This window comes from Ambystoma mexicanum, chromosome 6q, assembly GCF_040938575.1.
Source record: "Ambystoma mexicanum isolate Mex_15411 chromosome 6q, UKY_AmexF1_1, whole genome shotgun sequence".
Taxonomy (NCBI): domain Eukaryota; kingdom Metazoa; phylum Chordata; class Amphibia; order Caudata; family Ambystomatidae; genus Ambystoma; species Ambystoma mexicanum.
The window spans coordinates 1,564,543,959-1,564,832,316 of NC_090937.1; the positions used below are offsets into that span (position 1 = coordinate 1,564,543,959).

General features: G+C 46.2%; 1 protein-coding gene and 1 non-coding gene across 5 annotated transcripts; both read right to left on the reverse strand.

Moving 5' to 3' along the window:
* Nucleotides 1–49,389: 49,389 nt before the first annotated feature.
* On the reverse strand, nt 49,390–217,994 carry PAIP2B (poly(A) binding protein interacting protein 2B). 4 transcript variants are annotated; one of them, XM_069632276.1, is made up of 4 exons: nt 217,903–217,994; nt 127,312–127,457; nt 68,346–68,522; nt 49,390–51,900 (listed from the first exon to the last, which is right to left on the reverse strand). In XM_069632276.1, the coding sequence occupies exons 2-4, from the start codon at nt 127,450–127,452 to the stop codon at nt 51,844–51,846; spliced, it is 375 nt and encodes a 124-aa protein (XP_069488377.1). In that variant the 5' UTR covers nt 127,453–127,457; nt 217,903–217,994; the 3' UTR covers nt 49,390–51,843. The 4 variants fall into 4 exon arrangements, with proteins under 4 accessions (XP_069488377.1, XP_069488378.1, XP_069488379.1 ...); XM_069632277.1 differs by having other exon boundaries at nt 217,571–217,972; XM_069632278.1 differs by lacking the exon at nt 217,903–217,994 and adding an exon at nt 217,487–217,553.
* LOC138517246 (U1 spliceosomal RNA) lies at nt 166,789–166,950 on the reverse strand. Its single transcript, XR_011282456.1, has one exon. It is a non-coding gene; the product is annotated as a U1 spliceosomal RNA (small nuclear RNA).
* Nucleotides 217,995–288,358: the final 70,364 nt, after the last annotated feature.

Here is a 288,358-nt window from a genome sequence, read left to right on the forward strand (position 1 = left end):
AGGTGAACCAAGGGAATCAACAAATACTACCTCTTACCACCATAGACTTACCACCAGCGGTATTATTCCATAACTCTCCACATTTTCATATGCCGCATCTGTAAAGAGGGAGAAAAACAACACATTAACGCATGCAATAGTTACCGGACAGCGTTGGGTAACACAGACTCTTACCTGAACGCCAGCAGCAGCTACGAGACCTTCTTCTCACGAACTCAGTTGCAATTTAAGGAAGGAAGGAGACAAGAGTGAACATCAGGCACATTGAACTCTTTGAACTTGATACTTACCAATCCCGCCAGAGAATTCAGACTCAATACTTACCGGAACTCTCCCAACGCCTTCAAACCAGTGAAGTAACTGGTATCTACGCGCCCCTGCAAGGCACGCAGGATGGAGAGCTCATCTTTTACGAACATAAGGAAAATACTTCTTCGGGTCCAGCAGACAAGACTAGGCGGCCCAGTCCAGACAGTCATCACTGCACTATGCATCACGTTGAAGGAGACCGCAGCTGTCCGGGTCCGATCGACACCCCTGTGGGGTCTAGGTGAGCGTAACAATATACAAAACGCATAAAAAGTTTTTGTTAAAAAACCAGGAAACAATAATTAGAACCGGAAAAGGCACAGAGCCAAATTAATTGTTGTTGCTCAACACTGTACCCATCATAGCCCGACTTATATAAGTTTCTGTCCTGGATCTTATGTAATAACTGTACATTCCTCAGGGGCAATCATGTATCTTGTGCTTTGACGTGGCGTTCTTTTTCCACTTTAGATTCTAATTCTTAATTTCGATTATGGTACTCCAATAGCTGTATCAAGTAGCCCAAGGGTATACTTCTCTTAAGCCGTATTAGGATAGTAATCCTTAGTTACATCCACACTGGTCATCAAATCCAACAAGGTCCACACGGTCAAACTTGGCGGTTGCTCCGTGTTATTTGTTTCACGGTGAAGACTGGTAACCGCATGCGGAAATAGTGAGATTAAGGGCCCGGCTACTGGTGACAAGTACTATACAACCCGTTTCAATGAGATTGGCCACGTAATTTGGATGGGTTGGGAACCTTGATGTACTTGGAAAATACTTTGTTTGTTCCAGGATTGACTTTTTGAAAATAGAGTTGGACCATGTGCATATGCTTTTTATGTTTTTTAGATTTTGGTGTCAGGATTTTGTTGCTTTGAATATATAATAATAAAATATGATATGTGAGAATGTTTTGGACATACACCTGATATTTATTTTGTTTATATGGTGATGTCTAGGTACATACTGTGTCTGATAGTATATATGTGAATGATGTTAATGTATTAACACCCTTCCTTTGTTTGAGATTTAATAATATTATATCCCCACAGAGTAGGAGGGGTCAATACCTTATGTGTGGGGTGTCACCCCTGTAGAAATTATTGTGGGTCTCCAGCCAGAGCATTCCCAATATTATCTGGAACTGAGGAGCGCCGATGAGATTGAAGGTGATGTCCTCTTGATGACCATCCTGACACAGAAGCGTGACCTTCTCAGTGTGATGCGTCACTGGGACGGTTGATAGCTGAGATCCATCAACTGCTGTGACGTTTTCCGAAACCTGCTTCTGTCAGAGAGGAAGGCCTATCCGGGTAGCCAGATCTTGTTCCATGTAATTTCCCACAGCCCTACTGTCAATGTATTTCTCAAAGGCATGCATTTTTCGATGGTTGCTTGTGGTTTACTAGGAGCACAGGGATGACTAGACGGGGGTCTGAATAGGTTCCTTTTCACCGCTCGACAAGTGGACCCCTACGCTTGCCGGGCATTGGAGTTTCGCCAAGTCCTGTTCTTCTTCTTCACCCTTGTCAGTTGCTCCAACTGCTTTCCTGGGTGGTTTCACTGGGCATTCTCAGAGATAGTGACCTGCCTTACTACAGTAGAAACAAAGCTGCTTCTGTCTCCTTTTCTCCCTTTCTGCCTTGGTGAGTGGGCTCCACAAGCCTCCGATTTGCATTGGCTCGGAGTGATCGTGTGATTTGTTTTGATTCTCACGGGGTCTCACGTAGACCGACTGCCCCTCGGCCCAATACATCTTCCAATCCTGCAATCTGTGATCGAGCTGCACTGTTAGGTCGATGTATTCAGCACATCTTTCCAGGGGATTTACTATTTGGGATAATACGTCCTTAAGTTCCCCTCACAAGCCTCGGTAAAAGAGTGTAGTTCTTTTCTCCTCTGGCAAGTTAGTTTGAGCTATCAGACGACTGAAGGAAGTAATATATGTTAGTAAGTCTTGATTACCCTGCCGAAGTGATAACAGTTCATTTTCCGGAGCACGCCCTTGAGTATGCCGTGCAAATAGTTTCTCCATTTCACGCTGGAAACCTCCGAAGTCTCGAAGTAAAGGATCATCCTGGTTTACCAAGGGTATTGGCCAGCCCACTGCACTACCTCCCAAATATGAGAGTACAAATGCCACTCTCACTTGATCGTTGGGGAATGCCCCAGGTCTGCACAACAAATGTAGGCGACATTGATTAATAAAGATGGTGTACCTATTTGGATCGCCTGTGAAGCGTTCTGGTGGGGCCAGGGAACCCCACTGGAAGAACCACCTGTACTGGTGTGGGCTGTGTAGACGCAGCAGGAGGAGCATACCACAGCAGTGGGACCTGGCCTGTCTGTGCCTGGAGCATTTGCCTGCTAGTTCATCTGTCCACTCCCGGTTCACAATTATATCCCTCTTTAGGGCATTGGTTTCCTGTCTGGAGGCATGAACTTCAGCCCGTAACTCTCCCAGTAATCGGGCCAACTGATCAGTTTCAGAAGTTTCCATACCGCCTAGGCAGAGATTCGAAGAGGCTTCGCATTCTGTTACACTCGCCTGGTCTCTGCGGAGGCGTGGGGGCATGGTTGCAGCCCTCTCGGGGGTGAGGTCGCTCGGGTCCGACTTCGCCCTCTGCGCTTATGTGGTGACTGGTGGTAATCGGTGATGCTGCTCGGGACTGCTCCTGCGTGGAGAATAGGGGGCGTGAGTATGTCAGCTTGTGCACCGGATCCCCTTCCAGACCCCTTCTCCCAAACTGGGGTACCCGTGGGATGCGCTGTCAATGGAAAGCTCACCTGTTGATTAGTTTTGGCGAGCACTCTGTACTGCTGCTTCTGGCAGGGGCGCTTGTATGATCTGGATCGAGTTCCTTCACTGGTCCCTTGCACGTCGTAGTCCAGTCCTGCTGCGACTAAGCCACTATACTTCAGGTAAGTCTTCCTGTTTGCCTTTGTCTTTCCTCGTCTGTTTTTGTTGTATTGTAAAGTTTGTTGTCTTGTATTGCTGTCCGTTCCACTTTTGATGTTTGCTCTTTTGCTTTCTTCCCTTGCAGGTGATGTTGGCGGCCCGGCAGAAGCTGCAGAGCTCGAGGCGGCATCCGGAGGGAATGAGGAACAAAGCTGCAGCAGTACAGTAGCTGGTAAGTTGTTAACTATGGGGGGGCGCAAGGTTCAAATGCAGCACGGCCCTCGGATGGATGTTCTAACCCGTCTTTCTTCTTCTTCACAGGGTCCGAGTTTGTGGATGCAGAGTGCGGTGCTGCGGCATCGGGATCAAGATCACTGGATGTCAGGAGATGAGTCTGCAGATGAAGCAATGAAGCACCGGTTTCCTGGAGGTGAGTATGCAGGAGAACGCCTGGGTCCAAAGGTATGTGAATTGGTCCAAGCAGCAGTGAGCGTCACGTTGCACACAAGTGCACAGTAACGCGAAGCACTGGCCTTAAGGATGGAGCAGCTTACATAGCTGAGCTTCTGAAGCCACGCCCACCAGGTTTAGCTTGAGCTTGCCTGCCACACCTGATGAGTCAGCACATGAAGACCATACCTAGGGAGCCACACCCGATGAGTCAGCACATGAGGATGTTCTCTGGAATAAAGGCTTTCAGCTCCTGGAAAGTTCTTGTAAAATAAAAGCACTCCTGCACTGAAATAAAGTAAAAGCACTCCTGCACTGAAATAAAGTGTTCCTACTCACATCTCTATATGAGCCTGGTGCCAAAGGCGCCAGGACTGAGTCCAGCCAGGGCCCTCTGTGTCTATGGGTCCCAAAGGGATCTAAGTGAGTCAATTGACCCATTACCCCTATCACTAGATGGTGTGGTTTGTGTGTTCTGGGGCCTATGCCATGAAATTGTTATTTTTTTTTTGCTTCTCACCAACTGGCGGTTGTGGTGAAGGACAAGCCTTACTGGGGATAATTGGGTGGATGTTAAGGAGTGAGATGAAGGACTAAGAGTACCTGACTCACCATGAAGGTCATTTTTCCATTTCTTTGTAGACCTGCTCACCCTCCTTCCCAACCCTTTGGGACTAGAGCAAAAAGCCTTAAGAATAAACATATTAAGGATGGAGGTGAACCTTAGGTACTTTCTGTGCACTGGCAACATTGAAATATGAAAGTATGCATCTTTCATATCTAGTGTTGCCATGTAATCCACCTGCGTCAGATGGATTAGTTCCTGCAATGTTGTCGATTTTAACTTTTGTGGCTTGACAAATTTGTTTGCTGGGCGCAAGTCTAACACATGGCACATAATGAGATCCTTTTTGGGTACAAGGAAGTACACTGAATAAATACCCTTGTTTACCTGATAAATGGGGATGACTTCAATGGTGCCCTTTTCTTGAAGGATCTGTAGGTGTGCTGGTGATAGGCATCTGTGTCTTGGTGGATGGTATCGAGGTGGCCGGTGGACCGTGACACAATAACCATGGGCGACACTCTTGAGCACCCACTGGTCTGAAGCAACCCCCTCCCATGCGTCAACAGATAAAAGTTAAACGTCCCCCGACCGGGGCGCATGGGAGGGGACCCGGACTGGCGAGTCATTTGGGAGCGGAGGCCGGGTAGCTTCTTGGGGTGGAGTTTCTGCATCTACCTCTGCCCCCTCTGCTGGTATTGGCTGGTGCCAGCTGCACCTTGTGCAGAGGACCATGGGCTACCTCCTGTGCCGCATTGGTTGTGTGGAGATCGGGAAAAAGACTGGCCCCAAAAGGAATGGCGTGAGTTTCATCCCCGTTGTTGATAAGGCCAAGCAGGGATCTTCTTAAGAGACTTAAGAGTCTCGTGCTCTTCCTTCACCATCTCCAAGGCATTATCTACAGCCTTGCCAAACAGATTTGTCTTCCACCGGTTTGTTTATTAAGGAGGCCTGCATCTCTGGCTTAAATCTGGAGTTCTTAAGCCAGACTTGCCTTTTCAGAAGAGTGCCTTGGGCCAGAGTTCGCTTTACAGTCTCTGCTGCATCCAATGTATTTTTTAGGATGTTGTGGGTCACTCGTTTTCCTTCCAAGACAATCACCAGTAGGCGTGATAGTATCAGTTCAGGGACCTCTTGGAGGCCTTCCTGAAGCAGGGTCCACATCACTCACTAACTTGCAAGAACGGTTGAATTATTAGCAATTCTTGTCAAATATGCTGCTGAAGTGGTGATGCGTTTGCCAAGGGCGTACCATTTTTTGCAGTCTTTGTCAGGGGGAGGAGAGGGGGCGCTTCTGCAGTAGAACGTGGCACCCCAGCCATCTTACTGGTGGTAGTGAAACCAGGGAGTCTGGAGTGGCATGCTCTTAAATGTACAATGGGTCAGAAGGAGAGGGACAAAACAGTTTCTCCACCCGAGGGTTGACAGCCCTTGTAAGGGAAGGGGACAGCAAACAAGTGTGAGGCGTTTTTTGATGGAATTTGGATCACCTGAGTATCTTGACTAGCATCCTGCATGGCAATTTGGAAATGGTCTGCAGCCCTTTTCAGATTGCATTAACAGCCATCTGATCATCAATAGGTAATGCCTGCCTGTGTGGCGGCGAGGAGGGAGGATCCAGACAAATGGTGTCTGGGTCAGGAGTATGATTGGGGGAAGTCAAGGTGCTTCCTCTATAGGCTGATCTCAACCCTAATCTGGGCACTGGTCAGGTGTGTCCACCCCAAAAGGATCATCTTCCTGGCCATAAGGATCCTCATAGACCTATTCAGTTTCCAAAAATTCAAATACTTCTTCCTGTGGAGTATGGCTCGAAAACCTCTGCACCTTTGGTACACTGGGGCAGGTATCTTTCTCCCTAGGTCTCTTAGGGGTTATAAACCTTTCTGAGAAGTCTACAAACATTGAAAGTTTGTCCTTATTGGGAGGGCGGTCAATCGTGAGGATCGGTAGGCGCTGTCAAAACATTCAGCGGGCCTGTTGGCATCTGCTTCCTCAACATATATGTCAAGGTAGCCTGTGGGGTTGAATGTTTAGCCTTCAATGGTGCATGTGTGCCTGTCACCGGTGTGTGATCTCCCCATAGCAGTGCCAGCGGCTGGCCTGTCTTTATGGGCGGGGCATCTGGGAGCCGAAGGTTCAGCAGAAAGGTCTATGGCCTCCACATCAGAGCCATGGCTGCCACTAGAATCCTCTGCGACCGCGCCTACGGCTGAACCACACTCGGCCTGCTTCACATAGGGCACCCACTGTTTTGGCCGCCTATCCTTTAGCGTCTTTGGGCGGAAAAGTTTGCAAGACTTGCAGGACTGATTGTCGTGACCGCAAGGTACGCACCTATTGCACTTGCAATGGGTTTCCTTCCAAGGTTACTGTCCGTTACAAGATGGACAACATTTAAAAAGCAGCGATAAGGGGCGGCAGCCACACCAGAAAGGGAAAGAGGGGAAAAGGAAATGCATTCTCAGAGAAGAGCAAGTTACTTACCAACTGTAACGTTCTTTCGATTGGATGTTCCTCCCACCTATTCCTCATCTTGTGATAACTTGTATCCCAGCTCTGCTGGTTCGGGAAAAAAAATGTCACCAGAGGGCGCTGTGTTCAAGGCCGCAGAGTCGTCCCTCGAGGGTCGCCGTCGAGCGCCAACGTCATCAGCTGTATAAAGGGCTCGAGCAGCACCCGTTACCTAAATTCTGTTTTCAACGGTGTTCAGGGTCGTATCAGTTGATCAGGTCTTAATTCCTCAGGCTCTTAAGGACATTAGAGTGCAACAAGCGTAAACTGTACGGAGGGGTAGGTTGGGAGGGTCGATGAGGAATACGTGGGAGGAACATCCAATCGAAAGAACGTTAGTTGTTAAGTAACTTGTTCTTCGAATGGATGGTGTCCTCCCACGTATTCCTCATCTTATGATAGACTCCCATAGCAGTGGTAAATTTGCAGGTCGGAGTACTAGAAATTCTAGTTATGACTGAATGAAAGACAGCTTTTGCAAATAGTCCTCCTTGATATGAAGTGGAATCCAAGCAATAGTGCGTCACAAAGGTGTGCACTGACAACCAGGTGGCTGCAGCACAAATATCCTGCACCGGGACACCCCTCTGAAGAGCCGTGGAAGTTGCCATACCTCTAGTTGAATGAGCCCAATTTATAGCACTCAGAGATTGCTAGAATTATCCATCTGGATAGAGTTTGTTTAGACACTCCAAGGCCCAATTTGTGTCCAGTATACCCAACAAATAATTGGTCACATTGTCGAAGATTTGCCAATCTGGAAATGTAGAAAGAGAGCCTTTTTTGGGTCCAGTCTATGCAATCCCTCCTCTTCCTTACTAGTGTGAGGAGAAGGATAAAAAGAAGGTAAGGTAATTTTTTGTGACAGATGAAAATCAGAAACTATTTTAGGCAAGAAAGATGGTTTGACTTTTAGATAACGTAAAGATTTCGAAAGGGGCACACATGAGAAATTTTAAGACTAGATTCAAATCCCAGATGGGCACCTGAAAAGGTGTCAGAGGGTATACATTTGTCAGCCCTTTCAAGAATTGAATGACTAAAAGGCATTTTAAAATAGGACACCTCTTCTGAGGAGCACTTAAAGATAGATAGCACTGCCAAATATCCTTCTATAGTACCAACTTGGAGTGTAAGAGAAAAGAAAGTACTGTTGGAGTATTATAAAGGAATGGCTCCACATTCTTATCCCTGCACCAGTTAATGAACTTGTTCCAACGACACCAATACAGGGATTTTGTTGCTGGCGTTCTGGCCGAAAGCAAAATCTCCATTACGTCATCCGGGAGGTCCCAATCCTTATATCTTAGCCTCTCCGAAACCATGCGTGAAGGCTGAGTGTCTTGACCTCTGGATGGAGAACATGACCTTCGTCTTGCAAGAGAAGATCCTCTCTTTGTGGAAGACATACTGGAGGGCAGATGGACATGTCCAGAAGGTCCGGGTACCACGTCCTCCTGGCCCAATCCAGGGCAATTAGGGTCATGGTTTTCCTGAACTTTATCAACCTCCTGATTACTTGAGGAATCACGGGGACAGGAGGAAATGTGTAAAGGAGTGGAAATACCCAGTCCACGACGAACGTGTCCCCTAGAGCTCCTCTTGGGGGAAATTCCCTTGAGCAGTACAGTTCACACTTCCGGTTGGCAACGGTCGCGAACAGATCCACTTGAAGGGTTCCCCAAAGGTTGAAGATCTCTTGAAGGACTTCCTGAGCTAGTTCCCATTCGTGGGAGATTGCTCTGCCTGCTCAGAGCGTCCGCCGCCGTGTAAAGCTCTCCGGCTAGGTGAACTGCTGATAGAGAGATTCCTTCGTGCATTGCCCACAACCAGAGCTGCATTGCCTCTCTGCACAGTGGGAGTGATCCTACGCCTCCTCTTTTGTGGAGGTAGTACATGGCCACTGTGTTGTCTGTCATTATCAGAACATTATTTCCCTGTACAGAGGGCAGGAAGGCCTTCAGCGCTAGCCCTCTGCTCCAAAAGGTTGATGTGTATTTTAGACTCCGATGGAGACCAACGACGGCTGATTGTCAGATCGTTGGTGTGGGCTCCTCACCCCGTGAGTGAGACGTCTGTCACTACCGTTATTATGGTTGCCAAAAATGTTCCCCCTTGAGGATATTCTCCCTGCAAGCTGACCATAGGAGATCTTGAGTCACTTTGGTCGAGACTTGCCCCCGAAAACTGGGACCATTGAGTCCTGAGGGCACATTGAAGGGATCTCATCCTCAATCTGGCCTCTGGCACCCGAAAAATGCAGGATGCCATGAGGCCTACCAACCTTAGAAAGTCGAATGCCGGTAGATGTTGGGCATTTTGAAACTTCTTTACCATCTGCAGAATGTAGTGAGCTCTCTCCTCGGGAGGCGAGGCTTTCTCTGAGGAAGTGTCCAGGATTGCTCCGATGAATTGGAGTTTTTGACTTGGAATCATTTGTGACTTCTTGTATTTGAGGGAGAAGCCCAGGCTGTGTAAGAAGTGGCAGGTCAAGGCCAGATGTTCCTGGGCTCGTTCTGGTGAACTCGCCCTGATTAGCCAATCGTCCAGATAAGGGTAGACGTGAATCCCTCTTCTTCTGATAGTCGCTGCTACCAGCGTCATCAGTTTGGTGAAAACACTCGGGCGGAGGTCAGCCCAAATGGTAGAACCCGAAACTGATAATGAGAACCACCACTTGCGAACCTCACATACTTTCTGTGCTTCAGATGGATTGGCACATGAAAGTAAGCATCCTGAAGATCCAATGAACCCAGCCAATCCTGAAGCTGAAGAGCCTGAAGGATCTGAGAAAGGGTCACCATCTTGAACTTTGTTCAAATTCCGTCTCAATCCTCTGTCCTTTTTGGGGATGAGAAAATAAGGGAGGTACCAACCCTTGTTCCTTTCCGCTACAGGTACATGTTATATTGCATCTTTCTCTAGCAGGGTTAAGATCAACTGCACAAGGAGCGGGTCTAGAATTTTTACAGAGTTGGCTCCCGGTGGATGATCTTGAGGTCTTTCATGTAAAGGAAACCAGTAAGCATGGGTCACTATCTCTAGTGCCCAGGCATCTGACGTAATGCCCCGCCATTCGTCCAGATACAGAGTGATTCTGCCTCCCACCGGGGTCTTGTGGGTGAAGACCTCAAAGTGTCTTTGCAGTGGCTGATGAGGTATTAGCCGCTGCTGTGGCTGATCTAGCACCTCTCCCTTTTCCACCACGAAAGGGTTTTCTCCGTTGGCCTGTCTGACTGGCCTGCCCCTTCCCTTTTCCAAAAAAGGAATAGAAGCGAAAAGGGCTACACTTCCAGCAAGATGACCCTGCATATCAGAGTGTGTAGAGGTTGCCTTATAGCGGCACTAAGTGATTTTGATGCTGCTTTTGAGGTCTGCAGCGTCTCTAAGCTTTCGTCTGCCTTGCTGCCAAACACCCTCAAGCCGTCAAAAGGCATATTAAGTAATCTAGATTGCACATCAGGTGCAAAGCCAGATTTCCTTAGCCATGCAAACCTGCGTAGGACTGTGCTAGATGCCATGGACCTGATTACACTATCTGCAGTGTCCAGTCCTGACTCAAGGCATTCCTCCATAGCCTCTTTACCATCTTTTACTATAGCCAGGAAACCATCCCGTTCCTCACCTTCCGAGATGCGTTCAGCCGCTGATGACATGCAGTCCCACAAGGTATATGTAAATCTTGCTAATGTGCAAGTGACATTAATCGATTTAAGGGTCATGCTGCCCGAAGAAAAAAACTTTCCAGGCCCAAGCATCAACTTTTTTATCATCCCTGTCTGGTGGTATTGATGGGTAAGCTGATTGCGTAGTGGAGGTTGCAGCTTGAACCACTAGACGTTCAGGGGAGGGGTGTTTAGATAAATATTCTGGATCTGATAAAGATGGACTATATTTTGGTACAAGTTTCTTGTTTACTGCTGAAACAGAATGAGGAGTATTCCAATTTACCATCACCCTTTTTTTAAAAAAAACTTTATTGTTTCACAAAAACAGTAACAACAAACTCAACCCTTCCCCTATATCCCACCTCCCTAAACTCCCCAACCCCCACCGGAGGTCGCACACAGAGTTCTCTGGGAAGCTCTCAAGTCCTGAATAGGTCCTGTATTCTGATGTTGTGTGGGCACCACTGTTCCATATAGTCCATTTGAAGGAATTCCAGCACCCTCCCCCAGTCTGCTTCAAAAGATCAAGATGTGCCTCCCAGGGTGCAGGACAGTTTTTCCATAGTGATTAATAACCAGGCTTTTTGAAGCCAACTGAATATCAAAAGGGGGAGCTCATTGTTTCCAGCACTGCCCACGCCGCAATTAACATACCCATGAAACACCTCCATTGTGACCTGGTCAGTGCTTTGGCCGCCTCGTCCTTAAAACCACACATCCTTTCCCCTATCTGGGTCACGTGCGGGAAGATCCCCTGCATTTTTGCCTTAATCTTGGCCCAGAAGTTATGAATCCTTTGGCAGTCCCACAAGTACTTCTCCACGTCCCTTCCTCCCCACAACCTCTCCAGCATCTGCTAGACACCTGTGGGAACATCCCGTGCAGTCTTGCCGGCATCAGATGCCATTGAATCATCACCTTGACCCGTATCTCCCTCATCTGAGCTGATTTAGCTATCCTTGGAATTCCGCTCCAAAGTTCTTCCCAGAGTTCCCTATTGATGGGTTCCCCCAAGGTGTGCTCCCACTTAACCATGTAAGACCAGTTAGTCCTTTCATCTTGGCGATTGGTGAATCTATAATGGGTGGATACCAGCTTTTTATTGCCCGGATTGGTAGTCACAAACTTCTCGAACTCAGAGAGGTCCTGAGGCGCTGCTTGTTTGATCCATGGGGTGTTTAACCAATGTTTGAGTTGCTCATATATATATATATCTATCTGTCTTCCTAAAGTGGAGTCATCAATGCATGCTGCAAACGGGAGCACCTCTTGGCCCTCCACCATCTCTCCTATCTTTGTACACCCTGCATTTTCACAATTTTTGTAGGCACCGTTTTCCATACCTGTGGGGAGGATGGGGGGGGGGGTCCAGATTCCCGAACATAGAGGAAAAGGGGCCTGGCACTGTTGAGTGTTCCCCAGCGTGTCAGATCATCCCACACATCCAGGGGAGCTTTCATCACCGCACTCACTCTTAGGTTTTCATATCTATGCCTCTTGTTCTTCCATAGAAGTTCCCTCAGTGGAGTTATAGCTTACAGCTAGCGCTCAAGCTCGGTGTAAACCTTCTGTTGCACCTCCCCCATCCATTCTTTCAGCACCCACAACTGTGCCGCTTGGTAGTATCTGACGAAGTGCGGTAGAGCCAATCCCCCCTCTCCAAATGGGGCTGTGAACACTGACCTAGATATCCTCAGGGTCTTATCCCTCCACAGAAAAGACGAGATTGCTTTAGCTAAAGCCTTGAAAAACAATCCGAGGATCTTAGTCGGTATCGCTTGAAAATAATATAACAATTTCGGGAGAATGGACATCTTTATTGTCGCTATGCGCCCCCGCCATGAGATTGCTAGCGGTTTCCACCTCTCTAGGTCCCACTTTATTACCCCAAGCAGCTCCAGAAAATTCCCCCGATAAAACTGATCAACCCTACCCATTAGAGTAATCCTGAAATATTTGATCCCTTTAGTCGTGCATTTAAGACCGAGCACTAAGGCCACCCTCCTCATCTCTCCAATATCCCCTGTCAACGGAAGGATTTCTGACTTGCTCCAAGTTAGCTTAAGCCCTGCCACCGCCCCCAAAAGATTCCAGCTCCTTAGTCACCTCCGGGAGAGTGCGTATCGGGTCCCCTATAGTCATCAACAAATCGTCCGCATAAGCTACCACCTTGTGCTGCCTCCCCGCCATATCAATCCCCACCACCGCCTCCGACTTTCTGAGTCTACACAGCAGAGGTTCCAGATAGATGGTGTATAACAGAGGCGACAGGGGACACCCCTGCTTGCTACCCCTTGGGAGCTGCACTCTTCCTGTTATCTCCCCATTAATACATAGTCTGATTGTGGGGGAGTTATAATTTGCCCTAACCATCTCCGGAGTGTGCAGTCTTAAAGTCGAATTATTAAAGTCGAATTACAATAAAATCAAAAACAAAATGTCTAAAAAACAAAAAAAAAAACAAAAAAAAAAAAACGAAAATGTTATTTTTTTGTTTGTTTTTTTGGGTTCCGCGATTAAAAAAAAGGGGTAAAAAAGAGGGGTTGTGGGGGCACCCCCCCATTTCAAATAAAAAACATATTAAAAAAGAAATTCGATTGGTTTTTTTTCGATATTTTTTTTCCGATTTTATGACTTTCGACTTTATGACATTCGACGTAATGACTATAAACCACCATCTCCCGAAGGTGGACCCCAAACCCCATCCTCTCCAGCGTCTTAAAAAGAATTGACCATTCCACTCGGTCAAATGCCTTTTCGGCATCGATCGCCAGAAGACCTGAGGAAATGTGCTGGATTCCTACTTTCTCCACCAGGTGCGCCACCCGTCTGAGATTATCGTGAGTCTGCCTGCCCGATATGAATCCGGATTGATCCATATTAATCAGTTTCGGGAGCATCGGGCCAATCTCGTGGCTAAAATTTGTGTCCATTTTTGCGTCCTGGTTAATCAGGACAATTGGTATATACGACCCTGGATTTGCCGGATCCTTTCCCGGTTTAGAGAAGACCAAAACCTTGGCCTCATTCATGGATGGGGTCACGCTTCCTTCATCCTCGAAGGAGCTGTATACTCTCGTTAGGAATGGAGCCAGGACGTCTGCACATTTTTTATAGAAGGCCGCTGTAAAGCCATCCGGCCCCGGCGCCTTCCCTGTATGTAAGCGCCTTATTGCAACCCGTACTTCTTCCTCCCTAATATCGCCGTCCAATTCTTCCCTATCCATTATCTATGGTAAGCTGAGGGAGTCTAAATAGCTGGCTTGTTCCACCCTTTCGGGTTCCCAGTGGCATACAGGTCCCGATAAAAAGCTCAGAACTCCTCCCCAATCTCTGAGGCGCGGGTACGTTTCTTCCCTTGCTTGTTGTGTAATTCCCTGATCGTCACCTTCTGCTGCTTCGCCTGTAAGTGCCTCGCTAAAAGCCTATCCGCCTTATTACCTTTTCAGTAATACCAATGTCTGAGGCGTAAAAGGCTAATTTCTGCTTTCTTTGCGCGCACTACGTCTAACTGTCCCTGCAAATGTCTCAGAGCCCTCTTCAGGGAGCGTGTAGGCTTCTTCATGCATTCCCCCTGAATATCAGCCAGTTTCTTTTCCAGCTGTCTCTCCCACTCATATCTCTGCCTGTCCTTGGACTATTTCATGGCTATAAAGTGCCCCCTTATGACCGCCTTTAATGCCTCCAATACCATTCCCAATTTCACTTCTCCTGTATCGTTGAGGGATAGGTACTCTTGTATTTTTCCCCTGATGTCTTCCCCCAGCACCGGGTCATGGGGAACCTCATGTGGGAGCTTCCAACCCCATATCCCTCCTCTATTCCCGTCCGTGGTCTTCACCTCTAACCACAGGGGGGCGTGGTCCGATAATGATATCGGGCCTATCTCCATGCTTAGAACCTTGCCCGTTAGACCTGCCATGACCCAGAAATAGTCGATACGCGACAGAGTTATATACATGCGAATAGTGGGTGTATCCTCTTTGCTGCTCATTGTGTGCTCGCCACACATCTACCACAGTGAAATGGTCCATCACTTGACCGAGTCGTTTTGAAGGCACCCCCTGAGCCCCACCTGTGCTCCTATCCATCGCCGGGCAGCATGCCAAGTTTAGATCTCCCCCTAGGATTATTTCCCCCTCGGCAAACCCCTCCATTTTCCCCAGAACCTACCTAAGGAAGCCGTCTTGCCCCGTATTCGGTGCGTAAATTGCAGCTAAAATAAGGCGTAGTCCCTCAATCGTGACATTTGCATATAAAAACCTACCCCTTCTGTCCGTAGAAATTCCATGAATAGGGACGCTCCTAGATTCACAGACCGCGATCAGAACCCCTGCTGTTTTGACCTGGGCGTTGGACTGGCCTATCAAGGCATATCCCTTTAGGTATACCTTGTCTTTATCCCGCTGTCATATGTGGGTCTCCTGCAACATGATAATGTCTCCCCCTTCCTTCACAACAGGCCTTCCACCTTTTTACCGGATTGAACCCCCTGACTTTAAAGGTAAGGATTCGTAGCTTACCCATATTCCCTGGTTCGCGATGGAACCATGTTGTGCACTCCCGTCCCAGCGCTAGTCCCCCTCCGGCCCCCCTTATTCCCCTTCCATACCCCCTTCCATACCCCCTTCCAAAACCAACCCCAACCATTCCTAACTACCCCCACCCTCTTCCCCCATCCCTCCTCCCACCTCCCCCCAACAACCCCAAAACTGTCAACAACAGACCCAAGGAGGGACCAGGGAACTACAGTAGCTTGGGCGTTCTGCCCCTCGCTCCTGGCCCTCTGCTTACTCAGGTATAACTGTGCAGGGAATCCTCAATCCCGCATTTACCTGTGTAATCCTCAAAGTCTAACACTGCGACCCTCCTCCGGGCCACCCTACTATCCTCAGCGAGCTGTCAATGTCCCACCGTAGTCTTTAATGACTCTGCTGCAAGGTTTGAAGCCCCTCCTTAGTCCTTCGCGGGTCAGCAGTGGCCCCCACCCCCCGCAATCCTCCCCTTTGTTGGGATTTCTTATTCTGAACCATTGTCCAGCCTGACGGGCATCTGCGGCTGCCTTCTCTTGCCCGTTGGGAATTCTCCACATTGTTCTCCTCATGCAGCCCCATAACTTGCACATTGTCTTCGTACGTTTTTACTCTTCTCTGTTTCCGGTCCCACACAAATAGGAGGCCAAATGGGAACGTCCACTTATATCTAATGTCCCTGGCTTTTAGTTCAATCACTGGAGCCATTTGTCTTCTTTTCTGTAGTGTTACCAGTGCCAGGTCCTGGAACAGTTGGATTTCCACACCGTTCATCCGGATGTGGTCGATTTCACGCGCCCTCCTCAGGATTCTTTCCTTTGGAGGATACGAGGAGAGGGCCACCAGCACATCCCTTGGGCGCTCCCCCGGTCCGCCAGCTCTGCTTGGGCCCACCCTGTGAACCCTGTCGATCCCTATTTCTTCCTCATCGGCTGCCAAGATATCTCTGAAGACTTCTTGAACTGCGGTTTTGAGGTCCTTGTCCTGCACTGACAACCATATTTTTGCTCCGGAGGTTAATGTTAAAGGAAATTTGTACCGCGCACTGTCACCACCAGAGTGGTCCCCTGGCGCTCTGGCGGCTCTGAAAGAGGGAGGGGTGGGGGTTGAGTTAGTGGGAATAGGTTGGAAAAGTTCAAGAGAGCAGTGACTTGCTGTTGGCAGCCTCAGCCCGGTGGGTCCGTTGGCTGGGCTTGGGGTGTTTTACGATCGGTAGTCATCCTGTGCTGTTGTGCAAGTCTATGTGCGGTTTGTTTTGTTGTTGCGGTGCAGTGAAGTTTGTGCGGATTGCTGCGTTTTAGGCTTGTGGTTATGTTTGGTTAGAGTTTGAGCTGTGTGAGCAGAGGGGTGAAATTGTTAGTGGATTGGTTTGTTGCCCTTTCTGTCCTTGCAGTTATGTCTAGGTGTGATGCTTGCTATCATTTATTATTCCATCTGAGTGTGTGGTGCTTGTTAATTCAAAATGTTGTCTATATGTGAGGAGGCTAGTGATCATGATTCCATCCGGGTGTTGCCCTGGTCATCATTACGGTTTCATCTAAGTGTGGCATGTGCTAACATTCACAAACCTGTATAGATGTGACGCAAGCAAAAATTGAGAATTCATTCTAAGTGTGGTACATGCTAACATTCACATTTCTATCTAGATGCGCCGCAAGCTAAATTGATAATTCAATCTAAGTGTGGTACATGCTAACATTCACATTTCTATCTAGATGCGCCGCAAGCTAAATTGATAATTCAATCTAAGCGTGGTAAATGCTAACATTCATAATCCTGTCTAGATGTGATGCAAGCCAAAATTGCGAATTCAATCTAAGTGTGGTACATGCTAACATTCACATTTCTATTTAGATGCGGCGCAGGCTAAATTGAGAATTCCAGCTAAGTGTGGTAAATGCTAACATTTCTCGATGTTCGACCGTCGAGAACAGTTCTACAGGTCCTCGCAGTAGAGTTCCAGATTATGTGCTAGACTCACAAGTTGCTCTTGCAGCTCCCCATTTTGTTGGGCTTCCTCCTCAACATTTTGGACAAGCCTCGCCAGCGTATTTGTCCGCTTCTCTAGCTTCGCCACATCAGTCCTGAGCTCCTGCAGCACCTGCTTCATGTCCTGCCTCAAGGTGCTGAATTGATCCTGCACCGTGAGCATGAATTTTTCCTGCAAGTCCTTAAACCAGGAGTAAAGATCATCTTCGAAAAAACTGAAGGTTGTGATGTGGTAAGTCCTGACCCCTCACCCTCAGAGGCGCCACCGACTTTGCACTAAGTTTGGGTCCTGCCTGCCAGTGTTGGGCTGCCCCCCTTCCCCTTAGCCTTGGACATATTGGGAGGGGAGAAGATTGGGGCCGCTCCTCACTGTACTATACGTCGGGGCCTTGTAGCTCAACTAGTTTCCTCACAATCCGGGAACCTCACTCACAGGGCAGGCCTCTTCCTCCCCCTGCTCTTCACTGGGCTCTTGCAGCCTACGCACATGTATTCAAGTGGCCATCTCCTCTCTGTGGCTGCTGCGACGTTCTCCACGCCCCACTTCATAGGGGGCCTATAGGTCTTGCGCGGCTGGGGGGGGGCACCCCCCCAAAATTACCCGTGAACAGGGAGCACCCCTGCCCCCTTCCTGAGATGGGCTTCCCCGCGGAGTGGAGGGGGAAAGGCCAGAGCCCCCCAGCAGGGTTTTTCTCTTTAAAGATAATCTCGCCTTCAACGCTGTCCTCCCCTCTCCGCTTTGTGCCCCCGGGTTCCTCCGGGCATTCTCCGCCGCTCCTCACCTTCAAGTGGTGGCTGGGTGGGGGGGGCATTGCGGTCCACGCAGCGCTGTTTGCCAGCCCCGGTCCTTGCCTGAATGCGCAGGTTCTGCAAAGCAGGCCACCAAGTGTCAGCGCCTGCTCCCGCTGCAGATCGCTCCCCTCCGGGAGCTGCGGGCCTCCTTGTGGGCAAGTGGGAGGCCTCTTTGCAGCGGTGTTTCCCCGCGGTCCTCCTCGTGGCCCTGCCTCCGGTCCTTCTTTGCCAGCCCGCCGCAGAGAGCTGCCTCGCCGAAGGCGGACCCCAGGTATCCCGGGCTGGGGGGGCGATCCCTTCTCTCCATGTTGGACTTCCGCAGCACTCCGCCAGCACTGCTGTGGCGAGGTGCACCCGCGTCCTCCCCGGCCGTCCCACAGCGCTATTTTCAGCCGCAAAGCGTTCCACTGTCGTTCCACCATCATCCCACCCCGCTACGGGGCTGCTGGAGGAGCGATAGAGCCCCCAGTTCAACTCGCTGCTTAATTGCACCCCTTTATTGTTGCGGCCCCCTCTGGAGAGACACACATACGTCTCTACTCCACGGCCACCATCTTGGGAATCCATCACCTTTTTTTTTTTGCAGTGCCTTAGGGAATAGAAGAACAGGATCTTTTAAAGGACCTTCACTCAGGATGACCGTAATGTCATCCTTGTCGAAATCTGGGGAGGCTGCCTTCCAACCCATAAAATCAATGACCCTTCACATAAGATGCCATAACTAGGATCAGCAGGATCTGTACGGTCTAGTCTTTCAAGATCCACTTCAGGTGAAGTATCTAAGCCACTGGCATTTTGGAGACAGTCATAAAGATGTGTTTTAGAATTTTGGTCCCCTAGCTCTTCAGGGACCTCTCTGGCTCCAAACCTAACTCCAGCTGAAGTGACATCCTCTTCAGGAGGAGAGTTCTTCAAAAATGGATGACATGGATCTGAAAAACCTGTCTAGGTTGAGGATGGAAAGTTTTTTCAGGTAAAGACAGTGGAATCGACCTAGGTATGGACAAGGTGTTGATAAAGAAGACGCTGCGTTCGATGCTGTAGAAGGCGGATTCGATGCATCCAAAGGTGTTCATCGGCGGTTTCGACACTATGGTCGTCGACTGTGTTGAGTCGAGTTTTGGCTTCTACATCGATTCCGCTAAACCAGATTGATGCACCGGAGGTTTTGAATTAGTACGAGGCGTCGGGGAACTTTCCTTTGAAGACACTCTCAACTCTTGCATGTTCTTGATCTTGATTTTCCTCTGTCACTTTTAGAGTGGGTAGAGGCATGATCACCACGTGGCAACTTCAAGGGAGGGCGGGGGGGGGTCTGGGCCGCTTTCTCATATATTTTAAGCCTCAAAGCCCTGAAGGCTTCCCATTTTTCTGGAGAATCATGCTTTGATGGATAAGTTACTCTCCTCTCAGAGAAGGAAGAAGACCTCTGATGTCGCCTTTTTGACTTTTGTAGTCGAAGACGAGGAGGATTTCCCCGAGCGGCTCTTTGATCTCGACCTCCTCGACTCATGACAATATTTTCGACTGGATTCATTCGAATCCTTTTGCCTTTTAGAAGACTTATAAAAGTTGCCCCTCCCCCCTAGCTTACCTCTACGTTCCCTAAGAGCCTTATTGGACATGGCCTGACAGGAACTGCACTCATCAACCCGATGGTCTGGGCTGAGGCACCAGAGGCAAGTCCAATGGGGGTCGGTTATCGACATTTTCCTACCACACTTCTGCCATTTTTTTTAAACTTGTCTTGGGTGTGGTGGGAGTAGATGATGAGGACATCGTTGAGGAAGAATTTGCTGCGCCGTTCCTAACACGAAGCAGTTGCATTGGAAAAACTGAACTGAGGTAATGGGCGCTGCTAGAGCCCTTTATACAGCAGATGACGATGGCTGCCCTCAAGGGACTACGACTCAGCGGCCTCGAACACAGCACCCTCTGGTGAGAAATTCCAAAGCTGGGATACGAGTTATAATAAGATGAGCGAATACGTGGGCGAACGCAACCAATTCGAAACAAACTCTGGGGCCCCACTTGACCTATTGTAGAGGCTTGGCTGGAGGGCATCAACCGATGCACCAGTCTCCGAAAGCCATAGACTTCGTCGGCGAAGGGGTACAAGAAGCAGCCATCTAAGATGGAAGTCGAAGACTAGACAACCATCAATTGTGGGACAAAAAAGGATGAATTTATAATATATCTCTTTTGAGCTCCGCATAAGGCAACCAACTAGTTGGGCGAAAAAAACAATCTGAGGGACCTTGACGCATGATGGATTTTGGGTACACTACATGCCACGTTAGGGATAGTGTTACAGGCACGCCCATGTCAACATCCCCTTTTGATCCACGAAAGATGAAATACTGCGCAATTACCACTAGATGTCAGACTATATGCACAGCATGAGATTCTAAGCAGATTAACAAACTGAAACCTTTGTTATACAGATCACCCAGCTGACAATGGACCCCTTAGCCACCCCATTGCCAGGTGAAATACCACCATATGTCACAATTGATCAGAGTTTCTGAATGGTTTAGTTAGTTCTAAATAAAACTTCAGAGCCCTGGAGATGTCCAGATTGTGTAATGCCTCTTCGGCTAGCAAGGGATGTCGTCTGAGATGAACAATTGGACAGAAAAGCTCTTGATTCATTTGAAATTCAGAGAGCACAGTTGGTAGGAAAGTACAGTACAAAGGATCACCATATCGCTAAAATAAATCAGAAACGGCTCATTTGAAGATGGGGCTTAAAGCTTTCTACTCAAAAGGTTTGTGTATTAAATACACTGTGGGATGTTTTTATCCAAGCCCTACCACAGAACTGTGCATTACTGGCATTGAAATCTCTGAGTCAAGCCAAGCTCCTGGGGGCGGGCCCAGACTCAGATGTGAATTCCATTTAGGGGAAATGTATATTAATTTGCTTATAAAATATTGCATCTCCTATACAAAAATGTACAATTTGGAGATTCTTTATATGAAAAATGTACCTACAATTTGAGACTAAGCTCAACTCTGTGTGATGTTCTGAAACAGAACTCTGCGATTTATTAATCTTGCAGACACTGCGTTTATGCTAGAGACATGATAACTTATATTAGGGAGAGGGTGCAGGTCTTTGTAAATTTTGAGGAAAAACCAATATGGCGAAAGTCACTAAAAAGCACAAAATGTCATTTCTAAACCCATGCTCGTAGAAACATGGGCCTTGAACCAAACTGTACCTTAAGAAATCTGTGATGTGTACATGTAATCTCAACGACTTGTGTACCTTGGAAACATGTTTGATTATGAAAAATGGGGTTCTCAATAAAAGCAAAGGAGCTTTTCTTCAATAGATTGTAAATTGGTAGCACTAGATGACTCACAACTCTGTTCCCCAGTCAGGCGACAAAGAATTTTCTAGCCTATCAGGATCCTCAGAGGGTTGGGCATAGAAAGTCAGCCTTTCCACCCACTTTCAAAAGACAAAAAGAGCCATCGAGACCCAGGTAGGGACATTCACTTTCCACTTTTTTGCAAAGCACTTTGACGGGAGACTCCAGACTTCAAAGCCAGACAGATCCAGAGACCAGAACTTAGAATCCAGACTTCAGAACTTGAAGCAGAGAGGCCTGAACCAAAGGCTGAATCCTTCTCAGCAGGCCTCAGAATCCAACCACCTAACCAAACTATTCAACAGCCGGGCTGTGCTATTCACTTCTGGCTAGAACTTTTGCCGGAACCAGAAACCCAGACCAGACCGCAGTGCCAGTACCAGACCCAGGAAGCAGAGCTGTATACCAACCGCAGACCAGACCCAACCACTATGCAGTGCCAGAACTTTTGCCAGAACCAGAGATCCAGACCAAAAGAGCAGAGATAACCACAGCTAAACCTGTTGACCAGATCTGTGATGAAGCCCATTCCTTCCAAAATTAGGAGTGAGTATCCAGCCAGAGCTGTGCAAACCAATCTCTTAGTTTAAAATAATCTAATTCAAACCATTTCCACCTATTTAGAACTGCATAGAAATCGTGTGTCCATTCTGTGATTTCAAACCTGTGAAAGTGTCATTTGAATCTTACTGTCATCTTAAAGCTAAGAATCTAAGCTTTCCAACAAGCTCTAACCGACTTTCTACTCCTTATAGTTTTTCGTATAATCGCGCTTTACACACTCGGAAAAAGTGCAGCGAATTGAAAACTAGCTTAATCTCACCACACATTAAAAAATAGCTGTCTTTTGCTTGCATTGCTGAAATTTGTTTTCAATCTGATAATCCCTCATGAATCATTGCTAGTGTTGACCTGAACTAATTCAAAGAAGCTGTCACCTACCCTGAATCTCCTATAGGGAATTAAAATCATTTTTAGAATATTTTTCACTTCTTTGCTAATCACATGTAAAGGTATTTTTGCCTATTTAAAAGCATACCGGTTGCTCTAAGCTTGCTAGGGGGGGAACTAGAATTTGTATTGCACTTAATTATATTCCTGAAAATTGTGTGCTTTCCTTCCATCTCCTTATATTGCATGGGGGGAGGAGGGGGGAAGTGAATTGTCAAAAGTAAAAGTGATCATATCTCTCGTGGAAACCATCTCAATTATTTCTGTGCTGCATTCTTTTCCATCATTGCATTTCCTTGAACCCACAAAAGCATTCTCAGCTACTTTATCCTCTCTATACCAACTCCTAAGTAATTAAAGTGTGCTAGTGTAATATTATCCATTGTTGATCACTGTCATATTCATAAGTGTGTTATCAAATATTAATTTAGTGATATATATCTTGTTTAATTTTTCAATAAATCTTTTAATTTGCAAAACAAACCTACTTCTTGGCTCAGTGAGGTCAGGGGGATTCAAAGAGAGGGGCGTTATACAAGGGTTTATCATCCAGATTCATGAACTAGTCATAAAAATATATAAATAAGGGCTTTCATTGGTCATCCCAGACTAGGCACGGACTTAGTTGGAGTACAGAATTGAAGTCACTTAACAACACAAACACCAAATTTAGATCCCACTGTGGTGGAAGGTCACAAATAAGAAGATCCAGAGTTACCCCTCAAAATGCCATCTGGCTCATTTGACAAAGGGGTTGGGGGGACGGGGGAGTTCAAATACACTTCTATTGCAGAGAGTTAAAGTTTACATATCTCAACTTTCAAAAAGACATGACATTGTTTACTGAAGCTTGAAGTGGATTTAAGTTCCGGTCAAGAGCACAATAGCAAAAATGTAATCCTTTGATCATATTCTTTCCTTGCGGATGCTTTTCCTTGCAACAGTCATGATTTTTAAATTCTGCTCAGAAATGAGCAAAGGTTAGCTGTTCAGGAAATTAGCTCAGTTACTCTCCTCAGTCAGGAGATCCTGAGTCATCAGCAGATCTAATGGAGGAAGTTTGGCAATACCTACAAACCAAATCTTACACTGCCAGAACAGAATGTCAAGAACCATTGTTCAATTCCATGCTGCCTTGAAAAGTCCTGTGCACTATGTGGGCATGATGGAAACTTATGTAGCGTTTTGTTTGAACACTCCAGCAGCAGAGTCTCTCCAAATAAAAAAACATCCCTTCCCCTCCCACTATGCATTCGGGGGACAGAGCACATTGTACTGAGTTTCAAAAACAAACCCACCATTTGACATCCCCATTGTGAGGGACAGCTTCTTGAACAGGTTTTAGTTCCCACTCATGCGAGCACTCTATTCGGCCCAAGCAGTACACTTAGATTTCTCTTCCCCCACCCTCCTGGGGGGACACTATCAGAAAAAGGTACGTTTAATGGACCAATACCAGATTTATTCTGTCAGAGGACTAGTTCGTCCCCCCCAGATTTACTAAAACATGGTGGTAGTATTGTCTGTACAAAATTAGCACCACTTTTCCCTGAACGGAAGGTAGGAATAGGTTTAGTGCAGCCTGTGTTTTAGAATACGGTTAGGGTTCTTCTTGGTGTCATTTGAGGAATCTGTTGTCACCATATGAGGATCGACAGGTTGGAACAGAAACCCTTATCAATAGATTTTCAGTTTTGTTTCAGTGACTCTGGGACAGAAATCGCCATGTTCAAAGGTTCAGTTAGCATATTCCAGTTGCTGGCAAAATGCCACGGTTTAGTCCTCATTTCAGTCTTATGAAAATAACTAGATGGATGCAAGATGCAATCAGGCTAAGAAGTCTTTTTGAGCACCGTCAACATGGTGGTTTCAGAGTCAAGAAAAAAGAAATCACTTTCTACATTGCCAACACCCAGTCCAGAGGAGGGAAAGCCTTCTTTAGAGCATTGTCTATCACTGCTCCAATACAGTTTCTGTGATGGGCCCAGCTTTGAACTGAGTACATTTATCGAGCACCCCAACTCAAAACAGCATATCATATGTCCATTGAACTTTCTGTAGACTGGGCTTTTACAAACCAATCGTCTAGTTTTAGGTAAATATGCACCTTTTCCATCCACAGGTGTGCAACTTGTGAAATCCAGGGAGCACAATGTATGTAAAAAAAGTCTCACAAACTGTTTTTCTCCCATAAACAAATCACTGAGCTCCGGGTCTGCCCCAGCCAATGACTACCCTCTTCCTAAGCCCCATCACTGGCAGCCATCTTCAGATTTGGTAGCACATAAGAGCCGCCGCAGAGGGGACAGGAGGGAGGGTTTGCATGTGAATCCATGCCAGACCCATGCTGGAGAATTTACAGGTAACTTGTTCCTTCTCCAACATTGTGTCTGTCATGGATTCACATGCTCATGAATAAAGAATACATAGCAGTACATTCAAACAGAACCAGGGAAGGTGGCAAGGCTCAAAAGAAGCAATTACTCTTACCTCCTCACCAGGCTCACCTTCAAGCGAACAAGTTGCGTAGCACTGCTTGGCCGACCCTGTCCTCTCTGGAATCCCCATCAAAGCAGTAGAATTTTGTAAAGGTGTGCATAAACTTCCACATAGCAGCCCTTCAGGTGCACACCAGACAGGAATGCTATTGTTGCAGTGATTGCTCTGGTGGAGTGGGCTCTGACAGCCAGGCAGCAGTTAGTTTGCCAACCGGTGACAGTGAGTGGTACAGCCAGAGAGCCACCTGGAAATGGAAGCCTTGGACAAAGCTTTCAATTGGTTCACAGGACCAAAGATCACGAAAAGTTGAGACTTCAACCAGAAACTCTTTGTGAGTGCCATATAGAACTTCAGCACTCGAGCCACATCCAGCGAGTGCAACGTCCTTTCAGCCAGCGACCAAGGCGTCAGAAAAAACACAGGCAACCCCAAAGGTTTGTTGAAATGGAATTCAGACAGAACCTTAGGCATGAAGGAGGGGTGCATTCGCAGCTCCACCCTTGCCTTGTGGAAAGTCAAATAAGCCTGCTTGCAGAACAGGGCTTGGATCTCTCTCACCCTCCTGGCAGAGGTGATGGCCACAAGAAACGCTGACTTCCACGAAAGGAACTTGAGGAGCTTGGCGCATAGGCTCGAAAGAGCCCACCTCCATGAGCCTCATCAGCACCACATTCAGTTCCCACGCCAGGGCAGGTGCCTTCATCAGCGGGAACGATCGAAAGTCCTTTAAGGAACTCCTGGACTGGACACTGTGACCAAAGAGAAGACTGTCCCGGAGACCTGGTTTAGCAGGAGATAGCCACCAGATGCGCTTTGATGGAGATGTGCGCCAGCCCCACCTTAGCCAACAACAAATGCAGAAGGATATGCGGGGCCGTGGCACTCTAAATTGATTTGCTTCGACCGGCACTAAGTCGCAAACCACTTACACTTGTGCCCGTAGAAAGTCTGGGCTTGGCAAGGACCTCCCTGCAGTCCGCCGGTAGCTGGTACCCACTAAACTCCTAAGGCTGCAGGAGCCAGGCCTTCAGGTTCAGCGATCCTGGTTCGTGGTGTAGTAACGCGCCTCCTCTGACAAGCAGATCCACGACCACTTGTTGATTGACTGGAGGTGAAGTTAACAGGATGAGAAGGCCCAGGTACCAAATCTGATTCAGCCACGCCAAAGCAACGAGGATCATCCTGCACCGGCACCCTTGGAGTTGACTGATTACTCGTAGTAGCAGGGGCAACTGCAGGAACGCGCACAGGAACAGGCCTTCACACGGGAAGAACACCCCACCTAACAGCTGGTGAACCTGTGCCACTTGGTATTCACTGCTGTCACAAATAGGTCGATCTGTGGTCTGCCCCACCTGAGGAAGATGTTGTTCACTTGATCCTGCCAAAGTTCCCATTTGTGGCAAGAGTGCAGCTCCCTGCTGAGAGAGTCAGCAACAGTGTTCTGGACTCCCGCCAGGTGAAATGGAAAGAGAAACATCCCCTGGGCGGCAGCCCCGTGCCACAAGTCCTGCGCCACATTGGAGAGCGCGGGGGGATCTGGTGCCCCCAGCTTCCCAATGAAGGACACTGTGGGGGTATTGTCCGTGAAGACCCTCACCACTTTGCCATTGTGGGATGGAAGAAATGACTGGAGGGCCCAGAACACTGCCCGCAGTTCCAGGACATTGATGTGTAGATCCCTCCTCCGGTAGCCACAGGCCTCTGGCGTGGAGACATCCGGTGTGGGCTCCCCAGCCATCTAGGGAAGTGTCTCAGGTGACCGTCTCCTGGTACAAGGGGCTATGGAAGTCTGTGTCCTCAGCAATGTTGGAGTGCACGCCTCGTCAAGAACAATCCTGTCCTTGAAGCTTCCAGACACCTGGACCCACCAGGCATCCACATCCTGCAGAGCCTAGGATCATGTAGATATACAACAACATCATCCCAAGCAATGACTTGATGGCCCACACTGTGGCAATCTTCCGTGCCAATAGCCATTGTACCTTACCCAAAATGGCCACAATCCCTTCTAATGAGGGCCCCCCCTACTCCCACGAAAGGAAACCGTGTTGAGCTTGGCCCCCAGGAACAGAGCGTCCTGCGATGGAATCAAGGAGGACTTCAGATAATTCACCAAGAATCCCAGACCCGCTGGCAGCCTGACGGTCCTAGAGTGTGTCTGTGTGTCCTTTTCCTTGCCTTGGCCGGGTGAGCCAGTCATGAAGGTACGGGTACACATGAATCCCTTGCAGATGGGCTGCCACTGGTGCCAGGCACTTCGTAAACACCCTGGGCGCCGACTTCAGTCCAAAGTGAAGGGCCTTGAATTGGTAGTGCTTTCCCTGTACGACGAAACACAGGAACTGCTGATGCTGCTCATGAATAGGGATGAGGCAGTAAGTGTCCTCCAGATCCAGCAACATTAGGAAGTCCCCTTCCTCCAGTTGGCCAAGCACGTGTTGAAACGTAACCATCATGAAGTTTTTGGGACATGAGGAACTTGTTTAGTCGCCGGGCCTCCAGCACCCAGTCTTCTTTCTTACAAAGAAGTACGTGGATTAAACTTGGCGCCCCTTAGTCGCTTTGGAACACGCTCCATCACCCCATTTCTTAGCATGGCCCGTACCTCCAGCAGAAGCTTAGGGAATGTGCTGCTCCTGCCGGTCCACCAGTGGTACTCAGACACTTCTGCTGGAACTCTAGTGTGTCGATGGGCGAGAGCATTCAGCTCCCATCGTCAATGGCGATCTTCTTCTATTCAGACAAAGCCTACCAGCCGGCCTCCCATTGGGATGCATGGGTGGGGTCCCCAACATCCCAGCCGTTTCAGTCCTGCTTCGGGGCCTGTGCGTCACCTTGGGAGCGACAATGACTGCCACCCTAAACACCTTAGAACAGCCCTGTAGGCCTCCTGGGTCGGGGCGGGGGGAGGGGGGAGGAACGGGGACTGGAGGTTTACAGTAAGAGGACGATCCACCACCGAAAACCTTATGACGATCTTCTGAATTAGCTTTCTGAGGCACAAAAGGAAGGGCAGTATGCTGAAGTGTGCCTAGGGCCCGGCCCATCTCAGTGTCGGTCTTGATGGCTTGCAACGAGTCATTGACAGCCTTCCGAGAGAGTGTGTCCCTGCCGAACAGCATTTCCAGGACCCTCGCCTGAAATTCCAGCCAAATGTTGGTGGCTTTCAACCAGCCACGAGGCAGACCCCATTCCCCATCTGGCAGAACCCCCTGTCCGCGATGTCCAGGGTCACATTGATGGGATGGTCCGATGCCACTTCATCCTCCTGCAGGATCTCCAGAAACTCGACCCACTTGTCATCAGGGAGGAATATCAGCAATGGGGACATCTTATACCACAGTTCCCTATCGTACCTGGCCAGGATCACAAGCGCGTTTGCCTCCTTGCCCATTGTTGCAGCCGAGTAAATCACCTTTCAGTCCATTGCATCCAACTTCTTCCCCTCACTGTCTGGGGGAATGGAGGCTGACGACGATGGACTTGAGGATTTCTTCATCGCAGCCGCCGAAACAACAGAGTCTGGGGAAGGCTGCGATTGCAGGTACTTGGGTGTGGACTCCGGCACCCGGTACTTCTCCAACCCACCTCTTTTCACTGGGGCTGAGGTGGGATTCTTCAGCGCCAGTTCCTCATCCCCAAACATCGTCTAAGAGAGGCACTGCCAGAATTTGGTCTCTTCTCGCGTCAGCTGGAAGAGATCAGATGCGCAGGTGACCCATGGAGTGGAATTAACCCACTTTGTCCAGTGGAGATGCTCTCAGTGGCAGGGAAACTCCACCACCGTCCCCATCAGTCGTCCCCATTTCCCTAGAAGGGGAGAGGGGGGGAAGGGTATGTGAGGCAGTTGATGAGATGGCGTGTGGGTGCCTCTTCCTCGGCAGCTTTGGGCCCGGAGCCACCAGCACTGAGGGTTCCGTCAACATCCTATTCTGTATCTCAGACACCAGTGTGTGGGGAGTGGACAGGATGTCCAGCAACACGTCTAGAGGAGGGGGGGTGTGTGCAGTAGGCCTGCTGGGCCCAGCACCTAAGTCTTAGGTACTGCCGCCACCATCATCATCATCATCATCATCCCCCTCAGCATTTCTGCCGTAGTAGTCGTTCCCTCTATGGCTGTGTGAACAGACACCATGTCCTAGTCATCTGAAGAAATATCTGTGCCTAGGAGCACCATAGAGGCCTCCAGTGCTCCCCCCCACCTTTGCATCCTGAGGGGTCGCAGCCAGGCTCAGAGATGGCATCTTCTCTGGTGTCTTCTCCACCAGCTGAAGTCTCCCACCTGGGAGGAATGACCCCTCTGGGCATAGCCAGGGTCACCTTGACCAGGTCAGCCCCTTTCACCTTAGAGAGGGCGGCATTCACCAGCTTGATTGACAAGGCCGATAACTCCTGGGCCACCAAGGGCAGGTTGGTCACCTTACTCAGCACCTTGGCCTTCTCCAGCAGCTTCCTGGGGTTAACAGACTTCCTTTTCGGGATGGAGTTTGAGCGATGGTTTGAGACGGAAGCAGATGGTGAGGTTGATCATGCCCCAATTGCACTGTGACCCCGACGGAAACCGACTCACAATGCTTGGCCTGGTCTTGGACCCCCACGGGTGGCAGCAACCTCAAAGGACTTATGAGCCCACTTCTCAGACCGGCCGGTCATGGGCAAGGCATGACCATGCTTGCCACCTGGGGTAAAGGTCTTGGAGTTGAGCCGCTGTGCCAATCCTTCATGGTGCATTTGGTGAATCTTATGGTCTGGGTGGGGACAATAGAGGCACTGGGAGTGTTTGTCCTCCACAAACACATTCCTTAGGCCGCTGCTGGAGCAGAGCTTGAAGAGAGAACCTCTGTCCTTCTCCAACGGAGCCAGGCATTTGTTTTCTGAGGGTTGTGCTCCAGACCCCATGTTTGTCCATTTTGTTTGTAATTCACCCATGCCCCCAGGTCCTTTGAGCCCCCTTCTTGACTGCTTCTCCCACACTGCACCATCTTCCAGATTTCATTGCCTCCCGCCTCCCCCCTGCTTTGACTGGTTAATCCAAAGGTCATAATTGAGACTCCAAAGGCTGCCCTATGCCCGTGCAGCCCCTGCAGCTAAGGGCTCTAGGCACAGAGCAGCTCCCACATAGGCGGCTCTAAATCATTTCTGCAGGTGTCAGCAGGGGAAGCCAGTGGCCAGCCATCAATCAGCAACAACTAGCATTGTAGGACTGGCTTGGGTGTGGAATAGAGCAATTACTCTACCGTGGTAGCCCAGCCATTTCCCAAACCTACCTATACAACATGGTTATCATATCCCTCTGCCTCCCTCTCTCCCACTATACAGGGCTCTCAAAACTAGCTGTGTTTAATCTTGCACTCAAATTGCATTGTAAGGTTTAAGCCACTCTCACAGGATACAGGACTCTCAAAGCTAGTAGTGCCCTGCCCTGTAGACAAGTTAGTCCTGTCCTACCTTGCACTCAAACTGTATTGTTAAACTTGAGGCTCAATCCGTAACAGTTATCTAGGTGCCAAGGCACTCTCCAGCCACAAATGTGCAACTCCCTGGCCCACCTCCATTCCCACTGGGGCTCACCGCAGTCTCTCATCACACCCACCGTCACACAGCCCACCCCTCTTCCACAGCGTTCTTCCAACCGGCATCACACAGCCCTACCCTCCCCTCCCCTCCCCTCTCAATGTGTCACACTCCCCGACCCATAGATCACACTCTGCACAAATAAGAGCGGCAAGCTGGATACAGATTACATAGCACCCCCCCCCCCCCCATACAACACACCACACCTCCCCCTCTGCAGACCACTCACACTTCCTCTCACTTAGGGCAGCAAGAGAAGCACAAGCCAAAACCCCACTCACCTGATAACCACCCACTCTTTCCCTTACTCCCATGACCACACATAACACAAGGGCAAGACCGCAGTCACCTAATACACCCCCTTAGCATCACCCATTATCCGACAGTTCACAACCACTGCTGACGCAATATAGGAGCAAACCCTCACTGCCAACACCCAACCTAGTCCTAGCTGTTTCCCTCCGTCCCCTGTACTCCAACCATCCCCACAGGAGACCCTGCTCTTCCCCAACCCTCCCTCCCCCACAAAGGCATCCCCCAAACATCCTGCATCCTCATCAACGCCAGGTCTGTATCCAAAAACAAACTCCACATCTACAACCTAAGAAAACCCAGACATCCTTTTCATTACCGAGACCTGTTTCGCGGATGATTTTGAACCTCTCAAGCACGAGACCTTCCCACCTGGATGCACTCTAACCGCTCAGAACAAATCTCATAGGGGAGATGGGCTTGCAATACTACACAAAGACCAATACAAGCTTCTAACCAAGGACACCACAACCATAGACTACTAATCCATCCTCAAAACTCCAACTCACACTATCCACCTCACACAGCTTCCTACTCATCTATAAACACCCCTCAGCTATATCAAAAACTTTGCAGACACAATTGGTGAAACTCTGGCCACCAACATCATTCAACACACAACTCTCACCATCCTAGAAGACTTCAATATATGGTTCGACTTGCCATCAAATCCTACGACCAGGTCACTCAAAGATAGTCTAGAACCACTCAACCTGCAACAGCACACATCCACCCACACAAGAGGCCACACCATCGATGCAATATTCAGCACCACAAACATATCCACCCAAACCACATGACCACTTTCATGGTCTGATCACTCATCACTGTTTCACCATACTGTTCAACACTGGTCAGCGGCCACCACCCAACACTTCCACCACAAACCGCTCCCTCTACTTTCCCATTATGGAACAAAGTGATTATCAGCCCCGATCATGAATTCTCACTCTGCAACTCCCTCAACTCACTCTTCCTAGCAGAAGGACCCCTATCTATTCCTTTGACCTCTGGCTTACCAATGCCCTCAAACCCCATCAAAACATTACCCAGAGATGTGGACCATCGCCAAGGTGGTCCACCCCCAATTTCAAAACTCTCAAGCACCATCTCGAATGGGTCTGGAGAGCCAACCCATCAGCCCAAAACAAAACCACCCTAGGAAGAACAACCAGAATCTACAGATCAGAATTTGCAAGAAATCATTCTATGGGAACCAAATCCAAAATGGCCACAATCCAAGTAAGGAGCTACATAAAATCATAGCAGAATTCAAATCACCCTCATGTTCCCACCTGACCATTCCATACTCCCAAGTCTTATGTAACACCCTCTCGCTCCACTTCTACAATGCCACCAACAAAAGAGACAGCGCCATCATCGCCAAACTAAAAATCCTACCACCACCGCCCGCAACACCCCACTCAATCCACAATCCTCTTTCGATTATTTCCCCATCACAAACCAAGAATTCCTGTCGCTGGTAGCGGTCAGCCGCCAGTCAGGCTCTCCGGAAGACCCGTGACCACCCACAATACTCAAGCAAATACTAACCACTACCTACACAGGTAACATCGCTCACACAATACCCAACTGCTCACTCAGCTCAGTATCCTTCCCAGAAGCCCTAAAAACATCCTACACCAAACCCATTCTCCAAAAACCAACGCTTGACCCACCTCTTACCCCAAACTACCAACCCATCTCCAATACGCGCTTCATCACCAAACTAATTGACCACGCGGCTTACAAAGAGCTTGGCCACTTTGCAGAAGCCAATAACCTCCTAGATCCAGCACAATCAGGTTTCAGACCAACAATGAGAAGAGAACCCTCCCTGGTCTCCATTTGGCACGACCTAAAAAGAACAGCTGACGCAGACGGCTGCGCGGTTCTCATCCTTCTAGACTTTTCCACAGCTTTCGAAACCAGCGATCACGTGATTCTATTAGACAGACTACAAACACTAGGAATCAAAAGCACAGCCCTTTCATAAATCTCTTCCTTCTTCTCTAACCGGTTGCAAATCATGCACCTCGACCAATTCACATCCTTATCGCATCCAGTTTGCAAAGGGGCTCCCCAAGGAGCATCCACATCACCACTAATCTTCAACAACCCATTCCAGCTATCATCCGCTCGCACAACCTTACCTGCGATAAGGAACAAGTTACTTGCCTGTAACTGTTGTTCTCCAGCATGGGTCTGGCATGGATTCACATGCTCATGAATATTTCCCATCGTCAGGCTGGGAATCCACAGTAAAGAAAAAAAAATCAGTATCAGTTTCGTTTCTGATCTGTCTTTCTTGGTAGTAACCAATCACTGGTCATTGGGGTTATACTGCCCCCAGCCAATGACTGCCCTCTCCTTAAGCCCCACCCTCGGCAGCTATCCTCCGATTTGGTAGCATGTAAAGTGGCAGCATGACCAAGTGAAGAGCCGCAGAGGGGACGGAGGGAGGGTTTGCATGTGAATCCATGCCAGATCCATGCTGGAGAACAACAGTTACAGGTAAGTTACTTGTTCCTTCTCCAGCATGGGGTCTGGCATGGATTCACATACTCATAAATATAATAATACATAGCAGTACACACATGCACAACCACGGGAGGTGGCGAGGTTCAACATTAAGCATTACATAAAACTCAACATGAAGCATCTCTTACCTCCTCACCTTAAGCGAACAGGTTGCGCAGCACTGCCTGGCCGACTCTGGACTCCTCTCTGGAATCCCGGTCAACGCAGTAGAATCTCGTGAAGGTGTGCATCAACCTCCACGTAGCAGCCCTGCAGATGGCCAGCAGGGGCACACCAGACAAGAACGCCATGGTAGGAGCGAACGCTCTGGTCGAACGGGCTCTCGGACGGCCAGGCAATAGTCGGTTTGCCAACCGATGACAGTGCATGATGCAGCCGGAGAGCCATCTGGCAATGGAAGCCTTCGAGAGCGCCTTCCCTTGGTTCACAAACAGCTGTGATGTCTTCCGAAAACTCTTCGTTCGGTCCACGTAGAACTTCAGCGCTCTAGCTACATCCAGCGAGTGCAAAGTCCTCTCGGCTGGCAACAAAGGGAAAGACTGATAACACCCAGGGCTCGTTGAGATGGAAGTCTGACGGCACCTAGGCATGCGTCCTCAGCACCACCCTCGTCTCACGGAAAGTCAAGTATGGAGGTTTGCAGGAAAGGTTCTGAATCTCTCCCACACGTCGTGCAGAGGTGATGGCCACAAGGAATGCTGTCTTCCATGACAGAAACTTCATCGGAGCTGAATGCAAGGGCTCGAATGGCAGGTCCATGAGCCTTGTCAGCACCACGTTGAGTTCCCAAGCCGGGGATGGAGACTTCACCGGCAGGAAGGATCGGAACAGTCCTTTCATAAACTCCTTCACCAGGCACTGAGACCACAGGGACGACCATCCTGCAGTTCTGGTGTATCGGAAAAAAATCACTGGCAGATGCATCTTGATGGAAGCGTGAGCTAGTCCAGCTTTGGCCAGCAACAGTAAGTACGGTAGCACTTCAGGGGCTGTAATCTGTAGAGGGTTAATCTTCTGTGTACGGCACCAGACAGAACCTCTTCCACTTATGTCCGTAGCACAAGAGTTGAGGATGCCCTGGCCTTTGCAAGAACCTCTCGGCAATCAGCCGGGATATCGTACCCTCCAAACTCTAGTGCTGCAGGAGCCAGGCCTGCAAGTTCAGTGACTCCAGGTCATGATGAAGAATGGCGCCTCCTCCTCTGGAGAGAAGATCTGTGTCCGTCAACAGTTTGACTGGGGGGGGAGGGGGGGACGCCGACAAGTCCAGAAGGTCCGAGAACCATATCTGTCTCGGCCACCTTGGTGCAACATGGACCATCCTGCACCAGGACCGCTTGAGTTGGTTGATGAGCCTGAGCAGCAACAGCAAGAACGCATACAGGAACAGGCCGTCCCAGGGGAACGAGAAAGCATCGGCCATGCTCCTGTGCTGGGGGAAACCTGCTGGTGAACCTCTGGCACTTGGAGTTTGTCGCCGTCACGAACAGGTCAATTTGGGGTTTGCCCCCTCGCCGGAAGAGTTGATCCACTTGATCCTGCCGTAGTTCCCACTCGTAGCAAGAGTGCAGCTCCCTGCTGAGCAAGTCAGCGATGGTTTTTATATCCCTGCTAGATGAAGGCACCAGAAACATCCCCTGCGCAACGGCCCAGTGGCACAGATCCTGGGCCTCCTTGGATAGGGCTGGGGGATCTGGTTCCTCCCTGCTTCCGGATGTAGAACATCGTGGTGGTGTTGTCGGTGAAGATCCTCACCACCTTGCCCTTGTGGGACAGGAGGAATGACTTGAGGGCCCAGAACACTGCTCAGAGCTTCAGTATGTTGATGTGGAGCTGCCTCTCCTCCAGGAGCCGCAGGCCTCTCGCGTGAAGCTCTCCGGTGTGCGCTCCCCAACCCTCCAGGAGGCATCCATCATCACCTGGTATGCTGGGGTCTGAAAGTCCATGCCCGCGGCGAGATGCACGCGGGTGCCACTCCATCAAATTGCCTGGCGGAATACTTTGTTGAGAGATCTTGTCCTTAAAGCGGTCCATCGCTTGTGTCCAACGGGCGTCGAGGAACACCTGCAGAGGACGCATCCGAAGCCTGCAAAGGTGCACCAGATAGATGCAAGAGGGCATCATCCCCGAGAAGGGACTTGATGGACCTCACTCTGGCCAGGTCTGGGGCCAGCAGACGCTGTACCTTGCCCAGGGTGGCCTGCGTTCTTTCCTCCGACAGCGAGGCCAACTGCGCTACTGTATCGAGCTTGGCTCCCAGAAACAGCGCGACCTGTGACGGAACCAGGTGGGATTTGGGGAAGTTGGAGAATCCCAGGTCCGTGAGCAGACGGACGGTCTTGGTCATGTGTTTGACAGTGAGTTACCTTGTCCCTGCTCGGATGAGCCAGTCATCCAGGTAGGGGTAGACGTGGATCCCCTGCAGGTACAGCCACACCGCCACTGGTGCTAGGCACTTGGTGAACACCCTGGGTGCCAACTTCCATCCGAATGGTAAGCCTTGAACTGGTAGTGCCGCCCTTGGACTACGAACCTGAGAAACTTTCGGTCTCCTTTTAAGATACGGTTGTGAAAGTACACATCCTCCAGATCCAACGACGATAGGAAGTCACCTTCCTCCAGCTGTCCCAGCACGTGCTGGGGGGGGACCATCCGGAAATTCTGTGCCTTGATGTATTTGTTTAGCCAACGCAAGTCCGGGATGGGACTCCAACCTCCTGTCTTCTTCCTGATGAGGAAGTATCTTGAGTATACTCGGAGCCCCGGAGCCTCTTTGGGACAAGCTCGATGGCCCCTTTCTTGAGCATCGCTCTTACCTCTAACAGCAGTTGAGGGATGTGGTGTTCCTTCCTGGCCACGGCGGAATTCGGGGGCATCCAGCACCCAACGGTCGGTGGAGATTGACTCCCACATGCTGACAAACTGTCAGCCAGCCTTCCACCGGGGTGCTTTGGTGGGGGCCCGATGTTGCGGCCAGTTCAGTCTTGCTTGGAAGCAGCTTTGCCACATTGGCCTCCCTGGCGACGACTGCGAGATCCACCGGACTTGCCTCGTCCCCTGTAGGCTTCTGGCGACGAGGAGCAGGCAGCCTGACAGTAGGTCGAGGAGCCACCAGCGAATCCTTTGGAGGCACCTTGCTTGCCTCCAGAGTTCCAAAAGGGCGGACGCAGCTGCTGCAGAACTCCCAAGGCCCGAGCCATCTCCATGTCAGTCTTGATGGCCTGTAGCCACTCATCCACACAAATAGATTGTTCCCCTTGAAGGGCATGTCCAAAACCTTGCCTTGCACGTCCTGGCGGAAATCCGTCGCCTGGAGCCGCCATCAAAGGCAAACGCCGTTGCCCAACTGGCAGAAACCAGTGTCGGCTATGTCCGTGGCCACAGTTATGGCATCGTCCGATGCCACCTCACCCTCCTGTTGGATCGCCAGGGCCGCTGCCCCCTTATCGTCCGGGAGGAAGTCCAACAGGGGTTGGGGGGTGGCAATCTTGTACCACAATTCCCTGTTGTAGCAGGCCACAATCGCTAGGACGTTGGCCGCCTTAATCGTCGTCGAGATGACTCGTCATCCCATGGCGTCCAGCTTCTTTCCCTCTCTGTCCAGTGGGGAAGTTGAGGATGAATCCTTGAGGAGGGCAAGTCCCTCGTCCCAGATGTCATCCAGCAACGGCACCGCAAGGACCGTCTTCCTCTTGGCCTTGCGCAGTTGGTAGAGGAAGCCTTCCTTCTCCTCAGGGCAGAGCTGCAAAAAGCTTGGATGCCCTGGCAATCATGGCGTGGAAGGAGCCCATCTCGTTGGGCGGGGACGCCAGAGGAATCGGAGACAGGAGGCCAGTCCCGTCATCACCGCCGACGTCATCCATCCCCATCGTAGCCGTGTCCACTCCCGTGTCATCCCTTGGGATCGGGGAAGGTGACAAAGGCTGAGAAGGCCGTGAGGGCTGAAGGGGCACTGGATGAATCCTGCTCCTCTTGTTCGGAGGGCTTCCTGACAGACCCGCCACAGCTGGGTCGTCAGCCGGGGGTAGAGGCAGTCTCTTCCTCATCTCCGTGCATAAGCCTTGGATTGCCGTCAAAATGGCCACCAAGTTGTCCTAAGGCTCAGGTTGCGACGGGCGTGCCGGTTGTTCCTCCACGGGAACCTAGTCGTTGAAGCTACCCTCGCTCTCGTTGTCCCCCTCCTCAGGATTCCTCCCGTGTGGCTGGGCCTCTTCCAGATTCTCAGCCAGCTCCTCCTCAGAGGTTGTGTCCATAACAGACACCACCCCCCCACCCCTCTTTTTCCACCAGGATCTTCACGGGGGGTCTTCTCAATGGGTTTAAAAGAGGATTCCCTCTGCAGAGGTAGGGAAACTATGGGCCCCCGAGGTCACCTCCACTGGGATAGCCTCCACAGGCCTTGCCAGGGCTGCTGCGACTCCCTCGATAGAGGCCTTAGCCGGGTGGATCAGGGCCTTAGCCGCTTGAGGCCTTCACCTTAGGGGGAGCGAGGCGGTGACCCTCCCCCTCAGCCGGTTCCTTCAAGATCAACCGGGGGCTTCTCCATGAGCTTAGCCGGGTTCTCGTATTTTGTCTTCCGAGCCAGAGCGTTGGCTGGCGGTTGATGGTGTCAGTGAAGGTGCGCCCTGCCTGGAAGCCAAGAAGCCCGACCGTTCGGCGTTCCTGGTGCCCGCAGACTCGTGGTGCTTTGCCTTCTGTTGGGCCCCCGTCACCGGGGCACCCTCACAGGACTTAGAAGACCGCTCGGACTTCTCACCTGCTGGGCTCTTGCCTTCAAGCCAGTTGGAGAGGCAGGTCCGGCGATCCCTCATAGTCGGATCCGACATGTTCATGCAAAACACAGTCCTTCTCCACGTGCGTTTTGTCCTCGTGGAGGCAATAAAGGCATTTCGAATGCTCGTCCTCGAACACATTTTGTAGGTTGCATCCAGGGCAGATCCTGAACAGTTTGCTGGGAGTCGAGCTTCCCTTATCCTGGGCCATTTTCTTCTCGTCCACGAGGTAGGCCTCAGAAACTTCTGGAATCCTCCAAGAAGCGTAACTCGACAAAAACTTCACCCTTGAAGGGCATAGATAAATCCAAAACGGGTCCCCGTTGATCGGAAGTAGAAACGGAGGAGCTTGAGGCTCGATTAAACCAAAAAATGAGAAATCTTTGAAAAAGTGCAAAAGGCAGTAAAAGCCCGACAGCTATAGCACGAGGACTCCCAACACTTGAGCGTGCAGTAAAAATCTGTGGATGGCTGCCGAGGGTGGGGCTTAGGGAGAGGGCAGTCATTGGCTGGGGGCAGTATGACCCAGAGATCACCGATTGGTTACTACTAAGACAGATCAGAAACAATACTGATACTGATTTTTTCTTTACCAAGGATTCCCAGCCTGACTGGGAATATTCATTAGCATGTGAATCCATGCCAGATCCCATGCTGGAGAACTACGCAGATTATGCCCAGATCATCCTCAAAATCCCAAATTCTGAAGGACCCGGCAGCCCCGACCTGTCACCCTGCCTCTCTGATATTGATCGCTGGATGACAACCAACCACCTCATCCTCAACCCTAGGAAAACCGAAATCCTCCTCTGCGGGAAAACATCACTCATCCCCCAACCGATCACTTGGCCAGAATCACTAGGACTAGGACCAGCACCTTGAAACATGGTTAAAAATCTTGGATGCAAATTAGACTTATCACTCTCCCAACACCACCAGCGTATCCAAAACCTGTTTTTTAACTTGCGTATATTATACAGATTTTCCCCTACCTCACCGCTTCTCAGCTATCAACTCATCATCCTCTCCCGCCTTGACTATGCAAACTGCCTCTACCTAGTATTCCCTGCATCTCACCTATGAAAGCCACAAACAATCTAAAATACAGCAGCACGCCTGCTCATTAACCTTCCCGCCAGAGAAGGTATCAGCCCTACTTTGAGAGTCCTCCAGAGGTTCCCTATCGCACAACATCTCATACCAACCTTCCTGGAACCTCAGATCTCAACATGCATTTCGCCTAGTGATCCCCACAGCATAGCTCCATAAGACTTGGTGGCTCCTCCTCCATACAACCGCCAATCATCTGGAATTCCATCCCCCTTACACATTCGCAACATTGAAAAAACACCTGAAATTCAGGAAGGCCCTTAAAACCTGGCTCTACCCAATTCTCTAAGCCACTGCACACTGTGAATACACCATTAATAACCTACACTGCCCTCAATCACTACTCAGGAGCCAGCAGCTCTCAGCAGTTTCTCCTGACACACCACCACATAAACAACCTCCCCAGCCTCACCCCCTCCCCCACCACAACACAGCCTGCCAATTAGTACATATAAAAACAGCAATGTCTCAATGGATAGAGAATCGCACTCATTTATCGTTTTTTATTCTTATGTGGCTCACAATACTTTGCCCACCATTCACTCGCTCACATTCCATCAACACACTTTCTCCAAAACATGGACAAATGACCCACTACACTAAGTCACCATAAACAATTTTAAATAAACAATAATTGAGTCACCTAAGAACAGGCAGGGGGACCCTATCTGTATATAATTGTTTCAACAGATTCTAGTCACCACATGTTTCAGTTGTCAATAATGGACTTCATAAGCCGTGTCCATTCAGTGAAGCAAACTTCGTCAGGACAACAGGAAACTCAATAAGTCCTGTTTCTCACCGTAGGGTGAGCCGCACCACCTCCATTTCTAATTTATGGGGGAGGGGGCGCGCAGATATGATGGCTAAATCCTCACTCCACTTGCAAGTACAGCCAAATAAATCTGGACCAGCTTATATTATAAAGAACCCTTCTAGTCACCTTGAACTCAAATATCATATCATTGCTGAATGACTCTAGACTGTAGCTTAAGCCTCAATAGGGGGTTTAAAGTGCCCTTACAATCCCTGTGGAGAATGCGGTTAACAGCTTCTTAAGTCAATCCACAGACTCTTTGTAATAGATGTTCTATCGCCAGTCATCAACCAGCATCAACGCCTCTTGATCAGTTACATTCCCTTCCAATCACTGGAGAGCAACAAACAGGGAAATCTAGCTCCTGGATACTTTGGATCCAGTAGTAAGTGTCCTCCTTGGTGACGACCGCCATGTTTCTTTATTTTTGACCATGTGAATCCAGACCAATGCTGGAGAACAACAGTTACAGCTAAGTAACTTGTTCCTTCTCCAGTATGGGGTCTGGCATGGATTCATATGCTCATAAATAAAGAATATATAGCAGTACACACATGCATAACCACAGGAGGTGGCAAAGTTCTACATTAAGCCTCTCTTACCTCACCAGGCTCACCTTCAAGCAAACAGGTTGCACAGCATTGCTTGGCAGACTCTGGACTTCTCACTGGAATTCCTGTCAACACAGTAGAACTTCTTGAAGGTGGGCATCAACCTCCACGTAGCAGCCCTGCAGATGTCCAGCAGGGGCACACCAGACAGGAATGCCGCAGCCATCACTATGGTCAAGTGGGCTCTCTGACTGCCAGTCAACGGTCGGTTTGCCTACAGGGACAATGTGTGATGCGACCGGAGGGCCACCTGGAAATGGAATGCCTTCCCATGGTTCACAGGGCCAAAGTTGACAAAAGGTTGCAACGTCTTCCAGAAACTCTTCATGCAGTCCACATAGAGCTCCAGCGCTCTAGCCAAATCCAGCAAGTGCAAAGTGCTCTCAGTCGGCAACTGAAGAGGCGGGAAGAATACACAACACAAAGGGCTTGTTTAGTCCGACAGCACTTTGGCCATGAAAGAGGGGTGCATCCGTAGCACTACCCTCGTCTCGTGGAATATCAAACAAGGTGGTTTACAAGAGAGGGCCTGAATCTCTCCCACTCGTCGTGCAGAGGTGATGGCCACAAGAAAAGCTGTTTTCCATGACAAAAATTTCAGTGGCACCAAATGCATTGGCTCGAACGGAGGACCCATAAGCCTAGTCAAAACTACATTGCGCTCTGACGCCGGGTCCGGAGCCTTCTCCGGCGAGAATGAGCAAAATAGCCCTTTGACTAACTTGACCAATCAATGCGACCATAAGGAGATAGCCAGGAGATCTGGTGTAGCAGGAGATAGCCGCCAGATGAACCTTGATGGAAACGTGGGCCAGTCCTGCCTTGGCCAACAACAAATACAGAAGCAGCTGCAGAGCAGTGACTCGTAGAGGGTAGATCTTCCGCGTACGGCACCAAACGGCAAACCTCTTAAACTTGTGCCCGTAGGATTTGAGAGTAGACGAAGCTCTGGCCTCAGCGAGCACCTCCTTACAATCCACTGGGATATCATCCCCCAAATTCTAGTGCTGCAGGAGCCAGACCTTCAAGTTCAGCGACCCTTTGTCGTGGTGCAAAATCACGCCTCCTTCCCTGGCGAGAAGATCCACAATCGCCGGAAGCTTAACTGGAGGGGACGCTGATATGTCCAGAAACCATATCTGCCTCGGCCACGCCAGTGCAACGAGGATCATCCTGCACCAGGACCGTCCGAATTGTTTGACTAATCGATGAAGCAATAGCAACAGAGGGACCGCATACAGAAACAGTCTGTCCCAGGGGAAAGAGAATGCATCCCCCATGCTCCCCAGCTGGGGAAACCTGCTGACGAACCTCCAGCACTAGGTCTTCATCACTATCGCAAATAGATCGATCTGGAGGATTGCCCCCATCTGCAGAACAGGTGATCCACTCGTGGCAAGAACACAGCTCCCTGCTGAGTCAGCGACAGTTCTTCACTCCTTCCAGATTAAATGGGAGGAACATCCCCTGGGGTACAGCCCAGTGCCAAAGGTCCTGCGCCTCTTTGGAAAGTGCCGGGGGTTCTGGTTCCCACCTGCTTCCTGAAGTAGAACATTGTGGTGGTGTTGTCCATGAAGACCTGTACCACCTTGCCCTTGAGGGCCCAAAACACTGCCCGCAGCTCCAACGCGATGTGCAACGTCTTCTCCTCCGGTAGCCACAGGCCCCTTGCATGAAGACTTGCAGTGTACGCTCCCCATCCTTCCAGGGAGGTGTCACTGTGTTGAGTCGGGCTCCCAGAAACCACGCGTCCTGCGATGGAATCAAGCAGGACTTTGTATACTTCACTGAGAACCCCAGATCGGTCAAGAGTTGGACATTCCTCCCTGTGTGTTCAACTGCGATCTCCTTTGCACTTGCGTCCAGGTAAGGGTAGGCATGGATCCCTCGTAGACACAGCTGCGGCACCAGGCACTTGGTGAAAACCCTTGGTGCCAACTTCAATCCGAAGGGAAGGGCCTTGAACTGGTCATGTTGCCCTTGAACCACGAAGCGTAGGAACTTGCGGTAGCCCTGGTGTATGGGGATGTGAAAATAAGCATCTCTCAAGTCCAGCGACGATAGAAAATCCCCCTCTTCCAGCTGTCCTAGCACATGCTGAAGCACCACCATCCAAAACTTGAGACTTGATATACTTGTTTAGACAGCAGAAGTCCAGGATGGGCCTCCAACCGCCAGCCTTTTTGAAGAGGAGCTAATGCGAGTACACTCCGGAGCCCCAGAGCCTATTTGGGACGAGCTCTATCACACCCTTTTCTAGCATGGCTCGTACCTCCAGCTGAGTGACGTGGTTTTCCTGCCGGGCCACTCATGGTATCTGGGGACACTTCAGTTGGAACTCTAGGATGTGTCCGTGGGCGAGAGCGTCCAGCACCCAACAGCCGGTGGAGACAGTCTTCCACATGCTGACGAAATTCGCCAGCCGGCCTCCAAGCGGGGAGCTCGGGTGGGGGCCCCAACATCACAGCCAGTTCAATCCTGTTTTGACATTGAAGCACCACCATGGCACCAATGACCTCCTCCAGATTTGGCACGGCTGCTGTATTTCTCCTGGGCTGACAAGCGGAGGGTTGAAGCACCTACCCCGAATCCTTTGGAAGAACCCTGGGATTTTCCTCCAGAAGTCCAAAAGGACAGCCATCATTGCTGAAGCATGCCCAAGGCACGAGCCGTCAGTGTCCACCCTGATGGCATGAAGAGACTCATCCACAGTCTTCCTGAACAAATTGTCCCCGTCGAAGAGCATGTGCAACACCTTCGACTGAACATGCTGGCGGAAATTAGTGGCCATTAGCCAGCCCTGGCAAAGGCAAATGCTGTTGCCCATTTGGCGGAAACCTGTGTCGAAGTCCGTGGCCACCGAAAATGACGTGGTCCAATGCCACCTCGCCTTCCTGTAGGATCTCCAAAGCTTACGCCCTCTTGTCGTCGGGAAAGAATTCCAGGAGAGGAGCAATCTTGAACCAAAGCCCCCTGTCGTAAGGAGCCATGATGGCAAGGGCATTTGCAGCCGTGATGGTCGCTGCTGCAGACCTTATAACTTCGCCCACATGGCATCCAACTTCTTCCCCTCACGAAGGCGAAGGGTGGAAAGGAGGCAGAGGGTAACTCTCCTCGTCTTGGATGGTGGTTCCTCCGATGGTCCCGGCGGCGCGGGTGGGGCCACCGGCGCGAGAGGCATCCTCGTCCAGATCTCAGAGCATAGGGTATACATAGCAGTGAGAATGTCCACCGATAGCTCCAGGTGGTTGTGACAACGGAGACAAGGGTATTTGCGGCTTAGGCTGGTCCTCCAAGCCATCAACACCCTGTTGCTCCTTGTAGGTCTCCTTGTCTCCACCCTCGTCGGGATCTTTCCCGTAGGGCCTGCTCTCGACACATTCCTCCCGGAGGGTCCAAATTGGTAAGCTCCTCAGAGGAGATATCCAAGCCCTGATGGGCTACTGTGCTTCTCCCCACCCCCTTCTCTGCGACCAAGGGAGACAGTTTTGGGGAAGTTATAGGCAACTTCTCCAGTGTCTTTCCAGGGGGTTGAAAAGAGGACTCCCTCTGGCAGGCAAGGATACTCTGGCCTTAGGGGCTGTGCCCTGCAGATCCGCCACAGCGGCCTTCATGAGGGATGCATCACTCCTTCGATGGAAGGATGTACCTCAGATGTACCTGGGACTTCACAACCTTCGCTGAGCCCGAGGACTTCTCTCAGAGCTTTCCTGGATGGTCCGACTTCCTCTTAGACTAACTTGAGCGTTGGCTCGTGGTTGAAGACGCTGGAGACGCTGTCCTCAACCTGGCTGCCGCAGAGCCCGTTGCAACGGCGCTCCCGGTGGCGGTGGACTCACAGAGGTTAGCCTTAAATTGGGCTCCCGTGGGAGGGGCACTCTTAAAGGTCTTACAAGACCAGTCAACTTTCTTCTGGGCAGGGGAGGCATGCTGCCAGGACCCACCCAGAGCAGGCACCTTAGCCTGCAGCCACTCGTTGCTCAAAGAGTTTGAGTAAATTAGCTATGTGAAAGGGAGCATAGGTGTGGTTCCATCAGTCGTGTAAAGTAGAACTTTCATAGAGCCCAGCAGTAATTCATAAACTGCAAATACATGAGAGATGTCACAGCAGAGGTTCCAGAATCCTGAGGTATGACTCATTTCAGCTGCTTCAGGACTAGTCCTAGCAACTAACATAAGGTCAGATGTAGGAATCCCATCTTTTCGTGGGCCAGATTCTAATAACATACACCTTACTATTCAAACATTTGGCAACCATCCAATCAGTGATTGCAGTGGATTCAAAACTTTCCGCAGGAACACAGCCAGGTTGTAGATTCGGCAGTCAAACTGAGCCATCAGTATTCATAAACCACATGTCAACTAACAGAACAGGTTATGTATACAAGGCCATCCTAAATGAGAATCACCATGGCCACAGATGAGATTTAAGAATGCCAGGCCAAGAGCATATACAGGTCAGTCAACCACTTGGGTGTCCTATTAAAGTACTGAATGCCAAAGGTGAGTCAATTTGACCTAAAACAAAAGGGTCACATTTTTTTAAAAAAAATATATTTTTTGGGGGTTTCTGTTTTGGGAAATAAAGTTTTTTTACCACAAAAAAGGGGGGTTTGGGGACTCCCCCCCCCCCCCCCAAAATAATAATTTGACCCTTTGGTTTTCGGTTCTTTGCATTCGAAACTTTGACCTAGAACCAACCACTTGGTCTTAACAAAAACAAGGTGTAACAATGTATTTCAAGATCATAAAGTAAAAGTTGAGATAAGAAAAATTAACAAAAGCAAAACTTAATTCCACAAACTGCTCTATGAATAATAGGCTTAAATCAGAGCCTCAAAAAAGAGATATCCAGTGATGTTTAGCAAACAGAAATTAGGTAGTGTTTGGCATAAAGCCTCTAGTTTAATGGGCCATCACATTTTGAATGATCAGTAGACAACAAACAAGGTCGTCCAGCAACTCTAATACAGGGAGTTGCCATGCTGCAGTTGTGTAGTGACAGCAATAGCTCTAGGATAAGTAGGAAGAGAAAATGTTAAAATAAAAAGTTCACTTTAAAGGGATAGTCCAGAAAAAGAAAAAAAAAAAAAAAAAAAAAAAAATTTAAAAATAGATAGGCAACATTAAAAAATAATACTAGCACTTTTTTTAAAAAAACTTCCTATGTGAAATTTTGAGCTATTCAAGCTCAAAATTCGCAAAAGCAAGCACATGGGCGCATCCATTTTGTGAAATGGATGCCCGCCTGTGCTGGGTTTTGCGGCACTAATGAAGGAAAAGCCAGCCAGCTGTAGTAAACGAAAGCTACCGCTGGGTGGCTTTTCCTTCACTGGTGCTGTACGCGGAGGACCGGGGACCGGAGACCAGAGCAGGAAAGCTGCAGCTGAATCTCGGTAAGTGCTATTTATTTTTTTTTTAAAAAAATAAATTAGCACTAGCTGCATTTTTCTTTCTAAGTTTTGCGTGGTGGAGGAGCCCGGAAAACTTAGAAATAAAACCGCAGCTTTAAAAACGTATTTATGTTTGCGGTCGCTTTTGAAGCGACCGCAAACAAATACAACGTTGTGTTTGAAAATGCTGCGGTTTTTCTTTCCAAGTTTCTCATGCTCCTCCGGCTCGGAGGAGCCTGAGAAACTCGGAAAGAAAAACCGCAGAATTTTCAAACACAACCGCGTTGTGTTTCCATGCCGCAGTGTTTCTGCCTACAGCTGATTTAATTTCCCCATTTGGGGCTCTCGGGCTCCCCACGGGGGGGCCCCGAGAGCTCCAAATGGGAAATGGTGCAGTGTTTCTGCTTAAATCTGCCTTCCCATTTGGGGCTCTCGGGCCCCCCATGGGGAGCCCGAGAGTCCCAAATGGTAGGGCAGAAACACAACTGTGTTGTTTTTCTGCCTGCCTTGGCTTTCACTTTGGGTCTTCGGTGCTCCCCTGTGGGAGCACCGGAGACGCAAAGTGATAGCCACAGCAGGCAGAAACACAACGCGGTTGTGTTTGAAAACGCTGCGGTTTTTCTTTCCGAGTTTCTCAGGCTCCTCCGAGCCAGAGGACCCTGAGAAACTTGGAAAGAAAAACCGCAGCGTTTTCAAACACAATGTTGTATATGTTTGCGGTCGCTTCAAAAGCGACCGCAAACATAAATACAACGTTTTTAAAGCTGCGGTTTTATTTCTAAGTTTTCCGGGCTCCTGCAGCCCGGAAAACCTAGAAAAAAAAAAACCACAGCTAGTGCTTTTTTTTTAAAAAAACAAATAGCACTTACCGAGATTCAGCTGCAGCTTTCCTGCTCTGGTCTCCGGTCCCCGTCCTCCGCGTACAGCATCAATGAAGGAAAAGCCACCCAGCGGTAGCTTTTGTTTACTACAGCTGGCTGGCTTTTCCTTCATTAGTGCAAAAGCCAAAGCCAGCACAGGCAGGCATCCATTTCACAAAATGGATGCGCCCATGTGCTTGCTTTTACAAATTTTGAGCTTGAATAGCTCAAAGTTACATAGGAAGTTAAAAAAAAAGTGCTAGTATTATTTTTAATGTTACCTATCTATTTTTAAAATAAAAAACTTGGGGTATAGAAAGATCCTATAGGGACCCATATTAGAAGTTACCTCCTACACCATCAACCCAGTCATATCCTTGATCTTTTGCCATTTCATCTATCCAGACTCCGCAGACGTGTCAGAATGATCCTGGGTCTGAATGACTAGGACCAGGGTGACATTTGCATAAGAGAAACAAATGCAAAGTATGAGCTGTGCGAGAAGTGTCACAACGAAAACAAGGCAGCATGGCAAAGCCCTGGGGACACCACAGAGAAGCTGAACCTGGACGTAAAAGGGAGCAAGTGCAACAGAAACCCTCAAACCAGACCCAAAATTCCAATACAAATGTTGCAAATCCTAAAAGGATTGCATTATCAACAGTGTCAAAGGCAGCTGAACGGGATAAGCACAGAGATGCTACTTAGAGAGGGGGGCAGAGGGCAGAAATAGAACTGATTGTGTCCCCGTCAGGCAACAAAATAACCTGTAAAGTACACAAAGCATCAGTAAAGTTAAGGAAATCAAGACACTTCCGAATAAGCACAAATTCAAACACTAAAATATTGGAAGGAGCATAATGGGTCAAGGAGTAGCCAGAACAATGGAGTCTAGCAAAGGCTTTGACAACAAAGGAAGTGTGGACACAGGGCTCTAGGAATTACCAGATAAGACCGCCGATTTCAGCTGAGCAACTCCGTAGGATGACAGTTTTAGGGGGAACAATAACTAAATAAGCAGTGTGACTAAAAAGGACGGAATGGGAGATTGGGATCAGATGCATGATTTGTTTGCTAGAAAATAAAGATTTAAGTCTGAAGGGGTGGATGTGAAATCAGCTACGGATAGCCCATTTCTAAAATGTAATCATCCTCGACTTCGAAGCCAAGTTCCAAAGAACCTGGCAGCCAATCAGTTTATTCTCAGGGTAATAACTTTGAGATGCATCCAGAGGAGAAACCAAATACTGAGAGACCCACAGTGTGTTCAGACGGAACACACATCGAAGCAGATATGAGGTCACTGGCAAAAGCCACTGAGGAGCAGAAACGAAAAGCAACTAGGCAAACTACATACAGAAAACAAAAACCCAAGACTGACTATTTGGAGAAAGTATCAAATCAAGCAATCGAGAAAACGTAGACTGCCTATTTCAAAAGTGAGGGACTCCTGTGTTGCTTGATTTTTAAACAGGCCTTCGTCCGCATTAATGAGCTTACCGAAATATTTGATTAAACAAGCCTGATCAAACGTGTTAAACAAATTGAAACTAATGCATAAAAGTTGTAACAAAAACCAAGAATTATTTGTTTTAAGCAAAAGTGACGCAGGCTAAGAAACCAAGTTATCAAAGACCAAGAACCATTTTTCTTAGTCCAAAGCTGGTCAAATGTACTTTTGTCTTCTTAGAAGTCAAACTTCATAAAAAGTGTCAGAGCTTCCTGGTTAGAATAAAGTCTTACTATAGACCAAGAGAAGCAAATAAAAACAGTTTGCCAATACAGGTCATGAACAGGTCAGGTTAAAGAGCCACGTCTCTGCTGTTTGCTATAAACAAACTTTCAATAAGGGTAATTGTGATAATGGTAGGGGCATAACATCGAACCAAAACAAGGATCAATGTGAAAACCTACACTAGAAGCAAGGTCGAGAGGCTATCCAATAGAAGCTGGCACAGAAAAAGCCTCGCCAAATGCAGAGTCCTCATACATGAATAACACTGGGATATTTTGGAGGCTGTGCAGGCCTCATGAATCCCAAGGAGACCCACAAAGGAAGTAATAGAAACATTATTGCAAGTTGTGACCAATTCAATTAATGTCTTCACTGTTTACATTTCGAGCGCAGACCTGTTTATTTGCAAGGGAATCCAGTTACAGAAGGTGTATTAATATATTCTTGAAAAGGGTAAATTAAAATATTTATGGGGATAAACATTGTAAAGTTTTACCTATAAAAAGGCCAGTGAAACTGCAAAATAATAAAAATAAAATTTTGGTTTTCTTCACAGCTCGTAGATAATTGCATCAGAGCTACCTAAAATCGCAATGACATGTCACGCTGGATGCCTTCAAGGCCTGGAATTTTAGAAAATACTTGATACCAAGCTAGAGCCCCAGGCAAAATGCAGCCCAAAAGCTAAAAACAAAAATAAAACTCACATTTGATCATCCAGCGAGTATCTATCACTTTGCTATTACAATATAAACCACCACTTTAAAGTATTAAAATAAAGTGATCAGTTTGAGGAGCAAGGTCAACACTGCTTAATGGGACACCGGAATCAATAATAGGCCAATATGTTTTAATTGATGTCCGTTACTAGAGTATCCATGTAACTGAATATTTTTGGTATTACCAAATTCCACATAAATCCATTTTATGGCCTTGCAGAAATTAAACGACCTGCTCTGGCAGATTTAAAACGTGAAGGTTTAACACATCAGCGAGGACTACCGTTATTGAGCTGTCTGGCTTACAGTATCTGATTGAACATGTAATACTACGGCCATGCATTTTCTCAGTAACACAGATGGGAAACACAAACCAACAGCTGAAGACTAGTTTCAGGGCTTACAAGTGAAACTGCATGATTTTCTTTATTTGCTTGAAACAGTCGTGTGGCGGTAGCCCAAGATGCTCAGACACCCACCCATGCAGGAACTACTTCTCCAATGCAGTGAATTGTAACATTTCCCCCATTTCAAACTCCAGTCCAATTAATAGAGTCCTCCACAAAAAAAATGCAATATCTGTACAGGTTTAATGTTACTAAAAAGATTTGACGGCTGGAGTTATCCCATTTGCTTTCAAGTGAGACAATCTTGTCTGGCAGTGTGGACGTCCTGTTCGTTCACTCCTTTTTCCTCCAAAGCTACATTCATTGCCCAAATACAAGCTGTACATAACAGATTAAAATAAAATATTCCATTACTCCAGACATGATGCAAATAACAAAAAATGCTAGGTCTCCCCTGCAGTCCCATTCGCAAAATGCACCCTTCAACAAGAAACTTCACCCACCAACCAGCAGGAGGTTCTCGTTAGTAGAGGAGTGATGTTGCACACTGTAGTAAGAGTCAATGCTGTAATTGCAGACATTATATAAATCACAACTGCCTTCACCATTATATATTGCACTCCGGAAAGCTGCATTATTGGGAATGCCACCACTTACATATTCATGTTATTCCTTTAAAATGTTGCCAATTTAAAGGACTGCACAACACTGGGTTGAAATTTTTCAGATAAGGGCATCTTGCACTTACTCCAAGACACCAACTGAGCCAATTGCCAGTGCAATTTGGATTTTGCTCAGTTCCTTGGAATTAAAGTTAGAGATTACATGGTAAATGCAACCAGGCAACATTTGATTAAACATTTTTTTAGTTTGACAACTGTGGCAGTTAAATCAAACACCATGAATAATAGTAGACAGTCACAGCAGTAGTTTTTCGTGACATACAGAGGGAGTTGGCAGTGGCAAATATGATGAAACCTGCAATTAAAAGGTTAGTCATGCAGATCATTTAAGAGCAAATAAACATTAACTTGCAAAGGCTGCACCTCTGGCATTTAATACAATCTGTAGGGCCCTAACCAGAGAACAAATGCACAGAAAGCCATGCTTATTTTCTGATGGGCAATTTTTGTGAACAAACACTGGAAACAAGACCCAAGATTAAGGAGCCATGTTAACCGAAAACCCCACTCAAATACAAGGCATCACTTTAGTTTCTGAAAGAGCCATGTGCCACCCCACCCAGCACAATGGAGCTACCGCCTGGTAAAAATGACCGACACTAACACTATTACTTTTCAAATTGTAAAGTCCAGTCGTAGGGACTATCCACACTGATAACCCATCACCTACATTCCTAGTAGCTGACAGTGTGAGATCACACGTAAACACCACCACATGTAGTGTCAGCGATCATCAATAGGAAGAAATCCTTTGCCAAAATACTGGACAGCACTGTAACAGATGCAAGGTTCCAAAATGTTCCAAATTAAAATATTAAAGACTATGGAGTCTGAGAAACTGAAGGGCCATCCATTTTTTTATGCAAGTTTGGGGAGATCACAGTTAAAAAATTTAAAAAGGTATTTCTCCATCAATTACTCATTTCGAATAAAAGTCACCATCCCATGGCCCTGGCAGCATGCAAACCTTTTAATGTTCACATAAAAGAAGGAAAAAGTAGCTCAAATGTGCACTTGTTCATAAACACTGAAAAATCGGAGATGCAGGCAGTTGTAAATAAAAATTTTGAGCATCCGATTAGCACTCCATTATCCCCAAACGAAATAGACTGTGGAGGTCCGTCATTCATTGTAACTGGGTAGTAACACTTTCAATGGGCAGGTAAGCCTGCACCAAACTTTCTAAATATAAATGCAGTTTAAAACGTAGTAGGGGGAACATCAGTGCCTCTACAGCTAGAGACACTAGTGTCAAGTATTGAACAGAACAGGCTTCAGCTGCAAGATAAAGTTGTCAGGATGAATCACTAATGATACTAGGCAGTGAGCAATGAGGAATCCTAATCTAGTCTGTGCATTTTAAAACCCACATTAAAGGACATCACTGGCAGGACTGTATTCATTCATGGCCATGATCTTCCTCTCCCATCTGAAGGCGAGGACAGAGGCATGCGTTAAGAAAAGTGAGGGTAACAAGCCATGATTCTACTGAATGGTTTCTTCAATAGCATTGCAGATAAAACACCATCAAATCTGTCCGATGTATAGACTGCAATCACCCTTACAAAAAAATAGAATATCTCAAGTCCGATAAGCATACTGCCAAAACAATATATGTAGTAAAGGAAATAAACAAAACCAAGCTTATACAAGATCTTCCCTTGTCCTTCTGTAGCACCCACCCTCCCCAACCCCCCCAGTTACTCGATTCACAGTGTCGAGTTCTCGTCATCCCTCCCAGCTTTGTGCAGCTTTGCCCCAGAGATTTAGGGACACAGTCTTTTTTTAATTTTTTTTTTTTAAGTTCTGTAAATTTCAGTACTTCACTCCTGGAATAAATTCCTTGGCATCAGGGTTCAGATTACTTTTGCTCTGAAAAGAAAAAAAACAAGCACTCAGTTTAAATTTAACACAAAACTGGATAGACTAGCTTCATTAACATTTGTCTGGCCATGCATACAGGAACACACCAACTAGATTTCTTGTATTTATAGAAAAAGGTACTAAAATCGAGCTCACTAGAAATAATCACTAAACGCAAAACGAAAGAGGTGTAAAACAGAACAGTACAATGTGGGATGCGTTTATTTACATACTGGAGTCTTAAGACACTTCACCCCACCAGACAGATCGCACAGAATCGGCTAAACAGTTGCATTTCTCCTCATGTACCAATATTATAGAAGCAAGTGACTAATAGACTATACATGATCAGGCTATTCATTATGAATCACACCTCCGGCCCATTACATACTAGACAGTTTTAAATGAGTATTTCATTCAGCTAAGGCTTAGAGAGCATGCATCACCAGAACTTCCACTTTAAAAATAATTCCCCATTCCAACTACAATAACCTTGAATTGATATCAGGTGTGCGGATGATCAAAGTGCCAAAACTCTATGTACCATAATTGTCAATTCAGCAGATGACACGTGCTGTGTGTGTATTCAGGGGAGTCACTAAATCAGTTATTTCTACATTCAACACTAGTTTCTCTAAAGTACAACCATAAAAGTCGTAGTTCCACTTACGGTCGACCTTTATCAAGAATATTGCACCACACAATTTTAACCATGTAAGAGTAATTACGTTCCTGTAATTCTACTGCAATTTTCTTTTATAATTTGGCAAGGATTTATGCATGCCAACCATTAGGATAGACACCAGCTGGTTAAACCCTACAGATAAAACCCTCATCTATCGGCCACTTTTACACCTTATAGACAAATACTGCCAAAAAATAAAAGTAGGGAGTAATACTCCCAATTTAAAAAAAATAAAAAAGGGAAATGAGTAACTTGTGCCTCTGCTTTTAACCAAAAGGTTCCATGGATGTGTTTGGACAAGTACTGCATGTAGTACCAGAGGAAAAAATTACTAAATATGGAAGCGGTCAAACTCATCTTTTAATATGCATGAATAACTTGGTGCAAAGTAGTATTCCTCACAAAATATTTGTTTTACACTTCAACATATATGTTTACTCATTAAACACTCCCACTGGGAATGGGACTCCTGGTTTTACTCCCTAAAAAATAATATTACTCCAACTATCAAAAATGGGGAGCAAAATATATATATTATTTATTTGCATATGTTTAAGACAAACCTTTACAAAACAAAATATTAACAAAGTTAAAATCATAACGTTTTAACATTCCCAAAACAATCTTTACCATAAAAAACAACAATGTTACATTTAAAAGTGAACATTCATCTTTCAGCCAGTGGGGCGACCGCATGCTACATTAATAAAAATTGCAAAGCTGACAGGCACAAATGTTGACAAAAAGGATAAAAACTTAATTCAAGTTCGCAAAGATTGGTTGCAGCACTCCAGGTCTTAGAATACACAAGATACACTATTACAATACATAGTTTCTTACAAATCCGATTTTACAAAATCCGATTTTACAAAAACCTTATTCAACAATTAACATTTCAGCAAAACAAATCCAAAACATTTTGAAATTCATCTTGCATCTACATAGCGGTCGAGAATTGCCGTATTACAAGGTGCAAAACAATGCATGTGCTAAGTGCAAAAGATTGCTTAGTGTGTGCTCCTTGGGTACTCGGGTCTACAACACAGTGTAAATGTGCAACAAATAAGTCACTGAAAGTCTGTTCATTAATCATTCATATTCACCCAACCCATTTAGAATCAATTCTTTGATTGCCCCTGGAAGGTTGGTGAGCAAGATGGTTTGAGACATTTTCGCCGCACATACATCTCATCCATAAAATGTTTCGAGAAGCTGGTATTACCAACATTGATTTTACCGAGAAACCTAATTCCGTCTAATTCAAAATAAGTACATGCAATGACCAGATGTTGGCGTTTCCATCGAATTCCATCAAATTTCCATCAGAGCAAAAGCAACACGTAATATCACCACCCTTATAGCCGTTTTTATCCCAGTATTTGGTACGTTCTCTGGTATGGAACGAGTTAAATTTAAATCTCATGTATAGATTGATCTTTTTCACACGGAAAACACTATAGGTATGCAAACCTTGAGGCACTCTTGTAAAGCAAGCATATTGCCGATGTAGACTATATTTGCCTAATGCAATCGTGTATGCCCAGTCCAAGCAGTAAAACTTTTTTTTTTACATTATCTGGTCGTAATATCAGTTCTTGTTCCTCAGCACCAATCTTTACAAGGATATGTAACATTCTTTCCAGAAATTTAAGCAGGGTCGGCAGAGGAGCTTTGCGTAACATTTGACCAACATTTTCATACAGTGAGTTGCTGTGAGGATTAATCAGTTTTGCGTAGTTATTTAGAAGTCTACAGTGGAATTTGGAAGCTACAGCGTTTATCCCTAGTTAATCACTAATGATTGGGGTAGGCAAAGATTTGGCAAGGCCCGAAGTCTCCTTCCATATCGGATCCTGTAACTGATTAAGAAAATCGTCCATGTCATCCAGACACATGTCTAGTACATAGAGTAAAATAGATTACATTTTTAGGTCATAAAATTAAATTGCTGGAATGAGGGAGAATTTACAGAGTTTTTTGGATAGCACTTTCATTTGAGAAAGAAGTGGTCTAAGCAATTTCCTCCACATCTTTGCTTAGGAAGTATCACACAGGTTATAGCCAAGATAAAACACATCAAGTACACATTCTACTGCAACCCCCACCCACCTCAATCATCCATCTCATGGTTTTGATTTTCTTCCGGCCTGCAAATGCAACTCAGTTTGATTTTTCAGCATTGGGATGCAAGCAAGTACATACCATGAAGATCTGCAGGTTGCGCTGGAGGCCAAAAGGAGTCTTGTCGAACAAGATTAAATCGTCGGCAAACGGCATCCAGTTAATGCATAGCTTGCCTAATTTTACAGGAAAGGTATCATGGTCATTCCATAGGTCATCCAGAGCACTGAAGTATAGGTTAAAGGAGGTTGAGACCAAGTTACAACCATGTTAAACCCCTATGGACATAGGAATGGCTTCCGTTGGTGCACATTCGTGAGTAATGCACACACGATGGGTGGTGTTTTGGTGAAGCATCGGGATAAGTAATATTGTACTGGGAGAACTGCCATAAATTGCCATTTTGCGACATGAGCTGTTGAATGACAATCACATGTCATATCAAGTGAAGCCATGTTTAGGGCCCACTTTCAGATGTGTTTGTGGTTTCAAGAAGATGAGACAATAGTTGCATTGAGTGCAGTGCCCATGATTTTACGGAAACCCATCTGAAACAGTGACAGGGTGTGGTTGGCCTTAAGAAATGTCTCCAAATCATTTAATATTAAAGTGGAAAAATCTTTGGATGAAACGTACATTAAAGCTATCTGCCTGTAATTACCCGGATTAGTGATGGTACTGATAAAGGATTGTAACCATGATTCTGGAACGGTTTTGGTCTTGAAAATTAAGTCATTTAATTTTCAAGATTGAGGCCCATAACAGAGAAGACACAGAATGGAACCACCGCGTTTGAGCAGTTAGACTTGGTAATGGCCCACTGCACATCTTCAATGTTCGAACAACATCCCAGAATTGAGGAATCCTAAACAGGACCAGTAATACGAATATACACAGGAGGTAGTAGATCATTCTGTGTGTAATGCGTAACCCATACTTCTGCGGGATTTGAAGATTCCAGAGACAACCAGAACACGAAAGGTTGCCCTCAAAGATCCCAGATCGATTTTCTATGGTCTTTGCATATTTTTTTTAAAACTATTTTCTGGTTATCAGCAATGTGCATCTTTATTTTTAGGGATTTTATTTTGTTCTTGTGCCTCTGTATGATTCGTTTTTTGTACCGTATCTGCTGTATGACTCTGAATCTACATGATAGTAGTGCCCCAATTCTTTTGTTTTTGATATTCTTTAATCATGCAACATCAGTTTTCATGCTTAGTGTGTGTGATGTTAACGCGGGAGAATTTAGGAAGATGATCGAGAGCGCTTCTAATGGCATAGTTGATTGAAATCTCAGATAATTGAATGTCATGCTCCAAGAGGTTTGCTCCTTCTCTGAATGTTAACTGACTCCTGAGTTTGGCAACACGTGACAATTTGTTGTTCCACTAGACTGCATTTGAGTTTGATGACCATATGATCAATGCTTGGATTAGAAATTTTCACTTTCTCACATCTGTTTAATAAATGAGCAGAGACGTAGTAAGTCAATGTGAGATTTAAGGTTGCCTCTTTGCAAAGTGAAATAGAGCACACGGTCAAATTCCACCATATGGATATCCCATTCCAGAAAGAACTACTTCCAGTTTTGACCACGAGAAGCAGATGCTGAATCACACTTACAAGTGCGAGATTTGAGTAAAACCAGCACTGCTTAGAAAATTACAGTTGAAATCCCTGCCAATAACCAATTAAAGCGGATTGCGAAGGAAGGCAACCTCAAGAAATTGAGTAAGTTGTTCCACAATTACAGCTTGTCCCCACCTTTGATGGATTCCAGTACAAGCGAACAATAAGGAAAGAGACCTTTGCTTGTAGAGTCAATTCGATCACTAAGAGCATATCATCATAGTGGTTGCCTTGATGTCATTGTTTATCAAGACCCACTTCAGATATGGAGGTATAGGTAGTATTAACCAGGTTACTCACCATAGTGGCCACCTTACTCCTAGTCCATCGTCCCCTTTCCTCCATACTTAAGGGACATTTTGTAAAAGCATCCAAAAATTTCAAAAACTTTGTAGTCCTTACTCTTCCTACGTGGGGCCTGGCACGTGGCTGTAACCCTGCCCATCTCGGCTCCGCATTTCGCCCAGCACGTCCTTTTCTATTGCTAGGTCAAAGACCTTTTAGCAATAATAGAGGAACCTTATTAGAGGGGACGGCAGGCGGGCATATGGAGGAAAGGGGACTATGGACTAGGAGTAAGGTGGTCACTATGGTGAGTAACCTGGTTATACTCCTACATCCCGTCCCCTTTCCTACATACTTATGGGAGATTCCCAAGCACTCCTTACAGGATGGAAAAAACCTCACTGAAACAGGTTGTTCAGCACAGCCTGACCAAACTGGGCATCAGCTCTTGAACCCGGGTCTAGACAATGTTTATAAAAAGCCGATGGGGAGGCCCAAGTAGCTGCCTTTGCGATGGTCACCCAGGGCACATTTCTGAAAGGCAACTGCAGCTGCTTTGCCCCGCACCAGGTGTGCATGAATACCTTTAGGAGGCTTCAGCCCTTGAATGGTGTAAGACGCCGTAATGCAGACCGCGATCCATCGGGAGATGGTCGCCTTAGAGGCCTGCTTACCATGTGGATTACCAAAGGTGACGAACAGAGAAGAGTGGGCACCACCATGTATTCAAAAATGTTCAGAATATTCAAGTAAAAATCAAATATTTCAAAAAAGAATATACATCCAATTGAAAAGGAGCTGGCTGTGACAAGTCTGGAGACACCCGGACTTATAATTGCAACACACGCTGGAGACCAAGTAATAATACTGGGTCACACAACCGCTCTCATATGGGGCCCAAGATGGGCACGTATTTATATCTGATTCACGACAATATGTTCAAGTATCCATAATATACCATACTTCTTAGAGAAAGGAAGATGAGTCTTTCTGATTCATATCAAAAATAATGTATCCATAGTAGTTCAAACAAAAGGCTATCACTAATAATCCTTACTGAGGAAGCAGTTGCCACAATCCACATGTATTAGACTAAAAAAGCCAATGCATTTCAGAAATTATTTCCTTAATCAGGGCGAGTCTCATTGGTGTGGTCAGTGGTGAAAAACAGAACGTCCTGCGTTCATGCCCACTCAGCAGTGGGTTGTAAATGACATTATGCACAAAGGCATGGAGAAAATCCACTCGTGCTTACAAGGAAACCAATCTTGTAATACACAGAGAGAAACGATCCTCCACTGTGCAGCTGCAGGGCAGTGACATAGACTGCAGTGTAGTACACTGATACCACTACATATGAGAGTGGTTAAGTGACCCAGTATTATTACTTGGTCTCCAGCGTGTGTTACCAAAGGTGACGAACAGTTGAGAAGAGCTCCTAAGTTCAGAAGTTCTGTCAAGATAGAACTTAAGAGCCCTTCTAACATCCAGACAGTGTAGAACCCTTTCTGCCTCTGAGGTGGGGTTCGGGGAAAAAGACCGGCAAGGAAATAGACTTGTTTAGTTGGAACTCAGAAAACACTTTTGGCAAGAAAGCGGGGTTTGTCCGTTTCACCTTGTGAAAAGCCAAGAAGGGATGTTCCACCGACAAAGCTTGGCGTTCACTCACACGCCTTGCCGAAGTGACGGCCACCAAAAAGCACACCTTCCATGAGAGGTGCTTGAGGTCCACCGTGGTCATTGGTTCGAAAGGCTTAACGCCGTCAGGACCACATTTGGATCCCACGCCGGATGCGGACTGCGAATTGGAGGATAAAGGCGCGTCAAGCCTGTAAAATGTCTCTTAACCACTGGATTAGACAGAGTGTAAGAACACTGGTCCGTAGATAGGTAGACGAAAACCGCCGAAAGATAAGTTCTACATGACAGAACGTGAACTCCCGACTCTGCTAGGTGGGATACAAAGGACAGTACCGTGTCAACTGTAGCCCGCCTTGGGTCCATCTGCTTGTCTAAACATCAATGACAGAACCCAAGCCATTTGCTTTTGTACTGGGACCTAGTCGAAGGTTTTCTGGCTGCCTGGATAATGCGCCTGTTATCCGCAGACAGGCCAAGATGTTCTAAAGACCTGAACTCAGGCACCACGCCGCCAAGCTGAGTGATTGTGGGGAGGGGTGCCACAGTTCCCCCTTGTGAAGAAGATCAGGTTACCGGTGACCCCCGATCGGCAGATACACTGACAGGTATTGAAGTTCTGAGAACCAAAACCTGGCCGGCCACCATGGGGAAATGAGCAGAAGAGAACAGTTCACCGAGTTATTCAATTTGCAAATCGTCTGATGAACTAGAGGCAGAGGCGGGAAGGCATAAGCCTCATGTTGTGCCATGGAATTTTCAAGAGCAGTTTCTAGAGGCATACAGAGGAAGCTTCTTGTTTGCCGCCGTAGCGAAGAGGTCCACTTCCAGAGTGCCCCAGTGCAGGAAAATCCATGAGAGGACCGCCGCCTTCAGTTCTCACTCATAGCTGACTATCGTCCGCCGACTGATGGCATCTGCCGTGACATTCAGCTGGCCCAGAATGTGTACTGCAAGCAGCCAAACACCATGCTGAACCGCCCATTCCCAAATCTTGATGGACAGTTCCACGAGCAGGGGAGACTTGGTGCCCCCTTGCTTGTTGATGGCCCGTGCAAACCCAGACCACCTTGTTGGCTATGATCGGTCTGAACACCTTGAGCGCTAGGAAGATCGCTAGGAGACCTGAAGATCCAACGTCACACCCCAGCCCAGAGAAGGGAAGAGTCTGTCGTGACCGTTACCATCAGGGCTGGGTCCTGAAACCCCGCCCCCACCGACAGGTTGCTGAGAGACGACCACCAGTCCAGGTCCGCTCTTATGGAAGCCGGGATCGTTATCAACTTGGAGTCCAGATCCACAGCCTGAAGCCAAGAACTCCGAAGAGCCATCTGAGTCCGCCTCATCTTGAGGCGAGCAAGAGGAAGCTCGCAAACGCATGAGGCCATGAGGTCCAGAAGCCTCTGGAACCACCAGGCTGACATGCTCTCCAGCTGCGCAAACATCTGACACGTGGCCAACAGATCCACCATTCTGTCCCCGGTCAGATACACTACAGTTGATCGTGTTCCAGCAAAAACCCAGATAGATCAAGTCCTGAGAGACCGTCATGGAAGAGAGACTGAAGATTGGAGGCAGCTTTCAGCGCACAAGGGCTGCGCAAGAGCCAGTCGTCCAAATACGGATATACATGGATACCCTGCAGACAAAGATAGGCCACGATCACTGACAGCTTCGTAAAGACATGCAGTGCCGAACTTGGGCCAAAAGGAAGCACTCGAAACTGGAAATGCTCCTCTCCCACAGAGAAACATATCTCCTGTGTGGACCCCAGATCAGGATATGCATGTAGGCATCCTGAAGATCCACCACGCTGAGCAAATCACCCATCTGCAGGGAAGACTATCTGGCCAGGCGTGATCATCTTGAATTTCTCTTGGGGTAGGAAAAGATTGAACTGGGAAAGGTCTAGGACGGTGCGCAGGCCAGCTTGGTTTGGTTTGGGCACCGTAAACGGCCAGGAGTAGAAGCCCTCCCCTCGCTCCCCAAGAGGAACGGGTTCCACAGCACTGAGGTCCTGCAGTTTCTGCACCTCGGGTTTTAGGGAGGGCAATCCCGACTGCTGGAAAGGAGGGTTAAAGGGTAGCAGAAGCCCGCCCGAGCGACTGATAAACCCACCTGTCGTTGGTGATGGTCTGCCACGCCTCCCAATGAGATGCAATGCGTCCTCCCACTGGGGTCTCGAGCGAGGAAAACCATAATTTGGCAGGCTTTTCAGTGGTGTTTCCACCTGAACAGGAAGCTGAGGAGCAGGAGTCTGTTGCTGCCTCCGGTGGTTAATACCCGGTCTAGGAAGCCCCTGAAACCAGAGGAGAGCCGGCTCTGCGACAGCGGTCTCTGGGTCCTGAAAGGGGTTTTAACCCGGACCGACAAGGACTTCGCTGTCTGAGTGCTGTCTTTCGTTTTGGTGAGCTCCACATCCGTTGTGGAATGAAAAAGCTCCTTACCGTCAAACGGCAGGTACTTCCTTCGAGAACTTTGTGGCATGCAACCACGCCTGTTGAGAGGTGTCAAAGACCAGCATAAGACCCCGAGCCGATGTGATGAGCCGCGGCCTCAAGCAGATCCTGAGCCAAGACTCTGGCGTCAGATAAACCCGCCTTAAAAGTCTTCCAGCTTCTCGACCGGAATGAATTCCTTGAACTGTGACAGACCTTCCCACATCTTCATGTCTGCCCCCGCTAACACCAGTTCTGCGTTGGCCTGCCAGAGCTGCAAGTCAGTTATCGAAAATCTTCCACCCAAGGAGTCCAGGAGTTTGTCCTCTTTCCACAGAACCTGAGTCGCTGTCGTAGAGGAGGACGCTGCAGGCCTGGACGGCAAATTGGCCGCGGCCACCACTGTGGAGTGGGGAGGGGGGGAGGGGAGGGACGAGCAAGATGACAGGGCCACCTCTTCCAAAGAATGCAGCCTGTAACGTGCGTACATTTGTCAATAAGAAAAGTCCAGAGTGTGGCTTTTCCCAGACCCTGCGGACCTCAGCCAAAACTTCCTTCTGCAACAGGCCGGTACGCTCCAAAGGAGACAAGGTGAACACCCCCGAAAGCACACCCTCCCGCAGAGCGGGTGCCTCGGGCACTGGAACATCCAATAGGCACACCATGTAAAGCTCTAATAGAGCGGTGCTTGTCTTCACTGTCCTGCTCGCCCTGCGCATCATCCGACAGGTCAGGATCCTGCTGAACCGTGTCAGGCACCGTCTTGTCCACGGAGGACAAGGGCGGAAGGGTCGGTGGAGGCACCATAGGCAAGGGCGGCGCCGGCGGAACCACTGGTGGAACAGGTGGAGCCAGAGGCGCAGGCGGGCACATCTCCAGAAAAAGACGCTCATGGGGTCTCATTTGGGTGCATTCCTTTAATTACATGGGTGACGTTTAATGATATTGGACATGTGTGGGGTAAGGACACCAGTGCTATGCATAAAATGGATCTGCGTGCTGTAGAAATTATCCTGTGATGTCACATCCTGCGATGTCTTCCCATTGCTCACGTTCTTAACTCGCCCAGTTTTCTTGTTTTTTATTTTTAAGACTTGATCTGCCACGCACCCATGTGTGTCAGTCACCAAACATTGGCTCCAACTAACCTTAGAGCAATTTAAAATAGTGTGGTCTTGATATGCTGCAAGTAATTCTCTAGTGCCTACAGCCTTCAAACATGTTAATTTCCAACATTAGTTTCAGGCTTGATCATCCAATATTACCATGGAGCACAAAGCCTGCTGAGGGGGCCCAGCTGTTTCCAAGTAGTCAGACCCCTTAAGAGGTAAAGATAACTTAAAAATAAAAAGAACTTGTGTCCCAAATGTTGACCATTGTGACCTTGTGACTGCAATTAACTCCACCTGCCTTAAACTCTGCCTCCATGACCCACCCCCCTAGGGCTCTTTGTCAGGTGCTGCACACTGGGCCTCTTGCCTTAAATCTGCCACTGGGGTCCCTCCGGTGACATCGCTTTCTTCATAAAAAGGTACCATCCCGCTCCTAGGTACTTTGTGCTTATCCTGAGCTTTGAGACACATTGCACGGTGGGGTGGGGGAGGCATCTCAATTGTGTTCTCCCTAGCCTAGGACATCAGTCCTTGGGGCTACAATCCTTCAGGGGATCTACCCAACCTCACATAACCTCTTCCGCCAACAACTTTACTTACAAACAGAAGAATCTTCTGAAACTTCACTTTGACAGCGTCTGCCTTCCTTTGCTCTCTCTCCCCCTACTCCCCCCTCCCCCCCCCGTGCCACAAGCTTAGGCTGCCTACCAATGTGGATCTACTATTGCATTGAATGTTTGATTTGCTAACCATAAGCTACTAAGACTACTTGTGTTCCATGTAAGCATAGTGGTGTTGCATTAATATAAATAGAAAATACCCATATTTTATATAACTTCAGTGTGTTCCCTTGGCTAAAATTGTGCTCCGAGGACTTTGTACTTACCTACAGCCCTCCACCCCAATACATCCAGCATGGCACCTAAACGTAATAGGAGCACGGGATGTACAGAAAGTGGGGAGAGCTTGCTGGGGAGAGGCAACTGTGTGAGGGGGTTAGCACCCATATGGGCGCAACTGGGCTTAATCGCAGAGGTTTGCTCTATATATCATCTGATGCAGAGAAAGGGACTGACAGTGGAAGAGGTGCTGTAAGGGGCATGGCAGTTGTGCGCCACGTGCTACCAGAAAATTCTGTGTCAGGATTTGTGGTGGTCGTGTGCGCCAGTGAAGGGTAGTTGGGGGGGGGGGGGGGGGGGGGGTGTGAGAGGGTGTCTGGTGCGAAACTATATTTCCCAGAGATCCTGGGGGTTCAGCGCACGTGCGGCAGCCTCAAAAGCAGGTGGCGTGCTAAAAATGCTTGCGATTAGCACCTGAAGCATGCATGCCATACCACCACACAAGAAATTTCCTGATTAAACGCAGTCTCTGCATTTTCACGGGGCAGGTAGCAGGAGGCGATCCTGGGCCTTTGGCAATGAAGCATAGCACGCGACCATCTCAGGGTCGCAGCGATGCTGCCCGGGGAAAAAGCTACGTGGCAGAAACATGGCTAGCGGAGGCACTGCGGCCGTGTGTCTAGCTGATCAGGCACGTCATCCGTGCCCCTGAACTCATTCGCAGTTTCAGGGACTTCAGTCAAGTGCTCTGCCTGCATTTGTGCAACATTTACTTGTGGACCATTTGTTAATTTTTCCTACAGATGTATGCACATAAGTGGCATGAACAATTAATGCTCAGAGTGCCAAAATGCAATGTGAACAAATGAACACTACATTTGATGCATTGAGATCGTAGAGTGGTGGCAAACCTCTTAAGCGTTAACTATTTAATGCGGGTTGGAGCAGGGCACTTTGGAAATGGCAGCAGGCAAATGTTATTTGAAGTTCTGACATGGGTGCAGGAATAGGTTACTGTGAAGTTGGGACAGGTTTGCAGTGAGAATACGTTGGCAAGAATATGTGAATTGACGTATGATTTCATGTGGGAGATTCAGATCTAGGCGAGACATCCGTTGTGTTGGGAGACAGTGACGGGAAGTTCAGTATCAGAACAGTGTTTGTGTATTACCTTGAGCTAACCCCTACCCATTCATGGCATGCTCCTTTCCCCTTTTTCCAGTTACCCAAACTGCCCCATACCTATCCACAAGCTCTTCCAACCACCCCCCCCCCCCCCCCCCGGCGCCATTGGTTGCCTGTAGATGGCCTGTGTAATCAAAGAAGGCGTCTCCTCTCAATCAAGGTGGGAGGCTCGTGAACCTGCGGCTTCCATGGTTGGGTTGCGTGCAGCTTTTACATGATGCTGCTTGGCAAGAGGCCCCATTCTATCGGGCATCCCATAAGTATGGAGGAAAGGGGACAGGTCTTACTGCCTAACCCCATTTCTATATCCTAAACCCCCCATCCCCTGCAGAAGAGTTACCCAAAATCAGATGATAATTCACTACACTTCAGACAAGATAAGAAAAACAGTGAATAAAGGGCAGGAAAAAAAGTCGTAACGTAATACCCGAATGTCACTATAGTTATTGTAAACTGTAATAACTATTTTTAAACCAAGGTAACAAGACCGATTGCCTGTGTAATATTAGAACAATCTGTTTAAATATAAGCAGCGAGGATTAACTACACGTTTTTAAAATACGCAGAAATTATTTTATGTTATGTTTAATGGTTCAAGTATGAACTGCAGACGTTCAAAGGCACATCTGCAGTGCGTCACTGTCATGGACAATTTTATTAACATAAATCTAACATCGGGCACGTATATTTCTTCCATATCAACTTCTGTACCTCACCTTCTCTGTTAAACCACTCTACTCCCAGAGTAATAGAATACAACTAGGATCAGGTAACCAGCCCCCTCCCCCCCCCCCCCCCCAAACGGAAAAGGGGAAAAAAACACAGGCTCGCCCTCTTTTCGGACTTCGAGTCCTGTTCGAGGCAACCAAACACATTTTCACTTGTCACATAGCTCAACATGTATTGTTCACTACGCACTACCTGTGACACCTCTGCTCTTTTCCAGAGGGGCGATCCCAATTTCTATGGTGCCATGGTGTGGTCGATTAAAATGTTTCAACTGGTAACCATGGCCGACCCCAACACCTTGTGAATGTTCCAAATAATTACAATAACTAGTTTGTTCTGAAACGTGCCGAACACTGCACGCGATTGTGCAAATCGTATGCACCACTTTTGTGACTTGCGCCTCATGCAGCCAAGTCATACACATGTGTAAAGAATACCATGGAGCGCACGCACCGCATCGGTGTCAGGCAGCGAAATACTAAGCGCGGTTCTTTCGCCTCCATTACGCAACAAATTTGGGTCAATTGTACCTTCATAATCCTACCAAAAGAGTAGCGGGTTGCTTTCTTTTCTAGTAATTACACTCTAATATTCTAACACTACGACTATAATTATAATATGCTCATGAAACATGTTTCAGTTGCTTAGATATATAAACTTTAAAACGCTGCGCTGCCACCAGTTTAAGTTGACAAGTCTCCTGTGATTAATTCTTTCTATTCCATGAAATTTAGTTTCTTGGTTTCTCTTAAGGCTTCCATTTTAGGAGCATTCCAAAACAGTTCATGCTGGTTCAGGTAACTTGATGAAAGGCAGTCTAGAACTCCTGAGCAGTCAACATCCACTCTTCAATTCCATTTCAGACCGATTTTGGGGAAGTATCTAGCTGCTGAATATTCGTTAAGCAAAAGGACACATTGCTAAGCAGACCACACTCCCATTTACACGTTCATACTCATCAATTTTCTTATGAACCCCGTCATCAACTGAAGGAATTATCACGTATTACAGATCCACTGTTCCAGGCTGTAAATAAAACGTTCAATGAAGTTAATGACTGAACATTCCTAACAGTCCGCAAAGCAGGGTTGAAACAGGCAGTGGCATGAAGGATCTCAAAAGAAAACACGGTCAGATGTATACTTTATTGGTTGGAGAAATGTAGGATTTTTCAGTGATAAAACGGACCAGACAGTGATCTGCGTATTTATTTCCAGCAGATAAAGGAACCATTTAATGATCTCAAAATTATTCAATTCTCCCTCGACTTTCATATGTAAAATGGTTAACTTCAGCAATTTAAGTTGGCTGCCATTGCACATCAAAAGTATTTTCTTTAGGCGGGCTTGCTCTGCAAACGCTGTCAAGTTTTTCCTTTGTTCAACTTTGTACGTGGGCGCATTATGTTGAGAGCCAATACGAGTCATTAAATTAAAAGCTCAATGTTCCCATTTGCTCTGTTTATTTGTTCTGCACTTACTTGAGATTTATACTGAAATCATTAAAAAAAATTTGCTGTGATATTACTCTGAACCAGGCAACGCGTATACATGTTTGGTGAAACATGCTGCCCTTTGACTAGGCTTTTAAAATTCTTTATATTGCATTCGACTGTTTCAGTGGGTTTCAGCCATGTTCGAACAGAGTACCTACTGATAGGCCATATCCTCAAGTACTGTAACCACCCCGTTGAGAAGTCTGCAGGGCAGATTCCCCCTCCTCCCCTCCACTCACCTTACTTTAATTTGTACCATAGACTCCTTGCATAGTACCATAGTACTACTACCTAGGTTACATTTTCGCAAGTATGTAGCCATGCAAGTATGGCACTTCAGAGTGACTGCCCACCAACCCCTTTCCTAGCTGAAACCATTTCTCAAAGCTATCTTAGGACGGTCTCGCAGGGATGGTACTTTATTTTGCAAAATGCACTCCATGTTATGCAAATATACTGTATTTTGAAATATCAGTTGTATGTTTTGAAGTGGTCTGCTAGTTGTACGAGACCACATATTAAAGCGGCAGAGTAGATTAACAAAAAGTCTGTTGTCTTTAGGTTATTAGGGAATATTTTCACTTTAATGGACAAAATGATGTAGCAATGGGAGGACAGGCGTTGAAGCACATGCTGGATGAGAGGGTAGGTTTGTGGCAACACCAGCTACAGGACACCGATGCCAAATCCTTTCATTTTCACAGGCCTAAGTAGTGGCAGCATAGCCTACTCCGAATGGGTGAATGAACATTAGCTCGGCAGTGGGCGGCTGTTCTGGATTAAGCCCCCAATTGATGTTTGGGTGAGTCAGTGTATCTGTTCAACAAAAACATATGAAGTCATGATCGCCAAGTCGATCAGCGGATGGTACAAGGCAAAACAGGTCACCATAAAAGGGTAACCCTGCCCGATATCGGATTACCTTTATGGAGAGTTTGGGTACAAAGTAGTTTGGAATCATTTGCTGCGAGATGCAGCCCTAAAGATGAGCGACATACCACACACCTCTGCCTAAAATAAAGCAGAAAACATGCACGACCCCTAAAAAAATCATCAACAGATGAATTAGGAACCTGCCCGTCCTCTCGTTGCAATCACATAGTTCTGTTCATATGAGTTTTACCAGTATACAAGTGCCAATGGAACAAGCTCCATTACTGCCTGCACCTTTTATTTCCCTTAATTTATGGGAAAGATCATAAGCTTTAGCAGTTTACATTTATTTCTACTCTACGATACAGCCCCATTGGGCATGGAATTTCTTTTACCCAAAAAGGAAATCACTCCCAACTTCTAAAAGTAGAAAGTAACAGACCCATTTCAAAATCTTGTCAGGAGGCACTTGGCCAAGAGGGTTTATTGCTATATTTTACCACTAAGGAAATGAGGGCAATCTCAAGTCATATCCATATCAGAGATTGATTTTTCAATGCTTGCTTGAGCATATGAAAGCCTAATTGGCTTGCAAGTTATTTCAGCTAGCTGTAAGCCCACAATGAGAATTAAACTTCTGAAGGATCGACTCATCAAAAGCAGTGAGGACATCCTTTAGCCACTATACAGGTGAGCAGTTGGAAAAGGAAACCCAACTAGGAATAACTTTAACAGTTAACAAACTATCTTGTTTAATGTCCTAACAAAAGGTCTGAAGGAAGAGAAATAATGTAAAAAAGCTAGTAAACTATAAAATCGACCTACTCCCAATATGTGGGTAAATATTCACAATCGGCAACTAGAAGTCCTGTTTCAGCCTTCATAAGGAAAAAGTAACAATATGGAATAATAAACTTCAGCCAATCGCCATTGAACTATACCATATTTGCAAATCCTGTCAGTTGACATATCAAGACCATTAGAGCAACAATTGTAGAACATAAAATAAATCCGTATGAAAACAGATGTGCACACCTAGTAAAGTTATACAGGTTGCAAAACTAACAGCAGAATGTACCCAAACAGTATTTTTTCACATGAAAATAAAGTCTACCCGATACATTTTATCTGGTGAAAGTTACCCCACTCAAACTGATGTGTGCAATATCTTCCAGCAGGAAAACAAATTTCAAGTTGCAAGCCAATAGCCAGTCTTCGGTTTTCACTTGTCACCTCAATTCTACACATGCGCACACCCCAGCACAGCTAAGAGTTAATTGTGACTAGCCAATGGCTAGTGGCAAGTGCAATTTGAGCCCTGCATAATGCATTTGTTATTTTATTGAACACATTTATGTTGGGACACATTCACTATGGCGCTGGTGCAGGCAATGGGCTGAAATACAAGTAATTTCCATTTACCAAAATGTCCTCTGAAACACGCCCATCGTTGACCGTGAGCCCGTTTAACTGCTGCTGTAGCTGTCCTAATCCTTGTGGCAGATCACGCGATGGAATGAACCAATCCTGGTCTTCTTCGTCCAACATTTCCTGGAAACAGCGATCGAGGAAATCCTGTTCTTGCAGTTCCTCCTCCACCTAAAATTAAGCATCATAACGATATATTAAAGCTAATGGCTCAGTAAAATGTGTATGTTAATATTCTGTAAGCAAAAGGGAAGATACAATTAGTCACATGGTCTCCAATGTGGATAGCCAACAAGGCTCACCTCTAGTGAGAACTATTTAACAGGCAGATGCTGTAACCAAGCTCACATGAGATTCTGGAAGTATCTCAACTAGAAACGATTCCAAAACTCTCCCCCAAATAAGCTAATGTGCGGCCACATTTCACATTAAAAAGGACCATTACCCAATATACTTTGATGTCTGCTTAATTAACCGTTTAACGCCCCTCACCAATGGTAGAAATTGACTTGGAGCCAAACATTGATGCAATGTGCCAGCTCACAAGTGAGTTGGAAGATTGCTACGGAGCACTGCTGCCACCAGTGTGATCGTGGCGCTCTGGCTGATCTGCAACAAAGGGGGAGGAGGGGTTGTTAGTAAGACTGAGCGCGAGAACTACAAGCCCTGTGAAGTGTTTATGGAAGCTTCAGGTCAGAGAAACTGGTCACTGAGCGTCGGTGCGTTTCAGATTGGTAGGCGTCATGTGTTGAGGCAGGATTGTGTATGGGTTTACTTTTCGAGGTGTTGTGAATTGTGGGCAGTTTGTGATGCTATAGAGGAATGGTTGTGTTTAGTTCAAAGTTTGAGAAGGCGTATGCAGAGGGTTGCATTTTTAGTATTGTTAGTGGCAATACATTTCCAACACTCTACAATCGGACTAAATGGAACCCATAATATCCCTCCCCCTGTCTTTCATTCTGGTGTGAAGCAATATACTCCCCCCCCCCCCCCCCCCCCGACACAAATTCCTCCTGGAAGGACATGGTCCCTGTCCCCAGTCACTCAATCCATGTGTGGCATCGTTTCAAAACCCCTCCCTCCCCCAAAACCCATTTATTTCAGGGTGAAGCAATTCACACCCTCAGCAGTCCATTTTAGTGCAATACATCTCCCTTGATTCGTCCATCCCCGTGAGGGACACTTCCACCTAAAGCACTATCAACATGAGCTACACTTCTGGTCTCCAACCTCCCTTCCGAATGAGTCCTCTTCCATTCCCCGCCCTCAACCCAGAAGCGACACTCCCCACCCCACCCCCACCATCCCCTCCCTCTTAATTACTACATCTGGGTGTGTTACAATTCCTGCTTCCTGTCTTTCAGGTTTGATGATTGGCTGGCTTGTAGATTGTTATTTTGGATATTTGTTATTGTTATCCAGATGGTTATTCTGGCTTGTAGATGGCTATGTAGGTTGGCTTGTAGATTGTTATTTTCTTTTGCAGGAATTCAGCTCCTTGTCCGCTGATTGCCTTGTGTGTTATGCACATTGTTTTGAAGGTGATGCAGTGTTTGACTGGGAGCCAGTGCAGTGTTTTTAGGGCTGGAGTGGTGGTCTCTTCTGGATAGTTTGAGGAGCAGTCTGGCTGCTCTATTTTGGATCCGTTGTAGTTTCTTCAGGAGATTCTGGTATCCCGCGATAGAGGTTGTTTGCATAGTCGATTCTTGACATGAGGGCGACGAATGAGTGTTTTGTGGGTGAAGGAGAGGAAAGGTAGGATTCTTCTAGCCGTGTGGAGGAGGAAGAAGCATTTCTTGATTGCATTTGTGGTTCGAAGGTTAGGGTGTTGTCCATCAGGACTCCCAGATTTCTTACTACCGTAGATGGTGTTGGTGCGGTTCCCATTTCCGTTGGCCATGGAATGGAGGTGTTCTCTTGGTTTTTGGATATAATCATGATTTCCGTCTTTCCTGGGTTGATTTTCAAGTTGTTAGCATTCATCCAGTTAAAGATGACACTTGATTAGGGTTGATTGATCGGCTTGAGGGTCTTCGATGTTGTAGATTAGAGTGTCATTTGCGTAGTTATAGCATGTCAAGTATTTTTTGAAGTTTGATTACTGGAGTCTGGTAGATGTTGCAGTATAGTGGTGATATTGATTATCCCATATTCTTTTTCATGGTGCTTCGTAGTGGGGAAAACACGGAATAGGAGGCTCACTTGATTAGAACAGCTTTTGCAATATTACAAGTGAAACGGAAACCGAAAAAGGCAGCCGGGCTGCATCTACAGACATCCTGCAGGGGGAATTCTGAACGGAAATCGAGACTTGCTGGAACAACTCTGCCCATTACAAATAGAGCACATGGGCTTACTATGAGTGCTATATGGATGCACTGGAGGGCTAAAAAAAATATGATCTCTCCATACTAATATTTAAAGAGGAAGGTTTGCATTGGGGATACAATTAATAAAAACAGAGCCCAACATTATAGTTGAAGGACAGGCTGCATAATACCACCCAAGGAGAAACACTGGAAAGGTTATTAAACCATAAATAATCCTTAAATCTACAAGACCACTAAGGCGAGAATAGACGTGTAGTAGCACTGTGTGCAAAACTAACGAAGCTTTTGGGTGGCTACGTGACCCAAAAGTAAGCAAAGCTTGTGTCCGGACAAGAAAAAAAAAAAAAACACAGTCCCTTACGGGCGGCAGGCGTCTTATGCCAGGCACAAAGACGACCCCATATGCCCCCGCACAAACAGGATAAAGAGAGCCCTCCCCCCACAGGATATTTGGCCCAGAACCTCTTGGGTTCAATACAGACCCCCGATTCGCCCCAGCGCAACTAACAGATGGCAACATCCAAAGAGGATTTCACAAAAACGTTTCAGTACTTCCAAAGCACGTTCACGGCATCCTTCCAGATGCAACTCAACACATTTACAATGGAAATCAATCAAATGACGGATTTCAAGAAAGATCTGCCTTAATTGGGAGAACGAACGGAGGGTAATGAGAGCGATCCAAGAATTAACCACAATCATCAGTCGAAAGAGCTGATGCAACAGCTGGCCAGAGCAACCCAGAAACTTGAGATTCAGTGGGAGGACTTAGAAAATAGGTCCTGCAGGGCAAATATTCAGGTTAGGAATCTGCCCCAATCAATTGCAGACTCCAATCCGAATGAAGCAATAACTACGATCTTCAAGGAGCTACTAGGGGCAAAAGATAAGGAAGAAGTTTTACTAGATAGTGTTCACAGTGTGGGCCCGAAAAGAAGCGACGGCCAGGCAAACTGATCCAATTACGTACAAAAGGAGCAACAATAGAACTATACCAAGATCTTTCACCGATCACTCTACAAAAACGCAGGGAAATGCAACCCGTGGTGAGTGTGTTACAACAGAAGATAAGATATAGATTGACTTTTCCGTTTGGAGTTACTTTCTCGCTTGAAGGGAGGCAACACAGGATCACCTCTCCTGCAGAAGGTTTGGAACTGCTGAAAAATCACCAACGAAGAAGCAAATGCAGACCACCACCCAACGCAAAGGAAAAGCCGTATTCCAGAGGGAACACTTGCTAGATATACTAGAGGCATAGGCATTAAACAAGCAAGGGGGTCGGCGGGGTCCCGGTGGAGTCCTAGTTTGCAAGGCCCAACATTGGAGAAGAAAACGTGAATGAGAAGGAAAACGGCGAGGGGACGCTTTTTTGAAAGACATCTTTCTCTAGCGGTTAACAATATGTGAAGTGGACAGATCAGTTACGGAACGCTCCACTTGACATCTACGGAGGGGAGGTGAAGAGAGTTTTAGGATACCCTAAGGGGTTCTCTGGAAGAAATAGAGATCCGCGAGGGAGAAGGGATGAGGTTGGTAAATCAGGTACTATGGGTCACACCAGCCGGGATTTGGAGGGGGGGGAGGGGGTAGTTTGGAGCAAGTTATTGAAATTAAGGAGAGTTGGGGGATATGCATGGAGAGGAAGGAGGGGAACAACTGCAGATTGAAGCTGCAAAGTTTATTTGAATGGAGTTTGTGGTGCATGGGCCCAACGATAAATTAAGTTTCTAAAAAGATCAAGATTAAAGTGTATATCATTTAATATTCAGGGGCTGATACCCCGGTTAAGTGAAAATAATTTGAAGGATTCTTGTCGTGGCATGTTCCGGAAGTTTTAATCCTGCAGGAAACCCACATTAGACAGCAAGACAAGTCCTGTCTCTATATTCAATATTACCCCATAATTGTTTAAGCTAACGCGCCAGACAAAGCGGCAGGGGTGCCAATTGCATTTAGGCAGGGATTACAACTGAAGATTATTAATATAAAAAGGGAGTGGGATGGGAGATCCCCCATTCGTGGCTCTTGCCATAGGCTCGACTAAAGTGACCCTCGTATCAAAATATGTCTCAAATGCAGGACAGGATAGCTTTTTGAGAGACAATTGAACTTGAAATGTTTATGATGGGAGACCAGTTAATTTTTGGGGATTTTAATTTGGCGTGGAAGCTTTTGAATGACAGGAGCCCAGATAAACACAGCCCTCCCCCTTCACAAGGTTGGCAAAAATACAGATGGCGGTCTTTCATGCGTGGACAACTCTAAAGGACACAAAAAGGCTACACGCAGTATTCCTATGTCCACAACTCGTTCTCACGCATTATGTATGATCATCAGCTGGTGTGCTGGGTAACGTTTGAGGCATTGAGATACTCCCAAGTACAATATCAGACCACTCCACTGCCATTGAAGTTTCATCTACCATGAAGGAGGTCTGGGTTGTGGACGTGGAGATGCCCGTCTGAATTATTTGGGGTTTCCATTCAGAAGGATATTTTGGGGCGAAAATTGAAGAGTGAGATAAATGATACAGGGGAAAGCCCTTTTGAAATAATTTGGGACTCATTCAAGGAATCTTTATGGGGAGGCAGGGGTGGGAGGGGGAGCGGACTGATCTCTGCAGCGGCTGCCAGACATAAGCAACACAGAGTGGAGTCGGAATTGGAGATAAAAATGAAAGACATTATGAAAAAAATTGAAACTCAGGGTGGCCAGCTAATTAGAAAAGCCTATAGAAATGTTATGGGGAGGCTACAATTGCCATTGACCAAGGCAGAAAAAAGATTATATCCGAAACAGAATTACATTCAAGCAAATAAAGCTGACCGGTTGCTAGCCAGACAACTTAACTCAAGCCTTGCGCACGATCGTAGGAGTTAAAGACAAATGCGGCAATACGGTGACGATGAGAATTCCAATTATTTCACAATTGCAGGAGTGTCCAATTTACACAATTCAGATAAACCAGACCCAATATCCCAAAAAGAATGCCTAAGCTTATTTAAGCTTCTTCATATCACATCCCAGAAACAATTGGAGAGCGAGAGAACAATCGAGAAACATGCACAATTAAGAACCTACCGAAGAACAAAGCCCTGGGCCCAGATGGCTACACGGCATTGTTTTATAATGGGGCAACCAGACGTTGACTCCCTGCTCACTGTGCTCAGAGGCATAGCTTCACCTCACTGATGAGGCCTAACAAGGCTGAAACAAGTGTATGGGGTTGCTGTTGACACTCTTGTTCAGAGAGGAATTGCCATACCATTTCGGTGCTGGACTGCCCATGTGGGCGGAACAAAGATTGATATGCAAATGGATATTTCTCATCTGTGAAAGTTACAGTGAGCAAAAAGCGTGTGCTGCAAACCAGTCTCAGAACAGGTTATTATGCCATGTTCTTTCTGGAGAGGAGCGCCTGCTACCTTTTTTGAAATAATTGTTTTATAAAAAATTTTTCTATTCTTGCCCCGAAATTAGTACAATTGTAGAACGCATTCAAAAATATGGGCAGGATAACATCTAGGGAAGAAGCCAAATTGATTATTTTTCCTAAACCCAACAAAGACCCAACGTCATGTGGCTCATATCGACCCATAACATCAATATTGATGCCAAAATCTACACAAACGTTTTAGCTAATAGATTGGTGGACATTTGTCCAAGCTTGATCCACCTGGACCAATCTGGGTTTATTAAAAACCGGCAAACCCATGACAATATCAGAAGGGCATGTCACCCGATAGACAAAATAAGCACAAAAAAAAACCTACCAGCGCTTTTTCCGTCATTGGATGCAGAAAAAGCGTTTGATAGGGTGGAGTGGTTGCTTCTTTTTGAAACAATTGAGGATATGGGATTTGATCCCGAATTCATGAAAAGGATAAAAGCAAACTACAAAGACCCTACAATTAGAATAGCTATTAATGGTCAACTTTCTGCTCCAATAGCGTTGACGAGATACAAAACAGGGCTGCCCACTGTCTCCCCTACTACATGTAATATATCTAGAACCCTTAATAAATATTAGGCATTCGGATACAATACACGGGATACCATTCGTAAACACAATGGCGTATGACATGCTGGTCACACTGATACAGCCGGTAGAGTCCCTGGTATAGGTTGAGTGAGACCTGGAACAATTTAGTAATGTAACAGGCCTAAAAATAAATTACACTATATCGGAAATACTACATTTATCCCTCACTCCTCTAATAGCACAGGTTTACCAAAAAACACAATTTGCATGGGCTAATGGGACTGTATCCTGGGCATGTGACAAATTCAATACAATGTATAAAGTGAACTCCACCCCCCGATCCTTAGAGATTCGAAGCTTAACGCAGAGGTGGGGCCACTTACGATTTCATGGTTGGGGCGCATTAATGCAGTAAAGATGACAATACTCCCTAAATTGCTTCCTCTCTTTCAGGCTCTTCCACTACATGTACCATACACTTTTTTTTAGGAATTAATGAGCTCGGTATCAACATTTATCTGGAATAATAAAACCACACGGGTGGCGACGAAAACGTTAATGGAACCCACTATTGGAGGAGGACTGGGAATGCCAAACATAAAATAGACAACAAACCTTTGTGTGGTCAGGAATGGATGTCCTTAAAGACAAGAAATATGGGCCAAAATGGAACAGGCAATATTTGGTTTGAACATTGTGGCTTCCCAAACAAGATCGCACATAGAATATTCATGCCAGCCAAATAACGAAACTAGTGGAAAAAACATGGGATAAAATGGTGCAGCAATTTCAAGCTACAATTTATCATTCCCCGTTTTCACAGATCTTGAATAACCCACAATTCAAACCTGGGTTGGATAGAGGCTCTTTTAGTAACGGGAAAAAAAGCTAAATGTAATAAAATAAGAGATGTTCCAAAGTTCGCAATTCGAACAATGCAAAGAAGAATTGGGACTAAATGATTGAGGGATCAATATTTTCAGGTTTGACATTGGTTGCTAGCCCCTCCATGCAGAGGTGCTGCCATTAGACAATTCACATTTTAAAAGTTTTTGATTTCAAACCCAGGTGAGAAATCCCTCATTTCGAACCTATATAGTTTGATATGCAAATAACAGAGTGATTTGCGATATGTCCAGCGATTGAAGAGATCGTTGGGGTCAATAACTGATGAAGAATGGCATCTCCTTTGGAAAGATATGCCAAAGCTGACCCGCTCCCTGCAGATGAGGGAATCCTGGTACAACCGATACAATGGCACAACACTTCATAAAATGAAACTAATGTTGGAGAGACTGCAAGGGTAGAAAGGATAGGATACATATATGGGTGAGATGCCCCAAACTAGCGACCTATTGGGGACAATAAATACATTCAAGAACTATTTGGGAAAAAATCAATACCAGAGGCAAAATACACTTTGCTGGGGATCGGACCGTTGATATAAAATAAGTGGCCAAAACAAACGTAAAGCACAGACTATATTGAGGTTAGCTGCTCTGATGGCGATCACCCAACATTGTGGGGACAAAGATCTCACACACGTTCACGATTGGTTCCAAAAATTTTGGAACTCTGGCTTTGGAGTGGCTGCCATGGTATTCACCGAGCGCACAAAGCATTTGTGAAAGAAATGGGTACGGTCCTGAGATTTCTACAATACAATGTAGCACGATGCCCTCAAACTGAGAATCTTGGGCATCACTTACGCAATGAGCGCTGGTATAGCCCACGGAACTGTGGATGTAGGGGAAGGGATGGGGTGAGGGGATAGACACAAGGGGTTTTGATATACGCTTTAATTGTGTTGGTTTATTTGCTCTTATTTTTTATGTTTATAAAACTTGAAATGATAAACAAAAACCTGACAGCTGGCTGTGAACCATGTCGGTGAGAGCGAGGACCTGCAGTTCGAGTTCAAGGAGGTGGTAGATGTCAGAGTGCTTGACAGCAGAGCAAGAGTTGAGTAGCGACGCGGAGCAGGTCGCCACATTGGAAAGACTACTGTGGAGGGGTGGTAAAGGGGACAGAAGGAAGGAGATCGCAAGGTTACCAGAGAACATGAGGGCGACAGATAGCAGAAGGAGGTGCCAGAAGGATGTGGCAGAAGGAGCCATAGAGGTGCTGGTAGGGGAAGCAGAAGGAAGGAAGTTGATAAGACGTGGGAGGCGACTATCGAAAAAAGGAGATTGGGCTGAGGGGACTAAAACAGTGCCATTGAGATAGACAATGATGGTGAAAGACACAAAAACACGGCTAACGGCAAGGGGAGAGCATAAGGCTGCGCAGAGACAGTACGTTATTTCAGACGGTTAGGGTGACGTACGTGCCAAGGCCGGATGCTCCCCCAACACGCACCATTCGGACACTGATTGTCGACGGCTGCGTCTTGCGATCATAACCTGTATCAATAAACACCTGCGTCGCACAACACCGCAACCATGTCCTGCAAGGGCTTTGGCAAAGGGTCCGATCCTTGTTGCTTAAATGTTAGGATACACGGACGTAGGTGCAATGTATTATGTATCGACGGGCAACATCTCCTGCGCACGTGCATCGCACAACACTGCGGCGTGAATTGGAACCCCCCCTCCCAAAAAACTTTGAACTAGTTACTATTTCGAGTTTTTGGTTAGTTATTTTCCAATTCTACGAATCACTTCAAAAAATAAAAAATGTAAATGTTTGACTAGGATATCCAAATCCAAGTGTAGATTAGGAAAATAAGCATTCACTGCCTTTCGTGATCCCTGAAGCCCAACTGGCGTATGTTATTGGGCATTTGTATAGCACCTTTTACCACTGGTATGATTCAAAAGCGCTGTGGGTTCAACGCTTGCAGGGACTGCAGTCCAGGTCAGTGGAGAGTAATGTAGTAAAACGTGCTTGGGTTCGTGTTGAGCTTTCAGTGCCCATCAAGGGGGTGGCATTTCCTTTGGGTTTGGGCTAAGCCAAGTTCACCCCTGTGTAATGTTGGGTCAATTTGCATTGGCGAAGACTGACCAGTGGTGACAAGCAGATGTGTCCCAAACCTCATGTTATATAGGTGCTAGCGAAGTTCTCGTAGTTAGTTCTGCTGAATGGATTCCTGGATAGGTAGTACCAAGACATTTCCAGATAGTTTGGATTAGCAAACTATCAGTGTTAAAACGTCCCTTGGTATATAGTTCTCCTCAGGGATTTCCAGATGTGTAGGATTAGCAAGGGCATTTCCTGGACTGACAGCGTAGCGCATAATTGCAGGGCAATCATCAAGTTCATAAGTGCTAGGGTTGGTAGATCTGCTAGATAGATTTCCGGTAGGTTCTGCTAAATACATTCTCTACCAAGAGTGATAAGCAAAGTGCTAGACGGCTCCCCAGTATCTAGTTAAGCTCTTGGCTTTCCAGATCCGTAGAAATTAGCAGACATGTGCCTTCTTGGACTGATTGCATAGTGACTGTAGAAATGTATGGGCAAAACAACCTTAAAGTAGAACAGAGCGCTTGCACCGTGAAACAGGTGGACGGAGGGCTGCAGTGGACTGGGATGTGTGGGTACCTTGCCCAGGTACACCACCGTAATGTCAGGAAACAAAGGTTCGTCTTACTGCGCCGACACAATGATGCTACACACTGCTACAATTGCAGATTTATTAGAGACTAAGAGCTTGACACGCGTTTCGAGCAATCCTTGCTCTTCATCAGAGGCTGATAGGTTTAGAATAATACATTGTATAAATAAAATGTGATAGTTTTAAACAATTAAAATTATGCATCATGTTCCAAAAGGGAGAGAAGAGGGGAAGGGGTTGGCATAGTGGCACAACCCATTATCCAATCCAAAGGCATTATTATGTGAATGAAGTACAAGAACAAAGCAACACAGGAAATGAATGCTCTCACAACCAAATTATATCGATGTATACTAGGACCATGTTAAAACCTAATTGGGAAAACTGAAATGTACCTTAAAGTTGTTGGAAAAGTGCCTTAGCTTCTGTACAATATATCTGAGGACGCAATAAAAATGGTGGCATGTTAAACTGCTGACTGTACTTGCAAAAGAAATGGTGATGGCGCATACAGCCTGAAATGCGTGGCAGGTAAAAAAGTGATTACGAACATACCTCATGTAATCGAAGGCTTCGCTGTTGCGGCATACTCTTAAAATAAAGAGTTGGACTGTGCATGTTTAAATTAGCCAGCAGCAAGGTATGGTAACCCAAAAACAAAAGGTAGAGAGGTAAAATTAAAATAATTCTTGCAGGCGTCTGCCTACGAACATGCCTCGAGCGCTTAGAAGTACGAGGGATGGCCGCAGATCTGGCAGCCGTCCAAGGGACTATGAAAAAGTAACTTACCCTGGTGGTCTAGTGCATGGAAAGAGACGAGCCCCTCATGCGCATCCGCTCTGACTTGCTCATAAGATTTGGCTCTAACTGGGGAGGAGCCTTGGTGCGAGGAGCATCCACTGGCGGGGCGGCCATCTTGGCGTGGTTAGGCTGATGCTATGCAGCAAAGGGGATACCAAGTAGGAGGTTAACTCCTCACTAATTATTGCAAAACCACGTTGCCCCTTAGTTGCCCAGGTATCAAAAAAATTATTAAAAAGGAACTTTTAGTGGAAAGATTTTTGAAAAACTATTTGAAATGTGCAATTACATTGTTGGGCATTATTCTCATTGCAACCAAAATGTACATCCCTTTGGTAATAGCGCGCCTGGTCTCCTGTACTGTTGGCATAAATATATAGTAGGTAGGAAGAAAGGGGAAACTTAAAATGCGGATGGGCACCTGAAATGTACATGCAATAGGAAATAGTAATTGGCTTGAGGCAACATTTCGGTCCCTGCCCGAATGACTTGGAATATACAGTTCTGATCATTATCACGTCTTTGCTAAAAGTCTGACATCTGTTGCTGTGCTCCCTAATCAATGTACTCGGTACAAATAGCTGCAGTGTCAAAGTGCTTAGTTGCTATGGGGGGGAGGGGGGAGGAGGCGATTGCACCATGGCCTGTGGATAATCATGTTCAGTAGTCAAAGGGGAAAGTTGAGAAGACAAAAAATAAAGAAAAAAAGAAAATGCTACGAAACCGAAAAATCTAGTTGCAAATGAAAAAAATGGTCTAGTTATCTAAATCACAACCACCATATGAAAATAAAAGAAATTGGTTGACACATAAGACTGAGTTTGTGATCTGAGTTGAGGCCGCTGTAGACAGTCCTGTATATACATACAAGTCTGGCTTCAATTCTCCGCCGACTCAGTCAGGTTGCCCCCTCTCGGGGGCAGGACTGGTTTAGCGAGCCCTATGAATCTGATATTTTGTTTGAGATCCATTTGATGTTTCTGCCAATGGCTAGCAAGTGGGAATTTAGCATCCTGACTAGCAATAGTGGATAAATGTTCTCTTAGCCGAGTCTTTAATGGACTGATCGTGCTGCAAATATATTTTTTGTTAGACACAAATGATACATTAGACCATGAATTTGGTGTCGCAATTCATTAAAGTCTCGATCTGATGATTCTGCCTGAGGTTGAATACCACGTTCGTAGTCTCCAGTGCATATGGGCACATTGACCTACTACATTTGTGAACACCTTTAAATTGCTCTTGATTTAGCCAAGTCGAATGGCGTGCTTCATTGCGCATGACAGATGGGCTCAGTGTATTCTAGAGGGTGATCCTTTGCTGAAAGTAAGGTTGGGAAATTGATCAATCCAATTGGTGATATCCACATCCAAATGCAAAAGGTGCCAGTGTCTTTTCAAAATCTTGTAAAGAATATGACTGTCTTGATTGTATCTAGTAATAGGGCGAATCTTGTAAGCTCCTGGTCACATTTACATTTTTGGGGTGAAGTAGATCATTCCGTTCAAGTCTGCTGACCTGTTCTGCTGTAACCGAAATCTGATTAGCGATGTAACCTCTTTGTGCAAACCTGCCTTGGATGAGTCGGCTTTCAGAATCAAAATCTCGACGAGTCGTACAGTTGCGTCGAGCTCTGATAAGTTCTCCCTTGGGGATGTTTGAGATGACATGTTTCTTGTTGCAGCTATCTGCATGTAGAACTGAATTTACTGAGGTGCTTTTGCGAAAAGTCTTAGTTGAGAATCCGGAGTCCGAATTACTGAGCTCTGGACAGGTAAAATGCAGCAATTACTCTCATTTGTCAATCAACTTAACTGCAACTCATGGGGTATCCAACTTACCTCTTCGTACCGCTTTAATATTATTGACCTTCTGGACCTTTCAGTAATTCGGACTCTGGATTCTCAACTAAGACTTTTCGCAAAAGCAGTTTAACATGCCACCATTTTTATTGCGTCCTCACAGATTATTAAATTATTATTAAAATGTATTTGTTGTGTTTAGTTCGTTTTACAAACTTTTACAACAATTTCCTTCATATGTTTTCTTTCCACATTATTTTTCATTTAACTTTTACTATATACATCATTTCACAGTGATTCATATATCATTTACACTACATATAAAAGGCTCTAAAATCATATTTACGATTCATAGTATACAAGTTGCAATTAAGCCGTTACCTTACACAGCACCTGTTGCATATATACCATTTCATTTAGTGCCAACCTTTGGTTGGATTTTTATCTATGCCCGGACACTCAATCTTCACAATTTTCAATTAGAATGCCACACCACACAGCTCTTTACATTGTTGAGAATTAATTCGATAAGACATTTGTTGGATTTCCACATGGGGTCAACTACTACGTTTTCTGGAACGTTTTTGAGAAGCACCAGATCTGTTACATTTAACCTTATAACATTACTATGATTGTTTAACATTAACCATGTTTTTGGCCGGGAGCTGTCCTACCTTGCTTTGCAGAAGAACTCCTTGATCATTTACAGGTCAGGACTCGCCCTTGCATGATATTAGACTAATGTGTTGAAGTTCTGCGTTAATAATACGCAAGAACCTTGTCAATGACAGAATCAGCGTTACATTTGTGCCCCACATGCACCGGGTCCACAACCATTCTCCCCCTTCTGTCGTTGTATTGGTGGTGTTTTTACCAAATATGGTGTTAAGTTGTGTTCCGAAGTGCCTGCAATAAACAATAAGATGCTTTAGTGTTTCCTTTATGGCATTATTGCCACAATATCGACATCCACCATGTGCAATCTCTGCCGGCATAATTCTCCAATATTGGATTTTTTCATTAGTCGGAAACTGATTTAGCTTAAATCGTAAATATGTGTCCCGGTCTGACTGACCCGGGAATTGCATCAAGTATCTAGCCTCTTGGGGTATACTTAGTAATAAAATGTGCAATTTCTGTGTACATTGTCAACGTTGGCAGAGTCAAGAGTAATTCTCCAATCATGTTCGTATGACTTTTTTTTTTTACATGTGCTGGGCGCAGCTGCAGATCCTCAATTGTTGCATCAATATTTGTTAATAGATTCAGCATTACCCCATAATTTTTTTTATAGATTTGAGTTTCTCTATGATCATAGATTTCATATAGAGAGTTTTGTGGGGGAGTAAGCATTTTTGAGAAATTGAGTCGCCTCCAATCAAGACGAGCGGACAATGATATAAGGCCATGCCGAAGCACTGCGCTTGGAATTGCGTTAGAGAGCCTCAGCGTTTTTTTCCCATCTCAAGGCTTGAGCCAGATTTAGCTATGGTCCAATATTTGTCAGACATATCCAAGCTGTATAGCACTATTGCTTCTACATTTAGCGTATAGTATTCAAATAGTGGAGCCATGGAGTACTCACAGTATCTATTCAATATGATTTTCATTTGTGCATATAAAGGTTTGATCTTGTTTTGTATTCGAGCTTTCCACATGGTTTTAGACTCATTGTTGGATAAGTTATATCCGAGATATTTCACTGACGGTATGCGTTTGACTCGTGCATCATTCAATGACCAATTATATTTAACATTTTTTGCTTGAATTATTGAATATGATGTTTGATTTCAATGCATTTGCACTCAGGTTGTTGGAGTGTGCGTATTTTGCAAACATCTCTAATTTGGCTTGCAGACCAAATGGAGTAAGGTCGAACAGTAATATGTCGTCCGCAAATGCCAACCACTGTATGCGCAGACCCCCCCCCCCCCCCCCAAGCTTGGCGGGATAGATGTAAGTGCCCTGCCACATGTTATCCATGTCGCTCAAGTAGGCGTTAAACAAGGTTGATGCTAAATTGCATCCCTGTCCGACGCCAATATACGTTGGAACTGCGTCAGTTAGATTGCCTTGTTGGGTGATACGAATTCGCACTTGAGTATTTTCATGGAGTAGAACATGTGCAGTAACATCGGCTCAAACCCTGACTTTAACTTGGACCATAGTAGTGATCGTATGACTGTGTCAAAGGCAGATGTTCGGTCCAACAAGGCCATGTAAATGGGGCCGCATTCACCATGTTTTGATTTTGTGAGTAAGTGTGATAGGATAGTGGCATTCAATGGGGTGCCCATTACACGTCGAAAACCCACTTGAAATCTTGATAACATGTTTTTGCATTTCATGTGAAGTTCCAATTCCTTCAAGATGAGAATGGAAAATAGTCTGAAGTGTCTAGGAGGGCAATAGCTCTGTAGCTAGCAGGGTCTTCCCGGCTGCCTTTTTTCCAAATGGGCACTACTATAGCAGTGTTCCATGATGTAGGGATTGATTGAGATTTAAAGATGTTGTCATTTTATTTTGCATATGCAGGCCCAGAAACCAGGATCTTGTTTCATCACACATGCCGGTATACCATCGGGACCCGGGGCCTTTGAATATTTTAGGTCATCGCCCATTCAATGTCAAGTTCTGACCATGGACAAGCCAAAGCTGTGGTCAGTTTTGTGACGTATAGTTCCTGTTTCTGAAACCCGAAATGGAGTTGGTATTTCTTCTTTATGAAGGTCGTCCAAGTTGACGCAGAGATTGGGGATATCATTGCTTCTGTTTCTTCATCTACACCACTACGGAGCATAGACCTTATAGATCTCCTGTTATTTGAACATAGAAACAGGACCATGTTTTGGTTGTTTTTGATGTTTGCGCGCCATTTGATTTTACGACATTTGTTGGGAAAATTGTTACAAGTTTTCTTTTTCTGTAATCTTCAAGATTGGGACAGCTTTTCTTTAATTTTCGTAGAGTTCTGTTTTTAACAGAATTCAATTTGTGTATTTCACCTTCACCTAGTTTATGAGGCTGCAATTTCGATCTATCAGCATCTCTACTTAATTGTATCACAGTGGACGCAATCATCTCAGTAATTAGCTTCTCTAGGCCCAATGTGTCGTGTGAATGCCAATTAAACTTTGCTAAGGCCGGAATGGAGGCTTTAATCACTTTGTATACTTTGCAACATAGTTGGACATTCCATTTTATGGAATCTCAATATAGTCCAGCCCTTAGTCCTTTGCTAATACCGATATTCATACTGATGTTTGTACCAATGACTAGATGATCCCCCAATTGTACGTCCACAGTGTATACAAGTGATGTTAGCTGTAACAAGGTTTGTGAGGCAGCCAAAAAATTCAATTCTGGAGGTGTTTTTGTCTCTCCGCCATGTGTACCGCAGTGCAGTAGTGTCATTCTATAAGATAAATGTCCCAACTTTCCAAAAAGTCTCTCCATCTATTGCCATTCTCCTGTGATTGTAATTGGTATGCAGAAATTCCATGTGTCGCATTTCCAATCACATGCCCACTACAGCATGCATTGACATAACCCCCAATGATTATGTTATTCGAAGGATGGCGTGAGTAAATCTCCTCCAAAATTGAATTTAGCTGTTCCAACATGAGATCTAGTCATTTTCTAGCTGGGTTCCAGTATAAATCAATTGTATAAAATGGACGCCATGAGTCATTACAGGATGAAAGTTGACCTACCAGCATGTACACTGAGCTCTGAATCATCTCTGAATTCACATTTAGACTTATTGATGCAGATGGACAGCCCTCCAGCCGGACGCCCTCCCCTACCAGTCTTGGCTTTAGTGTAGTAGGTCGTAAAGCCATTTATTACCAAATCTAGCGTATTCATCGTTTCCTGTGCAAGAATTATCAATATCTGAGAATGAGCAGGAAATTTATCCTGCCATGTAGTAAAAATTTTAAGTCCACAGGAGTTCCAAGAACAAATGGATATTTTGTTGTTACTATGTCCTGCTGGTTTTACTTCATTTAGCGTTTTTGCTAAAGGAATCAGCCATGACCAATCTTTGATTGTAGCAGTTAAATTGGCCAATTGGGTAAGTGCCGTTACTTCTGTATCTGGGGGCTTGATTGCTATTAGCTTGTATGTCGGCCGTGGAGTGTTTGGGTGGTTGGAAATGCAAGAAGTTTTTAGCTGCTTCGTGCGATTCAAATTGAAAAAGTTCGAGGTCCAGTAGCTCAAAGTCCATACAGTGTTCGAGCAGCAACTTCGTAATTATTAAGGAGTGTGTTTTGCATACCATTGTGTTATTGTTGGAATTGTACAGTTCCACCCACTCAATGTCCACCGATTTCGGATTTCTAAGCGATGGTATAAGGTTAAAAATCAGCATTAGGTGAGAGCGATTGATCCGTTTCTTACCATTAACATCTTCGTCACTTAGCCATCCTATGATATTCTCCATTTCCCCATCTAACTCACTGGTAGCATTTGGTGGCATTTCATTTTGGCGATCAGAGCTTTTTTCCTCCTCGCTCTCTTCCAGCAGGATGGACGGTAAGTTGGAGCTTGTATTGCCGCTCAGTTCCTTGTTTGGGAGTTCCAGTTTTTCTGTGCAGATGATGGAACGTGCTGATTGTGCCACTTCCTTCTTTCCTGTAGGTACTTTGTCTTTCAGTTTCAGGTCGAGCTGTACTTTTGAGTTAGTGTTTGGTAGTTTGTTACCCTTAGCAGGAAAGAAGGCAGAGAGTTGTAGTTGCTTAGATGGTTTCGGTAGCCGACATTCCTTCAATACAAGTTGAAGGGGGTGCTTTTGCTTCCCCAATATTGTGCGTTTGTCTTTGTTTATGGTTCCATTATGGCCGATTGTGTTGCTTTTTTTATTTTGTTCATCTTTTTGTTTTTTGTTACACTTTATTCCATGGTCTACTTCCTTTTTATTTATCAATTTGTTTCTCTATTTGGAGGGCTTTTTTCCTTTCATCGTCTAACTGTTCCAAATCCAACGCGCCCTCCTCCCCTGATGTGTTTTACTGGGTGTCTTCCATGACCACACCTTTAACATCATACTGGGACGTGACCACTGATTGTGCAGTTTGTCATTTTTGTCTTTTTTGGGGTCGTAGATTCCTATTTAGTTGGCGTATGTGCATGCGCTTTTGTCTTCGTGACATATAGGACCCGATTAAAATCCCTTGCTGCTCCTGGAAGGGGCTGCATTTGTCATGTTAGACACTGTTTCCTCATTTGATTCTGATTGGTCCTGCTCAATTAACTCAAGTAGGATAGATGGACTGTCATTCTTCTCTCTACAAGTTGAGGGACAGATAGATGGAAGGCTTTCCGATCCACACTCTAAACTAAGTGAGACTGTTAACTGAGTGAGTTTTGAGTCCAACATGTCTAGTTTGGCATGAATTGTGTCAATGACTGCTGATGGTTCTGTAGGGACCTCTGCCTGTGTGCTTTTGGCCAACATCGTTTTTTTCCCCCCAACACTTTGGCATATGATCTTGATGACACCGCAAATGGTTTTTCCGAAAGATTTGTTTGTGCTGTTTTGGAGTACACTAAGGGTACTTCAGTTTGTGTGGCCAGAGAAGAAGCTTGAATTGCTTTTTCCTGTGGTCGAGTTGTTTACTTTGAGTTCACCGACTTTCTTTAATCCAATGAGAACCCTCTATGTTGCTCATTTTACTGAGGGTTTCTTTGGCTGTTTGAGTTCTCCAATTTCCATGTGGGTGAACTCATGCCCCTTATCAAGCAGATTCAGTATTCTGGTTATTACGGGAAATGTCGACTCTGCATTCTCAAAATCATTGTGTGCATTTGTCATTCCCATAATTGGAATTTGAGAGGCTGTGTGTGCTGCCAACAGAATTTGTTTAAAATCTACTGGAATGGAGCATGTTCTTGCCCCTTTGGCCGTGCTTTGATTTAGCGCATAGTTTTGAGGATTGTTACTGTTCATAGGAAAAGATGTTTACATTGAGGTTAGATCTGAGTCGAGAAGTCCCATTGCAGGGCCTAGTGGGCGGTCTGAGCTGATACAGCTCACTCCGAAGAGATATACTTCTTCAATGGTTCCATGTCTCGGATTCGCGGGAGTCGAAGGCCCTAATGACATACATACTCTTTTTCCCCCCCCCCAACTCCGCCATTATAGTTGGGGCTAGCATGGATTCATCGGATATGCCCCGTTTCAAAATGCCACATGCTCCACTGCTGGATGGTTTAGTATGTGGATCTTCACGTATACTCAGAAAACTGAGTTGTACAGAGTGTTCTCCCTCATACATTTCCTTCAGGGAGAACTGAACTATTCCATGTGGATGTGTACATGGTGTGTGTACTTTTACATTTACTGTTACAGGGTTACCCTTTATTGCATGGCCAGTGTTTTGTTCTATCAGAATTTGTGTGTTTACTACTTCAGTGAGAGGTGCGGGTTTTGCTATCTTCTCGCACACCTTCATACTTCTTAGCCCGCTGGCCATGCTTTCCTCTCAATTTAAGTGGAATACGAAAAGTGTTTGGCTGCCTTGCTATCCTAGTGACGTGTAACCGTCACGTGGTATGCTAGTCAAAATGTTATAGTATCTGTCTCCCCTCGTTAGCAATCGGAACAGCACTTCCAGGCACTTCCAGGGTGCGTGCGCGGGTGCGCAGACCCGTGCCTTGTTGTAGGAAGTCTTGGGGGCGGGTGCCGGGGAGGGAGCTTTCCACCGTGATTGGCAGGTCCTACGAGGCAAGAAAGAGAAAGGGGCGTTTGAGTGCGTGTTTGGAAAAAAACGAGCTCCGTAACAAAATTACACTATATGAGAACACGTGTTTCCAACCAACAAAGTACTAGCTCAATGAAACAAAGTACTGGCCCACACGATTAGAGGACAAGAGTCAAGTATAAAGTAGTCCCATTATAAAAGTTCAATCACAACTGATAATTACTTGTGGCTCTTGGTGTTTCGAACGCCTCTAAATCGCCGTGCTTCTTGCCGACGGCGTCTGGTAGTAGAAAGCAAGTCCTTTCAGCGAGGGTGCGGGAGGCTGGATGGAGCACAAAAGCTCAGTAACAGCCCAAACAGCACTTCCAGCACTTACGGGGTCCTCACAGATATATTGTCCAGAAGCTAAGGCACTTTTCCAACAACTGTAAGGTACATTTCAGTTTTCCCAATTAGGTTTTAACATGATCCTAGCATAAATCGATATAATTTGGTTGTGAGAGCATTAATTTCCTAACTGTTGCTTTATTCCTTACTCCCTTCTCTCCGCATTTTTCTTTATCCCACTTGGGTTTCAACAACTGAAATGACTTCTGATCCATACCACATTTGCTCTTCAAAATTGACAGTATTTTTTCCTATTTGCACAAATCTTTGTTTTACCGTGATGGGTTCACCAATGTGCATTGATTACAATTGATATGTTGTAATGCGATACGTTGTTCTGGAAATCTCCAATGCAATTGGTTTTTTGTCGCTCTGCCTCACTTGTACTTCCATTCACTTAATAATGATGCCTTTTGATTGGATAATGGGTTGTGCCGCTATGCCAACCCCTTTCCCCTTCTCTCCCCTTTTGGAACATGATGCATAATTTTAATTGTTTAAAACTATCGCATCATTTTATTTCTACAATTTATTGTTCTAAACCTATCAGCCTCAGATGAAGAGCAAGGATTGCTCGAAACACGCGTCAGGCTGTCTTAGTCTTTAATAAATCTGCAATTGTAGCAGTGTGTAGCATCATTTTGTGTCGGCGCAGTAATACTGGAACCTTTGCGTCCTGATTGCATAGTGCATAGTGCATAACTGCATGGCCTTGTTCAAGCTCAAGTGTTATTAGTGCTTGGGTTATGACTATAGCAGACTCAAATAGGACCAAATTGTCTGAGTACAAAAGATAATTACTAGAGATACCAATTTGAGGATTAGCCCAGACTACTTTTAAAAGACAGAAATCAAAAATATACATGTTAAATAGGAATGGGGCCAAAACGCGGCCTTGACGTAGCCCACCCACCTCTCCCCCACTTACTGTCCAAACAGAAAATTAGTCAGATTGGTCTAACCTCACATTTAGCCAGGTATCTGTATGGAGTACCTCAAGCATAGTTAGCAGGGCCCATGGACAACCCTGGGCACGCATTTTGCTCCATAGTCTTGATCTGATGATGCAGTCTAAAACCGTAGTCAACGTCCAGGAATACCAGGTGAATTTGCCTGTTAACCACTGCTGCTTGTTCCCCCCCTCCCCCAAAAGCTGGATTATAAAACAATTGAGCGTTGGTGCCGCTCTTAAAGCTGGCCTGATGGAAGTCAAGGGACACAGACCGTATTGCCTAACTATTGAGTGATCACAAAATAAAACGATGTTATAGGATGCATACAGAACTGAGATGGGTCGTAAGCAATAGGGTCCAACCTGCAGCCCTTGAAAATTATTACAGTAGCATCCTTCAACGATGGATGGAAATGCCAAAAAAACAAAGGATGTTTTGATATTAACAATCGAGCAAAACGCGTGCCCACAACTGTGGGGCAGATTTCAAAGTAGCATTTGAAAGTCCATCAGGGCCTGGTGCATTTGTAATCTTTGCCTTCCAAATGACAAAACCACATGAAGGATACCCCAAGATAATGCTGCACAAGAGTATGCTAATGTACCATTGTTTGCATACACCTGGAGTAGAGCCTATGATATGATAGGTTATTTATAACTCGCATAATACCCAGAGGTTTCTAAGCGCGACCCGGGGTCGAACGAGTGGTGCTCCGTGACATCTGGTTTCCAAGGCGAGCACGTTGCCCCCGAGCTATCCTCCCGAGACTACCAAAGTACAATTTCTCAAAACCTGGCTCTTCTCATGTCGGCTCTCAATTACTTCCTGCCAATGTAACTACGTGCACTACCAACGAGGCTTCTATACTCCTCGTCAAGCTCTTTTACTGTAACTAGCGCATGGATGCCCTTTGGCTTGTGCGTTCTACATACACCAAAATAAATAATCTCCCATTGGATACCAGTTATCCGCTCCGCTTACAAGTAGTTCTGGTTGGATATTGACTTTAGTAGCGACCAAAATAGGGAGGCAACATTTAACATCTCTGGCGTAGTCATTTCAGCATTGCCTATGCATCATTCTGATACATTGGGTATATTTGGCCTTTCAACCATTTGGCATGAGCCTGCGTTTTCTCACTCTGAGAAATCCAGCGTGCCCCATTTGAGTGTTTCTTTCATCTGCCTCTGCAGTAGTTTTTGCCCTCTGCTGCCTGCATCTGTTTATCACATTTATGAAGACGAAGTTGAGTGGATGACCCCGTCTAATGATTTAACTAAGCTCTTCAGCAGATTTTGCAGTAATTGTACAAAGCCAGCAAAAGTACCCATTGCAAACCAGCCTTCTCTATGGCATTTATCAATTCTAGAATTAAACCTTATTGCCATTGAGGAGCGCCATAAGACTGATCTCTAGGTCAAATTTCAATTTTCAGGTTGGCTGCAGCCTTTGGCTCTGTTCGATTTAACCACGCCAGTGTTCAAGGTTACTTGACAATGGTTGCTACCTGCTTGGTCGGCAACTTCCAAGCCTTAGCATGGACTCTCAACGTCACTTGAGACAAATACTTAGTCTAAGCACTAGACCAAGTACATTTTGGGGTATATCGCCCAATATTTTGCCGTTATGGATATGCATTTCGTATTCATCAAGCATCCATCGAACAGATCTCGCCCTGTCTCTTGATGCTACCGAGGCCGTCCTCCCATCATTAGCAGTGTATTATCGCTCATCCAAGCACTCTATTAAAATCTAGCAAATAAATTGCCTATAGAGGGCGTATAAGTCTCATACATCCGAAATCTCCCTCAAACACCAGCAAGTCAGGACGGATTATAGTAAACATTCAATACAATACACATTCTCCGTGCGGCAGATGAATGATTACTCTGACTCCCAGTATGTCGCTTCTAATCAGAAATACATTTTACAATTAAGTGCCAAGCGCCAAATGTCGAGCACAAACTGCAATAAGGCCGGCCCGAGCACCCCTTCTGGCAGGCTTGTGAACAATTACAAATCCATTCAATACTGGAGTATCGAGCTAATCAAATCAGAAGTTTACCAAACATCTGTTTGTGGAAGCTGTGCTTATTCTACGCAACCACCTGTGTGCCCAGGTTTCAATTAGGAGAGTCCTCTGGTCGTGCAAAGAATTTAAAATCATGCCCCATCATAAGAGACTAAACTACCCGTTGTAGACATTTTTATATGAATTACCAACGGGTCTGGAGGGGAGGAACAGGCAAATGCTTACTAAGCAGCGGACTGGTTTCTAGTTTATTTTGCAACCTCTGAAATTACATAAACCATGACCTTCAAGTGGGGATCTAACAGCAAACTTATGCTCTTGATCAACTGTGAATGCAAACCCAGTCTCACTATGTGCACATGTGAATCGTCCATAAACTCTACTTGGGCTAATTCCTTTTATGTGATCGATTTTCACCTTGGCACTTCACCGAGTCCGGCCAGGATGTATTGCCTATTCAATGGGAACGCACCCCTTACAGCAAAGGCGCGTTCTAGATCTACATATGCGAGTCTGTACAACTCCCGAGCCCCTGCCAATTCTTGCTGTGTCAGAGGTCCAGTGACCCATCCTAGAAAGCTTCAATGAAACGGTCAACTTAGCCTCTGCATTTGTCGTCCCTAAATTAGGGATGCCGGCAGACAGGAGGGATTGAGCCAAAGATTCTTTTGTGCATATCCTCCAAAGAGAGGCAGACAGGAAATACATTTGCCAAGTGCATAGGATGGAGTAATGGCACAGACTGGTGCCATTGGAAAAGCAGAGACCAAACGCTGCCCCGGATTGTTAGTCTCCTCCACTAAATAGGCACAGAAGTCCATTTGAGTGATCCATTAGATTATTCAAATCCTAGTCTGAACCATCCGAATGGGTTGTAAGACTAGAGTAGAATATTTAGTTTGAGACGGCTGAATCCTTAGGTTTCAGATAAGTGGTTATCAAGCCATTCCCACTTAGCTTTCGATTTCTCGATTCTTTAGTGGATAGATTTGCTCAGCTGAGCCTTAGGTGCTAGTTGAGCTTGTATTTCAGGGAGAGGTCTCCCTTAAATTAACTTTTATGCTTTCTGGGGGGAGGGTCGAAGAACCTTTGAGCCCTTGCGGACTTGTTTAGGTACATCTTTCCCGGTTTTTGATTTCTTTCATATGACTGAATAGTCTGCTTGACTGCCTCAAGTGCCACTACCAGGTATTCCGCATCTACAGAGTACCCTGGAACTAGGAGGGATTCCACAGCCACTAAAGGCACTTCCTTTAGTGAGGCAATCTGTAACAGTCACCGAAGACAATAGTGACATTGTCTTGCATGCTTCCAAGATAACTATAGGCAGTTGGGTGCAATGGCACAGAGGCGCAATTAACCAATTAACACCTTCCGACACTGGTTTGGTCAAAGGTCTGCCACATGCCATAAAGCCTTCGACATCTTTGCGCAGTTTTTTTAGTATAGATCTTACTTTGCAAATTTCATACTGTTTTATGTCGTGTCCTCTGTCCATGGAGTTCAAAATCTGAGCAAGAACAGGGAATGACAGGGCATCGATTGTTTGGTCACCGTGGGATAGATTGTGTCCAATTGCTGGCAAATGCTCAGTCGGAGGTGTTGAAACTGGACCAGATTGGCATGGGGAACACACCCCCCCCACCTCCCCTTAAAGTCCAATGGGTCCACGTTTTGTAGTAGCTTCTCGAATCCTTCCGAACAGACTACATTCTCGACATCAGGGACGCAGCTCTCCTTCCTCTACAACAGATCCCAAATACACATGGCTCCTTTTCCCCCCACCCTATTACACAGAGTGCCACCTGGCGCCTCTTCCCCTCTGCTCTTTAACCTCTTCGCAAGATTCCCCTACCCATGCCTGGCCTGCTACAACTTTGCAGAATACCCCCAAAACAACTTCAAATCCCAAAGGGTTTCTGTCCTCCTTCACCCCCTGACCTCACAAGCCTCTCAGAAAATGACAACTGGAGGGCTAAAACGGCAGAAACGCTGAAAACATGATGTGCAGGAATACTGCCATCTATCCCCACCCCATGGCCGCTCTTACTAGCGGTCGCCCCCCAACCACCCGAACTGCCCCCAACACAGTGAAAAACTTTAGAATTATGGACTCTGACCCGACAAAAAAACCCACTACCTACACTTTCGGCGACGCATCTTCCCCTAACTGACCCTCCCACACAGTCGCCAGGATTGTGGCCATCGTCCTCACTTGACTATGTCAACTCCCTATACACCAGAGCCCATGCTTCACAACTTGGAAAAATGCAAAAACACAAGGTACAAAACACTGCACCCAGGCTCCTCTTTGCCGCAGGCTCTATTACACTCACCCCCTGCACGTCACTGACTGCCGATCGGGTGAAGATCCACCTTCAAGGCAATGTGCATCACCCATCGAGCATTGAACAATAATATCTGCAACACAAATTCATTCCATGCAGACCCAACAGAAACCAGAGAACAGGCACAGCTCTCCTGGTCATCCCAGTCATTAATATCAACCCGCATAGATGGGCCCTCTTTCTGTCCAAGCGCCCACCATCTAGAACTAAATTACATTTAGCAACCGCCACAAAGGATCACTGCGCTTTCCAGAAGGCTAAGATCTGGCTCTTCAGATTGGCATCCACTGACCTAATCCACCACCAGGGGAAACCATCATCCCCAAACAGGAGGATGGGGTACCTGCCAAGTCACCTGAGACAAGGCAGTATTTATCTCACATGGAAAGTATTCCTGTCAATCCATATGATACGACCTGCATAACTTCATGGTAACTAGATATCAACTTTGATCACTAGTAAGTATCGAACTCATCACAATGCTAGCTTTATTCTTCCAGGGAAGAGCCACCACCTTCACACATCTGTAACAATTCCTACTCTACTTCACAACACAGCTGCATTCTATTGGCAGTGGTGACGAGTCCCACATAAAACACTAGGCTGCCCACTTCAGTCTCCTTGACATACTCCAACAGCATCACAGCACACATCCACCATCCATATCTCCACAGGTCACTATTCGGGAACTTTCCCACCCCTGACCTTCATACTGGCTAAAAATGCACACATTCTATAAACTTCCTTCAAATCTGACGTCAAAGTCCTCTAAGGATATTCACCCCACAGAGCTTTTAGGGCATACAAATGCCATATAACAAATGCAGTGCAATATAACAAATGTAGATGGTGATTGAGTGTGGGAGAAGGTGGAGAAGTTTGACAAGCCTTAACCTATAGCTTAACCCAGAACAATGCTTAGGCAGTCAATCCATGCTTTTTCAGAGTTCAGTCTGCTATAGGAAGGTGATCTCTTCAAGCAAGCTTCTGGAAAACGTCACAGTAAAGAAAGTAATGCTTAATCCTCCAGATATGGAAGGGTAGATTGAAAGGTTCACAGGCCGGAGATGGCAACTGATCTTTCTGACCGGGCCTATGCAGTCTTTGGCCCAGTGTAACGTTTTAAGTTATACATGTAACTACTGATCTCCAGCATGGGTTTGTCACATTCACATCATGAATATTCTGCACCAGACTAGGAATCCTGTGTAAAATAAAAAAAGGCAGTTTCACTTAAAAACTATTTCTGCTCTAAAGTAATCCCTGTCCTCTGGGTCATACTGCTGCCCCATCCAATGACAGTCCTCTCCCTAAGCTCCTCGGTTGGCCCCATTTGGCAAACAGAAAATACACCAGGTCCTGGTGAAGTTACCACTCGTGGCAAGAATGCAGTTCCCACCTGAGCGAGTCCGCAATGGTGTTTGACTCCTGCTAGGTGAAATGGGACGAGGAACATGCCTTTGCGAATGGCCTAAGGACAGAGGTCTTGGGCTTCCTTGGAAAATGCCGGTGAACTGCCCACCCCCCCTCGTTTCCGGATGAAGAACATGTCTGTGAAGATCCTCACTGCCTTGCCTGTCAACAGCAGAAACGACTTGAGGACCCAGAATACGGCATGAAGTTCCAGGACGTGGAGGTCCTTCTCTTCCGGTTGCCAGAAGTCTCTGGCATGCAACCGTCTGTATGGGCTCCCCATCCCTCTAGAGGGGCGTCCATGGTGACAGTCTGCTGGTAAGGAAGCACCTGGACACCCCACCACTGTATTGCCCGACAGAACTCCACGTTGAGGGAGATCTTCTCCACAAAGTTCAGACACTTGCATCCAGGAACTCCTGGAGAGGTCTCTTGTGAAGTCTGCACAGGCTAGCTAGGCTGATGCAGGAGGACATGCCCAGCAGTGGCGATATGGACTGAACCGCCACATACTGAGCTGACAAGCGCTGTACTTAGCCTTGTATCGCTCTCACTTCCAAGGGCGACGCCTAACAAGTTAGTGTTGAGTCGGGCACCTAGAAACAGCACATCGTATCAGACTTACGGTTTTCAATGTGTGCTCGCTTGCCAGATAGTGTGAGCAGGAACACACCAGCCGAGCATCCAGGTAAGGGTATACGTGGATGCCTTGTAGATGGTGTGCCACAACGGGGGCTAGGCAATTCGTAAAATCCCTTGAGGCCAAATGGCAGAGCCTCCAACTGGTAATGCTGGCCTTGAACTACGAATTGTAGGAACTTGCAGTGGTTCTTGTAAATGGATAGGTCGAAGTAGGCGTCCTCCAGATCCAACGCCGCAAGATAATCTCCTTGCTTCAGTTGGCTAAGCACATGTTAGAACACTACCATCTGGACGTAGGACCAGGAGCAGCCTCAAACTCCCGGTTTTCTTTTGAACCAATCTGGAATATACTCCAGAGCCCCAGAAACGCTGGGGGACTAGTTCTATTACCCCCTTCTGTAACATGGCCCGCACCTCTTGCAGAAGCTGTGGTCCATGGTCTTGTCACTGAATCAGCAGACTACGAGGACACCTGTGTTGGCACTCCAAGGTGTGCCTCTGTCAGAGCATACAACACCAATATGTCCATGGTGCTCTTTTCTCATGCGCTGACGAACTGCACTAGCCAGCTTCCAAATAGGGTGCATAGTGGGGGTCAGAGGACAGAGCCGGTTCCGGCCTGCTTGGGGGTGGGGTCATAGCTCTCGTTGCCGCCCGCTGCCTTGAGAGCGACTCCTGTACTCCCAATGAGCAGCGTGAAAGCTGCCGATACAGGGTATTATAATCCTTGGAAGATCTTCCTGGTTTTCCTCTGTAAGAGCCAAAGGTCGACGGCATTGGCTGCTGCAAAGTCCCCAAGGAGAGTGCAATCTCAATCAGTTTTTATCGCCTGCAAAGTCTCGGACTGCCTATCCGAGGGTTCTACCCATCGACTGGCATATCCAGTACCTTTGTCTGAACGTCCTGGTAGATGTTTGTTGCCTTCAACTAACTTTCCTAGTTCCCAATTACTGATGGCGTGATCCGAAGCCTCTTCCTGAAAGCGTTCTAGTGCTTCAGCCATCTTGTCTTAAAGCAGGAAGTGCAGACTAGGACCCAGCTTGAACCATAGTTCCCGGTCATATCGGGACAAAACTTCCTGGATGCGGCTGAGACTATCAAATCAGGTTAGGGCTGAGATCTTAAGCACTTGGGAGCTGAATCCAGAACCCTGTACTTGCTGCAATCTGTCCCGCTTTGGTCGAGCCATACTCTGTTTTTTTTATTAGAACGAGGCCTCCTCTCCCAGATGTCATCCAGGAAGGGAGCATACATGGTCATTCTTCTTGATTTGTGTTCCTGTACCAGCGGCACATGCTTTCTTAGTCTTCTCGGGAACCAACTGAAACAGTTCAGAGACCCTTGACATGATGGAATGAAACGTGTGGTGCTTCTCAGTCAGCCACAATGAAATAGTCTGATGAGGCAGATTATGCTGAGAACCAGTGCCCCCTTGGGACTTCCTCTTCCGCTGGGGTGTGCTCAACCTCGGAGGCCCTTGCGTCTCCCCTGGAGACGTAGGTCCCGGAGGTGGCATCCTCTGCTGCATTTTGATGACCAGTGCGTGCAGGGCCATTGGAATGGTCCCTAGGTCTCTGGGTGAAAGGAGCAAGTGGAGTGGGTTCTTGGGCCACTTCTCTTAGGAGGCGACTCCAGTTGACCGCTCCCAGATCATCCCCTTCTTGATCTGTAGTAATCGTTGTGCAGTCTCTCCCTCGCCAGTACTCGAGTAGATCTGCTCCAGCCTATCTGGAGCAGCCCGCTGGTCCACATACTGGGAAAGTTCCACCAAGGAATGGGGAGCTGTCTCCCACTTAGGAGGTTGCTGGGTCAGTGTGGGTCAGTGTGGTCGCCGGGTCTTTTCTTGACCCTGGAGAGGCCACCGCCTTCGTTGCCTCTGCAGCTGTCTCTCACCTCAGCTGTAAAGACACCCGTGGAGTGGTTGTCACTACCTTCGTTCACCCACTCTTTCAGCGCTGCCGTAGTGGACGTTGTCGACTTGGTCAATGTGCTCATTGCTGCTTTCATCAGCGGCAACGTTGCCTCAGCTGATTTGGCATGCTCCCTCGTCAGTTTATCTGGAGACACAGTTTGGACGGGGTTAGGGACTTCCTTTGAAGAGGCCCCTTTCATTGGTAGGATCACTGTGGAGGCTGACTGATGACGATCACCTTTTGCCAGACTCGGGAACTGCATTTGCAGAGAACCCACCAGAGCTAGCGTCGCCGAGCTTGGCCTTCTCTTTGTCCCTTGTGAGCGGAGCACCCTGAAAGGATCGACCTCCCCCAGGAGTTTGCTTCTCGGTCCAGCCAGTCCTAGATTAGGCTTGACCCTGCCACGAGGCTGAGTCAGTGGTTTTCTTTCACAAACCATGGCACAATTCGCATACCTTCTCCTCGTTGTCCGGATGCAGGCAATATAATCATTCATGATGCTGATCGTCCACAAAAAACATTTATTGCACACTTTGCACAGAGTTTGAAGAGGCTTGGACTTTCCTTCTCTTCAGTCATGGCTGAAAGGCACGCAGTATGCCCCAGGCCGGCCTTCTTGAAAATGTGACAACGATCCAACAGAGGATGAAGAGCCTACGGTGGATGAAGAGCCTCGCCGATAGCGGATCCCCGCTGCCAGTCTGTCCTTCATAGAAGACAATCGAGCAAAAATATGGCAAAAAAAAAATATATTCTATTCTTAACCAAAAACTCGAAAAAACACAAAATGAGTTTGGAGAGCAACTTAAGGTCTGCCACAACATTTAAACGTGTGGAAAAAAATCAGATGTCCACAAGGGGTGGCGGTTAGGGAGAGGCCTGTCATGGTGGGTGGGGTGGGGGCTGAGGGTGGCAGTGTCACCCAGAGGACAGCGATTGGTTTAGAGAAGCAGTTACTTACCCCTGGTAATGTTCCCACGTATAACCTTCTGACACATGTTGTCCAGCTTCAGCTGCTTCGGAAAAACATTGTCGGCATAGGGTGCTGTGCGTCGACATGTCCCTTGAAGGCCTCCGTTGAGGATGTCAAAGGCATATATAGCATGTGCAGCGTCCGTTTGCTTCAGTTCTGTTTTTTTGCCCCCCCCCCCCCTTTAACAGCAGAAATCCCTGCAAAACATGGGCATGACTCCTCTGCCTTGATGGAACAGAAGCTGTAATAGCACAGGAAATTCTGAGGGGTAGGATGGGAGGGCGATGAGGAATACGTGGGAGGCACATCCAGTCAAAATCACATTTCCAGGGGTAACTAACTTGTTATTCAAATTGATTGTGTCATCCCACGTATTCCTAATCTTTTGACAGACTCACAGCAGTATTTGATTTGGAGGCGGGAGTAGAATTTAATGCATATATGTACATGGACCGAGTGCAGGACTGCCTTACCAAAAGGTACCATCCTGACGGAGGGAAGATTCCAGGCAATAATGCCATGTGAATATGTAGATACTAAACCACGTTGCTGCTAAACAAATGTTTAAGTGGTACACCCCTTTACAGGGCTGTAGAGGTAGCTATGCCCCTGGTGGAATGGGCCCTTAAACCTTCGAGGTTTTCCTGCCAACCTGTAGCATTCTGAAATGACCAGAATGATCTATCTGGACAAGGTCTGCATAGATACAGCCTTTCCCAGCTTGTGACCCATATATCCAATGAAAAGTTGATCAATGCGTAGTTTTGACATTCTAGATAAAATCTAAACGCTCTACGGGGTCTAACCTATGCAGTCTTTCCTCCTTGCCAGGATGAGGTGGGAATAGAAAGAAGGTAGAACAATTGTCGTATATGGAAATCAGAAATTATTTGGCAAAAATGAAGGTTTGACCCTTAGAACAACCCTATCCTTGTGGAAGATCGTAAAGGATGGCCTGGAAAAAAGAGCCTGCAACTCTCTACGGGCTGATGTTAGAGCTACCAATAAAATGGTTTTAAAGGTTAACATCCTTAAGGGACAGGTCTACGGGTACAAAAAGGTGCACACATTAGGAATGCTAGAACCAAATTAAGGTCCCAGACTGGAACCTGGAAAGGAGATGGAGGGAACACATTGTTGAGCCCCTTTAGAAATTGTGCCACCAGTGGAATTTTGAAGTAGGAACATTCCTCTGATGAGCGCTTAAAGATGTACAGCACCGCCAAGTAGCCTTTAATAGTACCAATCTGCAGCACAAAATGGCTAAAGATATTAAAGGATAAAACAGTGTTAACACGTAAAAAGTATCTCAATTTTTTTTATCTGCACCAGTTGCAGAATTTATTCCAATGGCAACAGTACATAGACGCTGGTGGCCTTCTGGACGAAAGCAAAACCTCCATTATGTCATCCGGGAGGTCCCAATGCGTGTATCTCAGCTTTTCAGAAACCAAGCGCGAAGGTTGCGAGTCTTGACCTCTGGATGGAGCACCCAAACCACCTCTCGCGAGAGCAGGTCCTCTTTGCGGACGATGCATCGGAGGACAGCTAGACATGTCCAGGTCTTGGTAGCCTATCCTCCTGGCCCAAACCGGGGCAATTAGGATCATGCATTTCCCACATTTTCTCAAGCTCCTGATCACTTTAGGAATGACGGGACTGGAGGAAACATGTACAGAAACATGCATTTCCAGTCAACTAGAAACGCGTCTCCTAAAGCTCCTCTTAGGGGGCCCTTGAGTAACAGTCCTCACTTTCAACTGGCCCCTGTCGCAAACAGATCCACTTAAGGGGTTCCCCAAAGAGTGAAGATCTCTTGATGGTCTTCCCGAGCTAGTTCCACTCATAGGAGACTGCTGTGCCTGCTCAGAGCGTCCTCCGCTGTGTTCCTCTCTGGCTAGATAAACTGCTGATAGGGATATTCCTTCTTGAATTGCCCAGTACCAGAGTTGCATTGCCTCTGTACAGTGTTCCTCGCGTGCCCACCACAAGATCCTGTGTGACCCTGGTCTGACATTTTTCATGAGAACTAGGACCTTTAAGTTCTTAGAGCCCGTTGAAGGGTTCTCATCAGGCGGCCTGTGGCACTAGGAAAATGCAAGATGCCATGAGGCTGAACCACCTTTAAAAAAAAAACAGCGCTGGTAAACTGGGGATTCTGAAACTTGTTAAACATCTGAAGAATGTCTTAAGACCTCACCTCAGGTGGCTAGCTCTTTCCCAAGGAAGTATCCAGTACAGCTCTGATGAACTGGAGTTTGAGATGGTGTCATATGGGATTTCATGTAATTGGGGGGCGTAGCCCAGTCTGTGGAGAGTGTGGCAGGTGACATGGAGTTGATCCTGGACTTGTTTGGGAGGACGCGCAAGCCTTGGGCTGAAAGCTTTCCTTCCTGGCTTCTTTCAAAGGCGTGGCAGGAGCAAGGCTTGTTCTTTGAAAATGTTAAGCATTTCAGCTCTGAAGGCCTCTCTCTGCCAGAGTGGATTTCTTGGTTGGACATGCAACTCTTTCTGTGGAAGCGTTTGATGGCAACCAACGGTGCCTTCTCTCAACTTCTTTGAAGAGTGGCGGTGTGAGGCATTCCTCGACCTGGATTGCTTGGCCACCTTCCAAGGAGTCCTGCCTCTCTACTCGCCAGTCGAAGGTTGAACGGATCGGGTATGGCTTTTTTTTTTTTAGGGATTTTGCCTACCTTCAGCTTCTCCTTCCATTCCCTGAAGGCCTTTCCAGTCATCGACTGGCCCTTTGAGCAGTCCGAGGTGTCCTGGTCCACTCGGAGGCACCACAAACAGATTCTGTGCAGATCAGTCAGGGACATTTTCGATCTGCAATACCGATACATGAAAACCAAACCTCGTGGTCCGTATCGATGAAGACATCTTGATGTCGAAGTTTTAAACAAAGACGTCACAAGATGTGAAGCGCACCGTATTTCATTGAAGCGATTGCAGAACTGAACCCAACGGGTGCTGCGCGTGCTATATATGCCTTCAATGACATCCTCGATCGAGGCCTTCGAGGGACAGAGTCACCGCCATCGACGCACAGCGCCCCCTGCTGAAAAATATTTTTCCAAAGCCGCTGAAATTGGACAACTTGTGTCAAAAGATAAGGAATATGTGGGAGACCACAATCCATTTGAAATACAATTTTGAAGTGAAACCCCGATGGGTGAATATTCACGAGCATTTGAATCCATGGCAGACACCATGCTGGAGAATTAGAAAGTTAACTTTTTACCTTATGTGGCAGCATTCCTAGCTTTCTACTGGCTTCTGGACTTCACCCTACCCCGGTTTAGGTCAGGCTTAATCCAAAAGCGCATCTGTTTTGGTTTTCTGCGTTAAGAACCCCTTGACTTCTAAAGCATAGGTACCCTATACTTCCCCCGAAGAGGGTACCACCCAATGTTCTACATGTGGCTAGGCTGGTGGCCGTTTATTCCTTCATTTAATACAGCTCCAACATTGCTTTACCACCAGTCTGAATCCGTGAGAGACTGGTTGCTATATTCATACACTCTCCAGGCATAGATTAAAAATAAATTAAAAAAGCCCCCTACCCACAGTTTAAGCCTGCCACAAGGAAGGACATGCTCTGCACCAGCATTTCTGACAACTTAGAAATCAGACCGTGAATCTCTGCCACTTTACACAACCAGAAGAAACGGTTCCAGACAAAGGAACAGATAGTTATGCTCGCACCCACGGATCAGGTGAGCATAGCTTGTCTTGGGAGGATAGCTTAGCGGCAACATGCTCACCTTGGAAGCAAGACGCGGAGCAACACAGGTTTGTTCCCTGGGTCCACGCTTAGAAACCTCTGGGTGTTAAGCACGTTATAAATAACGTATCATATCTGCTTGAAGGCCGAGTCACCTTCAAGTCCCTTTCCATATCTGCATCCAGAATTGTGAGTCTCTTCACTGCTGGGAAGGCTGCCATTTAGGCCAAATGTCAGGGCCATCAGTCTAACATCCTCGTTCCATCTGCCCCTTCTTGTAAGTGCCAGGGGTCTGTGCTGCTCCTTTGCCCTGCAACCACACCAGACTCTAGGCCCAGTACACTTTGTTAGCTGGCTGTATCTCCTCCAGTGTACCTCCATAGGCAACACAAGAGACCTGCCCAGAAGTCTTAAGCCAACTCCATCCTGGGAAGACAACCTATAACCTTAAGGACCCCTGGTGGGCAATTAAATACCCATCTAAAGAAGACGACAACATGACTTCAGGAAAAGCCCCACACCCAGTAAGGTAGCTACATAGAAAATGAAACTATGCCCAGTGCCAATGGGGTTATGGGTGTTTAAAAAGATCAATCCCCGGACTAACTAGAAAGACCCAACAGTAATTCAGTGGGGATGACTGGGGTTCACCATGGATGAAGTTGAAGGATCACAGGCTGCAGCTCGAGGATTCCACCAAAGGTCAGGTAGGGGCACCCTGATGGAGCATCCATAGAGAGACGACTACATAATGGGCTCCAAAGACAGCACCGGCTTTCTGGCAATAGGCACAGCAGATGTTCTGCTGCAAAGGTCAGGACTGGCTGGCCCTCAGGGTAAGCAGGTTGGCTAGATCCCTCGAGTGCTCCAAGGATGGCAGTAAAATTCCCACTGACATGGTGGCAATCTGCACATGCAATATTGCAAGATAAACATATTTTAATCTTCAACAAGGAAATATAAAAAATCTTTAAAAATGCATGATCTGACATTTCCAGCGAACCTTAAATGACCCATTTAAGGAGAAATAGTATTGAGGGCCTGTTTTTCCAATCATATGTCCCTCACGTCCTTACTAACACAAATTGGGTAGAATGTCTAAATGTAATTGAGATGTTATTCTTGCTTTATTTAACAAGTGAGGTTCGCTGGAAATGTTAGATCATGCATATTTAAAGATTTTTTATATTTCCTTGTAGAATATTAAATGTATGAAGATTAAAATGTTTATCTTTGAGCATTGTCCGTCTGTCTAAATTGATGAATGACAGTTTTTGATCGACGGCAAGTGTGGACTCACCTGGTATTTATGAAGGAGGGTAGCTGTATTGTGAAACTCTTACTCTATATACTGTTGTATTTATGACAAATCCCCCAAAAAAAAAAAAAGGAAGTGTTAGCTCTATATCTATAGACTCTAGGTTTTTAGTTACTGCCATTCGATGGCGCTAAAGAGACACCTATAAGCTAAAACTATTGCATTACCGTACAGCTAGGAAGAAATGTCATGAGGCACAAAGCTTGTAGGCGTTTGCCCATTTACCCACCCATTCACTGCCCATGCTAATGCCTATGGCGACCACCACTCATGTGCTGCTCTACCCACCCCAAAACACATCCTCCTGGTGTGCTAGCTTTATCGCTTTACCATCAAACTGATTCCATTTAGTATCTGGTTATAGCCCCAAAATAGCCTCAGCCATCACTACACATTTTCAAAAAGCCACTCTTTTGAGGCACTTATTTAGAAGCATGGAAGCCTATAAATCAGGGCGATTAACCGGCAGGAACTGAACAATACTGCTAAATTGCAGAGACCAATTTGATCGGGAAGCTTGTCAAAAAGGCAAACCTTTAATAAAAAATGGATTGCTCCAGTTTACCTCCAAGGATCACAAAGAGAATCTTGACTGACATTTCATATTGGCTTCTTAAAATTTACTAGAATGGGAAATCTGTCCTTAGGTCAGCAAAAAAAAGCCAACCTTGTTGATTCCATACCCAAAAAGGCTGCATCTGTAGAGCAGACTTCCGTTGAAGGCCCTCATGTTCCACAACAGGGGTGAGCAGTCCTCCCTGAGCTCTCCCCCAAGCCACCCTCATCGCTCCTGCCCACCCCCACTTACAGGTGCATCCAATCACCATCTGAAGAGTGCGAACACGGGTGTGATACACAGAACATCGCACTTCTGTGCTGTCCTTCCAATTAATTCACAGCTAGATAACCCAGCTAGATAACCCAGTGATGAAACACTATACAAAACATGTTATACTGTTCAATGAGCTTCAGCAGATGCAGTGAGTTACTTTGATTATTTGAATTGCCCACCCGATCACCAGAGAATGGGGCAGCTCTTTGCCAGCCAAGACAAAAGATGTAGCCCAAGTAAAGAAAAAAATTCCTACAAATAAATGCACTCCATCAGATGGCTTTTCAAAATTTTATAAAAAGTGACTGCATCTTCTGTCTCCTAGATTGGTTTCTCTCCAAACCTTGGAAGTCAGGCTAAGTACTCCTTTCCATTAGTGGCTATTAAAAAAAATAATGTTTGCAGGAAATGTTATAACATTTCATACATCCCCATACTCACCAGCAAGGTAGAGCTCGCCCATTATGAAATAGCCTCACCAATGAGTGGGATAGATTTTGCAAGACCCAACGACAAAAACCGTCTGCCTATAAAACAGCAGACCCCCCATCAATAGGTTAAATCCAGGGAATACAGGCAAGGGGCTCTAGTGCAAGTGCAAACGGTTTATAGTGATAATATCAAATACGAAAAAGTAATTTTTTCGAAAAAATAATGTCGAATTTCTTTCAATGTTTTTTATTCGAAAGGGGGGGGTCGCCCCCAACCCCCTCTTTTTTTGTTTTTACTTTTTTACTCACGAAACCTCCAAAAAATATATAAATAAAATAAATTAGATTTTTTTTCTGACATTTTATTTTCGAAATTGTCTTTCGAATTTTTTTCGATATTATGACTGACCACCAGTGCAAACAGTGAAAGGGGACACCCATGTTACGTATCTCAGTAACGCAGTAACGGAAAGCGTAATAAGCTCCCATTCACCAAAATCTTGGCCAAGGGTGTGTATATAGTAGGCAGATTAAAGATGGAAGGTAACACTAACTTACATTGCCTTAAACACTGAAAATAAAAACTCCCAATTAAGTGAACCAAAAGCATTCTTGGCATCGAAGACATTGCTACTAGCTGCAGATCTGAATCTACCTATGATATTACAAGCATATCCCAAGAAATCGCCTAAAATTAAGAGTAGATCTGCCCGGGGGGAAAAAAGCTACATTAAACTAGTAATTCGGGGTCTCCATTAAGGGTGCTAATATGGGGATAAAATGTTTGCCAATATCTTATTACCCTGGCTTAATAGCAAAAGGGGTCTATAAACTGCACATTTGATTCAATTCTTTCCAGGTTTAGGCAGTACGAGAACACTAGCTTTCTATCAGAAGTGGGTGAACTAACTCATCTAATGCCTCATCATACTTGTACACTAATACTTGTGCTACTAGGTTGATATGGGCCTTATTGAAATCAATTGGTAGACAGTCTGGTCGCAAAGCCTTCACAGGAGCCCAATCATTAAAAGGAATGCAACCATTTCAGCAGGTGTTATAGGCTCATTAAGGGGTGCATGATGCACATCCACTATCCTTGACCAGAAATCCATCAATGTTGGGTATCCTTGTGCCATTGGGTGGTTTATATAGTCCAGGGTAACCATGAGAATGTTATGAAGACCTTTGTCCGTGATCTATATATGGGACTCCCTCAGCTTCAATTGTATCACTCAACAGTGGGGAGGGATTTCTGTTAGCCATGATAAATATCAAAGTCGCTCCAGATCCCAAAACAGCCTAGCTGAAACCCCATAATACACTACAAACTCCAGAACAAACACAGTTTTACTATCAAGACAACGTTATCATGGGAACCTTCATATTTAGATGGCAGTAGTTTTAGTACGCTCAAGTTCATTAAAAAGTTTCAGTATTCCATCCCCTTTTGTAATATACACAGCACGCGCGTACGTGTACACACACTATTTCCCAAACAGTGGCCACATCAGAGCCCGTGTCAGTCACAGTTCTGCTTCGGACGAATCTGTGATCCAGGATGTAATCGCAGTGTTTTCCTATATATTCTGCCATATGGCAACCCCCTGCCCCCCACAAGCAGGGAAATGGTCAGACATGCTTTATGGGCGCAGGATTGAACAGAGAACTGCACTGTTTAGAACCCACGTCAGTTCTAGACTAGGAGTCATACTCTCGATTAAAAGTTAAATATTTTGCCTCAGTGGATCCCTTTCCAGATCATACGCCTATGCTCCTAATATGGACACACTGCGAACTTGTCCATTAGACTATCAGCCACCAAAAGGAATGTCCCCTGGGTTTGTTACAATTGTGGTTGAAATTCTAACCCCGTGTGACTATGTAGTTAGGATCTTCCACCCACAGGCAGATAAAGCTTGTGAAACGCTTCTGTATGGAAGAAAGTGGGTGGCATTTAGGAGTAAGGACATGCTACTCAACAATGTGATAAGGCAGTCAAAAAACTGGTTCACCAGCTCGACTGGAGATTGGCAACTGCATTTTTGAACTCTGAGGTGCATCAAAAGCAGATGGCCAAGTCCTGCATGTCTGAATTTTATTTCCCAAAGCTGCAAAGCTAGAAATCAACCAGACATCCAAGAAAACACAGCAGGCTTTTTTCTTCCAGACTAGAGTAACAAAACCTGAGCCACCTGCTCTTGTATTACAATCTCATGGAGTCCTTTCTTGAAGCTTGAATGATTCCGATATTAATCCGAGACCAAGAAGCCCCAATGAGCGGATTTCAAATACCACGCTGCTAAGTTCTGTGATCATTGGGAGAGATGCTGGCTGTAGCCTTAGTCTCAGCAGGTTCAAAAGAACGGGAAGGAGGGCTGGTCCTTCCAATAGGTTAGGTCCTTCCAATAGGTTGATTAGATCTGAAAACAAGAACCTGGAAAGTCAGAACTCAGGGAGAGCCAAATGAATCAGGGAGGTGGGGGTTGTAAGTCATCATGCCTTTCCACAAACTCAAGAGCATCCACAAGTGAGTGGAGGCCCTGGCCCACTCTAGAAGCAAAGCTGACATTTTGTGATTGTGTGCATGGCAATTAAGTCCACTTGTGGTATTCCTCAAGTCGAAAAAAAAGTACTGGTTCACTTGTGGATGCAGCTCCCACTCACAACTGGCTTCCGATAGGCAATTTAGGTGGTTTGGGTCTATGGTATACTCCTAGCACACAAACTGCTAGAAGACAAAGGTTGTGCATGAGGGACGGCACCCAAATTTCTACTTTTAGAGAGGCACAGTGTCTGAGATTTCATGCCCCAGTGTTTGTTGGTTAAATATTGACAATTGTCCTCAGAGATAGTCTTTTTCTGAATGCTTTGCAAGAATGCGTCTAAGCAAGGAAAAATAATTTTCTAGAAATTAAACCAATGTGCCAATCCTGATGTTCCAGGAACCAGACATCAGAAGCCTGAAGACAACCCATGGTTGCTCCCCATTAAGGACTGAAAAGTCCATAGCAATGTGGATCTGACTAGGTGGATCTGTGAAGGGCATCCCAGTAGCAGGTTGAGGGGTCCAACCACCAAATCAAGTCTTGTATCATCTCCTGAGGGATCAGAATGTGTTATGTGGGTCGGAAGCCAGAGTCAAGGAACATTAGGGCCATCCGCCAAACTGGCCTGAAGCACAGCCTGGATGCAAGATTCCATGAGAACCAGTAGTTTCCAAAGCCACCATACGCCTATGCTTGTAGAGTTCTAGTGAGCATGTGTTCTGGTTATCTGTGGGCCATTCTGACACTTGAAGCTCTTTGAATCACAGCAGATTTAAGTCTTGTCCGACCATCCAGGAAGACCTTCCCCCAATTCAGAGCGGCCCAGATGGTTAATATCTGGTGCGCATCTGCCATCTGTGGAGGCCACACCCCCAACCAACCAGATGGAAGGAAACGGCTGTCTTTTCTGTAAACACACTAGTTGCATAATCCAGGTATAAAGGGAAGCATCTGATACCGGAACAGGGCTCACAAAATCTTCTAGCCCACTTGCATTGATGGGATTTTCTGAAGGAGTCTCATTTTCATGGGACTCCCTGGCTGATGTTCCGCAGAAGTCTGAACTGGAATTTCTGTGCATGACTGGCCTTAGGGTAGCAGCATTGCAGCAAAAATGAAGTGTGCATTATCCCGACATACACCTTTTAACAGAAAACAGGGGTAAATACTTGTCACCCATCCCCATGGGTGAGTGCATTTCTCTTGAATCGCGAATGTAAACTAAGCAACCCACCTTGCAAGTCCAGTCCGAGTTTTTAGATTTCACAAGGCCTGTGGAAAAGTGCCACTACAGAGGAAAGCATGTATCGGATGAGGGGGCCAGGGTGAATCCGGTCTGCTCATCTTGAATTTGAGGGGCAGATCTAGGTTGAAATCTGCCCAATCCAAAATAGTGGGCAAGTTAGTATGGTACAATTTTGGCATCCTTAAAGAGGCTAGGGTAAAACCCAGGCCTCTTGCTGAGAATTGCACTCCTCTACAGCTGTAATTTTGATACGTTTCAAGATTTCATCCCAATAATGGCGATGCGATCAAACCCCTGCTGGAAACTGAAACCACCCGAGGCCAGATGGGATAGTCCTTCGGAACCTTAGGTGAAGGGATACTCTCCTTTACCCTGGAGATTAATGGGGCCTCGCACACCATTTACTGGGCGTCACAACCGTGATAGAGCAAGGTCACGCCAAAGGCACAAAAAAATAGAGGGGAAGACTTCAGTTTCAACAGCTGAAGACAGATTTGTCCCGTTGCCTTGCTGTACAGTCTTAGAAACCACAAAAGCCAGCAAAAAGTGCAGGACAGTGAATGTCCTGCAGAGCCAATGGGTTTTGTTAGTACAGTCAATGATTTTGCTGTTTGGGTGCCAGATGCCTTTTTTTAAAGTTCTTCCTCTGCAGTGTGATGGAACAACTCAAACCACATTGATGGGGAGATAAAGGACCTTATACTGAAGAACACAAATTTGCCTGCATGTAACTATGCCTGCCTACACGCCTACACCTATGGCGTCAACATGATGCTCTCGAATATGCTGCGCAATCACTCTAGCATCGGACATACTTTTTATTCTGGACAAACATCTAGAAAAGGCCAAGCTGGTCCTTCCAGAGTCTCTGGTTGGCCACTGGAAATAGGATCATGGCATTAGCCACCGCAACATCAGTGCTAAATTGGCAACCACTTTTGCCTAGAGCCTCAAAGTACAGTCCTCTTCCCTCAAAATATGTGAGGCGGAGTATGAAGTAAGCCTGGAATAGGTTGAGAGCAGGATCCCAGTGAAAGCAAGACCTGTTCTGCTTGTATTAGGCAGTACTACACTTTTTTAGTAGGGGTTGAGTGAGCAGTCGCCCAGAACGTACTCGCATCTGTGAGGATGGTATTTTTTGCAACATGGTATCCTGCCGGCTAATTTATCACAAAGTAACCCACTAATGGTTCCAGGTAATTTATATACAGTGGAATTGCCGCCACTAGAAACATCCTCACTTTGGCTGCCACAGTCAGATCTCCTAGTGTCTGATTTATTACAATTACAGGACCTGGTGGTGTCCCAAAAATGATCCTAGTAAACTGGAGGGAAGACCCTAAGTATTAGGAAGGTCAGGTAAAGGGCATCACAACTGCTGTTATACAAACAAGGAACTGACCATAACCCAAAACAATATTGCTCTTATTACACACACTGTTTTCGTGTGGTACTCTGCAAATAAAGGCTAAAAACTAGTACGCCTATGAAACAAAGAAACAGTAAATGTTAGAGCCAAATGCTCTGGATATCTAATTACTTTGATATCTCAGGCTACCCTGGAGCATCGAGTGTTACTACCTTGGAGCAAAAGAAAATATGTAGAGAAAACTGCTGTGATAGCTTAGTGGCTATTTTTAATAATACAGTTGTTGTTTAACAAATAAACATAATCTCCCAAAGGAGCTTTTACAAAAAAATGGTACTTTCAAAAATCGAAACCATGAACATTAAAAAACACAGTGAATTACATCAAATACTATGGAACATTTGACATATGACAAGAAATAAACATTTTCAAACAAAAGACCATCCACACAATGTGTGATTGAATTCACAGCCTATATGATGAGTTGAAAAAACAAAATGAAGAAAGTAAAACAACAAAGAACAAAATCCTAACACATCCTGATTTTATGTGATAGGGCAAAGCAACCAAATGCGACCCCCGCCAGAGTCTGATGTATTACTGGCCTCGGCCAAAGAACCGATTGAAAAGTCCTCGGGTTTGGAGCCCAGAGCATGTGTGGTTCCAAATTAATACCAGAGGTCAGGTCCTCCTGATGCCTTGGAGGGTCAGCTGGTGGGAGTTTGTCAAGAGACCAATCCTAGGTCAACGTCGGTGGTTATATTCCTGCTAATTTGAAAATGGGCCGTATATCAATTGCGTGTCCAATAAGACGTTTCGGCGGGCAGTGAAGGCTGCCTTCATCTGGACCTGCGGATGTAGCTCTACATGGGAAAACAGAGTAAAGAAAAGAAATCAGAGGGGGAGAGTGGGTGAGGACAAGTCACCCCCAACATCTCATCAATCTATGCATGCCTAAAAATGGTAGACCACATGAGGTACAAGTATTAAAAAAAGGGAAGGGTTCGGGAAAGAAAGAGACATAAAGCTAAAAAAGGTTGCCAAAAGGAGAGAACATTTGGCACCTGTAAGCTGGCATTACCCACCTGAACAGAGAACAAAGGGGGAAAGTGGAAAGAAGCTCCAATGGTCAGGGTGACCGAGGAGGCGGCCCGTGCCAAATTAGCACAGGTACTATATGGAACCGTGGTTACAAAAGACTGGTGTGTTTCGTGAGGTAGCGCTGGTAAATCTGGCCTTAGTAAGGTGTTCTTTGAGATTTTTGGAGCGTTTCAAAGCCATTCGGGGGAATGGTTCGTGTTCAAGATTTAATTGGACTAATGGCCAGAATTTTCTGATGGCCTGTTTTATTTGTGTAGTTGCCTGGCAGAAGGTGGTGACACAAGTCATTTTAACCTCCTCTTCTGATCTGGGTTTAGGTTGTAGTAGGACCTCCCGGGGGGTATTCAAGGCTCTCTTGTAGTTGTTCTTCACCAGTTTGCTGGGATACCCTCGATCTAAAAGGCGTTTCTTGAGTTCAAATCCATGTTGGCGAAAGTCGTTTTTATCTGTGCAATTCCTCCTCAAGCGGAGGAATTGTCCATAAGGTAAGTTATCCCTCAAATTGCGAGGGTGTGAGCTGGTATAATGCAATAATGTGTTTCTATCTGTCTGTTTCTTGTATAGTGAACAGGACAGCGAACCTTCCTTCTCGCTGATTTTTAGGTCCAAGAAGTTGATGTTAGATGGCCTAGATTCAAGAGAGAATGATATGGACGGGTGACACGAATTGAGCCACTGTTGAAAGTTAAGGAGAGAATCCAAACTGCCTTCCCACAGGAAAATTATATCGTCTATATATCTTTTCCAGTGGCTGATGTTATTGAGAAATGGGTTTTTGGTATCCAATACGAAGCTTCTTTCGAACTCTGCCATAAAGATGATGGCAAGGCTCGGGGCAAAGGCAGCCCCCATGGCCGTGCCACTAATTTGCAGGTAGAAGCGTTCGTTGAAACAGAAAAAGTTCTTGGTCAGTGCTAATTCCAAAAGTTCAATTATGAAATTTGTCGGAACCCTTCTTTGTGTCATGTGGTGGGTCAGATGTGCTCGCATGCATTCAATTGCCTCAGTCTGCGGGATACTCGTATATAGCGATGTAATATCCATTGTAGCGATGCGGCTAATCATTGGATTAAGTAGTTGGCCTTCAAAGCATTCAATGGTGGCCATTGTGTCTCTTAAATACGTAGGTGTCTTCTGGCTGAGGGGTTTCAAGAAAAAATCTATGAATTTGCATAGGGGTTCAAGAATCGAGCCACATCCAGATACAATCGGTCTACCCGGTGGGTTCTGTGCATCTTTGTGTATCTTGGGTAGAGCGTAAAAGGCAGGGATACGTCCTTCTGAGGTGTTCAAAAATTCTTCTTCCTTTTTGGTAATCCATTGGTGTTCCAGGGCAAACTTAGTGACCTCCTGTATCAGATGTTTGATTTCCAATGTCGGATCTTTCCTAAGTATCCTATAATTTGTATCATCGTCCAAGAGGGAATTAACCATGATCAAATATTGGTCTTTGCTCTGTATCACAATTCCCCCGCCCTTATCGGCTGATTTTATCACAATCCCTGTGTTGGCTGCTAGGTTCTTGAGGGCTTGTCGTTCCTCATTCGACAAATTGTGTCGATGTGCCGATGTCTTGGCTCGTATTTTCTGAACCTCTTGTAGTACACATTTCTCAAATGTGATGATGGCCGGGGCCACTTCAGCTTCAGTAGGGCAAAATGTGGATTTAGGGCGGAAACCGGTATCTGATTCTTGTTCAGAATCATCTGTATCTTGGAAAAAGGATTTCAGGCGAATTTTGCGAAAGAATTGTCTTAGTTCACAATCCATGTTGTACCAATTCGTTGGATTGGTAGGGACAAAAGAGAGTCCTTTGGAAAGGACGTTGATTTCTCCCTTTGTCAGATTCACCCCAGAGATGTTAAATATAGGGATCGTGTTGCAAACAGGTTCTAGTACCTCCGTTGTGATCTCCTCCTCCCCCTCGGTTGTCTCCAATTGGGGAACCCAAAGGGGGGCATTGAGGGCGGAGGGGGGCCCCAGTGGCCACCTCTGGGGCCCCCATATCCTAAAAAAGGCAGTTGCATCGGGTATGGTCCAGGATATGGAAAATTACCATGAACTGGAGGATGATTGCTTTTATCAGAATCAGAGCTGGAAGTGTCTGAAAAAGAAACACCTCTCTTCTTGCGTCTATTGGCAGAGCCAATGTTTTGTGTCCTTTCCTTTTCCTTATTTTCCTTGTATTCAGGGGCAAGATAAGGGTAAACTGTCTCGATCTTAAAGTTACTAATGTCCTTCGCTAGTTTCTTGTGCTTCTTCTCTAAAGCATCCGCCATGAATTGGTCCATGTTTTTGTCGATTTCCTTGAGCTTCTCCCTGGCGTTGTCCAGGTCCGTATTGTTCAAGAACTTCTCTTCGTCCCTCTCTAGGTCTTTCTTAATTCTCAAATGCACCCTCTGTGCCGCTGTGATGGTCAACACCATCAAGTCTCTGCTGCATTTAGTAGCGATCTGGCTGAACCCAAGCATATATTCGGGATCATCAAGGAATAAATGCAGAAAGATACAGGAGGTCACTAAGTTTGCCCTGGAACACCAATGGATTACCAAAAAGGAAGAAGAATTTTTGAACACCTCAGAAGGACGTATCCCTGCCTTTTACGCTCTACCCAAGATACACAAAGATGCACAGAACCCACCGGGTAGACCGATTGTATCTGGATGTGGCTCGATTCTTGAACCCCTATGCAAATTCATAGATTTTTTCTTGAAACCCCTCAGCCAGAAGACACCTACGTATTTAAGAGACACAATGGCCACCATTGAATGCTTTGAAGGCCAACTACTTAATCCAATGATTAGCCGCATCGCTACAATGGATATTACATCGCTATATACGAGTATCCCGCAGACTGAGGCAATTGAATGCATGCGAGCACATCTGACCCACCACATGACACAAAGAAGGGTTCCGACAAATTTCATAATTGAACTTTTGGAATTAGCACTGACCAAGAACTTTTTCTGTTTCAACGAACGCTTCTACCTGCAAATTAGTGGCACGGCCATGGGGGCTGCCTTTGCCCCGAGCCTTGCCATCATCTTTATGGCAGAGTTCGAAAGAAGCTTCGTATTGGATACCAAAAACCCATTTCTCAATAACATCAGCCACTGGAAAAGATATATAGACGATATAATTTTCCTGTGGGAAGGCAGTTTGGATTCTCTCCTTAACTTTCAACAGTGGCTCAATTCGTGTCACCCGTCCATATCATTCTCTCTTGAATCTTGTCCATCTAACATCAACTTCTTGGACCTAAAAATCAGCGAGAAGGAAGGTTCGCTGTCCTGTTCACTATACAAGAAACAGACAGATAGAAACACATTATTGCATTATACCAGCTCACACCCTCGCAATTTGAGGGATAACTTACCTTATGGACAATTCCTCCGCTTGAGGAGGAATTGCACAGATAAAAACGACTTTCGCCAACATGGATTTGAACTCAAGAAACGCCTTTTAGATCGAGGGTATCCCAGCAAACTGGTGAAGAACAACTACAAGAGAGCCTTGAATACCCCCCGGGAGGTCCTACTACAACCTAAACCCAGATCAGAAGAGGAGGTTAAAATGACTTGTGTCACCACCTTCTGCCAGGCAACTACACAAATAAAACAGGCCATCAGAAAATTCTGGCCATTAGTCCAATTAAATCTTGAACACGAACCATTCCCCGAATGGCTTTGAAACGCTCCAAAAATCTCAAAGAACACCTTACTAAGGCCAGATTTACCAGCGCTACCTCACGAAACACACCAGTCTTTTGTAACCACGGTTCCATATAGTACCTGTGCTAATTTGGCACGGGCCGCCTCCTCGGTCACCCTGACCATTGGAGCTTCTTTCCACTTTCCCCCTTTGTTCTCTGTTCAGGTGGGTAATGCCAGCTTACAGGTGCCAAATGTTCTCTCCTTTTGGCAACCTTTTTTAGCTTTATGTCTCTTTCTTTCCCGAACCCTTCCCTTTTTTTAATACTTGTACCTCATGTGGTCTACCATTTTTAGGCATGCATAGATTGATGAGTTATTAGGGGTGACTTATCCTCACTCACTCTCCCCCTATGATTTCTTTTCTTTACTCTGTTTTCCCATGTAGAGCTACATCCGCAGGTCCAGATGAAGGCAGCCTTCACTGCCCGCCGAAACGTCTTATTGGACACGCAATTGATATACGGCCCATTTTCAAATTAGCAGGAATATAACCACCGACGTTGACCTAGGATTGGTCTCTTGACAAACTCCCACCAGCTGACCCTCCAAGGCATCAGGAGGACCTGACCTCTGGTATTAATTTGGAACCACACATGCTCTGGGCTCCAAACCCGAGGACTTTTCAATCGGTTCTTTGGCCGAGGCCAGTAATACATCAGACTCTGGCGGGGGTCGCATTTGGTTGCTTTGCCCTATCACATAAAATCAGGATGTGTTAGGATTTTGTTCTTTGTTGTTTTACTTTCATTTTGTTTTTTCAACTCATCATATAGGCTGTGAATTCAATCACACATTGTGTGGATGGTCTTTTGTTTGAAAATGTTTATTTCTTGTCATATGTCAAATGTTCCATAGTATTTGATGTAATTCACTGTGTTTTTTAATGTTCATGGTTTCGATTTTTGAAAGTACCATTTTTTTGTAAAAGCTCCTTTGGGAGATTATGTTTATTTGTTAAACAACAACTGTATTATTAAAAATAGCCACTAAGCTATCACAGCAGTTTTCTCTACATATTTTCTTTTGCTCCAAGGTAGTAACACTCGATGCTCCAGGGTAGCCTGAGATATCAAAGTAATTAGATATCCAGAGCATTTGGGTCTAACATTTACTGTTTGTTTCATAGGCGTACTAGTTTTTAGCCTTTATTTGCAGAGTACCACACGAAAACAGTGTGTGTAATAAGAGCAATATTGTTTTGGGTTATGGTCAGTTCCTTGTTTGTATAACACCAAAAATGATCCTCCCATTCCAGATGCCCACCTGTTCGTGCCACCCTGGCAGGTCAATGTCACCAAGGCAGGCATAGTCTGATTGTGTATGATAATAACCTCAGAGCAAGTTAGGAAGCTTCAGTCTTTGAAGGAAGGGATGATATAAGTAGCACGCACGGTGGCCATAGCCTAAGTTCTTGTCCCCCGCCCCTCGCAAAGTGTGGCACACATGCCTATAATACAGCATTGACTGCACTTATCCTTGTTGGAACGAAAGCTGTAATGGCATGTGAAATTCGAGGGAGGTAGGGTGGGAGGGTGATGAGAAATACATTGGAGGAACATCAATTCGAAAGAACGTTACCAGTTGCTCAGTAACTTGCTCTTCAAATGGATTGTGTCCTCCAACGTATTCCTCATCTATGACAAACTTCCAAAGCAGTATCCATGAGTGTAGGAGGGAGAAAAATTTAGACATACCCAATTAAATGGCAGAGTAAAGCACTGCCTTACCAAAGGTAACATTGAGCGGAAGTATCAAGGGAATAATGCTTAAACATGTGTATGGAAAACCACGTTGCAGCATCACAGATATTCTTTACCGGTACACCTCTGCAGGGGTGTCGATGTAACCATGGCACTCGTGGAAAGAGCCCGCAAGCCCTCAGGAGTGTCCTTGCCAGCCAACTTGTAGCATTCTGAAATATTGATGATGCACCTAGACACGGTCTGCTTAGAAACAGCCTGGCCTAATCGGTGTCCAGTATACCCCACAAAGAGCTGGTCATCCACTGACATTCTAGAAAGATAAAAGCTAAATGCCCTCCTAGGATGCAACCTATGGAGTATCTCCTCGTCCTTACTAGGATGCAGAGGGGGATAGAAGACTGGAAGCAACACCTGACTTAAATGAAAATGTTGACACTACCGTAGGAAGGACGGACACACTCTTAATACAACCCGGTCCTTGTGGAACAAATTAAAGGGTGGCTTAGAAGAAAGGGCCTACAACTCGCTCACTCTTCGAGCAGAGGTAACTGCAACCAGGAAAACAGTCTTAAATGTAAACCATCTCAACGGACAAGACTGCAAAGGGTCAAACTGAGTACCCATCAGAAACTTTAAGACCAAACTAAGTTCCCACCCCGGCACCTGAAAAGGCGACAGCGGAACACATTTGTGAGCCCTTTCAGAAATTGAGTGATCAGTGGAATCTTAAAATAAAAGATTATTCCTCAGACAAGCGCTTACAGAAAGAAAGCACTGCCAGGTAACCTTTAATGGTTCCCACCTGAAGCCCACTGTGGGCCAAAGAAAGCAATAGAACCCTCCGTAATTGAGCACTGAAAAGGATCAACATTCTTTCCTCTGCACCAGTCGCAAAACGTACGCCAACGATACAGGAGTTTATTTGCTGGCTGCCTGGCCGAAAGCAACACCTCCATCACGTCATCTGGGAGGTCCCAATATTTAGATCTAAACTGTTCAGAAACCATGGCTGAAGGTTGAGTCTCTTGACCTCTGGATGGAGAACCCAACCTTCCTCTCACAAGAGACGATCCTCTTTTTGTGGAAGTCGTATTGGTGGACAGATGGGCATGTCTAGAAGGTCTGGGTACCACGCTCTCCTGGCCTAATCTGGTGCAATGAGGGTCATGCGGGTCCCGAACCGTCTTAAACTCCTGAGAACTTTTGGAATGACTGGGATTGGAGGAAACGCATACAGAAGTACAGAAGCAGGAACAACAAATCCACGACAAACTAATCTCCTAGAGCCCCTCGGAGGAAATTCCCTGGAGCAGTAACGTTTGCACTTACGGGTGGCACAGTTAGCGAACAGGTACACCTGTGGGGTTCCCCAAAGGGTGAAGTTGTGAAGGACATCCTGAGCTAGTTCCTACTCGTGGGAGACTGCGCCTTACCTGCAGAGTGTCCGCCACCATGTTTTCCTCTTCGGCCAGATGAACCGATGTTAGGGAGATTGCTTCTTGAATTAGCCCAGAACAAGAGCTGCATTGCCTTCCTGCACAGAGGGAGTGACCCTTCACCGCTTCTCTCGTTGAGGTAATGCATGGCCATCATGTTGTCCGTCATTATCAGGACATTCTTTCCCCCTGTACAGACGGCAGGAAAGCTTTCAGTGCTAGCCCGATTGCTCTCAGCTCCAAAAGATTGATGTGTAGTTAGGACTCCGATGGAGACCACCGACCGCTGATGGTCAGATTGGGCCGCCCACCCAGTAAGAGACACGTGCGTCACTTCCGTTACCTCTGGCCACGGTTGCCAAAAAGGCTCCCCTTCCATGAGAATTTCCTCCCTGATCCACCACAGGAGATCCTGGGTGACCTTGACAGGAACATGGAGATTCGACAACTTGCCTGAGAACTGGAACCATTGAGTCCAGAGAGCCCACTGAAGGGATCGCATTTTCAGTCGAGCCTCTGGCACCAGAAAAACACAGGATGCCACGAGGCTGAGCAACCTTAAGAATTCGAAAGCCGGAAGAATCTTGGCTTGTTGAAACTTGGAGACCATCTGTAAAATGTGTTGAGCCCATCCCCAAGGACGTGTCCAACACAGCCCTGATGTACTGGAGCTGTTGGGAAGGGGTCATGTGCAACTTCTTGAAATTGAGGGAGAAGTCCAGTTTGTGAAGGGAGTGGCAGGTGACAGATTGTTCGGGAGAACGCACCATGACCAGCCAAATCGTCCAGGTAGGGGTAGATGTGAATCCCCTCACCTGAGATATACGCTGCCACTCCCACCATGAGCTTGGTGAAGACCCTTGGGGCGGAGGTCAACCCGAATGGCAGGACCCGAGACTGATGGTTCGAACCGTCAACTGCAAACCTCCGGTATTTTGTGCTAGATATGGATCGGCACATGAAAATAGGCATCCTGCAGGTCCAATGACACCAACCAATCCTGAAGTCGGAGGGCCTGAAGGATCTGAGAAAGAGTGACCATCTTGAACTTGTCCTTCCTGTAGAACTTAACGTATCTCAAGTCCAAGATGGGTCTCAGTCCTCCGTCCTTGTTGGGAATCAAAAATATGGGGAATACCAACCATTGTTCCTCTCTGCCACAGGTTCTATGGCGCCCCTCTCTAGCAAGGCCAAAATCTCCTGCACAAGGAGCGGATCAGGAACCCTCAAAGAGTGCTTCCCCAGTGGATTGTCATGAGGCTGTTTTAGAAAAGGAAGGCTATAGTTTCCAGAGCCCACAAATCTGAAGTAATGGCTCGCCACTCTTCCAGATGGTGAGACAGCCTATTTCCCCCCCACCAGTGAACAATGAGACAAGGCCTCAGCCGTTTGGAAGCAGCCGCGGATGGCAAGAGGCTGCTACTTGAGCGGCCATGGCACCTCCACTTCTTCCACCACAAACAAACACATTGGCCTTTCTGACTGGCCATCCATCCCCACTCATCCTTCCAAACGAGTAGTAGCGAAAGGAACCCCTTCATCGCTGTCCACTAGGACAAAAAGGTGGATGTTTGTCGAACAGCTGCACCCAAAGACTTTGCAGCAGCTGTGGAGGTCTGCAACTTCTCAAGGCTCTCGTCAGCCTAGCGAAAACAGATGCAACCAGTCAAAAGGCATGTTAAGACGAGTCTGCACATCTGGTGCAAACCACCGACTTCCGCAACCACGCAAATCTGCGCATCACGGTGCTCGTGGCCACGGGCCTGCTGACACTATCCACAGTGTCCAACCCAGACAAAGGGATTCACACATGGCATCCTTGCCATCCTTCACAATAACTAGAAAGCCATCCCTTTCTTCCACCTTCAGGAATATGCTCAGCCGCTAAAGAGATGCAATTCAACAGAGTGCAAAAACTTTGCCAAGGCACAGGTGGAGTTGGCCGACTTAAACGCCATACCTTGCGTGCCCATCCATGCACTTATTGTCCGCATCAGGAGAGATGGTAGGGTACGCTGCCTGCTTAGAGGTGCTTAGAGGTGCCCATAGCCGCCCGCAGCCGCCTGAACCACCAAACTCTCTGGAGTTTGGTGTGTGGACAGGTACCTGGGTCGTTACAGGATGGGCGGTATTTCTTTGTCAATGACTTGTTCACCGCCGGAATACTCTCCAGGGTGTTCCAAGTCGCAGCCACCCTCTTTTACAATGCCATATGAAATGGCAACACCGGGTCAGTGGACGGACCCTGATCCAGAATATCTGTATGATCATCTTGATCAAACTGTACCAGAGGCCTGGCCCAGCTAAGGTACTCCACAACTCTCATCAATCTTCGATAAGACGAGTCGGCATGATCACCCAGATCCGGCCTACCAAATTCCATCTCAGGGCATGTGTCCAGGCCACTGGCATCATGCAAGGACTGACAGATCCTCCATCCGACTTCAGAAATGAGACCCTCTGGAAAAACCAAGAGTCCCATATGGAAGACCAAAAGGCCCAACATACTCCTCTGACATTTCTTCGTCCTCATAAATGTCCTGAAGAGACTAAGTCCTTCCTTGGGAGAGGAGTACACCTCTTCTCTGTAACAGACTTAGAAGCAGCCTTCCTTGGAGGGTCCACAGTCACCTCCAACAGTAAATTCGGCCAAGATGGCATCAATGGTGTTGATGGCTCTGGCTGCACCAACAATGGCGCCAAAGGCTTCGAGGGCCTGACCGGAGGCAAGGACCAGAAAGGCGCACCCAATGGGCACGGCGCTGATGGCCGTGACACCTTGAAGGACTCGAGGATTTCACAAGTTGTCGCTGGGGATGAAGATCACGACAAGGAATGTCTCTGGTGAACACCCAATGCCTTGTCCGAACGGGCCTTGAAGGCTCCTGGTGCTTATCACGCCATCCACCAGGGCCTGAATGGCGCACGAGCATCCGGCCAAGACCGTTCCCTGCCGGCTTTGTCAGAAGGCACGGACGGAACTGTGCCTTGGGTTTGAAATCTCTTCAACATCTACACCCGGAAAGCATCCCACTCCTCCGGGTCGAAGATTTAGTGGGGCAGGTCACCTTCGAGGAGGCATCGTCAGAAGATGACGAGGAAGGCGTAGAGTGATGTCGCTGCCTGGACAACCGTAACGAAGAGAACGCGTGTCGTGACTACTGCAGGACTGGGAGCACTTGGACTTCTTCCGAGAAGAGTCCCCTCAGGACAGTCAAAATACCAGCGAACCTGGACTTACGGGCTGGGACACCCTTCCTACCTTCAATTTCCCCTTACGTTCCCGAAAGGCCTTGGCAGTCACCCATCACGTGGTCCTTGCCCAGGCACCAAAGACAAAGTCTATGCAGATCCGTAATCGACATCTTGGAACCGCAGTCCTAACATATCTTGAAGCCAGCCCGCAGGGTCATCGGGGAAGACGACATGATATGGTAACAGTTACCATGAGGAGTGCTGAGTTTCACAAAGCAAACACGTTTGCGGAAAAAACAGAACTGAGGCTACGGGCATTGTGCGTGCTACTTATAACATCCGATGACGTCATCATCGATTCAACACCATCGGCGCGGTGCGCACGCTGCCAAACAAATTTCCGAAGCAGCACAGCTGTGGACATTACATGTCATAAGTAATCTGTTGGAGGACACAAACCATTGAAAACAGTAATCTAGGATTCTTTTTGCTTCCCCCTTGGGCCATGTGTAATGTGCACACTCATCCCCCACTTATGTTGCCGTTCAATTAGCACAAACCCCATATCGCTTTAAGTGATTACCACGTTTTCCCCTATTCAATGCACCTTTATCAATGACAGTTTCATTAACAACCCCATTATGCATCTACAATTAAGACCACCACAATTAATGGCCCAAAACACGATATTGCCAGCCAAACAGGATGTCCTTAATTGATTCTAAAAAGACATCTTGAGTGATCTTCAATGGATTCCAGTATACATTTTACAATGAAACATTTGTGTCTGGGAATGGAGTTTGGCGCCAATGAAGTTCTATAACGTGAACAAATGATTAAGGTTGTACAAATACTGATGATTTACTCCAAATTACTTTGGAACCCCTTACAAATAACCATGCTGAAGGGTGTCCTGGCTCACCCTTATAAGCAGGCAACAAGTGCACAGTATCAGTCCACCAGGAGCTCAGTGCTGTCATGTTTCTTGAAGGCAGAAAAAGTCCAACAAATTCACTGATCCTGCAATAAATTTGGAAAACCCCTACTGTCTCATGAACGCAAACAAGCTTCACTTAATTAGTACCGACTGTATAGTTATATGAAGCAGCATGACAATCGCTCCTAGTGGACATGCCTTGTATTCAGAGTCGCTGCCAACCAGCTCCAATTGTTCCCTTTACCATGCCCCATCTCACCTCATTAAGGTTATTGGACCTTTAAGCTCACTCCTGAAGTATGTAATATGATATGGCAGTTTTAATGCACCTATACACAAGTGTTGCAAGACGAGGCAAGGGAGGGGATGATAGAGGGAAGACTGACCACGATCCTACTAGACCAGGCGTTATTCAGATCGTGCAAGTGCATGGAAAGGGGAAAAGTACGGGGGGGGAATCGGGAGTGCAAGGGTAAGTGCAGACATCAGGTGTCCACAGGTGCCAAGTGCTGGTAGTGGGACTGTAGAGATACAGAAAACAGCGCAAGTGTGGGGGTTGCAAGGAGGCAGTGCAGGTGTGCAACTGGCAGGGGATGGGACCTGGGCCAGAGATCAGAGGATGGCCAGGTAACCAGTGCAGTTTCAGCCAGGAAATTCTGCTGGCGAGAGGAGAGAAAGCAAAAGCAAAAGAAAGGTTTTGAGGTGCTTCCAGAACCAGAGGAGTCCAGGTTTCTGGGAGGCAGGGAGGATGTTCCAGAGGAAGGCCCCAGCCGAAGAAAGATCTACCACCAACTCGTTCCTTGGAGAAGCAACTGACCCCGAGGGAGTTGTGGATGAGCAAAGAGTTCGAGAAGGAAGATAGTTAGGAAGGGGGGTGATGGTATTGAGGCTCCAGAAGGCCTTGTAGACAATGCAGAGGGTTTTGCACTTCATGCTCGCAGCCACTGGGAGCCAGTGCAGAGATCAGCCCTGGAGAGATACGATCCCTGGGCTTGAGGCCAAGGACAAGTCTTACAATCCTGTTCTGGATGAGTTGCAGAGGGCAGAAAGTAGTAGCAGGCAGATTTAGAAAGGCTGTTGCATTAGTCTAGCCTAGAGAGAACCACAGCTCTGGAGACAGTGAGCTTCTGGGGAAGGAGAGGAAAGTAGGAATAACTCTAGGAGATGCAGCTGGTAGTGTGACTTCTTAAGAGACGTCAGATGTGAGGAGAGAAGGAGAGTGAGGTCGAAGATGACGCAGAGGTTTTTAGCCTCACAGGTGGGAGCAGGAAGAAAGCCAAGAGAGGCCAGCCAGTGAGTGACAGTAAAGGAGGGAGCAGGTGAGCCGATGAGGAGAATCTCAGTCTTACTGGCATTCAGGCAGAGATCATTGGCAGCACACCACTCCTGGATGGCGGTCAGATGAGAGGGAGAAGAGGCGGCTGAAAGTAGCCTGAAAATGAGCAGAGTGTCATCCGTATAGCACTGGAAGTTGGGGCAGTGGCAACGCAGAGGGCAAAAAGTGCCAGGTATTGGTTGAACAGCCAGGGAGAGATGTTCGACCCCTGGGGAACACCACAGGTAGAGATGGGAGGACCCAAGTTAAATCTGGGAGGGTCGATCAGAGAGGAAAGAATTCAGCAACACCAGGGCCTGACAGTTGATACCCAGGTTATCACAGACGGTTGAGCAGGATGACGTGGTCGACTGTGTCAAAGGCAGAAGCGAGAGCAAGAAAGAGGAGGACACAGGGGGTGTTAAAAATCAAGCTCGGACGCCAGACCGATGATCATGGAGACATCCAACAGATTCAGTGTGAAGATTGAGCTGGGAGGTGGGCAGCTTTTCCAGGAGTTTCCCCAGGAAAGGAAGATAGTTAGCCAAGCAGCATGGGTCGGCAGAAGGTTTAAGAGGGTGCACAAGGGAGTGCTTCAGGGGAGGGGGGGTGTCGGGTTTCATGGGGTTTGGTTTAATGTGGTGGAATGAGTACGATTAAAACAAATTATGGTTTGGGCCTTAACTTTAAGTGCAGAGTGTGGAGAGCTTCCCAAGCAAAAATGGAGACTTCAAAAAGGATCAGCGATTGGTCAGAAGTAAAAGAAAAGCATTGTTAGAACATTCAAAACTGCCTTTCATTGTCAGCAGCCCAGCAGGAAGGTCTTATGTTTGAAGCTCTGAAGATTTAGAAACTTTAGTTAGGTCCTTGTGCCTAGGATTGTTATTTGGATCAGGAAAGTGTTGGAAAATTCAAGAAGAAAGTCAGAAAAGTTCCAGTAAAGGAAAGAAGCAAGTTAAGTGACTTTATAATTTTTAACTGAACTTTGTTTAATTCAGGAAGGAGTTATATTTCTATACAATTTACCAGTTCATTTTCTTAAGAGTTAGTTTTGTTCTTTAAAGACATTTTTGGATTTCTTGAACAGTACTCTTTATCAAAAAACTGTGCAACATAGTTAGCGCGTGGCAAGTTGGTGTGTGGAAGCCGGTTCATTTTTTCAGCTTTGTGTGTTTTTTCGGCTGTATAAAAAGTATTGAGCAACGTTCCTTCTTACGGTAACTGCTTTCTTTTAACGTCGGGTTTACGCTAGAAAGCTTACACTGTCTGCGCAAGTGACAGTGTTTTAGATACGCAAACCTGAAACGTTATGTTTTATTTACTAACATTCTAACCTGGCGCGCGTTCCTCATTAGGATGCCTCTTCAAGGATCTGTGTCCGGAGCTCAGTAATTTCCTCTTTCCTACGTGAGCAAATTAAATTGGGGAGACCTACTGAACTACTATGCATGTGCATATGCCATTTTTGAACTCTATTCTCTGTTCCCAAGTGCACACCATTTCAGAAGGAAAAGGAATATCTTCACGCATGCGCATAAATCCAGTCAAGTGAATGCTTCCTTGAAGAGCGATATTTATCGCAAGCAAAAAGATCCAATTAGTGAACACTTTCTTACCACATGCGCAAACAATTCTAAAAAGGAAGCAAGAGTGTCATATTTGGAATTTGTGCTAAAGCTAGAGATTCACACAAAAACCGACATTGCATTTTCAGATGGGCGTGAGTATTTTGGAATTTTAACTGCTAGAAAACTAATTCATGGAACTTTGAGTGTGAGTTAAAGGCAGCAGTTTTCCAATTCTGAATTGAAGGAGATAGTAATAGCATCAGAGACACTTACTTTTTTCTTCAGTAAGAAAACTAACACTTACTCTAAATTATCAATAGAGGATATTCAGGTATGGTGGCGTGTTTATTTATTCAATTCGATAAAGAGAAGTCAGAGCCTAGAAAAAGAAAGGTTAGTGACTAATGTTTGTTATTTTATCAACAGGTTAAGAGATATTAAGAAGCTGAGCCAAACCTGAAGTTTATTATTTTGTCCCATTTTCCCCCCTTTCCCGTGGGGATGCTCAGCTGAACTGTTTGTTACCATTTGAGAGGTTAGCATCCAAAGGGGACTGCAGGGGTTCAACAGCTTCCGCGGACAACATCCCGATTGAAGATAAAGCCTGACAGGAGGGAACGGAAGACTCCAGTGGCGAAGTAGTGGTTGCAGAAGTCAGCCAAAGCAGGAGCCAGTGAGTCAATGTGGTCCATGATGGTTCCATAGGAACAGGGATGAACCTGTTTTGACAAGCCTTTCATAGATCGGACTGGTCTAGAAATCACATCTGGGGAGAACAGGGGAAAGGCAAAGAAGGCGGGAGGAGAGGTCCTGGTAACAGACAGGAGAGGTAGAGACTGCAGCAGGATTGGCCAGTTCCATGCAAATTTTAAAAGTTCAGCAGAGTTGTTAGATGCCACAAAGACGCAGGCTTGGATGTAAGCCCTCTTCTTGGTGAAGACAGAGCCGGTATTGCCTTTGGAGCAGGTGGCAGGCCAGTTTATCAGAGGATGTATCAGAAGCATACCATTTCCTCAGCCAACCTGCACTTGCGTTTGAGGGTGACTAGGTTTGAGTCATACCAGGAGTCCACTTGGCTTTGGGTTTCAGGTGGATCCTCATGACAGGGGCAAGAACATTGAGAGTATCAGATATAGAGTGGAGCATGGAAAGGGCCGTGTCAGGGCGTGATTCGCCTAAAGGGGGACAGGGGGTGAGCAAGTGGCAGCGAAAGCTTCAACTGACAAGCGCTTCATGGCTCGGATGACCGAGAAGGTGGGTGGAAGTGCTGGAATTGGCTTGGCCTGATGGGTAGAGGGTGAGCCTGGAGAAAAGGAGAAAGTGATCACTCTAGGAGAGAGGAGTGGTGAGAGCGATAGAAAGGGGAAGGTCTTAAGATGTCAGAACATCCACAGTGTGCCCTGCAGAGTGAGTTGGGCCAGAGGGAAGAGAGTTGCGAAAGAGTCCAGTGGAAGGACAGTAACCATCCAGGTGGATGTTGAAGACTCCAAGAAGGAGGAGTTGAGTGGTCGAGACCAGGAGAGAGCCGCCCACTCAGTGGAAGGAGGAGATCTGACCAGGTGGCCGATAGTAGCCACAGTAAGGGAATGGCTAGGAGAGGGATCCTGCAGACGAGGCATTCGAAGGAGTAGGCCTACGTAGGAATGACAAAGGAAGGAATCCACTCGTGGAAGATCAGGGCTACACCCCCTCCGGGATGGTTGGACCTGGGCGCAGAGAGGATTGTGTAGTTGTCGGGGAGGAGTGTGTCAAAGCTTGCGACAGAGCTGGCCGTGAACAATGTCTCGGTGAGACCGAGGACATAGAGGCCAAGTTCCTCTGGAAGTAAAGAAAGGGGGCAAAGTAGCCAAGGAGGTGGCAGCATGAGTGAGGTGAAGCCGTGGAGGGGCTGTGAGGTGGGGAGTGTAAGAGGGGACAGCAGGAGAAGAAAGGAAATTGATGAGGCGCAGGAGGAGTCTATCGAAAGAGAAGGTTGGCTTGAGGGTCTTGGACCAAGACTGGCATTCACATAAATATGGAGTCTTCAGTGGTAGTTGTGAAGTATCTAAAGTCATGCAGCTTTTCTTTCCCTCTGGGGCTCATGATTGAATCTTAATACGCAATGTAAAAAAGAAAAAGCATTCACTACCATTCTAAACGACTCTGCAAGACTTTCAAGACTGGGTAGAACTCAGTACACATTTGGACTGCATCATGTTAGGGATTAAGTTTTAAATAAATCATAACTACGAAGTGAAACTATCAGAAATGACCCAGAACAACAAGATCAAAGGGCATCCAGGGAGTCTACAGAATGCAGAGATGGTATTTCAATCGGCCATATGCAGTGAACCTTGCGTGTATACCAGAACAGAATTTATGCTTCGCAGTGAATGTCGTTTTAAGAAGCAAACCAAGCATCATGTTAGCGGTCTAAAAAATACAAACCTTCATACCACAAGTCGCAGACCACAACATACAAATCAGAAAAACGTACGACTAGGGAACAAATATAAAAACAGGACACAAAATGATCACCAATTAAGAAGCACGATATGCAAGGGAAGGGTATTGTGGGGCAGGAGACACCATAAAGCCTTTGGGAAGAATGAGCGTATGTGAAGTGATCCATCTTAACACGTGCTGTAAATAAAATATATGTCAGTAGCTCCTGTTCAAAGAGATTTACAAGTTGGGCCAATTACCTGTCTATTGAAGTCCTCCTCATTTTCCATCCACATGTACTCTGCAAAAGGGTTAGCTTCATTTTCATCATGCCCATTCACTATCTGGTCGTCTTTGGATTTGTTTGATGTTGTGTTGGGCGCATTTGAGCCATTCATCATGGTTTCTGAAAGAAAAAGACAAGTTTAAAAAATGTCTATTGTAATATTTGGACGCTGGCATTAAAGCTCTGTGATAAAGGGTGCCAAGTGGGTAAAATTGCTGTCCAACGGCTGAATCTATTCTCAATCCAGCTCATTGAATGGGCCCTCTGAAGTGCCAGGTGCAGGAAGTTGGATAGTGGAGTGTGACTCACTTCAATAGATATTTACAGTCGTACAATATGGTGCATCTAGCAGCCAACACTCCCACTACATGTGACTGAAAAGCATGCATTTAAGGTGCTAATTCAGCGCCAGGTGGGGAGGCGTCCTTCCCTACCAACTATGAGAGTAAAGGTGGGTGTAGCTACATGGGAACTTACAGGTATTCTAAGCCACAGACGCCCCGTACAAAGAGCTTCAAAGGGAACAGTAGGGGGTTATGATGCATTGGATGTATAGACAGTCCAAGATACTCTGATTAGCTAGAGAAGGGTAAAAATAGCACCAACATAAACAGTGGGAAATCCCTTGTGGCAGGCTGGACCTGGGAAACCGATCTGAAACAAATGACCACTACAACAGGGATCTGCAAAGAGGGGTTGGGCTTAAACTACTCATTGAGAGAAAAAACATAACTAGAACAAGATGTAATTACAGGGCAGTGAGCCAAACTAGCGGACCAACACGGTAGCATGGATGGTGGCTCTGTACCAGTGTGCCAGTCACATGACAAACTATGCCCATCGGCAGGCAGCTGTTGGAAAGGAACATTGTACCAAGTAACGTTCCTGGGAGAATCGGACAGTAAGTTCTTGGACCCAGAGGGGGCCAGACGCGAAAGTATATACCACAGAGTTCGAAGGTCATCATCTAATGGTATCGTGTGAATGTCCCCTTTGTCACCAGATGCGGGGTGCTGTGTTCCTTTCTCAATAGTGCTGACCAATCCCAGTGTATAAGTTCTGGCGGTCAGCACAAAAATTACTTCAGTAATAAGTTGTTCCGGGGTGGGGTGTGAATAAATGTGGTATAACAGGGGAGGCATTGTAATGGGAAACTGTTTGCTTCAATTATGCTTCACTAATCAACGTGAACTTCGAGGAGGTTATGTCCATGAACCAATGAAATCTCTGGGAAACCTAGAAAAATTAATTCTCCGGCTTGTGTTTGGATGGATTACCGACCATTGTATTTCTTGGTATAAACTGTTCGTATTCCATTCAGATGTCAGCCTTGTTAGGGAGAATTCTCAGAAATGTGCCAATTCCCTTCACCATAGAGAACATCAGCAACTTTGCTGGATTATGAGGAAAGAGTGAGCGCCTTTATTCCCCACTCATGAGGTTTGATGTGTTATACATTTGCGTTCTCCGATTATGGAGTTTGAGATAACTCCATAGGCATCTTTTCATGTGTGTTACACAGCACCCTCAGTGCAGTGACACATGGATGTATTTTAGACTTCCCAAAGATTTAAATACCTTCTCTGGGATGAACTACAGTTTCCCAGAGAATGTAAAGTGAAATTGACTTTACTAATCTTTCCAAATTCATAGACCCAGCATACACCATCTTACAATGGAGTGCTGGAGGAGTTAACAAGTATCCCCTGTGTCTAAACACTCATGAAGCAGTCCAATGCTACCCTTTCCTGTTGAAAAGGCTGGTGGCAGTGGTTTTACAACGAACTACCATGATTTTTCCCGACCGTGAACACAGCTAGCTAAAAATCACGGGAGCCAGTTTTTCCAAGATGGCGCCTTAAGCCCCTTTGTTTAAACAGGTACCAGTCTTTTTTCGCCATTTCTTTAGAAATGGTCCTAGTGTTTCTCTCTACGTGCCAAACCAAGTTTGGTCCCTTTGTGCGCCTTAGGGCTTCACGGCTGAAGTCCACCATTGGCGTCGGGGGCGGGGGGCGGGCAGGAACTGAGTGAGGTGCCCGAAACTCCCTGTGCTTAGTCTCCTAGGAGACCCAAATGCACTCTGGTGGGATTGGCTGGCAAGGACAGCCACCCTGCTGGGTGACAGCTAGGCTGGAATGAAAGCGAGAAAACTGCTTAAAAAGGCGAGTCTCCAGGACTGGAAGGCAGAGTCGACCACTGGAACGAAAAAACCGAAGACGAGCTGGAAAAGGACAGCTGCTGCAACCACTGGACTGTTGGTTTGCCCGGTGAACCCCTGCTGCAGGTTCTAATTGCCAAACTACATTCAACAGATGCTCCTTCAAGGACGGCTTCTTCCTTTGAGTTGGTGGGACCAATCAACTCATAAGACACCTGGATACCATTCTCAAGGCTGGTTGGGTTTAACCATGGAGAGTGACACCAGTCGGTTCTTGAGTCTACAGCTACTGGAACTGAAGTGACCCCATTTAGTTTGCTTTCTTTAACGATCCCGTGCAGAGCAGGAGTCCCCATGACGTCCTCCCGCTTGTCCCCACGACAGGCTCAGGAACAGTGAGATCTGCAGGTACTGCCAGGAACCACAACTTCAGCAACATTTGTTTTCTTCACAAAAAGGTACTGTGCCATGAGAGAATGCCACTCGTGCAGAAAGTTTGCGAAACATTCTGCACTTGCAGGCCTAATCAGCTTGTGACCCCACAAATGATTCTTTTTCGCCTGAACTACTTCTGAGAACTTTTGCAAAGACTTTACCGTTTGATACCAGAACTGCTCTTTACTATCCAGAACACTAGCCCATTGACTTTGGCCTGGCCTATTGACTCGAATTGAACTATTCTGATGAACTGGAACTATTTGCACTGCCTAGAAGGTATATATAATTATTCTAATTTGTCCTTTTGGCTCACTGCTAAGAAACTGAACTGCCATTTGGCTCCTTTTTCAAGGGAGCTCAAACTGTCTGAAGTTAGAGTTTTGTATTGGGGTGTATTGTCTATAATATTAAGTGGCCTATTAGTGAAATGTTCTATAAATGATTGTGTAAATAAATGAATAAGTGTTTTTACCAAGAACCGAGTATAAGTGTCTACTTGAACCACTGTGATTGAAAGTCCTTTGTGTAACTACTTGTACTGCTCACATTCACTTTTGAGATAAGCCTGGTTGCTCATCTCACTACCAACAAACTGTGCGGTACAGACTTATACCAAAGTTTGGTCTTGCTTACACCTATAGTCCTAATTGTGTGTGGTGGTCCCAGAGGTTAATGCATCCAATTCTACCTAAAATAACTAAACCGTCCTCGATGAAACAAAAGCCTTAATCCCACACCAGGAAACTGCTCATACATATATTGCATTACAATGATATCCCTCGTGCACGACCTGTGTCAAAAATGTACAAACCCTGTACGAACCGAAGAATGTGTCATTGTGCGACCACATGGTCAATACACAAACCCCCTCAGTATGCACAACACACTCGGGGTCCCTGGCCTCCTACTATGTGCCTCTCTAAGGGTAATGTAAAGTGAATGATACCAAGTCCTTATGTCATGACTACCCTGATGCTGCTAGAGTGCAAAGGAACACAAGTGCGACAATATTGTGAGCTCATGGAAATAAGATACATAGAATGCCATCAAGTGCAAATGTACAGGTTTAATGTGCATTACTGCCGTCAACCGTATTGGTCTGTTGCTCCTGCGTGCTTCACCAACCCTAATGCTACCTCACGTATAGTGTTTACAGTGTGATGCTCAAACTGCTAATATTGCAAATACTTACCCTATAGTTACTAATGGAGTTGTAGATATAGTTAACCAATTCTGAAATTAATATGTACTGCTGTAAATGCTATAGATGTGTGACCCCCTTAACCATTTTATATTATGCGAATCCCTTAGTTTTACAGCTTGCTAGAAGACTATCATTGTGGGCCTATCCAAGGCCACCTCTCCTCCCTTCCCATTGAAGCCTCCCAGAGAAAGCAAAGGCCCGAGCGACACCGCCTCACCTCCCCCAATTCGGCTGCAGCCGTTTCAGGCATTCATGATTCCCCCGCAGCTCACATGGCCACGAACAGCCACCTGAATTATTTGCAGCCCAGCAGCAATATCCGGCCAGAGGTGCCCCCTCATAAGTCCCACGACCCATCAGTTGACCCCAGATTAATGACGCTTGTAAAAGACACCTAATATTGCACCAACATTGTGTAAAAGCATCCGTCATGACTTCTAACGAGACCCAAAGCCTGGACAGCTTACCCATGCCCTGAGACCCGACACTGTGGCCTATGATACCTAGTCAACAGGATAACAGCAACCCTGTATTGATGTATCGCCAAAGTACCCCACCTAATGTGCATTCCTCCTGTGTTATATTAACCTGTAGAATAACCTATTGTAGGATTTACAGGACAACTGACATTGCAGCAATTGAAAGAATGGGGTGTGCCTGGCCCTTATGGCAGAAAGCCAAGAAAGACGTCCATCAATGACACTGACCACGTCTGACCAGACAGAGCCCCCCGGATGAGCCCAGCTGACCTGCACACCCCACGTTGGCACCCGGCGGTGTCCAACCATGGAGAGACGCATCACGGCTGCACATATAGCTAGTCGACGCCACCCAATCCCCATGAACATGTGCCCCCTATAGTGTGTAGGTGCCGATGACACTTTTTGTAAATAAAAACGCCCGTCTTTGCTATTGTCAGACAGAGCGCTCTCGGAGTTTGCAGAGTTCTTTGCATGCCCTATTTTTTACTTAGATAAAGCTTCCCTTAAGCTCACCCGCACTTGGTCCTAGCCTTATTCCCATTTGTGGGAGAGTCCATTCTTGCCTCTCATTGCGGGGAGGGTTGTGCTATCTGGGAACGCTCGCCTTCAACTTTAAGGAATTCAAATTGCTTGTTTGAACTCACTCAATCCAGTAAAGTGCATTTCTGCCACAACTTGTGGGAGCACCGGCCTGACTCCTCCAGAGTCTACTCAAGCCAGCAGATGCATCATTTTTACTCAACCGCAAGCTAGATCTGTTAAGACCCATCTGCTTTCAGCATCACTAATTTGAACAGTGGAAGGCATTTCAACCATATAGCATGAAAATATGGTTCAAATGTCCTCCCCCCACATAATGTTATTGCATAACTAAAATGATCTTTATTTTAATGGAGATCCTCGGTGGACATAATAGAAAGATTGACTTGCGCGCCTCAGAACTAGAGGGGGGGAAGTGAAGTGTGCACTAAAGATGGACGACTTCGAAAACCGAGTGTAGAAACAACCTCAGGTTTTTTGGCTTTCCGCAGCGAAACAGAGCGACATTGTGAAAGCCATCAACAACGTTAGGAAACTAACGACGAGAACACCTAGGAACCCAATATGGATAGAGCACACAGCAGGTCAGGGCCTACGAGATCCAAGGTCAGTCCCAACCAAGTACCACTATTAAACTGAAAAATCCAGAATCCTGATCAAGCAAGAAGGTGGGGCCCGGTGGAGTGAGTCTTCCCAAATCACTGTATTCCAGGATCTCTCAGCCTTTACCCTATCCAGGAGACTTTGCACACCGCTGACGAAATGACCAAGGGAGTCCGCTATAGGGGGCTTCCCCCTTCTCCCCCTCTTGTATTTGACAGCTACAGATACCACCTTGTGTCGGAAGAGGACAGTAAAAGGCAAGAGCTCCTCGGTGCCTCCGGCCCCAACACCCCCCATGGAAGCCCAAGGGGGTGCCCAGAGTAAGGCAACGACTGCCATAGACTTGGTGGACAAGCGCTGGGTCAGAGGTCACTGCAAATTCAAGAAACTGATTCCCGAGGCTCCCCCTCCAGTCATAAGGGGCGGCCCTTTGTTAGAAGATGGTGCAAGATAAAAGATGTGAAGTGGTCAATACAGGGCCCGCTGTGTTGTTGGGGCCAGTCTACGCTTTCAAATTGACTTGGGTGGCTCAGTTCTGTAGTCGAGGAAGTTTAGTTCACGGGAATACATTCTTCTGAATAACACTGCCTGACTTTGAACTCACTTGATGTGTTCTTGAGGCTGCTCTGATACTGGGGTGGGGGGGCGCAGCGAACGGGCAGCTGGAGCACTCTACTCAGAGGCGAAGATCATAAAGTGGTGGCCTTCACAGACATGCATCTCACTATCACCGACTCGGATAGATCGTTGCAGTATTAACCACGACTTCGGGAATTTAGTTCTATAGTAGGCCTAAAAATCACTCAAGTCTGAGCTGATGGTTCTATCGTGAAGGGTGGGGGGGTTGTGGGAGAGAGAACTGTGGCATCAGGGGCAGACCCCTCTCTAAGGGCAGACAAGGGCCACAGTTATCTGGGGGCTCAGATCACCAAATCGTTGGGCTCCCTGTACCATGCCAATTAACCCTCTTTTGGAAAAGATTACGCAGTGGTTGGACGAACAAGGAACCCTATAAATATCAAGAACAGGGAGGATAAATGTCAAAATGGTAATCCTCCCGAAGGTGTTCTATTTTCAAGCTCTACCACGGTTGGTTCCGCAGATATTTTTCAAATCTTTGCCCAAGGTGGCAGGGACCTTTATCTGGAATGGTAAGAAACAGAGGGAGGCCTGGAAAACATGAACGGTGCCCCTTCATAGAGGCAGGGTGGGGCCCCTCAACTTAAACCTCTATCAGGCATCTCCGGTATGGGTAATATGGGAGTGGTTCACGGGGAACCAGGATAAGGTATAGGATGGACAGAGCTGTAGTGAGTAGGCACTTTGAGGAAGTTCTCTGGTGTCCAAAAGCAGACAGACCGAGCAACATGAATCGATGCAAAATCACTGCTTTGGTAGGGGATATTTGGGACTCTTTAGTGCAACAGGTGGGCTTGAAGACCTTCATCCCCCACCCACCCTTACCACGCCGTTCACGCTTCCGTTTCCATCAGCCTCAGTTTTGGCCACGGGGTAGGGGAGAACAAAGGACCTTTGCACGTTGGCAGTCAGTGGTTTGTAGGCAATTTAGAGACAAGGGGGGGGCAGGAGATCAGGTAATTCCAACAATGTAAACACGTTGGGCTGGGGAGGGGAACGATGTAGGTACTCCCAATTAATGTACTGCCTAATGGCTCCAGGGAAAAAAGTAAGCTACTACATGGGAGCTCAATCGCTTTAAAAAATATATAACTACCAATTCAGGAGCCCATCATATGATTGCAGCCTCTACAGGCTATTTACTGACGCTTGCGTTGTGTCCGGAATGGGCATACATGAAACAACGGGTAAGTTCCCTGGGTTGCCCGATTTCAGAGGAGCAGTGGAGTAGGCTATGTCAGAGTATTCCAACACTGAGGGCACTCCAGATCCTGGAAATGTGGATAAACGTAATGGTACAATTGGACTTCACCCCAGAGAAATAGGGTTTTAACCTGCAGTGCCTAGGGTTTTGCTGGTAGGGATGCAGAGAGATTGCCACCTGAGGGCATGACCAGCTCTTCAACCCTTCTGGGAAGCTGTTAATGCGGCTTTGAAACCCATCTTTGGTCGCCATATTCTCAGAAACTCCGAGGCGGCAATGCTGGGGGATGTATTTGAGAGCCTTCCTATTAAGCTTTCAAGGAAAAGAATACATGATTCTCAATATAGCAGCGCTGCTGTTGGTGGCCCAAAAATGGATGAAAAAAGGCCCCCCTTCAAAGCATGAATGGACCGCCAAGATTTGGAATTTTGGGTCTTTGGGCTGGGTGACGTATGCAATCCAGGGGGATCAGAGAAAATGCTATGAGGGCTGGGTATTAGGCTTCCTCCATAATGATCATCTTGAAAACTGGTGCCCACAAAGAATCCGAATGTTGCACTGTTTGATGTTCAGGCTTGGCAGGGAATGATTCTTGCTAGCTGCTGGAGTGGGTGAAGGGGGACAAGATAAAAGTGGCAATGGGACAAAGGTGTTGGTTTCTTTTGTATTAGAGAAAAAGTATGGGTGAAGCGGAAAGGGGGTGCTGGGCTGTTTTAGGGGAAGCAGCACAGTAGAGTGGACAACATTGGGGTAGGCGGGAGCATGGAGGGGACAAATATCATTAGCAGCCAGCAGACTGGTCTGGAAAGGATGTCAGTAACATGAGAACTCATGAGAACTCGCCATTCAAGGTTATCAATTGGCAGAGACAGCATATGATATCAATCCAGGTGCTAACAAACCGATTTACGACTTCAAGTTCAATCCCGTTAGTGATTTAGACACGGGACAAAATTCCAAGTTGCAAGCTATTCAGCCACTAAACAATAGCAACAATTATATTCATATACACAGCACACATCTGATTTTTAAAATCATTCCTGAAGCACAAATTACAAAATGATGCTTAGGTTAGCGCCCAATAAATTATCTAACAAAACTATGAAATTGACTGGAAGAAAGGCAGGAAAAAACCTCTGTCTGCATCTTTCTATCCTTCCTTGTTGGCAGGTTTCGACCAACCGATCAGGAAATGCAAACTGCGCATTTCCTCGCTCTGTAAGGGGAAACTACTGACTGTGCCGGTATCATTTTGATGGAAGACCAAAGCTTCAATCTTTATGGATTACAGTTTGCAGAATAGTATAAATACAGTATATTTTGAGGCGGCAGCAAGTGTCTGGGAAATTGAGAACCAAAAATTATTTGTAGCGCCAAGAAATGTGCTATTAATATTCCCAGAGGTGTTTTTATAGCTTAAAAGTAGGAATATGCCATAAAATGTAGTGTGTCCAATTACACACATTTATCTTTTAAGATTCAAAAGTGCATAGTGAAACACCAGCACTTATTGCAGGAGGGACCTCTTGCATTGACGCCACCTCGGTTTGCCTTTAAGAGAAGTCTCAAAGGATTTTATAGTTCGAACTGATGTATGCAAGTCCAATCCTCTGGGAATGGACCTTAACTGAAACTGGGGGTTTCCCAAACTATCAGGTAATGTTCCTTGTGGACGTTGTAGTGTCAATTTACCACAGGGTCCACAAAGGTTGACATAGGTTTAGAATGTGCCTGGGAGAAGCACCCTATGTCCAACAGCAACTCAAAAATGGTAGTGTACAGTATTAGATGCCCCTGCAAGAAAGTTATGACCACTCGCAAAGCCAGAATTCGAGCACAGGAGTTGTACACGCATGGGATTTTTTTTTTTTTTAACTTTTTTTTATTTGACTTAACACGGAAAAACAGAGCGGGCCACACGGCACTAGCAGTAATAACAAGCAACATACATCTTCACTAGTATACCTTGAATCATCTATGGGAGAACGGGAGGATCAGATAACAGAGCATGGCATTTGAGTCAAAGGAGACACAGGTCATAGAGTGGTCACATTATGAAGAACAACCTGGAGAGCACGCATGGGAAATTTTAACCATGCCAGTGCAGCATTTTCTTGATCACCAACACATGGAAGATTACTTCCAGTGGACTGTCCTTTTAAGGTACAAGGTCTGGAAGGAATGAGATTTTAAATTGGGAACAAAAACTCATTTTCCTAACTACGAAGCATATTACAGTATTGAATGAGTAGTTAAACTTGATTTGATTGAGTAGGTGGCTCTTGGCTTTGGTTGATTTTTTCACTGACACTAAGATTTTTTGGATTCTTGCATACATATCCTGAAATATAGACATCTGATAGCTGTTCGATCAGGTCCTCTTCATGTCCGTTAATTGTACATGTTCTTGTGGCAACTTACGGAGTCACATTCTGAACATGTGCATTTATATTGGTGTAGAGGTCAAGTCTTATTTGGGTACATTTTATATTTCTCATGTGTTGGATCATGTAAAGATGCAAGCAGGGGTAGTTTTTGGTGCAAACCGCCTTATTGAGTCTTTTGCATTAATTACAACAAAAGACTCATCCCGTCAAGAAGGCTGTGAATTCAGTTCAGACGACCATATATGGTATGCATCCTGCAATGAGTAATTAGGTGAATGATTTGCATCACACGATACTAGTCAGAAACGTGCTCAGCGTCTACTTTAGGCAACGTTTATGTGTTTTAATATTGGGTGTTTTTGGGCGTGGTCCAAGCTGCTGCAGATGCAAGTTAAGCATCATTAATCCTGGGTTGTAGGAGGAAAAGACTGCTAGGCAGTCCTTTCACTCTTCCCTGCATGTGTGCAGGATAGTGTATTTTTTTTACCCGGAGACTTGTGGGCATAACAGATGCAGTAAAGTGGAGCATTATATGCAAGGGAATTAATCTTACCCACAATTCCATGTTACAAGCTACGTATGCTTAGTGTCTGGATAATATGTCCGATCTGCACAACTGGGTGCTACAATCCAGGAGATCAATGGGCGTGTCGGGGGTTTGCACATAATTTCCGACTTGGCAGTCTATCCGATTTTGGACCTTTAAACAGCTCATAATACATTTCAAGCAGAGAAAATTGCTTTCAGGGTATTTATGGTAGATTGAGATATTTGGCAGCAATTAGGTAGTGAGCATTATGTGGATATTAGGAGGTATGCCACTCACACGGTTATAAGCTTAACATTTTAAAGCAAAAGAGGATTTGGCTGTGGACGGGGGCGGTCCGAGGAGATGTGTCCAGTACTTATAATTGGGATGTCTATGCAATAAGGATTACCATTTGAGTATTGTCCCAAAGGTTGGTACTGCATGGGTATGTGCTGCATTGTGCGTCACCCTTGGGGTTCTACGTGTCACTCTGAAATGTTTTTCCCTGCAGCATTATGGTGGGAAATTTACAGGAAGATTTATATACAGACCAATGCGCATTTGGGGCGCCAGATACGATCAGGTATAGAGTTACATGGCAGTAATTGCACTTTTGGTGAATAGGTTATCGGATCCTTCTCTTATTAGCTGCCTACAACTATTTTTGATGTGTTAGATAGTTAGAAGAGCAAGCCGCAAGCAACTAAAATAAGTGAACTTATGGGAAAAATACTGTGTTATGATCCAGTACGAGTCACGCAAATGCCCCTGAAGAATTTTCACATTGAGTAAGACATTTAGGGCTAATGTGACTACAAGCAGCAAGATATCTGTGGCACTAAATGGGACATCCAATATGTTTGGTAAAAAGTGAAGGTTTCCATAAGTATTTTTTAGCTTTCTTATGCATATAAAGGGGTTAAACCGATGTCAGGTTGTAGTGAAATATTGGATACATTTTAAACAAGTATTCATGTTTTTTAAAAAAAATGGTTTCATATATAACAGTAATTTACCCACCTCCACCATTTCAACCTTTGCACCCACCCTCCTGACCCACCCCCACTGTCTCTGCATGGTAAGTATTGAAAAGCTAAAAATCAGAACGAAAATGAAATCAATGAATGGCCACTTCCACACAGTTAGGGGAAAATTTCGTCTGATCTCCTGGAATAATGTACGTAATCCATTTAAGTACGACAGTTCCATACTCTGGAGAACCATTCAGCATAGTGCAGAGGGTCTCAGATTTCCATTTGTGTGCCTAATGCCTAATAAAGCAGCCAGTTGCAATCTAAGTTAGGTTTTACTTTTGTTTCAAGCAGAATTTCATTTTTGAGGGCACTAGTTACTTTACTTCATTTATATTGCGCACCAATAAACCCGCAAGGGTGCATACAATACAAACAAGTTCTACAAATAGTGAACAGAAGTAACAGCATAACCTATAAACATCCATAGGAGGGATACAAAATAAATAACGAAGCAGTAAAAATCAGTTATACATGGAGAAAGGGGTGTATAGAGGAGAGTCTCTATAATAGCAAGATAAGTCAAGAGCAAGATAGGTTTCAATACACCAAATATGAGCCATCTGATAGTCTCTGCTCAGTATCCCCTTAGTTTCAGGCAGCTCCATCAGATATGTCCTCAATTCCAAGTAAGCAGCATTGCCTCCAGCATTGCAATGAAATAGTTGGTCTTATTTTGTGCAAGCGGACGGTGTGTATGCCATTGAACTAGCAGCTTGTACCAGAATTCCCTCATTTGTATTGAGCGAGTGAATTTCTTACCAAAACCCCTCCCATTCCACTTGAGTTTTCAAGTTACCTGCCATTGGGATGTTAGCACAGGGGAATAGCGGGAGGAACCTCAGCAATAATTGTATACAAGTTTGAGATTAGAGCCTTATTCCCCAGATATGAGCCAACACATTTTTCGGAAGAGGTGAGCTCTGTAGTTGCCACCTGTTTATTCAGGAGAGCCAATATCCATTGCCAGACCTGGAAGTACTGAAAACTGGCTAGTTCATTTAGTCCCAATTCTATTTTGCATTGAGTAAAGGGCTTAGGATCTGTGCCCTGAAAACTATCACTTTGTGCAGCCGACCTGTTTTCAATGACTAAATTCCCTTCATTCTAGGCCCGGAGTGAATGGAGGATTAAAAAAAGAGCAGCGAAAAAGGGCAAGTGGAATGTTGTGAATCAGTATTTTTTAAACCGCTATGTCCCACACTTCAACCAGACTTGTAATCCTAACCCTTGTGGATATTATGGTGCAGTCCCTTTTGGGGAGCGATAAAATGTCAGAGTGGCAGCCCATCTATCACCCGATCCATTTGGACCCACCTTTTCTCTGGCTCCCCCACCCCCCCTCAGTCCTTCACTATAAGTTGTGTAGCCTGATTTTTTCCATCTTTGGTAGACCCAGTCCACTAGTTTCACATTCTAGCCTTGAAGATTTGTTATTCCAGACAAAGGTAGGTATCAGTCTCTGTAGTTTTTGAAGTAGGGGGCTTGAACACGGATTGGGAGAGCTGGAAAGAGCAATTTAGGGAGGATTACCATTTTTATCATGTTAATGAGCATCTCTTGGTTAGGCCGCAACAGGCCCCATTTATTCAATTGCCCCACTATTTCCCTTAACAGAGGGTAATTGGCTTCATACATACCCATTAATTCTAGTGTTACTAGAACACCTAAGAGTTTAATAGTATCTTGTGCCCAGCCAAATTGTGTTTGCGTGCAAAGTGCCTGTACATCCTCCATGGGGAGAGATTTAAAACGGACTACGGATGAATTTTTAAGCGTGCCACCGAACCACAATTCTTTAGCTTTCATGTTCACCAGATCAGTTATAAACACCACATCGTCTGCATAGGCCATAATTTATGTGAAATCCCCCCAAACATCATCCCTTGTAGGTCATTAGTTTGACAAACCTTTGCCAGGAACGTCTCAAGACAAATGGCGTAAAGCAATGGTGACATTGGGAGTTGTCCTTTAAGAAGGCAAACCATCAGCATTTTATAATTTACCTTTATTTTTCCTATAAATTTCATGCTGAAGCCCATCTTCATTAGCATTAGACAAAGAAAACTACTCCAACTGGTCAAAAGCCCTTTTTGGCGCTTAGGGACAATAGGACCACTGATGTGCCCTTTCTCCCCAAAACCCTCTCCCGAACCGTTTCCAAAATGTGACAAGCAAGTCTTATATCAAAGCCAGAGTGGCTGAGGCGGACGTCACCCTGGAGGTGCACACACCAAAAGCATGCATCCTGGGGAGATACCCCAGAGACAAAAAGAACAAGCCACTGAATAGACTTAAGGACTTAGCGTACATCCTCGCAGAAAGACACATCGCCATGTACTGGAAGCGCCCACAGGCCCGAGCTTATTGTGGTGAGAAGACCTCCGGAGATGGTCGACGGCCGAAACGGGAGCCTGGGAGACTGCCCAACACCAACAAAGACTGGACACTTCTAATGACCTACTTCAATGGGTGGCGCTCACAGTGACTCTGTTCAGCCCGAAAGCGAACGGCTCATGTGAAGATACGAATAGCTCATGACAGCAGTACACGACACGTGCAATGTAGAACGTTATGGTGTTGAAAGTTGGGAGGGAGGCGGGGAGGGAGTTATTGGATCATTCTTAAGCAACCAGGTGATGGTCCTCTGTTGTATTGAGAAAATAATAAAACAAATAAAAAAAAAAGTCTAATATCATGGGCTTGCTGGTATTTTATGAAACCCGATTGATCTGGATGTATAATTGTAGGAAGTAGGCTCTCGATCCCATTAGCCAAAATTTTGGAATCCATTTTTGCGTCTATATTAATGAGGGCAATAGGATCCGCATCTGCCATGGTGTTTCCCAGGCTTAGGATATACAACAATTTTTGCCTCTATCATTGGGGAGGCGAGATGAGTTGTAGTAAGTATTCGTTTTGGGGTCAGTCCCTTCAGGTATAGTTTAGAAGACAGGAAAAATCATCTGGGCCTGGAGATTTATTCTTGGGGGATCGGGGGGGTTGATTATAACCCCAAGTACTACTACTGAAGGGATGTCCCCCGCAAGGCTTTCCCAGTCCTCTAGTGTTATTCGGGGTAGATGGATTGCTTCTAAATATGCCAACTGAGTTTTTATGTCCGACACTGACCGATCTAAATTAGAGTAAAAATTGTAGGATAATTTGGGGTGTTTGTGACCAATTCCCCAGTGGGGGTTTGGACAGACTGAATAGTTTGAGAAGCTATTCTTTGGTATAGTTGTCTAGCTAAGAAACGGTCTGCCCTATTAGCTTTACATAATATTTTTGTCTGAGGTATAATACAAACTTTTCAGCTTTTCTTGGAGTAGATTTAATTTGCCAGCCACCGCTCTGTATCCTTCACTGGTCCTTTGCAAAGAAGGACCAGTGTTAGTTTCATTTTCCCCATTATTTGTTTTAGCTCCAACTTCAGTTCTGTCTCTAAGGCGGTATGTTTGCATCTATATGCTGCATCTGCTAAAAATATTCTGTGGAGCGTCGCTTTAAAAGCATCCCAAGCTATATTTGCTGAGTTACCTTGCAGCGCATTAAACGCAAACAACTCAATCTTACCATCAATTTTCTTTTCCATTATAGAACTCCTCAAGATTTCTAATGGAAAATGACAAGCACAAGCACTCCGAGTTGCCCCAGCTATATGCTGATAAGAGGAACATGGGCCATACTGAAATCTCGACACATGAAATTTGGGGAACCGATCCCAAAAATGGCCCCCCGAGACTCATAGTCTTTACGTGAGAAGGTCCGGTGACCATGCAAGTATAAAGGGTATCCTCTTTTCTGTTTCTTAATTGATGGCTACACATCTACCAAAGCTAAACTTGCACATTTTTAGTTTTAAAGTTTGGTGGCACCGACTGCAAAGAATAGGTGGCTGTGCTTCAATCTCAGATCGGGTACAAGGCCAAGTTTAAATCCCCATAAGGATTAGTTCCCCCGCCCCGAAAGCTTCCAATAGCATAATGATGGATTTTTAAAACCCTTCCTATCCAGTGTTGGGGGCGTAGATTGGAGCCACTGTTCCCTTCTTAAGGCCCATATCCATAATTATGAAGACATAGCAACCCTAATTGTGCCATATTCGTACAGAGCACCTCGATATGTGGAGCTGTTCTCGACACCCCAGCCATTTTACCCTGCGCATTTGACTACCACCACTGGGCATTGTTGCAGGCGGAGCTTAATTCTGTCTAACAAATATGTGCCTCTTGGAGCTCTACCAAGTACGGTTGTTAACGCCCCAAGAGTGCTTCTAACTTCCTGCGTTTTGCCAGGTTGAGGACCCGAATATTAAGCGTTTAACACTTTAATAGTTCAAGACATATCGACATCTCACCATCAGGACAACAGTCAAACCCAACATTCTTCAGAATAACACTCATGCCATACAGTAGACCGAGACCCCCTCCTTTGGCTGCTCCCCCCCCTTCCCCAACATCCCCCACTCACCTCAACTGAGTCCCCAAACAATCTCGCCTGGTGTAAGCCACGGTATGTAAAAATTCCCGGGGTACAAGACCCGAGCCGAGAGTCAACTTCAACCCCAAGGCAACGTGCAGGGAAACCTAGTACCCCCATCTGTTACCTGAACAGATACATTCCAAGATGGTGTGCTCCGAGTCCCCATCTCCTAGTAATCCCTAGTCTGTCCTTGATCTGCGTTAACAACCTTACTTGAAAGCCCCTTATTCTAGTGGTGCTATGGCCTCAGAGTCTGGTTTTCCAAACTTGTTTCGCCCTTTTCTTCCTCCCACGATGGTTTACAGTTGACCACTTCCAAGGCTTGTGTTGTTGGGCTACTCCTCAATCGCCGCTGAACTTTGTTTCTTGATCCTCAATTTGAAATAAGGCCATAGCTCTGTGGGAGTGAGGGGCCCGCAGGCCCCCCGTCCCTCCTTTCCCTAGTACAAACTTGGACCATGTTTTCATTGGGGGGGAGCTACCTTCGTTCCCCTTATGTGATGCCAGTATCAGCTGGCACTCGTGTAGATTGGGCCATTGCGCAGGACACAGGGTATCCATTCTGTACCCTCTTGGCAACTAGGCCTCACTGCGATTATACAAAAAGGCTTCTCTCCCCTTTGCAGCGCCGTGCACACAGCACACATGGCCCCCCCACCTTTTCTCACTGTCTGGAAAACTCCACAGCCCCATTCTCACACTGAAGCCAGAGGTAATTGCAACAAAGAACAAATGTAACATCTCACTCTTCCTCTAAGTTATCTGCCCTGCGTGTGAACCGGCTTGAGCCAAGCAATGTAGCTCATCCATCTCCACAAATCTGTCCATGCCCCCTCGCCGTTGGAAAATTACTGACAGTGTAACCGTGTCCCTGCAAGGTATTCTCTTGATGTACCAGATATGTAACCTCGCTATGATGCCCACCAAGCAGGCCCCGACTAACATTAGACCCCTGTCATAGTATATTGTCTCCCACTAAGTCCAGACCCTAGCTTCAATCAATGTTATGATGGTCAAAACCCTTTAACCTGATGCTATACATATTTGTTGGTTCTCTTAGCAATATTCGCCGTCAGGGGTTTGTTTATTCTTTTTGCACGTCTGAAGACGGGGAAGGCTCTTACATTTGATGACCCCCCCGCAACGTGATTTGGGACAGGTGCCTCGAGGCCCGTGCAGTGCGGCCATTGCCTCCGCAGTCTACCAACCTGTGCGCACAACGAGAAGGGGCCAAGGGTTCCCGGTTAATAACCAATTGTAAAAGCTGCTCAACGAGGCGGGCCACGGCTTGGTTGCAGACCAGATTGTGGATAGATCGTGAACGGTGACTCTCGGACCACTCGACTGAACACGCAAGTACTGGTTGCAAAAGTTCCCAAGAGGTAAGGAAAGGGTTAAGGAAGAAGGGTACAGTGGTTAAGAACAGATAACAGTGGGCAGAAAATGGTAGTTAGGGTCTGTGTGAATGATACGGAGGCTTTGCTGATCTATCCTTTATATGGTCATTAGGTGTTGTGGAAATAAAGTAGTAAGGGAAGAGTGAGGAAGCCTAGCACGAACGGGGGTAGAAGTGGCGGCACGTAGCATGGTCTCATCCAGTGCGGATAAATAAGTGAAGATAAGGAGAAAATAGTAGGAGTCTCGTATATGTAGTAGACTCGGAGTAGCAATTTAGAATATTCTTTTTACGTATGCATAGAATTCTTGGTGAGGTAGCGAGAGGGGAGTAAGAGGTGGGGAGTGCATGAGAAAAATAGAACAGGGGGTAAAGGGGAGTAAAAGAATGCAGGTAGTATATGTTAAAGGTTACATGTTTTTGTGTTCTATGTTTACACGTGTGCGCACATCTGCCAACATCTCCCATTGTATAGTGAGAAAATACAGAAGTGACCAGTGGGTGGCGGAGATAAAAGGAGATAGCGTAACACCCATATGGCCAGAGGGAGGTTCTTTCGATAAAAGGGTGTTGGATGTAGTATCCACACATTTGCTAGCGAAATATTAGGGAAAGCAGTTACAGAAGGGAAGTGTTCGATTTTTGGCGAATGTTCAAGGAAATAACACCCGCAGGTGAGGTAAGTACAGACAAAGAGGCAGCGAGAGAGAGAGAAAACGCCAGAAGTAGGTGGGTCAGCGAGGGGAGAATGTACAACCACAACTGAGAGTGATACTACTAAAATATACCCGTTGTTGACCAGGCCCGTGGTAGGATACAACGAGCCCCAATGTGCCTGCCCACATGCCCTACCCCGGCCACCCCAGCAGAGGCAGCAGCCACTGCACCACCCCCATATGACAGAGGGGGCTGTACGGCCCAACTAAAGCCCCACCAGTAAACCTAGCACGGTTAACTGGGGATATAGACAGCTTGCACACGCACAGATAGAAATAACACAATTAAGAGCGTTGTGTGATAGGGGCCAAATGCTACCAGGGGGAGGGGAAGTGCCACCATTACCATCCCAGGAGAATCGGCACCAGCAACATCAGTCGGCGCCAATACCAAGAGGGCAGGTGCATGAGTGGCAATCGGGAGAGTTCCTGTTCCATTTAAATGGTAAGCCAGTGAGAATAATATGCCCAACAACCCCAGATAGCCAGCATGGGGAAAGACAAGAAGAAGAGGTGTGGAGTAATCGATGAGTATGAAGAGGTAGCGGCGGTGGGATCCCACTGCCATTCCATTTCAAATGACAGATGAAAGGTCGCGACCAAGATGGCAGGGCAGGTTAAGACAGCGAGGGGGAAACATGCTAGTGAGCAAGACAAAGAAGGTGACGCAAGTAAACCAGGAAGAAAGCATAAATTACAAATGCCATTGATACACAAAGGGGAAGGAAGGCCACACTACATTCCGTGGGCCCAAATGGACAAGAACAATTTGTTGAAACTACACCCTTTCCCCCACTCGGGTGGGGCGGGGAAATGGATACACGCGTTCGAGAAGACAACAGGGGTCCCATTAGCAATAAGGGATGTGAAATGTTTGTTGGTGTTCGGTGTTGGCGATCAATCAGACGCTGTATGGGTGAACGGCAGGGTTCCCAGGAGTAACAATGAGCTGTGACCGCCATTATGGATCGCCATTTAATAACGTTGGAGCGCAAGTATGGGATGCACACGTTTCCAGACATTCCAGATTTACACTTAGTGATGCAGTGCACGATGGAAGAGGAGGAGCCTACGCAATTCATCCTCTGTGTGCGAGAGCTGTGGAGATGTGAAATGGGCACGGCAAGGGATCAATCCACTGCCCTGTTTTATTTTATAATTAAAAAGGGGCTTCTAAAGGAGGTACAGAAGGCCGTGGATAAAATAGCTGGGATAGAAACCAAGGGCTGGCCTGAGATCCAAAGCATAATTGTGCACCAATGTAGGAGGATCAAAAAAGAGAAAATGATAGCACAGAACAGGTTGGCAGACAAAGCAAAATTAGTACAGAATAAGCTAGTGATGGTCGCAGCACTGAACGCAACCACATCAACTGATAGAAGCAGTGAAGGGGATGACGGGGCAGAAAATGCATCAGTGAGAATGGCCGCAGCATGGGCTGCAGGAGGGCAAGAATAGTGGGACGGAGAAGAATACAGAGGGCCCCAGTGGCCAGGAAGACCAACAAGGGGACGAGGTGGGTAAAGGGGGCCATGAGGGGGATTCGGAGGAATGGGAAACAGGGTTCGGTGGGCATGGGATGAGAGGACGACCACAAGTGTCATGTTGGAATTGTGGAAGATGGGGGCAATATTTAAGAGATTGTAGAATGCTACCTGAGGGGTACTTTCAAAGACAGCCCCCTATGGGAAACGAACAGCAATATGGACATCCACACCCAGGTATCCCCTACGGGTTACCAATGGGAGGGGGCGTGCAAGGTGATCAATAGTATAATGAGCCCCAAATGCAGCAAAGACAGCAACACCCGCAACAGCAACCACAACAGAGGGGAGCACAACAGCCTATAGCCAGACAAAATACAGTAGGGAACGCAAGCAATAATATTTTTGCGACATCTGCTAATGGTGCACCTGCACCCTTTTGCGGCACAACAGTAGTAGGAGACAATGTTTTCTCAGTACCAGGAACTGACTTATGCAGATTAGGACAGCCCACAGAGCACTTGCGTGTCCAGTCCTATCCACTACCCTATGTGCAGAAGAGAAACCACTAGGGGGGAGCAGGGATAGGAAACAAGCAGTTTATCTTTATGGTAGACTCGGGAGCAGAAAAATCATGTCCGTGGAAGGGCGGTTTCCGCTCTCAGGAAATGTTGCGCGATTTAACTGATGAAGAGCTTTTCACTGACAATGAGAGTGATGGAAATAATGGAAATCAGTATACCATGCGACAGGATTCAATACAGGGAAATACACAACCCACTCATGGCCGGTGTGAACGTGCCACCTACAATTTGAGGAAGATATGGAAAGAGTACTGACCAAGATCTGGACCACAGGTCCCCATGATGTAGGGTTATTGCATGAAGTAACACCCATTAAGATAAAATTCTCAACAAGGTGCCATACCCCCAAGAGTTAAGCAGTACCCACTATCAAAAGAAGTGGAAGGAATACGAGAAATAAGCGCTCTGTTAAAACAAGGAATAATAGTTCCATCCAACTCCCCATGTAATACGCCGATTTTTCCAATCAAAAAAGCAAAAGGGGCATGGAGAATGATACAAGATCTCTGCCCACTCAATGACGTCATCCAGAAAGAGTTCCCATTAGTTCCTAACCCGGCGTCAATACTGTGCAGCATACCCAAAGAAACCACAGGTTTTACAGTGGTAGATTTGAAAAACGCTTTTTCTATACCACTTGATCCAAGCTCCCAGTACCTCACGGAGTTCACGCTAGGAGGGAACAGGTACGAACATTGCAGATTACTGCAGGGATATTGTGAAAGCCCAAGCATTTTCAATAGGATCCTACACGAAAATATTGATGTAGAGCACGATAATACAATACGTAGATGATTTGCTCATCTGCAGCAAAACTGAAGAAAAGTGCAGAGAAGAATCTAACACTGTTGAATTTGCTAGCTACGAAAGGATATAAGGTAGATAAAGGAAAATTGCAATACTGCGTAGCCGAGGTCCTATACCTAGGACAACTAATATCTAAAGATGGCAAAAGAATACTTCCCAACAGAGCAGTGGCTATACGCCACATGATAATAGAAAAACTGTAAAAGACATGCAGCAATTCCTCGGCATCTGCAATTACTGCCGCGCCTGGATACTTGATTACACAGCCTACACGCACCCATTGCTACAGGCACTGAAAGTCCCAAAAGAATGTCCCAATAAAATGGACAACTGAAATGATGAGAAAGTACAACTATAAGAGACCTGAACGCACACGCACCAATTCTCGCGAACCCATATTATTACAGGGAATTTTACCTATTCTCACACTGCAATGGCACACTGATGACTGCATTATTAACACAGAAAACATCCCTAGGCCACAAGCCATTGGCCTGCTACAGCAGAACGCTCGACACGGTAATGCAAGGTCACTGCGTGTGAACAAGCTCTCGCTGCAGCGGCCTTCGCCATTGAAAAGAGCGCCACAATTGTAATGGGCTGCTCAATCACACTGTACGCGGAGCATTCACTCTGCCATTTTAGAGTGATCCAAATCAACATTGACACCACAGAGGGCAACAGTTTATGAGATAATCAATCTCCAGCCCAAATGTGCATGTAGTGAGATGTAAAACAGTAAATCCAGACACGTTCATTACAGAACCATGTACCGTAGAAGACATGCAGGAGCACGACTGTGCAACCTACGAGGGAGAGGAAGATATCATCCCCAAAGCAAATGCGAATGCATTACAGGAGGCAGAAATATACTTCATAGATGGGTCAGCATCCATAGATACTAAAACAGGGGAAAAACATGTAGGGATGGCCGTGGTAAGAATGGAAGAATAAAACTATGAAACAATTGTCCAAAAGCACCTCCCTTCTCATTATTCCGCACAGCTGCTGAACTGGTGGCATTGAGGCACTGCATACAGCAAAAGCTTGTGCAGTGACCATTTATTTGGATTCAGCATATGCCACAACAGTACACTCAGGATTATTGCGATGGCGACGAAGAGGGTTCCGACGGGCAGATGGGTCGCCAGTTCAACATGCTACATTACTAAATTAATAGAAGCATTAGCAGAACCATCAGTAGTGGCGGCGGTGGTGAAATGCCAAGCCCATGCTAATAACAGATGCAATCTCATTGGGCAATGCGGCAGCAGACGCAGCAACGAAAGACGCCTCGTATTTCAATGTACCCACCACACAATCATTAGAAGAAGCGTATAGCAATACACCAATAACACAACTAATAGAGTTGCAGAGGAGGGCAGCAATAGAAAAGCAAGAGTTTTGGGCCAAATGAGGGTGTAAGCAATCACCAACAGATCTGATCTGGAGACAGGAAGTGTAAGGGAATGTAGTAATGCCAGTGGAATTATTAGGAGGTAGCATTCCAGAAGCTGCATTTCCCGGCCCATGTAGCGAAACCTATTGTAGCAGACATACAAGAGCACTGGTTTGTTCCCAACCTGCAGGAGCAGGTGTCAAAATTCACCATAAAATGAACCACATGCCAGACGTACAGTTCAGAGATGACTAAGAACATTACGAGGAACTTTACCACGTCCTGTGGGGCCCTTCAGAGAGCGCCACATTGATTATGTGGACATGGAGGAGATATTTAATGGGGCAAGGTACTTGATTGTGGTGGTATGCCCCTTCAAGATGGGTGGAGGCAAGGCCATGCCCCCACCCGGATGCAAAGTGTGCTGCCAAGTTTTTGGTGCGAGAGGTGTTCTCAAGGTGGGGAATTTGCGATCTAATAAGATAACGGCATACATTTTGTGATTGACCTCTTAAAGGAAGTGACATTGCTCCTAGGGCTTAAGCACAAACTGTGTTCTATTTACCATCCAACGGCTAACGGGATGGTGAAGATAAACGGCCTTCTCAAAAGTCAATTGTCAAAGTTGTGCAACACACAAGAAGAATTGGGTGTATTGCCTGCCCTAGCACTGTTCCAATTCAGAACGCATCCAAGCCAAGACCACTATTTAAGCCCCCATGAAATTGTAACTGGCAGGCGTATCCATATGCCACTCTCCCGATATGAAAAGCATCAGATGCACACTGGTATGCCACAGTGCTGGGGGGAAGAATTTAAGGAATATCTTAACCAGTTGACACGTGCAGTATGTACCATAGCGCGACAAATTGTACCACCCTTTACTGAGAAAGCTACGACAGACCCCAACACCAGCCTCATACATCCCAGGTGGGCCATTAATGCTAGGAGATAACGTGTACGTAAGGAGTATTTGTCCAGCGATGGAACTCGCTGAGGTTTCATGGACCCTATGAGGTCTTCTATTGCACACCCACAGCAGTCAAGGTGAAGGGACTGAAGTATTGGGTGCATCTCTCAGATGTGAGGAAGGCACGCGATACAGCACTCCCTCAGTGTGAGCAAACAAGCACCACTGAAATAGTGAATGGAAGTGAAACGTAATTGCAAAGAGGGTAAAAGAAACAATGCATGATTGTGCTTGCATGTGACTCTTTCTTTCATCCTTTCTTTCCATCTCTCGCATGTCCTGCACTCTATCAAATTAAATAAAAAGAACCATAAAGTGTGTACATACAGAAATGATGTTAGTAGTTCAGTACAAGTAAAATGCAGTAGCTCAGTAGAAGTAAAATGCACAATCAGTAGAAAAGTATTTGTAAAAGATCCATAGTAATACGTAAGTGAATAAGGAGAATATCACAAACAGTAATGAACTATGCAATGTAAGCAATTAATGTATGCTCGTCACTTAAACATTTTATATCGTCCCTCCAGGTAACGCAATGGCCGAAAGGAACACGCTCACAGACAATGACTTAATGTTAGTTATAGGATTGCCTATAGAGCCAATAAGTATAGTAATGTTGAGTGTGAGTTAAAGTATTCTGCGATCTTATTATCTGTGATGCTGTTCTTCATGGCTTGGTACTATACGCTATGTATTGTCCATGATATGAACAAAGGGGGGAGCAGGGCACAACTGATACGAGAAGGGTCGGTACTAATATGGACAGGGGTAAAAACAATGTGGAAAGAAAACTATTCTGCCAATGAGAATGATGCTAATGTAACCTACACAATGGTGCACTTTAATGACACAACTGCCCCTCCTGCCAATTGCCGCTATAAGCTTGTATAATAACAATGAAACAAACAAATATGATGGGGACTATTTTTGGTCAAATGAACTAACCAAAATTATTATTAACGCACAACAACCAGAGACCCTACCTCTTTATATTGCTGCTACTAATGAATCACCAGAACCGCTAGCTGAACACAGTAACTAATGTTAACGCTAGCATGGACCAGGGCGTTTCCTATACACTATTGAAACGTTAGAATTTATCGCAAGAGGAGAGGAAGAAGGGGGCGGGTGAAAAAAGACATCTATCATGGCCTGGGATTAGACGAAATAGAAGATCCCCGCCACCCTGACCAGTCAAATTAATGGCACTCAGATATGAGTGCCAAAAGGAAGCCACAAATGAGAGCTGCTATGTTTGCACTCATACCGCACGCATCAGGGACGCTCCAAATACTAGTGCCACAGGAGGTACCCTTGTCAGACGGCCAATGTTTGATTCATCTTTTATTGTGTAGAATTCGGAGCACCATCCAGGCACAGTTACAATAGAGATGCTGCAGAACAAGAGGACATGCACAAGCAGACGCCAAGGAGTAATTTACAAAGAACCATTCTTGGTCATAAAAGGAACGAGATTCGCAGAAAATAAATGGCATGACGAGACGATAGAGTGCAAAGCTGAGGCACTCAGTAGTGACTAAAGAGATCTTTCAATAATAGGTCAAAGAAACATGTACCCCCATCTGTCCCAGCACACTTCCAAACTCACGTGGGTAAAAGCACTAGAAAAGCCAAGACGCAAAAAGAAATACCACATGAACTATGCTTTCATGGAGAAGGAAATGTGCCCATGGGTGCCAACAAGAAATGCAATAAGAATCATAATTCCAGACATGAAGGGCACAACGGCCCTCATGGACATGTATTGGATATGTGGCAAACAAGCATACCTGCATCTCCCGGCGTCGTGGAAGGGCACTTGCGCCCTAGCCACCCTACATTTGGCTCTGTCCCAGAAAGTCACATCCGAGGTGGAAACGGAGAATCAGCTAGCACATCGGCAGCAGGGCAACCGGCTGACACATTGCCAGCGCCCCAACCAGAAGTAACAGAGCCTCCAGCATATGAACTGTCAGAAAAAGACCTAAAAGAAACTCTCGCAAAAGGAGATCAACCAATTATATCTCCTCTGAATTATCTGCTCTCCTTGCCGAAATCCCGCCGAAGTATAAGCTCTTCAACTCCGCAGAGACATTCTTTGCGTCATTCCCAACACCAGCACACCAGGCCCGAACTAACGACAAGTGGTTACAGATAGTGCGCTGGGAGCTGATCCAACTGGCCAAAAACAGTGAAAAAGGATTCAACGTGATAAAAGTGGAACTCCGTGCCTTGCGCCTAATGACAATGCAGAACTGGTACGTCTTAGATCTCCTCAAAGCGATGGTCTACTGTTTGCCAAAAAATCAGGAGCGCATGTTGCACATTCGTGCCATCTGAAGATGCAGATAATGGAACACTCTCCCATGCAATATCAGCAGTACACAGCCTTGGAGAGCGGATGTGGAAAGAAGGGGGAGAAGAACCAACCACCTGGTTTGACAACCTGATCAGCTGCATACCATCCTGGTTCAACACAATAACAATGTTTGTTCCCATCATCTTCATAATGTTATTTTTCTATGTGCCAATTAGGTATCCGGTGTTGTGCAAAATCTATGCCCAATTCAGCTATGATGATGGCAACGGTTGGTCGTCAGGCAACGGTAACAACTATGATAGATGCGCAGATGCGAACTGGGGAACCTAGCCCACCAAATATTGCATGACCGCTGTATACCGCCAGAATGCGGATAGGGTTGATAATCTATATCACACCACCATAAAAGAACCAAGAGAGCTGCAATGGTACAATGAAGTGTGGGTGGACCTGGAGGGAGAGGGAGGGATATATATATAACATGTACCCCTGATGAATATGCAAGGAAAGGGCACAGCCTGAAGAGCGTATGTAGGACATGGATGCACATAAAAAAGTATGCCAACCTGGGACGAAATAGCTGAAGCAGAGCATTATCGAAGAGAGAACAAAAGAACTGATAGTTCGTTACTTTAGATGTAACGAAACGGGGTAATATGTGGGCGTGAGGGGACCGTAGGCCCCCCAGTCCTTTCCCTAGTACAAACTTGGACCGTGTGCCTCCAGCGGTGGGAGCTACAACTGTTGCCCTTATGTGATGCCGGTATCAGCTGGCACTCGTGTAGATGGGGCCATTGCGCAGGACACAAGGCATCCATTTTGTACCCCCTTCGCTCCATCTTGGTAACTAGGCCTCACTGCGATATGAAAAGGCTTCTCTCCCCTATGCAGCGCCGCGCACACAGCACACATGGCCTCCACCTTTTCTCACTGTATCTGGAAAACTCTGCAGCCCCATTCTCACGCTGAAGCCGGAGGCAATTGCAACAAAGAACAAATGTAACATCTCACTCTTCATCTGAAATCACTGCCCGGCATGTGAACCGGCTTGAGCCAAGCAATGTAGCTCATCCATCTCCACAAATCGGTCCATGCCCCCTCGCCGTTGGAATATTACAGCCAGTGTAATCCCGTGTCCCTGCAAGGTATTCTCTTGGATGTACCATATATGCCACCTCGCTATGATGCCCACCAAGCAGGCCCTGACTAACATTAGACCCCCGTCATAGTATATTGTCTCCCACTGCTAACAAATGCCAATATGCCTTGGATCTTTTTACGAGTCCAGACCCTAGCTTCAATCAATGTTATCATGATGGTCAAAAAACTTTAACCTGATTTTTTATATATGATGCTTTTATTAACTATGTAAATGCATGTATGAAGTATATAGGTTTACAACGATTTGTTCAAACGAATTGCAAATTATTATTTAATGCATGCTTCACAAAGATGTATTATGTTAGCTTAGTTCGTGGCCACCCCGCTTCACGGCAACCGGACCTTCACCCCTCCTGGACACAGACAACTGGATCAAGCGATGTCCATCCTCTCGCCAAAGGAGCGACCAATCCGGATGTAACAGTGACGCCACAGCCATATATTACTAGAATGACTGTCCAATCCTGCACCAACTTAATACCCTACGTTAATTGCGTCACCTACGACTCTTTCTCTTTATGTCATTGCATTGTGATATTTGTCAGAGCGCTCTCGGGCAGCAGAGTTCTTTGGATGCCATTTAGATAGATTTTTATTTAACTTTGCAACCGGTTCTCTTAACCTTATTCCCTGTCGGGGGGTGTCTTGTTTGTTTTTGCACGTCTGAAGACGGGGCGGGCTCTTACAGCTGCTTCTCGTGAGGTTATCCTATTTTGTCTGCCCTCTAATAAAAAAGAGAAGCAAAGGAGAAACGTCCACTTCTACTTAATTCATCTGGTTTGGAGTGTTCCGACTACTGGTTGCATCACAGTTTTTTGGAGGTTGATTTGTGAGAAATCTTGAAAAAGTTGGTTCTCAGTCCCATTATAAGTAATTTTAAATGCCTCCTGTGCTACCCCCACCCCCCCACAAGATTTACTTTTTGCGGTTATGACGTGCATGCTGTAAAGATGTGAGCTACATTGTCTTTCAGATCAGCATCTGAAATGGATTACGGTAAATTTCTTATGCGTATAGTAGAACTTAGTGATCCATTTTCAAGATCACACTGTACCTCAAAATTGTGCGTTAGCCTGGCAAGATCTTATAGAGCAATGTCAGCTTGTTTGCTCTCGGCATTAGTTCCTGTATGGCCTTCTCATTGTCCATATGTTCCCCCAGGTTCTCTGCCGAAGTCAGAATATGACTGATTTCTGCAGTGAACGTGGTGAACTGTTGAAAGGAGGCTAAGCATTTGTCCTGAAAATCCTGAACGCTCATTGCAAAGTCTTCTTTAGAAGCTGCCAGGCTCCTCCTTCGGCTGCAATTATTGGTGAGTTTCCTGCTATGTTCGTCGCCTGGCCCAGTGCACAATTTTTGTAGCAGGTTCCGCTAGGGTAGGCTCCCCTCACCCCTCCCCCCCGGCATGTGAAGTTATAGGAGCAGTACCTTATAGCCAGTGTTCAGTTTAAGATTCTGCTCACCTTGAAAATACAGCAGTCTTAGGTTACAGATAGCAGCTTTTGTTTCTCCACAGCAGGGGTTCAATCGTGGGCCTTCCCACTTTGTACCAGGCAATGCTGAGTCTCACTTAGCCCCTTGTTGAATTTAAAGATGTTCAGTCCTAGTTTCCAGGATTCTGTGGCAAACTACCAGCCTTTTATCTTATCCGTTGCAGAAGCCACAAAGGACTAATGCAGATTCCTCCCTTCGAATTAGGCCAGAGCTCACATTGGGATCCCACTTACAAGGTGGGCAATGCCCAGATCAAAAGACCTTGGGGCAAAGCTGATCCGATGTCCTTTGCTATTCTGCAATTATCGCCCTGTGACTGCTAACCTCCAGATCGCCCCTCCATTCTACCACCGCCTCACGGCCCCTTTCCGGAGCATAATTTGCCTATGTAACAACCTTCAAAGGTGGTGTGGAGGGGGTGGTGTGGATTTCTGAGAGCTAGTCCAGACCGGTCACTATTCCTAAGAATCTGGGACCCGCAGGCCACGGCCCGCCCAGAGCGTATTTTCGGCTTTATTTGTGCCGCACCACTAGACTTCATCCAGAGCTCGCCATTCCAACGAGATTCTGGGTTCCTATGAACATTACTCACATTGAGTACGTGTTTTGTTTTGAAGGACCGATGCTCTTTAAGTACCAGGGTTTGTCGAAGCACTCCGCATGCACATCTTTAGGGTGCTGTGGCCATCTTCAATTATTGAATTTAATATATTGTGACTAAATTTTATGATGGATTATTTTCTAGTAGAAAATTGTTTTCTTTAATTTGTCATACTACACAAGGTATGTGACTGTTAACTCCTTTAAGAGGGGACATATGGAGGAAGAGACACTCTGGACTAGGAGTACTCTAGTTACTACGGGGAGTGACTTACATTCAACTCCACACTTGGTTTTATATCCAGTTTTTGGGAATTTCCCATCACATTTCTTCCAACTTTAACAGGTTTTTGAGGGCTCTTAAATCTTCATTGCACCCTGGCGTCCAGCTAACCGACTTTTCCACCCCCTGGCACGTCAGAGCAGTGCTTGATGTATTGGGGAATGACAACGCTAATCCTTTCCATTCTAAGATTTCTCTAGAGAATCTCCTACGGAATGGAGTACCAAGTCTCCAAGGCACAGAGCAAGCTTTTTGTCGTAATCTGTAGCAAAAAGGTCAACCTGAGGAACACTCCACTCAGTGAATAATTTAATCATAACCTTGTTCTTCCGTTCCCGGTGATTGGCTGTGCCAAGCAATTTTGGCAATCTGCCTCAGAGTTCACTGCCCAGGGAAAAAAATGGCTTGAAACTAGATTACACTCCGAATGCTCATTCCCAAATATGTAGACTAGATGAGCTCGGGAAAAGGTGCTGCCTTGTTTGTCAAAGTGATATTGAAGACAGCATGGTTGGTACAAATGCCGACAACAGTCCATAATGTTTATTTTATCTTAATCAGGAATATGGCCATCAACTACAGGATGTTTATACAGGCTTCCCTTATGAAGGAAGAGAATAGATCGCAACCCAACAAGGAAGAATCTGATGCAATTTGACGCAGAGGCTCCAAAAAGGGGAAGGGACCCTGCCAATTGATTCTTGCGATCAGAGCACCACAAGAGGTTGCATCGAATCTCTGTGGTGACTGGAAATTGCTAAGACTTATGGTTAGATGCCTGTGACCAGTAAGTTTACAAAGCAAAAGTCCAGCTCATTTTCATTCCGAGATAGACGGTTAAAATGTACACGGCCATCAGTCCAAGCAATATCTGAAACTACCTAACACACTAGAGTGCCAATGAAGAGGGAAACAAGTCTCCAGTATATCTACATTGCTCTGCAGTAATAAATCTGGCTTGAGACATACCAGCAAAATCAAATGAAGATCGGGTCCTGAGGGACAATTGAGTATGACTTCGCCCAGTTTACAGATCCACCAGGTGCGGGTAATGTGACATCTGAAGCCAGTCCACTTATGGAGTCTGAGGAATGACATATCTTCCATCATTTGTGAGGAATATCCAGTTAAGAAACCTAGAGACTTAATTTGGAGTCAAAGGGGTACATTAAGGAAATCATTCTTCAGATACACTGCACAGATCCAGTATTCCCTGTTGAAGACTAGACTGGATAAGGGTATGTGTAATCATCTTTGATATATGCCAAGCACTACATAATCAGTATATGTGGCTAACTGAAAGCAGCGCTCAGTAAGTGTGTTCTGAGCTCGTAGTGGTTGGCTTAAATATACAATTATCAAAAGCACTACACTTATTAGCAACTATTGTATCTCACTTCTCGTCTGCATTTCAGAGTGTCACCGTCGGCTCCAACCCCATCCAGAACAATGCCACCTGGGCTATGAACCTAACCAAACACGACCACGTCTCAGTTCACAAAAGCTGCACACTGGTTACCAGTCAGCGAACGTGCCAAGTTTAATATCCTCTGCATCACTCATCGATGTCTCTCTAACTCTGCTCCACCCTACCTCTCGCAGATGATCACCAAGAGCAAGTCCTCCAGACCCACAAGGATCAGCTACAGCCACAGACTGACCACTGCGCGCTTCAGACACTAAAGCTGGTGGTTCTAGCTTCCCAGTCACTGCTGCCCGATTGTGGCACGACCTATTCCACTAACAATGAACCATTCCTGTAATGAACTACCATCCATCCTGTTGCTCTCCCACCCCCATCCCTCCCCGTGCAACCAGCACCCCGAGGCCTGTGTTTTGTGCTCTACAAATGCTTAGGACGACAATATGTAAACAGTAATATCCAGACACGTATTGGTTCCCTATTTCCTGCTGGTCGCGGCTACCAAGGCATACCCAAATGGGACCTGACTGAAGGCATCGCAATGACTGGCATCGTCACTCTGGAATGTACGGCTTTGTAGGACTAATGCCCTGTTGATTTATTTCAATAGGTACTTGGTGAACATCTTGTTTTACTTAGAAGCAACTAGAAAAGAGACCCCCCCCCCTTGAAAAAAAGCAACACGAGTCCCGCCTCTGAAAATAGAGATGGAAGAGATGGTTTGCCAAGAACAGACAGGGATTTGCCTGTCAAAGTACTAGCTTTCCTTTTCTTTAGATCTTCCATCAGCACAGTGATGGACAGGGTCTTTCCCATCAAACAGAAGTTTAAAGAACCTGTCCTGCATGACTATTCATAGGGAGCCAAGCCTGGCAACAAACATCTACACCTATTGTAACTACTCTAGCTAAGGTATATCAGTGCCATGCCAAAGCCATTAAGTCCTGGGCAATAACTCTTGCATCCAAGAGAACATGTTTAAACTGGCTCACTTGTGTCTGGGAGGGATGAATTTTACAAACTCGTGCAGCCCTTTCATTATTTCAGGTTCCCCACTACAAGCAGAACTGCTTCAGCATTTGCTTGTCTGAGCTGTTTAAAAGATCTCCCTCTGCACCCATCGTCCCCTCCCAGCAGTCCCATGGATTTAATTTCTATACTGAGGACCAGTGATGCTGAAGTAACTTCTTACCAAGGAAGTCTATACCAAGAGCCAATTTTGCAGTTAAGAGGTGTGCAAGAATTGCCTTTCTCCCACTGCTTTCTGGCCTTTGAGAATATACATTTCTGTAATCCAAATCCTGTGTGCTTTGATTTTAGAGACAGCTCACCCACAAACTACAGCTAACTGGAGAGTTCCTGGACAAGTAATGTCAAAATATCAGCAATAGGTACACAATTTATCAGCGGTCTTGGGCTATTATCAGATGAAGATTTTGCCTCTTCCCAAAAAGGCGGAGCAGGAGTCCTGCGGGTGAGTATTTGTGCGGATGGCGTTGAAGGCTTTTATATATGGGTTCTTTTCGTGCGCGACTAACCTGCTGTGTCTTTCTGCAATGCAGAGCGGCTCCGGAGCAGCGATCTGATGGGCCAAATCAGAGGAAGTCCCAAAGAAATGAAGACTCTGGCGAGTATAATTTGTCCATGCAGATACCTTTCTCTATGCAGGTGCGGCGGTCTGGAGAGCAGCGGGAAGTGCGGCATTCTGGATGAAATGCTTCAGGTAAGGCCCTAATTGCCGTTTTAATTCCTGTTCTTTTCTTTCCCTTCTTCTCAGATGCCGATGGATCGTGAGCTCTTGAACGGGCGCGGCTGAGTCAAGACCGACGCAGTGAGGGTTATGCTGCAGGAGTGCAGAATAACGCGAAGCGTGTTCTGTCTGCAGGGTGTGGTTTAAATAGCCTTGCAAGTAGTTCCGGGTAAAGTAGTCCCTTCACCCTGCCATTTCAGATAAATTAGTCCCTCAGCCACACCCATTGTAGACAGAAAGACTCACCCTCACTATGCTGAGTATATATTCCTATGCAGTTCAGCCCATTATGAGCCTGGCGCCAGGACTGAGTCCAGGAAGTCCTAGGGCACTTCTGTGGGGCTTGGTAAGCCCTTAGGGATGCCAGTGACTGGTGTGGGCCAATCAGTTCCAGAGGTGTGGGAGTATGCACCATGACACTGAGGGAACCTGGACGCAAAGTCTGGGCACTTCCAATTTTCGCTTGTGACGATAACACCATTGAGAGACGGTGTTCTATGACTTCTTCGTGTAGACGCCACTCGTGTTCCTCTGGTAGGGGATCTCTGCTAGAGCGTTGAGTTCCCCTGGAACATGTGATAGGAACATTTGAGTGCCCATTTCCAGATTCTCTGTGCAAGTCTGGATAGATTTGGAGAACGTGTACCCCCCCTGTTTGTGGATATAAAACAATGGGGTTTGAATACTTGAAGGGCTTTGAATGCTGCCAGAAGTTCCATCACATTGATGTGGCTTTGAGCTGCAGTGAGAGACCACAGACCCTGAGCTGTGTGGTGAAGGTAGTGAGCCCCCCCACCCTGCAAGTGAGGCGTCCGTTGTGACCACTGCCTGTATCTGTGGGTCGTAGAAGGGTTTCCCTCTCGTTAAGTTCTCTCGTCCACCAGCAAAGATTTTAGATCGCCCCACTGACCGATTGCCTGTGACCACTGTTTCGCCAACCACTCCTGTATGGGATGCAGGCGCACATGAACCAGGTATATGCAAGATGCCATCTTGCCTATTAAACGCATTGCTTTGCGCACCCTTATCTGGAGGCCGGCCTGATTATGTGGTATTTGCAGTAACAAATGTTTTAGGAACTGTTAGGAAGTACTTGGCACTAGGCTTGATTCTGATCGTTGATTGAGAAGCCCAATTGAAAAAGGATGTTGATCATCGTTTGGATGTGTTGTCTGCAAATAAGAGGAGAGTGCCCTGTTAGGAGCCAGTCGTCCAGGTAAGGGTACACTGGGATTGCTCCCCTGCGCCGATGTGCTGCCACTGCCGCCAGTATCTTTGTGTATACCCTTGGAGCCGAGGCTATTCCAAATGGCAGCACTTTGAATTAGTACTGCTTGTTCGCTATCTTGAAACGCAAGAATCTTCTGTGCGCTGGGAACATTGAAATATCCAGTGTTGCCATGTAGTCCCCTTTTCCAGTAGCAGGATTACCTCTTGTAGCATAGTCATGCATGCAGACCTTTTGTGGCTTGACATACTGGTTTGCCAGGTGTAAATCTAATACAGGGCGCATTGTTGGATCGATCTTTGGCACAAGTAAAATGAAAATACCCTTGTTTACCTGGTTGGTTGGGACCACTTCTCTGGAGTCCTTTAATAGACGTGGTATTTCTTCTAGAAGGATTTGCTGATGTTCCTCTGAGTGCATTTTCTGTCGTGGGGGAGTGCGCGTGAGGACGTTGAAGTAGTTCTATGCAGTAGCCCCCTGCTACCGTGGACAGCATCCATCTGTCTGAGGTGATAAATTGCCCCCCCCCATGCGTGGGTAAAGTTGGAAATGCATCCTCCTACTGGAGATGCATGGGAGGGTAACTGCAGCAGAATGTCACTTGCTCTGAGGTGGGGTGCCACCTCGAGCAGGGCTTCTGCCCCGACCACAACCCCTGCGTTGTCCTCTGGGATAGCCTTGGAAGGCTTGTCCTTTATTTCCATAGGAACCATGGGCTTGATTGTAGCCAGATCCTCTGAGCTTTGGCCCAGAAAACAGCAAAAATTACAGTTACCCCTTTGACCAGTAGGCTGGTTTGTGAGCCGACCTAAGATTTTAGAGTGTCATACTGTCTTAAGTGCATCTTCCACAGCCTTGCCGAAGAGCATGTTAGGTTCCACTGGCATGTTTATTAGAGTGGCTTGTGTTTCTGGCCTAATTCCCGACTGCCGAAGCCATGCATGCCTCTTTAATAGTCCCCTCTGCAATAACTCTTCCGGCATTGTCAGCTGCATCGAAATTTGATTTGAGTAGACACGGCCCTTCCGTCTGCTGCCACTTGAGCTAGTTGTGATTTAAGTGGCTCCAGGGCAGACGAAAGCAACGCAGAAATTTCCTCCCATATATGGCAGTTATATCCACCTGTACCTCCTGTGTGTCAATTTTGAAGTGTTCTGCCGCTTTGGCTAAGACTTCATTGAGGACGGGTTGCTTAACCGCAGTGGAAATCGACCACTGGAGTGCCCTGATTAAGAGGGGAATATATGGAGTCAATGTTAGACTCCTGGTCTGTCACTGGGTCCCCATCATCCCCATAATAAAGTTGAAGGAATGGTTTGGTAAAAAACTTTTATTGCCCCTACGGGTTCAGCCATGTGTTTTTAAGCCTAAGTCGCTCGATTTTAGAAAAATTTCCTATGGACATTATCCGGGTTTTCGTCCATTAAATGCACGCGAAAAACAGGCATCAGTGAGCTGCCATTTTGTGATAATCATATCATTTCCCCCCCCATCGCCTGGCTGACCTGCTTTTGCGGCACTAAATCATATCCCCCGCCCCTGAACCTGTCATCAGCAGACGCGTACCGCCCATTTCACAATGCCAAAGCACATCTTGTGTCAACATTCGCTGCGCTTCAGCTAATGACGTGTCACCATGGAAATGGCAGGACGCCTCTTTCCTCAATAAGTATAAACAAACCGTTTCACAACACACATCAGCAGATTTTAGATTCCATTCCTCTGTTTTACTTTGAGTATTCTGTGACTCGTTTCTGTGCTCTGGTCAGCTACCTTCGTTGCTTGTAGCCTGGGGAAACACTCCAGGACCACTGCTATAAATTATTTTAGTTTGTTTAACACACAATGGCTACAATAATGCCCTACATGTACGAGCCCGAGTATACCGAGGAGGAACTACTGGAAAGGGAAACACACGAAAACAATGTGTCTTCGGACGGCAGTTGGGAGGATGATTCAACAGCTGAAGAGCCTGGACCTAGTCGCATGGACGGTGTTTCCACCTGGTGCACATGCAATCGGTGCAAGCTAATGCCAGCTGACAAGAACTGCTGCTGCTGTGAAAACTTGGGATGCCTGGCATACATTTCGGAAGGCAAGCCACGACCGCAATGCATCACCGAGCTGCCAGACTTCAGGGCAGCCTGCCTCACACGGTACATGATGAGGATAAGGATGGTCCTTATGCACGAACTTCGCGCAACTGTTAGTCCTCGTAATCCGAGTAACGAGTAAGTATATTCTGCTTGTCATGCCACTCCTATTTCATGGTCTTCTATATCCAAAATTACATATATATCATTGTAACGCTTGAAAGTCGTTCAATAGTGTGCAGTGTCTAGATAGCATTTATCTGAGCAGAATGCCATTAGTTACAAGATTTGTCATTGACAACAAACGTTTATTAAACTTATTTTGTTCATTTAAAAACAGTTTGTATCATTCTTTTTCCCAGGTGGTACCGGCTGGTGGCCTATCGTTCCTTTACATGGTGGCTTCACGGGAAGCTTGGACACCGCTTTCGAAGAGTAATACCCGCCTGTGCCGTTCGTGCCATAAGAGAAATGTTCGAGTGACAGCGGTCAGTACAGGGGATTTTCTCTCGAAGTGCTGCAACCTGACCTGTACAATGTGTAAAGTCTTGTATTTTTGTGCCATCAAAATAAGATACAAAATAAAACGCCACATATATTTGAACGGTTGTTTCGATTTTTTAAATGAATCAAGTGTGACTCCATTCAAGGATGGACGCCAGACATCTGTGCTCCGAATGGGTGAAGGTCAGGTCGCTGTGAAGCACGGTGGTCACTATCTAAGCTAACATAATATATTCTCAATAATGCATGCACTAAATAACACTTGTTCAAAGTCTTTGTCGGTTATGTCTCTATAAAAGTCACATATCTATACTATCAATCAACATTGGATTATACAGGCCTTAGGTTAAGGGTCTTGACCACTATAATACACTGTTTGAAGTGTGGGTCTGTGCTCACAAGAATCTCTGGTATGTGGCATTTGTTATTGATAGGCAACGATATACTGCAGTAGGGGTCTAATGTTAGTTGGGGGATCTGCTAGGTGGTCATCATGGCGTGGTCAGTGGTCTGGCACATGGAGAATACCTTGCAGGAACACAGGGTCAGAATGGCAGTAAGTTTACACTGGCGAGGGTGCATGGGCAAGGACACGTTTGTGGAGATGAACGAGCTATGTGCTTAGTTCAGGCTGGTCCACATGCAGGTCAGTGATCTCAGAGGAAGAGTGATGAGTTACATTTATTAGCTGTTGCAAATACCTCTGGAGTTTTCCAGTGGGAACGAGGGTGGGGGCCATGTGCGTTGCGCATGCCCACCAGCCCATCCATCCCACCTCCCTCTATCAAAGGCAGTTCGCACCCGGGGATGAGCGCTGGCATGGGGGGCTGTCACGGGCGCAAACGGCCAAGGTGCCAAAGAGCATGTACACTTCAAAAGGTATCCCACGCCCAGGGGCCATCACTCACATGGCCTCCTCAGACCTCGTGTCTCCAGACTGGCCTGCCCTGAGGCAGGCCACCCCCCCTGCAAACCACAATACCACGACATACACACGTCATTCATTCCCAAACACACCCCTGTTTCTAATACTTTATAAACCACGATATGTCTCATGAAAACATCTTTGTGCTTTGCAAGTCAACTCCTGAACCTTCTACCTGAGAAGCACTGAGATCTATGCTAATCTGCTCGTCGTGCTATCTGTGACCCCTTCGAGCAAACTCGTCAGTGTGCTACCTGTGGAATCTACCATTTCTCCTGCAACATACTGCTCGGCCTGCTGAATCCAACTGTATGTTGTTCAAGGTAAGGCCATGTATCCTAGTCATATTTCGGTCATTTTTACATATCTATTTGCGATTACAGTACCCAATAGTCCTATGGTCATTGGTCCCATTGCTATTGACTTGAGTTTCAATTGTTATGCTATCAACAGACCTATTTATTTTCATCTGTGTAAATTGTCAACGAATTGCATCCTTTGGTGGTCCAGTCTATAATGTAAGCATGTTTCCTTTTCATGCAAGACAGAACATCCAAGGGACTAGTCACATGTTCAGAGTTTAGTCACATTTAAAAAATGTCTAACTTATGCAAATACTAAGCTGCACATGATGAACTGGTATAGTTCCGGCGACCAAAACAAACCTTGTATTGAACATGGTATGGGTCATTTACTTTTATGACATTTTTATTCATCAAGGTTTTATAATCTTGATATTTACTTTTCAGAATTGTCAACAATGCCTGCCTGTTCGATTAACGGTTGCCCTTCGAAGACCCATGCTAAATCTGAAGGCACTACAATGCATGTATTCCCGAAAACTGTTGATCGAATAAGAGAATGGGTCAGACATTGCGGATATCCACTTGAGCTGGAAAGTAGAGTCCAACAAGTCTTAGAGGACAAGAGGGGTGATCTATACCGCATCTGCAGCCGGCACTTTTCCTCGAACATGTACGCCACATCTTGGGTAACAAAGAATAACGGCGAACGACACGATAATTGCTCGCGAACGCTATACCCACTCTATTCGTATACATTCCGCCACTGGTGAGTCAAGTGTCCGGATTTAGCTTTAGGCCTTGCGGAAGTGTGTAGGTAGCCCAATGGATTAATTGATATTTTAGGTGTCGTGTCCCTTGTAATACTCCCTTGTAATACTTTATTGATATGAGTGTATAGCTTTTTGAATAATGACATTTATCAATACATTTTTCGATTTTATAACCCCCAAAGGAAATCTATTAATGGGCACAGGGAACTGTACTATATTGCGCATTTTCAATAGCAGTATTCTGTCGGTTTACATGGCAATTTTATAATATTTGCATTTCATTATCAAACAATAATTTACCTTTACAACTGCTCGACTATCCACTGAATCTCAAGCAAGAACATTCTACATCCGTGACGTGCCCGCAGTTATCAACCACTTCTAGCGCGTATCAGGTAATCATACTTGGCTATTCCGCTACAGACTTGTTTTATGCATGTCAAGTAATAGTTTTTATGCATCGTGTGATTATTTGACCAATTGTTTGGTTAGTGCTTTCCAATTGATATACACATTAGTTGTCGTCCCCTGGTGTTTGTTTTCAGTTATAATTAGTGTTATCCATACTAATGCGAGTACGGTCTTTCAGGGAGATGCTGAAGCGTCCACCACATTGACAACAGCCCTAGTTGTTCTTCAGCAGCACGAGGTATGGATACTGACGGCTCCATCGACCGTGATCATCAGGACTGGAACACTTTGTTTGACTGTTCTACACCAGACTTGTCCAACCGTTCTGAACGTGGGGCCGAAGCATTAACTTTGTCACCCAGTGGGCCAGCGAGCCAAAAGTCAACAACCTCACCCAAAGCAGTATATTAAAAAGCGATATTGTGTGACCTTTGACACAATAGCATCACAGGCAGTGATAGCCATGCAGTCCCAAAGATAGCTTTTGGTGCCATGGGCAGTGATCAAATGTTAGTTGCTTGCGATTTCTTTAAGTGTATGTGTTAATATTCTTCTGAAATATTGGTAGCGAGGGAGCTATAAGGTTCTAGGGAGGGTTTGGGGGCTTCCCCCCAATTCTTCAAATATGGGGTTGAAATGGTGCATTTTACAGCAGAAAAGGTGACCAAAAAGCCATAAGTGTACAATCAGTTCTAAAGGGGAACATGAAAATTCCATGTCACCAACAGCAGAAAAGAACATTTTACAACACAACACATTAATGATCGATGTGTCACAGTGTAAGACAGCACCGTCACTGATGTAACACATTGTCATGCTGGTTGTACCCAAAATATGCCTCTGTAGCAACAGGTCTATGCTGGCTGTTCCCAATTTAGGCCAGCATTATCCTGTACAAAGCATGATTGATGCTGCCTGAGCATGTGCCCAATACATATGGCAGCTTATCTCTGTAATACACATTACTTCTGTGGTGATGAAAGAAGCATAATTCAATTCAACAGATAAAATGTGGAAAAGCTATCACCCAAAGGTGAAACTAATTGAAGAAACAATGTGAGCACAATCTTAAAGTATGCAACCTAGCAGGCCTAGTGCACACTTTACCTTTTCTTTCACCAATAAATCGGGGGGAGCGCGCGAACGCAGTCCCCCACTATCAGAAATATTGCAGTTGTGTATCCCACATTTGGGAACATAGCAGGGGTCAGCAAATCCGATGTGCAATGGGTAAGCCTCACCCTGGGAGATCCGCCCTTGAGATCAGATTCTCCCCTGCCAGCTAAGCATGAGCTGCATGCAAGAGGGCAGGGGTTGGGTCAGTTCTGGTAAGTCCCGCTAAGCGAGGGTGAGAAGGCAGGCCCTGACCCAGCATCAACCCCCTGACCCCCGGAAGCTCTGAGCGTCTGCAGAGCTGCCCGTCCCGTGTGTAGGGGGAACCTCAAGCAGAAGAGCAGATTGTAACGCAGTTCGTTTCTCCCATCAGGCCCTGATCGGCCCGAGATTTGTATAAATAGCAGGATGGCTCGAGCAGGCCTGTTGCAGTCTGCCCACTGGCCTGTTGGCACCACATGGGCCCATGGCCCTCCTGAGCAGAGCTGCTCAGCGCAGGCTCCAAATGACATCATAATCATCCTGGACTTCGACGCTCCACCACCCCTGTATCTCAGTTCTGCTCAATGACAATGCTGAAGCTTTGACATCTTTGCCGTAACCATATGCTGTGTTGTGCCAGCCGAGCCTGCAAAGCGCCAAAAGGCAAGTATTCCCTTGTCCGGGCCCAGAGGTCAGTCTTCCAGTGCCATCCACTTGGCACGGCCTGCTGTTCCCAGCGTTTTCTACCCGCAAATCAGCACCACTGCCAAACAGAACTGCAACATTGGGGCCCATCGCAGCTGCTCTGACTTGACCCCGGCCCAGAGGCACCCATGCTTATGGTCTGATGCCTGGCTCTGCTGAGATCCGAAAGACAAGAAATAAGGTATTTTGGGAACATAGTACTATTGTTTTTTGTGTTGCAACTGTATCAGCTCACACCTCTCCTGAAGGGTATAGGTTGCCCTCAGACTGCACTACCAAAAGAGTGAAAATATGTTCAACCTGTTGGGTTTGCCTGTTTCACTTTTATGATTGGGATCACTGCTGCATGGGTATTAAGCGTGTTATAAATAACCCATCATATCAGATCATATCATAGATCAAGATCATAAGCAACTTCCAGAAACCTTGGCAGGTGGTCCACTGAGGCCCACTTGCAGGTTGCAGTGTGTTATTGGGGCACTACTAGGGTAACATTGTGCTCTACATGCGGTATTCGCCATGCTTTGATACCCTACTGGCCACATCTATAATGTCCAATGTACTTGATATAATGCATGGACATTTTCATCAATCCGCACTGTGCTTAGAGGTAAACGTAACTGAGCTCCCGTTGTTCTGTGTCTCGAGACCAGGAAAAAAAACACTGCAAAGGTAGTTTCTCAGCTGCTAAAGGTTCATCTTCGGTGACATTCGCAATTCAAAAGAATGATTTTTGGGGCAGACAGGCTGTGTCGCCGCAACCCCTGCTAAACTTATGTCCAGAGATGACAAACCTTGAAAGTAACTCCGCACAATGGCCCTCTGAGCAGCGGCCCACGGCTAATCAGGGGTTCAGGAATCCGCTGTGCTGCCCATGCCGAGAGGAACTCCTGCACCTGTCCACATAATCCTTCGCCTGGGCCAGCACTCTTCGCACCTCGCCACCTCCTCCCTTCATCTCGGCTCGCCTTTTGCCCCTAGGAGCACCATGCAAGAGAGTAACGGGCATGTCTGGGCCGGAGTCCGTTACTCTCGTATGGTGAGTCCTACTTGCCTGAAATGGGATATTAAAATGAAAAGTAATTGCTACTATATTAATCCCATTGTTCATAGTTTGTGGGAGTACTGGGCAATTGTATGGACCCGCGCTCACTGAAATTGAATGGTATTCCCGAGGTAACCCTCACTATGCCGTGATACAAATTAGTCTCTCCTTCCTCCATCATCAAGTCCCAAGATCTTCTTGACGGATTTATGCAATGTCAGCTATCCGAAAAACATTGCATAAATAAATTAACGCTTCGTGGCTGAGGACTGTAACTACCTCTGTTGACCCCCTGGGGTCACCAGAGGAAGTTAGTTTTGCCCACAGGCACATTTTAAAAAAATACTTTTTTTTTTTACTCAAGAGTTGTCCAACATACGGCCTCGCGGGCCACAAAATGGTATGGCGGGCCGCATTGTGGCCCGCGGGCCGTATGTTGGACAACCTTGTTCAACACCATGTTTCATTCGTGGTTAGCCATCGATATGTACCTGTGCCGTCGACCCCAAGTGTGTGCTGTGTTTTCAATATTGTAATCCTTACTAATGCAAATACTGTGTTTCAGGCAGTTGTTGAAGCGTCAACCCACGCACTTGATGCGGAGCCTGACATTCAAGTAATTCCAGGGGAAGCGGGAGCATGCAGATACAAATCGGCGCAACAGCTTTCGAAAGTGCGCACCACATTTACAACATCCATAGATATTCTTCAGCAGCACGAGGTATGGATACTGACCGCTCCATCGAGCGTGTATAACGTGATTCCATTTGCTATCCTTTCTTCCCTATTAACACAAGTACTGTGTTTCAGGGAGTTGCTGATGCCTCCTCTTCAATACAATCATTCGTGGCAGTCCATGCAGAGCCAGAGGTATGGATACTGACAGCTCCATCGAACTAGGTCATCAGAGCTCGAATACTTGTCGTTTGATTGTTCCACACAATGTTTAAATCGTGTTTGGCTATTGAGATGTACATGTGTGTTCGTCCTCACGTGTGTTATGCTAACAATATTTTGATACACAGTAATGAAAATACTATGTTTCAGGGAGTCAAAGGAGCCTCATTCCGTGCTATCTGTGCGGATACAGAAAATATAGTTGTTGCAGCGCAAGAGGAAGGGGAGACATGCGGATACGAATCAGAGCAACAGAGTGCAGATTTTGAAGGTCGAGTCAAAAAAGTTGCAAAGAAAAGAAACAAAAATAAGGTTAAACAGTTCATAACTTTAGAATTTTTTTTGTGCTGGGGACTATGTTTTTTTCCAGTCAATTGTACTATACTTTATCTTGTGTTTAAACTGAACATCCCTTTCCAATCTATCCTCTAGTTACCCGTGGGTGTCCTAACTATACATACAGACAGAGAAGCGATTTTAGATGTTGCTTGCCAGACCATTTACACTATGGAGGAACTATTAATTCAGACACCGCGTGTTGAGACTCGAGATGCTCATGTCCAATGGCCAGAACATGAAATGAATGTGTCCGGAGAATCCAGCAAAGTTGTATGGGACCATTGCTACAGCGCGACCGCACCACCACAACATGATACTAGTTGTATTGAAGATAGCTCTGAAGTAGTCGCAGATCAATTCACACAATCTACACCCGCCAAAAACTTGCCACCAAAAAAGCTGTCGACATTGTTGTGTTCTCCCATCAATGTTGAAGTAGCAGATCTGTCAGAATGAACCAGCAGCAGCATTTACCGACGCATCAGAACGTGATAGCAGCGATATTTGTTTCAAATCTGGTGATATGTCCTCAACGTCACAGGCCGAAACTATTTTGACGCCGGATGACAGTCTAATGAAAGAGAGCAAATACATAGTATTTGACAGTTGTTTGATGAATATTATAAGTATGCTGAAACGTGGGCATTCCGTTAGAGGGAAAGTATGTGGGAAGCCATTGATTCAGGTGACTCGTCAAAAAAAGGCAGTAACGTTAAAATAAATGCCGCCTGTAGATTAAATATACATTCTCATGGTCTGCACAACCGATGCTGGGAAACTGCCAGCAGGCAATCTACTGTGTGCAGCTGCATCACTTTTTAGTGGGTCCAGTTTTAGAAAGTTAGAGTCTTTCAGTTTGTGGGACTCCATTTCATTTAAAAAACGCAGTACTACAAATACCAACATGATTATCTGTTTCCGGCCATTAGTGATGCTTGGAAAATTGAACAATTGTCTCTAGCAAGTACATTCGAAGGCAAGCGATTCAGGCTAGCGGGCGATGGACAGTGCGACAGCCCTGGATTTTCTGCCAAGTACTGCACCTACCACTTTCAGGACATGGCTAGTAAGAAAATTGTGAGTTTGGTGGTCATGCAGGTAACACAATGTACATCCTCAGTGGCCATGGAGAAACTAGGATTTATAAAATCAGTGGAATATCTACAATCGAGGGGAATGCACATCGACCTCAGCCACGGACAGACACATTTCAATTGCAAAGACAATGAGAGAGCAGTTCCCACATATTAATTTGATGTTTGGCATCTTGCTAAATCAATCAATAAGAAAATCTCAGCTGCAGGGGAAAAAAAAGGTTTGGAAAGTATTTCAGAGTGGTCCCAGCCTATCAGCAACCATCTTTGGTGGAGCTCCAAAACTTGTGAAGGGTCTGTGGAAATACTACTTGAAAATTGGCGGTCACTGATGCACCACTGTACCAACGTGCACCGCTGGTCAGAAAACCTACATTTCCACCAATGTGAGTGAACATGGCCCTTTGTCCCCAGTGGAGGCACGGAAGAAGAAGTGGTTGATTCCATCTTCACCGACACACAAAGCCATTGAGAAGATTGTTTGATAAAACTATCAAGAGATTTGAGTGGACTGACAGAATTCTGTCACAGGAGGTTTGGAGGTGGTCCACAATATGTGCCTAAAGTACAGGCCAAAGCGCTTGCATTTCAGCATACAGGGCATGAGACATAGGACTCTACTTGCCGTCTTGGCCCATAACGAGAATCTCGGCCGTGGACAATCTAGGACTATGGGTAATTTAAGGATGCATCGCTACACTAAGGCCTTTTCAAAAAGAAGCAAGCAATGGGTGATCAAACCAGTGAATGAGGAAATGGAGTTCGACTTTGTCAAAAGCCTTATTGTTGCTGTATTAGAGAAGCACAGATACGGAATTTTGAACATTTCTGTGCAGAGCACTGATCCTTTGCCACCAAACATTGCCACTGTGCCATGTCCACCCAAAGGAGAGCTGGTTTGTGAAGTACAAATCCTGGTTTAAATAATTGTAATACGATTGTCTTTTTGTAAATAAATGTTGTACAGTGTACATACAAAGTATGCTAACCCTAACCCCTACCTTCACCATCCCGGGTGGCGAACAACCTGGGTGTCATCTTTGAATTCTCTCTATTCACCTCATATTGCTGACCTTGTCTATAGGTGTATGTCTATATTTTTGTTGATGTAACAAAATTTCGCAATCTCATGTAAATGCTGCGCACTATTAACCGAGGGGAGGCTTGCGTATTGCAAATAATAAAACAATAAATCTCACTTTGAACTCAACTCCTCGGGTACTTTATACTTTCCCTGACCTTCCCCCAAAAATTAAATGTCTACATAGTTATGGTTCTTTGGGGCTGCAAAGCTCGCAGAGGAGGACAAAATTGGGGGCCCTGGAACGCGCCAAGCGAGCCTTTGCAGATGGGAGAGAAGCCAGTTTGCATTTGCACATTGAGGCGCAGTACATAGATGGATTCGAAACTTCAAGTTCTCACAGATGGCTTTACTACGGGATGTTGCAAAGAAAAAATGTATGCTCATTTCTAGTGAAGGTCAGCGGTTTTGATTTTCAGCTTGCGGCATGAAGAACCCCACAACTCGCCCTGGCAGTTCAAGGTTCTATTGTTTTTTGACCTTGAGAGACAGGGACCATGCCGAAAGAACTTCATTTGAATGGGGGGTGCAATAACGTAAGACGATAAGGCAGAAAATTCTGAAACTAGACCGAATTTCATGATAGTTCAGTATACGAAAAATCGTTGTCAAGAGCACAGTGGGATTTACGGACTGCATTACGCAGACACAATGGAAATTGCAAATATAATGTAACTCTTTAGACGGTTTTATACCGGAATGAAGAATTAATGAATGGATGGATGAATGAAGAGCTAGGAAAACGTTTGTGGGATTGTCCTTGTAGCGGGCACATGGGCATGCAGGTCCACATTCCACACGCATGTAGACAAACAGTTTCTCATTGTGTGCTAACCTCGATTTATTTTGTTACTTTTCGCATTGATTTTAGAGCCGAACATACTCCATTGCACTATCCTTGCAAGCAAATGGTTTCAGATCGGCCGTAATAAATAAAATGAATAATATTAATAAAGATCGGCTGGCGAGACTAATTATAATTTTTATGTTTTCAAAACAGGTATATCCTACCCTACAGCTACTGCCACCAGTTTCAGACCCCGGCAGACGGTTTCTTCAACCGCCAGCTGCAGCTTCTTGTCAACAACTGCACCACGTTGACAATTTTAAGGGACGATCGCCAAGGACACATATGCCCTTACGCGGTACTAGCAGCTAGAAGCAACATAACCTTTACGCTGGCCTAGTTCCTAGTGGATGGAACAGCCTTGCGGTTCACCGTGCGACCAAAGTGCTTCTTTTAACAAAAACCAACACCCTGTGTACCAGAAAGGAACAGCGTGTGACTCACGATAAAACGGAATAGTTTTTGCGGATAGAGATAAAAGAAAATAAATGGCATTCCGAGTTAATATGGCAATTGCTGAATATTCTATAAACATTTAATGTCAAATAAATGTACTTTACCAAATGTACTATGTTGCTGTTTGATTTTAAAGTACAGTTTCATATTCCGAATTGTGGCGCGCTGTGTTGAGTTGATCTGTGTTGGTTTCCGGGTTCTGTGTGAAGTCGCGTAGAAGACGACTCTGCGTTTGCCTACGCAGCACAGTAACGCCACGGAGAGAGGCGGGGAATAAGAATGTTTTGATAAGGTCAGGCTCAGGGGATATGATTTAGTGCCGCAAAGGCAGGTCAGCCAGGGCGATGCGGCAAGTGATAGGATTATCACAAAATGGCAGCTCCCTGATGCCTGTTTTCGCGTGCGTTTAATGGACGAAAACTCGGGTAAGGTCCATAGGAAATTTTTCTAAAATCAAGCGACTTAGGCTTAAAACACATGGGCGACCCGTAGGGGCAATACATTTTTTTTTACCGAACCATACCTTTAATCTGTATCCTCTCCATTAAGTGGAGAGTCAGATGTTACCACAAAAGAGATCCTCCTGGTCTTCTGGTTCTAATTCGGAGTCAAAGATATAACCGTACTTTGTAAGTGGACATTAGAGCAAGACCTCTTCGCATAACCCCATCAATATCTTGTGAAGACCATTCCTTTGAACTTGGGATCACAATAGATTAGAGAGGAAATACCCACGTCCTCATCAGTGGGAGGTATAGTTTTAGGTCTCGAGTCTGTGGGTTTCTATGGGCTTGGATAATATTCCCTTGTGGTGTCTTCTCCATAGGAGGGCTCTTGTCCCGGAGGGTCTTAAGTACTTTATTTTTTTCCCCCCACCCTGGGGCCCAGAAGGGTGTTTCGCAGACTTTTTGGGGCCCGCAGCTTTATCTGACGAACGTTGAACTTCGGATGTGGGAGCCGAAGCTTCGTCCGCGGACGAATGGCCTTCGGACGGAGTTTTTCAAACGACACCCTTGCAGTCTTTCGACGGTTGAACCCTGTCGTGTGGCGATCTTGATCGAGATTGCCCAGAGGACTGGGACTCAGTGGACCTTTCTCAGGGTGTGGAACATCATTGAGTATTCAACTCGTCTTGTCGAATGTGGGCTAGGGCGTATGTGCTTGGTGGCGTGTGCTTTTGTAGCGCTGCCAGGTGTAGTCCCCACAAAATGGCTGCCTGCCTGTCCTATGGGGTCGGGGGTCTGCACTCCAGTATCCGAAAATACAGCATCGCTGCCATCACAAAAAAGTTCCCTCTACCTCCATGGCCTCGAATTGCCTGACGTAGTGGGCCCAGCGTTTCATGGAGCGATCCTTTAACGTCTTAGGCTTGAAGAGCCTGCCCGCGCAATAAGCCGTTTCAATGTCTCTTGGGAGACAAATTTGTCTACCCAGGGGAATGTACGGTTACACTTAATGCAGAATTTAAATGGTGTATTTTCTATAATTATGGCTTATGGAAATGGCAGCTGGGCAAACCAAGTGTAGGAAGGGGAGAATAGGCATTCTAAATTGTCTCCATACTGTCTGGGCTGAGGCCCGGCGCAGTCTTCCAAGGCCGAACGGTCCATCGCGGTAGCCTGACATTTTATTTCTGCACCAGTGTGGTGTTTTAGCAGTCGAAAAAAGGATAGAAAGAAATACTATCAGAGTTCTGTAACAGTCAATGGCTTATCGCCGAAGGAACTATATACGTCTGTCCAGCAAGGCGGAAAAAAAAACAATCAGGACCTCGACGCGTGAGGGATCATGTGTACAGTGGAAGTCACACACGGGATAGTATTACTGGCACGCCCTGTCAACGTCCCTTCTTGTTTTGAAAACAAGAGCTGTAATACCTGGGCATTATCGTCTCAAGAGCACACCATTCATTATATGGGATAACCAAGCTGCCCATTTGAACTGTCTGGCTACTAAGTTGCAAGCTGAACTTCCTACGTCAATGTACGGGCAGTTGTCATTGCTGAATTGTTTCAGCAATATCCCAATACGGCATGGGTGTTTTTTTCTCACTAAGCTGCAGTCCTTGGCAAAGGAATTTATGTGGGGAACAGGAGTTGCTAGAAAGGGCTGGGAGAAGTTGGTGGAACGCTATGAGTTGGGGTGGGGGGAGCTGGCTGCTCTGGATTTTGAACTATTGTTTGCTGGCCACTGGTACTATTCAGATTTTGTGGCAATACACCTGGATATGGAAAGATGCAGTGCATCACCCACTGACCCTCAAGACGGCCATTGCACTTTGATCTATTCCGCACAATTGTCGAGATATTCCAGAGAACCGAGGCGACAGACCCGTATTGTGAGGCTGTCCCACTGTGGAATGCCCCTGGGCTTCCCACTACATACGATGTTGATTTAGAGGTCACCTGGGAGCCCCCCCAAGCAGTTGACCCCAGGGATCTGTACCCAAAAAGGAGGTTTATTACACTTGAAATTTACGGCAAAGCTGGGAAGCAGCCCCATTAAAACACTATTATAGGATGAGGTCGGTGGTGAGGAGGAGCAGATGGCCGTCATACCCACAGGAGCCAGAGAGAGACACGTATAGACGTGATAGGTCTCGGGTGGGGGTGGGAGGGTTGTGCTAGGTGACTGGTTTCTAGCTTTTACGAGTTGGTTCAGACTCACCAAGCCTCTAGGAATACTGCCTGCAAAGGCTAAGTGGGAGAGAGATCTGGGTGCAGCGATACAAGATACTAAATGGCACAAATACTGTCTTATGACCAGAGGTCTCAATGAATACAAGGCTCAGACTAAAGCATTATAAAACACTGAACCAATTATATATTACACCCCCACCATTTCCCATTGCTGCCTAGCTGTGTGCCAACAAAATGGAGAATAGCCTTTGTTTGCACAGTGACCACGACGAGGCTCATTGTCAGGCCTGTACACTGCTCAGACCCAAGACCCTCAAGGACAGGAGGACAAAGCGTTGGGCCCATCACACCATGCAGGCAGAGGCCGCCATGGATGTTGAAAGGGCGTCCAGCAAAGGCAGCAACGTCGTCCCTTCGGACAGCGAGTGTGACAGGGAACCTCGATGTTCCCCAGGGCCAGCCCCCGACCCTAACGGACAGGCCGGCGGACCCGTTACGGGGAAGACACCCGGCGGCAAAGGCACAACACTCCCCCTCACTAAGCACACCCCCCACGGCGGTGCGAGAGAAGTCGCACGCCGAGAGTCCGCGACGAAGGTCCGATCCTCTGATCAGAAGTCCTGAGTGCCCAGTGCACCCGCCTCATGACAAGCCTGCTAAAACAAAAAGATGTCAGACTCAAAAAACGCCCCTACCCCCAGCCTCTGCGTCAAAAATCGCTGCACAAGCCATCCCAGCAAGCGAGACTCTACCTACACTCGGGGCCAAATCCAGGGAGTCTGGATTGGCCCGTCCCTACCTTGACCACTATCTCCAAAAAAGTTTCCTCTAAGAGCAGGGATCATAAAGAAAAGAAAGCACAAGTCCAGCTCCTCTAAGGATAAGGACTCAGGGGATAGGAGAGAGACTTAGAGAGCAGTCATCCACCCCAGAACCTGTGGTTATTCCTGCCCAAGACACCTATAAGGAGCCTTATCAAGTAGAGCAGCCTGATTCCATCTGTGCAGATGAGGAAGTTCTATTTAAGGAAGAGCTATATCCCACCTCTACCGCTACTTCTACCCCTGCCTGCCCAGGGGCTATCCCCAGTTCCGCCTCATGGTCCACAAAGGATACTGAGAGTCATGAGTCATATGACTTGTCTGGCAATTTTTTTCGCTGAACATCCACATGTTCTCACAAATCTTGCCAACATGCCTCCTACTACCCAGTTGTCTGGCTCATACACAAAAGCAGCCGGTACAACCGGCTAAGAAAATACCTTTTCCCCCAGTGGAACGGTCCGTGGTGCCAGTCCCCACGACTTCCTGCCTCTCCTATGCCCTGTACATCCTGGAGGCAGGGGGGGGGGGGTGATGTATACAGTATACATGGAGGAGGATGAGCCTCATTAGGTAGGAGTACGACGCTGGGAGGGATCAGGATGTCAGTCGGTAGTTTTTGCAATGGACTCTCCAGTCTAGCAAAATCCTCCTTTACTAGACTCCCCTGTGGACAACCAGCCCCTGTTCAATGATACTCCTAGGGGCTGCAGAGCATTTCTTGATCGAAACGCAAGAGATCCAACAGGATAAAGATTTTGCAGAAAATCTCGGGCAACAAAAGACCTGCAGCCCAATTCCAAAGAAGGACTCGGCCTTCCTTAGAAAGGCCTAATGAAGCCAGGGCAGTAAACCCCAGAATTGAGAAGCTCTTCCACCCAGCACCTTCCGACCCTATCCTCCGAAGCTCCTCCGGACAAGGAGAGCAAAAAACTGTACGCCATGGGTAGAAAGATAGCGTCAGCAGCATACCAAATAAAAAAAACAGATAGCAAATAATTCCACCTTACTATCCAGCTACGACTGCACCAAATGGGACGAGGCGACAGCCCTGGCAGTGTCCGCAACAGAGCCACTTAAATTCAAACTCTCCCTTCTGGCTGCCGAAGGCAGAGCTATAGCTGGTGTTCTTCTGAAGAACTTCAACGAAGCGCATAATGCTGGCCGCGTGGTCACAGAAGCCACAATTTTAAAACACCATGCTTGGCTTAGACAGTCAGGGTTTAAATTGGAAACTCAAGCTAACTTACTTACCATGCCTTTTGAGCAGAATTAATTTGGTAAATCCTTTGAGGACGCTCTAAAGTCCGCCAAGGAAGAATGAGACACTAAAAAGCCTTGGCCAACTGACAACCAGACCAAAAAGGTGGCAATAGTTTGTCGTTTTCGGGGTCAAAATACACAAAAAGGCACCGGATATAATCAGAGCCAAGGTTCCTACCCAGGGTTACCCCAGAGTTCAGCGCAGGGCTTGCAGAAGAGGGAGAGGTTCCCCTCACCAGAGGTGGAGGGACACCCTCCAAACAATGACGCGCTGCAACAGATCCTCTCCCATGCCGCCCCAACTGAGGGACAAATATCTTTTTTCACTCACGCATGGGAGGGTATAACAGACAAGTGGGTGCTGTTGACGGTGACAGGTTACTGTAAAGAACTCCATGGAAGACCATCAAAACTCCCACTGCGCCAGAAAAAAACATCACAGGAAGAAACGCTCATCCTGTTGGAAGAAGTCAAGGCTCTACTCCTAGAGGACGCCATCGAAGTTGTGCCGTACACCGAGGTAAACAAGGGTATTTATTCAACGTACTTCCTTGATCCAAAGAAAGATCTGACCATGCGCCCAGTACTAGACCTGCGCCCTGCTCGTCAAGCCACAATTTCACAGGACAGCGCTACAAGAAGTAATCCCCCTGTTAAAACGTGTGGATTACATGGCAACATTGGACATGAAAGATGCTTACTTTCATATGTCAATGATCCCAGCGCAAAGGATTCTTGAGGTTCAAAGTAGCAGACCAACATTACCAGTTCAATGTGCTGCCCTTTGGGATAGCCTTGGCTCCAAGGGTGTGCACCAAGGTACTGGCAGTGGTGGCAGCACACCTACACAGGGAGTCAATGCCAGTGGACGCTTTCCTGGACGACTGGTTGATCACAGGAGAAACTTACAATCTTTGCAAGCTAAACACGCAAGAAACTATAGACCTTCCAATTGGGCTTTCTCAATAAACAAGAAAAAGTCAAGTCTGGTACCAAACACATCGAAACAGTTCCTAGGAGCTGTATTAGATACAAAAACAGGCTTAACCTTCCCATCCATGGAAAGGCTACAAAACATGCTTTGGCAAATACCCCAGTATCAAGCCGGTCTCTGGATAAGCGTACGCAAAGCTATGCGTCTGATAGGTATGATTGCATCGTGCATTTACCTGGTCCCCCGCGCACGCCTGTCCATGCGACCAATGCAGGAGTGGTTGGCTAAACAATGGTCTCGGGCAAGTGGTCAGTGGGACGATCCAGTAGTTGTTTGGCCAACTTAAGGGAGAATCTGCTCAAGGGGAAACCTTTCCATGAACCGGAAGCGCAGGCGATCGTCACAACAGATGCGTCACTTTCTGGGTGGGGGGAGGGGGCACTACCTTCAACACAGTACAAGACCTGTGGTCACAAAAGACTGTACAAAGGCACATAAACATGTTAGTTATTGGCAATTCTTAAAGGCACTACAAAACTTCGAAGAACGTCTGACAAACCAGTCAGTACAAGTCCCAACAGACAGCACTACCGCTATATTCTATGTCAACAAACGGGGAGGTACACTCTCCAAATCTGTCCAAGCTAGCGCAGAAAATATGGAAGTGGGCACTCAGACGAGGGATGTCCCTATCCACCCAACATGTTCCAGGGGTACTCACTCTAGCAGACTCTCTCAGCACAGATCCTATGCCAAGAGCACGAGTGGCAACTGCACGCAGACGTAGTAGACCGCATCTCTTTGGGGCTACCCCTCTCTAGACTTGTTCACTACAAAAGAGAACAAGCAATGCCCAGACTTCACGTCCAGATTCTTCATACCAGACTCAAAGGGGGAACACCCTATGGATGAATTTGTCAGGGAGATTTGCTTACGCCCTCTAGCAGGGTAGTGAACAAGATACACAGGGAACGGATGACACTCATCCTAGTTGCTCCTATGTGGGCGAGACAAGCATGGTATCCTGATCTGCGCAAACTGGCGATGTGCGACCCCATAAAACTCTGGTTCCAAGTCAACCTGTTAACTCAACAAAGGGGGTCAATAATACATCCACAACCTCACTTTGAACCTGCAGCATGGCTCCTGAAATCAGAGTTCTGACACCTTAATCTTCCACAATGGTGTATGGACATCCTGAAAGAAATACCAGACACTGCTATTTCCACAAGTGGAAGAGATTCGTCATTTGGTGTCAATCTAGGCAGATAAGTCCCTTAGAGTGTACGCCATCGCATTCTTACTTACATGAGCCAGCTGTTGGATCCAGGCTTGGTCTTTAATTTTCTTAAAGTCCACCTAGCAGCTTTATCAGCATACACCACCTCAAAGTAAGATCTCATGGTGGAACGTGCCAGTCATTAAGGCATTCATGGAAGGAGTAAAGAGACAACACCCTCCGGTCTCTAATCCCCTGCCTGGTTGGGATCTAAATGTAGTACTAGCAAAACTCCTGGGACCCACCTTCGAGCCTTTGCATCGGCTACTCTTACACTTAAATGAACACAGACAGTTCTCAGTCTCACTGCACTGAACAGCGCAATAGCAACAGGTGTTCCAAGTAATTCGAAGGAGGGATTTCTCATGAGTCCAATGAGTTTAATAACGAAGTAGCCCGACACGTGTTGAGTCATCACCAACTCTTCATCTGAGGCTGAAAGTTTCAAGAGCTAGCCTAACCAATTAAGTATATCGTGGCCAGTGCCAGATGCACTCTCTCACTGCTTCACAATTGCAATGCTGCTGAACTGAATGAAATGAAAGTAAGCCCAGACGACACTTAACCTAGAAGACTGCCTTCTTTGTGGCAATTACCTCCATAAGAGTCAGCAAACTCCAAGCCTCGTCAGTGCAGGACCCTGTCTTTATCATTCAAAAAGACAAATTGGTTTTACAGACGAACCCTAGGTTCTGACCTAAATTAATTTCCAAGTTTCACGTAAACCAGTCCATCGAGCTCTCGGCCTTCTTCCAGAAGCCAACAAGCTCAGCTGAGGTCAAACTCCATACACTAGATGGGAGGAGGGTAGTTCTCTACTACGTAGATAAGACCAAACCGCTGAGGAAGACTGATCAACTGTTAGTCTCCATGGCTACAAGCAGACAGGGAGAACGCGTTCCTAAAGAGCCATCTCCAAATGGATAGTCACATGTATACAATTATGCTATTCATTACCAGACAAAACACTGCCTATAACACCAAGAGCCCACTCCACACGAGGTATCGGGGCCACTCTAGTCTTCATTGCAAATGTCCCCCTAGATACATTTGCAAGGCAGCTACATGGAGCTCAGTTCATACCTTCGCTCAGCACTACTGCATTCACACCCATTCCAAGACTGATACACAGGTGGGACAAGCTGTTCTAAAACATCCATTTGCCAATACTCCTCCTGACCAACCACCTTCTCATAACACTGCTTGCTAATCTATGCCTAGCATATGATCTGAGCAGATTTCATAAGCATCAGAAGGAATACATTACTCACCGTAATCGTATTTCTGGTGCGTGTATCTGCTTAGAGCACATGCACCCAGCCCTGAGAGAAGGTGCATAGATGTTACATGAGCTTTTCATGCTGCTTCTCATGTCAGAAAAAATACAATCTGAGGGACATACACGCGTGAGGAATCATGGGTGTAGGGGAAAATCACAATAGGGATAGTATTACTGGCATGCCCTTTTGACGTCCATTTTTGAGTTTAAAAAAAATAATACTCTGCATCTTCCACTAGATATCAGCTTAGGCATAGCATGTGAATCTAAGCAGAGACAAGTACCAGAAAATAAGATTATGGTGAGTAATGTATTCCTTATTCACACTTTCTTCAATAAAATATGCTCAAATAGCCATCAAAGTTTTTAAGTGAATACCATGGAGACACAATCTGGCCTACAAGAAGGAGTCATGACCATAATACAAAGGAGTGCGCTCATTTTAAGACTTTGCGCCACAGTAGAGCTTGTGAGATAGTCATCTGCATCAGGCCATGGTCTAACAGGCATGGAGCTAGTTATCCACAATATGGAATATTCAGTTCTACAAAAATAAGGGAATAGGATTTTATTAATCAAACCAGCTGTGTTGGACAGATTGCAGTATATTTAACTTTGGGAACTTCAGGGTAGGGCAAGGCTTTGAAATGTCCATTAACCATCCAAGGGCTAATGGCTCAAAGGAGTAGCACCATGTCAGAAAACGTCAGTGCCTGCTGCAGCTACTTATAAATCAACCACTTATGACAAATTATTGGTTCAAAAAGTCAAAATGAAGCTCATTTAAACAGGTATTTAGAAAAGAAAAATCTGAATAAGAAAATAAAAGTTGCTTGCCAGTGCATAGGCCCAATGACCAAAACAAAAATATGCAAGTCCCGGTCCCTTCACTGTGGGAAGTGTGCTAGCAGAGGTTCAGCTCTGAAAAGCCTGGTCAACAGCTGTCAGGAGGTACATTACACACTGCATGCTAACTGCAGTTATGCACTATGACATCTGCATGTGTTTGGGAATGTGAGTAAAGGAGAACAAGAATTTAGTAGAAATTTAAACCAATTACATTTTACATCTCAGGTAAAAGTCAGATTTGTGGCCCATTACGCACCATTACCCAGAGTTTGCACATTAAGTGAGGGGCATCTGTTAGAATAACCTAGTCTGTGGGATTTTCAATGAAGGGAAGGTATGCCTATTGGGGATGCATTGTTAATGAAGGATCAATCATGTACTCCCAGTTATATCTGAATTTGTGGCAGAGGGCCTGTGACAAGTTATTAATACAAGATGGCCGCCGTTCGATACTAATTTAGTTTGAGTTTTACTGCTTTTCGGGTGATTATGAAAAATGTGCTATGTAGGTTAATTGTTAAAAATTGGCAATTGTGTCACTGGGCGCAACAAAGGCCTTCGATTCGGTTAAATGGCCATGGCTGTTGGCGGCCTTGGCTGGCTACGGGATGGGGCCTGGATATCTAAGGTGGGCGAAAATGTTATATAGTGAACCGCTGGCCAGAGTTAAGACAGGAACAGTGATATCGGAAAGATGGCAACTTCGTAGGGGTACCAGACAAGGATGTCCTTGGTTCCCTATGCTTTATATATTGGCCCTGGAACCCCTAGCAATATACTTGAGGTAGCAATATGATACGATAGGCATTGCTGTGGGAGGAGAACGGCATCTGGTCTCCCTATATGCGGATGACATGTTGTACCTGCGACACCCGGAGGAAAACCAATATATACACTGGAGGTTATGGAAAGATATGCGAGGCTGTCTGGCATAGCAGTGAACCCTCAGAAATCTTACATGTTCCCATTGGGTGGATATAAAGGGATCCCATTTAAACAGCTACCGGTGTTAGATACCTTGGGAGGTTAGCACGTTTCGCTGTCTGGGGATAGATATATACCACACAGTGGAGGAGGAGCATAGGTGCAACACAGAGGAAGCCATTAAGAAAATCGACAAATGCATGAGATTCTGGCTGGGTGAAGCTACCCTTGGCAATGATGGGGCGTGATGCAATGTTGAAGATGGTGGTCCTACCTAGGCTCCTGCACTGTTTTGGCAATATACCGCACTGGATACCAAAGAAGTGTTTCACTAGATTGGACAGTATGTGCAGGTATTTCCTGTGGCATGGTACGCGGAACAGAGTGGCCCTCTGGAAGCTACAGAATTTCTATGAGAGGGTGTATAGAACTGCCTAATTATGAAGTCTATTACATAGCAAGCCAACTGCAGTATGTTGCTAAATGGCTCCAAGGAGGTGACCTCTGAGTCCAGGTTGTTTGGACACGATTGTGCCCCATTTTACTGACGAGATATTGTGTGCTGCCCAAGGCGGAAATGGAGGGGCGCCCAAAGATGGTACTTGGGTGGAAGATGTGGCGCAGGGCGTGCCAGATGGAGAACGTGTTCCCCGCAGGTACCGTTAGTTGCACTGACGGGTGTAGAAAAGCAATTAAGGATGATAATTAGAAACCACTGGGAACCGGTTGGGATCGCCACAATGGGAGAAATTTGGAGAGAAGACCATTGTGGAATTTGAGGTGTTGGGAGAGGAAACCGGGCTGAATACAGGCCAGTATATCACGTACCACAGAATGGTGAGGACAATTAAGGGAACATGGCCCGAAATGGTACTGGAGGAAGAGCCAGATGCTGCCCTAGATACGACAGAGGGGGGACACGAAATATCCAGAATATACGAGATGTCTAAAGTAGGAAAGGAGGTAATACAATTGAGACAAGACTGGGAAGCGGGAACCCTGATGGATGATGGAATGTGGGAGCGAGCTCAAGGATATCATAAAAAGGTGTTGAGGAATGCAAGACTACAGCAGATGCAACTGTATGTTACACACAGGGCGTATATGATACCCCAGAGGATAGCTAGGTTCAAAAATGCAGGAAGGCAAGCATGTCCTAATTGTGATGAAGAGAATGCGGGCATGGTGCATGTGTTTTGGTCATGCCCGGTTATTGAGCGCTTCTGGGGCGAAGTGGCACACAAACTAGCAGAAAGAGGGGTTAAGATTGTGGTAGATAGTGTGGGCCTGCTTGTTGGGGGGGGGGGGGTTCCCTAGACCACGGAAACTCAAGCATGTGAGCAAACTAAAAGACCTGGCATGTGCACTTGCTAAGAAGAGAATTGTGATGGGGTGGAAGACATGTCACAAACCAAGACTAGTGGTATGGTGGAAGGATTTGCAGAAATGGGCGGAGGCAGAAACCATGGTATGGCAAGAAGCGAGCAGTGCCAGGAGGGCGGAGGAGATAGAGACCCTGATGGCCTGGAAATTATTAGTAGCAGAGTTGTTTGGGTCAATGCAAGACACGGCGGAAACAGAAGGAGATATCCTACCACAAGATGCGGGAATAGAAAGTGAGAAGTAATAGGCTTGAAACGGGGAGCACTGAACATGATTAAGCGATGTATAATTGAAATGTTATAATGTACACTGCAAGTTTGGTTTGTATTGTTTGAATAAACTAATAAAAAATTTTTTTAAACTAACCGATCACTAAACAGTGGTGTTGAATGTCTTTTACAAGTGAATCTCGAAATGGCTGCCAGATGAACCTTTATCGACGAAAAAGACACCTCTTTCTGCTAAATGCAGCAAATATGGAAGAAGCTGCTCCGGCGCGATACTCGGGGGCTTCAAACCTGGTTGATCCTTACACCACATGCAGAATCTCCTCCACTTACTTGCATACGAAGTGTTCGTGGACAGAATCCGTGCGGCTTGCAAAATTCGACGGCAGTCTGATTAAATGGTTAGGGTACCAAATTCCGAGAAGTCAGGAGCCAGGCTGTCAGGCTGAGTCCACCCGGATCGTGATGCCACACTGCCCCCTAGTCCCTGAGATAGGTTTGAAATCTTCTGGAACCTCACAGGTTTCGCTATCGATAGATGGAGCAGGTCGGAGAACCACGACTGCCTCGCCCAATAGGGAGCCACCAAGATCACCAGACATGGGTATTAGTGAATCCATTGCAGAGTCCGTCGTATGAGTGGAAACGGGGGGGGGGGAAAGCGTACACAAACTTGTCCGTCCACGGGAAGGAGAATGCTTCCCCCAGTGAGTCTGGTTGTGGCAATCTGCTTGCGTACTGTGCACATTTCTTGTTCTCTCGTAGCGAAGAGATCCAGGGAAGGTTGTCCCAATTTTTTGAAAACTTTCGCCAGCTTTTGGTCATTCAACTTCCATTCGTGCAGCTGATTCATCTCTGCTGAGAGTCCGCTTGTACATTTTTTACTCCTGGCAGATGGTAGGCCAATATACTTTGTTTTAGAGTCCAATGCCATATTTCTTGGGCTTCGTTCGAGTGTGTTCTGGAACAAGTACCTCCTTTCTTTCTCAGGTAGAACATTGTCGTATTGTCTGTCAATATTCTCACGACTGAGCCCTTTATGTGTGGTAAAAAGGACTTCAGGGCCCAACGTACCACCCTCAATTCCAGCACGTTGATATGAAGGGTTGACTCTCCCGACGACCAGACCTTGCAGAGATCCCAGATGTACTCCCCATCCCGTCAGACGCATCCGTCACTATCGTCCTTTGAAACTCTAGCTCCTGCAGGGGCATCCCGCTCGATAGATTTTCGAAGAGTTTCCACCATCGAAGTGCTCGTAGCAGTTTGTTGATAGTCAATTTGTCTGACCAAAGCCCCCAACTCTGGGACCATCGGTCTGCCGGAAATTCTTGAATTTGGGCTCATGAAGAGAAAAATTGTTTACTAAGGGGATACACGACGCCATGGCCCCTAGTAGTGACATATCGCCTTACCGACACTCTGGTGTTGACTTTCCACTCTTGCCTGTAGAGTAAGCTTGTGAACCCTCTCCACAGATGGTTTCACCAACCCTGACTGTGCCTCGAACTCCGCACCCAAAAACACTAAATCCTAACTATTGCAGAAGTTGCATGGTGGCCTTTAGACTTGCCTGTGCTTTTATTGGGGACGACCCCCTTACCAACCAATCGTCCAGAGAAGGATAAACATGATTACTTGTTTTCTTAACCAAGCTGCTACTGGAGCCAACCACTTTGTGAACGTCCTCGGAGATGACTTTTTTTTCCGAATGGGAGTACTTTAAACTGCTAGTGGGTTCGTCCGACTACAAACCTCAGGAACTCTGTCGACGCATTGGTATGTCAAAAATTCATCCTGCAGATCCAACGATGCCAGAAAATCCCCCTGCTGGATATATCGGATAACTTCCTGAAGTGTAAGCATCTTGAACTTCAGATTTCTTAGTATCTTGTTGAGATCTCGAAGATCTCAAATGGGACACCACTTGCCGTTGTTTTTTTTTTTTTTACAACAAAGTATCAGGAGTAAACTCATTGACCTCTCGGCCACCGGGACCAATTCTATAGCCCCTTTCTTTTAGCAAAAGCACTACACGGCGAGACATTGCCTCCCAGGTCGTTCTGAAACTCGTCATTGCTGGTTCTTTGACTGTTTGTCCTTCGTGGGCGATGGATAACCTTCTTGAAGCTTGATAAGTCTTGACCTCTTCGAGCAGTTTGGGTAGCCAGCCTATAGCCTTGAGAGGAGTACGACAGCCTACTGAAGGCCCGGTCCCTGGATGACGCGAACAGGAATTTCCTGATGCTCCTCTAAAGGGGTGAAACTAACGAAAACGTATGCAACTCTGAAGGGCTCCAAGAGAACGTGCTGTGCCCGAGTGTGCTGTGTCCGAGTCCTTTCATGCCTTTCAAGGCCTCGTCTACTTTCTCTCCAAATAGTTGTTCCCCTTCAAAAGGCATATCAAGCACTTTATATTGTACTTCTGGTCGAAAGTTTGTGCATTTGAGTCAGGCTTGCCTCCTCAAAAACACTTCATTGTTAATTTGTTTAAAACCTGATTCCGCCAGGTCTACGGCGATGTTTATCGAGTGATTTAACACCTCTTCCCCCTAACGCACCAGCAACAGATGTTCTATGTTCGTCCGGTAGACGTGCCAGTATGGGGCTAAACGATGCCACATCTGTCATATCTCGCCATAATAGCCAGAGAGTCGGCTGCCTTCACCGCTGTTGCTCCTACCGACACTACCTTCTTGCCAAAGGCATCTGGTCTCCTGGCCTCGCTATCCGGAGGAGTTGTACATTTATGTTGTGGCCTTGCTTTTCTTGCAGCAGACTCCGGAGCTTTACATTTCTTTTCCAGTCTACCTTTAACCGTAGGCTCCGAGAACGGATGACGCATTGTTCGTAATCCCTCTTGCCATACATGATCTAAAATGGGGACCGAAAATACCGACTTCCTCCTATTCCCTCGTAGAATGTTTCTCAGAGGAACTTTTCTCCCTCAAACGTGACTTCTTCGCCAGAGGCTCTGCAGATGCAGAACGGCAGGAGACCACCAGAGATTTAGTCCTTGAGAACAAACTATGTAGAGCCTACCTCCGAGGGGGGGTACGCTCCCGCTCAGTCATTCAGCCACATCACCAGACGCCCATTTCGGTCTTTCAGGGTCTTCACCACCACACTGGTATTCCTACTCTGCCCAACTACCCCTGAGATCTTTTGGGGCATGGACTGCCTCAGAGGTTTGGGCACAACAATCTGCTGCAGACCATACATCTAGCCAAAGACACTGCATTGGTGGTAGATCGACCCACAGCAGTAGAAGCATATACTCTAGCCACACATACTGAAGTACTTGCTGCATCACATACTTTTACCCGACTGACTTCAGGATGTCCCACAACACATGGGTCACAGCCTCAATGATAACTTTAAAAGAAAATTGTTTTTTCCCCCCAAAGAGAAACAATACCCCCCCCCTTACTCCTCAAGCGACACATTCACGACCTATTGACTGTCATTTGTTAACTAACATGGCAAACTGAGGTCACAAGGTGGCTCCAAAAATGATGATCAGTCTGTAGTAAAATACTTGGGATACACCTTAACCCCTAGTCATCAGGCTATAGATCTGTCCAAAGTCAGTCATAATGACCAAGTCTCCACCGCACAACAAAGCTGTATTGTTCTTGGGGGTCTTAGGGTATCCCTGGGCTTGGATTTTGACCCATGGAATTTTGGCAGAAGTTGCAAAATGCATGCAAATGGGGGGGACGCACCAAATGAAATTGTCTGAATACTGATAATGCATTTTTCAACGCTTTAAAATTCAACATGTATTGACCCAAAGTTAGGTTTACTGTCAAGACAAAATGTTTTTTTCTTTACTGTTATCAGCACTGGGGAATGGAGTACTCACGTGACCAGGAGGGCAAGCCGTGCCCCATTACTTATTTTTCAACACTTATTGATACTGTAGCTCTGGGTGGTCTAGCTTGTTTTAGAGCAGTTTCTGCATCTATAACGATTCTATATTACAGTACTTCATTTCCTTGACCTCTGCCCTCCAGTCTTCATTCACAGGTCTGTCTCCTTCCAAGAATAGCCAACCAAGCCACTACATGATATACAGCCTGGCGAACTAGCTTTTGTTCAAGTCCACACCAGAAAATCTGAGTTGGAGCCCAGGTGGAAGGGGCTTCTCATGGTTGTGCTCACATTCACAGCAGTCAGCTGTGAAGGACCATGCTTCACACGTCAAGAAATGGAGCTCCAGCAGCACCTTCACAGACTTTGCCGGAACTTCGGCGAGTTAGACACTCAGCAGCTTCAACTCCTCATAATTTGAGAAGCAGGAACTGGTTTAGCCATATGGACATTTAAAGATGGTGGTTCATAACTGCATTTTTAGAACTACCCGCAAGTGTCAAATGTTACCAGCAGACTGGTGGGCGAGAACATGGTGTAATTGTCCTCACCAGAACGCAGAATTAGATAGTAGCAGTGATGGTGATGAGGCTATTGATTTTCCTCTTAGACATTATATTCATCATGTTCCCACAGAAGATTGTACTTGCATAGCACTAGGTGCTACATATGTTGCATCTATTCATCAGAGATTACTCACTGGTGATCAACAAAGGCATGCATTAGGCAAATGGTCAGTGCATGAATGTTATTGGGATTGTGAAAGGTGCCTCAGCCAACGTTCTACGCGCATACCAGTTTTAGCAGTACCCAGGTACTGCCCCTTTTGGCAATTTCTGCCAACTTGGAGAAAGGAGGCTGAAAGGGGAATTGTAGCCACACAGACAAAGCACAATCTGTAGTATGCATAGGAAACACCAATTTTATCACAATACCCAAATGCATAAAGCGGCAATGTGCACTTCTAAATCATTTTAAATCCTATAACGGTGACAATACCAGACATTCCCATATTTGTGAGGTGCTCATCTCACCTGATTCTACTATACCAGGTTGTATAACATTCCCATCTGAGTGGGCAGGCGGACAACATTGGGTATGAAACCAAATACTATAGTCAAAGTTTGTGGTATATGATGCTTTAAATATTGGCCACCGTACACATACCTATTGGAGAAGATATAGCTTATGTTATATGGCATTTGTATGGCGCCTAAAACCATATGGAATTTGTATGGCACCTAAAACAATTGGTATGGTCTCAAAGCGCTATGGGTGAATGCTTTTGGAGGAACAAAGTCTGTGGTACGAGAAATTGATACTTTCAAAATGCGTGTATGAATTTCAGCCAGAATGACAGTAGTTAGGGATAGTCAAGTCCCTACTAGCAACCCATGGAGATCTGGCTAGGTGATGAAGTACCAGGAGAATATGCAAGTCTCAGCGACTATGAACAGCTAGACCACATGTTGTAGCACTCTAGTGGCAGAGTTGACGTGCATTATGAGTTTGAATAGTGGATTATTGCAGACGTGTGCAGATGGGTGGCCGTGCCCTGAGAGGGATACAGATTGAGAGAGTGTGATACTACCAGTGGGGTATGGCAGGTATGTAGTTGCAATAAGATGATATCATCCAGGTCGACTGGAATCCTTTTCGTGCATGCTCGGTACATGCCCTGTCTGGGAGAAATTGTTCATCCAAGAGGTGAACTAGTACAGTCAAGAGGCAGAAGAGGAGAGCCATGTCCGAGTGTCTTCCGGAAGGCGAGATTATCCTCAATGCAGCTGATGATTTTAATGTCCTTTATTGTGCAGAATAAAGATACTCGAGGACAACAGCCCTTTAGCATTGCAGGCATTGGCACAACTACACCCAAGTGACCTGCAACCTATACACTCAACGGGTAAACCAAAGTCAACAGTTAAGGGTCTGCGCCACCACTAGGCTAGTGAACCTGTAGGAATAGGAACGGGAGTAAAATAGAAAAAGGCCAGTCAGGTTACATTAGCCATTACATTGACAGATCATCATAAACGTCTTGTTCATCATGCCCATCCCATGCCAAGCTATCCACTTCATTAGAGGGTAATGTGTAAATGAAATAGGCATACATAACTGCATCTGCATTAAACAGAAGTGATTACTGGGCAGTGCTCTAGATAATATTTCCAAGTAGGAGCATTTTACTCCCCATTAAGTAAAGTTGCAAGTAAAATCTTTTTACCCCCCTAAAAAAAAATGATAAGTCCAATTCCTAAAGTGAGTATTTTATGAGCAAGTAGGAAATATTTAATTTTTTTGCACCTAATATTCATCCACATTAAAAGATATTACAAGTTGACCTCTTCGAGGCAAGACAGTAATAGTTGTGTTTTACTACGTGCACAACTGGTCCACACATATCCATGAAGCTGTGTGGGAGAAAGAAGGGGATCAAGGTTATATATGTCAGATTCTTATTTTTGTTGGGGGGGGTATTTTTACTCCCTATTTTTAGGGAGCATTTGCCTATTTGTAGGGCGTAAAAGTGCCAGATACACCCTGTTGCCAGGCATGCAGCCACCTACCACACCAATCCCAAGATGCTGATTCTCTTGTTGTGGTCTCTGAATTAGAACTAGTCAACTACTCCAATTTCGAGCTGGGACCCACAAATTGGACTTCCCAAGTGTCAGAATATGATTGTCTAAAACGCATCCTAAGAGCATACCCTATATACCGCTTTCTTCCGTGCGGAAATAAAAGGCGATGAAAGAAGGCTGGGTATTACAACAGGATGTATCTTTAACAGTAGAACTGCTCGAAAATGGCACTGCTTTATTGACAGGAGACAATTGGGGGAACAGAAGACAATGGTCAATACCACAGATCCGGTTTAGTTTACTGAAAAGGCAATGGTGGTTTACAAATGTGCACACTGCTGTCACTACGCGGTATTCTTATAATGAAACTAATACTGTGGATATAGTGGTGGGCAATTTTCCCCTCACCAGGTTAGTGTGGCAATATCACACCAGCTTGAATACCAAGTCATACTTTAACCTGTGCGCCCTAAATACCACTAGCCTTCCACTACCACAAGGTGTTTTGGTTCTGCTGGACAAGTATAAGGCACTACCTTCCACATGCGTGGGACAATGTACCCACACACGTGTTTCCTGGGTTGCTGGTGTTCAAGGACACCGCCCCCCTTTTAAAAATTAGCAACACTCGCTCACTGCAAGATGAGTGAAGTGAATGCTAATGAGAAAAGCTACATGTTGGATGCTCTGGTGCAAGAATAGAGGGAAATCAGGACTATGGTCCTATAAAATAGATTAAACCTTGATATGACATGCAGCACAAGGAGTGTGCTCATTAAAGAGTGGTGTTATGTTCATGTATCTCGAGAGGATAGCTCAGTAGCAACTTGCGTGTCTTGGAAGGAGGTTCGATCCCCGGGTTCACGCTTAGAAACCTCTGGGCGTTTAACCGCGTTATAAATATGCAACTAAGACAAAAAAACAAAACAATTACGCAACTAAAAAACAAATTCCTGTAACAGCGCCTCAATACCCCGGGGCTATGTGAGCACTTTCAAAATGTAAATTAAAGTAACGAACTTGAAATACACAACCACGCAGCACACATCCCTACAGACCACTGGATTGGGGTCATGTTTCTCCTAGCAGGTGTATTAGAAAGTGAATTGTTTTTCAGGCTGATCTCAGCCTGATGCACTAGTAACTTTAATATTTCCACAATAGCTTTGCATACACTCCCCAACAGGCCCAGGGCGATCAATATCGACTGACTAGGATTGCAGAATAATGATTCAGAGGATAAAACAGAAGAGGGAACTGTGGGGGGAATATAATCTTCGTTAGAGCAGAAGCTTGGTCATTTTAGCTTGTCAAAGCCAAAGGAGCACATTTGTGGTCGGAAAGTGTTTGTGCTGGAAATAAAGTTTCACATTGCACATAAACATGGAAAAGTAAGCATTCAATGTTGCCTGTGAGCGATGGCCAGAGGACTTGTCCATAAAGAAGCCACGGCCATCTGTGCCTGGAGAAGCAAGGCTGTGCAAACTTTCCACTAGGTAATAAATTGCACGCAAGGACCTTCAGACTGTATCTAGACATTAATGATACAAGAAAAGGGATCATCCAATTATATTGACAGGTTTGCTTGTTCTGGTATGTTTGCCATAAATTGTGTTTGCGGTGTGGAGGGATAATGGGACAAGGAACATTCCCACGTAACTTTAAGACGTGTGTGGTGTTACTTTATTGCTGCATGCGTCCTAAATGTCTCAAAAAGTGAGACCGGATGTGAAGAATTAACCCAACAGGTTCATAACTTCTGGCTTCTTATCTTGTCAGCCCTCCAAGCTACTGTTACTCCAGTGGCACTACAATGCCGACCAGGTATCATAGGACTTTGAAGCCCAAAACACTTAGGGCCACATGAGTAAACCTGATCTACACCAGAAATAGGGACCCCATTGCCCTCCAGCTGCTTCGTCAAACAACTCCCATCAATCGCAGTAAATGCAGTCCATGGTGTGGGATCATGGGATCTGTAGCGCAAAACATCTGGATAGCAACACATTGCTGCTGCAGGCAAACAAATTTGCTTCGGACAAGACATTGCCTCTTGTGGCCTACTTTCTCATCATGCCCCCCCAACAATGAACTGCATTGTGCAACCGTGGTCAACTCTTTTCCTTAGTATTACAAGCATACAGTTAACAGAAAGAGCAGTTAATGCAAGTATGGCTATTTTTAACTCTGTACTACTCATCAATACTGCACAGTGTACTCATTAGAAACAGTGGGACTATATAATGCAATTACAACCTTAAAAAAGTGTTTTGCTCAGCTTTGTTTCATTGGCCCATGGCCACTTGGTTTTCACTCTTAGTCAAAGGCTCATGGGACCATAAAAAGGAAGGAATGCCAAAGAACAACCAGGCACAGTTTTCCAAAAAAAAGCGTTTTGGAAACACGCAGTTTTAGTCCAGAAACTATTTGGGAGGAGATTTAGTCTAGCGACTGTTGAGTAGTCTTAAATTACCAGGGTTGTAATATAGACTCCAGCACTTAACCACTTAGATATCTGGACAAATCTTTAACCCTCAAAGTAGAATTCCAGTGCAGATGGCATAATGCTATTATAAAGTTTACGAAATCCAACTATTTTATTATCTCCAATTTACATTCACACCACAGTGGACCCCATGGAAAACTAGGCCTACCATACTTGTTTTCTGGGACAAAGTACTGTGCAGCTTGTCGTTTTGACCAATGAGCATGAAGAGTCACCAAATGCTAGAAACGTTACTATAGAAGCCTCTACAGGTATTAATTTGTGGCAAAGATTAATGAAAAGCGCGAGATTATGGGTTTAGTTGCGATGTTAGACGTCACTTGCGACACCCATAGCACAAAACTTGATGGGTACAGATGAGGAGAAATTGCATTGGAGGAACACAACTTGTATGTTTGGAATAGTTATTTGCCCACCCATTGATTGCCCATGGCCATGTTAATCCTTATGGCTATTAGCACCCAGTGTCTACCCTCCCCAAAACCCCTCATGAGCGCTCTGAGCTGGCTTTAATCAAGCTTTACCAAACTTATCCTAAATGCCTCCCATTGTTTTACAACGCAGTCTTCTGAGAGTTAATTACTTTATTGGTGGTCTAAACACTCTACTAGTGTAATACAAATGTCTTAGCCAGGCCTGCCTTCAGCCAATTATAAGCACACTGAGTGCCCTTCACTGAAGTCCTGTTAAAAATAAGCATTGGCAAGTCAACAGTTCTGGCTTTTCTACATTAGGCATTTGTCAGGCACTGCTATGACATTGCCAGGTACTCGCACCATTTTGCACCTGCAACAATCAATGACCAATTAATATCAATACGGCTGTACCTGTCAAATGCCTTTCCCATGCCTACACAAAATCCCAAACTCCCAATGCTTGTTTTTATTGGAGCCAGGGCCTATTTTCTGACCAATTTGAACCCCCATAGCATGAACATACCCTCCCTATACTGTGCAGTTACGGTGGGGCAACAGATGCAGATCTGGTAACAGGGCGTTTTACAGGTGGGGTGGTAGCAAGGCCAGATTCCTGGCATTGGCACAGGAACTTGCAAGGAATAAGCACCAGATTTGAGCAAGTGGGACTTTGGAGTTGGCACTTTCAGGGGGACATTGCATGGAATTAATGTAAACCTCTCGACTCCACACACACTCAACAGTGCAACAGTGTGTTGGGAAGGAGGGACAATCATCCCGGGCCCCCCAGTGCTTTCAGATGAGGCAGACACATGGATGTGTGCGCAGTAGGGACTTGCGGAAGGACAGGTGGCAAGGGCCATAGAACTAAATGCCATCTTACATAGCAGCAGCCATATTGCAATCAAGGCCCAACTTCATGCTGCAGCCAGGGCCACAGTTCTGAGCCACACAGATCGAAATAGGTGCATGCATGCAGGAACAGGGTGTAGCTTGGGCACTGGTGAGGAAGACCGGAGCTGCAGACATTCATAGACACTTCATTGTTTCATGTTACCAACAGGTCGTATCACAGAAGGAATGCCCCCTGCAATGCCACGAGGGGGTAGAGAGCCCTCTGCAAAAAGCGATCTGACAACGGCACAAGCCTCCAACATTCCCAGCTGAAAGTAAAAGCACCCACAAAAAACCTGTCCCAGTACACCCAGCATTTCAAGGTACCAGTCAGTCTCATAACACCAACCATAAACCGTTGGACCACCCGCAGCCCCCCCCCCCCCCCAACGAGCAGAAAAGATTTGAAAACAGCGATCAGTTGCCTTCACCATAGGTTGCGTGATTTGTGCTACAAAGGGGGTGGGGGTGGCCAGGCATGATAAAACATCTAAAACAAGGGTGGGGAACTTTGGTTGGGCTCCAACATGTCTGGAATCGAGTTAGTTAGAAGTAATGACCTTGAACTATCCTCTTAGCCCATGTCTGTAGTACCAGGAGCACATCAGGTCAGAGATGGAGCCAGTATTGTCCTTCACGTAATTTCCAATTAGTTGTAGCTTCATACAAGACACACACAGGATTCCCTTATGGGAGGAGATGGACCAAAGGGGCTGGACCCAATGGCCTGGCATCCCTTGTGGAGCAGGTAGCTTATGTATAGGGTATCGACCAACAGGCCATTTGTACTTGTACACTAATTTACGTCACTGATGACACTGAATGCCTTCATAAAGTGTATGAACTGATTTCGGCAGAACATTCCATGGCAGCAGAGTACTTTGCTGGTGCACTTCTATTTTTGTGGAAACAAATTGTTCTCCTTGCAAGAGGTGTGCTGGGCCTTTTCCCCTAGTGTGTTGGACTCTCTGGTTTGAGCATTGATGGGAGAATTCTCTGTTTAGGCTGAATTTCCTAACCTAGTGAGTCCCCCAGCAGCTTTGCTGGATTTTTGGGGTTTATTTTTTTCTCCTGCCAAGAGTGAGACTTTTACCCTCACTCTTGGACATGATTTGAGTGTGTTTCTTTGAATCTAGAAGTGTTTAATGGGCTATGGGGTCTTTTACTCCATAGGGTTTCATGCGTTTTTGTGATGTGTGTTACACAGCACCCTCAGTGCAGTGACACAGGGGTGTCTTAGTGACCCCCCAGTATAGACTCCATACCCTGGGACTGACTACTGTCTCCCAAGGCATGTAAAGTCACCATTGACACTAGTCTTAATTTCTGAACAGAACCAGTACAAACCATCATATTCTGGACGTACTGGCTGGGGCAATTCGATTGCCCCAGGGTCTGTTAGTCGAGGGGGCACGTCTCCATCCCCCCTGAAAGAGTTTTGGCTGGTGGCAGTGGATACTACTTTATATTCAACCGCAAATATTTTCCTATGGGATTTCCCATTGTTTTAGGCTATCTTTATTTAATTATTTACGGTAGCCTCGAGCATACCGCCGGTTTAATTAATATTAATACTCCGGTTGGTATTTTTTTGCCAAAACTTGATTCTAAAATGGCGTGTGTGTTCTCTTCTGTGACTCCAACCCAAGTCGAGCCCTTTGTTCCACTTTTTGGCAGGCTTCTCCACAGAAGCCCTCCAAAGTGGTGCCACTCTGTCTGGGGTACTTAGGAGGGGGAGGAGGGGAATTTAGGCACCCTGGACTGAGTTGCCTAGGCAACTCAAGTCGCACTCCATCCTGATTGGCCCAAGTGGCATGTTCGAGTGACAGCTAGGCTGAATGAATGGGGGTTTGCTGCATAAAAGTAGGGCTTTGGGGACTGGAACTTCAGAAGTCGCCACAGGACCTAAGAATCCAACGAGGGAGAAGCTGAGCCGACCTGCCACGACACCACCGGTGGAGCCCTGCTGGACTGCCTCACCACTTTTCCCAAGAGGAGATCTCCCGCCGGAGAGTCTTCTTCCTTTGACTGGTGGGGATAACCAGCTTCACCGCCTTTTCGCTTTCCCGACGTACCTCGTGGCTGCCTTGCCTGTGCCAAGCACCCCGGCCACTGGGATACCACGAAACCAAGGTACCACCTTTAACCGGAAAACTCTGCGGCTGGTTTCTTCCCTGGCAGTGCACCGACCTTCATCTTTCCTCCAAGTCGAGATCTTCTCTTCCCCTGGACGACGACACAACTTGCACCCACTACCAGGAAAAACTGCCACAGCTGGAGGATCCTTCCCACTTAAGGTACCGTGTCCCGCCTGGTTTCCCTTGCTACCGACTGTACTGGGGTAGATTTAGCCCCCGGCTTTCGAACCTGGGTTAGCCTGGGACACCTTGGCTAAACTTTTCTAAGCCTAGTGTAACTGATCTTGGGCGCATTTGTGCTCTGCTCCCTCTAAGAGTGGGCCCAGCCTTTGGACTTTGGCTCACCAGTGACTTTTTGCTCTCTGCCTTGCTAACAGTGTTCCGGAATCATAGAGTGGTGTACCTCTTCATATTCTGTCTTCTTCCCTCCCTTTCTCACAAACGTAAATTAGAGTGCAATCTAGTTAAGCGCTCACCTCTGTATGAAAATAAGTGATGTTTCACTGTGATTTATCTAATAGGGGAAATAGGGGTGTATATATCATAATAGTAACTGTTTAGAATATTTTACAATAAGAGTGCTGGAGTGTTTCAACTGTGTTTTTAAATTAATTATATACTTTGATACCAAAGCTCTAGTCAGTGTTTGCTTGTATTATTGTATCTGAGTGCCTATTGAGTATACTTTGCATACTGTCTAACTCTTCTTGAGGGAAGTCTGACTGCTCACACACAGCTACCAGGTAACTCTGGGTGGTACAGACTGCTACCAAGTGGGTTTACTGCCAACACCTGTAGTCTTAAATTTTTTGCAGTGTTCCCTAAGGGAACTGCACAGGCTTCTGCCTAACAGCTCTACAGACGTGATCCCAGCAGCCCCCAAGACAGCAGAGGATTACTGGCCACACCTATGCCATTTTAGTTTGTTTTAGTGTATCGAGTTATTTTGAATTCGGTGGAGGAAGAGGGAGGGCCTGTGAAAATAATGTGTGAGGTGCAAGAAGTGTCGGAGTGAGTGCGAATGGGGCGTGAACTGGGGCAACTAGGAGGCAGGAAACTAGGACTGGCAGGGACGGTTATAATTGACACGTACAACTAAGAAGCTTCTATTGAATATACCATTGTTAATATGAGGATAATGACTCACTAGAATATATGCATAGCACATTGCTGTTGTACAAGAAAGCACCACCACAACCAAAGGGTGGAGACCAAAGGAAGATGCCACGCCCTTGGCAAGAGCAGGGTACCAATAAGAGGTATTAGAACTACGTGTAAGATAAAACTACAGAAACGCAAATATTTTAGACATGTGGATAAAGTTTGGTGTACACTCTGGCGTGACGATAGCACCTTAAGTATATCTAACGCGACAGCAGCAGAGGAAGCGATGCAGCCTGCACATCGAGAGGTGCTTTATCAATTTATCACCCGCCCAGCTACAGGATAAACTAACCCCCATATTCAATAGAGATCGAACAGCATTCCACCACGGGAGAGTAAATCACAGGAGTTTTTAGAGGAGGCCTTAATGGCAACACAAGGGCAACACATGGAAAACGGGGGCATGGTTTAGACAAGTAGATGGGGGGAGATATTTTGTGACTGGACAGCACCGCAATAAAAGATGTGCATGTGGATAAAGAGAAGGGGGACTACAGCGGAGTAGAAAGCGTAGGCTATGGGACAGTGAGATCTGACAGGGACGCCAACAAATGCAAGGGAGAAAATGGGATACTGGATGAATTTGAAGACGAGAGGGACTCTCCGGAAGCACCAGAGTTGTGGGGACCATGATTGAAGACCAGATATGGGCAGGTAGCAGTGGCAAGGAAAAATAAGTGTTGGACGGAAAGCCAAGCAAGGCGTGGGCACAACCGCTGTTATTGTACAAGGGATCCTAGAGGGCGTACTATGTGCCATGGGCACAAATGGATTTGAAATTGATTAAAAATGCACCTGCCCCTTGCTGCTGGGGCTGGGAAGTGGATATATGTCTTTGAAAAGCAGACAGCAGGAATTCCTTTAGCGGTGGGAGACCAGGCGGGCGACGTGTGTGTTAAGGCCAGGAGCCCAGGGGTGGAGTTAGACTAAACACAATGCGGTTCCTTTCAACAATGTTAGAACAGAAGTGTGGGACACACTGCAACGGGTATACCCAGTCACACTGGGCTTGCAGTCTATAATGCAGTACACCATGAAAGACGAAGATGCCGCTGAGTACATTTTGTGCTGGAGATATGGCAAGCAGAAATGGGCGACCAGTGGGACCGACCAGTTTATCTTTTCTGGTTTGTTAAACCTTTTAACTGCCATGGGGTCCCTCCTCCACCCCCCAAATGCCAAGGCATTTTTTGGCGATTTTGGTATTTTGCCTTTCAATGCCTAACGTTTGTCTCCTTGATTTAACCCCTTAAGTGCCAAGGACGAAATACCTCATCCTTGGCACTTAAGGGGTTGAGAGGGGATCGTCCAAGGGAGTTCAGAAAGTGATTGACAAGTTATGGGGCATAGACACAGAGGGGAGGGACGAGACTCAGATTATAATACACCATTGCAAAAGGATTAACCCCTTAACTTTAATCAAGTAAATGCAAAAAGGACGAGCATACTCAAAGGTTGCAGGCGGAGAAAGCAAAACTAGTGCAGAAGTAGTTAGCAAAAATAGTAGTGGAAGTGGTTGTGACGGCGAATAGACCACATTCAGCGAAGCAGGCTGCGGCTCACGCAGATATAAGGACTACAGCGTTTTGGCTAGGTGGAGGTCAGGGGCAGTAGACCCTTGCATCAGTATCACGAGTGGCACCAAGGAGATCAGCAGCAGGGGAGGGTTTCAAAGAAACAGAGGGGGACAATGGGGTGGGGATTCGGTGTACTGGGAGCGAGGTGGTGGTATGGGACCGTCCTGGTGTTGAAGCTACGGAAGTGGGGACATTTTTCAAGAGAGTGTAGAAGCAGGCAGGTGGCAGCCTGTAACACATAATCAACATGCCTTAGCACTACCACAGCCAAACAGATTCACCTCCATACCTTATGTAATAAACCAGGCCTTCACCCAGCTGCCACCAAACTCCCCCAGACATGCCGGTCCAAGCACTGCCAAATGTACAACTGCAAGTGGTGCAGCAGTGTTGTATGGAGGCCAAATGCAGTGCTGAATTGAACAGTAGCGCCGTATCGAGGGGTCAGTTTCACGGGAGGAAACCCCTTCAGGTTCCCACGCACTAATACGTATCTGGATTAGGACAGCCCACAGAAAGCTCTTGCGTGCCCAGTCCAGCCCATGACTACCCACCCCGACGAGGAACACTTGGTGGTCGCCGATACAGGTAATAAGCAATTCCAACTTTATGGTTGTTACAGGTGCCATTAAATCATACAGTGACGGTAACTTCCTGCAATCAGGTGAAACTCACACAGAAGAGGTAGCCATCAAAATAGGAGTGAATGATTGCAAGATGGCGGCTAGGTGGGTGACAAGCTGCAACGCGCTCTTGTCTCCCTAGAAGCACCACACTGAAGTGAGCAAAGCAAAGGCGTAGGAGCCGGGCCCCCACACAGACATGGGGGTTGGGATCGCAGCAGAGCACCCGAACAGTTACGAGCCATGCAGCCCGCAAGCAGCGTGAAGGGTGCAGCTGGGCCGCAGCAAGCGGCTGTGGCGAGTAAGAACCGCATCCGCACAGGAGGGCCCTCTGATCCTCGCTGCAGACGTTGGTGGCAGGTCTGAAAGCCCCTGAAGGATGAGGCTGACCCCCTGCGGGCAACTTGAGGGATGCGCGGGGTGAGTCGAGCGGGCCGCCGCACATCAACAGGCCCAGAGGCCTCCACGTGGCCCGGAGCAGATCCAGACCAGAGGCCCCCGATCCAGGCTACTGTGTGCCTCACATAAGGCCGGGGAGAGGCGAGGAGGAGACACTGGCTCGCCACCGACATTCTGGATGGGCCCTTTGGCATTTGGGCTCAGAGCTCCTCAAGCCAACGTAGGCACCCTGGGGTTGAAGCACACCCGTGGCGGGAGGAGGGGGGCCGAGATGGGTATGGGGTGAGCAGCTTCCAAGCCCAACTACAAGCCGCAACCAAACACTGGCCCCTTCCACGGCGGCATCAAGAGCAGTTGACAGCTTGCCACAGGACGGGACCTGGGCTTATTGGTGAAGACGTATTTAGTCCAAGTCACAGCCAGGTACGCACACACTCCCTTCTGGGCACACATTCCCTCACCACTTGCTTGGCCCTGTGGGGACAAGGAGAACGCCCGACACCAGCGGACAGGCCTGTGGCAAGCCCCCCTCCTCCTTTCAGGGATGATAAAGCAGCTCTGCTAACCTGCAGCACTGTACAAGTAAGATCCAATGCCCAGAGGTGTGGACAGAGTGCGCTCAGGCCCGGGGAGGAGCGAGGCCAATTAGGTTCCGGCAGTCTGCCGTATCAAATCCCACTCCTGCGGAGCTAAACTGCGAGTACTATACGGAGGCTCAGTGAGGAGGGGGGAAGTCAGTCGATACAGCATCCCCCACACCGCAACCACATCCCGGCACAAGGGGTTGAGGCACATAGCCGATAGCGAAGTAACAAACCAGTGAAGGAGCATCCGGGACAGCTCTGGGTGACGCTCCAAGACTACAGATATTCCGAGAAAGCTACTAATGTTGGGAAGCAACCAAAGCAACAAGAAAGCAGCCCCAAGTCCATCCTCGGGAGGGCTCCACCCAAAGCTGCTGGTCCAGAGACTCAGAAACCGGGGAATCACGAAAATAAAACACCGGAATTTGCGGCCACGCATGAAGGGCCCCGTAATAACCCCGAAATTGGCTGCCTCAGAGGACATGGAGGCATGCTGCCAGGAGTTTCAAAACAAGATGACCCAAGCCTTCCATGCGCAATTCGCGGCATTCATAGGGGAAATGAAGCAATCCATAGCGTAGATGAGGAGAAATCTCCGAGCTGGGAGAGCAAACAGACGCAACCGAGAGCCCTGCAGGAGGTGACGGAGTACACGTATGCTATGGACATCGCTCTCGAGGACTTAGCCAGGCTATGCACAAAATCGTGCTCCAATGCGAAGACGTGAAGATCAGGTCCCGCAGATCCAATATTTGTATTCAGAAACTCCGGGAAGCAGTGGCAGATGGGGATTTGAAAAACTTGATCACTCCAATCTTCAAAAGGCCTAACGAACAAGGAGCACGGAGTTGATGTCCAGATTGACAGTGGTCACAGAACGGGCCTGAAGAGAATGGAACCGGGCTCTAGAGCTAGGGAGAAAGTACCGATTCTTTGCACAGCCCGTTATAATGGGATGGAAATCCACCTCTTCCAGGAGGTGGCCCACTTCACCCTCAAAATAAAGGAAATGGGCCTGGGCCTGCAAATTCTGCAAGACAAACCGACCAATACCAAGCTAAAAAGATGCAGGGCTGCGCCCTTTCCCCACTCCACTCTGCCATTTAACTAGAGCCCTTTATGTCAGCAATTAGCGCAAAACGCGAAGTCACAGGCATACAGTTTTGAGGGGGAGGGTTGGGTGGGGGGGAGAACATAATGTTAATGGCGTATGCGGATAATATGCTTCTGACACTCGCGGACCCCCTAAACTCGCTTCAGGCGGGAATAGGGGAGATCCACTGATTGGGGAAGGTAACAGGGTTGAAAATTAATCTGAATCAGAAATAATGAACTGATGGGGGACAATTTAATGTAAGTGCAACAGTCAATCCAATTTCGTTGGGCGCACACTTGCATTAAACTCCTGGGCATAAAAATAACCCCAAACTCTGCAGGGCCTGTACGGGGAAAACTATCCTCCGCTGTTCGAGCATCTTAAGCAGCAACTATGTACTTGGGGCCCCATGTCCTCATCCTGGCTTGGCAGAATCAACATGATAAAGACGGTCTTCCCAAGACTTTTATACTACTTCCAGGCACTCCCGATTATGGTAACGGAGGCATTCTCCAGAGCAGTATACAAAATAAGCATATACATATGGAACCACAGCCTCCCCCCCCACCTCCACCTCCCAGGTGGCATTGAAGGTGCTCCAAATACAGATAAAAAAAAAAAGGGTCCCTGGGACTGCCGGACCTACAACATGTACTATTGGGCGGCCCAAGTCCGAATCTTCAAAGACTGGTTGGCTCCTGACTCAGGGAAGATCTGACGCCAGATGGATCAGGCCTTGGTCGGCATCCCAGTGGGTGAAGTTCTGTGGCTCCATAAAGGGGATCGCCCACGAAACATACATAGATCAGACATCACTAAACTGGTTGAAGACTAGAGATTTATTGGCACGGAATAGACCAATTTTCGACCTTCCCCTCCCCATTTACCCCGATCTTTTTCAATCCCCAGTTCTCCCCAAGCACTATTTCAGGGGTATTTAAGAAATGGAAAGAAGTGGGGTGCATGAAAATAGGGGATATGTTCCAGGAGCAAGACAAGTAATTCATCCAATGTAAGACAGACATGGAGCTACCCGAAACTGATAAGACTGCAATATCTGCAGCTATGTCATTGGCTAATGGCTCCCCTGCAGGAGAGGGCAGCCACACGTCCCCTTACCCAGTTAGAAAAGTTCCTAACCACCGATCCAGGGGACAAGTATACATATATATATGTGCCTGGGAAGAAACGTTAGGGGACCCTATTCTTCAAGAAGACTGAGGGATATTACGAAAGTGACTCAAGCTATGTAGATTAGAGAATTCTAAGATGAGTCAGTAGAATTACGCTCCTACTTGTCTGAAACAAATTTACCCCAATGCTTCAGAGGAGTGTTGGCGGGGATGTGGTGGGGAGGGGCACTGGCGGCATATCTGGTGGGGGTGCCCGAAGCTGGCGGCCTAGTGCAAACAAATCATCCAACACCTCCACACAATATTTGGAGCAGAGACACCAGTTGTATTCACACTTGTTAAAATCAAATGAAAACAATTTAAAAACCAGGGGGAAAGTGGTATGTGCACTCTTTAGTATACTCAAAAGCCTCACCCATAAATCTGTTGGGACGGGATTTGGTGAGCAAGCTGAACATGACCATTTCCTTCATGGACCGCAAGGTGGCATGTGCCACCCAAGGTATGTATGCCTGGAAGGGCAATGTCATCATTCATGCCCGCGGAGGAGGGGTCTTGGTCGGCAGCATCCCCTTAGACCCAGTCATGTTCGTCTATGGATTGGTATTGCTTGATGCCGTGCCACAGATTGGCATGGGTTGTTGGCGGGTACCCTCAGATTTTTATTTTCACCCTATGGTAATAACGGAGCTCGTGGTAGGCACAATACTTTCCCTAGACTTGCAGGGCTTGGTTGTGTCGGACAAAATGAGTGTTGTGGTCGGGGACAGATATCCATGGGTTTGAATGGCAGACAGAGCTGTGGACTGACCCAACAGTGCTCCTTGAGAAAAGGGCAGATACAGAGTTGTTTGAAAATATGGTTGACTATGGAGAGATTGTGTTAGCAATTTGCATACCCTGCGAGATCATGGTGCAGTATCTTGATGCCCTCTTTCGCTCCACCTCCCTACAGAGATCTGGAGCAGGTACTGAGAGATTATGGACAACCAATGAACCAATGCCCACGACGTAGGGCTCTTGCAGGGAGTAGCGCCTGTGCAAAACACAAGCAAGGCACTGTATTGCACAGAGTGAAGCAATATCCGATATCTAAAGAGGCATAGGAGGGAATAAGGGACACCATCATGGCACTCCTGAATCAGGGAATAATAGTCACATCCACCTCTCCATGCAACACAGCTATTGATCCGATAGAAAAATCTGTTGGAGCATGATCCAGGACCTTTGCCCCCTAATGGCATTTCCCTGGCAGAATATCCAGTGGTTCCGAACCCTGCAACAAAACTGCAGTATTCAAAAAGAGGCGACCCTTTTCACTCTGATTTCTTGATGCCTTTTTCTCCATTACCCTGCAACCTGAGTCACAGTACTGCACCGCGTTTAAGCATGGGGAAAGGAGTCGAGGACACAAGATTGCCTCAGGGGTACTGTTGAGTGCCCCAGAATCTTCAACAGGATTTTACATGCTGATTTGGGGAATATCCAAGTGCCTAGTACCATCATTCAATGTGCTGACGATTTGCTGGTCTGTAGCGACAATGAACAGCAGTGCAGGAAGGATTCCATCACCCACTCCTGCAGCTGCTGGCGTACAAAGATGATAAGGCAAAGCTGCAATATTGCCTCCAAGTAGTACTCCATTTGGGCCAGTTGATATCGGTTCACAGAAAAAAGGTATACCTGATCGTGCCGCCTCAGTGCACAGCACTCACCAGCCCTAAACTGTTAAAGACGCAACTTTTTTTTAAGGTTTTGTAATTGCTGTAGGGCATGGATTCTAGACTATGCAGTGTACACTAGGCCCCTTTTACAGGGCCTTAATGAGTCTCATGAGAATGACGGTAAGATTGCATGGATGAAGAACATGCTCACCAAGGTTAACACTTAAGTGAGCTCCACTTCCCCAGTGCTAGCCACACCTGATTAATATCTATTCTTCCATACAAATAGTCAATTGCTGACCACAGTATTGACGCAAAAGAGCACGATGTGCCATTGGCCTACTACAGCGGACTGCTAGATTCTGTGATGCAGGGCCAGTTCCCATGCAACAAGCGCTCACTGCTGCCATATATATACAATTGAAACAAGTTCCACAATTGTTAGAGTGCTCCAACACTGTACAAGGAGCATGCAGTGTTTCCCATTTTGGAGCGTTCCAAATCAACAGCATCTTCACAGTGGGCATCCGCGTATGAGATCGTACTGTCCAGCCCGAATTTTCATATGGTAAAGTGCAAAACTAAATCCTGCCACCTTTTGACAGAACTGTGCACCGAAAAAGACCCTGCAACACCTGGCTGTACTTTGAGGGAGAAGAGGATGGCATCCTGAAGGCAAGGGACAGCCCACTCTAGGGGAGCGCGGGGGTCAGGTGCTTCTCGTTGACTGGTCAGTAACTATCAATAAGGGCACAGGGGTAAGGCATACTGGGGATGGAGTGTAGTACACCTAGTTGACAGGGTCTACGAGGTATTGGCGCAAAAGAGAATGCCCATGCACTATTCGGCCCAAGCAGCAGAAGTTACAGCGCTTTGGGTGTCTCAAGAGTTTCACGTCACTATTCCGATTCGGCCTATGTCACCACCGCATTGCATGCAGGTCTGACACGGTAGAAGAGGGTAGTTAGAAGTGCTGATGTGGTACGGTTAAATAAATGGACGCGCATACTAACGATATAGACGTCGTCTCACTCAGTAACGTTGAAGCCATGCAAGCTGCATATCTACCAGTGCCGAGTTTGAGTACCCAGTGGTAGCGCAGAGCAGGCAAACTACTGACTCCTACAACTCCAAAAACAATTGCAGGCACGAGCATCAGAGGAGGAGAAAGACTTGTGGTTAAAATAGGGATACAAGTAGTTCCCTCCAGATTTAGTGTGGTGACAAGAAACATTGGGCATAGCACTTATACCACAGGGGTTGCTGCAGGTCGCATCCGACCAGCTGAATCATCCATCCCATGTGTGAAAACAGCATCTTGCTGCCGATATAAAGGAAGACTGGTACGTCCCGAATATGCAGGAGGCATTAACTAAAATTATTGTGAACGGTATTACGAGTCAGACTTACAGTACTGGTCTTACCCCAAGAACAATCCGAGGTACACTGACCCGCCCTACTAGTTGAACATCAACTACGCAGACTTTGGCAAAAGGCTTAACGGATCCCACTTCCTGATTGTGGTGCGTCGTTTCTCAGTGTGTGGAGGCTGGTCCTCGAGTACAACCCGATGTGAAATGTGCAGCCACATTTTTGGCCAGAGGTCTTTCCTCGAAGGGGTGTGCGCCAAGTTTTAAATTCTGATAACGGCATGCACTTCAATGTCAAATCACTGCATCATTAGGCATCAAGTATCGGATGTGTAAACTTTACCACCCCCAGGCCAAAAGGGTTGTGGAGAGGATCAATGGTCTTCTCAAGAGTAAACTGTCCCAAGCTTTGTACCACCCGAAAGAAGAATTGGGTGCATTGCTTGCCTCATTGCTTGGCTCAGCATGCCCTTTAAGGATCATTTATTGCCCTATGAGGTCTAACAGGTTGGCGCATGCACACCTCCATCTCCAATTAGGAGAGCATCTGGGGGACAGTGTGCCCTAACCAAAGTTAAAAATAATGCCTCACAACAGAACACACTGCCAAGGATTGAAGACACTCCCAGCCCTGCATCATAGTGTGTGTCACATCCACTGCAGCTTTTCCCTGGCGACTGTTCACAAACAACTCTGTCTGCCGATGGAGCGTGTCTAGATATAATGGCCCCTTTGAGGTAGCCTATGCTACTCCCCTTGCGGTAAAGGTTAGTGAATTATGGCATTGGGTGCACATGTCCAATGTTCATAAAGTCCCCCCCACTCAACCCACCCAGACTCTGCAGAATGATAGCAGGGCAGGTTAGGAACTACAATTAAGCATTGCATGACCTGGGCTTCTGTTGCCCAGTTAAGGGAACAGCATTGGCGATCTTTGTTGCAACAAGGAGAGGCGGTGGGTTGAGTCAGATCATTACATATCCTGCAGGTTTTCTTTGGGCATTTTGGCCTTTTCAGGAACTCAATGTCACTCATGTTTGTCCATTTAGGTGATGGAGATTGTTACCAGTCACCTTCTGGATTCTTTAAATCATTGCGACAACATGACAATGTAACAGGGAATAACTAGCTAGTATACCAAAAGGTGAAGGACAAAAAAAAAAAAAAAAACACAAGCGGGTCAATCAAAACTAGCAGAAATTCTTGCATACAATAAAGTAATTCTGTTCCTGAGCTCGCAATTGACATGGAAGAATTGTTCTATTTCAAATGAACTTTTCTATTAACTTAAAATAAAATGAACTACCAAGTTGAAAAGTGAGCGAGTACTATAAAACATAACACATCCAACCGCGAAGAATTTCCAAAGCAAAACAAAGGATTGCTAAGATAACAAATGGTTACCATACCCCAGCCACATAGCAAAATGTAGCATGTGAGAAACATGACCCAGCATTACATCACTGCAATGACAGCATGTCCCAACTGGTTCATCAATGGGCAATCCATGTGTACGCATATGGGGGGATTCCACCCTTATGCCCCTTCCTTTACTTTCCATACATATATTAGCAAAAGGGTGGGATTGCATTAAAAACCAAATACAAATTAATTTGCTCCAAATAGAACTCATATCCTTATGCCTCTTGCCAGAGGCAGGATAATGGGGATTGGACAGTAATGAGAAATTCCCCATTAACTTGTTAAGAACCAACGCACAATTAGATTTAAATTTACCAAAACTGCCCTCTAATGAAAATGAGCACAGCAAAATAAACTTCTCGGATCATTCATTTAGCCAAAACACGGCTGTAGACCCTCCAGAGTCTAAACTATGTGGGCACGACTAGAATGGCATGCAAATGGATAATTCTCTGAAAGTTACAGTGAGCTAAAACGTGGTTGTAGACCCAGAGCTGAAACCATCCAAGAGAAAGATCATTTTTCATAGTCTGTCCTGAGTAAAGGTACTATTAATTTTTAACATTTGGAATGTTTACGATTGCATTGCAAACATGTTAATTTGCATCAACAGACCGTTAGACATGACGTTATGCCATTAGCAACGAAGTGCCTTTCAGTTTATTCATTCAAAATATTTCCATATATCCCCATCTCCTTTAAAAGGGGTTCACAAAGAAAGTCAAGGGGAGCACACAGTCTTCTCTGTAATAGTCAGAACCGCTACAAGACTCAGCACGTAGTCCAGAAAACTACAAAAACTACAAATGACCATATACATAATTTAAGAGACCAGAACCATTAGAAAGAATTAAAAAGTCCCTAAAAGGACCAGTCAACTATTCAAATTATGTCTAGGGAAAAATAATCAAATATAACATTTCAGCGATGCTTGGATGCCTTCGAAAGTCATTCAATTATGGCACATTTGACTTGTTCAGTTGGTCGCTAGTGGTCTCAATGTGAAAGAAAACATTGGTGGCTGGAGTAGACACGATTTTGCAAAGTGGTATGAATCTAGTATAATCGGAGTATTACCATTAGGGTTATAGTGTGTATATGGTACAGTTTTGATATGCAAACACATAGCAACAAAACTACAACCGAGTGGATACGATGCGAATACAATGTAGCTGATGACGTGCACATGTCGCCTAAATATGGGAATCAAGGAGCTCTAGCTGCATATTGCGGAGAAATCAGTGGATTGGGGAGCTACTGTGAATGGATGCGTTAGTCCTGGACACACTAATGCATATACACAAGGGGGGGTTTTAAGGGAAACATGATGTTAGGGACATTTGGGGAACAGGGGGTGCATGGTGAATACATGGGGATGTCATACCGAAGGCCCCTCATAGCTGGGGTTTGTGCAGGCTGCAGAAGCCTGGGTTGGTGAGATGAACTTTGTGTGACCTGGACAGTTGGTTGACTGAGTCAAAGGAAGGGTGAAAGAAGCTAACTGCATTTGTCCAGCTGTGATAATATCAAATGGTCATTCGAAGTCAGGACAAAATGAAGTGCTAGTGGGTGATAGGTTTATGACTTGGTGCTATTGTGGATAATGAATATAATCTTCCTGAGAACATGAGAGCTTGTTATGCAGTGATAGGGAAGTGTTGACTGATGGCCAGTTAAACCAGGTGCAAGAGGTGCTCGAGGGCAGAGGTGGCAAATGGTTTATGGGTTTCAGCTCTGTTCTCAAGAAAATGATCAGGATGTGGCAAGAGGCCATGTGAGCTGAAATGGCATTAGATTAGCGTGAACCGAGAACAGGGACGCCACGAGGGCTGGGTAGATGAGATTATGTATTGCTGGTTCTTTTCCCTCCCTCATATTGATGAAGTGCTCTTGGAAAAGCTGTGTGCATCACACCACTGGTTAGTGCCCTCCAACCAGATAGAACGTGTAATATTATAGCAGTGTTGATGGTGAATAAGTATGTGCCCATGTCATGATCAACTATAGAAAAAGCCCCAAAGAGGTACTTTCAAATAGAAGGGGATGGTGTTTAGGTGAATGTGCCCAGTAGGAGCATGGGAATGTAGTGGGGGGGGGGGGTTAGATTTCCCTGCGTAGGGTTAGCCAGTCATATTTGGGGGATGACTTTGTAACAAAAAATGTCGGTGTGTGTATATACAGTTTAACGGGAGTGTCTTGAAGAGAATCGGACTAGTTCTGTATCTGAGTAGTCTAGCCCTTCTCGGACGTTTGTATACAATAAATTTGCTTCACTGACAAACGGCACATTTTGAGAGGTGGGTTTATTTTGAGCAAAGATTTCCAAGGTCAGTCGTGACAAATTCATTCCAACTATATTTCCTTATCCTGCCTTCTACCTACACCACATTCTACTTTTCCCCCATTCTCTTAATTTGTACTGTTCATACACATACTTCCTCATTCCTTTTGTTTTATAGGTTTTGTAAACAAGCCTGTTAATACTAGTTTTATTCTGGAAAACGTATTAAAGTGTGGGGCTCTTTAGATCATGCAAGGTGCGTAGGATGCAAACTTACAAATTAACTTTCCACAGACGAGTTAGAAACTTCGCCACATTTTAGCAGTCACGAATTAGGTAATCATTAAATTAACTATGGTTGGGCATTCAACAAACCATTAAAAAAAGCTTATGACACTTAAGGGGTGAAGCTGAAGTCTTGTTACAACTAGCAATTCCGTTTCAACAGCTCTTCAGTTTGTATTTTAATACACATCTAAAACCAATCGGATTACGCCCTTAGTAAATACCCCCAATCGATACAATATCAAAACGTTGGGAGTGATCCTTTATCTGTGGTACCGACAAAAACAGGAAATTTGGGTAATTGCAATAGTGCAACAAATGTCGGGCACCAATCAGGTGTACTTTTGCAAGTAGAAATGTAATGCGAAGCATCACTATCAAAAAAGTATTGCAGTGACAAAATGCTTAAACAGTGCCTGATGGTCAAACAAAAAATGCTGTATAGAAACGGTGCCATTAGACTACAGCTCACATTTTGCAATACATATTTCTTTAAAAACCCAAGAGTTGTGTCAGGAGTTGTATCAGGATAGGGTCGAATAGGCCCAACAGAAAAGGTAAGCCATTCCATGAAAATGGCAAGAAAAACTGATACAAAAGGCGCCAGAAAAGTAAAACATTACCAAGCGATATTAAATATTGAAACAATACCAGCTTAGCTTCCAGATAGATTAGTTTGAACTATTAGATGTCCCTTGCAACATCTATAATACAAAACGATAGTAATAACTGGCCATGGATGGTAGAAGGTGCACAGTGGTGCAGTACTGGGGCATCTATTAGCAGTTCCTGGCAAATGCCTAATACATACACACAAGCCAAAACTGTTTGCTTTGCCAATGCTTGTTTTTCACCTACCGGGTTACACAAGAACCACACAAGTGTTTTAAGGCACAGGCGTCAAGACTTGCAGGCTTGTCTGAAAGAAAGGGAACCTTGTGTGCCTGGTTGCTACATGTTCCTTGAGTGTTCTGCCCTCAGTGTTTCATGATTTTCAGATGGTCCGTGTTCGCCATCTTCCCCACGGGGTTGATATCCAGTGTGCGTCTTCCACCTTCCTCCTGATGCTCAGTGACTCACAATAAGGGGCCAACACTCATTTCCTCCTTACTCCCATTGACCTACACTGGCGACGAGGAGCAGGAAGCTAGCAGAGAATGGACATGCAAGAAGCATACAACACAGCCAGAAATTAACACACCCAACTTCTGTATCCAATCTTCATGGCTGGTTAACGAAATGTAAGCTGGGAGAAGGCGCCCAGGGTAATGTGCGCAAAAACATGAACATTTGATAATTCAGCAAAGGAGGAAAGTCAAACAACTGATGTCCACATGATGGGTGTGTGATAGTGGGGAAAACAAGACGATAAACCCTGATAAACGAGCTTAATGTGAAGTGAAGACATGCAGACACCAGAAGAGCGGACATGGGAAGGAACAGAAGGTAGGCTGTGTAATTTATCAGAAGTCACAGGAGGACGCAGACAGGTAGCAGTTGGAGGGAAGTGCAGGTATGTAGAGGATAAATACACTGGGCATCCAAATCATGGCAAGAGAACAATGACCGACTGACAGTCACTGGGAGCAAAGCGCACTGAACACTCAGTCAGAGAACATGCCACAAAACAGCAAGCTCTTATTTGGGGGGGGGGGGGGTTGGAGGGGTGTATGAGGTTATGCCTCCTGGGTGTTCAATCCAGAAACGGGGAGCTACAGGCCTGAACTAGCTCAGTGGATGCCAGAATCTATAGCAATGTAGCAGCAATGGTGCTGCCTTGTGCCCGACAACTGGTCTTTTCAGTCCTGGAATACCCGAGGCCAACTTTTTTGTTCAATACAGAAGATCTCTTGCTTGGCTAATTGAGAATGTCTTTATCCTTCAAGAGACATGGCTGAGAGATGGTTTCAAGGTTTTATGGAGAGCTGCCACCAGGTCCAAGAATGTTGGCCTTCAGGGGGACTTAGTAATGGGGGTCAAAGTCCATGTATCCCCTAATGAATACATAAGGGCAGGCACTATACCATAGGTATTTTTTGTACTGAATTAAGGTGACTTGGCCACATTGCCATGGAAACGTTATTAATTAATATGACCCGCCGGGTGATAAATTTACCAAGCACATTTAAATGCATGCGTAATTCGCTACATCAGTGTGGATATCAGAACATCCTAAGGCTCATTGTTGCCGGGAATTTCAATCGCCACTGTAAAATGCTGCTTTTTACATGCTGAATACTGGAGTGGTGCTCAAAATATATCCTGGAATTGTTACTTAAAGTCACATGGAAAGAAGCCAAAACTTTTTACAAGGTCCCAAACATTTTTTTTTAACCGAAACCAGTGGGAGGCCTGGGGCTAAATACTTGGGCAAACAGCAAAGTATCTTCTAGGACTGATAACCTTTTTGTAGGTGCAGTGCATCTATAGGAAAAATGCCAGGAAATGTGAAATGTATCGAACCAATCTCAGTGATCCAATTGGTTTTAGGAATGAACAAGATAAAAGTCCAAACACTCCAGCAAAATATTGCATCTGGTCTGAAGTAAATACTGGAAAGTTGAATTGTATGTTGACAGGGTATTATCCTTGCCCTCAACTACCCAGGTATGATCATGCTGGTATATATGCTAGACTGTGTAGTTTGCTTCACCACTTCAAAGAATACAATAGTGAGGCTTTAGGACCAAACCTTTTCATTTTGACAAAGGCGTAACACGAAAAAACTGCAGTGTATGACTGTGGCAGATTAAAATATCAAATAAGAATAAACAGACCACATCCTAATGCACATGGTATAGAAATTGACTAAAATCTTATAAACTGCTACGCGATTGCCAATTGCCAGTTAATATTTGGGATTTTGAAATCTCAAAAGAGCAACTGGCAGGTCTACTGATAATACTTGGCTGAACACATTGCTAATGAAGTAAACCCCATTACAGAGGAGTCTTGGGTGCCATATTGGGGCACTTTGGATGTACACCGGTGTGTACCCTATATGTAGGAGAGTGATTTTGACATTAGTCTGATCTAGGTTTTGAGTTAGACGACGTTATTGAAGTCAAACAATTTAGGCATCTAGAGCCCCATGACCAGATGACATAGTCAATATTATCAAGAAAAATTTTCTGTGGATAACTGCTTTATAGGATCTCCATCTGGAGAGCAAGAACCATCCCACCTAGCTGGTGGAAATCTAGATTAGTCCCTGTTCACAAAAAGGGACTGAGAACCGACCCATGTAACTATCGGCTCCTTGCCAGGATAGACTCCAGCTGTAAGATTTTTCTTCGAGGCTGCTTCTTATACTGAATAGCTGGGTAGAGGAGAACTCGATAGCAAGGCAGCAAACAGGTTGTAGGCATCAATAAGCATGCTTCTTAACATCTGAACTCTACAATATATTATTGCAAATACTCAGTGGCCTGGTAAAAATTTACATACGTTACATAGATTATACAGGGGCATTCGATTGTGTCTTTAAGTGCTAGATTATGGGAGAAATGGGAAAATGGGGGCATTCACCCAGTTATCCTAAAATTCATTAAGCAAATGTACACCAATACCTCTGAAGTAGTCAGAAAGGAGCAGGGGTGGTGTTCTCCAGGCCCACACGCTCCAACCATGTACTTATGCAGGAGTTTGTTAAGGGCCGCCTCCTCTATAAAACTAATCTCAAAAAACAGCCACAATTTTCCTCTCCGAAAAGGTAGAAACTATCATGGCTTTCACACGCAAATGATAGTGATATTAGATCACACGCCTGTGCGGCCGCAAATATCCCTTGATGTCAAATGTTTTTGTGATTAAGAACAACCCGAAGAGGGGGGGGGGGCGTACCTGGCTAGAGGGAAGGGGTTCCAAAACTCGATCAAGGGAAGCTACAGGAAGCAATTGGAAAGGCATGGGGGTTGGGAAAGTTGGGGGTGCGCGAGAGGAGGCAGTTAGGGTTGTTTCTTGTTGGGCGATAGGTGTAATGCTGAGCCCCCCAGTGGGGTAGTACTTGGTGGTTTGTTCAACAGATTCATGAACAGGTTACATGGCTATGAGAAGGGCATAAAAGGGATGGTGATGACAACCACAATAATCAAAACATGAAGTAATGCTTGACGAAATGTGCATTGTTCATTTAAAGACTTTAAAACGAAAATCCACACAAAAAGATCATGGTCATAGGCAGGAAAACAGGCAACAAAATCAGCTATGATTGGAAAGTCAATGATTGTTGGAGGTGGTAGACTTACGTATACTTGGGTATCGAGATAAAGACTGCCCTGCAAGAACTTATGGAGACCTCATCAGTAAAACATTTAAGAAATAGCTGGCGGGAAAAGGCTAACAAGAAAGTTCCGTCTATTGAGGGCAATTTGCCTGTGACAAATCCCAGGGTATTGTTACTGCTTCCATGAGTGTAAAGCCCTTTCCCATGAGGGCAGGGTGATGAGGCTGTTAACTAGTCCCCCTGGGGGTGATACCCAGCTGGTGGTCTCATAGCGGAGGGAAGCCCTCCATGTGACCAGTGACGATGGCCTTGGGAGAACGCAGTGTTCTACCTCTTCACTTGTGTCGCCCATTTCACCTTACACCACTCACTCGCCTGCGGTCTCCACTTCTGTAGTCTCTACCCTACAGAGATACATTGATACAGATCATACTGGGACCAGGAAGAGGAAGGTGTACCCAGATGGATTGCATACAATTGCCGACAGAAATAAGATCTTTCAAGGAGGCAAAAGCCCACAGCGGAATGAACATACATGGTACAGTCCATTAGACGTAGCCCCTGCAATAAAAAGGTAGGACTGCGTACCTTGTCAAGCCAGCCTTAGCGAGGCAAGGAACCACATGCCGCTTCCATGACAAGACCAAAGGAAGAAAGAAGGAGATGCTTATTCAGGGAAGAGTTTCTACAGTAGCGCCAGAGCCGGGGGAAGAGGAAACAACCAGCAAAGCTAAAGCAAGGAGAGGGCTTGCAGCCAAGAACTTAAGAGACGATGAGGGCAGGATGCCAAACACGGGAGTAGTGCAGAAGCCCTGCTGACTCCCAGGACAGACCAATAACCACAAAACTTCACTCAAGTAGGGAACGGGTCAGGACAGGGATGGCACCACAAACATTAACTATAGATTAACTAGTAAAAAGATGTGATGAATTTACTAGAGAGCTTTACCCCACATCAGCCTGTTGAAAGATTATAATGCTGATCTTAGATGGTATATTATCTACTTGCGTCTTAAATCAACGATAGCCCTACCCTGGAACACGCTGGCTTGGGGAGGTACTGCACCTATTTAAAAATTGTGTAGAGTCAAACCAGACGTATCTTAAACTGATTGCTGACATTTATATCTTCATTACCTGAAAGGATATAAGTTTTGTAAGCTCATTTGAAGGTCTCAAGTTTGATCAGTTTTGGGCTTGTATCCATAATCTGGTTATTACCGTAGCCTCATATTATATTTGGATAGTCGCAGCTGATCTAAGTAAATCTTGATGGCATGAAGTTTTAATTAGGGCTTTATGATGCTTTAACGCGATAGGTGTATTTTAAAATATATCAAACTAAACCTCGTCAAATATGTGGGCAAGTGCTTAAATTATCCACATTACATAAGTGTGTGATCCTGGATAAATCGTTTCATATCACCGTCTTAATAGAACGGCGCTATAAGCCATTATGAAAAAGCCTCACATTTGGTTTACTTGACTAGAGGTGTTGCACGAATAGTAATTACAGCCATTCACCTATTTCACAGTTCGTGGGCTCTATGCTTACTCATTGCAACTTCTTTATTGAAATTATCAAGGTGCCACCGAGTCTCATCTGAAGTTGCTTCTTCTTGGTGGGAATACATATGCACATTTGGAGGTATGCGTGTCTTTCACCACACAGGGAAGGGACAGATCGCTGACCTCCTGCATGTATAAGGGTCTTATAGATTGCTTTTTGCATATCCGTGCTGTCATGCGAGGGCAATTATTTGGAACAGTCAAATATATACCAACCATTGCAAATAGTCTATCACAAAATATTGTCACTATTCTAACGCGCGTGCAGAGCACGTGTTCAGAGCAAATAAATAAATGGCAAAACTTTATGTGCGAGAGTTCGGCCAAGACACTCGAACAGGATATCTAATTCTAAAAACTAAAACGGACCACTAGCAGCCAACGACGATCTAAGTTTCTACAATTTGTGATCAACGCACCTCCCCGTCACGACTACCCCCTTTGTTTTTTTTTAACAAATCTTAATCTCCTGAGAACATCGAGAAACCTGCGATGCCAACAAAGTAACATAAGATTCAGAGTATTGAAAAAGTGGCACTCACACTCGTGCCATCTACTGCCTGTGCAGACGTGCTCCTGCGCCCGGGGCCTGCACACGTTGACCTACAGGCCGCCGCAGACTATCAAGGCAGGAGCGACCCATCAGTTCGGGCAAATCCTCAAACGCCAGAAACAAGGCGGCCAACTCGGGGACTGAACGCCCTGCATTAGATAAACATTAAAGGTCTCAATAGACAAGACAACAATTAAGCACGAGGAAAGAGCCTAGAAATCAGAGGGGCAGCAAGGCGCTAGACGCGTCCACTATTCCGGACCTCCATATATAAGAGTGCGGGACAGGAGAAGGAGGGGCGCTGAAACACACCAATCGGGGAACCGTAGGAGACGTTTGTTTACTCAGCACATGCAGTCCCCATCTGGTTAAGCGCGTGTTCGCCTACCCCTTTACCTGGTACACGCCGGAACTGGAGGCACGCTCTGGCAGGTGGGTGGGTCCTCACGAGTCCGTCCTCGACCCTGTACTTATTGGTTTCGGCCGCAAGCTCCCTTTTCTGTCCGTGGTGTTCCAGCTGACCGCCAGGCCCTCCCCGCTAGGTTAAAAACGTGAAAATAAAAACCCGGATCGATCTGTCAAAAAAAAAAAAGTGAAAAAAAAATATCCGTAGAGGACGGGCTCTCCGTTACACACAGTAGGAGCGACGCGCGCACAATAACACGCTATATCCGCCGACCCGCCCCAAGCGGCTCCCCATTGGCTGAGCGTAGTGCGCCCCTCTCTACCTGAATGGCTTTTGTGGCTGCTCCTCAATTCCTCGCCGGGGAGGAGGAGGAGACCAAATGCTGAATTCTCACCTCCGGTGCGAGCAGAGAGGGGGCACTGGGTAAAGGGGCGGTACCCGTACGCTTCGGGCATTGTGACGGAATCACTACGCATAGTTTCATTGGACGGTGCCGAGCGGAAGTGGCGTCCTCCTTTTACCGTCACCAAGTAAAAGGAAGGAGCTGGTGAATGGAGAAAAGAGGAACACGTCCGTCTACATTGGTTGCTGGAAATAAAAGAAAGACTACAAAAGGATTTTTTGTTCTATCTGAATGAAATTTCAACAAAATATTTTTCTTGTGTTATGTTTTGCTTATTTCACGTTTAACCACAATGAAGGAATTGTAACACACATTTTGAGGTTTAACGCGAAATAAGCAAACCATAAAACAAGAAAAACATTTAGTTGAACTTTCAGTTAACTGATTTGTATTTATAAAAACTTTCAATAAAAATCAGTTAACTGTAGTGTAACGAAATGTTTTTCTTGTTTTATGATTTGCTTATTTGACGTTTAACCACAATAAAGGAATTTCAACACACATTTAAAAAACATAAACAAAATGACACAATACTAGGTGCAAAACAGTCCCATGTTCTGTTATGTTACTTGGCATTTAAATAGCCCTCTATATATCATAGGTATGACCTCAAAGCGCTGGTAGGTTGAAGCGTTTGGGAACCGTAGTTCTGGTCAGTAGAGAGAGATAGTGTTGTTAGGTGCACCAGATATGTGTGCAGCTGATGTACTTGCCGGATGGTAGCTACATCCATAGCTCTCAACTCACACGCTTTTGGCGGGTGTCACCCGCCTTGTAAAGAGTGGACTCACCCGCCAAGCCTCCTGCAGGCCCATTCATTTCAATGGGCCTCTCACCCGCCAAAAACAAAATCGGGTGTTTTCACCCGCTTTTGCGATTCAAATGTTTGAGACCTATGTTCATCCTAGCGTTAGGTGTGGTGCTGAACATATCAGTTGGATGTGTGCAGTCTGATGAGTGGACACACAGACTGGGATCTGGCTTTGTTAGGCCTGAAGGACGCCTATGTGAGCAACTAGGCTGGAATGTGCCCGGCTAGCTGCGTTTTATAGGATGTTGAGGTGTTCATGGGGTCATATTCGTATGTGAGCAGCTAGGCCGAATTAATCAGGGGTATTGCTGTGTTCTAGTTGAATGATGGTGTATAGTAGAGAGTAAGCGTAGTGATGTGATATAATGGTTATCTTTATAGCGCCCGAGACCAGGCACGTGAACAGGATGGCAGGGAACAGGGCGACACACAGACAAATAGAGACATGGGCTGGGCTTACAGCGACAGGAGGGGGGATACGGATATATAGCAACAGCATCGGGAACAGATGTGTCAAATGTTTATTTTTATTTTTTTGTTAATACATTTTCAGGTAAAGAAAAGAGGCTGCGATTCTGCATAAACTGCTTTACTGAACTGCCAGCAGCAAAGAATTGTTTAAAGAGTTAATTTTAGAATAATGGGCGAAAACATTCTGAACGCGGCCAACTGTGGTCCATGGTGTTAGGTCAGGCCTGGCCCAAGATGTGTGGTGTCCCATTTCAACATGATGGTTGGGGACCCCCTTGCATAGAGCAAAAACAGTCTGAAACACCTGTTGGGTGTGTGATGCTGGAAAGGCATTGGAGGGACAGGGCCTCCTTGTCCTTGCTACCTGCTTCAACTGTGTGTTCTGCTTATTTTCTGCACAGGAGTCCAGTCTGGACTCCTGGCAGTGCAGCTCTTCATTTTGTTCTTGGTGAAAAGTACCCACGGGATACCCTTAGAGCACCCATGGGTAGGTGCGTACAACCCTGTACCCCTAGTGTATGTTTTTGGGCAAATATGTGTTGCCCACAAAGCAGGTTATGGGCTGGTGGCAGCTACATGATAATGTAACAGTGGCCTAGACATCCTCCATTTTTGGGATACCCAAAAACTGCCATAGGAATCAATGGATTCCTACACAAAGGCAAGGTGATCACTGATGCCTCCTGGTTTCCTTTGCCTTACCCCCTTGTTTCACAAAGTCCCGAGAAGCTCTAGCTCTTTCCCCTTCCCCTGAATGGTTGTTGGGGGGGGAAGGACTTTATATGGAGTGTTCCCAGGGGCTGTTTGTTGTGGGTACATCCTTGGGGTGGAGCCTGTGGTACCTCCCCCTTTAAGGAAAATGAGTCCCTGCTAAAGGCTCGTGCTGGTGTCACATGGATGTGACCAGATGACTAAGCTAATAAAAGAGACAAGCGGTTTCCCCACTCGCCAGTGAGATCCACCAGACCTCTGCCTGATGTGTGTTCCTTGCAGCACCTCGACACTGATGCGTCTCCGGCAGAGCACCATTCCTCTGCAGAGCCCTTCACCATGACAGTGCCTCTGTGAGGCAACGCTGTCCCCCTGTTATCAGGCAGAGCCCCTGCGAGGCAACTCTGCCCACTGCTGTTGTGTCCCACATTGCATAGCCTGTGCGTGGCAACTCTGTTGAGGTGTGGCCTGGGTGCCCAGAGGCCATGGTGCGCCCCTGTGACCATGGGCTAACAGGATGATCCCTGTTTCTGGATGTCGGCTTGGTGCCTCCAGCAACTGTGTTCCCCCAGCAACTGTGTGCCTGGACCATGTGCCCCAGGGGTCCAGACATAACTTTGGTGGCAAGGAGGTCCGTGCCCCGTGCTGTGGAACGGCATCTGCTGTCGGGATGAAGTGGTGGCAGGTGGCGCAGTCGATCATCAAGGAATGATGGAGTCAGCGGTGATCTGTGTCAGAGCCGGTCAGGAGGTAGGCCCCAGAGTACCTGGGCCACGAAGGCGGTCGATGTTCAAAATATGCTCTGTGGCCAGAGCTTCAACAAAAAGAAGCAGCAGGCATGGAAAGAATGCTTTGCCTGGGACGCATTTGCAGTGAGTGTTGGCTCGCTAATAGGGAAACGGAAAAAAGGAATGTAGTTGTCGCGAAGCTGCCCGCGCGGGTTTGCTGCCTTGGGCAGAAAGCCCTCCCTGGATATCCCAGACACAACTGGCAGTGGCATTTACGCTCTGTGTTTGGAGCTATAGAAAGTATAAAGCAGGTGTGTGCCTGGCCCGGCCCCCACGCCGCAAGCAACAGGCAGTGAATAACATGTGCTCTGAGATCAGAGCTTAAAGAAGAAAGCAAGTACAGGAATGTAGCATTTATAGTATCTATCTGCACTCGCTTCACACAGTGCAAATAGTGTAATATAGTGATGTCCTTTAGAATTATATGGGACATTAGTGTTCCAATAGCTACAGTTGAGATTACAGGATGGGAGTACCTAACTGAAAGGATGTTCCCTATTTAGCTCCAGCCTTTCCTACTTAACTTGCCCTGTAACTATAAATACACGTACTCATTTTTATATACATAAATCCCCGGTGTTATACCTGCTTCCTGATGATCTCCTCCATCCTCCAATACTACAAATGGCGATGAGGATGGAATCTGCAGGTGTTGCTGAGCCCAGATAAACTGTTAAGCCAAGCCTGCTGATCCCAATATATAAAGGACCCACTGGAGTTTGCTGATGGTCCCATAAATACACTTAAAAGCGTGATGGAGAGAGAGCCTGTTGAAGATGTCTTATGATCTCTACCATGATGAGCCTAGCAGTGTTAAAGCCCAGCGCCAGATTCCTGTGAGAGATGAAATCATTAATTTATTTGCGCAAGGTATAAGTCCTGCAAGTGGTTCTGCAGGCAGCCAACCCGCAGCATCATTGCTAAAGAAAATGAGTTGTCACTACATTAAGGTAATGTTTACACTGAAATGGGGCGAGCCGTGGCCTTTATACCAATATATATATATATGAAACACCATTACTGCGTTATTACAGGGCAAATTAGTTGTTTAATAGTACCCTGCGCATTGCTCATTTATATTTTATGATGTGCATAATTTCGATTGGAGTACTGCAGCGTGATGTTATTCTAGCTGCGTGAGAGTGTCTCTGCAGGGATACTTATTGTGGTGCTCACGTTCTGTTTGTGAGTGTAATTGAAGCTTTCTGAGATGAAGCGTGTGTGGGAGCTAGGGGTCGTTTCGGCCCCCCTCACACATTCAGCATGATGTGGACCACTTGCTCGTACAATAGCGGGGGACGCCTCCATTGCCCGCGTGCTAACAGTAGCATAAGCCGGGCTGTTGTGAGGGACACTTGGCTTCTATTTTGTGTGCCCTCGACTCCATCTTTGGACTAGGCCTCACTGGCATAATACGAAAAGGCCTCTCTCCCCTCTGTAGCGCTGCGCACACCGCACTCATGGCCCCCACCTTTTCTCACTCTCTCTGAAGGCTTCACAGCTCCATTTCTCATGGATGCACCGGGGACAATTTAAACAAATATGCAATGTAACATACCACTCTTCCTCTGAGATCACTGTCCTGTGTGTGAACCGGCCAGAACCATGACTCCTAGCCCATTCATCTCCACAAACCTGCCTGTGCCCTCTTACCCCTGCTATTGGAAAATTAATGCCACTATAACCATGTGCCCCCTAAGGTATTCCCTTGATGTACCAGATGTCAAGGGTTTTGACCCATGTTGAATTATTAGACGGGGTAGATGTGGGGATGAGCTGTCGCCGCCCATCATTCTATCCCAAAACAAAACTAAATCAATAGACTGGGTGGATGTGGGGATGAGCTGTCGCCACCCATCATTCCATCCCAGAACCAGGAAAACCGCGCGGTTGTGCGCACACCAAAATGGTTGTCTAACCTGCCACCCACCAGTGCCAGCATGATGGACCGGAAGCGCCAGGGGTGAAAGGTGGTGTCAAAGGAAAAATAACAGGCCTGTTAGCTTAAAAGCGCTTTAAAATCACCTTTGTTTCCCTGAATGCAAGCTCAAAATGCCTATTTTAAACATCACAAGATATTCAAAAATCTCAATGAACACCAGCAGACATTTGGCAGAATGTATTCTTGTGTGCATACAAAATCTGTGAAGATGAAGAGCCCAAAACAATGTTTATAACAAAACTGGCTGAGCTGTGGATGTCAGCAGCTTAAGTGAAATTGAACTAAAACCACTAAAATCAAAATGTTTAAATTAAATGAGCGACCTACTTTTGAGTGTCACATAGTTTGCAACTGTTAAATGTCATGGTTTTGAACTTAGAATCAGCATTCTAGCTGCATGTGTAAACATTGTAAGTTTGATTTAAACTGGGGACAAACAGGACATTTAGCTGAAGTTTGGCTTAAAGAAATTGAATTCTGCCTGACAACTACCCCCGACAGGAGTTGAACTGGCACAACAACTCTTCCCAGGCCTGGCTGCATCCTGCTGCCCCCACCAAAAGGAGATCACACCTCTCTGATTGAATTAAGGGAGGGGTACCTGCAGACTGCAGGAAGTTGAACAAAGCCCTGTCCTGGGCTCAGGCAAATGTTATATTGGGGGGGTCCTAAAATGGCTTCCTCTTGGGAGAAACTGGGAGGGGCAGTGCCTGTGAGAGCCAGCTGAGCTTGGGGGAAGTGGATAAACCAGTTATTCCACCATGCGATGTGGGAAGCCACACCCCTTTTTGACCAGGGCATAATTTTAAAAAGATAGATAACTTATAGTGCGGACTGGTCAAAATTATATAAATAATATCATTATTCTTGGGATTTTTCCGTGCACATTTTAAAAGGCGTTAGGACTCTGTACCATGTTCTGAGGCAGAACCCCGCTATTTATTGATATTGCAGACACTGTGTTTAAGCTAGACAAATGAAAGTTTACTGGAATGTGTGTAGAAGGGGGGTGTCATGAAACACCCATGGAGCCTGTGGAAGAGATGGAAACAATGGAAGAAGGACTGAGCTCCTCCTTTACCTGGACGTTACGTTCTAGCCTCGCTGGAACAGAGACTATAATTAACTGTCAGGTGCGGCAACCGGTGCGTTGCAACTGATTTCTTTCCCAACGCTAGTTGACAGTGCTCCTGTCTCGTGCTACTCCTTGTTTTTCTTCCCATTTGCCTTTCCATTGTTTTTCTGCCTGCCTTTATCGTACATTTTGCCACCACGCTTCCTGTGGGGAATATTTCTTCTTTAATTTGGACCTTTCCCTGCCCACATTTTCTTGTTAATCTCCCAGCGTGTGTGTTTGTTATTTTGCTGGAGTCAGCAGACACCTGCGTTCGCTCTGGGGCTTTTATTTTACTCAGCGAGCTGGGACTTGCTATCTGCAGTTCTTTTCAACACACGCTTTTCCAAGCAGCTGTCACTTCAACTCGTGCCCCCTGAGTTGTTTGCTTCCTCTGACCTGTGTAACCCCTCCTTCTGTTTATTTTACTTAACCTTGCTCACGGAGTTCTTGGAATCTTTTCCAAAGCTTAGACATTGCACCCAAGTGCAATCTGGTAAATGTAGTACTCTAAAGAAGTGGGATTCCAAGAAGGATTGTGAATTACCCATTCGCTGAGTAGTATTCCAAGAAGGATTGCGAATACTTATTTGAACAGACCAACGCACCTGAAACTACCAGGGTTTTTCTGCTGCGGCTTTTCCCTGGTTTGGGGTGGGCTCCCCGGAGTCCCCGCTGCCAGGCATATAGCCTTACTGGCAAAGTGGCCTCCGGGGGAGCTCGGCCCTATCTCTTCAAACAAAAGGGCAAGACGTTGAAAAAGAAGAACCCAAGAGCCTGGAGAGAGAAACCTTTGGAGACTTCTCCAGACGAGCCTTCGGAAGCCAACTCAGAAACCACAGGTGAGGAGTGGGAGAGGGATACGGGTACAATTGTAGACACTAAACAGCACGAACCTGAGAGATTGCAACGCCCAGAAAACATGGCAAGCCTTGAGCAATACCAGGAATTGGTTAATGCTATTCAAGCCCTCACAGTGGAAGTACAATCACTAAGAGCCGATAATACAGCTCTGCGACAACAGGTACAACAGAGAGAAGATAACCGAGGAGATCTACCTCCCATTGCATTACCTTGTGGCAAGTTTGACGGCAATCCCCGAAGAATGAAGGAATTCTTGGATGCCTGTTTGGTACACTATACCTTTCGCCCGAAAACATATGAACTGGATAGGGCCAAGGTGGGATTTCTGATTTCTAACTTAGTGGGGAATGCGTTGGCATGGGCTACTCCACTAGTTACCAACTCTGACCCAGCCCTTAATGATTATAGTAACTTTGTTCAACGCTTCCGGGATAGGTTTGAAAGACCCAAAGTTTTGTACTCTACTTTTGAGACTTTAAGGACCAGCTGATGTTCAAACCTATGTTACCAATTTCTAGAAGGTTGCTACAGAAGCAGGTTGGCCTGAGACGGCACAGCAAGCCATATTCCGTCACGGTTTACATGACGATATCAAAGATGAATTAGCTCGTGTCGCCAGACCTTCTACTTTTCAGGAACTAGTCTCCTTAGTTCTGCAAATTGATTTCCGTATGGCCGAAAGGAAGGCAGAAAGGAAGAGACCCAGACTTACTGTACCCATTCCTCACCACCCTCCCTTACCTGAAAAATGGTCTGCAGATGAGCCTATGCAGATTGGTATGGCCCGAAGCTCCCTCACCGCTAGCGAAAGAAAGAGGCGTAAGGATCTAGGACTGTGTATGTACTGTGGATCCGATACACATTTATTACGAGATTGTCCTGGAGTTCCACCTAGGAGACAGGGAAACGACAAACCCCGACCTTGAACAGGGAAAAGGGAGGGGTTTCGACAGTGAATCCCTGTGAAACTACTCAGCCAGCTATGATCAATAATTGCAACCTGATGGTCATTAAGATCCACTTAGACTGGAAACAGGAAAGCCCGGTGGAATGTTTGGCAATGCTGGATTGCGGTGCCGTGGGCAATTTCATTGTCGACAAATGGGCAACAGAACATAAAATCCCCAGGCGCCAAAAGATACGCCCAATACCCGTGGAAGGGGTTGACGGCACACCTCTAACTTCGGGTCTAATTGTTCATGAAACCCAGGAATTAAGAATCAGGATGGCGGCTCATCAAGAATACATGACTTTCGATTTAATACGTGCAGCTCATTTCCCGGTTATACTGGGAATCCCCTGGCTCAGACAGCATAACCCTTGTATTGATTGGAAACTGAACACAGTAGGATTCCCGTCTCAATATTGCGAGCAGAATTGTTTAGTACCGGTGGAAACACCTCCTCTGATACACGCGTCCCTTCAAGATACTTCCTGCAGTGTCAACACAGTACCGATACAATATCAGGAATTCTCTGATGTGTTTGCAGACACTCAACCACGAAGCCTTCCGCCCCATCGGAAGGAGGACTGTAAGATTGATCTTGTGCCGGATGCAGTAGTGCCATTTGGTAGGATGTTCCCGCTTTCCTTACCTGAAAAGGAAGCACTTAAAGAATATTTGGCAACCAATTTACAAAATGGCCTCATCAGAGAGTCATCCTCTTCAGCCGGAGCTTCTCTTTTTTTTATTTCCAAGAAGGGAACTACAGAACTCAGACCCTGTATTGATTTCAGGGGCTTAAACAGCCTTACAGTACGGGATAGATATCCCATGCTCTTGATGAAAGACATCATAGAGGCTGTCCAAGGGGCTTGTGTATTCACAAAGCTTGATCTCCGAGGGGCCTATCATCTTCTAAGAGTTCGTGAAGGAGACGAATGGAAGACGGCATTTAGAACTCCTCTCGGCCACTATGAATACAGGGTCATGCCGTTTGGGCTGGTCAACGCTCCTGCACAGTTCCAGCGTTTTATGGATAAGATCTTTGCTGATATGCTGTATAATACAGTAGTGATTTATCTAGATGATATACTTGTTTATTCAACTTCCCTAACAGAACATTGTCATCATGTTAAGGAAGTTTTACGACGACTGCGACAACACAGTCTGCTAGCCAAGCCAGAGAAATGCGTTTTTGAGACAACCACAGTTCCTTACCTTGGGTTTATCCTTTCAGCTGACAAGGTGCAAATGGATCCCGCCAAGACTAAGGCCATCTCACATTGGCCTGTACCCACTTGTGTCAAGGACATACAGAGATTTCTGGGACTCTCAAACTTTTATAGAAAATTCATCCCAAATTTCTCCGACATAGTGCTCCCGATCACAAACCTACTCAAGAAAGGGGTTAAGTTTGTATGGGATCTGAAGGCAGAGCAGGCTTTCAGACAACTTAAAGAAGCATTTGTTTCAGCCCCTATTCTGAGACAACCAGACCAATCCCAGCCTTTCATAGTCGCAACCGACACTTCAGGTGGCGCAATAGGAGCAGCTCTGTTGCAGCAAAAAGAGGACGGGTTGGAACATCCCATCGCATATTTTTCTAGAACACTCAGTTCCAGCGAACGGAATCATTCTGTACTTGAAAAGGAGCTTTTGGCCATAAGACAAGCCTGTGAAGAATGGAGGCATCTGCTTCAAGGAGCCGTTTACCCGTTCCAAGTACGTACCGATCATCGGAACTTAAAGGTCCTTCAGCAGATGGAGTGTCGAAATTCTAGACATGCAAGATGGGCTTACTTCTTTTCCCAGTTCGATTTTGAAATCACTTATTTGCCAGGAAAGGACAATCAATTGGCGGATGCATTATCCCAAAGCATGGGAGAAGATACAGAGGGATTTCAAGGCCATGAAATCTTGCTTGCAGGAAAAAGATTCATTAACACAGTAAATTCCTTCCTCCAACAAGTACAAATAGCTCAAAGGGAGCAAAGACAGCATACCAATCTAAGATTACTATACAAGGGTGACTACCTCTTCAAAGACAAATCCTTATATCTACCAACTCAGGAGTTACGTGATCTTGCTATATCATGGTGTCACGACCTTCCCGCCGCTGGACATAAAGGACAGAAAGCTACCTTGGAACTGACTTCTCGTCATTTCTGGTGGCCTACGATCACCAATGATGTTAAAAAGTATGTCACCACCTGCCCTACGTGTGCCCAAAACAAATATCCATACTGCAAGCCCTTGGGTCTGCTACAACAAGACCTTCCACCGGCAGGTCCCTGGCAACACATTTCAACTGACTTCATAGTAGATTTACCCATTTCTCAAGGATACTCTGCTATCATGGTTACGGTGGACTCCTTCAGTAAGCTGGCTCATTTTTCACCACTCAAGGGAACACCAACGGCTTCTACTACAGCCAAGGTATTTTTAAGAGATGTGGTTAGGTTACACAGACTTCCTAACACTATAGTCTCTGACAGAGGCACACAATTTACATCCAAATTCTGGGCAAGTCTGTGTAAATTGTTGGAGATAAGAAGATCCCTGTCCTCAGGATTCCACCCAGAGAGCAATGGACAGACCGAACGCCTAAATGCCACTTTGGAGCAATACATCAGATGCTTCTGTAATCAAGAACAGAATGACTGGTATCATCTTCTACACCTAGCTGAATTTTCATATAATAACACAAGACATTCAACCATAGGTATGAGTCCATTTCATTGTACCTATGGATACAATCCAAAACACATACCACTGTTCGGACATGTCTCATCTAATGTTCCATCTGTGGAAACACTTCTGAACAATCTACGGAACCGACAAAAAGAAGCCCGGACCAATCTACAAAAGGCTCGTGAAGACTACAAGAGATGGGCTGACCAGAAGCGAAGACCTAACCCCAAATGGGAAATTGGTACGATGGTATGGCTGTCGACTAAGTTTCTACCCAGATGGGTACATCATGGCAAGTTCTCACCTAGATTCATTGGACCTTTTAAGATAACGGCGAAGATAAACCCAGTCGCCTTTCGTTTCGCTCTACCACCCAAACTGGGGAGAATCCATCCAGTATTCCACACATCTTTACTGAAGGCATATGTACCAGATCCTCATGCTAGAAAGATGAAGAAGGTGAATTACCAGCCCCTTGATGTGGATAAGGAATATGAAGTCTCTAGATTGCTCGATTCCAGATACAAGAAGGGTACATTACAGTACTTAGTGTTGTGGAAAGGATACCCCATGTCAGAAAGCTCCTGGGAACCGATTCGCAACATATCAGCACCCAGACTCATACAAAGATTCCATCGGATGTATCCGGGTAAACCTGGAGGAAGGCCTTTGAGAATGGGTCATACTGTCATGAAACACCCATGGAGCCTGTGGAGGAGATGAAAACAATGGAAGAAGGAGTGAGCTCCTCCTTTACCTGGACGTTACGTTCTAGCCTCGCTGGAACAGAGGCTATAATTAACTGTCAGGTGTGGCAACCGGTGCGTTGCAACTGATTTCTTTCCCAACGCTAGTTGACAGTGCTCCTGTCTCGTGCTACTCCTTGTTTTTCTTCCCATTTGCCTTTCCATTGTTTTTCTGCCTGCCTTTATCGTACATTTTGCCCCCACGCTTCCTGTGGGGAATATTTCTTCTTTAATTTGGATCTTTCCCTGCCCGCATTTTCTTGTTAATCTCCCAGCGTGTGTGTTTGTTATTTTGCTGGAGTCAGCAGACACCTGCGTTCGCTCTGGGGATTTTTTTTTACTCAGCGAGCGGGGACTTGCTATCTGCAGTTCTTTTCAACACACGCTTTTCCAAGCAGCTGTCACTTCAACTCGTGCACCCTGAGTTGTATGCTTCCTCTGACCTGTGTAACCCCTCCTTCTGTTTATTTTACTTAACCTTGCTCACGGAGTTCTTGGAATCTTTTCCAAAGCTTAGACATTGCACCCAAGTGCATTCTGGTAAATGTAGTACTCTAAAGAAGTGGGATTCCAAGAAGGATTGTGAATTACCCATTCGCTGAGTAGTATTCCAAGAAGGATTGCGAATACTTATTTGAACAGACCGACGCACCTGAAACTACCCAGGGTTTTTCTGCTGCGGCTTTTCCCTGGTTTGGGGTGGGCTCCCCGGAGTCCCCGCTGCCAGGCATATAGCCTTACTGGCAAAGTGGCCTCCGGGGGAGCTCGGCCCTATCTCTTCAAACAAAAGGGCAAGACGGTGAAAAAGAAGAACCCAAGAGCTTGGAGAGAGAAACCTTTGGAGACTTCTTCAGACGAGCCTTCGGAAGCCAACTCAGAAACCACAGGTGAGGAATGGGAGAGGGATACGGGTACAATTGTAGACACTAAACAGCACGAACCTGAGAGGGGGTGTACAGTTGTGTCAAATCTAGAAAGGTTTAAAGGTTGTTATCTGGATGAAAAGGGGCAGAATTCTGTCAAAAGTGGACACGACATCATACAAAGACAGGGATCGGATATGTTAACTGGACCTATAATATTAGAAAAATGGTACATAGATAAATGTGTGTTTGGATCAAATATAGATTTGTGTGCAATTTGAGAGGGGAAGGATCCTCGGACCATAAAACCTACAGCATCACTCTGACTCACATTTCCTTCCCCTAATCATGGGAGAGGGGAGAATTGGGCCAATGACAAGTAGAGAGGGGCAGGCCCAGTTATGCCACGCACACACCCACTTTCTAAACACATAAAGGCAGACAGTGCATGGACAGGTAGGGACATTCACTTTCCACTTTCTTGCGGGACACTTTGCCGGGAGACTCCAGACTTCAAATCCATCAACCTCCAGAGACCAGAGATCCAGAAAGACCAGAGATCCAGAGAGACCAGAGATCCAGAGAGACCAGAACTGTGCAGTGCTGAGAGCAGAACCAGAGACCAGACCGCTGTGAAACAGCTAGCAGAAGTCCAGCCAATCCTGACCCGATCGGTGACGAAGCCAATCCTGTCCAAAAGATAGTGTGAGTACTCTAGGACTGTGCCAAACCAATCTCTGAGTTTAAAATAATCCAATCCAAACTATTTTATCCTATTAGAACTGCCTCCTAGAATCGTGACATTCTGTCATCTTTAAAACTGAAAACTGTTATCTGTCATTTTGAACTTTTAAATTTAAAATCTGAAAAACTACCTTCACAAAATCGTCCGTATCTCCGGAACCGTTTGTGCTAGGCTTTCCAACGAACCTAGAACCGACTTGCTACTCCTTATAGGGCCTCCGTAATTACGCTTGACGCACGCGATTAAATTTGGCGCAATTTGACATTTTGCACAATTTCAGCCACGTGTAAAAATCAGCAGCTCCTTGCTATCCTTTGCTAAAATTCGTTTTAACCTGCTAGTTACTCATAGAGCATTGCTAAAGTGAGCCTGAACTAATATAAACTAGATATCACCCACCCTGAACCTCTAGAGGGAATTAAAAGCATTTTTAGCACATTTCTCACCTCATTGCCATCACATTCAAAGCATTTTGGGCCTGTGTTTCAAACTTCTACCTGTTTTCCTCTAAGCTTGCTGGGGGGGAACTGAATTTCGTATTGTATTTGATTGCAGTCCTGAGAACTATGTGCTCTCCTTTCCAACTCCTTATATTGCATAAAGGGGGGGAGTGAATTGTCAAGGAAAAGTGATTACATTGTCTTTTGTTGAAGCCATATCCAGTTATTTTCTGTACTGCATTTCATTCATAATTGCATTGTCCTCGAAGCCATAAGGGCATTCTATACTACCTTATTTTTCTTTTCCTATTCATAAGTAACCAAGAACTGTGCTACTGTAGGGTTACCTATTGCTGATTACTGCTCATATTCACAAGTGTACTATCCGTTATCAATTTATTTATAGAAGTGTGATATATATATATTGTTTAATTTTTCAAATAAACCTTTTAAATTTGCAAAACAAGCCTACTTCTTGGCTCAGTGGGGTCAAGGGGGATTCTAAGAGAGGGGTGTTATACAAGGGTTCATCATCCAGATTATAACTTGCCATAAAAATACATAAATAAGGGCTTCCCTTGGGCATCCCAGACAAGGCACCGACTTAGTGGGATTGCTTGATTGGAGTCACTTACACAGAGGTGTGACCCTGCTGTGAAGCCCACCACAGTGTGCCCCCTACTAAAACTAGACCTCTGTCACAGTATATTGCACCCTAGAACTAACAAATGTCAGCGTACCCCATAGTTGCTTTGATGCACACAGCCCCACCCCATGATCAATTTTATCACACTGACCAAGACCCCTAAGCATGGTACTCCATATAAGTCCCAATGAGTGATGGTCCGATTATATGCATGCAATTTATAGGTTCAAAAGGATTTACTTAAGAATATACTAATGATCATTGTTTATTACATGTCTAATGGCAGTTTTTCATGCTAGCTTAGTTAGGATCTGCCCTACCTCACTGAGACCTGACCCTCACCCCTCCTGGACACTGGCAGCTGGATCATGTGATGCTCACCCTCCCGCCAACGGAGCAACTAATCTGAATGAAGCAGCGTCCACAGTTCCATATGTATCAATGTCATTCATCCAATCCCAAGCAATTGTAATCCCATATAGAGTGATATCATTGATGACGCTTTGTCCCTTGATAAGTTCATGTCTTTGTAATGTTTGCCAGAGCACTCTCGAGGCAGCAGAGTTCTCTGTATGCCAACTTTATATAAAACAAAACTTAACTCTTGCAACCTGTTCTCTTAGTCTCATTCCCCATTGGGGTGTCTCATATTTTTTGGTATTGCATGTGTAAGTCGGGGAGTAAGCCTTTACATTTGGTGACACCCGCGACGTGATTGGGACATGTGCGCCGGGGCCCTGTGCCGTGCGGCGAGATCTGGGACACCCCCAGAAAAACCATTGCCTCCGTGGTTGACCAGTTCACGCGCAAAACGAAAGGTTCTAATGGTCCCTATCATCTTTGCAAATACCCAACTAACTGCTCGCCAAGGCGGGTCACGGCTTGGTTGGGGTGTGGACCAGATTGTGGATAGACCATGAATGGCAGCTCTCGGACCACCCTACTGAACACTTGAGTACTGGGGAGAAGGGAAAACATTGGGAAAGCGGTATAAAAAACAAGAGTTACAAAATAGTGGGAAAATAGAGGGTGAGGGTCAGGGCCTGTGTGAATGTGGCTGAGGCTTTTTCTTATCTATCCTTTATATGGCCACTAGCTTGTTGTAGAAATAGAGATAAAAAGGAATACGGGATCCTAGCTCCGAAGGGGGGTAGAAGGCGGCGCTGCATAGCATTGTCTCTGGAGGGGAGAGAGGGTGCTGCGTGGGTGGACTGTACAATAAAAACAAGAGAGAATGATCTCACTAGAATTGACCTGTTATTGACAAGGCCCGCAGTGGAATACAGTGAGACCAAGTTTGTGCCGGCACCCACCGCATTAAATACCCCAGCAGCAGCGGCTGCTGCCACAGCCCCGCCACCGTATGAAACTGGAGGGCTATACGGACCAACTAGTGCCCCTCCAGTGAATTTAGCACAGCAGACTGGAAATTTAGACAGGCAGCTCGCACATGCCCAAATGGAAATACCACGATTAAGAGCCTTGTGTGATAAGGGCCAGATGTTGCCCAGAGGAGGGGAAGTGCCACCATTAGCAGCAGTTGATCTCACACCTCCACCAAGTGTAGCAGGGGGATCTACACCGTCTCCACCGCCACCAGCACCAATACCAAATGGGCAGCAGCAAGAGTGGCAATCAGGAGAGTTCCTTTTTCATTTAAATGGCAAACCTGTAAGAATAATACGACCTGAAACACCAGACAGCCAAAGAGGGGAGGGGCAGGGAGAAAGAGAGTCAGAAGAAGAGATAGAGGAAGTATGGAGTGATCTAGATGAATACGAAGATGGGGCTGCAGCAGCGGGGTCTCCGCTGCCATTCCTATTCGACCAAGAGGAAGAGAGGGCCGACCCAAGATGGCAAGGGAGGTTAAGGCAGGGAACATGTGTAGGGAACATGCTGGTAAGTAAAACAAATAAGGGAACTGTAAGTAAAAAATGAGGAAGGGCAAAACTACAAATGCCCCAGATATATAAAGGAGCAGGGAGACCACATTACATACCATGGGCACAGATGGACAAGAATAACTTGCTGAAACATCTCCCTCCACTTTCAGGTGGGGCGGGGAAGTGGATACATGCATTTGAAAAGAACACAGCAGGGGTGCCATTAGCCATAGGGGTTGTAAAAAGTGTATTAGTGTCCGCCGTTGGTGACTAAGCAGACGCAGTGTGGGTGAAGGCGGGCTTCCCGGGTATTACAATGAACTGTGACCGCCACAATGGGTCATCATTTAATAACGTCAGAGACCAAGTATGGGATGCATTGCAGAGAACTTTTCCAGACACTCCAGATTTACACTTAGTGATGCAATGCACTATGGGAGAGGAGGAGGAGCCTACGCAATTCATCCTTCGGGTGCAAGACCTGTGGAGATCTGAAACGGGCACGGCGTGGGACCAATCCACCGCCTTGTTCTACTTTATAATTAAAAAAGGGCTCCCAAAGGAGGTACAGAAGGCCTTGGATAAAATAGCTGGGATTGAAGCCAAAGGCTGGCCAGAGATTCAGAGCATAATTGTGTGCCATTGTAGGAGGATCAAAGAAAGAGAAAGAGAGATAGCACAGAGAAGGCTGGCAGATGAAGCAAAGTTAATACAAAATAAATTAGTGAAGGTTGTGGCAATGAATACAACAACATCCACTGACAGGCAGGGGGAAGGAAAGGAGGGGTTAGGAAACACACCAGCAAGGATGGCCGCAACTTTGTCTGCAAACTGACAAGAGCAATGGGATGGAGAGGAGCAGTACGGAGGCCCCCAATGGCAGAGCAGGCCCGCAAGAGGACGAGGTGGGTACCGAGGACAGAGAGGGGGATTTGGAAGAATGGGAAATAGAGGATTTGGAGGACAAGGGATGAGAGGAGGACCACAAGGGTCATGTTGGAACTGCGGAGGTGGAAACATTTTTTGAGAGAGTGCAGAAAGCGACCAATGGGTTATTACCAAGGGCCACACCCCATGGGAAACGAACAGCAGTATGTCCACCCACACCCAGGCAGTCCCTATGGGTTACCAATGGGAGGGAGTGGGCAGAACGAACAATGCTATAATGAACCACAACAGAGAGAGCCACAAATGCAACAAAGACAGCAACCATAACAGAGAGGTATGCAGCAACACGAACACCAACATTTTTGTAACTTCTGCAAATGGCGCACCGGCACCTTTTCGCGGCGCAGCCGTATTGGGGGACAATGTATTCTCTGTTCCACGACCAGAGACATATGCAGATGAGGACAGCCCACAGAAAGCACTTGCGTGTCCAGTCCTATCCACTACCCTAGGTGCAGAACAGGAACCACTAGTAGGGGCGGAGATAGGCAACAAACAGTTCATCTTTATGGTGGACTGGGAGCTGAAAAATCGTGTCTTATGGAAGGCCGGTTCGTTTGGAAACGCAAGGGTTCTGTGGGGCTATTTTAAAAGTTCTTTACACAAAAGATCTTGACATAACGGTGGGGGGGGAAACAGTGTGGGCACCTCTACTATATCATGAAGACTCACCAATAAATTTGTTGTGAAGAGACCTCCTGAGTAAATTGAATATGACCATCTCATTTACTGAGTGAGGGATAGTGTGCTCCACTTCAGGGGTGTGCCCAGTAAGAGCGATGCTGATGATAGGCACCATGACAAACGAAATTGCTGTAAGGTGGGTGCCCATAGACATGGACATGTTCATTTATGGGATCAGGGTATTAGCCAGGGTGGTACCGGAAATAACAAGAAAAGATTGGAAGGTGCCTTCTGATTTTGTCTTTCGCCCAATTGTAAATACAGATGTTGTGCCCGGCACAATTTTGTCTATTGATCTGGAAGGGGTACAGGTCTCAAGCAAATGTATTGCAGTAATAGGACTGGACACACATGGTTGCAAATGGAGAACAGTGCTGTGCATAGACCCAAACATAACTTTACGTTAAATTTAACTGATGAAGAATTGTTCACTGACAGTAATACCGATGGGGAAATAATAATGGAAATAAGTGTACCTTGTGACATCATGATCCAACACAGAGAAATACATAAAACCTCTCATGGCTATTGTTAAAGTGCCACCCACTATATTTGAGGAAGATATGGAAAGGTACTGCCAGAATTATGGACCACAGGCCCCCATGACGTAGGACTATTACAAGAGGTCACGCCCATAAAGATAAAATTTAAACCAGGTGCAATACTGCCTAGAGTAAAACAGTACCCATTATCAAGAGAAGCAGAGGAAGGGATGCGAGAAACAATAAAAGCATTATTACAACAAGGGATAATAGCGTTGTCCAATTCACCATGTAACACTGCAATTTTCCCGATCAAAAAAGCAAGGACTTGGAGGATGATCCAGGACCTACGCCCACTTAATGACATAATACAGAAAGAATTTCCACTAGTGCCTAATCCTGCATCAATTCTATGTAGCATACCTAAAGATGTTTTACAGTAGTGGATTTGAAGAATGCCTTCTTCTCAGTACCACTTGACCCAAGCTGTCAGTATCTCATAGCATTCACTTTGGGGGGCAACAGATATGAGCATTGTAGATTACCACAAGGGTACTGTGAGAGCCACAGCATTTTCAATAGAATATTGCATGAAGATCTTGGTAATGTTGATGTAGAGAGCACGATAATTTAGTATGTGGATGATTTACTCATTTGTAGCAAAAGTGAAGAACAGTGCAGGGCCGACTCGATATCATTGTTAAATTTACTAGCCTCAAAAGGATACAAGGTAGACAAAGGTAAGCTACAACACTGCGTAGCAGAGGTACTCTACTTAGGACAGCTGATTTCGAAAGATGGCAAAAGAATCATACCAGATAGAGCAGCAGCAATACGGCACCTGTTGTTCCCAAAAACAGTAAAGGATATGCAAAGATTTCTCTGTATCTGCAATTACTGCCGCGCATGGATACTTGACTATGCAGCATACACACGCCCATTATTGCAGGTCTTAAAAGTAGCACAAAAAGCCAACTTTCCATTAAAATGGACACAAGAGATGATGACACAATATTTCAAATTGAAAGACCCCATTGCTCACGCACCTGTTTTAGCGAACCCTGATTATGATCAGGAGTTCTACCTGTTTTCACACTGCAACGGCATTTTAATGACTGCAGTTCTAACACAAAAGACATCATTGGGTCACAAGCCATTGGCCAACTACAGCGGCACTCTAGATTCAGTAATGCAGAGCCACTTCACGTGCGAACAAGCTGTCGCCGCAGCTGCCTTCGCTATAGAAAAAAGGGTCACCATCATGATGGGTTGTTCAGTGACACTATACGCAGAGCACTCACTGTTTGCAATTTTAGAACTGTCAAAATCTACCTTAACAACACAAAGGGCAACTTCATACAAAATTATAATATCTAGCCCAAATTTTCATGTGGTTAGAAGATGTAAGACAGTAAACCCAACCATATTCATTACTGAGCAATGCACTGTAGAAGACATGCAGGCGCATGATTGCGCGATGTATGAGGGAGAAGAAGATGGCATTCCAAAAGCGAGTGAAAATGCCCTATAGGAAGGTGAAATATATTTTGTCGATGGGTCAGCATCAATAGACTGAGAGACATGAGAAAAGCATGTAGGGGCAACAGTAGTAAGAATGGAAAACGAAGGGTATGAAGTTATTGTACAGAGGCGCCTCCCCTCACATTATTCGGCACAGGCAGCAGAACTGATAGCCCTGATTGAAGCACTGCATACAGTAAAAGGATGTGCTGTGACAGTATACTCTGACACAGCATATGCAACAACAACAGTGCATTCGGGGGTTGTCACAATGGCGACAAAGAGGGTTTCGAAAGGCAGATGGTTCGCCAGTACAACATGCAGCACTATTAAATGATCTAATAGAAGCACTGGCAGAACCGTCGGTGGTAGCATTGATGAAGTGCCAAGCACATACCAATAACACAGACGCAATCTCATTGGGGAACGTGGCAGCGGACGCAGCCGCAAAAGAAGCAGCATATTTCAATATCCCGCAAGCATTAGAGTGTATTATAAAAACGCCTAGCTCAGATACACCAGAGGAAGGATATAGCCATACACCAATTTCTCAAATAATTGAGCTACAAAAACGTGCACCTGTGGAGGAACAAGAATTGTGCGGAAAAAGGATGTAAACAGTCACCAACAGATTTGATATGGCAACAGGAACTAACAGGGAAGGTAGTAATGCACGTGTAATTGTTAGAAATAGCATTTCAACAACTGCACTTCCCAACACATGTGACTAAACAACACATTGCAGCTGAAACACAGCTTTCCCCTAGCACTGTTCCAACTGCAAACGCAACCAAGTAAGGACCACCATTTGAGCACGCACAAAATAGTGACGGGACGGACGGCGCATTCATACACCACTCTCCCCAGTAAGAAAAGCATCAGATGCTCACAGAGCTGCCACAGTGCTGGGGGATGAATTTAAGGAATACATTACCCAACTAACACGCGCAGTGCATAGCATAGCAAGACAGATTGCACCACCAGTCAAACACAACATTGAGACAGATACTACAACGTCAGCGCAGGACAGCCCAACGGGACAATTAATGCCAGATGAAAATGTTTATGTGTGAAGCTTCGTGCAGAGGTGGAACTCCCCAAGGTTTCATGGACCTTACAAGGTCGTATATTGCACACCAACTGCAGTGAAAGTGAAGGGGTTGAAATATTGGGTGCATCTCTCAGATGTTAGAAGAGCACACAATAGTACAAGCCCTCAATGTGAACAGCCCAAGAACCACGAAGTTGCAAGCGGCTAAAATAAAGATGTGCCAAATACAACAAATTTAAGATGACTTGAAGCAGGCTTAGGTTACCCCATTACTGAAAAAGCCCAATTTAGATCAAAACGTACCCACCAATTATAGGCCAATAACCAACACCCCTTTCCTACTAAAGATATTGGATCGAGTTGCTTATATTCAATTGGCTCAACATCTTAACTCCCACCACATCCTAAACCCCTTTCAATTGGGGCTTAGACAAAGCTTCGGTACCGAGACCTCGTTACTGGATACCAAGTCACAATTGCTCCAAAGAATGGACAATCAGAAGGTCTCTCTCCTTATCTCTTTGGAGCAATCGGCAGCGTTCGACCTTGTCGACCATGCCATATTGGCAGAAAGGCTTATGTCAGTAGCCAACTTCTCGCGGGCCGCCACTAATTGGCTACTCTCCTTCCTATCTAACAGATCTAGTAGAGTATGCGCCCATAATGCTAAAACCCCGGCAATTCAGATACATTTTGGTGTACCTCAAGGAGCCAGCTTGTCACCTTGTATATACAACATCTTCATGACTCCCTTCTTTGCCTACCTTGCCCAGGAGGGCATTCCATTCTCTAAATACGCAGACGACACCCAATGTGTCATCCCTCTCACCGGGCAGCATCACCAGGATGAAAGAGAACTTAACCGCAGCTTCACCATTATTTTTTTTTATAAAGTATTTTATTGTTATTAACATAATACAGTGGTCATAATAACAAAGCAACAAGCAAACAAAAACAACTCCAGACTGTCATAGTCGTTCACAATCAGAAAAGGTACCCAGAACATCAACAGTTGAGCGATCATCTCATCACATGCAATAATGTATAGTATGGTACAAGCACAAAACAAAACACCCAGTGCACATTCCCCCGCCTGTAGATGGGACACTCTGGCCACACCTTCCTCCCACCTGTCCCATATTTTCGACGCTTTGTTGGGACAGCCTCGTGCCGAGTAAATTCTACGCTCCATCATAGCGCATATGTCCATATCCAATTTCCATTGTTCCAGCGTTGGGGAGTCAGGGGCACCCCATTTCTGCGCTATATTGCGCTTAATCAGCCCCATCGCCGTGTGTAGGAGCAATCTTTCCCACTTATTAGCTTCTATCTCATCGGGCACGCCCAGAAGCAAAGCCCTTGGGTCCAGTGGTATGGTGCGAGTCAGAACTCGGGAGAGTTCCCTACAGCATGCGTTCCAAAAAGTTTGTATCTGGGGACACAGCCACAGAATGTGAATAAAGGTCCCCTCCCCATCCCCACACCGCAAACAGTTTGGGTTAGAAGCCCGTTTCCAGCCATATAGACGTGTCCTAGGGTAATAAACCCGGTGTAGTATTTTCAACTGCACTAGTCGAAGCCTAGAGGAAATGGCGATTTCCCGGGGATGCATAAGGACTTGTATCCAATCCTCAGGATCTATCAACCCCACATCTACTTCCCACTTTGCCTTTAGTTCATTCAGTTCGGAGGTAGCAAAGGAGGATATAGCATTGTAAAGGATGGAAGTGCATTTGGTAGGGATATGCGCCGGAAGGATGTTACGCTCTATAGGGGTATAGTCCGGTAACTGTGTATCTGCTGTCAGGTAGGGTCTCAGAGCATGGGCGAGGCGAATGTAATGGTAATGTTCCGTATTCGGAATCTGGAATCGCAATTGTAGGTCATCAAATGAGGCCAAACACTCCTGTGTAAGCATATCCCCAATCCTGGCAATCCCCGCGTTCACCCACCTAGGCCACAGTTCCAACTTCTGGGTCTCAGCTAGGTTGTTGTTCCGCCAGAGGGGTTGTGCTCTAGTAGCTTTATTTTCCCACCCAATGAATCGGTGTGCCTGTCTCCACACTGTGATCATATGCGTAGTTGTTGTGGGCGGAGAGGTTCTCGAGAGGGGCTGATAGAGGAGAAGCAGCGGGTCAGTGTTGCGCATAGTGGCTATCTCAGCCCGTATATGGGGCAGGTCTCGGTCCCCGTGGAGAAGGTCATTAACCACCACCAGTTGTGATGCCCAGTAATACGTTTGAAGGCGGGGAACTCCTATTCCTCCCTCCCAAATAGATCTTTGGAGTGTAGTTAACGCAATTCGTGACTGGCCTCCCCCCCATATGAGGTCTCTGAGAAGTGTCTCCACTTGGTGGAACTCCGAGTCGGGGACTTTAAGTGGGGCATTTTGAAGGACATAGAGGAATCTAGGAAGGGTCATCATTTTAAAAAGTGCCGCTCTTCCCATAAGTGTCAGGGGGAGGAGTTTCCAGTGCCGGACATCAATAATAAAGCGGTCTGTGATTGGTCGGAGATTGTTCCTTATATAGCTTGTTAAATCCCCGGATATCCATATTCCCAGGTAACGAAACCCCTGTCGTTCCACCCGGTACGGGCAGTCCTGGGGGATTGCCTGTTCCCCACCCTTCACCGGAAAGAGGACTGATTTCCCCCAGTTGATTCTGAGTCCGCTGAGTTCCCCAAAGCGGACTAACATTTGCGTTACAATGACAGAGGATGTTAGTGGGTCACCCAGGTACACAAGGAGGTCGTCCGCATACAGGGATGTACGATCCTCGTGTCCCTCCGGCCATCTGAATCCTCTCCAGGCGGTGTTTTGGCGAAGCCAAAGAGCTAATGGCTCGATAGCAAGGGCGAACAAAAGAGGGGACAATGGGCATCCCTGTCGCATACCACGGCCCAGGGGGAAGGACCCAGAGGACCAGCCATTCACTCTCACTTCCGCCTTGATGTTAGCATAAAGTAGCTGCACCCAGCCTAAATTGGCCTCTCCGAACCCCATGCGGCGCATTATTTCCCAAAGGTAGTCCCATCGAATGGAGTCGAACGCCTTTTCAAAATCGATTGCCAACAAGGCCAAGGGTTCGTTTATAATCGGGGATCTCTCCAATGCTAAATGGAGGCGTCGCAGATTCATCCGAGTCGATTTGCCAGGCATAAAACCACATTGATCCGGATGGATCAAGGAGGATGTGACTAACTGCAACCGATTCGCTAATAGCTTAGCAAGGACCTTAGCTTCCCCGTTAATCAGCGATATAGGTCTATAAGAAGCACAATCATGTGGAGGTTTGCCAGGCTTGGGAATGACCACAATAGTGGCCTTGCAAAGATCTGGTGGGAGGGTACCCTGTTCCCGGGCAGCAAGAAACATCCTATGTAGAGGAGCGGCCATTTTGTCTACTCCTAGCTTCTGCCAAGTTTCAACTGGGAATCCGTTCGGGCCCGGTGCCTTTCCCGACTGGAGCTGAGACAGTGCCTCTGCAATCTCAGCCTCTGATAAAGCAGAGTCCAGCTGGTCCCTCTGTTGCCCCGAGAGGGTCGGCAGCGTCACCTCTTCTAGGAGGCAGGGGTTTAGCGGTGAGGTCGGAGCCCGATACAAATCTGCGTAAAACTCTGTGAAGGCCTCGGCAATCCCAGAGTCCGAATGTTGGGTGTCGCCCTGTGCCGTGACAATTTCCCGGACATGGCGCTGCCCCTCGTCTCTCCTCTGCAACCAAGCAAGCAGGTTACCCGACTTATCCCCAAGTTCATACACCCTCGCCCTAGCCTGCCAATGGGCCTGCTTGGCGTCCTCCATCGTTCTGTTACGGAGGCACTCCTGGGCGCGCTGGAGGGATCGGTGGGTCTCGGGCATAGGGTCGGATATATGCTCAATCTCCCTGTTTCTCACTTCCTCTTCGGCCTTTAATATTTCCCGGAACCGGGTGTTTCTTTTATGTGTCGTCCAAGAAAGGATCTCACCCTTTAGCACTGTTTTATAGGCCTCCCATAATATCACAGGGCTGTCCACCGACTTCTCGTTAATTTCGAAATATTCACCAGAAACTTCCTCCAGGCGATATATCAGTTCCGGGGACCCCAGATAATAATTGTTAAGTCTCCACGTTCTAGGGGGGAGGGGACCCTGCATACGCAATTCAACTAAGAGGGGGGAGTGGTCCGAAATGCCCCGGGGGAGTAAATCTGCGGACATTGCCCTATGGAGGTCGGTATGTGGCAAGAAGAAGTAGTCCAGTCTGGACATGGAGCCGTGAGCGCCGGAATGGAAGGAGTACTCCCTATCAGTCGGGTGTAACTCTCTCCATACATCTCGGAGCCCAAGGGCCGATGCAAAATTGGCCAATCTAGTCGAGGTGTCAGGGTTGCGATTTCGGAGATGGGAACGGTCAAAGTTATCATTCATGGTATCATTAAAATCACCCCCCAGAATGAACGTATCAGGATGGTGTTTCCCTATAAGGGTAGTAAGATCGTCCAGTAATTCCTGTCCCAACCCGGGTGGGGAATAAATTGCGGCAATGGCCATCGTCTGACCCCAGATGGTCCCCATGACGAACACGTATCGACCCCTTGGGTCACGCTCAACCAATTGCTGAGTAAATGGAATGCGCTTGTGTATCAGGATGAGGGTGCCCCTGGAGCCCATTGTGTACCCCGCCTGAAGGGCAAGGTGGTAATTAGTCCTCTGAAAAAAGGTACAGTGTGATCCGGCCAGGTGGGTTTCTGTCAAAAGGGCCACATCAGGGGAGTTTCTATTTAGAAATTGCCTAAGCAGGCGCCGTTTAATCCCGGACCCCATCCCATTCACGTTCCAGGTGAGGAACTTCAGGGATTTGGTGTGTCGCATGGGTGTCTCGTGAGTCTGTGCACAGGATATCTATCACACATGATGGGGGTCTGTACGATTGTAGCAATCAGTGAGAGATGGTGGAGTGGTAACTTCGACCAAAGACAGTGGTTCGTGTCCCTTATAAACATATGACAGTCTTGAAGTAACAAACAAACTTTCAAACATTCCCAACTTACCCCCACCCTATACTCCACCCCAACACGAAGTACCTGTCGCCCAAACATAGCTGGACCTTCAACTTAAGGTAGCAGCTCAAAAACCCAGACCCTAGAGCCGGGTCTAGATGAACAAGAAAGAGGGGGTGGGGGAAAGGGAAAAGGAGAAGGAAAGGAGGAAGTTCGGCTAGGGGGGGGGGTTTCAGAGGCTCCTCCAGAGTCCCCTCCCATGCGCCAGTGTCAGCATCTCCATGGTGGACTACTCATGCGTCCGGCTTAAGAGTACAAAGAAAGAATACTTCAGAGCGCTATTACTAGGCCAGAGGGGCGACAGTCCGGTCAATGTTCTCGCTGATCTGCATCGGGGTCCAGGACCCCCTGTTCATTCCTCTCCGGGTTTCCCCTCGGGGAGGCGTGCCTGGGCCTCGGTCTTCCTCTCGGTCTCCTCGGTCTCGCAGTCCAATCACCTTCTATATGGGCCTCCGCCCATTTCCATGCCTCTTGCGGGTCGCTGAAATGAACCGTGGTTCCACCATGATATATCTTCAGTTGGGCCGGGAAGAGCAGGCCATATTTCACATTTAGTTGGGCCAGCTGTCTCTTGAGTGGCTCAAACGATTGTCGTGCCCGCTGCACTTCTCGGGTGTAGTCCGGGAAAAAGGCGATTCGGGAGCCGTTATGGGTAATCGAGCCTTGTGCCCGCGGCAGTTGCAGGAGGGCATCCCTATCTCGGTAGTTGAGTAAGCGGGCGATGATAGTACGTGGCGGGGCACCCGGGGGTGGTCTACCCGCCGGCATTCTGTGAGCCCTCTCCACTGAGAAGAACTTTGAAAAGGATGTGGCCTCGAAGATGTCTACAAGCCACTGCTCCAAGAACAGCTCCATACACTGTCCCTCCTCCCCTTCTGGCAGACCCAGGATACGGACATTATTGCGACGGGATCGCCCCTCTCCATCCTCCACTCTTGATTCAAGGGTCTTAAGGCGGTTTAAGGCCTGGGACAGTTGGCGGTTAATCCCGCCTATGTTGTCTTCCACTTCAGAAATACGGTGTTCCGCCTCTCCCGTTCTGGAGGTTAGCTTCTGTAGATCGTGGCGTAGGAAGGAGACGTCTGCCGCCATGCTATCTATTTTGGTCTCCATGGAGGATCGGGAATTAGCAATGGCCGCCATTACATCATGGAGAGAAAGAGGGCCCTCCCCATTAGGGGAGTTCGGTCGCGTTGCTGGGGCCGCCGGGGCCGGGGTGGTGGTGACGGCAAATTGGTCCATGCTGCTCTGTGTGGAGGGTTTCTTCTGCCTTTCTTTCCCCATAGTTCCGGGGAGGCGTGGGGCGTCCGGCACGGTAGGTCGAACAGTGCTAATTACGCCCTTCCGGATCTACTCTGGTGTACCGTGTCGCAGCCCCGCAACAGGCCAGGTGGAAGGCCTCGGGGTCCTCCAAGCACCTTCCAACACGCGGGTTCCACGAATCCACCGTCTGTATGGAGCAGGGGGGGGGAGAGTTAATCCCACCTACCTCTAGCACTGTCGGGCCAGGCCGCTGCCGTCCTCCACCACTCGGGGCTGGGTCGAGACAGCCCAAGAGCAGGAGCCGTTTGTCCGGGCGACCTCCGGTTGTAAGAAAAGTCAGTGTCCACTGCGTGTGCCGTACCACACCAGGCCGCTTCAAGCCCCAATCAGACAGGAGGTGGTCTGCCCTCAAGCTCCGGCGACCATCTTGGTTTCGTAGTTCGGGGCCCCCGGCCTTTAGTAAATTGCAGATTATGGCCCTCTAAACGGGCAGACGACAGCCCGGATTTCAGCCGGTCGTAGCCCACAGCTTCACGGGCACAATCGTGGCGTTGATGTCGCTCGATGTCCCCAGGAATCAGGATAAAAGTACAGGATTGTGTCGGCGCTTACGGGAGCTCACTCGGCTCACGTCCGCATCGCTCGCGCGCTAGCCACGCCCCCCCAGCTTCACCATTATTGAACATTGGATGATGTGGAATAATCTCGCTCTTAACCATGGAAAGACGGAACTCAAGGTCGTGGTCTCTGATAGAATCCTGGCTAAATTAGATCCAGCCTATAAACACTTTCAGCTTGGAGATGCTTTAATCCCCACTCTACCCAAAGTAAAGATTCTGGGGGTGGTTCTGGACCAATCACTCACCATGAATTCTTATGTCGCCAGCACGGTGTCTTCCGCTATCTATTACATCAAATTGCTATCCCACCTGCGACCACTTATCTCTCAACCTAATGCAGAGTCCATCGCTCGTGCTATTATAGGTTAAAAATGTAATTACTGCTGCAGTCTATTAGCAGGTGCCAGCAAAAAGACCATCTGCCGCCTTCAGGTGGTTCAAAACGGAGCCGTCAGAGCTATTTCTGGTCTTGCCCATGGAGCACATGTATCGGAGGCACGCCACGCCTTGCACTGGTTGCCTGAGGAGGCACGTATTACCTTCAGACTTATGGTCATCACCTTTAAATGCCTTAAGGGCACCATGCCCACCTACCTACAAAGGTACATAGGAATAAAACCCAATCTCAGAAATCTGCGCTCCAATAATCAGAACATGCTTCACCAACCTAAAGTCAAAACCCAAAAAGTACAATGTGGTGCTTTCGCCTTTGTGGCACCGGCTATTTGGAACACCCTACCAGGTCAGCTGAGAAACTCTGTAGCCCTGAGCAACTTTAAGAAGGACTTAAAAACCTTCCTATTCAAGTAGTAGTATACGATCCTCAGCCTATCTTTCTCCGTTCCCGGTTCTCAAGGTCTCCTCTTTTCTGTTTTTGTTCTGTTTGCGCCCTCACACCTACGGGTTTATGGTTGCGCAATATAAATGCAATAAAGTAAAGAAAAACTGAGTTTACAGCTTGCCCCTAGCACTGTTCCAACTGCAAATGCAACCAAGTAAGGACCACCATTTGAGCCTGCACAAAATAGTGATGGGACGGCGCATTCATACATCACTCTCCCCAGTAAGAAGAGCATCAGATGCTCACAGAGCTGCCACAGTGCTGGGGGATGAATTTAAGGAATACATTACCCAACTAACACGCGCAATGCGTAGCATAGCAAGACAGATTGCACCACCATTGAAACAGAACATTGAGACAGATACTACAACATCAGAGCAGGCCAGCCCAACGGTACAATTAATGCCAGGTGAAAATGTTTATGTGAAGCTTCGTGCAGAGGTGGAACTCCCCAAGGTTTCATGGGCCTTACAAGGTCGTATATTGCACACCAACTGCAGTGAAAGTGAAGGGGTTGAAATATTGGGTGCAACTCTCAGATGTGAGAAGAGCACACGATAGTACAACCCCTCAATGTGAACAACACAAGAACCACAAAGTTGCAAGCGGCTAAAATAAAGATGTGCCAAATACATCACATTTAAAAGCAACAAATTAAGAAAAGTGATCAAATAAAATTGTATGATAAAGAGAGATATGTAAAGAATTGCATATATAATATACAGCATACAGCTCTCTCTCTCTCTCTTTCTCTCAATCTCTCTCTCTCTCTCTCTCTCTCTAGTTCTTTCTCTCTCTCTCTCTCTCTCTCTCTCTGTCTCTCTCTCTCTAGTTCTTTCTTTCTCTCTCTCTTACTGGACTTCACATTATCTGTAAAGATCCCTGTAAATATGTTTTATGAAAAAGTTTATTTTCTTGTGTGAGGAACATTAATAGAATAAAACAGAGTTGTAGAAATTTAAAATATGAAGAGTGAATAGCTGAAGAAAAAATATAATAAGAAATTAATGTGGTAATGATCGAAACAAAGTTATGTAAAGAAGTATGAAAAGTATTTTTTGCAATATACTTAACAAATGTATATTGCCCTTTCAGGTGGAAAAATGGCGGAAAGGAGGGCCCTCACTAACAACGACACAAATGTAGATAGTGATAGAGAAGAGAGTAGAGTAAATATGTGGTATAGCTTTGAATGTGGACTTAAGTTTGCAGCAATATTGTTTTCTGGGATGTTATTTTTTGCGGCCTGGGACTCGACATTCTCTTTCATAACTGGGGATATGAAAGAGGGGGGAAGTGGGATAAACTTGATATGGGAAGGTTCAACCCTGGGCTGGAGTTACAATTATGTGGAAACATAATGGCTCTGTAAACAACAATCTCACCACGTTGCATAAAAACCGAACCGCCAAAACTCCACTTTTTTTACTTGCTGCTATTGAATTAAGCAAAGATAACGAGACCAATCAGTATGATGGGGACTACTCTTGGGTTAATTAGCCTGATCTGATAAATACTGATGCCTATACAACCGTAGAACCTACCTCACAAGGCACTGTAATGCACTTTAATCCTGATACTGCAATTACACAAAACACTCCAGCACCACAGTCCTGGCAACCTGCTAGTGAGTTCAGTGACGCAACATGGGCAGATGTATTTCCCATACATTTGTGGAGAGTGAAAATGATAAATACCAGGGAAGGGGGGAGGAGGAGATGGAAAAGGGGGCTGGAGGGAAAAGATATGATGTTTACCATGGCCTGGGACTTGATGAAATTGAAGACCCCCACCACCCAGATCAGTCAAACAAGTGGTACTCAGACATGAGTGCAAAAGCAAAACAAGCCACAAATGAGATCTGCTATGTCTGCTCTCTCATGCTGCATTCTTCTGGCACACCTAAAATACTTATACCTCAAGAAGTGCCCTTGTCGGATGCCCAATGTTTAATTCATCTCGCATTATATAGGATTCGGAGAACCTTCCAATCACTCACAGTTAAAATAGAAATGCTGCAGAACGAGAAAACCTCCACGAGCAAACCGCAAGGAGTGATTTGCATCAAAGAACCATTTTTTGTTATCAAAGGGACAAGGTTCACAGAAAACTAGTAGCATGACGAGACAATCACTTGTAAAGTAGAGGCACTACGAGGCCTAACTGAAGAGAACTTTCAATGGGTCAAAGAAACGTGTACTCCTGTCTGGTCCCAGCACATTGCAAAGCTCACGTGGGTTACTGCACTTGAGAAACCCATCAAAACACAGAAGGAAATTCTGCACAAACTTGGTTTCCATGGCGAGGGGAAGGTACAAATGGGTTCCAATAAGCAATGCAACAAAACAATCGTCATTCCAGATATGAAAAAAGTCACAGCAGCGCTCATGGACATGTATTAGGTGTGTGGCAAGCAAGCCTACCTGCATCTAAAGGCATCATGGAAGGGTACCTGCACCCTGGCCACCCTGCACTCAGCGCTAATGGTAATTCCAGAAAGCCATATCCAAGGGGGGAGAGATTCGACTGGCATATTGGCAGCAGGAGATTCAGCTTGCATATCGGCAGCAGGAGATTCAGGTGGCAAGTCGGCAGCACTCCAGCCAGCAACCACAGAGCCTTCCCCATACAACATTCTGTCTGAAAATGAGCTTCGAGACAGAGTGTCCCGTAAAAAGAGGTCATCCAACTATATCTCCAGTGAAACATCCAACCTCCTCGCTGAGATTCCTGATAAATATAATTTGTTCAATTCGGCTGAAACTTTCTTTGCCTCCCTCCTGGCGCCAGGATTTCAGGCGCGAACAAATGCCAAATAGCTGCAAATCGTCCACTGGGAACTGATCCAACTAGCCAACAACACTGAAGAGGGATTCAATGTGATCAAGGTGGAACTCTGCGCCTTGCACCTAATGACAATGCAGAACCGGTATGTCCTAAACCTCCTCACAGTCATGGACGGCGGTGTTTGCCGAAAAATCGGGAGCACGTGCTGTACATTCGGACCGTCTGAAGATGCAGATAACAGGACCCTCTCCCGCGTCATCTCGGCAGTACACAGCCTGTAGGAGAGAATGCGGAATGAAGGAGGAGTAGAGCCGAGCAACTAGTTCAACATCATATTCAACTGTATACCCTCGTGGTTCAGCATTATGATGAAAAATGTTGTTCCAGTTGTCGTTTTTCTTTTGCTTTTTTCTTTTTTTCTGTATGTGCCAGTTGTGCATACAATGTTGTGCAAAGTCTACACCTAGTTCAACAATGATGATGGTAACAATGGGTAAACCTACAATGGTAGCAATCATGATAGACACGCAAATACAAACAGGGGAGTCAAACCCACAAAAGTATCGCCTGACAGCTGTTTATCACCGGCATGTGGACATGGTAGACAACCTATACCACACCACAATTAAAGATCCACAGGAGTTGCAATGGTACAGGGAGGTGTGGATGGATCAAGATGGGGATGGGGGTATATACATGACATGCACACCTGATGAATACCCAGGAGAGGGCAAAGCCTAAGAGGTGTCTGTAGGGCTTGGATGCCAGTAAAAGGTACACCGGCATGGGAGGAGGCAGTGCAAGAAGCAGAGTATTATCAGAGGGAGAATAATAAAAAGGATTAGTTTGTTACTTTAGATGTAACGAAAGGGGGGAATGTGTGGGAGCGAGGGGTCGTTTGGGCCCCCTCACACATTCAGCACGATGTGGACCACTTGCTCGTACAATAGCGGGGGATGCCTCCATTGCCCGCGTTGCTAACAGTAGCATAAGCGGGGCTGTTGTGAGGGACACTTGGCTTCCATTTTGTGTGCCCTCGACTCCATCTTTGGACTAGGCCTCACTGAGATAATGCGAAAAGGCCTCTCTCCCCTCTGCAGCGCTGCGCACACCGCACTCATGGCCCCCACCTTTTCTCACTCTGTCTGAAGGCTTCACAACTCCATTTCTCATGGATGCGCCGGGGACAATTGAAACAAATATGCAATGTAACATCTCACTCTTCCTCTGAGATCAATGTCCTGTGTGTGAACCGGCCAGAAACATCACTTGTAGCCCATTCATCTCCACAAACCTGCCTGTGCCCTCTTACCCCTGATGTTGGAAAATTACTGCCACTAAAACCCTGTGCCCCCTAAGGTAAGGAAGTGCACCCCACTAAAACTAGACCTCTGTCACAGTATATTGCACCCTAGAACTAACAAATACCAGCGTGCCCCATAGTTGCTTTGATGCACATAGGCCCACCCCATGATCAATGTTATAACACTGACCAAGACCCCTAAGCCTGGTACTCCATATAAGTCCCAATGAGTGATGGTCTGATTATATGCATCCAATTTATAGGTTCAAAAGGATTTACTTAAGAATATACTAATGATCATTGTTTATTGCATGTCAAATGGTAGTTTTTCATGCTAGCTTAGTTAGTGTCTGCCCTACCTCACTGAGACCTGACCCTCACCCCTCCTGGACACTGGCAGCCAGACCACGTGATGCTCACCCTCCCTCCAATTGAGCAACCAATCCCGAGGAAGCAGCGCCCACAGTTCTATATGTATCAATGTCATTCATCCAATCCCAAGCAATTGTAGTCCCATATAGAGTGATGTAATTGATGATGCTTTGTCGCTTGATAAATTCATGTCTTTGTAATGTTTGCCAGAGCGCTCCCGAGGCAGCAGAGTTCTCTGGATTCCAACTTTATATAAAACAAAATGTAGCTCTTGCAACCTGTTCTCTTAGTCTCATTTCCCATTGGGGGGTCTCATATTTTTTGGTATTGCATGTGTAAATCGGAGAGTGAGCCTTTACAAGCACCAGAGTTACCGTTAACACGGTTGTCATTTCGGCTCCTGATCTGAACGGCATGCCAACCGTGCTGAAAATGATGACGCCATGGAACTCTGAGGCATAATAGTAGAGCTGCGAACGCTACGTTCATAATTTCCTTGAGTGTTCTTTTTCATTACGGCGAAGACATTTGCTCCGTGTTATTGTGCACTGGGATAGCTGAGGAAAGGCCGTATCTACGTGAATGGGCATGATGACGTGTGCTTGAGGAAGAAGGCTCTTTCCTTTTATTGTTCCGCTTTGCATGGCAAGGGGCGGTGCGCGCATGACATGAATTACATTGGTGAGCAGCACTATGAGAGTTGCCGCGCTTTGGAGATATCTACAATATGACAACAGTCCAATGACGGAGCAAGGTCACCAGTAAATGGATAAAAGGTACTGCTGCTGCCCAAAAAATATATAGAGATATTGCTGCGGTGTAATCGATATTGCTGATACTATGTTAGGAAGTATAATATTGTTTTTTTTTGCAATGGACTGCATATATTTCTATGTTTTACTCTGTGATGCTGTAACCGTTTTTTCTACGTGAAATTCATGGACATTTTTGCTGTTTTGATGCAAGTTATATTTGTTCATTTTTGAATGGGTTTTAAATACACATAACAATTCTTACTATTTCTTGTGATGCAATGTATTGATATTATTTATGGATTAAGCAGATGTATTTTATGGAGTGGATACTGCCATGATTGTTGGAATGGTATGTGCCAATATTTGAAAGGGTGACTGGGTGTTGTGAATGATTGCATTTGCTGTATGATAAAGTGTGGGTGTGTGCATAGTGATATATTCTCTTAACAATAACCAACAAACAACACAAAATATATATATATATCTTTTTTTCTGTGTAGAGTTTAACAGGATTTTCAGGTTCTTAAAATTGTGGATTATATATGTGGTTATACTATACTTTGATATTCTGTGTTATGAAATTTAAAGAGCAATGATGATGTTATATATTATATTTATTTCATGATGAGAACTATCATATGTATATTAGTAGTGGCACAGCATCGTTCTGATGCCATGAAACACATGAGCCTGTAATAGGTTTATGTCATGTTATGATTTTGGGTGGTGTATTAGTAATGACTCTGCATGTTCTAAATGAGGTGTGACAGTGTCATGAATACGTTTTATGAGCCCAATATATAAATAGTTTGTAGCCCAATATATAAATGTGATATGAATGATGCGTGATAGTATGCACGGGTATGGGTGTATGATAAATGGCATGCATATTATAATTAATAATTAACTAGGTTTTTTTATTTTGGCCATACATGTTTTAAACTTTAAATGCTTTCATATTTTGACTGCATTTCGGTTTTATGAAAGATCATTTTACACTTGGACTCAGAACCTGATCTGTCTCTGTCGCTGTGTTTTTCTTTCTCTTGTGCTGTTCTTTCCCAGCTGTGTTGTTTTTTTGTGATCTTTGTTCTGTACATTTTCTTTTCTGTCATTTTCCCACTTTTAGGTGTTTTCTATAGGCAGGGGTGTGTATGTGAACTGTATAATTGGATGGCATAAATTACAGGTTTTTCTGAGAAGAATGGTGGTGTATTGTAGTTATGGTTGTGATATAGTTGTGATGTGTTGATGCAAATTGATGGTCTATCTGGATGTTAGCTAGTTACTTGATGGTTGCGTGAGTATGCGGTTGTGCTGGGTGTGGCAGACCCTTGTCTCCAGGTGGCAGATGGAGTGGGAGGAGATACGTGTTGATGGCTGAGAGTGTAGCAAGGAATGGATGCACTTGCAGGTGGAAGCTGTGAGGCCCGGGAGTGGCAGTTCTGGGCAAGTGGTGAATTGTGTACTTGGTTGTGTTGAACGTTAGATATGTGTATGTGGTATACGTTTTTATGGTTGCGATTGTTGTATGGTTTTTACAGATGTATAGGAGTGTGGAGTGTAGGAGTGTGGAAATCTTGATGGTCTCTGAATGCCTGGTCTGTGGTATCTTGTTGTGTGTTCATCTGGAAGAGAGGGAGATGTGTAGCATTTATAGTATCTATCTGCACTGGGTGTACACTGTGCAGATAGTGGAATACAGTGATGTCATTTAGAATTATATGTGACATTAGTGTTCCAATAGCTACAGTAGAGATTACAGGATGGGAGAACCTAACTGAAAGGATGTTACCTATTTAGCTCCTGCCTTTCCTACTTAACCTGCCCTGTAACTATAAATAAACGTACTCATTTTTATATACATAAGTCTCTGGTGCTATACCTGCTTCCTGATGATCTCCTCCATCACCAATACTACAAGGAAAAGAGTGAAAGTGGCTAATGTGCGGTCTATGCCCGGTGCTCAGACAAGATGGCAAATGGAAAGGCAAAGGTGCCCCAGTGTGCTCCTGCACTCTGTGCCTGGTGAGAGTGCAAACATGTGACATGCATCTGCCACTGCTGTAATCAACAGAACAACCTCTACAGGGGGGAGTGGCAGTGCGACATCTGCTGCAATCTTCATTTTGATCATCTCCAGCTACAGGTAAAGGATGCAGAGTAGAAGGTTAGCTCAGTGGAGCGTGGGGAAAATAAGGCGTGTGTGCTCTGTCACAGGAGTTGTGAGGAAATGGGATGGGAGAACTGAACCAACGTCTCCATAGCAGAGAGACACGGCACATGCCCAATGCAGGTGCACACGAGGGCTGCACCCTCCACTGCCGGCAGCGTCATGCCAACAACCCCCTGTATGGGGGAGTGAAATAAGTGGCCCCAGACACCCTGCCACCAGTGTTTGCTGCTGCATGCCCCAACATCAATGGACAAAGCCGAAGTGAACCCCTTAGCCCCCACGTGCGGCTTTAATGGCCCGAGAACTGACACTAATGCACGTTTTTAACTGGTTTCCTGCATGCCTGCAAGTGCTTAAAGTGGACTCTGTGAGCATGCATTTTGATGCTGTGCGTCTGCATGTCATGTATATGCTCAAAGTGGTCTCAGTGATAATAGTTATAAAAAGCTGTGCTCCTGCAGACTGTCAGAATTATCTATATAGAGCCAGCAGCTGACAATGCTGTCATTCAATGGTTTTAGTTTCCATCCTCCCAGGTGTAATATAGAGTCTCTCGGGGGAGGAGAGGCTGTCAACATGCCACCAAACCCATTTATCACCCTCAATGTCTGTAAAGTTTGCTCAGCACATGTTTGATATTTGCCACGGTCTGAGCCCAAATGTAGGTGGTCATTGCTTGCTTCTATGATTCCGATTACTGGTGTTCGTCACTAATAATTTATTTTACGTCCAGTGATGCATGTCATTGTTTCATTTGTTATGAAAAAGGAGGAGTGTGGTATGCTCCCCCTTTAAGGAAAATATGTCCCTGCTAAGGGCTCATGCTGGTATCACATGTCTGTGACCAGGTGACTAAACTAATAAAAGAGAGGAGCGGTTTCCCACTCGCCAGTCAGAACCACCAGACTCCTGCCTGATGTGTGTTTCTTGCAGTGCCGTGCTAGTGCTGCACCAGCACTGAGCCCCAAGCAGAGGGCCCGCCCTCTGCAGAGCCCTTCACCATGACAGTGCTCCTGTGAGGGAACGCTGTCCCCCTGGTAACAGGCAGAGCCCCTTCAAGGCAACTATACCCAATGCTGTTATGTCCCAAGTTGCGGAGGCCCTGCATGGCGACTCTGCTGATGTGGGGCTTGGGTGCCCCCAGGCCATAGAGTACCCATGTGACCATGGGCCAACCGGGTGATCCCTGTTTCTGGATGTCGGCTGGGTGCCCCCATCAACTGTGTGCCTGGAACGTGTGCCCCACAGGTCCAGGCATAACAGGGCCTACCTGAATGGCGTGAATAGACAATATGCATTCTGTGTTGTGAGTGTCTGGTTTTTGTTGTGTGACACAATTACTGAGCCAGCCCTGACTGAAAATGGAATGAATGCAGTGTAGTGCACTGAAAGGCTGGTGAATAGCCTCAATGCCCGTTAGCCTGCCTGCATGAATGCACTTGTGTGTGATTGGCTGGTTTACAATAGCTCAGCCTGAGTGAATGGAGAATGTTTAGTATGACAGGGGGCCTCACAGTCACCTCCTTGTCAGAATCTGTAACAGGAAACCTGGAGCTGAAGTCATCTTAAGCGTGCATCCTAGAGTGCAGCTGGGGGAGAAGTCTGCTGCTATAAATCTACAAGCAATCCGAAAGCTGCTGTGCTGACTCAGGGGCTAAACCAGAGGTATGAGGGAACATTGTTCAACTGCTGATCTTCCCTAAAGTGTCCTGGAAGCTAGTCCTGTGTGCCTGCCATCCAGAGAAGGGATCTTCGTGGGTCCAGAAGAGGAGTGCCTGAACCTCTTGAAGCCAAGAAGTTTGTCTGTGTGACTCAGCGTCCAGAGGAATGTTTCTGACCGCTGAAATCTGGGTTGCTGAGTTGCTGAGTATCACTGGAAGAGGGGGGTACCCTGGCATAGTGCTGTATGAACCTAGGAGTTGCGGAAAGTTCCAAATCATTGAAGAAACCTTCAAGGGGCATCTCTGCCACGAGTTTGTACACGTGTCCACACCAGAGAAGGTCCAGGGTTGCTGCCTGTAGTGGTGGGTTTTCTGCCACCAGAATCCAGAAAATATGTGCCTGAGTGGCCAGACTTGGTGAGGGTCCGCAGTCCAGTCCAGTGGTCACCAGAAGCCATCCTTAGGTCCGTGTTGCGGCTGCAGCACCGAAGAACCAAAAGTCACTAAACCACGAAATCCTGATACCCGAGACCTGCTTCTGCCACTGCATCTGTCGCCACTGAAAGTTATCCAAGGCCACCAGGGGTCATATCTCCTTCCGCCAGGTCTTGTTGAGGTCCACAGCAAGTTTCACTTTTGTTGGACATCCACAGCCGGTGTAACGACCTGCCAAAGGAGACCCCCGCGAAGACCAAAAATGCTGCCTTTCCGGCAATGCTTGGTTCCTTTGTTCTTCTAGCTATTGTGAGGCAGGCATGGTATCACAAGTAGGGACACAGACACAAAGATACAAGTTTCAACACCTTTATTAAGTTTGACTGAGGTTGGAGACTTCCTAGCTGGCCCTAATTCTATAAAGAGAGTAGTCTCGACCATCAAAGTAGAATAACATGGTCCAAGTCATTCAAACAAAGTAAAAAGTCTGTGTCAGACACCTATACTTGCCCTCACGTTTCACAATAACTAAATGTGGGAAAATCTGTGAAAATAAAAGAGTGCATCAAAAGAATGTCCAAATGGCATTCAGAGTGGCTCACCACTCCCTTCCCCAAGTTCAGTTCAATGGGGTTCTAACAGAGTTCCTTCAAGGTGAGTAGTATGCGCAGTCAGTTCAAAGGTTTCCCATAAATCTGTTAGTCTTCCCTCGCCTATTTATTTATTTATGTATGTATTTATTTATTTATTTATTTAGGATTCGTATAGCGCACTACAACCCTTGGGCCACAAGGCGCTGTAAGAAGATGAAAGTAGGCTTGCTTCAGGGTTACAGGTGAGCGGCCCCAGTTAGATACAATTGCTTAGTTACAGTACAGTACATGGTATGAAAGCGACAGAGGGCATGGAGCACAAAACAGGTTAGAATGGGAGGCTGTCATACAAAGAGGCTGGTTTTTAATGCCTTACGGAAAGCTGCATGAGATTTGATCAATCTGATTTGGGTTGGGAGGGTGTTCCAGTATGTCGCTGCCATGGTTGGGAAGCTGGAGCCGCCAGCTCGGACTCAGCGTGTGGTAGGGACAATGATGCGATTGGCGTCTAGAAGAAGTTTGTCTGATGATCCTTTGGGCTAGATAGAGGGGAGCTAATCCATGCAGACATTTGTGTGTGAGGGCCAGTGTTTTAAAGACAATCCTGTCTTTGACCGGTAGCCAGTGCACTTGTCTTCTGACACCGGAGATATGTTCCCTACGTGAGATACCAGTTGCGGCCCTTAGAGCGTTATTTTGAGCCAGCTGCATGGCATTAACCTGCCTCTCCATGGTCAGGCTGGGTTCAAGGTATACGCCCAGTGTTTTAAGGTATGTTGTCTAAATGAGCAGTACTGCTTGTCCAATTTACCCAGCGTTGTTGTGGATCCAATTAGCAAGAGTTCTGTTTTTTTTTACTGTTGAGACAAAGCCAATTTTCAGCAATCCATGATTGAATTGTAGAGTAGATGAGGTTGAGGGTGTTCATATCAGAGTGATAGTCACTGGTCAGAGGTATGAGCACCTGGGTGTCATCTGCATATTTGTTATATGAGATGCCAATGGCGTCAAGGATTTGAAATAGGGGCCTGGTGAAGAGGTTATAGAGAGTAGGGGCTATGCAGGAACCTTGAGGGACACCACATTTGATTGGACTGGGAGTAGCACTCGAGGAATCCGAGAACACCTTCATCACTCTACCTTTGAGAAAAGATGATATCCATTGACAGGCCTTTGGGGAGAAATTGGCTGTGGAGGACAGGTGATGACAAAGTGTTTTATGGTCAACCAGGTCAAAGGCCGCTGAGAGGTCTAGAAGAAGGAGTAGAGCCGGCTTACCTATGTCCCTAAGGACATCAATTTGGTTTTTAAGATCAAGTAATGCTGACTCAGTGCCATGCCGTGGACGGAATCCGGACTGGCGTAGTCCCAAAAGTTGGTGATCTTCCAAGAATTTCTGCACTTGCATGTAAGGTGCTTTGTCCAGTATCTTTAGCAGGAAGGGGATGGTGGTGATGGGTCTGTAATTCCCAGGGACCAGGGGGTCAAGAGATGTTTTTTTTAGGAGTGGCCGCACCCAAGCCTCCTTTAGTGACGTTGGGACTTGGGCAGAGCGGAAGGATGAGTTAATGAATGCGGTGATGAAAGGGGCGAGGGCAGGAGCACAGTCCTTAATTATATGTGCCGGGCAGGCACCTCCCTTGCAATTGGAAGTTTTGATGGACCTGATAAGGGCAATGACGTCCGATTCGCTCATGTCTGAGAATTCAAATGTTGGTATCTCATTACATACAGGTGTTGTGCAGGGTGGACTGGAACCAGAGTCTAGAAGAGCGGATATGGCTTTTTGATGAGCTAGAATATTTCAATTTGTATTCATTTATTTGGCATTTATAGAGCACGCCTAATCCGTGGGTATTTGAGAACTGGAAATATAGGGTAAAAAACATTCACAGTTGTCACCACAGGCAACATGAGTACAACCATTCAAAGACAGATGCGTCTTTACAGAGTTTACGATCTATACAAAATATACAATGGAATATACAATTTGCAAATTTACAGATTTACAATTTACAGTGTGAGGGCTTTAAGCCTTCGATTCCGGTACAGTTTTGAGGCTAGGTATACAAATGGTAGTGAACAAGGTAGATGTGAATGCTAGGGGTATGCCATTTTTAGAGTTTTCTGCGGTATGAGGAGTGGGAAGGATCAGATCTGATGGCTAACGGGAGAGCGTTCCAGCATTTTGCAGCGATGACTGGGAAGCTGCGACCCCCAGCTTTAGTTCTTTTGAATTTGGACACAGAGAACAGGTAAGCTGATCATGCTTGAGTAGTCTTGATGGATTGTGTAGGGCTGAGCAGATTGGAGAGATATTGAGGTGATATGTTGGTTTTGAGTCTAATTCTGTGCTGGACCGGCAGCCAACGTGCATTATGTCTTATTTCAGAGATATGCTCTCTTCTGGGGATGTTTAAGGCAGAACAGAGGGCATTGTTTTATGGACTTTTAGTTTTTTTATGCTAATGGTCGAGGTGCCAGCTAGCAAGACATTGCAATAGTCCAGTTTCGACAGGATGAGTGCTCTGGCTAAGGTCATGCAACTGTCAGGTGAGAGTTATGGTCTGCATGCGTTCATAAGTTTGGCCGTGTAGGCTGCACATGAGACGGTTTGCGTTGATTTGTCTGGTTAGAGTTAATGAGGAGTCAAGATATACACCCAAGGTTTTGACTTCTTTTGAGATGATGATGTTGTTCCCATCAATAGTGAATAAATTGTATCTCGAGTTGAGTTTTTTCATGCTTGTTTGAGAGCCCACCAGTAGTAACTCTGTTTTGTTGTAGTTTAGACACAATTCATGTTGGGCCATCCAGGATTGGATCATTAGATAGAGATTGTTTAGTAGGATTGAATCTTTGCCGTAGTCTCCTGAAAGGTGCAGTATGATCGGCATGTCATCTGCATAGTTCGTGTATGATATTCCAAGTTTGGCTAGTCAGTCGAACAGAGGCTTGGTAAATATGTTATACAATGTTGGTGACAAACTGGATCCTTGGCGTACACCACAGAGCATTGGGGTAGGGGCAGCGTTCGCAATATTGGAGAATACTCTCATTGTCGGATCTGAGCGAAAGGATTCAATCCAAGAAATAGCACTTGATGAGAATTGGGCAGCGCTGGCTAGGTGACGACACAAGATTTCATGGTTCACCAAGTCAAAGGCAGCGGAAAGGTCTAGGGGCAGAAGGATGGCTTGGTTCCCATTATCGGTTATGGCATCCATTTGGTTTTTAAGATCAAGGAGCGCTGTTTCCGTGCCATGCCTGGGTCAGAAGCCCGATTGGCGGACTCCGAAGAGGTTGTTTGTTTCAAGATGTTCTTGAATTTTAATGTAGGCAGAACGTTCTAGGATTTTTAGATGGAACGGGACTGTGGTGATAGGGCGGAAGTTGGTAGGGATGTTCGGGTCGAGAGATGTTTTTTTTAGAAGTGGGAGGGCCCATGCTTCCTTTAAGATCTTCGGGACAGTGCTTTGTGCAAAGGAGTTGTTGATGAGGGAGGTGATAAATGGGGCAAGTTCTGTAGCACAATCTTTGATGCAAGGATCAGGCAGATGTCACCTTGCAACCTGGAAGGTTTTAGGCTAGCGATGATCTTGGTGACCTCGGTGGTGGTGACTGGTCTGAATCCGAATGGATGAGGAAATATGGCTGTGGCGTTGGTGTCTGTGTTAGTGTTAGGCATAGTCACCTTATCTTTTTTGCTGGCGATTTTAGTTTGCAGCATTGCAATTTTGTCGGTGGGGGTGTTCTGTATGTTGGTACACCAAATTTCATCTTTTTGGCAGGTTTCAGGGGGATTAGTTGGTGACTCAAGTTCGCTCAATATGGTGAATAATTCTTTGATGCCGGATTTAGGATTTGCTATACCCACGTTGTATGAAGAACTCTTGCTTGGAGTATATATAGCTTGCTTGTATTTTTTTGCAGAGGTGAGGAAGAGATCTCTATTTGTTTTAGATGGTGAGGCTTTCCATAATGCTTCGGCGGCACGTTTGTTGGTTCTGAGATCCTTCAGGTTGTGTTAGAACCAGGAATTGAGGTGAGCTTTTGGCTAAGGTTTACGGAGTTTGAGAGGGGCATTTTTATCGATGGTGTGGAGGATAGTGGTGTTGTATAGATCTACCATGTCAGTTGGATTGGCAGTTGAGTGGGTGTACTCCGTGATAGGGCCTAGCAAATGGGAGCAGGTTGGTGTGTTTGATATTGCGTGAGTTCCTAGCGACAGATGCTTGGGCCAAGTGTGGTGTAGTTTTAGGCGAGGTGTGTTTTTTTAAAGTGAATGTGATGACATTGTGGTCTGGCCACGGGCAAGGGGAGATGGCTGTGATGTTGGTTGACATATTCAAGTCCATAAGCCAGTCTAAGGTTCAGCCTTTGTCATGGGTGGGCAGTTCGAGACGTTGGCTGAGTCCTTGTGCAGTCAGAGTGTTTTGTATGACAGTAGTGTTTGGATCTATGCTACCATGGACCCCAAGGTTGAAATCACCTAGGATGATAATCCTGGAAGAAGATTTGGTATGCCTGGATAGGAGGTGGGCTATATTTTCGTCGGAGAATTGGAGTGGGCCTGGTGGTCTGTATAGCATATTGTCATGAGTCCCGGAGGCTGGAGGTTGTGGAATCACTGGAGGAGCCAACTCCATTAGTAAGCTCGATCCGCGTTTCCTCCAGACGCGGTCTAAACTTTTGGCAACAAGGCCGCTGCCGGTTAGCTTTTAGCCATTCGGCTTCCAGCGGCCGACGCGTTGCAACTTGTTAGGTTTTCCTTGCTGCTGTGTTGCTTCGCTCCAGGTTCATTTCCCTTTGTGGTGCTCCGCATTTTTTCTTGATGGCTCCTCTCCACCCTGTATTTTTCTGCTTCCGCTTTTCTGTAATTAGGGACGGGTCTCGCTCCGATCTCCCGATCTACCTTTTGCTGTCTTTCTCCCTCGCTTCGCTTTTTTCCCTTCCGCAGGCTTCCGCCATTCCATTCCGTCTCCCGCGGCGTCAACCTTCTCTCTTTTGCCTCAGATCCTTTCCAATTCTCTGTCATCCCTCTAGATCTCTTTCTGCCCTTTTTGCACATTCCCGTCTGGGCTTCCCGCTTCCTGTCTTTACCCGCGCGGTAGCCCGCTCTTCATTCCTGCATTCTGCCTCTCTGTCGTATCTTGCTTTTCTCGCGCTCCGCCTCCTTGCACCGTACCTTGTACGGTGTTCTACCATTTTTCAGATACTCCTAGGGTTCTCTCCCTTCTATTAGGAGTATTGTTGGTCCTTCCTTGGGTCCAATCTCTTCTTTGTAAGAGTACTCAGTGTTTCTTACTTGTTTGGAGGGAAGTTTGGGAACAGATTAAACTGCTATCTACTCTCCGCAGTTTTTCATCAGTCCATCATTCGCTGGAGCCTCTTCTACACCGAATTCCTCCATGCACAAGCTCTACCCTGCTATTCTCCTTGTTTTTGTTATGCCGGGAGGCTTTTTCCCCACACACTCAGCTATCCCGGAAGCAAGGCCCTGTGTCTCTCTGATCAAGCAGGCAGAGTGGTTTCTTTCCGTAGCAGACCCTACCTTCTAAGAAAAAGGGAGATACCAACTAGAAGAAAGAAGAAGATCCCACTCCCTGAACCCAGTTTATCAGGTGAGGAGGAAGAGGGGAATTTCGAAACCGAGTCTTCAATGTCTGTGGAAAGCGAAATTGACAGTTTGCAACGCCCGGGGTCCCCTTACTCCTGAAGAGCGAAAGAGAAGAAGGGAAGGAAACCTCTGCATGTATTGTCGTTCTGGAACCCACATATTGAGAGACTGCCCAGAAGTCTCTCCCTGGCGTTCGGAAATCGGGGGCCCTCGGTAGTATCTGGGCAGACTTACTGAGGAGCTGTACCAAGTCCCTACACCACAATAGCAGTTTCATCTCCTGGGTCCGCTTTGGCTTAAAGGGCTATATCAATTCAATAAACATAAAACATAAACACTCAGCTCATGGTCATTTCAATACAGATCCTTTTGAAAGAAAGGAGCATCGAAACCCTTGCGCTGTTGGACTGCGGAGCTGCAGGAAATTTTGTCGACACTCTATGGAATGAGAAGGAAGGGCTCCAATGCCTCAAAAAGAATGAAGGAGAACCTCCGAGGTCAGGAAACATCACACATTCTACTGAGGAACTCTCTGTGACTATAATGCAACATACGGTGATGCTGTCTTTTGATATCATAATTTTCCTGTAATATTGGTCATATGTTGGCTTCGATGCCACAGCCGTTCCATCAACTGGTCTGATAACCTTCTCAGCTTTCATTCCTTGTACTGGAAGCAGAACTGCCTCAAGGGAGCAGGATTTGAGACAGTCAAGACTGTTTCCAGTACCGACTCCTGTTTGATCCATTGTCTTCCCGGGTACCACAAGGATTTCGAAGACGTGCTTCTGGATAAGACCCCCATGGAATTACCACCCCACAGACCTGAGGATTGCGCAATCAACTTGATACCTGAGGCGTTGGTTCCATTTGGTAGAATGTACTCTCTCTCATTGAGTGAAAAGAAGGCCCTTCGAGATTACCTGGATGCCAACCTCACCAACGGCCTCATCAGACCATCTAGCTCTCCGGCTGAGGCCTCACTCTTCTTCATTCCCAAGCAGGATTCCAAAGAATTAAGACCATGTATCGACTAACGTGGCCTTAACAAGGTAACCATTCAGGATCGATATTACATGCCTTTGATTTCCGACATCATGGCAGCAGTTGAAGGGGCAACCATGTTCACTTAAGTCAACCTAAGGAGCGCCTACCACCTTCTCCGCATTAAATCAGGAGACGAGTGGAAGATGGCGTTTCGTACCCTTTTGGACACTTTTAATATCAAGTGATGCTGTTTGGGCTGGTGAATGCCCCATCCATCTTCCAGAGATCGAGGGATCGATTGTTTTCCGATCTCCTCGTCCAAAACCACTATAGTGTACCTGGATGACATTTTAGCATTTTCCAGGAATAAGATGGACCATCAAGAACACGTTCAAGAGGTACTACACAGACTACAAATGAACCACTTACTGGTAAAACCCGACAAATTTGTGTTTTCTATTTCCTCTATCCCTTATCTGGGATTTATCCTGCCTGATCAGGGTATCACCATGGATCCACTCAAGGTGTCCGCTATCATGGACTGGCCCTCACCAACTTCCATAAAGGAAGTACAGAAGTTTCTGGGGTTGGCCAATTTCTATCGGAAATGTATTCCCGAATTTTCTAATGTGGTACTTCCGATTACCTCCTTGCTCAAGAAGGATTCCGCCCCTTTCAAATGGACTCGAACTGCTGAGGACAGTTTCTCCTTACTTAAACATTGTTTCTGTTCAGCACCCATATTGCGACAACCAGACCAAACCAAACCATTCATTCTGGAAACAGATGCATCCTTGGCTGCTATAGGGGTGGCTCTGCTTCAAATACATGCAGGAAAGGAATACCCCGTTTCATATTACTCAAAGACCCTCACAACCAGTCAGAGGAACTATTCTGTAATAGAAAAAGAACTCCTAGCCATTAAGGGGGCATGTGAGGAGTGGCGCCACCTGCTTCAAGGTGGGGAGCTTCCTTTTCTTATTCGCACTGACCACAAACATCTTCAGATTCTCCAGCAAATGGAGTGCGTTAATTCCCGCCAAGCTCGTTGGGCTCATTTCTTTTCTCAATTCCAGTTCACCATTACATACTTGCCTGGCACACAAAACATAATGGCTGACACTCTTTCCAGGAAAACTGGTCTAGAATCTGAACCTGTCAGAGAAACGATGTTTACACACACAAGGATTGTGACAGCCATCTCTACCTTCTTACAGCGAGTGAATGACACCTCTCCAGAGGACTTAGAATCATCATTACCTGTTGGACACCATGGTGCTGAAGTTAATGACAGTCTGCGTTTCTACAAGAAAAGATTGTTTGGGTCCTCTGATAAAGTCCACCATTTGGGACTCTTTTGGTGCCATGATTCGGTAACCGCGGGGCACCGAGGTTGCTATGGAACGTTAGAGTTGCTCAAAAGATATTTTTATTGGCCGGGGATGGCCAAAGACACTGAAGGATACATCAAGGCTTGTCCTGTGTGTACCCATAGTAAATATCAAACACAAAAACCCATAGGTCTTCAGGAACAAAGCCCTATCCCTCCCAGTCCTTGGAGCCACATCTCTACAGATTTTGTAGTTGAACTTCCCATCTCATAGGGCTGTTCCTGTATCATGGTGACAATAGATTCCTTCACCAAATTGGCTCACTTCTCACCTCTGCCCGGAGTTCCCACTGCTTCCGAAATGGTAGAAGTCTTTCTCAAGAATATCTTCTACCTACATGGATTGCCTCAAAAGATTGCGTCAAACCGAGGTAGTCAGTATACCTTACATTTTTGGAGGGCCCTCTGTAATCGCTTGGGGATTGAGCATGCTTTATCTTCTGGGTTTTACCCTCAATCCAATGGGCAGACAGAACGACAAAACAGAACATTGGAACAGTATCTACGCTGTTATGCCAACAAGCTTCAGGACAATTGGGTGTCTCTCTTACCTACTGCGAAATTCACATATAATAACACCATCCATACCGCATTGGGTATGAGCCCTTTTTATGTTACCTTTGGCATTCTTCCCAGATCAGTCCTACCGGTCATTCCGGGACCCACCGATATCCCCTCTATTGAAAGCACTCTCTTGCAGATTTCAGAGGCACACACCGCCACTAAGCGGAGTCTACAAAATACGAGAGACTGCTACAAGACTCAGGCAGACAAGCATCAGCAAAAGGTACCCGATCTAGCTGTGAGGTCAAAAGTATGGTTATCCACTAAATATCTCCCACGCTGGGTTCATCCCACCAAGTTATCACCCTGATACATTGGACCCTTTGAGATACTCTCCCAAATGAATCCTGTGGCTTTTCGCCTTTGTCTGCCCAGTAGGCTTGGTCGCGTGCACCCTGTACGTCCCACTCCTGTTTTTCGGACACCTGTCAATGCACCTCCGGAGGAGTACGAAGTAGAACATATATGCGACTCCAGATACCGCAAGGGCAGACTTCAGTACTTGATAAAATGGAAAGGGTATCCTTGTTCGAAAAATTCCAGGGAACCTGTTACATTCGTCCATGCTCCTCTTCTTGTCAGATGGTTTCATCAGGCTCATCCGGGCAAGCCGGGCAGGGGGGTTGAATCTCAGAAGGGGGCATACTGTCATGAGTGCCGGGAGCTGGAGGTTGTGGAATCGCTGGAGGACCTGACTCCTGTAGTGTCCCTTCACGTTCTATCCGCGTTTCTTCCAGATGCGGTCTAGTCTTTTTGCAACATGGCCACCGCCGGTTAGCTTTTAGCCATTCAGCTACCGGCGGCCGACGCCTTGCAACTTGTTAGGTTTTCCTTGCTGCTGTTTTGCTTCGCTCCAGGTTCATTTCCCTTTGCGGTGCTCTGCATCTTCTCTTGCTGGCTCCTCTCTGCCCTGTATTTTTCTGCTTCCGCTTTCCTGTAACTAGGGACAGATCTCGCTCCAGTCTCCCGATCTACCTTTTGCCGTCTTTCTCCCTCGCTTTGCTTCTTTCCCTTCCGCAGGCTTCTGGCATTCCATTCCATCTCCTGTGCCTTCAGCATTCTCTCTTTTGCCTCGGATCCTTCCCAATTGTCTGTCATCCCTCTAGATCTCTTTCTGCCCTCTCTTTGCACATTCCCGTCTAGGCTTCCTGCTTCCTGCCTTTACCCGCGCGGTAGCCCGCTCTTCCTTCCTACGTTCTGCTTCTCTGTCATTTCTTGCTTTGCCTCTCTCTCCGCCTCTTCGCACCGGACCTTGTACGGTGTTCTACCATTTTTCAGACCCTCCTGGGGTTCTCTCACTTCTATTAGGAGTATTGTTGGTCCTTCCTTGGGGCCAATCTCTTCTTTGTAAGAGTACTCAGTGTTTCTTACTTGTTTGGAGAGAAGTTTGGGAACAGATTAAACTGCTATCTACTCTTCGCAGTTTTTCATCAGTCCATCATTCGCTGGAGCCTCTTCTACACCGAATTCCTCCATGCACAAGCTCTACCCTGCTATTCTCCTTGTTTTTGTTATGCCGGGAGCTTTGTCAAGCAGGCAGAGTGGTTTCTTTCCGTAGCAGATCGTAACTTTAAAAAAAAGGGAGATACCAACTAGAAAATAGAAGAAGATCCCATCGCCTGAACCCAGTTTATCAGGTGAGGAGGAAAAAGGGGATTTTGAAACCGAGTCTTCAACATCTGTGGAAAGTGAAATTGACACATATGCATGGAGGTGGTGTTGGGAAAAGAGAGTTTAAGTGAGAGTAGTTCCGCTGAGGGGAAAGGTTGGTAGGGTATCTCTCTCAAAGATAGGGAGGATTTGGCAATCAGGGCGACCCCTCCTCCTTTGGCTGTGGTTCTGACTTTCCTGTGTATTGTGGATCCCTCAGGGATAGATAGTGATAGTGCTGGGCCTGCTTCTGCGTGTAACCATGTTTCAGTGACTGCGAGTAGGTCAAGTTTGTTGGTGGTGATGAGGTCGAAGATGTCAAGGGCATGGGCTAATAGTGACCTTGCGTTGATAACTCCGCCCTTGATGGTTGTGTCATCGGTGGTGGTGATCGGTGTGGAGTTGGCATTAGGCAAGGGAGAGGTGATAATTGGAGGTGTGCTGTCATCTATAGTGCTTTCAGTTACAGCGCTGAGTAGTTGGGCATTCTCTGTAGAGTATGGGGCAGCAGGTAGCATTAGAGGTTCAATGAGTGCGCTGTGCGATTGGGCAGTAATTGAAAAGCGAGAGGCAGTGGGCAACATGGAAGGCTCAATAGGAGGCCAGTGCAGTTGGGCAGTAGCTCGAATGCTTAGATCAATGACAGTTCAATATGCATCACAGTTTCCTTCAATGGATTCTTTCGGGTTTCCCTCACCCAGTTTCACACTTGTCAAACAGACAGCTATTCAAAAGTTCCTTCTCAGTTACTTTCACAGGCGGCCCTTGCCTGTCTTCAAACACTTCAACATTGCTGAAACACTTTCCAGCTAAACATCTCCGCTTCATAGAGCTCTGGGAAACCTCCTTCCCCAACCTTTGTACTTCTCTTCCACAATGTTCACTTGTCAGAGACATTCACAACCACATAGTGTTATCACCACAATGCGTGATCACTCCGACAGCAGGGTCCTTATTATTCACCTTGCCAGAGACCTTTGCCACCACACAGTATTCTCACTCCTATGCGTGCCCTCTGTGACAACAGGGTTGGTTCTGTTATATCTGTGCCTCTTGCACTTGGTTTCGCAGAACGGGCACTCGGCCACTCTGTTCCTTGTTTCACCAAAATAGCCATTCACTTTAACATTAGCCTTTCAGGACCTCTGCATGCTCTCTTTCCCTCGTGCCTTTCCCTTCATTGGCTTTCAACACATTTCACTTTCATTATTCATTGTCCTGTAATCTTTCCAGAAGTACTAAACAACGTGCCTTTTCAAATGAACCGCTCTGTTACATTTTTTCTCATTGGCTGCCTCGATAGCTAAGTATATTCAAGCTTTCAGTTCAATGTCTTTTATCCTTCAACATGTAGCCTTGCATGTAACACTGTAGCTTTCTGCAGTCACACGCATCGCAATCCATGCTCTACCTTTCTTTGAACTCACCGGCTGTGATTGCCTTTGAGTGTTCTTCTGCTTTCCGCTCGTCGAGGTCAGGGGCTTGCCCCAATGCCCCTCAGAAACTTCCTGGCGATCTCGAGGTCCAGTGGAGGAGAAGGGGAGTTTTCAGGCACATGGAGGAAAGGGACTGGCCGACCCCTCGGCTCTCTTCCAGACCTATCCTGTCTTCTTGGAGACACAGCTCCCTGGTCACACTATTTCCTACCTCAACTCGCAGCCTGTCAGCATCTCAGCGTCCCATTCTCCCTTGCCTGGTTCTCGTCAGCTCACTCTCAGCTGCTCCTCTGTCTCGCCATCCAGCTTGCCTTCCTTCTTGGCCTTCCTGTCTCGCTATCCTGTATTTCTGTGCTCCACCTTTTATTGTTTATAAAGCGGTCCCTGAGTTTCAGGTGTGTGTGACTGTGACTGAGTGCCTGACCCTACAAAACTGCAATTATCCGTGGATAAGTGCAAACCCTCCATTCATTAATAATACAATTCATGCGTAAAGACGCCACACAATCCCTTCAAAAGAACAACCCTACTTAAAGGGCATGTATTCTAGACAAAAGACAGTGTATATGTTAGAATTCATTTATTTAATTAATCGGTCGTGAAAAAAATATCATTGTGAAAAAACATTTACAAAGAACCACATGAAACACATTAACTTATCATCTATTAAAAACCAAATCTAGAAAACATATATCACACCAACCAATGATCACATCTCACACATCATTTCTCTCATCCGCTTTCATCCCCATTCATACAAACAACCATTCGTACTTGTGCAAAAACCACAATTTTAATGATTCTGTTTTGTAATCAGAACTCCCATCTGCTTGAACGTATTCCTTGTCTACTGAAAGTGAATAGTTGACAGTTTTTTTGAGAATCAAAAACGGTAAATGTTCGAAAATAATTGCTTTTGAACATATGTCAATTACCACATTTCTTTTGTATAAACCTAAGTTAGAACCAACTCTTGAAGGAGTAGCCCTGAGCCTGCCTGACTTTATTAGTGGGAGACAGGGCCAGTGCATGTTACTAGTGGTAATCTTCCTAGTCTCAGTCTTCCTCCTTCTCGTCTCAGTAGTTGGGCTGATAAGGAAAGGATGGGAGTTGTGGGAGTTGTAGTATCCCATAAAGGTAGATGGAATATGCAGTAAATAACTGTCAGGAAATGGGGATACCATGTCTCACCTTCCAGTGTCTCCTCCCCACCCCCTGAGTATCCCCTAACCAGGTGATACACCCTCACTTGTCCACCACCAGGGTCGGGATCCAACACCGATGGCCTTTTGCTGGCCACATGAATAAGGGATCCACGGGAACGGAGTCGTGAAACACCTTCAGATTTTTCACACCATCGAATTACCAGCGACATCCCTTCCTCCAATGCGGAGTCCATCCTCAAGGGGTCTCATTGAGTAAGGTCAAGAAACTCCAACACTTGCCTGCCAAGCACCCACAGTACTGTGATGAGGAAGAGAATCTTCCATCCTCAGGAATCATACAGGAGCCCCAGCTTTGTCTTGGATCCTGTTCTCCTGTGGCTTCCCACTTACTTTGGGGGTAGTGGGTCCTGTAGAAAAAGAAGCAGAGCATTATTGAACATATTTGGACTGGGCTTTGTGATGAATCCTGTGGTGTCATCACTGATCCCCAGCCTAAGATCTCCTCCCATGTGTCCAGGGGACGGCAGCCGCTACCTGATCCTGACCCTGGGGGTTGTATTATGAGGGAGGATCACCTGGGAGGAGATAGCTGTTGGGTAGATGTGGTGATCACATCAGGAGGGATGCATAATTCTTCCCTTTGTAAGGGAGGCATGGTATCACAAGTAGACACTGACACAAGGGTTGCACTTTTCAAAACCTTTATTGTTAGATTCAAGGGGGTTGGAAAAACTCCTGTCTGACCCTATAACTAAGATGGGAGTAATCTCGGCCATCAAATAATAAAGAAACAGTCCTAGTCAGTCTTAGTCAAACAATAAAGGCCTATACTAAAACAAAACTAATGCCTGCCCTCACTCTAAAACAAACTAATGTGGGATAGGGATATGTATCTAAAAAGGAAAAATCAGTGGTGAAACGAAATGTCAAAATGGCAATATAAATCAGTATTAATTCTCGCCCCCACGTTGTATAGCACAGGGTTAGATATAACACTTGATGAATGAACACACTTTGGCTTGCGAACACAGGCGGCTGCCTCTGCCCTCAAGAGCCTTCTTGGCCATTCAAGTCTGTGTCACAAGTTAACAGGTTTAACCTCTTGGGTTCCCATCACCCTTCAAGCTTCTACACAGTTTCAACAAAAAGTTTCTAAATGTAGTATTTAATCGCAGTTTACTATAAATTCCCCTCAATCTGGCTCAAACCTTTTCTCCTTGATGGCGTTCTCTTCCCCAAGCTTTCTTCAAATTCCACAAATAGGCTTCCCTCTGTCTGGTTCGAGCAACCTTTTGTGTTTTGACTTCGCTGTCGATGACTTTTGAAATTGGGAGAATTTTTGCTATTGTCTCCACATGACCACTTCGACCCTCCTTTCTTTCTTTACTTCCACTTTACTTATTTTCCTTCAGTTCCAATGTCTCTTGGAAAATGTACTTGCTATGTATGACTTTCTTTCACACCAATTGCACCTTGATCAAGTATTTCAAACTTTTTTCATGCGGTTTTGTGGTTACTTTCTTTCTCCTGCTTCCCGCTGCCTCTGCTGCTTTAAAATATTTCACAGAGACTTTCGATTGAGCAATCCCACTTCGTCGGGTCACTCCGCGACTTTGTATTTCATATTCACAGTTATTAACAATGGATTCACTTTCTCTCGCAGCTTATCAGCGCTCGTGTAACCTTCATCCCTTGGATACTGTTGCAAGCAATTCAATTAGACACGGACCAGGCTTTCTTTGCTTCCCTCAACTCACTGGTCATGTTAAGAGGCTTTCTGTTGATTCCAAGATGGCCACCGCACACTGAGGACGTGCGTGCAATGTACTCTGTGCACTTCCTCAGAAAAGAATGAAGTGGCCCTCTCCCGCCGTGTTTGAAAAACCGTGGCACAGGATGGGCTGAACCTATCTTTCTCTGCACACCGGGTCACTAGAGCGGCGATCAAGACCTGCATTGCGATGGTAGTTTTTGGACAGATACTGGCATCCACACCGAAGTGGCGTGGCACATTGCATCTAGCAGACACAGCAAGCCAGGCAAGTCCGGATTCCTGATACTACAAGGGCGCTCGGGTGCATTATGGCACATGGACTGTGGGGGCCCAGCTAATTCTGCAGGAATTTGTTCGGCATGTGCGCCCTCACTCTCACTAATTAACTTCTGGCAGCAAACTCAGCACACGGTCCAGGCCCCAACCACTGCTGATAGTATAGAGGTGCAGCACGCATTTCAGCCCTCACAGGTGGTATGAGTGGGAAAGTTCCATTAAGACTGTGGGCCTCATTAAACGGATTGCGGTAAGGGTTTACCGGTACCGGTATTTTACCGGTACCAGTAAATCCTTACCGCCTTACTAGGAGGTCCCTTTGCGGGTTGGGGAATTTAACGCCTGCTTTTTGCAGGCGTTAAAAACCAACCCGCAAAGGGACCCAGGGAGCTAATTACGGTACCGCAATTTGCGGTACCGTAATTAGCGCCTTCCCCATTCCCATTATGCCCTATGGGGCAAAAATGGGAATGGGGAAGGGCAATGGTGGAAGGGGGAATTACTGCCCCGCCAACCTTGGAATGGGGCGATAATTCCCCTTTCCGCCAAGGCGGTGCCGGTATTTTACCGGCATGAACCATGGCGCTAATAGCGCCATGGTTCTCCGCCATCCGTGTAATGAGGCTGTGTATATGCAAATAACATTGAAATAACTACAATGAACAACCGGAGGGACAGAGATAGCAACCTTGCAACACAGAGACCTGAAATAACATTGCAGCGCTTCTGGATTACGCTGTGCAACAAAAGATACTTGTTTTCTGGGGCTAACAGAGGATTGTAGTCAGCCTTCTTCAGTATCTCTTTGTGGAATATCCTATGAACTCATTGAAGGTTACTTGCCTTGAAAACCTGCCTTGCTCCTCCTTCTCGATCTATCAGCTGCTTTTGACCTGGTAGATCACCAAACACTCCCCACCCACCTCACCAATGCAGCCCATTTCTCTAATCAAGCAGCATCCTGGATCACTTCCTTCCTTGAAGGAAGAGCCATGAAGGTTTACTTTGACACAGCTAACGCAGATCCTACCACTATAAACTGCGGTGCCCCCCAAGGATCTTGTACAGCGCCCACCCTCTATAACCCCTTCACAAAACCCCTCTTCGACCTACTTTTACCCCTATCTGGACTCTATCACCAAGACGCCACGGCCCTTCACAATATCTATGCCACTATCCAAGGTTGGATGGCAATCAATGGCCTCTGTCTTAACGGGGAGAAGACTGAAATTCTCATCCTAGGCCAGACATACACATTATCGAAACTAAGCCCCAATACAACAACTTCAACATAGACAACTCAACCATCTCCGTATCATCCTCTGTCAAGATTCTAGATGTTCACATTGATGCAAATCTATCAATGAACAAACAAGTCAGCCCCATGGCCTTTGCATCAGCGTTCAGCACCAAACTCATCAATGCCATTAAACCCTACATATCCACCCCCAACCGCTTGGCCATAGCTAGAGCAACTATAGGAGCCAAACTCGATTATTGCAATGCCCTCTTAGCTGGCACCTCCACCAAAAACATTCACAGACTGCAAACCACACAAAACAATACCCTCAGAGCCGCCATGAGCATCCCTAGAAGAGACCATATATCCCACGCCAGACGTGAAGCCTGGTGGCTCCAGGTCAAAGACCGTATTACTCTGAAAATCCTCACCATCACTCAAAAATGCATCAACAAAACCGCTCCAGCATACCTATCTGAAGCAATATCAAGGACCACATCCACTCGCCCCACCAGAGCTCAGTACACCTACCAGCTACACATACCACGCATAAATAGAGCCACAGCGGGAGGCCTAGGCTTCTTCTATATTGCACCGAAACTCTGGAAGTCACTCCCTGCCACCCTTAGAGCTGAAACTTCCATCTCTATCTTCTGCAACAACCTCAAGGCCACTCTCCTCAACTAGAAAGTGGAGGACTGCCTCCTCCACCTCTGCCATGTATATTGTAATATAACACAAGTGTAATATAACTATATTGTAACCTGTATATATACTGCTAATGACTATGTAACTATATTGCAACCTGTATATATATATATTGCTAAAGACCATGTAGCTAAGTAACTAAGCTTTGTACTGTAACAAGTGCCATGAGGTCCTCGGGCTGTTGTGCGCTATACAAATACGAATAAAACAAACAAACAAACTTGGGGGCCTAAGAGTAGGATTTGGTAAACAAGCTGGCAGAGGTTCAACAAGTAAGGATAAGTACACCTCGGCCTGGGGGTGTACTCCAGCGTACTTTCCGCTCACTTCCGCAATACTCCTCATACCCGAACAATGGCACTCTCTACCCCTAGGCGCACAGCCTTTAAAGTTTACCCATCATATGCCGAAGGAAAAAAAGAAACTCACTCAACTGGGGTCCACCAAGGTCCTTCACAGTAAACAAAACCTGTTGCAAAAGCCCTGGGGGACACTGGGCTAGGAGACAGCTCCCGCATGTGAACTAGGGTTACCTCTCTCTGGTGAAGAAACCAGTGCTCTGTAAACAGTGATGGGTGCAGCTAAGGAAGACTTTGCGGCAAGTTTGCAACTATTCCAACACAAGTTCACTGTCTCTAGAGAACTGGGTCTCTCTAGGCTGGATTATTGCAATAGCCTCTTTCTAAACCTACCTGCAACTACTCTCCACCCTCGTCAACTCATCCAGAACAGGACTGCGAGATTTGTCCTTGGCCTCAAGCCCATCGATCGTATCTCTCCAGCCCGGAAATCTCTTCATTGGCTCCCAGTGGCTGCAAGGATTAAGTACAAGACCCTGTGCATTGCCCACAAGGCCTTCTGGGGCCTGCGTCCTCAATAACTTCAATTCTCCCTTCGGAAATACCTACCTACTCTAGTTTTTCGCTCCTCCACCTCCAACTCCCCCACGGTCAGCCGCTTCTCCAAGCAACAAGTTGGGGGTAGATCTCTTTCTTTGGCTGCCCTCCCTGGTTCCCCTCCCTTTCCTTGTCGCGCTCTGAAACACTTGTGCATGAGCGCGATATAAATAAAATATCATATCATATCAAGTTCTCAGCTTCTTTCCAAACGAAGTTCACCTCCTTCACCACGGAAATTAGGCAATCTTTATCAGACTTCAGCAGAAACATTGCCACTCTTGGCGAGCGGAGCAATGCTAATGAACAGGCGATCCAAGAACTGTCACAGGAGAGTAAACAATCGGACATTGCACCTGAAGAGTTAGCCAGAGTGATATGCAACCTCAAACTGCAATGTGGGGATCTAGAAAACAGATCTCAACGCTCTAATATCTGGGTAAGAAATCTACCATGATCAGTTTTGAACTCTGAATTAAAGGACCCTGTAACCCATATATTTGCAGATCTGATTCCAGATGAAGAGACTCCTGTAATCACTCTGGATCACCTACATAGAACTGGCCGAAAAGGAATGATCTAGGGGGCTCACCCACAAGATGTCCTGGCAGCATATTCTTCATATTCACAGAAGCAGCAGATTTTAAAGAAGTCCTGTGAGCAATCGTCAATCACCTACAATGGGATGGAGATACAGCTCTTCCAGCATCTTTCCCAGATCACTCTCCAAAAATGGCGTGAAATGCAACCGGTGGTCAGACACTACAATCTCGAGGGATCAAACATAAATGGACCTTTGCTTTGGAATGACTATCTCTCTTGATGGCAGACAGCGTAGGATTACCTCCCAAGAATCCGGTATGGCCTTGCTATATATTGGAGAGGATGAATTGGAAGCTTCATCTGCATCTGAAAATGATCGCGCGACCCAACAAACTAAACCCTGGGAGTGGTTGACTTCAACGCGCCGTGGGAGGAAGCAGAAAGCGCAACAAAAAGAGGACTGGAAGGCGTGCCTTGTAGGACCTACCCCTAAACCTCCTGAATAAGGAACTGTATTTAAAATAGTCAGCAGCGACTAAAATAGGCTTATAATATTGCTAAACTGGAGGAAGAGATGGAGCACAACATCCTGAAAATCATCTATTCAGGTAACAGATGGGGCTACTAGGTTGCCCCGCAAGTTACCCTCGGAAAATAGTGGACTCACAGCTGGGGTTTGGTGCCCCAGACTATGTTACGTACCTTGACTCACACCAGGGGACTTTATTGGGGGCTATCGTGAGAAGGTTGGGGTTAAGGGCGGGAGAAACGGGGTGGGTGCAGCTTGATGGGGGGGCTAGGGGTGGCAATGCATGGTATTTGCTGATGAGAAGCTTAGGAATGGCGGAACACGTAAGCTTTATTGGTTCAACCTTTCTCCAGACAAATGGGACAGTTTAAATGTTTAACAATAAATATAAGGGGTCTAAACACGCCAGCGAAGCGCAGAAAGCTTGATGCTCTCTTTGGCCGTCACCAACCGGACTGGGTGGTGCTCCAAGAGTTGCATATATGCTCAATAGATAGACATAAACTTTGCTTTTGACGTTATCCGGTGGTGTTACAGGCAAATGCAGGGTGTAAAGTCACGGGTGTATTATTAGCGTTGAAATCTGATCCCCATTGCAAGGTGCTAAGAACAAAAATTCACAAAGAGGGATGATAAGTCTTTGCAATTATGGGAATTGGCCTGAAAAGATTAACAGTGGCTTCGATTTATGCTCCCATTTGAGGCCAAGAGTTTTTTTTAAAATCAGTTATTACACAATTGGAAGTGTTCAGCGAGGGGGAAATAATACTGTTAGGGGACATCAATATAGCCTGGCACCCCCTGTGCGATCGGAGCGTGGCTACCAGATCGACGCACCTGGCACCTTCTAAACTATTAAAACAAAAATTTGCTAATTTAACATTGGTGGATGCATGGGCAGCACTAATGGTGGAAACGAAAGCATACCCTTACTATTCTCATGTGCATCGTTCCTTTTTCTGCATTGACTACGCCTGGGTCTCAAAAACCCTTCTCGGCAGGGTTACCCATGTCACCTGTCAGCCAATCACACTCTCGGACCACGGACCTTTGATTATAGATATTGATATTGCAGGGACAACTCAAAGGGTGTGGTCCTGGCGATTCCCTTTTGAGATACTTCAGGACTCGGTAATAAGGGGGAAAATAGATAGTAAAATTGCTGAATTCTTTCATCTGAATCAGACGCATGATACTTCAGCAAATGCAACATTGGACGCGTTCAAAGCAACAATACGTGGTTACACAGTATCTTTATATCAGAGGCAGCTTATGTGCAGCTACAAAAAGTAGCTTTGGAAATCGAACTTGAGTCAGAACTAAAACAAATCAAATAATGGGGAAAATGGAAACGAATACAGGCCCAGTAGTCCTAAAAGCATATAGAATACTAAAGGGTAAGTTAAATTTACTTCAAGCAAAGAACACAGAGAAATCCCTTTGTATCTTCGCCAGTTTTATCACATTAAAGCTAACAGGGCAGACCACTTACTAGCCAGAACAGGACTGCGACACTTGTCCTTGGCCTCAAGCCCAGGGATCATATCTCTCCAGCCCAGAAATCTCTTCATTGGCTCCCAGTGGCTGCAAGAATTAACTACAACACACTGTGCATTGTCCACAAGGCCTTCTGGGGCCAGGGGCCACAATACCTTCAACTCTCCCTTCAAAAATACCTTCCTACTCGAGTTCTTCGCTCCTCCACCTCCAACTCCCTCAGGGTCAGCCGCTTCTCCAAGCAATAAATTGGGGGTAGATCTCTTTCCTCAGCTGCCCTCCCTTGTTCCACTCCCTTGCCTCATTGCGCTCTGAAACACTTGTGTATGAGCGTGGTATAAATAAAATATCACATCATGTCATATCAAGTTCTCAGCCTCTTTCCAAAAGCAGTTCTTCATTTTATAAGACATTCCGGCAGGTATTAGTACCCAGGCTTGTGCACCTTTATAACTCATTCACGAGGTCAGGTTGTATTTCTCCCACTATGGAAGCGGCAAAGATAGTACTATTTTCGAAGATCGGTAAAGACCAAGGCAGTTGTGAATCCTATCACCCATTGCACTTATTAATGTTAACACCAAAATGTACTCTAAAATACTAACCAACAGGTTAGAAGGATTGCTTCCCACTATTATACATCCTGATCAGTCAGGCTTTATAAAAACCAGACAGACGCATGATAATATCAGGCACACGTATCACATCTTGGAAAAAGTGGAAGAAAAAGATTTTAGCGATTTTGCTGTTGCTAGATGCTGAAAAGGCTTTTGACCAAGTCGAGTGAGTGGTCTTTCTCTTTCAGGTCATGGCTAAAATGGGCTACCGAAAGGTAAATTATACATTTCTGAAAAGCCTGTCAATTGATTAGCGGGCAAACTTCTCCCTCTACCGCTCTTCAAAGAGGACAACACAGGGTTGCCCCATGTCACCATTACTATACGCCATAGGCCTGGAGACTTTTCTAGCAAGGGTTCGACAAACGGGAGATATTCAAGGAATATAATTTGGGGTGATTGGGGATACAATTATGGCTTATGCAGACGACATGTTGTTAGCTATATCCGAACCGGCAAAAACTTTACCTGCAGTAGAATGCAAATTGAAAAACTATGGGTTAGTGTCAGGCTTAAAAATTAACCGCTCTAAGTCAGAAATACTAAATTTATCTTTGCCCCCTAATGAGGTATTTTCACTGCGAGCTCAAACACAATTCGGATGGGCACAAAATCAAATCAAGCTACTGGGAGTGGTCATTACCTCTGATTTAGCCGGAATGTATGAAGACAACTACCCTCCCTTATTGAAAACGTTTACGAACCAACTGGAGAAAAAGGGTCTATTAACGATTTCCTGGCTAGTACAAAATAATGTGATTAAAATGACCATTCTTCCTAGGGTACTATATTTCTTCCAAGCACTTCCAATTTCAGTTCCGCCCCCCTGCTTTAAAACGCTACGCAAAAAGATTTCCGCATATATATGTGTGACAATGAAACAGCTAGGCGGCTTGATGGAAATTAAAATGGTCTTTATTCAGACTATTTCAAAAAGAAAAAAAAATAAGCTTTAATCAAAAGTTGCTGCAATGTCCTTTCTCTGTGCTTAGGCTTCTTCTCTGATCCTTGCAGGGGATCTGGTAAGGACTTCTGGCAAGGCTTCTCCTCCTAGTCCTCATACGCCCACCAGCCTTAAGCAGCTCCTGATGTTCTGTCTGGTTCGATCTGCAACAAAACCAAGAATGAACACCCTCTCGCCTTCCAGCGTTGTCTTTATATAGGTGGAGTTTTACAGGCAAATCAGTGTTCACTTCCTCCTCCAGTCTATATAAACTCTCCCAAGCCCTGACCCTTTTCCCTTGAGGCATTGCAAGCTGTCCTCTACCTCGATCTCCACCCGCTCCCCGTTCCAGTCATCTCTGACCAGGTGAGTTCTTAGTTTCTTAATGGAAGGGTTTTGGTGTGTCTCTGGGAGTCTTGTGTTTTTGTCCTGCTCTATTATGTTGTTAGAACGCTGACTTTCATAATCCGCGGCTCCGCGGTTCTCATGTGGGTTACAGCTGCCAAGCACCCGCAGGTTCCCCATGCTGCGGCAGCCCCGCCTCTCCCTGCTCGCAGTTCCTTGATTTCTCTGCCGGCTGTCAGAATCTAACGTCGGCGTTACTTCTAATTCACATGAGTGCGATGTTCTGACTCTCGTGTGTCCGCCCGAAGGTTCCATGTCTTTCATACCGCCGCCAGATTCGAACGTCGGCGTCTCTGCTACTTCGCAGAAAGGCTGCGTTCCGATTCTTTTGGGCCCGCCCTGGAGTTCCATATTACACTCCTCCGTCTGTTTTTCGCCTGGATTAGACATTTCCTGACCCCACCATTCCCCAACCAGGTGGGTCTCTGGGTCTCGGGCCCCTCCGTGGTATAACGGACCCTCTTGACTGTTACAATATGGAATAACAAAACTCCCAGGGTAGCATATGAGGTTTTGACTACTCCCACTAATAAGGGAGGTTTGGGTCTTCCTAATTTCCAAAATCTTTTCCAAGCAGCACAACGCCGAATAGTAAAGGATTGGTGGGGGGTAGATGTAGAGAAACGCTGGGTCCAGATCGAAAGTGCAGTGGGGGGAGGACAATTAGGTGAAATCTTATGGCTTCCTAAAAAAGAACGGCCCCTTAATATTCATAAGAGTAAGATCACAAGCCTAGTGGAGGACGCATGAGATTTAGCGGTTAAACAATCCAAACTCACAACATTCCACTCACCTTGCACACCATTATTCTTTAACCCTAATTATCAATTGGGCTGTGATCCCCAGGTATTTCCCATATGGAAACAAGCAGGTTGGGTGTATCTACGTGACATGTTCTTGGGTAAAGATCCTAAGTCTTTGCCCCAATGTAAACTTGATTTAGGCTGGATGAAACAGCACTTTCAATACTTCCAGGTGAAGCACTGGATTCTGGCCCCTCCAAATAAACTGGCGGCAACTAGGGAGTCGACCCCCTTTGAAAAATGTGTAACCACAAATCCTGGGAATAAGGATCTACTCTCAAACTTAATAAAATAATCAATGAGACTCCCTCTAACCCCTGCCCCACATTATAGAACAAGATGGCAACTAACGCTGGGACTACAAATTACGGAAAAAGATTGGGAAGGATTATGGAAAGAAATTCCCAAATATACTCGTTCTATCCAAATAATGGAATTTTGGTAGAAACTGCTAACCCAATGGCATTACACTCCGGCTCCATTGCACAAAATCAAAGCTTTTATTTCGAAACAATGCTGGAGACAATGTGGAGCGCTTGGGGGCTGGGGGCATGTTTGGTGGAATTGTCCGGTTTTGGGGGTATACTGGGCAGAAATTGATATATGCATGAAGAAAATATTTGGTGTATCTAAACCTAGCACTATGAAGGCAAATTTACTGTTGATTTTCAAACCTAACATGCAACGTAGCTAGAAACAAAAATGTATACCCTTTGTTATGTTACAACTGGCCGCATTGTTAGGAATAGCACAAAAGTGGAAGTCTAAAGATCCATCGCTGCTTGCCGAATGGCTATTCAGAATTTAGAACTTAGTCGCACTCGAATGGATCACTTATACGATACAAGGAGATCAGGCACATTTTTCACAAGACTGGTCTGAAGTGCTGGGATTTTTACATGCGGACTTCAATCTTCGTTACTGCCCTCCACTTTAGTGTGTTCTTGGCATTCATTGACTCTTCCAAAATCGCTATATATACCATGTAAAGGACATAGGGGGGGGTGGGCTTCCAGCTGGGTACTTTACTGTCAAAATTTGAAATGGCGATACAAAAAAAGAAAAAAAAGATGCTTTCTGTCTTTCACGCCTTTGATGTAGAAGTCATGGTTGTTACCACTGCCGCCTCTGCACCTCCCCAACTCTGCCGTTCACAAGTGCGGGTGGCTGGTAACCTTGTAGCACTCGGAAGTCTCTTTCTCCCTTCCAGCTGGGCTGTCGTGCTCAATCCACATGGTTTTTCGGAAATAACGATCTCTCGTCGAGGGGGTCTCTGACTTCCTTCCCCTTCGATGCAACCCCTTGGTTTGTCGCTCTCCTACACCTGGTTCGCCATCACTCTGAAGGAACTGCTCCTTCTTGTGCACCACCTTGCTCAAAGTGTGTCTCAGTGTTCCACCTTCTAACCATGTGGGGAGAGTTAATAGGTATTAGGTGTGTGTGATTAAAGTCAAGTGCCTGACTCTGCCTTATCTTGTTAGAACGACATGTCCAGTGTATTGCATGGGTGGTGATCCTTTCAGCCTTAGACCTCCTCTTCCTCGGCTCAGTGTTTGTGTAGGAAAGGGAGGATCTGGGAAGTTGGAATATCCCATAAAATAGGATTGAATAGGGGTATTTGGAAAGGGGGGATACCGCGTTTTCTCACCATCAGGTGTCTTCCGCCCACTCCCTGAGGACCCTTCACCCAAGTGATCCTCCCGCACTTGTCCACCCGCAGTGTAGGGATCCATAAGCAATGGCCATGCCCTGGTCACCTAAGTAAGGGATTCCCAGGGGCTAGGCAGTGAAACACCCTCTGGTTTCTCACACCATATAAATGAGGAAGACACTATCATTCCTAAATTCCTGATGGCATGTTGTCACTATACAAACCCCTCCAGTTATAAAACTCTAACAACCTTTCCTAACAAACCTTCTAGGCTGAATAATATTCACGCCTCAAATGTGCACAACACACACATAACATCTCCTGTATCTGATGGTTTTGTACCAAACAAAAATCCCAAACAAAATTACCTTTGAAGTAATATTAATCCTATGTACTCCAATTACCATAATGCCTCAACTACTGAGACAAGGAAGAGGAAGAAGGAGCTAATAATGTTGGGAAGGGGACAGCCCCATCCCACCCCCTAGGCGCTTTAGTGTGAGGTGAGATGTATTCAAAGCACTATGATGGGCCACGGGGAACAGGGGATGGATACTACTACAATATAATCAATTATAGTCTATCTATATAATACAGCATAAAGCACGAGAAGCATTGCTATTTTGCGTAGATATTAGTAACCAAAGGGCAGGCCTGCACGGTAAATGCAACATTGTATGCACTACGCCCACATTCGCATGACCAGAGAAATGAAAGGGTGTCTCACCGACCAGTCCCTTTGGATCTGTCATCCAGGTGGCCGGACATGGCCATCGCTATTGGATCCAAACCCAGGCTCAAGGAGAAACATAAGCAAGACTCTTTATTATGGGCAGGAGTGCTTTTCAGGAACCTTCCACGTGTGTGCAGTCAGTCCGGTTGTGGCTTTCCATCTTGAGCTGCACGTGCAACTTTCCATCGATAAGCTGCACGTTCAAGAAGTGGCAGGGTGTGGCAAGCAGAACAGAACTAGCAGCCGTGGCCTTAAGAGCTCAGCTATAAAAGCCAACCCAACCTCAAGGCACACGCTTCGCGTTAATCTGCATTCGCGTGCAGCATAACGCTCACCGCCACCTTGGCTAAAGCAGCACTTACCTTTGGGAATCCAGTCTCCTGCCCATACGCTTACCTCCTGGAGTCAGCATTCACCTGCATTCTTCACCGATGAGCCTGGCGTCCATTCTTCATCCTCTGCAATGCAGGACTTCAGCTCTGGGCACCGCAGCACGACATCTTCTTCATCCTACGGCACGCAGGACTTCAGCTCTGGGCACCGCAGCACGACATCTTCTTCATCCACGAAGGCGGGCCCTGTAAAAGGACAAAAGGCAAGGTTAGACATTATGAACTTTTAGGTTGAGGTTGCGCTTGCAAAATTCTTCGTGCTTATCCTTAAAAGCTCACTTAGCTGATGCCGGACCGCCGCAGGGTCCTCAGCACCTCATCTGGAGCCACCTCGTGCTCTGTGGCTCTTACAGGGCCGCAATCACACCTATTTGGAGAAGGATAGACATTATTACAGAGCTGACAACAGGCTGTGAGAAAGACAATACAAATAGACAAAGAGAAAACGGAAAGACACTTACCAGAAAGGCGTGGAATAGTCGCAGCTGGACTGGACACCACGTACGAAGGACCATTGAAGGAACTCGATCCTCATCCTAAATGCGCCCCTGCCAGAAGTAGCAGGACGGAGGGTTCACCATTAATAATCTACAGGTGAGCCTTAATGGGTCGATACATGCTCACGGAAACCACACAATGGGAAGAAGGGTTTGAGAAGGAATTCACTGACAGGCCAGCAAACGTACGTCCTCTCATATCTACGCAGGAGCAGTGTTCCAATTCATCGCAGCAGCGGGAGAAAGCAGACAGGGGGATCTACTTCCTGGGAGGGCTGCAACCATGCCCCAACGTCCCCGCAGAGACCAGGAGAGCCTAATAGAACACGTAGCCACTACGAATCTCTGCCTGGGTGTTATGGATACCGCAGAGACTGACCAATTGGCCCAACTTTTGGGTGAATTACAGGCTGGGAGTTTATGCTTCTAGGCAGGAAACCAATGCCTTAAGAAGGGATCTTATTGTGACCCGAGAGCGTACTGATGGTTTGGCATGGGTCGAGTTAATTCGGCTTCCGTGGTTCGGGGGAGAGTGACGATCTCTCTTCCTTTCCAGTTAAGTGTGATTGTGACATAATAAACCACCCCCATATTGGGATACTCACAACCACCCAAGCCAAATGGACACAACACCACCACCTTTAGCCAATGTGCTAAAGGCTTTGTAAGATATACAGTTGGAATTAGCGCATGCTCGGCAGGAAGCTACTACGCTGAAGGTACAAGGATTGGTCGCAGAAGGTACGACTCTAGAGGGGGCCAGTACCTCTAACACTGGGGCCCCCTCCACTAGTAAAAATCCTACAGTCATTGTGCAACCCCCTAACAGTGTACCCTTGGCGGCACCACAACGTTTTTCAGGGGATCCTAGAAAATACATGACTTTTCTCACACAATGTTGACTCCATTTTTTGGGCAAGCCTGCTGCATTCGAAACTATTCAAGCTAGAACCGCCTTTGTAATATCATACTTGACAGGCGATGCCGCAGCATGGGCAATGGCTCTGGTGCAGACAAATGACCCTTTGTTATACAATTGGAATAATTTCTTAGTAGAATTTTGAAAGGGGCCCCTAGGGGTCCCTTACGTCTATGGAAACAAGGCAAGTCACCACACACGATAGATACGCCAGACACGAGGTTGTATTCCCAAAGCTAGGGTTTATTGCAAAGCAAAAGTCTCAGTTGGCCAACTCGGTCTCACGCCCCGTGATGTGTATCTCTAGACCTCGAGGGACGCAAGAGAGTGAATTACGTACATCAGTTACATATATACAAAATGCATATCAAACAATCAGCTATGACATGTTTAACACCCCCCCTTTATTGGGTTTCTTTGAACTTGGTGTGATGATGGACATTTTCGACAACTATGACACCTTCAAACATCTATTCTAGTAACAATTTGCAATTTGTGAGTGCTGAGGCATCTTTCAGTTGTTGAACAGAACACAGCGCTTCTGTTCTTGGAAGCGAGCTACATACGGGGGGAGAGTTGCATTCCAGACATTGCTATCTATGAGGTGCTATTCGTGTCCTGGGAGCCGACACGCTCTAACGGGGCTCAGCAAAGGGGGGCAGTAAGAAGAGCATAATTCAAGCCTTTATCTGCTTTATTATAACCTATTCTACCATATAACGAGACTGGCTGGCAGCTGCGAAATGATTAAATGCCCTGCAGCTCTGCTTCAAGGCTACATTCGGGAGGGAGCCGGGCATTCTTCCTGGCGCTGCCTACGTTGTGTTTCAACGAACTCTTGTTATCCTCGCGGCCCTGCGGCCTTGTCCTTTTACGTGCAGACAACAATGTTTTACAGTCGAGCAGTGTAAGCAGAAAATGTACTGCGAAGCAATAAGAACAGAAAGCAATGAGCAATGGTTAGAAAACAAAATGGCGATTCTTGTTGCATCAAAATGGCCGTTCATTGGAAAACTCGGATACCTATATTCTGTCATATCGTGCATGTGACGGTTGGCCCACGGCCATCAAAATATGTTTGCGGTCACAAAGTAGAGGTATCCATTTTTCTAGACTGACAAACCCTCCTTTGGCCGTATGCCAAACGTCTCATCTATTTATTGAAACCTCCTCTAGTGATGATGAGTCTGAAGTACTTATGTCTGAATTTTGCATGCTATCGTAAACATCATCATCATCATCAATATCTATAGCCATCAACTCTTTTACTGTTTTCATCTCATTTGTGTCTTGCTCAGCTCGACCATGAGTTTGTTTTTTACTTGTCATCATATGCATACATCCCTTCGTACATCCCTCAGTTACCTCAGCGCAAACTATTGGCAGGCAGTGTATGCAACAACAGCACGTTATGAATATTCCAAACACCACTACTAATATCGAAATCAACTTCCATCCCAAGAACGCAGTATTCCCCAAAACCAAGACCCAATTCCCCAGCTTCCTTCTCCAGTAGGGAGTTCGGAACTCAGGACATGCATTTTCTTTATCGCTTCAAAGATCGTAGTGGAATAGTCATCTACATATACACAACACGCTGATCCCACTATTTTGCAAATTCCCCCACGATCAACCAGGATCACATCGAGAGCCATTCTGTTTTGCAGCGTCATTAACCTGATTCCTCTTTCTTCCAACGTCATGTTAAATATTATATCTGTCGTTGTGTTTATTGTATTTTTTAGTATTCTGGAAAGCTGCCTTATATTATAGGAGTTCACTATCTGCCCTAAGAATGGAATGAATGATTTTTCTACATCAGTCGCTATCAAAACACCCTTGCTAGTCCTTTTGACTCTAGCTCTGGATAGTCTGGCCATGTCTGCTGTTTCTAAGAGGAATACTCCTGGGAACAGTAGACCTAGGTAACATGTACCTCCCCAGTTTCTGGGCAACCAAGGATATGCTTTCTCTCCACATATAAAATAAACTGGATCTCCCACATATACTGGTTCGATTTCCCATTTCAATACCACTGTATTCATGCATCCAGTATATGTTCCGACTGAAAAGGAGCCTTTCTTTTTTAGACAAAAAGGGACAGTTCTTGGGCTATAATTCACTGTGTAAGATGGGGGGATTGCATTTTTTTCCCCTTCTGTTCTTACACGAAACGTCATTACAGATGTTTTTTCTGTTGGGGACAATCTATCTCGTCTATTTTGTCGTGTTATCTTTCGCGTACTTTTCCTCGTGGGCTCTGGGGCCATTACTTGTTCTTTATGGAATATGGAACGACCCACAGGCTTTTTATTATTTCCTCAAACTCATTCATGTTGGTTCTGTCTAATTGACCCGTACTACTCTCATTCCATTTCCCATAGAACATTGCACCTAAAGATGCACTACATGCAGAACTTAATGGTAATGGCTGTACATACCAACCTATTCCCTTCCCAGCATGCTGTGGTAAATGGGCACATACCCAGCAATTTGTTTTCTTCAGAATTGCATGTGTCATGTTCATAATTAATAACGACATGTTATTCCCGAAACCTTCCCTTTGTCTTTCTTCCATTGGGGGCAGGGTATAAGTAATCACCTGAACCGGGCTTTCAGTAGTATAGGATATATTAACTATTGGTAAAAACATTTCTAACAGGTGTATCAATTCCACATACCATACTATTAGGGCTGTCGTTATTGGTGCTACCACGCTCATAAAGCACATAATTATTGTCAGTGCCAGCATACAATTCTTTTTACCATGCGTTTTTTTTAAGCTTACAGTCTTTATAATTGACTCATTCTCAGCAGTGGTGCAGGAGCAGCCTGGAACCGGTCCCGACATGTTTCTCATCGTCCTTCTTCTTCCTTATTACAGTTCGTCGTGGATATCTCTCTTTGTTGCACTTGCTCTGATGTCAATAAGTTCAACGGAATTGTCACAGTTCAGTTCTGCCAGTCCTTTACAGCCTGGATTTGCTTATTTATTTTTAGGGAAGATCACTTGTCTTTTCTCATACTGCCCAGAGGACTTTTGATCAGTTATCTTATTGCCTTATTACCATGTGCGCCCAGCTTGTCCACTCTAGTTCAGGACACATGTACTTTTTATGATTGCACCGAGGAGCCGCAAGTCTTGAATTGTCCGACTTGCACAATTCTCACGCTTCTCTCCTCTACACCTCTAGTTCCTTCTCCGTCCATGAGCAGAACCAGAGGTTGATATAAACACCAAAGAACTGGGGATCACTTTGTCTTTCGAGGCCGCAGATTGTATCACCTCACTCCTGGTATCGTGTGATCCGTGAACAGTGCCGGTGCACATCCAGATTCAGGCTCAAAGTCAGCCTGTGGCGCTACTGCAGGTGCTGGTGTGCGCCGCGCCAGGGATGCAGATTCGGTCTTTGGCGTGCTGGCAAGTGCTGGTGGGCGCCAAAGGGGTACACCTTTCGTTTCTGCTGATATATGCAAGGCAGATTTCGTGTCGGCCAATAGTGATGTCGATTCTGCTGGGCAACGTTGGGGCACTCTTTGCCCTTCCCCCTTTTTGGCAATCGTCTCAGGCTTTGTTTCGAGTTTCACTTCTCGTTTGGGCAGATTTGGTGGCTGCTTAAAGGCAACAGTTTCTTCCGTTTCTGGGACCGCTGTCTCTTTCCGGTCATCTGGGTCAGGCAAGTCTTTCAGTGAAGTTTGAATCTTTTTGGCATGGGTGGCATGGATCCACGACTTCTGTCCATCCACCCGTATCACCGTCTGCGCTGCCATGAGTACTTGATAGGGGCCGTGCCACCTGGGTGCTAACGATGACTTTCTTTCAAAATTTTTAAGCAGCACCCAGTCTCCTGGCTCCAGCGCGTGCCCCGGACCGGTGTATCTCACTGGTAATGCCTCCTACACCTGCTGATGAATCAAACGCAATTTCTGCATTAAAAGGCCACAATAAGTACTAAGCGCAGGATGTTCTACCTCTCTAAGTCGTTTTGGCTGAGGTGCGCACCAAACATTTGCCGGCTTCCCCATTACCATTTCGTACGGGGAGAGCCAGTTTTAGCCTGTACAGACGTACGCATGCATAATAGCGCTATTGGTAATGCATCCACCCAACTCAACTTGCTTCCCGCACATATTTTACTGATCTTTGACTTGAGAATCCCGTTGTGCCTCTCCACAAGACCGGCCGAACTCGGATGCCTTGAACTATGGAATCTCTTATCGATCTGAAGACCCGCACTTAACTGTAACACCACTGCACCCACAAAATGTGGGCCATTATCGGACCATAAGACACGGGTCAAGCCAAATCGGGAAAAATATTCCTTAAGCATTACTTTTGCCGTGCTCATTGCTGTGCAGTCCTTCAAGGGATATGCCTCCACCCACTTACTGAATGCACAGATCACCACTAAGACGTATTTTAAGTTTTGGCATCTCTCCATCTCTATGAAATCAAAATGGATCACCTCAAACGGCATAGAGGGTGGGCCAAAACTGCCTATTGGAGTCACTGTTCCCTTTCCGACATTGTGTTGTAAACACGTGATACAGTTCTGCACCAACCTCTCTGCATTCTTCTTTATGTTTACATTCTGCCATACTGTAGATAGGTGCTGTATTATCTTTTTCGCACAGATGTGGGTAGGGCTGTGGGACATTGTGACCATTGCAGTCACATAGGAATTTGGCAACATCCAGTTTCTAGTTCCCTTGTCCACCCAACAACCTTCCAGATCTAACTCAGCAGAGCCCTCTGCCCACCCTTGTATTTCATCGGCCGTAGCTTCGGCCTGCATTTCTTTGACAGTGGCAACTCCATTTTCTGTCATACAGGGTACTTCCTCAGTCTGACCCGTCATCATTTTGGTATTTAAATCAGTGGCAGTTTGTTTCGCAATTCTGTCTGCAAACGCGTTTCCCTCTCCTACTTTGCATGTTACCTTTTTGTG

Coding starts and splice junctions, on each gene's coding strand:
- PAIP2B (XM_069632276.1), bottom strand. CDS start 127,452: ATGATGAATGGCTCAAATGCGCCCAACACAACATCAAACAAATCCAAA. Junction 68,523..127,311: donor AGGAGGACTTCAATAGACAG/GTAATTGGCCCA, acceptor GCTTAATTTTAG/GTGGAGGAGGAACTGCAAGA. Junction 51,901..68,345: donor GTGTTTCAGAGGACATTTTG/GTAAATGGAAAT, acceptor TTTTCTTTTCAG/AGCAAAAGTAATCTGAACCC.